The 288,358-nt window shown below is 33.6% G+C and overlaps 2 protein-coding genes across 2 annotated transcripts; both read left to right on the top strand.

Annotated features, from left to right (window-relative positions):
- The first annotated feature begins 41,298 nt into the window (after positions 1-41,298).
- Positions 41,299-199,226, top strand: LOC128998649 (acetylcholinesterase-like). Its single transcript, XM_054424875.1, has 10 exons — positions 41,299-41,383; positions 82,044-82,687; positions 139,098-139,403; positions 175,777-175,955; positions 176,912-177,105; positions 181,892-182,034; positions 182,779-182,931; positions 191,971-192,134; positions 193,024-193,181; positions 194,139-199,226. The coding sequence occupies exons 2-10, from the start codon at positions 82,091-82,093 to the stop codon at positions 194,273-194,275; spliced, it is 2,031 nt and encodes a 676-aa protein (XP_054280850.1). The 5' UTR covers positions 41,299-41,383; positions 82,044-82,090; the 3' UTR covers positions 194,276-199,226.
- Positions 199,227-264,792: 65,566 nt separating this feature from the next.
- LOC128997758 (venom allergen 5-like) lies at positions 264,793-280,333 on the top strand. Its single transcript, XM_054423422.1, has 8 exons — positions 264,793-264,819; positions 275,172-275,270; positions 275,878-275,999; positions 276,646-276,733; positions 276,959-277,119; positions 278,226-278,323; positions 279,040-279,134; positions 280,283-280,333. Exons 2-8 carry the CDS (start codon positions 275,183-275,185, stop codon positions 280,321-280,323), a joined length of 693 nt encoding a protein of 230 aa, XP_054279397.1. The 5' UTR covers positions 264,793-264,819; positions 275,172-275,182; the 3' UTR covers positions 280,324-280,333.
- Positions 280,334-288,358: the final 8,025 nt, after the last annotated feature.

Here is a 288,358-nt window from a genome sequence, read left to right on the forward strand (position 1 = left end):
CATTTGTAGTCATGAATCGTTACATGACGGATCAACGCGTGGTCATAGTTAAAGTGCACTACAAGTACGGGGAATGTTTCGCTGAAACGGTGCGGAAGCTGCGCGCTATTTTCGCCCGGCATAATGCACAAAATGAGTCATCTGTCTGAAAATTAATTTTAAGTTCGAAGGAATTGGCTCAGTTTTGGACATTAAAAGACCAGTGCGTAGTCGGGCAGGTTTTTCCCTTGAAAATATTGATGCTGTACATGATAGTGTAGAGGACAACGCAAGAACATCAATTCGTCGGCGTAGTCAGCAGTTGGGCCTAGCTCGGAGCACAGTACAAAGAATTTTGATAAAAGACCTTCACATGTTCCCTCAAAAATCCAACTCAAAGAAGAGATCAAGCCAAGAGATCCTGTAAAATGGCTTGAATTTGTAAACTAGGTGCTTGGAAATCAAGATGAAAATGACAAATTGTAAAAAAGCATTGCTGTTCGGCGATGACGCACACATTCATCTAAGCAAGATCGTGCGATTTAACGCCGTGAGACTACTTTCTTTGGGGATGTTTAAAGTCGCTTGTTTTTGTCAATAAATCTCAAACAATCCAAGACCTGAAGGAGGAAATTATTCGTGCCTTTAATGGAATTCAACATGAAGTGGGTGGAAAAGGTATGGAAAACTTCGTCAATAGATGTCTGGCTTGTCAGCAGTCAGCAGGTGGGCACTTAAGAGACATAATATTCCATTACTAATCGGAGATACTATGCTTTAAGATTCGTGTTTCATATTGTAAATTTACCGTGGAAATATATGGTTTATTAAAATTTTAAATCCGGCGTTCTTATTGGGACACCCGTTACCATGTTCACTGAATCCGTAATTCCTTTTATGTTGATTTAAAAATAGCCTAAAATACGTCTTTGGAGCTTATATTTTTTCAAAAATTTTCGCCCTCCACCCTGAGGGGTATTCCATACCCCCCAGACCCCCTGGCATAGCCCCCCCACATTTTGGGGCTTAGATCCGCCTATGCATTTTCTAAAAAAGCGTATGCTGCTCCACTAAAGAATAAGACAGGGTTGGTGGTTACAGAAGCCATTAAAACCATTCTACCAAAGGGGGTTAAAAACATTCAATCTGATAATGGAAAAGAATTTTTTAATCAATATTTTAGCAAACTAATGAAAAAACTAAATATTAATCACTATCTCACTCAGCGATTTCGTATTGCCTATAGTCGAGCAACTCTTTGTTGGTTTTAAGCTTAAGTTTTCTCGTGTACACTTTATAAAAACAGGATTTAGTATTTTGAAGCATTGATGTATAGAAGAAAGGTCACGGAAAAAAAATCTGTACATTCCCATGTTAATCATATGGCGACAAAGTAAACTGTTGTAGGTCGCTTGTTTACGGATTTATTTTGATAAAATTTGACAAATTGGTCTTACTTCATACTATACTATTAACATTAAACCTTAACCCCCTTTTTTCTTCCCTGTAGCAGCAAACTCGATAAACCTACCTAATGCTACTTAAATATGTAATAAACCTAACATGTTTTGAAAGGAAATATCTTAGTAAAAATCTAAGAGGAATCACACTTAGCCTAGTCTGCAGAGAAGTGTAAATACATGTTTAAGTGCTAATAGACGCATTTTTATTTACTTTCTGTTTTATAATTATAAGGTATCTGATAATTTAAAGTCAATTTTGACTGTTTGCCTTACGAATAATCTCTGAATTATCCAACTGAATTTTGACAGTGATGCAGCTGTGATGTTCCATGTAAATCTACGAATTATATTGAATTGTTGACCATGTTGCTGGTTTAACGGCGGTGCATTTTTTCCATCCACCCTAACGAATGCTTTTAGAATAGTAATTAGTTTATTTAATTTTTTAATAATACTGCTCGCCATATGGTCAAACCATATTCAATATATACACTACCACTACAGTATGCAGGTGTCAATCTGAGCTATGTGTGGAGACCAAGACGTACCATCTCCTGGGACATCCCACTCGCGCACATGTGGAGTGGAGTGTTCAGATACTGTCATATTTATGATCTGCCGTCCGCGCCCTCTAGTATTCATGATGGTATTATCCTACACACATGTCATTTTTCTTTCCTGTTTTGTAATAAAATAAAAGCGACCTTGGAAATCTGCATACGGTACACCGCACGAAAATGGACCACTATAAAATGTTACTGCTGTCCATTACACCTAATGTTTTCAAAATAAGTTAAGCGAAGTCACATAAAATATGATAAAAATAATTATTTTGTGTGGTTCACTGTAGAACAGGTCTGAACAATAACTTTAGAAAATGCGACTGCTATAAGTTCTTCCCTACTTGAACCTCAATTCGGTTTGAGCAGTCTCCATTGACATCGTGTCGGGCCTGTGGGGATGGTGGGACACGAGTTTTGCAAATATGTACAGTATACACTTCTTCCGTAAATATTCCCAACACCTTATTATGTTTTTGACATACACCGCAAGACAAAAAATTAAAGAGTATAACATTTTTAACAAGGAAGCTATTTGAATAAAAAAATGACACAGTTTTCATTACTTCCACAAAATATCTCTAACACAGTGTCATTTTCGGTCAATACGGCAAAATAAAAAATAAAAAACATACATTTTTATATTCAACCAGGAAGCTATTTCTATTTTCTCGTTGATCAAAAGTTTCGGAGCTATAATAATAAATCAATCTTTGTCATCAAAGAGTTTTAAACTCTCTTTCTACAGAACTCTCTTGTACTGTATAAGTAGGTACAACAATTTACTAGTAGTTGTAGTTTTATCAGCGAATATTCCACAATGTGTTTTAGACATATATTATACGTCACATTGGTACGAGCATACACCTTTCGATATATTGGCCTTTTGATAAAATCCTTTCTATAATATCAGATCTACGTTTAGACATGTCCTGACAAATTCTTGGAAGATTTATTGGACAACCATTGCTACGAGGCAAGCATCAAAGTTATAATTAGACCTATATGGATTGTTAAAACTATTCACGAACAAAGAGGGCTATTTTAATACGCGTGATCCATATTCATTCAAACCTAATACAATAGTAATATCTCACCAGACATCAAAGTTCGGATCTATCAAAGTATAACATTTGTGGGTGTTTAAATTTTCCCATTGAGATTTGTTCTGTTGAAAGCTGATTTCTTTTTTAAGACAACCAAAAGAATCGCGCCTTCCATTATTTAATTTTGCTTAGGCCCATTTATCTTGTATCCAAATGATAGGTTTATGTGATAAAACCTTTATTTTATATTCAGAAGAATAATTTATGGATATTTTCTGATAGTTAATATCGTGTTATTTTATTTTCGAAAACTACTTTTCATCTTGGTATTGACGTTTTTCAAAAGTCATCTAAACAATGTGACAGTTGCACCTAGGTGAAGGACGAAGTACGAATGCAGTTTCCATGGCAACCCCACCCTAACCACCCTTATGATTAGGGAAAGGGATTCAACCACTGACAATATTCCAGACACATTTTCAATTTCCGCAGATTCTTGTGTCTTAAAGTGACATTCGGTTGAGCAGCTCATGTGCCAATTTGGTCCATAAAGTTGAAGGCAACATTTGTTCATGCCAACATTTACAATTTATAACAGGAACTGCAATTAGTAATCGCGGGTTTTCTAACGACACATTATATCCACTATAGTAAATTAAGGTAGTAAACTAACATTTTAAGATGTTAAAGAAATAATTGTATCAAAAGATCAAGTGTAATATTCTGTGTAACTAGCATTCACACATAATATTTCACTTGATGAATTTAATGAAATTTTACCATAGCACAAAGGGTAAACCTACGACCGTTTTTTAAGCTAACCTTTTCAATTCAGTTCTTAAAATTGAAAATATTCACTTTACAGTATAGTTTACTTACTTTACAGCAATGTTTTCTTACTTTACAGTACAAGTTTAGGCCCATGAGGTTCAATTATTGAGAGACAAGAGGTAAAATTGTAATGCATCAACTTATCAGCTGTTTAGGGCAACTTAATTGATTATACAATGAGTGAGTGGTTGTGACAATGAATAGATGCGTCACAACCAGTATTCAGTAGCCATGAGAGGCTATAAACGAAAACATAACCTCTCTTAGACAATTAGTGATTAGTGTACGCAGCTCTCGTAATTAGCCTGCAAGCGATCGCGTAAACTTAAGCTTAGGACGTGTTTTATCCGCGTACACGCTAATAGTGGCAAAATAGATAGTATGATTTACCTAAATTGAGAATTAACACTATACATTAAGTAATAATACATTTTACATTTGCTGACTAAAATACTGTGATAAATAATTAATTATCGTCACAACAGGATACTAACAAAAGTGAAAGAGTTTTAACTTTTTATGTCCCAAGCAATCATATACACCCACGTCCTAATAAATGAAACATCATTACTTGTTTATGTGGATTGTTGGCAACAGTAATCAAATATGTTTACCAACATTTATCTCATGTTACAGCATGTACAACTAATTGCAGTTCCAATCCAACTACAATATTGTATTCGTTCGTGGAATTTTTAGTTTTTAGGTGAGTGTGTTGACATGGTATTATGTTTTACTGTTGTAAAAGCAATGGCGTTTTACACAATTTAGTTGTCTTCTGATTTAGGACAAAGTATTGTATGCATTGCTCAAGGAGATAACAACCCTTAAATAAATAAAAATCTGAGAATTTCTTACCTCACAAGTTCTTTTTAGTTAACTAAATTAATAGTTTTCTGTTGTCATGTGTTTTTTTGTTGTTGTGGTTGTGTTGTGTTGTTCCTTTTTCATATGTTATTCAGTACAGCTCGTACAAATTTTACTCAAATCAACCATACAAGTAAAAACGTGTTAGCAGGAATGAACTCAATACAAAGAGGTTATTAGGTTATGATTTTAAAAATAATTTCTATAGCCATAGCAGACTGTTTATTTATAACTTCAATTTTTAAATTATATTTCCTCCTCTTTATTATTCATCGTTTTGAAGAAAATAATTGATATTTCTACCTAGAGCAGCTGAAGTAAGAATTTTGTTTGTGATCCATCGTCACTTTATTAAGGTCATGAATGATTTAGGTTACATTGAACACTAATTTTTAGTTTTATGGCAATATATTTTATATTTATATTAAGCCAACAAGAAGTAGTTGTTTGTTACTAGTGGCAGAGGCAGCCTGACAGCCGTGGAAATGAAGTTTAAGGGTCAAATCTTGATTCCACCCTGGGCTACATAATGTATTCTACCGCACTCTTTTCAAGAATATTGTCACCTTATTAGTTAGATATCCTCTCTTTGCATGATATGTTTCAATAACAAAACAATCACTTACATATTCAACGAGGTTTAAATGGATTATATACTTCGTCATCCACATAGGTACTTCAAGGTTTTTTATCTAAATAATCAATGGACACGAAAGATATGTTTACCCTTCAAACATATATTTAAAACTAACAAAATAGTCATTATTTGATTATAGACACGACTGATTGATTTAAATAGTGTAATAAAAAAATTGCAAAGTGTTTACTTGTACAGGGTGATTGATATAAGTGTGCCAGCTGTTTTATTTCGAAAGAGATGTAAAAAAAATGTTAAATTGTAACTGCCTTGGATTCTTGATTTTAAAATGTTTGGTCAAGTTTAAAAAAGCAATTTTAGCCGCCATTTTCCCTGTATGAAGGCCATTTAAAAAAATAATGATTATATTATTAAAAAAATGGCCGCCATTTTCCAAATTGGCAGAACATTCAAAAATATTAAAACTATGTATTTTATGGGGTTATAAGATTTTAGATGCAATATTAAGACTTACTCTTACCATTTTCTCTCTAAACTTACTCATTTAGGAGCTACATGGCGCAGAATGTACACTGCAAGTAATTTCTTCTCAGTTTTAACACGCTGTAACTCCTAAATGAGTAGCTTTAGAGAAAAAAAATCCAAGATAAAAACGTTTTTAAATGGTATTTACTTGTTGGTGGCCATATTACAAAAATGGTGGCTAAAATATTTTTCAACTTGATCAAAATTTTTTAAATAAAATATCCAAGGCAGTTACAGTTAAACATTTTTTATATCTCTTATAACTTTCGAATAAAACAGCTGGCACACTTACATCAACAACCCTGTATAGTCAACTCATGGTAATTTATGCTTATCGAGTTTCCGTTATCTTTAAAAACAAAGTAGTTTAAAATAATAAATAAAGAGTTAAAGAAAATTAAAGAAAGAAAGAAGAGTAAGAAGTAAACAAAACGTCAGTTGGTAAGACAGGTTAGTGATCTCTTTGACCTAGCAACCAAGTCTCGTTGTGTTGCTGGTCTACTCTGTTAGTACTGAAGTGTTATGTTGAAAACTAGTCGATAACACTTTACGCGAATTATCTAATTCTTAATACGCTAATCCATGGGGAGCGAGCTGGTCTAGTGGTTAGAGCGCGGGACTTTGGTCCCTGAGGTCCCGGGTTCAAATCCCACCAAATCACCAATGGATTTTATCTTAGTGATAGTGCCGCAACCCCTAGGTCTAGCCTGGAGTAATGTTCAAAACAATCCCGGGCTCGTGCCTAGCGTCCTAGGACAAAAATACATTCTCCATGTAACGGCAACGAGTAGTAGATGACGTATTGTTTCTTTAATATATCTAACAGAACTAAATAACCGTACTTAAGAGCTCGAAAACATATGTTGTAACTTTAGTATTATCCTGACCAAAACAAACCTACTACGATATTGACACAAATGCAATGATATCAATTACGTTTTATACATTCCAATTACTATGCGCCGTTATTCGTATTATTACATATCGTTAATTAACACTGCTGTATTACATTACGCTTGGTTTGTGCTATAGCAGCCATACTGAAATTTAGTAAATCTCTTCAGTTTTAATGTAATTCAAAATATAAAACATGAACGTTATTACATTAAATGCATGACTATTAACTGGCAACGATGATGTCTTGAAGTAAATTTGGTTGTCAAATTATGGACATGGACTCTTTTAACAGTTTTTAATGTCACGACAGGCGTTACAGTTTGGTCCATTTGCTGCTACGATTGCCTACAACCGATACTGCTACAGTATCAAGCTTGAGTATACCAGTCATCTCACAGGTCATATTCCACTTATTTGTACCAAACGGTCTAAGGAGATGATTCAAAGCTCTAGCTGAACATAAATGAGTCATCTTAGTACATTTCTCATAAAATTGTTCATCAGTGTCCACAAACCACACATAATATGCAATAATGACTTATTAGTACCTACTACTTAGTGAATTTCCCAATAGGGCAGTAGCCATTACCGTAATAGTCGCTACTATGTCCACTTTTGTGTATCTTTTCAGCTAAACTTCATAGTAGTACCATCCAAAATTCCCCATTGGTTTGAAAGTTGCGACAGTTTAAATTTTCCATTCGGTGCAGTTTCTTTAGAAAAGAGGGATGGTAAGATTGAACGATTTTCCGAGATAACAAAAAACAACGTATGTATGTATGCGCATTGCATACAGCCCGTACGCAATATAACGAAAGGAATTTGGATTGAGCGTTTTAACTTTACAACTAATATACAGTTTTACAAAATGTAAGAAAATAAGCAATAATCCTACCCCTGGCGTGATCAACTTTTAATCCACACAGTGGGTCACAGGATAAACGATCTTGTAAACACGTTTAGGTGACGATAACACTTTTTTCAGACACATATATTGTGCGTTCTCTCCCAAACAATTTGTAACATAAAGTAGATTTTTTACGCGTGACTTTAAATTCGATCCGTAGATTAATTAACTCTTCTAGGATGAACTATTCTTAAGAGTCCTTGGAGCCTAGACGTTCTAACTCATAAAACAGTTAAAAAAACTACAAAAAAAGTCTAATCCTACAGTACTAAATATTGAAATTACAATCACTTTGGTATTTGAAAAAAATATTTTTAGGTGTTAAATAACGCTTCAGCGGCTGTTTGAAAACAACAAAATTAACATTGCTCTTATGGCAGGTAAATCCAAGATGGCCGTTGGCTTTTATGGACTCCCTTGGAAATACATTCAAAACAACAAAGAACATTTATAATCTCATAGTATATTTGATATTTAAATTATGATCACTTTGGTGTATGAAAAACTATTTTTAGAGGATAATTAACTCTTCATCAGCTGTTTGAAATTACTGTATCAAGATAGCCGCTAGCCTCTAAGGACTCTTAAGTTTTCAAGGTTCCAAACAAATGTTTTACCAGGGAAAGTTATCAATTATAGTGAATTTCCCTACATATATCCCCAGCACTCAGGTAGACCACAGTTATGGACGACTGGATGTGCCAGCCCCAACGGGGGAGCACCCAGTGACATTCCACCATCCAGGTTGGTGGGGTGTTCAGCTCTCAGTGATGCCGCTTTTGCCGCCTTTCCTCATCTGCCTGTGGCTGTGGTTCTTGGGCTTAGTCCTGCCTGATGTGTATGACTAACATTATGTGTGGCATATCCTCGGCTCTGGAAGTAGCCTCTTCCTGGGAGGTGAAAGACGGGCAAGTAAGCCTCCGAAGGGGAGGTAACTGTCCGGTGTTGGAATCGGCATTTCAAGTAGGCCATAGCGGAGCACATGAAAAGAGCCCGAAATGTTAATCCCCAAAAAGGTTCACAAATCTTAAGCATGGAAAGAGCCCGGGTCTCCACAGGTACATAAGGAAGAGGACGCTGACTCGTGTTCTGAAATAGTGTTGTTTTTGGTTTGGTTAGGTTAGATTAAGATAGGTTAGGTTAGGTTAGGTAAACAGACTATTTCTTTTAGTAATATCTTTTAATAATCTATATTTTAATAATGTATCTTTTAACAGTATATCTTTTAATATTGTAAATAAATTCATGTATTTCAACTGTGTTAATGGTTCTTCATCCTTTGAATACCCGTTGTGAAAGTTCTAGGAAGAGTCTGGGCTCTTTCGCACCGTCCTGGGAGGGACCTTGGAGGTCCGGGCGCTTTTCAAGCGTCTGCCTGAGTTTTTGGGCTCTTTTCATGTGCGCCCGGCCATAGTCATGGACGTCTGGTAAGCGCCAGCCCCTTAGGGGGAGCCTCCAGTGACACTCCTCCATCCAGGTTGGTGGGGTGTTTAGATCTCGGAGAGGTGGAAGTGCGCCATCAATCTCCCATCTACTTGTGACTTTGGTTCTTTGGGCTTCGGCCTGCTTGCTCTGTGCGACCAGCATTCTGTGGGGCAAATCCTCGACTTTGGAAGTAGCCTTTCCTGGAGGTGAAATCGGGCAAGTACCCGTAAGCTCACGGGGACACTCTAGGGGAACGTAACTTTCCGCAGTGTGAGGGTAACGGCTGGGCGCACTCCATCAGCCCGCCTTCTAAACCCGCCTCCTTTTGGGAAACCCTGAGGGCCTGGCAGTGATGTTGGGCTTGATGGGCAAACGAAGTAGATCGGGTGTTGGGATCAAGCCCGCTAGGGGTATTTGGGGATCTATCGCCCTGGGTATCAAGCCCGCTAGGGGTATCTGGGGATCTATCACCATGGGTATCCCTGGTTTCCCAGCAATGGGATGGCCTCGATCGGGTAGTGGTGGAAATGGGGAGCTGACGGTCCCCTTCCTCCTGGCTTTGATGGCGGGTTTTGGCCTGTCAGGGATTGGATAGGTCCCGAGTGTTGCTTGCACTAAATGCGTCAGGGCATTTCATTATGGGCCTTCAGGTTTTGTACCTGCTGGTTCCAGGTGGAGTGACGCTTAACCAAGTAGCCGGTATCCCTGGTTAGGATTGAGGGGCAACCCTCTTTCCGAAGGGTTCCTTCGGCAGCCGGTGAGCCTGATGACCTTAAGTCATCCGCCCATGGTGTGCCAAGGTTGGTGCGTATGCTCCGGCCTACACCATGGGGCCCGGGTATGTTTATTATAGGTACCGGGTTGCAGTTGAGGGGTTTTTGGCTCTTTCGACACAAACGAAACGAAACGAAACATAGATCCCCTAGATTAAAAGTAAAATCTGTAGTAGTTACCACTACAGTTTTCATAGCAAGACTTCGTGGCTCATGATAGTTTTTGTTTGAACGAGCCACGTCTCTTATCAAAATGTTAAAAAGATATTTTAAAGGTGTCCTGACTTGTTGAACGGGGGTGGTATATACAGTAGGTTTACACTAAATGAAATGGGGCCATTAGTGTTAATCCCAAATAATATGCATTTGATATAGGAAAATTAGGTTTTTTTTTGTTATTTACCAAACAAACACAAAAACTAAAAGAGATACGAATAAAGTATAAATTACAAAGTTGTTAAGAATAAAAAAAAACATAAAATTATGTGTATTTTACATATGTTGCTATATGCAAATTTCCAAAAAAAATTTTTTTGGAATATTTATTATTTCAAAAAACCCGTTTCTTGTAGCATATTACATAAAGCTAATTTCATAAAGAGTAAGAAAATTCAACCAGGAAAGGGCTAAGTGCATTGGTATAGGAAACACAGAGTGTTAAAAACATATTGAACATATTGAACAATACTGCCACCATTTTGAAACGGAAAAAGTTAATTAACTTCTGTTTCCGCCAAAATGTTTGTCTATAAAATACCTTTACAATTTTGTATAACATGACATATGTTTACATTTGAAAATTCCGAGATTCGAACTAGTGCCCCTTAGTTTTTGGCACACCCTGTATCGGGAAACAGTTAAAAAATATTTTCAAGTTATTCCTTGGAGTTGATTTAGCTGGAAATAATTCCATTTCATCCTTGTACGATAAGTCGTTTTTCCGTTATCAACTTGAGACACCTTACGTGGGACACCCTTTATATAGGGTTATTACAAATGATATTCCTATTCATCTTTCTCTATTCTTCATTAACGACCTCCCATCAGTTGTTAAAAAGGGTTAAATACGTATTTTTTCTGACGACACCTGGCGAGAGCGCTGTGTCCATCCCAAACCGACTCGAACTAGACATGTGTGCCTTTATACAAGCCAGTTGCTTGTTGCAGTGGTTCGATGAAAATCTCCTCAAAATCAATCGAACAAAAACTCAGCTTGTTGAATTATCATTAGAAAAACAAAAAAACAAAATATTTTGGCTAATTAAAATCCTTTAAGTTCCTACAAATTTTATCCAACTTAAAAAACAATAAACGAGTGTTGAAAGTTGTATTGTTATTTAAACAATCAACTTTCCTCAAAATCAATCCAACAAAAACTCAGCTTGTTGTATTATCATTAGAAAAGCCGAACAAAAAAAATTATTTTGGCTAATTAAAATCCTTAAATTTCCTAAAAATTTTATCCTACTGAAAAAAACAATAAACGAGTGTTGAAAGTTGTATTGTTATTTAAACAATGAACAGATTCTTAATTCTTGATTCTAGATTCTTAATAATTTATCGTCGATAAAAAATCGTGAATAAATAAAAAGAAGACGAATCCAAGAGTCACGGTCATTACAAATCTCTGAAAACATTTAAGTTGTATCCAATGTTGTATATTATGTCTGTAGACAGTTTTAGCCCTCTTGAAGATCATTGGCCGAGTGAAATATGTTGAGACCATACAGATGTCCTCTTGAGGTTGTACAAACCAGCATAAACACTACATCACATCTTGTGGATACTTGAAACGATAATCGGATCAAAATATTTCAGTACGAAACAACATCGTGAGACTAAACGCACGGCAATTTACTTTACTGATCATTGCCTGAAAACATGAATTTACATTTTAAAACGTCCCCCCCACTCTTGACACATTAAAAAAGTTCATGCTTGGCGTCAAACTTATATAAACTATCAATTTAAATAAACAGATATATTTATATAAATTAGTCGTTTATACATATAAACGTTTATACAAATAAAGAAATAAATAATTAAGGTAATTTACACTTGTGCAAAAAGATCATTCTCAATAATGCTTGAGTTTGCTACTACGAAGAAAAATGCTTCGATTATACAGAGTGTATTTTAAACGCAACCCAAACAATTACAACTACCGTGATACATCTTTTAACAACAAAACCAGCTTATATTATGGTATTTCTGGTGTTTTACCTAAATTAATTCCGATCACATAATATGCATTGTTCCATGAATATCTATGAGGTTTAGTGTTATTGTAATTTTTTTAAGGGCTCGACATGTTTTTTTTACTATATCTTTGTAAATAACACCGGCATGCTGCTTCAAATGATGGTATGTTCTGTCAAATTTAACTCTGTTATTATGGTACTAAAATCCAATATGAAGACTCTTAAAGCCCCGCTTCCAGCCCGAGTTCTTTGAGCATTTGTTATGCTACTTCAAAAATAATTGGCTTGCTCGATGAATGGAATATATACTAAGAATTTTAAACGTTTTATGTTTGTAGGTTGTGATTAAATATTTGCTATTATATATCGAGACTCAAATAAACAAACTGATGATTTTTTTGAAACCGATGGAAGTAAATATCGTTGATCTACTAATCGTGAAAATTGGGTACAAGCAGAAGACGATGAAAACCAACACTAGGGTTTTCCCATCACACGTTAATTTTAATAAAGAATCTTACTCTTAAATATTTGTAATCCAGATGCTCCGCTTATAATCAAAGATGAATGTAGCAAGGGCAAGTTCCAACCGCTAGCCTGTCTATGCTACAACTAAGTTACTGTTCTCGTGACTCGGGTAGAATTTCCTGTTGTACGCTGCTACAGAATTGTTACTTCTACCACAAATGCCAAGGTTTGTCTTAAATTCCATAAACAATAAATGAATTTGCGTAAGATATACAGGGTTATTACAAATGGTGTTCCAGATTTTGATTATAACCATTACTGGGTTAATTTGTTTTTAAACTATTTTAGTTGGTACCATTGGAGAGAAAAACTCTCAAAGTGACATTTACATTGGTTTGGGTCACCGATATGCGGTTAATTTGAGTGCATATCGGCTGATTGTAAAGACTTGTACGCTTTGTTGTAAGCGATAGCACACAACACATTAATTTTGAAAGAATCGCGCAAATGCTAGGTGTAAGCGTGTGGGTTCTCTGAACCCTCTATTCTGACATTCAGTGTGTCTGCTCACATTACCACACAAGTGGAATTTTACTTTATCGATAAAGACTAAATATTTTACAAAGCTTCACTTTCCACCACGGTTTGTGTATGTTTTCACAAAAATAAAAATAAAACAAAAAGAAAGTCTTACAGCTTTGTCATTTTGTTTTAAATCTTAAAGCAGCTGAAGATAGTTAGGTTTGATTTTATGAGTTTACGAATAATATTCCAAACAGTTGACTAAAGGGAAACCAAGCTCGTTGCTGCATTTAACAGATTATAAATTACTGTGGGTAAAACTTTCCCTCACCTGCTATGCAGCTTCATTGTTCACTGATAGCTTCCCAGTTCATTTATTTTACAAGTGCAGCCATTTCTCAAAATTCTGAGTGTGAATCGAGTGATTAATAGAGAATTATAATTACACCTGATTCTTAATTCAGCCATTACACAACACTTACAACAATTGACTTCACAAACAACTGATATGCACCCAAACCAATGTAAATGAAACTTTGAGAGCTTTTCTTCATGCGTAGGCTTTCGCGGCCGTTGTCATTGAAATCCATGGTGATGGTTTTCGGCGTAAACCATCACCATGGATTTGAGAGCTTTTCTTTCCAATGGTACCAACTAAAATAGTCTTGAAACCAATTGACCAAGTAATGCATACAATCAAAATCAGGAACAGTAGGGGTGGCCCCACTCTGGTCAAAAACACGTGACAGGTAAATCACCTGTATTCCCGCTAACCGTTCCCGCCAGCTGACGTAACCTCATTTAGTACCTTTTAAATTAATTATAGTATAAAAAGTGTGACCGAGGATCGATCCCAGGCCTCGTATGTGATAGATTATTGCCTTAGCCATTGAGCTACGACAGCAGTTATGTTGTAACATATATTGTAGTCGTCAACTGTTCCCGCCAACTGACGTAACCTTAATTGTGTGTATAGAAGTTACCAGCTGATCATGTGACCAAGATCGTACTGCATACGCAGCTGTTAAACATAACCTCAAGGTGAAAACCTTCCTGCCATAACCTCACTTATCGTATTGTGTACGTTGTCATCTGCTTTCCCGCCATGACCTTACGCTTGTATCGTATACGTATCCCGCCAAGTAACATAACCTCACTTTACGTAGGTTTATTAATTGTGTATTATGAGATTAAAAGTTAATCTTTAAGCAGGGACCTCCCAGGTGGCGGTTCCTACGACGACAGTTACGTGTTTATATTGGTAAAATAACAATCTCAGTGTATAAGCCACATCACAATGTTAGTGTGTAGCAAGCGATTAGCGGAGGTCAATTGCTGATAGTGTTATTACCGTCAATATTGATAGCGTTATCTTCGATAATAATATTGTTGTGCATTCTATTCTTCACTTTTCTCAAATAAATGAACGAGGTAAGTCATATTTACTAAAAATTACTTTAACTTTATATTATAGTAACTGGTGTTGTTAACTTATGTCTGGCATTTTAGGGTAAATAAAAACAAATTGTCTCACGTAGAAAAAACAATTATTCTCTCTAATATATTCTCTGAAGAATGGACATCTGTATATTCTGTCACTACAATTAGGACATAGGGTATCACTACAAAGTAGTAGGGCGATAATAGGGACATGCTCTAATGCTATGTAAATCTGTTTGTAAAATCAGCTGTTGTTAGATGTACCACCTAATACCAAAGTTTGTTTTATCTTATATAGGGTGAAACTTGATATAATGCCTTGTAATCAGCTGTAATAAAAGTCCATACTTCTATCTATATATGCAGTAACAAATGTGAAACAAATTATAATTACCATTGTTAAAAAAGATTGCTTAAGTAGAACTTTACCGTTGTGCGGCTTTTGTAATGGCCACCAAATGTTGAATGTTTTATAGGTGTTATGTAATTCCAGGATTATGCTGTTGTGTTTCTACTGTGACTCTGGATGTTGTTCTGCTAGTGCTTCTGCTACAGTTTACATTATGAGTAAGTACTTACAAGTAACTATTTATTAAAATTAATACTACTTTGAATGTGTATTATAACATACGTTTTTTAACAATATGTGCTTTTAACAATTGATGTAGTACCTTAACGGTAAACCCTATAACTTTTTTGAATATCATCTGATGTTCTTATTAGATAACAAAAAAATTAGTATAAACTCTGTACGGTATGTGTAAAAAAAACTCTCCACTAGGTTGCAGCTCCTAGTGGAAATTTATACAGATTTGGTAATATACTATTTTATATGAATAGGTAAAAAACATTAATCCTTGTGTAATATTTTTCAGTCTATGAACAATCCAGGATTTGTCCTACCTGCAGCTTCAGCTGGTAGAATTTCTACACTGAGGACTGAGCTCCTAGCTATAGCTAGCTTGGCTGGGAGTACACTCGAGGGATATTCCTATGCTTGCAGGCTGCAACCTACAGTAACATCTGCTCTATGGGAGGACCTCCGCAGCACTTTGGAGGGTGTGCTGACTGCTGAGGCAGGCTACTAACCAGATAGACGCCATGGTAACAGAAAGAACCCCGCGGCCATCGGACCCTCCAATCAATTCAGCGACACGTCAGATATGTTTGGAACACTCCCCAACTATCGCTATACAACCGTGTGGTCACACACTGTGCCCCAATTGTGCGTACAGGGTATACAGGTACCCTTTTTGTAGGGATTTTATAGCCGATAGATTAAATATATATTCATCGGAATAAACCTAGTGTTTTTATTTAACCTCAAAAACCCAAATTATATTCGCATAAAGTTTACCAATAAGATACCTACTACATCAACTGTTAAAAGGACATATTGTTAAAAAAACGTATGTTATAATACACATTCAAAGTAGTATTCATTTTAATAAATAGTTACTTGTAAGTACTTACTCATAGTGTAAACTGTAGCAGAATCACTAGCAGAACAACACCCAGAGACACAATAGAAACACAACAGCATAATCCTGGAATTACATAACATCTATAAAACATTCAACATTTGGTGGCCATTACAAAAGCCGTTTTTTTATACTCAACGGTAAAGCCATCTTTTTAAACAATGGTGATTATAATTATAAACTGAGAAAAGTCAGTAGCTTTTTGGATTTTACAAACAGATTTACATAGCATTGGAGCTCCTTGCTTTTATTTTCTGCCTGGTTTATTTTACATAACAACAATTAAGATTTCTTTTCCTCACAAGTTTTCTAAAATTTATATTTTATTCATATTTATATTTATAAATTATATTTATATTTTATCAGATTGTCTCTGTCATACAGTGAACAGTTTATGGAAGCTATCTGGGCGTGGTGGTCTGAGAGGGCTGTCGCAATAAATTCACTTTTAGTTCTTTTATCATCGATGTCAGTAAATATGTGATCTACCAAGGATCCAGAACATTTGAACTCCCTCGTATACTTTGAACTTATCGTGTTTCTGAGTCCAAAAGATCTCATAATGGTTGTCAGTTTATCTGTTACGAAGGAAGTTTTAGACAGATCAATATTTAAATCACCAACAACTAACAAGCAATTTCTTTCAGAGAGTTCAATAGTACAGGTAAAATATGGTTTTATAAACAACAAAATTTGTACATTCATGAAATTTTACCTGTGAGTTACTAATAATATGAGAAATGAAGATCCGATGAGTCCCCAAAATTTTGGGCGTCCTAAGGCCCTTTTTGGGGCCCTTTTTGTTCCGAAGGGCCCTTGTTCCTGAATAATTTTGTTTTTGCGTTTAAGGTCAAGTGAGGTGTGGTTTTCGATTGTTTTAGTTATTTTAAATCGATTGGGACTAGTTTTAAGTGTATTAAACCACTCCATACAGGGTGTTTCGAAATATTATTACTTTTTACGATATTTAAAGATTTATTCATAAAGTAATAAAATTAGTTACCTCCATGCTCTATATAAACGGGGGATATTGAAAATAACTTTAATTCTTTACTATGTAAGAGGGAAGGATCACAAGGAGTAAGAGAAAATATTAAATACTCCCGTTACAGCAAACCTGCAGACCTAGCGAATTTCCGTTTTACTTACTTGATTTTCAATTAAATCTTAAATAACATCGCGTTTAACGATTACCTAGGTTTGCTGCTACAAGGAGGCTAATAAAGTTTGTTTATAGTAAAATATTAATAGCCTAGTATAAAACAAATAAATTTGACAAGTTTGATCAAGATATATCTATTAACAAACAAACATATAAATAAAACTAAGCACAAATCATCATCGATATAATACGATATAATATACGATATAATAATACGATCATATAGTGATATAATACGGGTTTTAATTTTTTTTATCATTTTACACTATTCTACATAAGAATAACATGGGAATTTTAAATTTACAATTTTAGTATTTTTATCCGTAACTAATAACCATACAAAAACATGTTAATATACTAAATTATTTGTTTTTAAGCTATTTTAAATGTTCTAGAGAAAAATTGGGAAACTTTGTGTTTTGATGGTAAAGTAAATAAGAAAACTCAACTTTTACCCCATAAACCTCGTTCTCATTGTTCAGAAAAAAAATGCTTGTATCGACAATGCTGCTCTGATGTCTTAGTGCTGTCCTGGTCGTCATAACCATCAAAGACAACCGTACTTGTATTGATTGAAAATAATTTTGAGGAACTTAAGATACAAGTTGCAAACGTCAGTATGTATGAAAGGTGTTTTTGCACCACATTGTTCGTGCTTAAAGATTGGTGTTGCCTGTTCTGCAATATGCAAGGTTTGTAAAGGGGAATCCCGCTTGCGAACACCAACTTGGACAAAATCAGTAAAGATGGACAAGTTGCTAAGAATAATAAAATTGTTAATGAGTCGTCTGAGAATAATTATTGTGATGATGGAATTGTAAAGAGAGATACTACGGAAGTTGTAGAAAAATAGCTTTAGTTTAAGTAAATTTTTAGTTTAAGTCATTTTAATATGTAAAGTAAGGTTTTATACAAATACAATTGTTTTAATTTTTAATAAATAAAAAAAAAATAACTTAAATAACTATCTAATAAAAATACATATCAATTTGAAATTGGTATTAATAGATTTGCATAAAAAACACATTGAAAGATTATTCACACCACCTTAAAAGTTGAAATTTTTGCGTAGTAACCTATGTTATTATGTTATATTGTAAAACTTAATCCATACCCTTTTACCCACCATATAACCCAACCCCCCCCCTTAAGGGGGATAACTTATCCCCCTTTAATTTCCCATATAGGATATAAGCTATTACCGAAGGTCTTATGGTAAAACATAGACCCGAAACTGATTTACGTTTTCATTTCGATGCCCCCAGAAGCCTAAAGAACCATCCACTCAAAATATTATATATGTGTTTACATACATATATAACTTATAATATAATATATCCATGTTATATACGTGTCCGTAAACATGATAACTCGAGTAATTTTGGTTCAATTTTAACAAAACCGGCATAATCGGTCCGTGGAACAGGGTTTTATATGGTAAAAATTTGTAATCTTTGACCCTCAAAACACAAAGTTTCCCAATTTTTCTCTAGAGCATTTTAAAGAGCTTAAAGAAAACAAATAATTTAGTATATTAACGTGTTTTGTAAGTGTATTAATTACAAATGAAATTCAAAAATTGTAAATTTAAAATTCCATATTATTCTTAAGGAGAATAGTGTAAAATGATTTTGTTTGTTTGTTTATAGATATGTCTTAATAAAACTTGTCAAATTTATTTGTTTTATACTAGGCTATTAATATTTTACTATAAACACACTTTATTAGCCTCCTTGTAGCAGCAAACCTAAGTATTCATTAAACTCAATGCTATTTTAGATTTAATTGATAATCGGGCAAATGAAAATTCGCTTAGTCTGCAGGTTTGCTGTGACGGGGGTATTTAATATTTTCTCTTACTCCTTGTGATCCTTCCCTCTTATATAGTAAAGAATTAAAGTTATTTTCAATAATCCCCTTTTATATAGAGCATGGAGGTAACTAATATTATTACTTTATGAATAAATCTTTAAATATCGTAAATAGTATTTATATTTCGAAACACCCTGTAGGGAGTGGTTTAATACACTTAAAACTAGTCCCAATCGATTTAAAATAACTAATACCCCCGCCGCAGCAAACCTGCCGACTAAGCGAATTTCCATTTGTCTGAATTGATTTTCAGTTAAATATATTTTAATAACATTAGGTTTAACGAGTACCTAGGTTTGCTGCTACAAGGAAACTAATAAAGTGTGTTTTTGAGTAGAATATTGATAGCTTAGTACAAAATAAATAAATTTGCCAAGTTTGATCAAAATATATTCATAAACAAGCAAACTACAACATTTGACAATATTCTCCATAAGAATAACATGGGAATTTTAAATTTACGATTTTTTAAATTTTCTCCGTTACTAATAATCGAACAAAAATACTTTTATATACTAAATTATTTGTTTTTTTAAGCTCTTTAAAAAGGTCTAAAGAGAAATTGGGAAATTTTGTGTTTTGAGGGTCAAAAGTGAGAAAAACCAATTTTTACCCCATAAAACCCCCCGTAAAGCCCCGTTTCCATGGTCCGATCGTGCTGGTTCGCGAACTCATTCAAGTTTATCCCGCTTTACACCTTTAAACCAAATTTCATCAAAATCGGACAAAAATTACTCAAGTTATCGCGTTCACGGACGTATATATATGTCTATATATATATATATACATATATAAAAATTTGAACGAATAGTGTTTTTGGCCTCTGGGGACATCAAAATGAAAAAGTAAATCGGTCCCAGGTCTAGGTCTTACCGTGCCACCTACGGTAATAGCTACTTCCCTATAGGGAAATTCGCTAAAACCATCGAAAACCACACCTCACTCGACCTTAAACGTAAACACAAAATCATTCAGGAACAAGGGCCCTTCGGAACAAAAAGGGCCCCAAAAAGGGCCTTAGGACGCCCAAAATTTTGGGGACTCATCGGATCTTCATTTCTCATATTATTAGTAACTCACAGGTAAAATTTCATGAATGTACAAATTTTGTTGTTTATATGGAGTGTTTTTGTATTATTTTACCTGTACTATCAAGTGCACTACACATTTCCGTACGACGATGTTGCATTTCATGTTGTATTTTATACATTTATTTTATTTTGATTTTATTAGACATGTCTACGTAATTTCATTCAAAGCAACTCTCTTGAAACCAATAAATTAAAAGGTATGTTATTTTTAACGGATGTTCTTGTAAATATTTGGCATGTCTCAATGTTATTATACAACATTCATCAGATGTCACACAGTAAAACAAGACATTCCTCTAAGCTTTGGTCTATTATGCTGTGTGCCATTGCTTTCCTCGCAGATAGTCTATGAACAAGTTTCATTTGCAAGCGAGAGGTCGCTGTGCGCCATAACCCCAAATATTTGACCTTTATAAGTTCAACTGTATTTATTGTTGCCTTGTTGTTGTTAGAATACGTACGTTATAGAATAGACATCTCCCATACTACCTACTGATTGGCATGTACTAATTTACTAATTTTCAAAGTGAAGTCAATTTCATAGTCAAATAAACACTAAAACAATCGAATTAGAAACTAAATTGAACTATAATAAGAATTTTTGACGCATAAGGCAAACACACTAAAAGGCAAAATACATGGCAGTCATACGAAAATTAAAATGGAAGGAGTACTTTAGTAGCACTATCTTAAAAAGTTTGACATAAAGTTTGATCGGCCAGTGGTGCGACTCGATTGGCTCACGTAGGCGACTTTAATAGAAAAGCTTCGTACGTGATTTGAACTGAAGATTTGAACGTTACGGCCGTGCTACATAATGTGTGACACTCTAAAATGTGTCTATTTGTTTTCAATTGTAATAACTAAAAACAACTTATTTATTATTACTATTTACATTGACATCGATTAGTATTTTAAACGTCTCTGTCGGTTGCAGTTGTGAATCTGTTACCAAACAGTCTTTCCAGTTTATTCATTCTGAAAAAACAAGATGAAATAAGAAAAACAAAATTAAAAGTAACTATTTGTCATTAGAATGGTGCAACAGCGTAACAGATAAATGCTCAGCTTTCAATAACACGAGTATTTTACAATAAAGAGGCAGGTCCTCATTATATGGAATAGCTATATTTGACTGTTATTTGTCATTTCTATCAACATTAAGATATCTGTGGTAGGTATAACACTATCGATAACTAATCTAACTTGTGATTGTGCATCAACCCTTGAGCATAACTGACGTTTTGAGTCTTACCAGAACTTTGGATTTCATAAGGAAAATTATATTGCATGCAGAAGTAAGAAAACAATATCCTCGCCTCGACAAACCTGCAGACTAAGCAAATCTCAATCTGTCTAATTAGATTTTACTAAAATATTTCCATAAACAAGACATATTTATTACATATTTATTATTTTTTATTTGTCCTAGGACACAAGAGCCCGAGCCCGGGATTGTTTTTCACATCACTTCAGGCTAGACCTAGGGGTTGTGGCATTATTACTTAGAAAATCCATTGGTGATTTGGCGGGAATTGAACCCGGGACCTCAGGGACGTAAGTTCTGCGCTCTAACCACTAGACCAGCTCGCTCCAGCATCCATTTATATTAGATTTAACGAGTCTAGGTTTGCTGCTACGGGGAAGGTAAACATGTTTCTTCACCAATGTTAGTAGTAAAGGATTATATAAATACATTTGACAAATTTGATTAACATACATCCATAAACAAGCAAACTACACCACTTTTCTTTTTCTCCATAAGAATAACATGGGAATCTTAAATGTAAAATTTTTTGACATATTTTCCATAACGTTTAATTTTACAACAACGCTTCAATATATAAAATTATTTACTTTTTAAGCTCTACAAGATGTTTGTCACTCCAAAACCCTATATTACCCCATATCCATGACCTGATCTTGATAGTTCATGAACTCATTCAAGTTTATCTAGTTTTACACATACTTGTCTAAATTTCATCAAAGTCAGACCAAAATTAGTTACCGCGTTTACGGGTCTAGGTCTTACAGTGTCACCTTCCCTACCATAAAGCTACTTTCCTGTAAAGACATTTGCTAAAAACTACTGAAATACACAATACCCATTACTCTATTCATTCAGAATTTCACCAAAGTAATATCTTTCAAGTTGCGTGAAAAATTAAACTGAAAATGATACTTTGAAAATTAAAACTGAACCTACAATCTAATTAAAATTTAACAAAGTCTTTGATTATATGTCTGACTGAATTTCCTCTCTTCACACATTCCTTTTAAAACACATTTGTCCTTGGATCCTTCGGCTTTTCTGTATATATCTGAAAGCTGCCAAACATATCATGACAGGAAACAGATGGTGATTTTAAGTAAGAGTTTGAGTGTGGAAGAACATGGTTTACGTAGACATATTTGGTTGAATATGTGTGTGGAGTTGTGGTGCATATATTCAAAATAGGTAAGTTTACCGGGTGAATTCAATTGTACTACTTCAAAAAGCAAATGTCTATCTAATAATTATTTATTATAATTACAATCTTATAAAAGGAATAGCCTTTAAAATAATACTAAGGGTGCTGTAAAACACAGACAAGACACGAAATACCCATATCGACAAAACATGCAAACGTGGAAAATACGGTAAACATTCAACAATCATTGTAAATGTTGAAATATTGTAGATGTGGAAGGAACCTTTGTAAGCTTGCTGAAATTGTAAACATCAAAACATGTGAATATTTTTATCACGTTAATATAAACATATAAATACGTTAGCCTTGCTCCAAGGAACATATGAGTATTCTTCAGAGACTTCAGAGATACCCCAAGCAAGTCGGTCTAGTGGTAGAGCGCGGGGCTTGCGGTCACCCAGGTCTCGTGTTCAAATCCTGACTATCATCAATGGTTTTTAGCTATGGGATAGTAGCCTGAAGTAACGCGTACAACGGTTCCGGACTAGATCCTACGATCCTAGGATTTAAAGGTTAAGCTGTACGCTAGTAACATGGTTATAGATTTTGAAAATAATACAGTTTCCTCGTTTATTGAACCATTTAAATTGTGTGTAACAATTTCTTTAACAGATACCAACAAATTTGATATTGCATATTCTAATAGAATAAAGTTGATCGAAGTATATAGTAACTTTATTATATCAGAAAGGTTGGTCGTAATTAAAAATCAATTCAACACCTTAAATAAATGACATCGGAATGTTTTTTTTTTTGCGAAATCAGGTAAGAGTTAACGCTTAATAATTTATATGACCAGAGGTGATGGTGAACTAATGCAGGGTTCAGTGGGGGCTTTACCCGTCCCCAGTGGAACCATAGCTCACAAAATTAACTCCGGCATTCCACAAATTACATTCTACATCCCTCGATTTACAATCCGATGCCATCGTTTATGAGAACCCAGTATTTTGAACTTATCAACTTAATAGTGTAATGAACTAATGAAATTATGACAAATGATGTGTATCAGTGAAAAACTAACGTTTTAGGTGTTCAACTGTAAAGTAGAACAAATAGTAACAATGAGTGTAAATCTGATTTTAGTTTTTTCACACTCAATCATTTCATGAGAGATACTTTATCGGGTTTTGTGCATTAAAAAACTCATAACTGATTTCAAATGCATAACTTGAGTATGATAAAATGTTATTATATATAACATCGTTTTATCAAATATCGTTTTATTAAATATTTTGGCTGTATTTTGTAGTACAGGGTTATTAAAAAAGAATGGTGCAAAACTAAACGATTCGCCTATTGTCGTGATTTCAAGCAGCTGGTTGTTACACCAATGGAAAGGGCGTGTTAATAAGTTTGTTTTGACAAGTTATGTTTTGTTTCAGTTGATTAGTTGAGTACCACGAATCCTGCCAACAATTGGTTGCTACAAAACAGATAATTTGCTGTTGTTAGTGTTTATCAGAACTCTCGGACCAAATTTAGGAAAGAGGCTCTACATAGGAACTGCAAGGTTCGGTGGATGAGGAAACTCAAGACAATTGGATGATTTTTTTATGTGCCCGGAAGAGTGCGGGCCGTCCTCAGACTCCGCCAGACGCTGTGGAGAGAATCGAAACTAAGACTGTTGAGGTTTTTGACTCTGCCACAGTTTTACACAAGCGTTTGAGACGAAACCCGGGACAAACCTTTTTACAAACATTGAAGCATACTGACAAGCTAAAATGCAAAGATATTTACCATAATAGCTTCGATTCTTTTTGATATTCTTTGATTTTGCTGACAGGAATTTTGATACTCAACTGAGACAAAACAAACTTATAAATACGCCCATTCCATTTGTGTAACAATCAGCTATTTGAAATCACGGAAACATATACCAACCGTTTAGTTTTGCACAATTATTTTTGAATAACCCTGCATTATGAAAATCTGAAATAGTTATTTTCCTACGGTTACCCGACCAAGTGGACATCCTTGCACTGATTATAGCACGCAAAGTAGCCAATTGCTGCATTTACTTACTTTTTCCACAATTCAGTATTCCAACCAAACAACACAAAACAGTATGCTTTTATTAGGCAAGTAATACGTGTATGGTTGAAAATAAGTTGTCAACACTTAAAGATACACTATGGAAAACGCTGCACCAGCTGATAATAGTCATAGTATATATTGTTGCCAACTTATTTTCAAGTGTACACTTTTCACGTGCTTAATTAAAAGCACACTGTTTTGTTTTGCTTGATTGGAATACTGGAGTGTGGCAAAAGTACGTAAATGGAGCAATTATCTTCTTTTCGTGCTATAATATAATATAGCCCATTTTGTCAGATAACTGTAGGAAAAAGATTTTATACATAGCTAACAAACTTCAACATGGGCACTATTTCGTGCTCTACAGAGTACAGACGTCCAAACGATTATCTATTTCAGCCCACACGTTGTACAACATTTATCTTTTACAATGGAGACTGCATCTCTGATTCTTTCTCTTAAGTGGACCAAATTTCAAATTGTTGAGAATAAAAATGTTTTTAAAATTTCCCCAAAGGAAAAAAAACACATGGAGTAAAGTCTGGGCTTCTTGGGGGCCATGCTATAGGACCATTTCTGCCAATCCACCATGTTTGGAAACTTAACATTTAAGTTATCCTGAACAATGGTTACAATGTTGAGGGACTGGAGCTATTGTCGTATTAACTATTGTTTCTTTAACTTGATGGAATGGGAAAGGCAGTCTTCAGTTTCAGCAGGATGAATCCTGCTTTTTCCATTCTATCAAGTTGAGGAAACAATAGTTTTTCAGCATGTCTAGGTAAACATCCCCATTCATGTTTTTTAGCGAATAAAAATAGTTCAGTCACTTCTTTTCTGGACAGGCCACACCAAACGTTTATTTTCGGCGAATATTTTTCCTATTCAAACATTTGATGAGGCTGCTGATATCCCCAAATCCTAACGTTGTGCATATTAACACAACCATTGGTGTGAAACTTTGCTTCATCTGAAAATATAACTTCATTAAAAAATTATCGTTTTCCGCTGTTTGGTTGAACATAGCAAATCCTTCTCTTTTAATCAAATCTGTTGGTTTCACTTTTTTAAGAAGTTGAATTTTGTAGGCATGAAGATGGAGTCTTTTATGTATAACTTTGTTAAGTGTACCATACTTATATGAATTTCGAATTAAAATATACGGCGAGGGAGGGATTTCTTTGGACTTATAACACAAGATAGTCTTATGTTCTCAACTGCCTAGTTCGAGGCTGGTGGTCTTGGTCTAGGCCTACTTTGCTGTTAAACTGACCCAGTGTTTATGAACTGCTTACTCCAATGAAGAATGTTATTTTCATGAGCTCCACTTGTAAAATGTTCTTTTAAATACCCATTTTACTAGATTCACTGACTTTAGCTCACTTTATAACATTACATTACTACCTTTTCTCGATTGGAAAACATGTTTGCAAAGAAAACAAAAAATAAGTAGTATGTTGACGATTAGCACAACAATCAACACAGCTGTTTTAATCAATGTTAACCAAACTGTTTGAGCTGCCGGATGTAGTAGTACCAATATGAAATATATAATTCGTTCTATAATAGTTTTTACAGTCAGTTAAAACACTGCCATTATGTTATGAAAACGATGTATTTCTATGGATAGATTATTTAATATAAATACGAAACTATCCCTCACAATTATTACCTGTAGTTGCTACACACGTAAGCATGCAAAATATTAATAAACGAAAAATAATACACGATTTTAAGTCATTGTCACACCTGATTTGCCAAATAATAACACAGGCGGAGGGTACAAATTGCGAGATGAATATTGTAAAGAGCTCTTTTCCCACCAATCCCATAGCTGAGCAGTAATTGTTGAACAGACACACCTGTACTGTGATCGACCTGCTGCTGTAGCTCAACCATTCAACATGATGTTACTTCGGAGAAAACGAAATTACAAACAATATAATATTTGTGGTTAGAGGGTTATACAGAATAAGTTAATGTATTTAGTATTTCATATTATAAAGATAAAAATGCGTCAAGTGCAGTAGCCTCAAGCATAGATTACGCTGAGAAAATTCATATTTATTTAAATTATTCACACTTAAGTTAAAAAGAATAGTCCGAGCTGGTAATTCCATGCTATTACATTGTTTTCCTTTGTGTAATCTATTTCATAGTATTAGACTATATGTTAACACTGATGTATTACAGCAGCCTTATCAAGAAACTAGGTTGTATGACTATTGTATTGGTTTAACAATTATAAACTGCCAATAGTGTTATATGCAAAAAATATACTATTGATTTAAATGTTACAAATTTGATTTAGAAACAATTAAAATAATTTATTTAAAAATCAGAAAACAATTGTGATCAGAAAATCCCTAATTTCCTCCAGTTTATCACGGAATCATTGATTGTACGCCTAATAGTTTAGGATAATTGGTATTGCAGGTTTGATACTACTTTCGCATTAAAGTAAAGTAGATAATCACTTATTTTGAGTGGCAGGACAATATGTCAATACACTTCGACAACCCAATAGAGTGTGGAGTGGGTACGTTAAAAAAAACTTAGACTTTAATTAGTCAGCTTTTGTTAATTTATAACCGATTGTGTAAGACCTAAATACTAAACTGAAAAAATTGGCACAACATAAATATTTTTGAAATGATTTGTGTTGTACGAACTCATTAAAACTTGACACAATGTGATGGTACGGAAAATTAATAAAATCACACTGTTACAGAAACTACATGGGTTAGGCTCGAATGAAATACAGATAAAATCCTAATTTAAATGACGTGACCAAATACCATCCAAATGCTAATGAATATCCAGATTTAGAAGATTTGTGGGGTAAATTCTCGGGAACTAGAATAGAGAGCTAACACGTGCTAATGTAATGTAATATAATCAAGACAGTTACAATGTAAAAGCAATTAATAACAAAGTAGTTGTTACACAGGACCGATTTCTGTTTCAGTCAGATTGAAGTGGATATCTAAGCTCCATTTAGAGCTAATACAGGGTGTCACGTAAGTGAACAGCCAAACTCCAGAAGATAGTTTTTATGGGTCAAAATGAGTAGAAAATCAAGTTTTTTTTTTCAAAAATGCTTTGGTTAATAGATTTTCACCATTTTTTACATGCAAATTTTTAACTTTGCATTTTTCCAACCGATCTTTATGAAACGTGGCATGCATTTTAAATAAAGTAGAAGAATTTTAGAAAAAATATTAAGCTGGTGTAATTTGAAAATTCAAAATTGCTGCCATTTTGGGTTTATTACGATTTTTAGTTGTAAAATGAGGCGCACCCAACGCCTCAGTTAGCTTAGCTTTATTCCACCTCATTTTACAACTAAAAATAGTCCTATAACAGCTGTTTGTTATTCGATATTTTTGAAATTGGTCTCATTTCATAGGAGATTTCAAATGCAAATTAAAAGTATTTTTGGACATATTATAAAACCTGCCATTTCTTTTGTTATTTCAGTGACAAAACCCAAAATGACCTCAATTTCGAAATTTATAATTAGACCAACTTAATAATTTTTCCTATAATTCTTCTCTTTGAAATGCATGCCATGTTTCATAAATTTTGGTTAGAAAAATGATAAAATATAAAATAATTTATGTAAAAAAAAAAATAAATGGCGGATATCTGGTTAACTAAGCGTTTTTGAAAAAAGCAAATTTTTTATTATCTCTTTATTTTGAACCATCAATCTCCTGGAGTTTTGCAGTTTACTTACGGCATACCCTGTACATTGATAATGATGAGGATTAAGTTTCCCAGCCTCACATGGAAAGGGGGGGTACATAAAATGTAGTTAACATATATAATACATAGCTAAACCTTAACCATAAAAATTTGTTATATTCAATAGCGATGGCATCGCCGTAGTTATAGTTAAATAAATATAACTCATGACAGAACGTAAGCTTAGAACTATTGATCTATTTATTCATTGATAGATTAAGCTTTTCTGTGATAAAATGTACAAATAACACATGTTAATTAATCTACATGAAGTATGCCAGTTAATCTTTTTCGGGCAAAATTCAAATTATCACCCCACCCCACAAGTTTGAAATCTGCTTTAACATTAGAGTCCATTTAAATCCCTGGCCACTTGAATTAATTTAACTAATACTCACGATCTAGTTCGTTTGGACCAGTCAATAACAACAGACAGGTATTTAATTTTGTACATTGTTGAGATGGTAACCTAACAGATTTTCAACTCAATTAATAAGAAACTACCCGAGAAAATAAATGAAAATACTACGAGTTTTCTTATTCTTTGTAAAATCCCAAATGTTTGGGAGGGGTGGCACGAGGGTAGTAGTTGTCTTGGCAACCGCAATCGCCCTTCACCTTGGTACCTGTCTGTCTGTCTAGCTTGAATTTGGGGCAAGACGAAGCGGAACTTCTTCCTAAAAAATCTCGTTAAACATTTTACTTGAAGTTGTTGACCAACTTTGGTTGTTTAAGTGTTGACCTCCAAGCTAAAAATTATGGATGGGCAGGGCTTAAATGGAATACATAATTCCTTAGTTTAACTGTATTGACCCTTAATAAATTTTTTAAACGGGGAAACAAATACTTTTTCATTAATATAAAGTCATCAGCAATAATGATCCATTAAAAAAACTACGTAATAAAAAAAAACTCATCACCGCCTTGAATTTGACCTTCGATTTAATTTAGGATAAATAAAACAAATAAATTAGGTCTTTATTCATGAGCGAATTTTAGTAACTACTATTTTTCAAATTGACACAGGCCAGGAATAAACGAAACAAACATTCTTATTACCACAAAACAAAATTGGATTAAATTAGGCCTACCAATTTTAATGCAAATCTTAAAGCTGTAAGACAGTGCTTTCAGTGTGCTACGATGTGCATTGTACTGAGCCGGCCCGAAGTAATACAGACCTCTCCTACCATCATCAGGCTAGATTTAGAGAAAACATTAGATGGAGAACTTGAACTGTTATCATATGAAACAAAAAAAACATGAATTCCACTTATTCAAAAATGTCGGCTAACTTATAAATTTCTTATGAAACTCCCTGTATTTTACGATCTTTTTGGAATATTGGTGTAATTGTAAGACTTATTTAATTCTATAACATCCTTCCCAAACTTACTCGTTTATGAGTTATAAGATGCAGAATGTAAACTTTTTTTTTTTTAAGGTAGAGGAGGTAAAAATGCTTTTACGCACACAGGTAGCCAGCCTGTAGTGTGAGACTCCTGCGCTTGTCAGACTACTCACTAAAAACCCCCTCTACTCTGTTGGACACAGACCTGGGATTGTTTGTCACATTACTTCAGGTCAGGTCAACGTGTGACCTAAGCCCTCAGGGCTCGCGCCTTTTCTGGAGGAATGTTCCATTTCTGGCAGCTATTTTTCCAGCTATAATAGTCAGTAACTCCTAAATGAGTAGCTTTATAGAAGAATTGCGAGGAATAAATAGTTTTAATAGCCTTTATTTTTAAAACGATAATGAAATACAAGATGTTCAATGAGCAATTCTCTGGTTCTGCAACAGTACTGACCAACCTCTGGAACAGTACTAGCCAGGTTCTGGAACAGTACCTGGTAGGCCTACTGGCTGGATAATTTGGTGTGTATAATTTATAACGTATAATTTTGAATTAATTTGGCTGGATTGGATTGAAAACAAGATAGTAGATAGTTTCTCTCAAGACGACGCTGTGTGTTTTAAATGTAATTTAATAAAATTCCTAGTGATGGGAAAGGACTTTTGTGTGAAGTTATGTGTGAATATTGGTTTCATCCATCATGTATCGGCATTTCTGACCACAAATATGATCTCATAAATCAAATTTCAGACTGTGTCAAATGGTTCTTCTTCGTTGAAACTTGACAAGTTGGTTTCTGCTAAACCTGACATCGAAAACCTCTTGAACTTAAACTCTGTTGTTGACAAGCTATCAAATTTAGTAAATATTCTTGGTGATAAAAATAACCACGCTAATCGGAAGAAAACCATTACTAAAACTATTGAAGATAAAAATTCTGTCATCTGCTAATGTAAGTTTACCGAAAAGTAAAAATTACGCTAAGCCTCCCGAACTGAATAAATCGATAGTACCAGTTTCGATTGATCGATCTCTTACTACCGATGTCGACTCCTCCGGAACGGAAAGTACAGTGTCAGTGACTAACCGAAAAGTACCCGGCCAACAAAGTTACGATAATATAGTGAAAGAAACTCAAGTAAAGACTGTTCCAGTGCACGCTAAATCTATAGCTGGAAATAGCCACCAATCTGCAAGTAACCATAACAACACAGGAGCTAATTCCAAACTGTCTATAAGTAAAAAAATAGACCTAGGCCTATTATTGGAACCAAATCTACTGGTAGCATAAAGGCTGTAACTAGAAAAAATTGGTTGTTTGTGTCAAAGATATCTCCTGATGTGTCATCTGAAAGTTTTACTGAGTATGTGAAAAGTCTGTTTGGCGAAGCATGTTTGGCCAAGTAGGCTTGACATCTGAGAAACTTTATAATGCACTTAATCCTAACCTATGGCCTGAGGGGGCCCTGGTGAAGAAATTCAAGCCTAAAACTAATGGTGTTGGTCCCAGGACTGATAGTAGCGTTTTTTTTTTAGAATAGGCAATTCAAGTTCTAAGAAAACTTGTTTGACAGTTGCAGCCGAGAACCCGCTAACTAACCCCGGACATCCTACGGGCCAAGTAAAAATGTTCAGTGTAAATGCTCAATCTCTAATGGACAAACTGAGTGAGGTGGAGTATATTTTAAGTAAAAATTACCAAATCTTCTGTGTATGCGAACACTGGTGTACTCCGGACACTATGGACTATGCCATTATACAGGGCTTAGTTTGTGCTACTACTTATTGTAGGTCTATTATCACCAAAGGTGGCGTGGGAATCTATGTTAGTAATGATTGTGACTATAAAGTGCTTAGCGTCAACAATTTTCCCAAAGAAAGGGATTTTGAGATTGTTGCTGGTATTATGAACTATGATAACTTTAAGTTCATTGTAATGTCTGTTTATAGAGTTCCAGATGGTAACCTCAATATATTTCTTGAGTCCTTGGAAAATATAATTGTATCCCTGTCAAAGTATAATCTACCTATTGTGATCTGTGGTGACATAAACATTGATGTATTGGTGGAAGGTATACCACAAAAAATCTGGATAACCTGCTCAGGTCAGTAGATTGCCACTTTGCCAACGAGAAAAAGAGAGTGTGTCTTTGTCACAGTGTCTGGACAATGTGATCACTAACCTCCCTAGAGACAATATTCATGTTAATGTTTCCCTGCCTCCTCTCTCTGACCATGCTGGTTTGATTGTGGAGGTTATGTAACAGAAAACATACTAAGTAGTATGTTTTCTGTGGTTATGTTTAACCATGCAGGCATTAATGAACAATTACACTCAAAAATTGACTCTAGACCATTTAATAAAGCAAATACTGCTAATTTGGTAAAACATGGTCTGCAATTGACTGGTAATTTCTTAATAACTTATCTAATGGTAGCTCTTTTGAGTTATTCATGGAAAAGTTCCGTGAAAAATTAGATTTATGTATTCTCATCAAACCGGTGATGAAAACTTCTCATGTAAAGCGCCGTGGAACCAACCGGTAATGCTTGGTTCACAAATGACCTACGTAAGCTTCATGAAGAAACTTTAACATGTTACCATAATTTATTATGGGCGTCCAAGTACAACATCAACGTGGGATTCTTCAGGCAGACCTACATGGATGCTAGGAAGGTCTATAAAGCAGCTATTAACACGTTAGCTTCCAAGGCTATTTTCGGGGGGGATTGTTGCATTGCCAACTATATGCTCACGTAATATTTTAGTTATATGATGTTATTTATACTTATCTAGGTTAGTTATAATGTTATCTGTCCAAATACCTAAAAGAAAATGGCGGAAAAAGTGTCACCCCGATCGGGGTGACAGTGATTGTTTTCAGTCAAACTTTGCTGGAAAAAATCGCTGTCGCCCCGATCGGGGTGACACTGAAATTCGACCATTTGGGATGTATTTCATTTTGTTCGGTTGGCAGTAGCGGCATTTTGGCGTGTGAAGACAACAACACCTGCTTATTACTCGACTGTGTTATGTTTACTTCTTCTTGTGTTGTACTTTATAGCTATATATAGCCTAGTTTTCGTGTTGGTTTTCATAGTGTGTTGTGGCTTTTGTCCAATATGAGTGACAATCTTGGTGATGAAGATATCAAACGTTTTTTGGGTTTACCAATGTCAAGTGAACTAGATTTTGGAGATCTGAGTAAAGGTTTTTTGGGAGGTAGTGCTAAAGACAGTGATGTGATGAGTCAGACAGGGACGACGAAATGGACATCGACCCTGACTTTCAACCTACCCTCCTGTCAATGTCAGAGAGCGAGCACAGCAACAATGGTCATGTTTTTATTCATAATTATACATATATTTAGTTTTTTTTAGCAATGTAATATTGTTTACAGTTTGACACAAAAGATTAAAAAATATGTTTGTTTTCTTTCTTATATGTTTTTTATCAGTATAACCCAAATACTTACTTTGATGTTTTGGTTAAGGACATAATTTCAGTCATAAGATACAAAAAACCCGTATAAAATATAAACACCAACTGAATAAGATAAACGTTACGTCATTTTATGGTACATATTTCAATAAAGAGTAGATAAAATTGTGGAAAAAAATAGCGTCACCCCGATCGGGGTGACAACATTTCAGTACTTTGTGACGTAAGTTTGGACATGTTATAAACATCAGAATGCAATATAACATTGATATCTAGTTGGCTTGGAGTATGTATTTATAAGCAACAATGTTTGACTGCCGTTGAACATCAAAGACTGTCAAATAGCGGCAAAGAAAAAAACCCTTACAAATTACAACTGTCGCCCCGATCGGGGTGACAGTGCTCACATACGAGCCAACTGGTGGCACCCCGATCGGGGTGACGTGGCAGCTAACGTGTTTTAAAGACGCCAAACTTCACTTTAACGCCAAGATTATCGAATCGTCCTCTAACAAATGTAAGACAGCCTGGTCCGTTATAAATTCAGCTAGGATTAGCTCCAGCAAGACTGGCGTTGTACCCATAACTGCGGATGAACTCATCCAATACTTCATCTCATCTGTGGCGGAGGTTCAGAAAACTGTCAATCTCAATCAACCTGCATCTACTTACCTGCTCAACAATTTTGCTGTATCCGAGGTCACCTTCAGATGGAAGCCAGTGAGCTGTGAAGATGTCACAAAGTTAATATTAAACATGAAAAGTGGAAATTCCAAAGACATAATATGTTATAACTTACCATATATTATATGGTATCAATAGTGATTTTGTAAAAGTGGCCCACTATATAGTGACCCCACTTACACAGTGCATAAATGATTGCTTCACTAATGGTGTCCACCCTTTGTGCCTGAAATCCTCAAAAACAGTACCAATCTACAAGAAAGGAGACACTAGTTCTCCAAGAAGCTACGGGCCGATCTCTGTGGTGCCTTGTTTTTCCAAAATCAGCAGTGCGTTGAATCAGCAATAAAACACCAGGTAAACGAATTTTTTGAGACAATTTTTTTGTTTTCCAAATTTCAGTTTGGTTTTCGGAGAGGGCTGTCTACTGTGGATGCAGTCGAAAGCCTTGTACAGAAGGTTGTAGATGGTTTTGAAAACCTTGCACGTACTTTAACAACTTTATGTGACCTTACTAAGGCTTTCAATTGCGTTCCGCATGAGATAATTAATTCCGTCATCACAAAATTAAGGCATTATGTCATTAATGGTGTGGAGATTAGCCTATTTCAATCTTATCTAGAAAATTGCTCGCAGAGAGTTATGTTCAATAATGCCCTCTCTGACGTAGCTCTGATCAAAAGTGGAGTACCGCAGGGTTCGGAATCATCCTGTATAGATTTTTTTATTTTTATCTATTGTGACTGCCCAGACAAATGTTTTGTCTATTATTTATGTTTTATCTAGGCTAGTTTTCTTTTCTTGGTTGAACTTGAACCTAATTGTTGACTTTGTCATATGCATGTACCTTGCAAATTACGACAATAAAAAGTTTCTGATTTCTGATTTCTGGGTTTTGGGACAGTACTGGCTAGGATCTGGACCATTACCCGTGGATATTCTAACAAAACGTATCTATTAGCAATAACTACTTTTAATTGGTTGACCGATAAATTAGTGGTTGAGTAACCTCTTTAGTAAGCCTGGGATGAGGGTAAATCTTTCAAATTAAATTTTCAACAGACAAATCAATCATTGAGTCAATTGTAAACAGTTTTCTCCTAATTTGCCAAGATATTTGTTATTTAAACGTATTCCAAAAAAGACAATGAGTATACAAGCGAACTAAAATACTTAGTAAGGTTATCAACTATATCAGAATGTCATAATATTGTAACATCAAACTAGGAATCGTGGATAAACAGAATCAGCTGACAACGGAAAGCGGGAAGTACTCTTTGCACTAGGATGCAAACCGTCTTCTGCACACAATCCGAATTTTCAATTAAAATTTAGAGGTTTTTGTCTTTTATTTAGCAAATAACCTTCAAAGTGTGCGTTTTAATATAAGTTGTGACTTTCCAGAGCTATTGGAACTATTGCTATGCCTTAGATATTCTTCTAACTGTCACTTGTTTTGAAATTGTAAGTTTCATCATTACTAAGTAGTACTAGTAGAGCCTAAAGAGTGGAAGGTTTAAGAACCGAAGTCAGAAAAAGAGTGAGGTAGGTATAATACACCATCGATCCTTGGTGATGAAATTTGTTATCACACTACTTATTACATATTAACTTTGTTATTGTTATACTGCACCATTCTTGAAGCTAAATATTTCACAAAATATCAATTTTCTACATTGTTCACCTCTCCCGAACAATGTAGAAACAGCTCCCGAAATATCTTCCTTCTATCACTGCTATTATTATTTGTTATTATTGTTCTTCGCAGATATTACAGTTTAGATGCAACATGTATTACTCCGCCAACAGAATATCTATAACTAGAGTACTGAAATGTGTTTGCGTTTAAACTAAATATCGATAATGGAGTAGATGTGGTAGTGAAATATACAGTATGATGATAAAAATAAACAAAAAGTTTAAACGACACGCTAGCAATTTTTGTTAGAAAAATTAGCGAAAGAAATTGAAGTTTATAAAATGGACAGCTGACTACCAGTTCTCGACTCCAGTCATACATTTTTACTTCCTCCCCCTCTACATAGTATACGGAGAAAGTATTGAATTCGTCAACATTTTAGAGTTTAGATTTTGGGTGGATATATCCGTTTTGGGCCCCCTGAACCAAAAATGTGGGTTTTAAGTGATATCTGTGTGTGTGTTTGGATGAGTACTGTGTGTGTGATGACCACACCTGTGGTCTGATTTTGATGATATTTCGTATATGGATACTAAACCATGACACCTCTAGGAGCTTTTTGATATTGTTAATTTGGCCCTAGTGACTAAATATACTATTACATACTTATTTGTTTCAACGTTATTGAATATACAAATTCCGAAAATAAAAGTTGAAAAAACATACTGACAATTAAAATCTATCTGATAGGTTCACTGCCCAAATCTCCGAGGAAACGCAAATTATTGACATCAACGAGGAAGTGAGATTAATCTGCGGTAATGGTCTCCTTAATAATAATGATGAAGATTATGATGATGATGATGATGATGATGATGATAATAGTAATAAGAGTAGTAGTATCAACGAAGAGACAATAACCTTATTCTTTTCCAAATTGTTTCTGACATAATTTGAAGTTAATGAAAACAAACTACAATAATATTTACATTAGTTCAACAGATAACTACATTTTACTACCTAGGTACCTAACGTAAATAAATTGTATCTGTATATACTCTAACTAGTGTATAGTTAAATTATTGTAGAATATAGAAAAATATAGAAAAAAACCTTAGTGTTAGAGGTATTACTAGTAGGTTTTTACCTTACAGTCTCCACAAATCAGTGCAGAACAATTATCGTTGTTGAAAGCTCAATTGGCTCAATAGAATCATCAATGGATCCCATGACATTTGGCAATCAAACATTTAGTCTAGGAGTTTGTCTTCAAATCAAACAACAAAGCATTAAAAATATTATTACATCCTTACTAACAAAACAGATTCTTTCCTTTAGACTACCTCTGAAGTGAATTGGTAAATAATAGTTTCGAACATATGTATGCATCGGAACAGTAATAGCCAACCAGAAGATAACCTGTGTTGTAGGCAACCTTTGTGAGATTAATGCGATTGCCTAATTATTGCTATGTAACTACATTTGTTTTTTCCACTAACCGTTAATTTGTTTCTGGCTAAAGCTTAATCAGTATCAAACCTACACAAGCTTCACACTAACTCCACCGTTGTCACGTGGTATTGTTGTATATTAAACACGGCTTAGTTGTGTTATACTTTTCTTAAAACTATTTAACATTATATTCAATAAAATTTAGTATTACATTACATTATATTCAATGTTAGGCAGGTATAAATAATGGAAATAGTTTTCATTATAATTATTGTTATCTGCAAGCTTTTACACAAGTAATAATTGTTTTTTATAATTTTTATTCCCGGGTGAGAAATAAGAACAAATTTAAGCCCTCAGTTATAAGTAGTGCTGTATATTCCTAACTATTTCAGCGCGATTAACCTGAGATTCCTAGCATTCAACTTTTGAATAATTTATTCTTTGCCCAATGGCGAGAAATAGCTTAAACAACCACTATTTATAAGTACTTTGAATTTCTGTCTCTTCTGTTGCTGAAGAAGTACACATTAGTGAACTCCTATTTTGCAACGAAAAATTGTATTGCTTAGATAGACCTTAGATTTTCAAACATTTCATGCGTCCTTCATAGTTTTAGTACATAAGAGTTTATAATTATCTGAGTACCTATATTTAGAGTACGATTATTAAAGAAGTGTTCAAATGTATTGTACACTGATACTTGGAGATGCAAGTTGTTGGACAGGCGATGTCCACCCGTATAACAACTGATAGAACAAGAGTGTCGGCACGCGGGCGGACTAAGAACTACGACCGTGTTGTATTTCACTTTCGGGTTTACTTTTTGTTTCCTAACACACATTTCCCCCCAAATAAAATGAAAATAAAATTGTGTTCGAGGTATTTTAATTAAAGAGACTAATTGAAACCCCTCGAAATTACATATTCGCATCAATCTAAATTCTTAAAAAAGAACATTATAACGTAACCGTGTGTTAAGACTACATATATTGATTTTCTGTCAGATTTTGTTAGTTACAAATTACAATAGTTTCCAATTGGAAAGTATTTGTTTGGTAGTGTTCCAGAACATCACAGCAACGAGATTGAGATCAGAAACTCCATGAAGATGCTTCATGCAACCACTTATGTCTCTTTTGAATATGTTAAATTACGTTCAAGATCAGTGGCGTCATTTCACCAAATCCTTGGGAGGGGGGGCAAACACTGGGGGGTACGGAATACCCCCCAGCAAATGGGGGGGGGGGGTTTCGGGGGTCCTCCCATGGAAAATTTTGCAGTTTTTTTTTTTAAAGAGGGGTTTTAGCTTATTTTAATTGTCAAAAGCAATTGGAAAAAAAACTAAATTATGAGTCGAATTTATTTGAATTCAGAAAAAAAAAATGAAACTAACAATTATTGATAACAGACAGAAACATAATAATATGTTGGTAAGTTAGTCATCAAAGAAACGTGATCAATAGTTTCATGGTGTATTAATATTATTTTTGTTATTAGATTTATGACCAAATTCTCTTGTACAACATTAACAGTTTAATTTGGTTTTAAAATAAAACATAAGTATTTAGGTACTTAAAGCAAATCAAATTTTATTATCAATAAAATAATTTGACATAATTAATTTGAATGTGCTACTGAGACACTAAAAATAATATTTTTGTTTCAAATTACTGTAGAAGAATAGGCAAGATTTTTGTCTGCCGTGCTTTTTAGGATTTGACAGGAGAAAATATTTGCATATTAGCTAGTACAGCATATTTTTTCTCTAGCCCAGGAAACAGGGCCCCCCCCCAAATGACGCCCCTGTTCAAGATATTTTATAACGTTGTAGCAAAAATACAACTATTATATAGGCTAACAGTTACTAAGTTCACAGTTTATTAACGAAATGATGTTTATGAAAAAGTCTAATTCATATTATTTGCCTCTTATTACACTATTTTTTTTTATATGCACAGGTCAGTGCTACGCGTAGCTAGTATTACATTTTATTATTGTTATTATGCTGAATATGTCAGTGAGTTGTTCTTGACTTAAATTAGGAAAATTAAGTGTTTAAATTTAGCTGTGTTATTTACATATTATCTTTTCAGGGACAGTTCTGATTGGAGTACGCAGGTTAGTTTTCAAATTGTGTGAGATTATATAATCTAAAAATAAGTAAAGTCATATTATTACAAGTATATGACGCTTAACAATATTGTTAAGCGTCATATACTTGTAATAATATGTACAACATTTTGGTCAGGCTCATAAGAAGAAGGATTTTTAAATACTTTATTTATATACACATATAATTTATTCATATATTAATACTGGAGGTGATGCGATTTGCTTGCAGTGATATTACTTTTTATTTATGTTGGGGTTGAGGTATTACTGGAATAGTTATTGCTAGGTCAATTCCCTATTCCGTTTTGTAAAATCAGTTATAGCAGGGAATCAATTAACTATTAATTTGATCTTACTCATTATTAAAGTCGAGAGATTTAATTCTACAAATAGTTACACAATTATTTACTCTAGCAATATAGTCCCTGCTTTGAAACGTTTTTGTAAAACTAATGAGCTTTTTTATCAAGGGAATAGGGCAATGTTGCGTAATTTTCTGAGTTTCCCAATGAATGTTTTTTTGATCGTGTCCACCGACAGCAGTCCTACTAACTGTTGAGCCTCCAGGCGGGACCTTTCCCAACGCTGGCAGCGGAAATGAGTAGTAAGATGTTATATGATAAAACCCACAGCTTTAGAGACGAAATGGCCAACACCTCATTGTTGCCATTCTTCATTTAACGTTATGTAAATAACTATGGTATTACAGCTACTAAAGTTTAATAAGCGCGTGTTATATTTGAATTAATTAGGATATTAAATTAATGGCAACCATTTATAAATTCCGAATATATATTATTTATTTTTTGGTAGATTGCATATCTAGTTCTTAACGTGATTACACATATGTTTCATATTAACAAATAATAACAAATGTATGTTTTGGAATAAGTTCCAAAATTATACATTTGTTTTTTATTATCCATTCTCTCTTTATGATTTAAAGCCAAGTGACCGATTTTGCTGACTTAAATATATAATTGTTGGTCTTTCCACAATAATTGTATTAAACAATATTTGCAGCCACATTACTACGTTTATAGCTAATGCAAATTCTTAAGCTATTTAAGATAACTATTACAGAGGGTACGAAGTTTTTAACTTTACAAAAACATATAAATCATCAATCTATTACTAATATTGACATTTTAAAACACCATTCAACCACAAAGTTTCTAATACACAGAAACAATACAGCACAGTTAGCAAATTATAGTGTATGTGCATAGTTTCTTAAATGGAACGAATATATAAACTTGCTAATTGGCTGGTGGGTTTTCGGGGGATTGTCAAGAGCATAACTAGGTCTCTGAAATTTCAATCGGTATAACATTGCACGTGACCTGTTGACACAAACTCATCTTATCAACCTTTGCGCTGCTCATTTAGTTTACGACTTGACAATCTCAGTAAATCGTAAATCAAATATTTATTTATAACAGTACAGTAACACACTTGAATTCGAAATACGCAAACTCGCATATCTATAATTGTATGCTTAATACTTCATATAGATAGGTAATAAATGAATCTGCTTACAAATTCAATGATTTTTTAAGTCACTGTCAACAAAATACGGTATGAAAATTGGGAAAGTAAAAGTTAGTCCATACGAGATGAAATTAAAATCGTAAAATAAACTTCGTGTCGAAGAGAAAATTAAATCAAAACCTAATGTGTGAAATAATGAAACTATTATGATGGCAACAGATAATTAATTTTGATAAAGGGGTGGGAAGAGTGAAAGTAATGCAGGTGAGGCAGGTAATTGCCCCCTCCCCCCCCCAAGCACTCTCCTCGCAGTGGTATTCTGTAGTAGCCATGCAGCGAGAGATCCCCTACTGGCTGATCAGATATGATTTACATTATATTTCCGATACTGATTAGATTTCTGCTCGTCGAAAGACAAACCATCCCTACTTTTGATTTACTAACATTGACTCGTCCAACGTCCCACGAATTTTTTTTATCGCGTGGGCCAGAAATCCAACTCTTTCTTGGGAGATTTACAAAATCAACAAAGTAGAAGAGCTAAATTGCATAAAATTTCATCAATTTCAACGATCAAAAAAAGTCGGGCAGTTGTGAGGTCGTCGGTTTCTCGAGATCAATACCCTATGCACCCTGTGTGACGTGGCACGTGGTGAGAGAGTACGTACGCTACGTCGTGGACGTGGGCGTCAACGTACGCATGCGCGAAAGAAGCCGCCAACCGCCCCCTGTGACAGTCCCCGCCACTACCACCAGTTCCAGTACGGCTCATCGTCCGCCGCGCAATACACCACTACACAGTGCCGCCGCCGCGCCGTCTAACATGTAGAGGCCAGGTCAAGGTCAGTACCCCAACAGTACCAACCCGGATAATCTGCTCTTTTACTGAAAATTTTAAAAAACTTTCGATGGCGTTTCGGGTTACCCTGGTTGGATTCGATTCGTTTACAGATGTGTTTTCCGAAACATAATTTTAAATAAAATTTAAACTTATCCGGAAAACTTTACTTAATGGATGAATTTAATAAAAAAAAATTATTTAAATATTTTTTGTATCGATGTATTAAAAAAATTGCAAGCTGCGTAATATTTCTTCGGGAAATGCTTGCGATGGTTCCTGGGGTGGGTTTATATTGTTGTAAGTGTGATAAGGGTAACGCACCGATCCACGCACGTAGCAACAAGTAGCTCCACTATCTTTAACGTCCCCTCCCCAACCCTCTCATGACCTTGGATATCGACCTCCCCCTTCCTTACGGCGGGAAAAGAGAGGGGTTTACTGGGTTAATGGTCGATTAACAACTAATGGCTGTTCGATCGAGTGAAGAATATTGTGCTGATTTTAAAACGTCAATAGCAAACTGTGTTACAGTAAACGAGTGGGATTTATAGTCCAGCTTTAGAGATGGTAAAATAGAGAATTTCAGTTGCTAAGCCTATAAAATATTTAAGAAGACAAAAAGCTTTTATCAATACAAGTTGAAGTTAAAACTGGCTATAATGGACGAAGGGTGTTGTGCACCATTTTGCGAATTTAAAGGGAAATCCAACTTAGTCAATAATAAATATTTTTGTACCCAGATAGAGGTGCTGTACCCTATTTAATAACGCAAATAACATTTCATTTCTGTTATTTTCAGCATTACATTGTTTGGGGCAGTCCCGATACTAACAACTTTGGCGGGAGCCCTGTAAAACAATCAAAGCTTTTAGAATATAATGTTATATATTTTATAAATTTATTATTATTCGGTAGCTGGACTTTAATCTGTGTGTCTATTTAATGGGGTTGGAAATAGCTCGTTCCTTAACAGTAAACAATTCTCAATAGTTTAATGCACAAATTTGACTTTCTTTAAAAACCCTAATATCTCCGTACTGTATTTAGAATATTTGCATTGTGGCAGCTTAAGCTAAAACATCCATATAACAAGCTATATTTGTTGGGCGAAAAGAATGATATTCATTTTATGGTGTGATTAAATAAAAAAATGTTATTTTGATTTCATTAAGCTACGGTACCTTTATATCTTTAAGTTTTTCGAGATAAAAAATTTGTTATCCATGGATGTGAGTGAAATTATAAAGCAAAGAGGAAAGAGATTTGTTTTTTTCTAGAAGAGGAAAACAACAACATTTATTATTGTTCCTTGAGGTTCTATTATTGTATTATCACATCGAAGTTTATTTTTTATAATTTCTCTAAAGATTTGAATACAGTTTTATCACTATTTTTTTAAATACTTTCGTTTAAAGTATACTGACATTTGGGTGAAGAAGAAATACAAAATAATTCTCCTGCTTGGTGAGGTAGCCATTGAAGTATTCCTAGGAATTGTGTTATCCTAAAGTAATTTCACGAATACCCTAATACATGTGACGAATACACTTGACGTATTTTCTTCCAGAATTTCAAACCTTCTTCGTTTGAATAAAATGTATATAAAGTAACAATAGTTTAATAAATTAGAAGCAGGATACGAGTTTATGCAATAGCCAAAACACATTTCAGCTCACATCTAACGCTGATTCGAGAATTTTGACAAATTGTTAACATAATGGATTATTTAGCTAATGATGGGAAACAATGGTAGTTTACTAAACGATCGCGTAAAAATAGTGTTAACTACACGAGTTGAAATTTAAGAAGACTATTTACGTGAGTTGCGTAAACCTTTTTACCTTCGACCGTTTTCTAATTACCAACAATAACTACTCATAACTTCTATGGAAGGTTATGTCTTAGTTTAAAGCCTCTCATTGCCACTGACAGTGATGCAACGACTCTACTAATTACAAACCACCAATTTTGCATTACTCATTAACAATTAAATTGGTCTTCACAGTTGATTAGTTGAAATTCGAAGCATTACAATTTTACTTGTTTTCTCTCAATCCTTGAACCTCATTGGTCCGTACTTTTGTTAAGTAAAATAATGCTGTTAAGTAAGTAAACAATGCTGTAAAGTGAACCTTTTCCATTCCAAGAACTGAACTGAAACGGCTAGTTTAAAAAACGGTCGTAGGTAAATGTTGTTAACAATCGCTATTAGACTGTTTTCTTCAACCAAAACCACAATCATTAACCCTAAGTTTTATTAAGTTGTTTTTAATTTTTGAAATACAAATCAATTTTTTTAACTGTAATTTTGCTCTGTACTTTTTTATGTACCTACAATGTTTTACATTTTTTAACTGTACTTTTGTTCATCCGCTTTACAAAATCAACAAAAGTCGTAAACAAAAGGACATTGTAGTTTCACGATTCACGGAAAGACCTTGTAAACTGTTTGTTTAACATCATGACTATAAATTAGTGATGTTTCCTAAAAATTGATTTATTCGGTCTTTGGAGCATTTAACCGAAACATTTTATTAATGCTGATGTAGAAAACACTTATTTTTTCATTAAATTATGATTAGTTCAGGAAAATCTAGCAGTAAGTAGCATGTTCCTTTTAATAAGCAAATTCCAATTATAAAACTGTTGAGTAAATTAAATGAGCCGTACCTTTAAAATATCGCTATTTATTTGTGTTTATACTTTAGTAGCATGTTAGTTATGTGTTTATCAAGTGTTTGGTTTCATAAATATTTCATATCATATAGTACTCAACTTTAATAGTTACATTGAATATTTGATTAGTTTCATTTGTACGATTTAGTGCAAGTTTGACAAATCCGAGCTTTTTGTACGTCTTCTAAGATTTGTAAGGTTTATTATTACAAAATAATATTATGTGGAATGTCATTGGCGTGGATGAAAAAAAAAGTTATAATAATTATTTGTTCCTAAACATTAACTGGGCTAGCACAAGGTGAATGCGTTTATGGTCAGCTGCATGTTCACAGCCAATAATGCTTACGACCATGCACGTCGCAACTCAAATATCCTATAGATGGAAGGACATTTTCAACTCTGTGAATTTAACACAATTTGAGCTATCCGGATACCTTAAATCTTTCTGTCATGTTTAATAATCTTAAATTATCCAAACCCTATTTCTCTCCCACTCCTACTAAGTAGGGAGGACTCCAGTTACTCATATAAATATGCATTTTGATTTCTTTCTCAAACATCCTTAGAGTAATTCATAAAACAAAGACTTGCTGAGCTGAATCATAGAAACTTATCTCGAGGGTAAAGTTTTAGTGTAATATTAAAAAATCTTCCCCAACGGAATTTGACTACTGTAGTCAGTTAGCTCCTTAGTACACTTTTACACTCTTAAATAAACTTAACCTGCCATCCTCATATTATAGTGAGAAATTCTCCACATATTATTTATAGCAATTTTGTCGTATGTTACGGAGATATAAACGTTCACTGCTGAGAGTAAAGAGTGCAATAAGCCTTACCTTGATAGCCCCACTTCGTCCTGGTTCGCAGAACTGGGTAAAAGTAATTCCCCACAGATTCGAGATGACGAGGGACGAGGCACTTGTAGGAGAATAAAGAGTTCATGAAACACCAAGTACACTCGTTTTGTATCTCCTAATAGACAGAAAGTCTTTCTCTTAATCCTTTTGATTCTCTGTTTCTTAAAACAACCTTTTACTTTACATACGGTTTTTAGAAGCTGAAATACAATTTTAATACTTTTGTAGCAAACATTAGCTTGAATTGATAGTTGAGTTTTGCCAGAATAGTGCCATCCAATTGACATTGATAGTTTTTTTGTCCTAGGACGCTAGGCACGAGCCCGGGGTTTTCAGATTACTTCAGGCTAGACCTAGGAGTTGCGGCACTATCTATTAAATAAAAGCCATTGGTGACTTGGCAGGATTTGAACCCGGAACCTCAGGGACCGAAGTACCACGCTCTAACCACTAGACCAGCTCACTCCCCAATAGGCATGGCTAGTTAACAGTATTCATCTTCCAAAATGCAAGTGCATATACAATTGTGAGTACGGTACTTGATACGTTCTTTGATCTCCCTACTTAAATTGTTCTTTGAAGTTATGCTGAAATTCTGCAAGCTGTTTTAAATAAACACAGGCATAAATTAATTGACGCCGAGGAAATGTTTGTGAATTCAACGTATATTTTATTGTTGATAAAACACTTTGTTAAAACACTCTCACTAAGCTTTTAGTACTTTCGTTTCTTTTAACTTCGTAATAAGTGTTTGGTTAAACTTTCAAGACATTAATTCATACCAACGTAATCATTTTCGTCCGATCACGTGATATTAAATTTAAGGAGTAAATTTATGGACTGCGTACATCCAGAAAAAAACTATACAACAAAGCTTTGTAATTCTAACAGAGGCTTCATTTTTAAGCTCCAGTAGATGTTTAGGTTTCACGAGTTAAAAGATTTACCATATTTATGAAATATATGTATAATTTTTCACACATCTTGTAAATACATTACATTTTCTACGTCGGTTAACTGAAATACAGTTGTTAAACTAAAATTTAAATTTAAGACTATTAAGTAGTTGTACCGGTTGGTTCAAGCATACTTTAAATGTATGCTTAAGGTAAGCAGCCGGCTCCCCCCTCCAACCACCTAATGCCTTTTTCTATTATTCATGAGACCTTGCATTTAGCTCTTTTCGCTCGCCTACACTTAAGCAACAGGAATAGTTGTTTTAGTTTGACTTCGTACCAAATTATATCTGTTTTGAGTTTTCAACCAATCGCTTTTGAAATATTGACATCGAGTCACGAAGCTGCTTTTACAAATCAAATAAAAACCTCCTTCAAGTTTAGCTCTCAATAGCCTCTGCAAAGGTATATTTAGTCACCCCCCCCAAAACGTTTCATTTTACGTCTAAAAAAATTGTTATTTCAAAAATATAAACAAACAGATAAAAATAACTACTAAATCAATATTAGTTATAAGCTCTAAGATGGTTATTATACTATAAGAGAAAGAGTAAAGTTAAACTATTGTTGAACGGATGAACTCGTTGCGAAAAAAGTTTAAACGCATTTAGATTTTCCTACTTGTATATCATTTCTTTTACTTGGAAATATCTGCTGTTTCGTCTGAATGAATAAGCTAAAGCAAAACAACTTACGAATGGCACAAGCAAGTTTAAATCTTTTGTTTTGATACAAAATTTGTACTATACGTATATTTATAATATGCATATTTATAACTCAGCTATTGTTTTGATTGAAAAAGTACTTTTATTTTGAAAACTCATAAACCCCATTCTCCAAGTGTTCACTGAGACCAATAGTGTGTTTTTACAACCCCGTGTAGTTAAAAATTAAGAATTTTAGCATTGGAAAGTAAACATCTTTCTTGTAACACAAAATACCCGAACTTGTTAATTTTGATTACCATACGAGCTTAGCCAATATTGTTAAAAGGGCTATGGTTCAATTTTATTATGTTGTTTATATATTTATAACGCTGGGCTCAATCCAATACCCACTGTACGTATTCATTGGTTTTTGTCTAATTAATATCAGAATCAAACATTTAATGTTAATAAAATCTTTTATAAGACTAATGTGTTACTGCAAAGTCATGTTCTACTAGTTAAAAGTGTGCTATTTGTTCGCAAGAAATATAAATTTATGACAAAATACTTGTTCATAATAGAACTGTTGTAATCACCCCACGTTTGTGAGCGATGTATGTAAATACCTAAGTAATTTGCTTTGCCCAACCAACTGACTGCTACTGTCCTAAAACGGTAACAAAACAGTTTTGAATTTGAAATGTGATTAATTGGCTAACCTTTCGCAATTCATATCGTAAGTGATTTTAACTAACGATATTTTGATTTCTTCAGCTTCTACTTCGTCTTGCTGAAACTACCCAATCGTTACTAACTATGTTGACAAATCGGACTGAAACTTGATTCTAAATATTGATCTTTTAAATGTTTACCCACACACATGTTCAGATTCAAAACTCAATTCGTTCCGCCTCTTTCAGATGGTTTATCGTCTAAGACGCTTCTTCGATAAATCTTGGGGAGGTTCTCAAGCAGAGAGGGGGTGGGGCTGTGGAAAGGTCAGTGGTACAAGTACGGCGCTCGGTGCCGGGAGGAGAGGAGGGTTTAGAGAGTTTGGGGGGAGGCGACGTACAACCTAGGGGTAGATCATCAGCTGGGTTGGTCGATAACACATAGCTTCCTCACCAAGTCGCAGTTCCAATCTGTACACATTGCACATTTAGTCAACACGATCTACTACTATGAGCTTTATACTCTGTAAAAAAGTTCGCGATTTTAAAAATATGTTCAAAAACTACAATGGTTTACATCGGTTACTTGGTTTGAGGTTTGAGATACTTAAAAAAGAAACACTTGTACACATTTACTACCAGGACATTTTACTTTCGAAAGATTTTGGTGTATACTAAGAAATAATAATTGTTTATTTGTATTATTTTATACATTTTAAACATTCAGCCATACCGATCTATGATCAAGAGTCTTACTCTGTGCTAACAAGTTTATATATAAAACCCTAAACAAGTTTACAACTATAAATACGAGCTCTTGACTAATATATTTATTGTTAAATGCAAACAATTGTTAAATGATTACGTGAAAACAAGGAATGTATAAAAAGTATCTAATATGTGTTTATTTTAAAAGTGTTTACTTTATTTTCAAACACATCTCTCATAATTATTATCTCACAGTGTAAAAAATACCTTATACAGTTTTAAACGTCCTTTACTAATAGATATTTAATCTACGATACAAATTAATTCTGTTATATTTATAGCTGCAATACTGTAGATAAATTCCCTTTTCAGATATTCACATACAAAATAGACGGCCATTCGTCCAACCCTCATATAAACTAAAGAAATATTTGGAAAACACATTTAATATCATGTGGGAATTCGTATGGAGACCTGCTGCCAATACAACTGTAACAATGGCGTAATATGTTACTGGACACCTTGCTTAAACGAAACATAACCATAAAAGTAAATGAGGCCAGCCTTGTTTTAATAAATTACATATTTAATATATTACTCATGTTTAACATCTGGGTCACTAGATTGTACATGCATTTTGTACTTATTTCAGCTGATTATTTGACATTATTATTTTTAAGAACTGCCCAGGATTCTCTCATAGCCCGAAAACCTTTAATCCCTGTGAGTACCATCTTTTCTGCTGTTTTATTTATCAACTATTTAAACGGTATCACTTTATCAATCTTCTTCTGGGTGTTGTTTTAGACTATTAAAGACGATGGAAAGTTGTTTTAACTTTTTAAATTCCGTGTATTAAATGAGTTATTCTTTACAATGACTGATACACTTATACTACATGTTTAAATTAGAAGCCAAAACGTACAAAGAGCCTCCTTGAAAACTTGTTTATTCATTTGCTACTTTAAAATGCACATGGTCTGTAAACAAAAATATCCCCTATGCAGCAAACCTGCAAATGATGAAGAATCCTCCTATTAGATTGTATAGGCAAGGTTCATAACAAAATAACATTACCTACTAAAGATTTCCAGATAATGTAAACGTAATGGGCCCAATAAGTACTTACGTTTGCGGTAAAGAGACAAACAAATGCGTTGTACACTAAAGACCGTTACAATAAAATACAGATCTTTGCTGGATATTAGTTTGATATTTATATAAATTGAAAATTCCAAACAACAATTCACTGATCCATATCCAAGTAAGTTTTCGCTGTTAATTTATTCTTCAATAGGTTAATATGGAAACAGCATATTGATTACTTTCAATATCAAGAGGAAGCCTAGAGCTTAAAACAAACAATTGCGCAATTAATACAATTGCATTAATATTTCTATAAAACAATAAAGCTTTCGAGTATCTTTAACAGATATCTCACCAGTAGGAGACAACTTACAAACTAGTTACAGCATTTCATCCTAGTCATACAAACAAAGTAATTAATGACAATTGAATCACTCGCGTAGTTAATTGTTGAACCAATTGAAACTATTAATGTTTACCAGTTTTAAACTCCGCGCTATCTCACAAAACTCACAATATTTATAGTTGTCGTGTTCCCTCGATTTCTGCAATTTATTTAACAGTTGTATTTAACCATCCACTATGAAATTAACTACATTGCGAGTTAATTTTAAATCTGTAAGTTAAGTACGATCTACGGTATGTATACTCTCTAATTTATCAGAAATTTTTTTATAAATAATAAACAATTCCCTACGAACAAATTGTATGTATGAATATACAGTGATAAGATTAATCTCAAAATGATATTAGCCTATTGAGTTTAATAAAATAATTGGAGTACCTGTGCAATTCCCCAAAATAACTATTTGCAATTAATCTTGTATTAATACATTTTTCAGATTATAAATTAATACACTTTCGGTACCTAAGATCTCAAAATTTGATTATTATTTAATCGAATGCGAATTCACTTTGAAAATTATATTGGTTGCATAGATTAAATTTTTACTTTTATTCAACCGTCATAAAAGCTCTCGATTGCTGCATGAAAGCTTTTAAAAGCTTTGTCCGTGGAGCGATGCAGGCTTTGGAAGTTCTAGCGTTACCTTTGTACAGGCCTTCCGCGCGTGTTTGATCTATTGCATATGACGCACAGTTAGGAATCTGGTATTATGTTGGTCCTAGAAAATATAAGGAACCTAAATGGGCTGACCTTGACAATGCTTGTTAAAATTCGCACTCGATTCCAGTTTAAGCAGTCCAATAACTTCCATTCAAGCTCCGTTGATTATGCCTTTTCTTGTTTCCATCTTCGCATTAGCACGACCAGGGTGCCAAGTTGAGGACGCACCCGATGAAGCGGGAAACCACTTCCTTCGAGGCTTTCAGGAAACTCATCAGGGACTTCAATTGCCGATAACTATCGTCAGTGTTAACTGAATCTGCTCATAAATAAACCCCTGCTTTACCTAGTAACTTTTTCAAGTATAGTACGGTCGTATTTCGAAATAATATTCGTTAAGCACAGAGTAGCGTTTTTGCAGATATCACTGTTCTTATTGTTTCTCTTGTATATATATTATCTGATGATATTCCCCCTTGATCAATACACGTCAAGATTACGTTACGGCATCAAGACGTAAAGAAATAAATAATAAAAGCAACGTCGTGTCGCGTCCGTCGTGAACGCGTTTCTGTCAATGCGTTTTGGTGTCGCATCCAAAAACCTTCTGGTCCGTATTCCTAACAGATATGACAATACCGCATTAAACACTTAAGATTTCAAAGTGAACCATAATTTGCTGTTAATCTCAACCCAGTACAAAAACGTTGTTTTTCTTTCCTTATAGTCTCTGTCTCGCAATTTATTCACACGTCATGGCCTTCACCTTAACTTTAAGGGGAAGGCAGCCCTTGCCAACATCCTACTTGAGTCCTTACATACTCATCGGACCCCTGACACCACCGCTATAACCCTCCATCTTTCTGACCCGGTCATGGAAACCACAGGCACCACACCAACCTGACCATGTCACTACTGTGACCCACACACTTCCAAAACCCAACCAAACATAGAAGTTATACAATTACAACCTAATGCCAGTCCTCTCGTCACCTAATGTCGTGCCTTCTCTAGTAAACACTTTTTAGGGGAAGCATGAAAAAATCCAGGAGTCCCTTGGTCACTCTATCTCGACAGAGAATGGGGAATCAGTGTGAAGGCTTGAAACTGTTGCACCAAAACATTAGAGGTGTGTTAAATAAGGCAGAGGAACTGGACATCACAATACATGAAGAACACCCAGATATTATATGTGTGTCTGATTTTTTTTTAAAGAGGATGAAATAGTTCGCTCTAGACTATATGATTTCAGCTGTGTTCCATCATCCTGCAGAACTACCATGAAGGGAGGAGGTGTAGGCATCTGGTGTAAGCCAGGCTTGACTTGTAAAGCTTTGGATTGCACTGATTTTATTCAAGAGGGTGTTAGTGAGCTTGCTGTAGTGTCCGTAGCAATTGATACTAATTCCAAGATGTTATTACTGGCAGCTTATAGACATCCCTCTAACCTACATGACGTGTTTCTTGACATGATCACCGAATGCCTAAATACACAAAGTAACTGTAATCATGGGTGACATAAATATTGACCTTTCATATGACTGCTTTATAAGCCAAAAACTGGTCACAATGATGGCCTCATTAGCACTAAAAATATTGTTAAGGGATATACCAGAGAAGTAAATGCCTCACATACTCTTATGCACTCTTATGTATTTACTAATGGTGACTGTTCAGTCATCACCCCTTGTTTATCTGATCACAATGCACAGATAGCAACTTTATATTACAACCTGGCCCAACCATCTTCTAAAGACCAGTTTTATCGTTCGAGGACATTTTCTACAATAATAAAGTTTTTTAACGAAAGAAACCTGGAATGGCGTTTATGTTGCCTTAGACTTGGATTTTACGTTTGATATTTTCATGACAAAGATTCTTTATTCTTTTGAAACTGCGCTTCCCCAAAAAAACTGAAAAAAAACAAACATAAAACTGCAAAAAAGGTTGCTTTGACAAATGAAGTATTAAACATTTAAGGAATCAACTTTACCGTCTATACAATCAGGTCTATACATCTTCAGTCATCCCACTATCTTAGTATATACTATAGATAAATTAAATACCAATACCGTCGCATGATTCTTGATATTAAGTCTCAAACAAATCTTTATAAATAGAAACATCAGACAATAAATCTAAAGCAATTCGGGACAATATAAAAACAAAAAAGAAACCAAACAAAGACTTCAACAGTGAACTTGTCCTTGAAGGCAAAGATGGCAAGCTTATCACAAATTTATCAATTATTTCCCCAATGTAGGACACTTAGCTAAGCCCACTGCTGGCCAGAGCCAGAGTTGTCTCACTGGATGTTCAGACCGGGGATTTGCACATCCAATGTTCCTCTATCCGACAACCGTGGAGAAAATCAATAAGGTCAAATCAAATAAAAATAAAAAACAAAAAGAGTTCAGGAACAGACGAAATATCTCCGATGCTTCCGAGGATTTAAAAGCAGTTGTTGACACCTCTGTGCCACCTTATAAATTTTCCCCCTTATAAAGCAGGAATTTAGATGAAACAGCGGTGCACCAGTAAGGATGAGTTGTAATTTTTTGTGACTTAGCTAATGCAATTTTAATTTGTTAACCGAATAAACGAATTTGAATTTGAAGATCTCCTGCTATAACGGTGATATCGGTCATCTTCCGCGATCACGGCAACATCGTGATATCTTTCACGTACGCGTTTTACGTAACACGACAATTTGAATAGAGAACAAACGGCAATTTGTGACGGATTTTATTTGTTAATATTTACAAGTTTTAACATTCCGGTTCCAAAAAAAATTACGTACAACTCACAGGCTGTTTCCCCACTACAAAATTCAAGTTGGTTGCAATCAACTCTTGTTTTCTCGTCCGGCTGGACACACTGGTTAGTTTCATCTGCTGGGATTTAGGCCATACATCTATACTTATTTAATACGCAAGCAGGTTTTTTGTGACAATTACTCCTCCGAAACTACTGAACCAATTAACATGTTTTTGGTGTCATTGGAAAGAGCGTAACATGAAGTTGTGCAGGAAACTTTCTTTTTAAGGAAATAATTAGAGAGTGAGGCCCTGGGGCCCTTTAAAGTTTCGTATTTATCCATAAGATTAACATGGAAAACAAAATTTGTTATGTAACTCCAGCTGTTGTCAGAAATTAAGAGTGCAATATTTATTGATGGTATCCATGGTAACAAAGAACAAACCCACAAAATTTAAAAATGTAAACAAGCAGAACCAACTGTCAAATTAATTTTGATTTTACAATTCCACACAGCTGGTTCAAACATATTAAATACTGCATGATGAACAGGAACGGTAGGGATCATAAACATTAATCAAATATGTCACTCGCCCGAATCATTTTTGTCTATGCCCGAATGTAAACATTTAACATTGATTAAATTGAACTGTCAAACTATATGTTAATGTCATTAGTATGGAATTCTTTCAACATCATTTGTTGATCGAGTTAGTTTCAATATTTTTGAACTGCTGTAATAATATTTTACAGGAAATAATTGTTAGATAAATTCGTGGATATAAGTAATAATTCAGATTCTTCAATCTTTGCTGTTATTAAAATTGTGTATCTGCAGCAAACCTTCAGACTAAGCGAATTTCCATTTACCTGGCTTAATTAATACAAAGATTAATTATTAACTTAAAATGGTAATTTTTCCTATTTAAATAACATTAAGTTAATTTTAATATGAGTACTTAGGTTTGCTGCTACAGGGAAGATAGGTGTGTTTTTGTTGAAATGTTGATAGCTAAGTATGATTATTATTGGTTTGCCAATCCTGTAATACTTTACAATTGCTCGAATTCGAGCAACATGTACACTAGTATTTAATTTAAAATACATTACCTTTACTATTGTCTTTATCACATAAAACCTGATACATTTCTTAAGTTAAAGATAAAACGTAATAGTTATTTAGATTCTAGTATTTATTTGCCCAAGTTTACGTTAAATTACAGTCAGTTGTGTCTCAATATCAAGTGGTAGAAAATCAAAACAGCTGGCTTTGGTCTTAATGGGTAAGCAATTGAAACCACCGTAATTTACGGACTAGAATTTATAAATGTTAACAAAACAATTAACACATTTCATTTCATTTTTACTACCTTCTCCAAATGTATAACTTAAAATTAAAAATCGTAAGCTAGTTTGAACATCTAGTAACGTGATTATAGTAGGGTGACTATGTGAGATGGGACTTAAAACAAAAATAACTTATTTAGAACAAAGTTTGCATGTAGTGTTTTTAATAAATACATTGAGTTTCAAAAGCTCTACCATACCTACCGAGTTGTTTATTTTAAATGCTAATAAACAACTCGGTAGGTATGGTAATAATTTATGAAGGCCATAACTAAGGGGTATGTGGATTCAATTAAAGGTCAAATAAAAGTACAACTATGAACTAAATAAACTTCTAACACAGATTTCTGATATCATATAAGATGCGTTCATTTTATGAAATCCGTGTACACTCTTAATGTTGAATTAGTCAGAAATATAAATGTAATAAATTTGAACCCAGAACAATGTTCTTTTGAACAGGGTTTTGGCTGAATTAAGTTGATTTTGATAACGCTGATATTTAGTTCATCCAATAAAAGAATTTAAACATATAGTCAAATGTTACTAGGTCGTTAAAAAGAAGTAGAGACATAATTTACTTAGTGATTCCTTGGGTCGAAATAAGAAGAAAATCATCAATAAAACTTTACCGCTTTGTAAAATGAGGTTGAATGGGGTTAAACTAGTCAGGGTTGCCTTGTTCAACAACAAATAATAATCGTGATATTTAAGCTATTTTTTATTCGATCTTTTTAACTTGGTGTCGTTTTATATGGCACTTTAAATACTAAATAAAAGTGTACTTGTCATTCTTTCATAAAATCAGCAATGTTTTAGTAATTTAGTTTTAAAAACTTTAAATGGCCGCAATTTTGAAATTTCGAATTGGACCGAGACTACTTTTTTTTCTAACATTGGTCACTTTGACTTTAAAATACTTACCATGTTTCATAAATCGTGTATGTAAAAAATACAAAATGGTGGATATCTGGTTAACAACGCGATTTTGGGGAATGTTTTTTTTTATTTTCTCTTTATTTTGACCCAAGGAACCACTACGTAAATTATGTCCCTAAATTTTTTCAATACTCAGTATATCAATAAATCTGGGTATCTCAGTGCTAATCAAATTATAAGGAATGATCTTATTTTACAATATAAAGCCTTCTGTAGATACTAGCTAGATTTGTTCAAAAACCGGACCTCTTCTGTGGAAAATACAAATGTATAAATAATATATATGTATAAATATATAATATAAATATAATAAAATAGGCTAAATATAAATTTCAGTGACCATTTCCTTTCACACATCAATGTGCTTTTTGTTGGTTATCGTTCTTGTAATACATTTAAGACAATTAATAAATTGAAGTTAAAAAACATTGGATTTTATTTTCTTAGATTTATGTTCAACAATATTTTCAAAACAAATTTTAATAACAGATTTGACTTTTGAAGATTCTAAAAGATAATAATTATTTTACTAACAATATCTACGAGTTAGTCCTGCCATGAGATCCCACATAATTGTGGAACAAACTATCGTTTAAGAAGTACACACAGAAATATGGTTGCCAATATGATTAATTAAAATACAAAAAATAAATTATGCTTCTTAACGTACTAAAATAAAAGTTGCTAGATATATAATAAAGTCAATATTTAGTATACGTGGTATTTTAAAATGGGACCAAAGAAATTACTGTTAAATAGTGTGCACTTTATACAAAAAAATTAACAGTATCAGCAATCTTTCACATACTTTCTCCATTTAATTGCCAACAACACTTATCACACGTAAGCGGGGTTTTATGGGGTTTTATGGGAATGCATGATTACAAATAAAATATTTCAATCAATTTAAAACACGCCTGGATATACTATGTATAAAATTAATACCCACTTGCCAAATTCCATAAAAATCTGACCACAGGTGTAGTCTGTAGATCTGTACACATCCAAACATACATCCATCACTTTGAAAATTCAATTTTTTGTTTTCAGGGGGGCCCAAAACGGATATATCCACCCAAAAGTCAAACTCGAAAATGTTTAAGAAAACAATACTTTCTCCATATACCATGTATAGGGGGAGAAGTAACAATCGTAATATTATATATGATTTTATGTCCAAGAAATAAATACAGCTTAATCTATATGTACTCTTATTCTTATAGCTAATCTCATACCAACGGTCTATTAATCCAGTGACATAGAAAAAGGCATTTAGTTGTCCACCTGCATAGTGGCCCGCTCTCTCTCTCTTGCTGTTCTGTCAAACATAAACTAACATTAAAAATCTAAAAGTCATGATTTATTCCTTGACGGGAGTATAAAATATAATGAACTGAGAAGTAATAAAGATTGCTTGCAAAGAAAATAGTAGTTATGAATAATAATTGAACCGTTAGTCAATTAGCCTTGCGACGAAAAGAGCTATTATATCAATTACACGTGTAATGCAAAAATGTCGAAGCACCACTAAAAGCCGAGTTCAGGGAATTCCCGAATCATTGATATTATCATTTACCTTTATCATGACGTGACATATGGTTGTATCTTTCCATTAGCTTCATAATTTTATATTTTTAGGATAAATAATAGTTTAATGAGTATCGTTAATTGTTTTTGAAGCCTTCACAGTTCTTGGGCGGGTTTTTTTTGAAGTAATTCGTTAACATTATGAGCTTACAAAGTATAAAACTACTGTATCATGTTTTAATTCTAATCCAAACTGTCTATTCAATTTGGAAATTGGCAAATGTCTATATCCATCTTATTAAATAGAGTCAAACCTAGTAAAGTACCAGCCCAAGGCTCAAATGTATTTAAATTTTCCTACCCAACCCGTTGTTATCTTTTCATGTGTTTTATATTCTATGCTCTCTGGTTTTATCCCCTACAATATCTATAGAAACCTTAGTTATTCATACAACTATCAGTTAAATATAGCTTAATAAATTTTATAATTTTGACACTTGAGGCTGGAAGTTTTGAACAAGTGGCTAACACTTTGAACACAGTGGAGGCTAAATCAAGTTAGACATTATTTCCAAAATCTTGCTCTACGGGTTGGCAGTTAGCCTAAAAGCATTATATTGGTTAAATAGTTTATTGATTGAGCCAGTGTTTAGTACTGAACAGAATGACAGACAAGTCAGCTGTGAGTTCCGGTAAACAGAGAATAACATACTGAGATACCGAAATACTGACATCCTGACATCCTTACACTGTGACATCATCATTATTGTGATCCGACATGAGAGGTGACCTGACGTTTACCTACTCTAGAAACAAAGGGATTCATGCTCAACAACACAGACTAAAATTGTTTGAACAAAAAACCCCACTATTCTGGATTAAAACTTTTCCAGGCACTGCCAAAACAACTCCAAAACATTAAAAAAATCTCAAAATTCAAAACAGAAATCAAATCTTTCCTGGTAACAAATGGTTTCTATGATATGGAAGATTTTCTAAATTTCACAAAACAGAGCCCTTTGGCCTAGAATGTGATTTTTATATAAGCTATTTTTTATTATTATTGCTACCCTATTGACCTGTCCAATTCCTGCCTCTGGATTAAGGACCGAAACTACAAATATGCAAGTAAGTAAGCAAGTACAACCAGCAAAAAGTGATTACCTGCACCGAGTGTGCATTGTAATCTATTTAATACATTCTATCATTATTGCAGCTAATTCGGATATTCAGAAAAAAACCTGTATGTATGTATATGTTCCATATACGCTGCAAGTATTTCTGATTATTGTGCTTAAATTGAGTTTTTTAAGTAAAGTTTTTCTAAGGCTACTACAAGAACCCTGGAGAAGGCATAGGGTAGTGAGAGGGGTGGATACATTAAATTGACTGAAATAGGGTGTGTAGCGTGCCGACATGTTGGATTGGTCGTCGTTGAATCATTCATAGATAAGTTTTGTGGACACTTAGCTAGTTGATTACAATGTCACAATTCTATCGAGTTGTGGAAACAAGGTTCCAGTCTTAACCAGCCAGCTCAAAAAAATCTTCATATAAAATGTTATAGGTTGATATTTTGCCTAACATGTTAAACCATACTTCTCAGAACAAAGGGAAAGTACAACTAATGAATGACCCGGCACTCCTTACTTCATAATAATTGTATGATCTAAATCACTGCTTAAATACAACTTACTTACCCTAAGAAATATCTATGTGTCGACGATTTTCTTACATTCTGGCGAAAATTGCGACGAGCCGAGGTGATATTTTTCGGTGTCTTTAGTTGTTGAATTTGTAAATGAGTAACTAAAGAAGAGTTAAAACCAATCCAGCAAAATAATATAGGTCAGTGAGTAAGGGATTAAGTTTAATGTACAAAATATGAGTTACACAACAATAGTTTTACTGTTTTCACGCTTCATTAACATATATTAAAGAGTTGAACGATATTTAAAATCTTTAATTTTTTACCTAGTTAAACTCGAAGATTTTCATATATTTAAAATATTCGAGTGGCAAGCAGGATAACATTTGCACAACTGCATACTGTACTACCTTTCGTTGGTAAATTCGTACCTTACACGCATTCAAGTTTTTGGCAAGAGGCTTTTTTTTCTCTAAAACCGATATATGATAAAGCATAATTCAACGTTCAACTGGAGACAACTTGTATCGGTAAATGCTCAACACGCTTACACGCTAAAACTCGTAACACTATGTCAACTGGAGACAACTTGTATCGGTAAATGCTCAACACGCTTACACGCTAAAACTCGTAACACTACGTTCAACTGGAGACAACTTGTATCGGTAAATGCTCAACACGCTTACACGCTAAAACTCGTAACACTACGTTCAACTGGAGACAACTTGTATCGGTAAATGCTCAACACGCTTACACGCTAAAACTCGTAACACTACGTTCAACTGGAGACAACTTGTATCGGTAAATGCTCAACACGCTTACACGCTAAAACTCGTAACACTACGTTCAACTGGAGGACAACTTGTATCGGTAAATGCTCAACACGCTTACACGCTAAAACTCGTAACACTACGTTCAACTGGAGGACAACTTGTATCGGTAAATGCTCAACACGCTTACACGCTAAAACTCGTAACACTACGTTCAACTGGAGACCAATTGTATTGGTAAATGCTCAACACGCTTACACACTAAGACTCGTGTAACACTACGTTCAACTGGATACAACTTGTATCGGTAAATGCTCAACACGCTTACACGCTAAAACTCGTATCACTACGTTCAACGTCATTTCATGTGACTGGGAGAATCGAAACCACTTCTCTTCACAACGTTGTCATACGATAGTTTGTAAGTTCATAACTCTCCAACCCTAGAAGCAACAGGATAATAAAGTTTTACTACAGTTGATATTTTAGAGCTCCTCTGTAAATGGAAAGTTGGAGACTTGCTACCTAGGCCACGCCGAGCGTAGCTCTGAATCTATAAAGAGGCTTTTATGTTGATTGCCGTTCGCAGACTATTACTCCGATGCGAACACTATCACTAACTTCAATTTACACACAGCGATACTACTACTTCTCCTTCTAAAAGATTAATTTGTCACTCTTAAATATTGGCCGCAAACTACTTACTTTTGAATCAGAATGACATTTTGTACGACTTTTTCCATAAAAATAATAATTCGCAACGATACCATCATCGGATTAGTAGATAATGTAGATTATATACAACTTTGTAAGATAATAGTTTTGTTTTCAGTTCATTGTAATAACTTTTATTGTGTGTCTTTTTAATCAATAAAATGGGTTCTTACCTTTCCTCATTTTAATACCACATATTGTGATTCAAATTAATTTAATTTGACTCGATTCAAATTAATGTTACTTTATTTACGGCTATGGACACAGCAAAACATTTGTTAATAAAACTGAATAAATCTGAAAGATACCACTCGTTTCAACAAATGACTAAATTTTAGTGCTATCATATGAAAAGCTTAAGGAAAATGTTGGAAAATTACGAAACTGAGTCCAGAGATTTAATTAAAGGCCTCCGTAGATTATGGTCGGCTTATGGTTTATCTACTTTACCACCTTGTAATTTCTTCGCGACAAACTATCGTTTGGTTAAAAATTTAGTAATTGATAAAGGATTTCAACTGCGTTCAATGAGTGGCGGTTATAAACGTATACATTCTTAAGTAGGTTCGAGTAATTTGCTCCTTTTACTGTGTATTTGAATGTGTCGAGCTCTCCGACAATTCACGCACCGATTTCCTCTAATAGGAGGAACTTTAAATGGGAAATGTTTTAATGTCCTTATTGACGTGTACCGATCCAAGCTCAGTGGTTCAGCGCCTAAAACATTTACTATTATCTCGCTTAGAAATGCTATTTTTAGTTTTTGATGTTTTATAATATTGTTTGTTTAATTGTTAGGAACGATAAACTCATGAGTAGATATAATATAGCAATATGACCCCACTTTCGGCGTTTTAGAGGCACTTTTAGGGCACTTTTTATAGGGGAAAAATGAGGAAAAAATGGAAGAGCTTTTTTTGGCCACTTTTTTTAAAGACCCAGCTCTCGACCTATACACCCCTATATAAATTTTCTACTTTTTTTAATACTGAAAAACACGTCTGGAAATGGTGAGCTTTTTTTGGCCACTTTTTTAAAGACCAGCTATATTTAGATCTCGTCCAATACAAGCCCATACAAATGTTCAAACTCTATTAAAATTTCAAATCCACATCCATTCACAAGTATATGCGAGGTTTGTGCGCGAACTCGGGCATGCTCCCAGCTTATGACGTGCTCTCTTGGACATCCTTAGTGGAAATCCATGAGTTCTGGCTACTTGGGAACCCAAGCCATTTGACATACAATGAATTACCCTTTCTCCTAATTACCTTCTCTACCAAATACATGTCCTTATACTTGGTCTTTAACAACTCCTCTGTATAGAAGCCTCCCCTGATTATATTGCCATTTTCATCTTTCAAGATATAAGTCACAGGCTTTGTATTCTTAACTTCTGCTATTGTAAATAGTTCCCCTGTCCAATTTGGAGTATAACCTTTACTAAAAACATGTTTATACTTGGAAATCCTTACGCTATCACCTACCTTATATCTTGGCTTTTTAACTTGTACTACTTTAGAAGTCAACCTCTCATGCACATATTTACTATTCTTAACATTCACTTGGTTAGGCTTCATTCCTATAGATCTATGCACCTTACTATTATATTTTCGAATTAACTTTGGAAGTAAATCCAACCATTTATAACTCCCCTGAGCACTGAATTCCCTATATAACCAATTCTTTAAAGTTCTCTGAAACCTCTCCACAATTGCAGCCTTAGTTGTAGAAAAAGTGTGATAGTGATTAATATTTAATTTTTTCATTAGTTTGCTAAAATATTGATTAAAAAATTCTTTTCCATTGTCAGATTGAATGTTTTTAACCCCCTTTGGTAGAATGGTTTTAATGGCTTCTGTAACCACTAACCCTGTCTTATTCTTTAGTGGAGCAGCATAAGCTTTTTTAGAAAATGTATCTATTAAAGTTAAAATATATTTATTGCCAGAATTTTCTCTAGCATAGTTTTGCATATCAATTAAATCTATTTGTATGGTTTCGTTTATACCCAATACTTTAAAAGACCTTCTAATGAAATTCTTTCTTGCAGGCTTATGAAGTTCGTATGCAATTTCATTCATTTTTTATAACATCATCCTTTCCTGTAACTCTAAATACATCACCATTAGCCCCAATCAATAAATTATCTTCCATTCTTTTAAATACATAGTTTTCTGGTATATATGGTCTATTATCTATATACTTAAATCCACTCAAAGATGTGGGGTCAGCAACTAATAAATCAGGATTATATTCCATCAAATTAAAATTTTTTTCTCCACACACAAATTTCGATCCATCATAACGCATAGCTTGTGACATTAGACAAATGTCATCCGAATGTTCCCCTTCTGGTAGATTTCTTATAAATTGTTTTTTGGCATCCCAACATTTTTCTTTTTTATCAAAAGTTATAGTCTGTTCTTTTATAACACAGTCAGTGTCATCAATGGCAGGTTTAACACGTACTAACCTTTTACTATTAAAACTCCAATAGCCTGCTTCCATTTTTGGAACTTGTGAAACATTCACAGCATCTTTACTATCTGTACCTTCCATCAAATTACTAATTTTCTGTTTCTTTGCATTCCAAACACCATTCTCTGATTCTAAAAATTCATAATTATTATCGTCTTGTACAAATTTACCATCTTCTTTTCGTATTAAAGTCTGTTGTAAAGTGGGCACATCATCTAAACTTTCACCCTTTTCTACATTAGTAATTTTCCGTTTCTTAGCATTCCAAATACCATTCTCTGATTCTAAAAATTCATAATTATTATTGTCTTGTACAAATGTACCACCATCTGTTCGTATTAAAGTCTGTTGTAAAGTGGGCACATCATCTAAACTTTCACCCTTTTCCACATTAGTAATTTTCTGTTTTTTAGCATTCCAATTTTTATTCTTAGATTCTAAAAACTCATATTTAGTTCTACCTTGTAAGAAGACATCACCTTTTCTAGTTAATGTCTGTCCCAAAGTTGATACATCATCTACAAACTCCCCATCTTTAACGTTACCAATTTTACGGTTTAAACCATTCCAACTATCGTCTTGTAAATTTAAAGTAGGTTCACTACTAGCCCTGGGTTCTGCAGGCTTATTATATGGATTATATAAACGATAAAATTTATCTATAAACATATTTTTATTTAGTAAATAATTCCACTTTCTCTCAATTCCTCAATAATGGAATCTATTTCATTATCCACTCCTGAGTTACCGGCTTGGCGACTTAGCCAAAGAAGTCTTAACCTATCTACAAGCTCATTAGGATCATCCCAATAAATATAGTCTATTTTATTACCAGTCACTTGTCTCAAACCTTCACCAACAGACTTAAATAGAGGTTTAATTATATTAAGATATTTAGTATGTCTATTACTTGAAATTGGTGCACCATCTTTGTAACTCTTTAAATGTCCATTTGTAGCTTCCAAAATTTCTTTATAATTTTGCAAATCAGCCGGAGTATAATCCTCAGGTTCTTTTAAAGTTAACAATTGCCACAAACCTTTTGTCCCCTTGTAGGTTTTATTTGCAATTGTAACATCATCATTGGCAATGTCAACTTCCTTATTTCCAATAAAAAATTTATTTGCTTCTCGTCTAATACCATATGTAGTGTCTGTCATACTACTTTTACTGAGGTAATTTCCTAAATAGTCTGATGCTAAAAGACCAAAATCTAATTTCTGTGGGGTGGATTGCTGTAATGGTTGTAATCTTGGTATTATTGGTATTCTAGATGGAGTCATTGGGAGAATCTCCATTCGAGGCCTCTCTGTTTTGGCGATTTTTTTTAATTCTTGTAATGGCTCTATTAAAGGTTAGAATGTTTGAAACCTCTCTTCAGCCTCTAGAAACTTGCCACGTTTTAAAGCTCTATATTTCTCTCGTATTTGATTTGCAGAGTCAACCAATTCTTGTTGAATGTTTTTCATCTTTTATTTACATTTTATTTATCTCATTTGACAAAGGATTGTACTCAAACACTTTATCATGTATTATTAAACAATATGCAGATGTATTTGCTGGTACATTTTCTGCAGTTTCAATCTCTAATTTAATATCAACAATTCCTTCCTTCACTGTTTCGTTCTGTCTAGAACAGTCTATTACAATTAGTGGATATTTCTTCATAAACTCAGCCCTACTAATCATAGGATCTGGGATAGTATTATAGTAAGTCTCTCTAAACCTCATAAACATCTCATAAGCTTTAGAGACATCTCCATTTTCAAAGTCGAGATTTAAATCACTATAAGGATAATATTCAGAGTTTAGAAATACTTTGAGATTTTTTAACTTACAGTGATCAAATTCATCAGTTCTTTTTCGTGCACTATTATCCCTAGCTGTTTGGAAACCAAATATAATATACCTAGGCTTCTCCAAACTTGAAGATGTCTTTACTGACCATGTATGTCTTGTAGTATTGGGATATGATGGAAGTTCATGCAACTCTAAGCTTCTAAATGCAATTTGCAAATTTTTATTTTGCAGTAACATCTTTTGTAATTGTAACTTCTCCCCATCTGATGGTATTACATGTGGCATCACCCATTGAATTGAGTTAAGTGTAATTTTAGGAATTGCATCAGCAGTACCACTGGCTGGAGCACTAGTGGTTGTTAATATACAATTCAAATCATTTTTGGATCTTTTCAACACCAATTCTTGTTTGACATTTACTAATACCTTATTAAAATCCTCAAATACACCCATTAACAGTTCTAATGGCAAACAAGTACTAAACTTGCCACCTTTATGGAACTCTTTTAAATTCGTGTCAGAATCAAATGCCACATTTGACAATTTAGTTGTTTTATTGTAAGAGCTCAATATTTTCATAAGACTAGAAATTCCTGGGTTTCTTACAATGTCTATTTCTTTACCTGCGACTTCATATCTAATTTCATCAAATAAGAATGCAAATGCATTATTTATAAAATGACCTTTATCATGATTTTCAATTTCTCCCTTAATATACAGATAACTCCTACATGGGAGAGTTAGCAAATCTTGATTATTAATACATATTCGAATTTCATCAGAATTATTTATTGCTAAAGTGTTATGGGGAACATAGGAGTGATTTGTAATTTTAACCACACTATCGTCGAATTGGGATTTCCCTGTAACGTCTAGAAAATCTTCCATTTTTATTAATAGAAAATTTTAACTTTAGTCCTATTGATCGTAGGAACCTAGCATTTTGTGCACTTATAGATAAATTCTTATAAATTCTCATATCTTTTTTATATGACAAGTAATTGTAGTTTCTTCTCCGTTAAAGTCAATTGCCTTGTCATGCTGATCGGCAAATGTAATACTGACAACATCTAAACTTCTCTTATTTACAGGAAAATATATAATATTTCTTGGAACTTCAATAATTTTGTAGCCAGGAGGAGCTTCTGGATAAAAGCTATGTATGGTGTGTGATTTGTTTCCATTTAAATAGGACCCGTTTGCAATATTACATTTTACTCTAATCACATTTACATTATTAATGTTTATTTTATTTGTAGATTCAAACTGTACACCAGGAGTAGAAACACCTTTAAATCCCAATAAAACAGACCCTAAACATGGTTTTGTAAAATCAAACACGTGGCTAGAAAGTAATGACGCTTTCATAGTTTTATTATTAGCTGTAAGGAAAAAGTCTGGGATTTGCTTTTGAATTTCCTTTGCAAGCTCAACCACCTCATATGTTCCTTCAGAAATTTCTATTGTAACTGGAGCTTTGTGGTCATAATAGAAAACATCATCACCTTCTCCAATGGTTAATTTGTTGCCTTTAAGTTTATTTAATTTTGGAATAAGCCCTTTGAATAAAAGTTTGACTTTAGTATTAATTAATGCTTCTCCATTTTTATGTATTATAACTTTAAGTTTACCATCTAATAACTGGTTTAAATCATCAACTAAGATCTCTCCCTTTGGTAATGTTTTTTTCTCTACTTTGTAATATGTTAAAGTATTTAGAGGTTTTTTCACATTAAATATAGAATTATAACTTTGAAAATCAACTAATCCAATTACATAATCATCATTTAATTCTATGGGAGGAAAGAACACTGACTTTAGCTCTGGCTCTGTACCCGAAAATGTTATAGTAAATGAATCCATTTTTATAAACAAAAATTTTTTATGAATGATAAACATAAAATTCCACAAATAGAACTATTTAAATCTTGTATTTGATCGGTTGTATAGAATATTTTATGTCCCTCAAAATATTTAATTACTTCTTTTGGAGGTTGGATTCCAAATGGGTCAAAATAAATTACAATATCTTTATTTTTACGATATGCTGTCCAATGTGTGCCAGATGAACTGTCTAAATTAACTATTCCGCACTCTTTTACTTTTGGTGTTAGATTTTTTAGCTCGTTTTTTAGGTACACCCCCCGGAAGTGAGGCACGTCTTTTGCGGCCTCTAACAGCTGGTAGTTGTCCATCTTTTTTATTAAATTTTAATCCCATTCCCATTTTTGCTTTTGCCTTCATCAAATTTGTCACCGCATAAGCTGCAGCTCTTTCAGCAAGATTTGCGTCATTCGCCGTTACTCTAGTCCAAGCTAAGTCTGCTAATCTCATGTCTGCTTTGTTCCGAGCAGCGGTATCGGGATTATTCATGTAGAATATGTCATGCTCTTTACAATAAGAGTCTAACTTATTTTTTGGAGGTACATTTTTGGCTAGATTTTGACGTATATTCGTTCCAGGTCCACAGTACCGATATGATGGTATGTGAAGTGGAAATGGAAGATTATTTATAAGAGTATTCAATAGCCCTCGACCCCTGTAAGGCTTTAAGAATAAACCTTTGCCTTTTTTACATGTTTTCTTATTATCATTTTTCACCATTTTTATTATATAAAAAATGTCTTTTATTCAACAAAAACATAAATTTAAAATAGTACATACTAAGGAAAATATACCAAAGAAGTTGGGTCTATTTCCTACCAATATTCGATGTGTTATTTGTGGTCCAAGTGGAAGTGGGAAGACGGTTGTAATTTACAATTTAATTGTAAGAAAGGAAGGATTAAAATTTACAAACTTATATTTAATATCTAAATCTTTAGAACAAGAAAAATATAAAAAAATAATTGAAATATTTAGTTTGTGTGACGAAGTGAAATTACACACGTTTACTGACTGTGAAATCACACCAAATGATGTAAAATCACAGTCAGTTGTTGTATTTGATGACATAAATAGTCAAAATATTACACAATTTTTTTCAATGGGTCGACATAAAAATATTAACTGTTTTTACTTGTGTCAATCTTACAGCAAAGTACACAAACATTTACGTGATAACGTAAATTTCCTAATACTATTTAAACAAGATGATTTAAATTTAAAACATGTATATAACAATCATGTTGGTAATGACTTTTCATTTAACCAATTTAGAAATCTCTGCCACCAATGCTGGGATAAAACTAAATATGGCTTTTTTGTAATAGACAAAGAAAGGTCAAAGAATAATGGCAAATATAGATTTATGTTTGATCAATTTTATAGTGACCAAGCGCAAGCGTATTGATGCCATCTTCTAGAATAAACCTCTTGTCATCGTCAAATGATAGTACTTTCTTGTTCATGGTTAAGGTTTGAAGATGATGATTTGTAGATTTAATTCTTGTCACATTCTCATAGTAATCTTGCCCAGTTGCAAGACAGTTCAAATAATGTTGATGTCTAAGGAGATGTTTAACTGTAGCACCATCAGCTCCTTTAGCTTTCTTCACCTCTAAAGCTTGCTTGTCTTCTTCATATAACCATTTTAGAGGAATATAAGAATATAACTTTGGTCTTAAACCACAATATTCATACATAATATGACCATCTAATTCGTCTTTGAACTTGCCTGTGACTTTTTTATTTTTATCAGAGTATAAGAAATGGTCTTTACTATATCCAGAGGTATCAAAATAGTGCAAGTCACTTTCTATTTCCTTGTAAAAGTCCTCTGTAACTATAGAATACATTAAAGAATCTGTATCAGTCATAAGAAATCTTTTGTTCTTAAATTTTGACATATAATTATAGTGGAAATCATACATTATTACTTTACTAATATCCAAAATGGTCATTCCCAAATATATCGGCTTATTAAACTTTACAACTAATTTATTTAAATGTATAGCATGTAAATTGTTATCGAACTTTTTGCTACAGTCAAACCTTGGATTAGTGACATATTTTGTTAATAGTGACTCATCCTTGAGATATATATCACGAAACTTGCGTTGGTTCATAATTGTTCGACCAAAGAGACTATTATTTAACAATTTGTAAAAGTCTTTTTCAAAATCATTTTTAGCACATTTGCGTTTTTCAATATTAAAATTAATATAGGGTGCAAGCCATTTTGATTGTCTAAATTTTAAAATTCTATAGTATTTTGTAGCAACCAAACCTAATTCCTCATATTTTTGTAATGCTTTATAATGTAAAATATATTTAGTTTTGTCATTTAAATTAGGTATTAATTTGCCATTCATTTTCTCAGGTGCTAATGGATAGTCATTATGTAAATCATGTAAGCTTTTATCGTATTTTAAATCAACTTCTAAGATATATCCAAACTCATCATTTTGATTGTTTTTGTAGTCTATCTCATTCGTCCAACGAAATCCATCCACGGGTAGTGTCTCACACATAGCTGTGGAGTATAGCGAGTTACAATCTAAATATATTAAATACACACTTTCTTGATTGGGATCATAATGTTTGCCCATATATCTATTATTGGCTTTAGCGTAACGTGTAGAAATCATACTGACTCCTCCTCTGATTGCACTTTCTATGAACAAATGCATGTCAATATCTTGAAATAATTGTAATTTTATACCAGTCATTCTAAGACAAGCTTCCCATGTTAGTCCTGGAAGTGAATACATATGTACGGGGTCAAGTTTGTAATCCTTTAAACACAGGTCTCTAAATGTCTCAAACACATCAGCCAGTAGCAATACATCTGTTTTAAGATATAAATCATGATATTCTTGTAAATTATGTATATTAAAATGGGTCCAGACATTTTTAGCATGTTCATATTCGATGGGAGAGATATGTTCTTTAGTTAAAGTACTGTAAAATTTTTCAATTGGAGGTAGAGACTCTGCAAACTTATCTGGTCCTGTCATATATTCATAGGGAAATACGCCTTTGCGTTGTAGTAGTGGATTGTCTATGAATCTAAATGTATTTAAATTGGAAGCTAATTTGTATAATGGAAGGGACAGAAAGTTATAGGAATCTAAAAATACTAAATCATCAACAGAGAATGAAATGTACTTTTCCATATCTTTGGCTATGCAATTTAATTTACGATTAAACTTTCCCAAGTGTTGCATAATTAAATGTCCATCATAATTTTTCAAGTTATGGAAGAATACTGGGATTTTATTTGTTACTTTATAGTTTAAATTACAATCATTGTGGGAAGCTCCACGGTATTGGCCAGATGAATGACAATGATCTCTCACCCTATCAAAATATAGGGGCTTTTCACAAATATGACAATGCGTTGAGTTTTGGAAAGATGCCTCTTGCTCAGGAGTCATTACAAGGGGAATATATATCGCCATTTGACTTTTAATAAAATCATAAGTCTCAAATAATCTTTCGAAAAACACATCCATAACATTTGCACCACTATATAACTCTTCAGAAATAATCTTAGAATCTTTTACTACGACAAATGCAAATCCAGATGGAGTATGGTTGTTAGAGTTTATAAAACATTCAAAATCAGCATAAATTACAAATGAGGCTTTAAGTTGATATTTATAATTTTTAAATTGTAATGTATCTTGTTTAGACATTTCCACTCGTTGGACATCAAAGTTTTTACAATATGTTATATGACACTCCAATTTATCTTTGGTGTAAAAATGTTGTAAACAAAACTTGCAAAAATGCTTTTTACGGTCATATTTTGTTGACCGTAGCATTAACCTATTAAAATCACGAATTAAACAGTAATGTGATTTACGACCTTGTTGTAATAATAATAGATCTATATGAGTGTTACTATTCAGTTTGGTTCTTCTTAATGGATATATAAATTTTTGGTCTTCAACTCCAAATACATTAACACTTATATTATTCTTTCTTTCAAATTGATCTATGTCAGATATTTTTACGGGATATTTTATATTTGTCATGTTCAACTTACCTACGTAGGGTGCATAGTTAGAGACTCTATTAGCATGTTTAGCATTCCTTGGATGTAAAGCTGCTAAAATTGACCAAAGGAAGCATTTATTATCAACATTCTTTATATTTAAAACTGCTTTTGTCAATTTAATACTTTTTGGTGTGGGAATGTATGACTTTGGAGTTAGGGGCTTATACTTGTAAACGTGCAACTGCCAATATTTAGTATGGTCATAAATCCATCCACTGCCTTCGGCTTGATATTTGTGTATGGAAGCGTCAATCTTTAAAAGGGCATTTTCAATTTGAGGCTTTAAATCTCTCTTCTCAATGGTTAAGGTAGTAAGGCTTCTAAAATCTGCAATACATTCTTTCTCATTAACTAATTTTCCATTTTGATCTATTGTATATTTTATAAATTTGATTCTCCTTACTAAAGTCCATTTTATTGGTAGAGGACAAGACTGAAGAGTACTTTTAAGTTCAGTTTTAATCGATTCACCAACAAATTTAATCATTGTATATGGACATTTGTTACAAGAATTTACATGTCTTTTAAAATGACCAACAACATTTCTTTTACAGAAATTACAAGTCTTATGAGTTTGTAATATATGAGATTTTAGAGCCATGTTATTATCACAGATTATATCACAAACTTTGCACAGTTTCACCTTCATTTTATGTATTACCTTGTAGTGGCGAATCAGGTTGCTTTTTTTGGAGAGCGATGCAAAACAATGTTGACATGTAGTCTTCATTTTTATATATGTAATTAAAAAATAGGTTGGAATCTTCTATATAGTAGAAATTACATTTTGACAATTTCAATTAATGAGAAATAATAATTTGAATTAGAATTTTATATTTTAATATTCAAAACAATTTCATACAATAAGATTTAGCAATTGTAATTTTCTAAATCAAAACTAAATCCAAAAACTTAAATAAAAAATACTTTTTAGCAATTCAGATTGCTGAGTCTACATATATACAGAGTGAGTGTTACCTATTTTAAAGGAGACTTGACAAAATTATATAGTGAATATAATTCGGCTAAGTTTTTAAATAATAACTTGTGCACACTTTTGACTCAAAGTCCCCCGGTGCATGAAGTTTGGCTAAGTTTTTAAATAATAACTTGTACACACTTTTAACTCAAAGTCCCCCGGTGCATGAAGTTTGGCTAAGTTTTTAAATAATAACTTGTGCACACTTTTGACTCAAAGTCCCCCCCCCCATGAGTGAATTTGGCTAAGTTTTTAAATAATAACTTGTACACACTTTTAACTCAAAGTCCCCCGGTGCATGAAGTTTGGCTAAGTTTTTAAATAATAACTTGTGCACAATTTTGACTCACTTAAAAATAGTAATAACAAAATAAGTTATTTTTTTGGATAGAGAAGCAGCACACAGTTGACATGTAACTAAAAAACAAAGTTAGCATCTTCTATATGATGGAAATTACATTTTAGACAATTTCAATTAATGGGAAATAATAATTTAAATCAGAATTTTAAATTTTAATATTCAAAACAATTTCATACAATAAAATTTGGCAATTGCAATTTTTTAAATCAAAACTAAATCCAAAATCTTAAGTAAAAATACTTTTTAGCAATTCAGAATGCTGAGTCTACATATATACAGAGTGAGTGTTAGTTATAGAGAAGACTATGTTACCTATGTTAAAAGGAACTCGACAAAATTATATAGTGAGTATAATTCGGCTAAGTTTTTAAATAATAACTTGTGCAAACTTTTGACTCAAAGTCATGAGTGAATTTGGCTAAGTTTTTTAAAATAGACTTATATACATTTTAAGTTCCTTAGTGACTGTTCAAAATACTCTAAGTGTTTAAAAATAGACTTATATACATTTTTTACAAGTTCCTTAGTGACTCAATTCGGCTAAGTTTTGAAAAATGGACTCGGGAAATTAGCTACACTCCTAAGTTAAAAGAAATACAGAGTAGGCCTATGAGTACAAGCATCAATTACGTCACCAATTGATCCCATGACCCGACACGCGACAACATATTACAATAGTCTAGCTTAGATGTCAAAGACTTACCAAAACAAGAAGATCCAGGTGGAAGAGTTAGTGATGATTCCGTAGAATGCCCCCCTTATATACCACAAAATTGTCTAAATTAATTTAGAACTTAACAATGGAAATTGAACAAACTGAAATTGAACAATTGAATAATTGAGGTCAATCAATCAAACATATTTGGTAATTGTCTAAACCTGCCCCAGACAGACTGGCGCCAGACAGGCAGAGAATGTTGACAATTGGTTTTGATTGGGGTCATTAGGTTACACTCACAGTCATTCATTTGAGTCAGGCATAGTTTACACATAGCCATAAGCATGCCCGAGTTCGCGCACAAACCTCACATGATTTTGAAAATATACATGGGAATGGATGTGGATTTGAAATTTTAATGGAGTTTGAACATTTATATAGGCTTGTATTGGACGAGATCCAGGTCTTTAAAAAAGTGGCCAAAAAAAGCTCACCATTTCCAGACGTGATTTTTAGTATTAACAAAAGTAGAAAATTTATATAGGGGTGTATAGGTCGAGAGCTGGGTCTTTAAAAAAAGTGGCCAAAAAAAGCTCTTCCATTTTTTCCTCATTTTTCCCCTATAAAAAGTGCCCTAAAAGTGCCTCTAAAACGCCGAAAGTGGGGTCATATTGCTATATTATATCTACTCTCATGATTTCAAGATTCACTCACCATAAAAAATGATAACAGACGTTATAGAAAAGTTGTGATCAACAGTGTTTCAAAGATGTTATCCAAGATACAAATATAAAGAGGTTTTCAGAACCCCTAGCCAATAGCGTTGGCAGTAGGCCTAAGTTCTTAGTAAATCCACATTGGATACGCTATTAAAGTTGTACAAAATTTGTCAATAATTATAATTAAAAAATACCCCCGCCGCAGCAAACCTGCAGACTAAGCGAATTTTCATTAACCTGATTGAATTTACACTAAAATGCCTCCATAAAAATAGCACATTTATTTCCTATTTAAATAGAATTAGTTTAACGAGTGCTTAGGTTTGCTGCAACAGGGAGGGTAAAAAAGATTTTTTTTTATAAAATGATAATAGTTTAGTAAGAAATAAAAATATTTTCCAAAATCGATCAAAATATGTTCATAAACAAGCAAACTACAACAGTTGACTTATTCTCCATAAGAAAAACATGGGAATTTTAAAATTACAATTTTTTTGAATTTTCTCCATAACAATTAGACGCATAATAACGCTTCAATATACTAAATTATTTGTTTTTTTAAGCTCTACAAAATGGTTTAAAAAGAAATTGTGAAATTTTGTGTTTTTAGGGTAAAAAATGGGAAAAACCTATTTTTACCCCATAAAACCCCCCATAAACCCCCGTTCCCATAGTCCGATCATGCTGGTTCGCGAACTCATTCAAGTTTATCCCGCCTTACACCTTCAAACCAAATTTTATCAAAATCGGACAAAAATTACTCAAGTTATCGTGCGGATGGACACACACACACACATATATATATATATATATATATATATATATATATATATATATAGATATATAAAAATTTGAACGAATGGTGTTTTTGGCCTCTGGGGACATCAAAATGAAAAAGTAAATCGGTCCCGGGCTTAGGTCTTACCATGAGACCTACGGTAATAGCTACTTCCCTATAGGGAAATTCGCTAAAAGAAAATTTTAAAATGAAAATACAGTAATAGAAATCAAAATTTGCTTTCACTCACATATCTAAATATCACATATCTGTGTTTATAAAACAATATTTATCTATTGTTAAACGAAAATGTCAGTATTTTCGTTTAAATTTATTAAAATTCTGCATATGCGTTTGTTTAACTAAGGATTTTAATGGAAAAATATTATACTGTATGAGTCCTAGTTTTAAGTAAAACATACAATCACTTTAAAGGTTTGAAACGAATCAGAAAACAATACTAAGTATAGATCCTAACAACGAGAACATCAGGCTTATAGTAAAATCAATCGTAAATTTGATACCAAAGTCAAAAGGAGATATTAACAGGGGACAACTACAATGTATGAAAGTCAAATAGCAATAGAACTATTCCGATGTATGATACAACAATAACAATATGGTGTGGTTAACTTAAATAAATGGTTCATTATTTAAAAAATACCCCTGTAACATAAATACAAATTTGATGTTGATTTCTACTGTATACTATTTTGAAAAAAAGTGTTCTGAACGTTTTGCACTTTTGTAAAAAAAGGAAAAACTCAACTCAACTCGAAATAAGTTATATAACCAAAGCACAGCCTCCCCCACACCTAGTGTCGTAATATACATTTGCCGGGTTTGTTCATTCTCTTATTGTATCGGCTCGACTCTGGTTTTGATTGATAGGCTTCATGCACAGACCCTAGCACTATGCAATAGGATACCAACTAAATATACATATACCGCTATTTAATTTATAAAAGAGGTGTCAATGTAACAGAATTTTAAGTATTTATAAAATGGTTATCTTTATAGAACGAATTCAATATCTGCATTTATTTTTTGAAGCTACTTACTCTTTCTTAGAAACCATCGACTTTACACTTAATATATACAGTTGATATATGGCAACTCCTTAAAACTTAACAATAAACAATATAACAAATATATAAACAATAAACACAACGACAACAAAAACACAAAAACAATAAACAATCAAAATATAAACAATAAACAATAATAAAACTTAACTATTAGCTGTTAAGAATAAAATTGTTTTAAAAGTGCAGTGATTGTTTAGGCTTTTAAGGAATGTAATGGGATATCAGAGTACAATAAAATAAAATACAAGATTGAAATTTAACTTCAAAACAATGTTATATACCTACGTTTATTTAATATTTTAAGGGGTGTAAAAATACTTGTCAAGTAGGTGTGCCTATTTTTTATTATCTTGCCTCCTTTATCAACGTGAAAAACTAATTTGCACTAAAAAAATTAAAACCTTGTTTGTATGGAAAACTCCTTATATTTTACAATAAATATTACAGTAAAGACAGATTTTTACATAATTGACATTACCAGTTGTAAGTTCATGTCAATATAAAAATTTTATATGATGATTTACGAATATGTAAAATATGTCTGCAAGGTTTTGTTTAACATCAGTCACAAGCTTTCTCCCAATCCTTCAGTAGTCTTAATTACTAAAGACCCATGAGGTCCTACTTTCACCTTTTGGTTTCGATATTTTACCCTCATAAAATATTGTCATTATATCTAAATATTTGTCATCATTTAGTGTCAAAGGCTACTTACTTCAATTGCAGGAATTATACTCAAAATCTTAATAAACCAGCTTTCAGGTATGAGTCGTGCTTTAATCATTTTAAAATATTTTTATTAGCTCACTTTCTTGTCTGTTTGGTACAAATTTTGCAATCGATTTTAAACCAACTTTCCGATGAGCTAGAGACTTAAAACTTGAAACATAGCTCACAAATGGATGACAATGCAATATTAAATAATTTAAAATTAATTACAATTATATTTTTTATAACAATTATATTTATTTATTACCTTTTTAGAATGCGTAACAATTAATGTGAATTACAAAAGGTTCTCTTAATTTGTAATTGATATTGCATTTTCATGATAATGAGCTGATTTTCCGATGACTTATCATAACTCCTGAAACACGTCTTCGATATTTTGTATTTACTTTGTCCTGAGGTTACTTACAGCATCTTTTGGTTTACAAAAAAAATGAATATTAATACTAACTTCAAAATCATTAGTAACGAACCTTAAAACTTTGAAACGTATGCGATAGTTCCTTTGGGGTATCTGTTTGTAATTGGTAGAAGTGTAACTACTATTCGCCGATTCGATCCCGAGAAAATTTAGAAGATTTTTAATGATTTAAAATTTATGTTTAGCTATCCTTGGTTGTTTAGCATTCAACAAACGATCCTGGTGGAAGAAACAGTGACAAAGCTACACAAGGCATCTTACTCATTCTTCACTCATTTTTGGGCATAACACGACCAGTAGCACCTAGCACCATCATTCCTATTGGTTATAAAACCAATTGCTATTATTAGAGAGTAATGTTTACATTTTAAACCCTTATTTTGAGTATACGTTCAAAGAATCTATTTCTATATCTAGAAGAAAACTAGCAAGAAACGGGACTTAGACAATGAAGATTGTTTACACATATTGTGAATAAAGACTTCTAACATTAGAAAAATATAGGTTATGACATTTCCCAGCAAGGTATATAAGACAGAATAATTCCTATAAAATATAGAAATCAAATTATTGAACAGTTGGGAAGACTGAAGCAGAGTTATGAGGAGCTGGCGTGTTCTGTTCCAGCTCAAATTTATGTGAGAGCGTCAGTCTCTTCAAGCCAAAACTGTGAGCAACAAGTTTCTAGCAAGATAGAATACAATCCACAGAATACATTGAATTTTTAAAACGTGTTATTTACATCTCAATTAAACGACATGTTTGCAAATTAATTAAATGCATCTTTAAATACCCCCGTCACAGAAAACCTGCAGACTAAGCAAATTCCCATTTTCCTAGTTGGTTTCCACTGAAATATTTCCCTACAATTTTCACATCAATTTATTCCATATATATATACACATTTGAATGGGTATTAAGGTTTGCTGCTATGTGGAAGATAATAAGGTGTGTTGTCTTTATTAACATGTTGACAGCCTAGGATAAAATAAACAAATTTGCAAAATTTAATCGAAATATATCTATAAACAAGCAAACTACAACAATTTCCTTTTTCCAACCTAAGAATAAAATTGAAATTTTAATGTACACTTTTTAGGAATTTTCTCCGTAACCGTCAGGCATACAACAATGCTTCCATATGCCAAATAATTATTTTTTAGCTCTACCAAATTGTTGAGAAAGAAATTACAAAATTTTATCTTCTAGGGTCAAAAAAATACAAATACACATTTTTACGCCATAAAACCCCCCATAAACCCCCGTATCCTTGTTTATGGATTTATTTTGATCGAACTCGTAAAATTTATTTAAGCTATTAATATTTACACACATTATAATATTTACACACATTATTGCCCTCCCCGTAGCAGAAAACCTAGGTACTCGTTAAACTTAATGTTATTTAAATAAGTTTAAGTGAAAATTGAATCAGGCAAAAGGAAATTCGCTTAGTCTGCAGATTTACTGTAGTGGGTGTGTTTATTTACACTTTAAATTTCTAAGTGCCATCCAAAACCAATTACCCATTACAAACAAACTGATCGTAAGATGAAACTTTTGGGGCAAATATTAAAATAGCTTTTAGCTACAGTTTGTTTTAATTAACTGTGATGCTATTTTAACGTTCAAGATACAAAAAACTCCGAACATGAATATATTTATTGAGGAATATTATCACAGGGCAACGATGTGGTTAAAATTGGCAGATGAACAATAGGCTGACACAACAATGACCGAAACAAAAGAGATACTTCAATTAGCTGTTATTCTAGGGAACCCATTGTTGCACTAAAACTATGTCAATATCGTTAGGATAAGGAATATAATATGTAGTTGTACAGTCCAAGTGCTCCAAGTCTTTAATGTACTTCTATAGACATCGCAAACATTAACTATGTAACTTATCAGTGTAAATTAGAGAAAATTTAAAATATAGAAGATGAAGGGAGCTTTTAACCCTCGCCACAGCAACCCTACAGACTTAGCGAATCTCCATTTGCCTAATTGGGTTTTCACTCAAATATCTCCTTAACAATACCATGGCTATTCCCTTTTTAAATAATATTAGTTTAACGAGTACATGGCTTTGATGCTACAGGAAAGATAATTAGTATTTTAGTGATATGTCAATAGTTTAGTATTAAATAAATAAATTTTCCAAATTTGTTTAAAACATGTTCATAAACAAGCAAACAAAAACAAAGAATAACATGGGAATTTTAAATGTCATTTTTATTATTTTTTTCTCTGACCATTAGGCGCATAAAAACGCTTCAGAGTATTAAAATATTTGTTTTTTGAAGCTCTACAAAATTGTTTGGAAATAAATTACAATGTTTTATGCTTTTAGGGTGAAAGATGAGAACCCCCAATCTTTACCCCATAAAATCCCGTTCCCATAGTCTGATCATGCTGGTTCACTAGCTCGTTCAAATAAATGTAGGATTACCGTTTATTCCAAGTTCCGTCAAATTTGACAATTCTTGCTCGAGTTATTGTGCTAGCGTCTGGACCTAGCGTTAAAATTGTTTTCGGGTGGTAGAGCAACACAAGTGTGACTCAAATCCACAAAAAAAAAAATATATATATATATTCCATACACCCACTTGCAGAAACATTATTTTGATTTTTCTAGAAAAACCTGTACATTTACACCAAATTTTAAAATTCCTCTAGTATTTTCATACATTTTTATAACTTTGACACTACCATCATATTCTCCATTAAATTCTATGTAAGAATAGACAGCTTTTGGTGAGCCCAAAGCTTCAGAATTGCTGTTTAAATTGATTATAAATAAGAAATTTTGATTTTCACAAAAAGGGTTAAAAATAAGCCTGCAGACACTTTTTTTTTTAAATACTAGAGATTAGCAAATGGCTACAAAAACTGCTCGTTATAGTGTGTTTTTGTTTTCCTTAAACCATGTTTTCCACAGTTACAACTGGAATAGCTATACTTAAAATGAAGCAAATTAAATGCCTCATCATATCTTTTAAAAGCTAAGATTTTAGAGCAGTTTTTGTAGCCATTTGCTAATCTCTAGTATTTTTCTAAAAAAAGTGTCTGTAGGCTTATTTTAAACCTTTTTTTGTGAAAATCAAAATTCCTTATTTATAATCAAATTAAACAGCAATTCTGAAGCTTTGGGCTCACCAAAAGCTGTCTATTCTTACATAGAATTTAATGGAGAATATGATGGTAGTTTCAAAGTTATAAAAATGTATGAAAATACTAGAGAAATTTTAAAATTTGGTGTAAATGTACAGGTTTTTCTAATAAAATCAAAATAATGTTTCTGCAAGTGGGTGTGTGGAATATATTTTTTTAAATTGTGGATTTGAGTCACACTTGTGTTGCCACCCGAAAACAATTTTAACGCTAGGTCCAGACCACACACACATACAATTAATATTAGCCGTTGCGTGTTTTCATGAAATAACTGTCAAATTTAAGAATAAAAATCAAAGAAACAGTAGGTTTTTATACATCATTTTAAAGGGTATTAGTTGAAGACGTTTTTAATAATACTTGACACTTTCTACAGTCTAGTGTGGCATAGAAAAACTAACGTAAAGGTTATTGAATTTTTTTCAAAAATCACCGATTCCAACTTCCAATGCAGAATAAGGGCTTATAAAGATGCTTTATCTCAATGACTCTGTACTATTATTGTTACAGTATCTACTTATTTTAATTCAGTTTTAAACATCTTTGGACAACTAAATCTAGAGTTCTACTGGACCGATTTTATTAACTAACCGGTCGTTGGAAAGCTTAATTCGTTAAGATTTGCAAATAATTATCAACGTTTAGTTTTGTTATGATATATGGAAAAAAACATATTTTCCATAAGAAATACATTGAAAACGCGTGGTTTTACAATTTGTTATTTGGGTGCAACTTTTGGCTACCTTTTTGAGTATTTTCCAGAAATGCATAGTATCAATTTTTAGGAAACTTTATACTTTAGAATATCACAATCCACTTTGGTCGATTCCCTCACTATTAAAAAGTTATTTGCAAAAAAGCTAAGCAACCTCCGAATTTACAGTAGTGAGAAAATACTTATTTAGAGATATTTTTGTTAAACCTTGTACAACTTAATCTAGACTTCTACTGGGCCGATTTTGTTAATTAATGGGTCAATGGAAATCCTATTTAATTTAAATTTGCAAATAATTATAAATGTGTGATTTTATTGAATATTTGTGGTGAATGAGTAAAAATAACATAAATACTTTAAAAACAGACAACAATAACAAATTTTTGACTGCCTTTATTAAGTATTTTCAAGAAATACATAGTAGTAATCTTTAGGAAATTTTATTCTCTTTCAAAATATTACATCCACTTTGGTCGATTTTCTAACAGTTTAAAGGTTATTTACAAACAAGCTAAGTGATTCCAAATTTATAGTTGTTAAAAGTACTGAATTATAGATATTTTTGTTAAATTTCGTACGACTAAATCTAGACTTCTACTGGACCGATTGTGTTCATCAATGGGTCGTTCGTTGGAAAGCCTAATTGCTGTAGGTTTACAAATAATTATAAAAGTTTGACTTTATTAAATATTTAAGGTGAAAAAAAAAACTATGAATACGTTAAAAATTGATTTGTTCCATATTTCTATTTACAAGTTTCTATTTGTAGCCAACTTTAGGCTGCCTTTATTGAGTATTTTAAAGAAATACATAATGGCAATTTGTAGGGAATGTTATTTTCTTTCAGAAATCACCTTCCACTGGTCGAATTCCTCGCCATTTTATAGTTATTTGCAACAAAGCTAAGCAACCTCCAAATTTATAGTGGTGAGAAAATACTGAATTAGAGATATTATAGTTACAATTTGTACAACTAAATCTACAGTTCTACTGGACCAATTTGGTCAATTAATGGTTTGTTAAAAAGCCCAATTAGTGTAGATTTGCAAATAATTAATCTAATTGTAGCTGTAGAATCTAGTTTTAGATTCTAGATGCACTTTTAAGGCTTTTTTACTCTTGGAATTTTCTCTCAAAACCTACCGGTACTGGTTTAGGAGCTACAGCGTGTTAAACTTCCCAATTTAGTGTTCTCTCTAAATCTAATAGTACCAATGGTGGCATAGTTAAGTTGTTCACCCTGTAGATACTGTACATAGGCCTATATAAATTTGAACGAATAGTGTTTTTGGTCTCTGGGGACACCTAAATAAAAAAAGTAAATCGGTCCTGGGCTCAAGTCTTACCATGAGACCTATGATAATAGCTACTTCCCTATAGGGAAACTCGCTAATAAGTCAAAAAGGAAGGCTTCATCAATGTAGAGTTGCATATAAATATGAACGATTTATTTTTCTGCTAAAAAGAATGACAGTGTAGCCAACCACACAGCACTATTATGATTGAACCACTGGAAACTAAGCACTATTAAATGTCACATGGGGGAGTCATGCCCATCATATCGATGGTTTACACTAATACTAGTAGTTTAACACATAAAAGTTTCAACACTAACTTTGTTCCACCTTGTATATCGATTGAATTCATCAGTTCTAGCTCATTGTTGCATTCTTGTCAATAGTTCGAAATATTCGATAGGATAATATGCATTTAAGCGGTTTTTGTTTTGTTTTTTTGGTGCAGAAGCGGAGTGCGAAGTCCGCTTTCCTCGTTTTTCCTAGAAGCGGAGCGGACCATCATATCATCTCATCCATCCGTCATCTCTTTTCTGACTCCACTTCCGCACCTAGGAAAAACCGGCTTTACACAATACACAGCCATAATACTCGTAATCAAAACGATTGAATCACTTGCAAAATAGCTGCCTATTTGTAATGTATTAACAAAATTGAAATCAAGATGGAAGTTGTTTTGAGGGATTGTCTTTATATTAAAAGTGTTTTCGGATTCTAAGTTTTTAAATAATGTTCCAATATGGCGAAAAATCTGTTTCGTCACACTGGCAAAAAGTACATTTTCAACCCTTGCTAATTTTAAAGTGGAACTTGAGTTCGGGTCGAAGAGAGTCACTTTACGTAATGATAGCTTATAAACAGTACTATTACGTTGAAGTTAGACTTTTTGCTGATCTATTATTTGTGGTCCTGTCCAAACATTTCTAGGACATAGTATAGGAAGGTGGTATGGTGGTGGAATGGTATGTTATCCTCCACCATTTATCTACAAAAACCTAGCGAAAATTGTACCATTTGCCCGAGTACTTTATCTCAATCAGTTAAAAGTTAGCTATCTCTAGTTACATGTAATGTGTCTGTGGTACGACTCTTGTATATTGTAATCTCTTGTGTATTGTTCAACACTTTGTATGGTTGTCTGCAGGTTCGGAGACACGAGGGCACCCGACATCAAGTAGCTGATAGCGTGACATGGCTAGGATGAGGCTATCAACGTTGTCTTTATCGCTGTTAGTAGCCGTCGCGACGCAGCCCCAACCGAGCACCCCGCGAACACTTCATAGCAACGATCACAACCACGGCTTCCTCAACGAGCACAAACATGGCCACGCACACGCCTACAAGTCGCACGACCGCTCGCACAACACGCACGCCCAGTTTGCGGACGCGACCGGCTCAGCCAGTACTCCCAGTGGAGGTACAACCAAGCACGGAGACCCGCTTATCGTAGAGACGACGAGCGGATTGGTCCGCGGACTCAGCAAAACCGTCCTCGGCCGAGAAGTACACATCTTCACCGGTATACCGTTCGCCAAACCTCCTATCGGGCCGTTGAGGTTTCGCAGACCTGTTCCCGTGGACCCGTGGCACGGAGTATACGACGCCACCTCCTTGTCCAACTCATGCTATCAGGAGAGGTACGAGTACTTCCCCGGGTTCGAGGGAGAAGAGATGTGGAACCCGAATACCAACATCAGTGAGGACTGTCTCTACCTCAACATCTGGGTACCGCAGCGGCTGAGGATCAGGCACAAGAGCTCCTCCGAGGAGAACACCTACAGACCGAAGGTAAGATCGTCACATCTCTTCACTTATAACCATCAGTAAGATGATATTTTATGGAGAAGACGTGATTAGTTTCCGTTTAGTGAATTAATTAATTGTATTTATGGTATTTAAACATACCGTAATAAATGTATACTTTGTAAACAGTATTTGTCTGCAGTTTGATACAATCTCTTTGCAAAACATTTCATAAAACCATATTTTTCTAGCTTTACTTGGCTAGTCATTATATCATAGTCATCAGACGAAGATTTCCATCTCATATAATATCATATTTGAGCAAACTGTTGGCGTATTTGAATGTTATAATAAAGAGGTATAAAAAACAGCATTTTTTTGCTTGTAAATAATTAATATGAAATATGTAAATTTAATCAATAGCTCAACCCATATAGGAGGAACTTAACGTAAATACCTAATTCAAGCTCAGACTTATGAATTACTTGCACTATCTTTTTCATATTTATAAGAACAGATTTTCCAAGTTTCTTGGCTTTTAAAATTTTATCAGTACATTGACGAATCCTGTGTTTTTCGTCGTCAACTTTTATTATTTATTTTTTTTTAATTCGACTACCTTCAACATAATTTTTTCTACTGTTGACTAATGGTATATGTGGTGATCAATATATAGAAAATCACGTCATAGTCATATTAGAAAGCTAGAGGTGACCGCAATAATAATATATGCCTATCATTAAATGGATTTTGCTTGGAAATATTTGACATCCTCCCAGACAAATATATTTTCATTATAACATACGACAGTGCTGTCTACCTACATAAATCCGGTTCTTATCAACTCTTTCAGTTCTCTTAAAAGGATTGCCTAGGCCAACGAACCTGAAAGAGAAAAAAATGAACAATAGGATAATAACAAACACAATCCAACTATATTTGATAAAGAGATACACTCCAAAAGGGAGCCGCATAGCTTATTGAAAAGATCAAGCAGATTCGATCGAAGAGTATAAAAAAATGTTAAGTAAACATATTTAAAAACTTAGTGCTACTTATTGGCGATATTCAGTAAACAAAATGCAATATATATTATGAATGAATATCTAAATAAATTATTAAAATGATTTTTCGAAACTCAAAGCCTTACTCAGAAGTAAATACAGATATTTCCATGATTAGAAACCCACAACACCAACTGTTAAGCTTGCAAGATACGTCCTGGGTTTACATGGGGAATACATAAACAAATTTGGATTATCACTATGCCAAGTGCTCTACGTGCATAATAGCAATATCCATGTTGTATGATACACAGCATATTAGGGAACCTTGATTAGAAATGTTTATCATTTTACAAGAATACACATACATATTTAGTTAGGTTATAAACAGTCAATAACAACACCAGTATTCACTAAGAATAGTTGATTCTAACATCTGTGCAAATATGATAAAATTGAAGCGGAGTGTACTGTATAAAAAAATATTTACGAGCAACAGTAAAAAAGCCTGGTTAAAATATACTTGTTTATTTTTGTTTGAAATAACTTTATAACAACCTGATTATTTAATTCTTAATCTAATTCGCCATTATAAAGACAGTTGTTTGTTTATACCCTAATATATTATCACTTTTGCACATATTGAAAAGAGCAAATGTCAAAACAACAGTCTGGAGCATTATAAAAATACTCCAATCTTGTTTATATGTGGAATTAGTGAAACTTGCCTCTAATTTTGAATTCGTAAGCAGTAATTACCAAACACCTGATCTGCCATAGTTGTGCGAGAATTTAATATAGACTGATTGATAAAAATTGTAGGTTAACATTTGCTTAAAATATATTTCACTTAATATGCTTGTTTTAAACTGTCATAAAGACAAAATTAGGTGTAAGATCGAAGACATTTTATGTCTCGCTCTATCGTTTATTCCTTTCCTAAGCCTATATCAAAAAGCTTCGCTTCTCGTCTTAAGAAATTATTTAGATATATTTAAAGTATGCTTATATAGTGTGTTAAAACCCAGAAAAACGTTAAACCGCTGTATTAAGTACTGATGTAAATTTTGAAATTTCCAACCTCCGTCTCTAATAACTTAAAAAAATTGAATCAAATTATTGCTTTCTCAAGCGGATGAAGACGAAACCTCCATCTCAATGCGCTCCGAATCCCATCTCAAACCTAATACCGTCTCAACCACCCTGGTAACATTTTATTCTGATGAATACGTCATGTATTCTCTTCACTCTCGATTTCTTAAAAAATCTTCTCAGAAAATCTTGTTGACGTTCAGACAGATTTTTACATTCAAACAAAATGGTGAATCCACAAATGCAATCATCAATATCACTAGAAACATTAATCATTTTGTAATTTTGAATAATGCGAATTTAAATAATAGGCACTTAGAAAATAAAAAAAATATCATTAATCGCACAAACCTTACACTGGTAACATGTCACATGTAACTTTTTCAGTTTTATTTTGTTTACTTTAACTAACGCGGCAGGGTAGGATGTATTTTAACAAATTGACTTTAATAACTATATTCCTGTATAAAATTGCAACCAGTTCATTGAGTTATTGCAGCATTTCTTGTAATTTTAAGATAAAATAATCGGTATCAGCAATCTGACATAGTACATTATACTTTTTCCTATTAGTGTGTCAACAACCCTCATTAAGTGCAAACAGTGAGAATAACTGTCCCATGGGGGAGCCTTCCCATTTTGTTTAGAGTTAAAAGGACAATACTATAACTAACTAAATTGAGTCGTTTTGTTAAAATCCGATGTTAACGTAAGATATATACGTATCTACGTAAGATATATACGTAGATATAAGATATATACGTTAGGCATATTTGATGGGTTTTAAAAGACAATCGCCATTCAAATAAAAATCTCCAAAAAAACCAAAAAAGCTCCTGGAGATACCATAGAAAAGGACATACATACCTAATTCCATCAAATAAAGGCCACAGGTATATTTTGTAGCTCTGTACACACCCCTTTAAAAACACCCAAAGATAAAACCAAACATAAAACACCACTTTCAGCACAAAACATAGGATTGCGTAATTTATTGAACTTGTACAACCACTTTTTTGGGTTGAAGGGGACTCGAAAAGAAAATTTCTACTCAAACTGTTAAATTTTGAGGAAAATAATACTTCGCCATATAGGGGAAGAAAGTAAAAACTACACAGCTTTATTTATAATACATTGCAAATTTCTGTTGTGTGCATTGCGTTTGATATATTTTGCCTATGTAGCAATTGTACTGTATATAGCTTATAATCTTTTATAAATTTATCCTCGAATACTAATACAGTTTTATATAAGCGATTGGAAGGTTATAATAATACAATACATTAATACATTATTATGAAAAGTGTATAATTGTATACGTATACGGTTTTAAATAATAAAAGTGTACATTATTCGACTATTACTTCATTATTTAATGAGCAGATTTATTGTTTTATCTATTGCACTCGTAATTCCAGCTAAAAACGTTGTTATAGATATCTTATATATCTTTATATTAAAATCATTCTAACACAACATTATCAACGCTTTTTAAAAATAAACATTTTAAATCTTAATTGAGTCTATTACTTATTCTTATACAATCTTTTAAAACGTGATCCTACCACGTTAATAGTGAATACAACTTGATATCAATATTTCACTGTAAGACTGTAAATATCATAGTTATTTACGAAGCTGTTGACAATGAACAACCGAAACACTAAGTCTGTTTACGAGAAATATTTGTGTCTATTAAATTTTATGTGAACACGGTTGCTTTTAAAAGATCGCTAACTACATAATGATAAAGACAGTAAGAATAAACATCAAGCATATGATTTCACTGTGCCAAAGGATGATATCCTGACTATTTATGTGTTTTAAAAAACTGAAGAAATACATAAGATATGCATTTAAAAATTTTCAATCTTGCTTTAAATAATGATTCATTGTATATTTTTAAGTTGTTGTTGTCATTTTAAGGTATTGCTCGCTAAACCGTACTAACGAATAATAATTATAATTAATAATATATCCTAAACTATAAACTACAATACTGTATATCATTGTAAATGTTTCTTTCAAAACAATGAATTATGAAATGACAGATGGGTGAGAATCAGCAACCTGCTATTACAGCTATGAAAATAATGAAACTAAAATAGGTAATAGTACTGAAACATGATATATAATATAATATAATATATAGACTGTTTAATGAAAACAGTAAACATTAATTTGGCGACACCAAAAGCTGTCGGATAGTAAGAAATACAAAACACCAAAGTTTAAGAACTACTGTAAAAATAGAGAAGCACATTTTTCACTGAGGTCGTTATGAAGTTGAATAGTGGATGGGGGTAGGTCGGGAAAGGAGGTGGCGGAAGGCTGACAGATTAAGGTATGTTGTGGGAGCAGGGCCTGTCTATCTTGATATTGATTGTACCTCGATTTCATCCACAATCTACTTGAGTTGTGATAAAATATTTACGCTTACAATTTCTCCAGGTAATATTGAACCACCCCGTGATTTAGGATTGTTCAGAATGAGTTATTGTTAACATAATAATTAAAACGAATTGTTTTAGGGTTAAGTTGTGAAGTTTAAATATCCAGGATAGTAAAACAAATGAACAAAGATCCATCGGTGCCGGATATAAATGCTCGAACGAACGAACCAATTACTTATTTCAATACTTACTAATACATACTATAATAGAGTTTTGTTTTTAAGAACCTTAAAAATTTATTTAAAATCTCGATATGTATTATGTGACTGAAAAAACTCATTTTTGTGGTATATCGATGTGAAATGTTTTATTTTCCATGTTCTAAGCTTTCTATAGTTACTCTGTATGCTTCAACAAGGATATATTGCCACAAACTGGACAAATAGACTAAGCGACTAAGCTAACTAAAACACATTTTAAGATTTAAAACGGGTAACATATCAACGCTATGGAAATGATCTCTCTTAATTATTGAGACACGTTTAATCGGCTTATAAAGCATGTTTGTGTACTTCATTTTACCTAATCAATGGCAGATTGTCAAGTGTTGTGTAATAGTGTTCCAAGATGTCAACAATGCAAGCTGGTTTTTATAAACACTTTTAACCCGGTTACTACGTTTATAACAACTGTAGTAGATCTTTATAACAGTTGTAATTTCCTGTATAACAGCTGTAATCCTTAACTGGAGTAAATAGCTGATATGATTTACAAATTACAAGTCTCTGAAGACTGCGATATTTAACCAATGATAAATAGAGGAGTGCAACTGCATAAAGGTTTGGTTGGCAAGTAATATTTAAATCGGCTAATTATTTACTGTCATCAGTTGTTTTAGCAAATTTCCCATACAGGGAATAAGCTATTTCCGTAGGTGTTATTGTTAGACCTATTTTTTTTTTTTTTTTTTTTTTTTTTTTAGGGAGAGGAGGGAAAATGCTTTTACGCACACAGGTAGCCAGCCTGTAGTGTGAGACTCCTGAAAATTGTCAGACTACTCACTAAAAAACCCCCTCTACTCTGTTGGACACAGACCTGGAATTGTTTGTCACATTACTTCAAGTCAGGCCAACATGTGACCTAAGCCCTCAGGGCTCGCACCGTTTCTGGCATTTCGATTCTTAATGACCTACAACCGCATCCCGGTCAAGGTCGATCTTCTTGGCGCGGAGAATACCCTGGATATAATGTGACACACAGGTCCAATTGTCCTCACCCTCCGTCATAATCGGTATGACCGTGTCCACCGACAGCAGTCCTATTAATTGTTGAGCCTCCAGGCGGGGCCTTTCCCAGCGCTGGCAGTGGAAAAATGTATGTTCCACGTCATCGAGATTGTTAGACCTATACGCGCGACGGGTATCTCGTTTTTATGGCCCTAGAGGAAAGAAATCCTTCCAAATTCATGAATATATATGTACCTGGGTTTGTTTGTGTGTGTGTCCACGTTAGCACGATAACTCGAGTAAAAATGATTTGATTCTGATGAAATCTCGTACTAACGAGTAAACCTACGTTTATTAGAATGAGTTCACGAACCTGCATGATTGGACAATGATGATGGTGTTTGTTTTGAGGGATTTATGAGATAAAACGGGGGGTTTTCCATTCTTTGCGCGCAAAACATAAAATTTCACAATGTCTCGAAAAATTGATAGAAAATAGAAATTATCATGGATCTTAAAATATTCGACCAATTCAGCTAATAAGAGTGTATTTAGTCGTGTAATTGTGTAGGTTCTAACAATTTAAAGTCCTATAAAATAAATATTTTGTATATTAAAGAGTTCTTGTGCAATTAATAGTGACAGAATTGGTTTCAAATCCCTATTTTTAAAATTATCATGTTTTTCTTGCGGAGAATAAGTAAATTATTGTAGTTTACATGTTTATGGATATATTTTTATCAAATTTGGCAAATTAATTTATTTCATACATAGCTATTAACATTTTACCAGGAAGCACACTTAATCAACTCCCTGAACCTAATATTATAAGAATAGTTAATGAATATCAAATCAAATCATTTTATTGAGCTAAGTTGACAATACATTGCATTAGCTAAGTCAAACATAAATAATACAGCTTTCCTTCTTCGTTTTAAGCTAATGATAAGATTAAGGTATTTACAACAATATTTATGGCATTATTAAGGAAATTCACAAGTCTACAGGGTTGCTACAGCAGGGTATTTGGTACATGTACATTAACCATACTTAAGGTAGTTAAATTTTAAAAGATAAATTTTTGGTTTTAATGACAGTTTAACACCCTATCGTTTATTAGTTCGGTACTTTATTAGGTTCCTACATTTGCATCTTAGTATATTTCATTAGCGCCTATTGAGCCAAGAGCATATTGTATGCGTTACCTGCCTAAGACTTGAACTTATAATTGAATAAAGTGGTATTAACAACTTAGTCTAAACTTAGGTGGCTTTGAGTCCATGAATACAGTCTAAATTGTACCTTTCGCCCAGTTTTATTCCTCCCACATACATTTTACAGAGTTTATAGACAGCGCCAATCATAATGTCAATTATTGTTCGTACAGTTTAGGAATGTTACCATAACGCGCTTAAAGTTTCCGCTTATTATATGTAATAATTAACACAATACACTTGACCTACAAGACTTGGAAGTGAGTTTGAAACATCTTGCTAGTTGTTGACCTTATTCCAAGTCCGACATATCACTTAATTAATGAAAGCAACTCACTCTTTAGCAAAAAAAAAAACACAACATTGGTTTTATCATATACAAAATATTGTGGAAATAAATAGTCGAAACAACATCTTAATGATTTAAGATATGTACAAGATGTTCAAAAAAGGTGGACACATAATTTAGGTAGTGATTCCTTGGGTCAAAATAAAGAGAAAAATCAAGAATAACATTTTTCCAAAATCACTTCGTTAACCAGGTATCCGCCATTTTGTATTTTTTTGTATTTTTTTAAAATGGCATGTACATTTAGCACTTATAATTCCCTATCAAACGACACCAAGTTCAAAAAGATCAAATGGGAAATAGCTGAAAAATTAACGATTTTAAATTACGATTTTTGTTGTAAAATGGGGCAAACCTGACTTGCTTCTTAATACATACGAGTCAATTTAATATCAATGATTTTTTTAACTCGTCTCCTCAAACAAAAATGTTCATTGGAATCCCTTTTGGATTACCTTTAAGAACTGAGACAGTCATTTAGCCTTTGAATACCTACTGCCCCGTAAATTAAATTTTAATAACATTTTGGGATGTAAAAAAATCATTACAAGAATGTTAGTTAAACTCCAGCTACAAACTACAGAACAAGAAATAAGAGCAACGATGAAAATATCAATATCTAATCATCAAAGCTAAATTGCCCAGGATTTGTTTGGCGCTCATGGCTTTTAATCTAATAGTTAATTTAATTTTTTTGTTTTTTGTTTCTCATAAAGACCTTTTGCCCATCAGTTTGAAAAACCAATACATTGATTTTGAGCGGGAAACTAACACAATCTACAAAATATTTATAATAATAGCCTTAAACATTTGGAAAATATAATTTTCAGGGATCTCACTGTAGTTTGCATTGGGTAATGAAGAGAAGAAGTGGAGAACAGGTATTACAGCTGTAACACAATTAAAGCGAGCTTCGCCATAAAGTTTAACAGCTTGTAAAACTGCTCTGATTGCTCTCTGCGAGTTACACTCTACAGGTGGTAACCCTGGCTCTTACTTTGGATATGAGCAAGTATCATATTCAATGCTGAGTTATCAATTCTATGTCAACATATCCACCTATATTGACACTTGTATTACGTTTAAAGTGGTATTAGTGTTGGTACACAGATTTGAAATACCCATTAAGATTCTTTGTCAGCTTGGATTATTGCTTGGACGTATAGATGGACTTAACCATTATTTTATCGGCTAAATTGGTCTTATATTAAATTATTTTAACCTTATTATACTTACCTAAATTTAATTTAATCCTCATAATGCCCTAAAGAAATAATGAGAGCTTGGGGATAACATTTTACTTAAATTAAATTACAAACTATTTATAAATTATTTTGTTACCCGACGCAAGTACTAGGCGATGGCTCATGGTGGTGGAGTATTATAGTCAATAGGCAACGTTCTTGGCACTATTTAAAACCGCGTAATAGGCATTTAATCAGTAGAGGCTCTCATATTTGGTTATCAGAACTGTGTACCTGTACCGAATTTGGTGGTGTTAGCAAGAGGCACTCAGGGATAAAATTGCATGCTACAAGAAAAAACCACTATTTTGCATACTCTAGATCGAAAGATAGGAACATTAGATCAGCAGGTGACAATTTCGTTCAGATATTAGCCGGGAAAGAGTCAAATCTTCGTATTCAAGTATCGGTGTAAGAGCTGCTACCTGAGTTGCTACTAAAATACTAAAAACCAAATCAAAATTTGGGTAACGAAAAGGGAAATCTTTAAAAATTAAAAAGCACAAACTCCCAAAAGCATTTGTAGGATGAAAACCAAAAGTGGAGAGATGCTTTATTGAAACCTTATACCGGATCTGCTAGTATTTGTAACGAAATAAACTAGTCGGAAATGATCGAATGACTAGTAGAAAAACTATTGAGTAGTTTGGATGTAATAAAATACTCTGTTAATCTAATATTATCCTACTTTATAGGTGATTTTGAGATATAGTCTACGATCAAGAATTAATCATTACTGTGTTGTTATAAATACGTTTTTATTTTAAGTACTTGGATAGTTTAATTAACTTAAAACACCCATTGAGTTACAACAGTAATTCAATACTGAATTTCATACTGTATTTGTAAGATGTAACTTATTAATTATGCTAAATAAAAACTCAACTCTGTGAACGGTGGCCATTTGTTTGGATTTGCTTGATAAAAGAAGATGATTTGTATTACTCATCTAATGTAAATTGCGCGGTTGTGTCCTGATTGCGAACAGTCCAGATTGCGAACAAGGGTAAAATCGTCCAGACTGCGAACACATCAAAAATGCAGTAGACTACCTGAACATGAGGCGTCCAGACTGCGAACAAATATTTTGGAATCTGTTAAGATGGTTTAGTCGCTTTTGTTGAGCTTGAGTTGGGAATGTGATTGAATGATTGATGTTGTAATGTGTTTGTAATGTGTAATGCATATACATGTTATTTCGGATGTAAGATGTATGTAAGTATTGTATTTTTTTAGTTGTTATTTAAATTGCTCGTTAAATTGATGTTTTTTTTAGGTAATGATTGAGTTTGGAATGTGATATTGGCAAATGCATGTTATTTCGGCTAATTGTGTTAAACTATAGTATTCATATGAAATTGTTGTTTTATTTTTTTTATTCTGAGATTGTTTAGTTGTTGTAGTTGCTTGTTTAAGTCAAACATATTGTAATTCATTTTTCACCACACTATGATGTTTTTAGCTGTTAGATATACGTCAATTGGTGGCTGGAAGTTACGTTTTGCTGGCCATGCCAGCTGTCATCGTCATTTGGGGACCGAGCAGGTTTTTACATCCCTAGGGCCGCAAAATCAGCTGCCCGCATACTTTCTTAACACATTAATGCATATTAAATACACAATCAGTATCTATAGCATTTCAATAGAATTGTTTTATTGTCACCGCTGCCTAGCAACTATTTATTATTATTTTGCTGATCCTCAAATTATTTCTTCACATAACCAGTTGTACTTGTGTTGACAATCAGTGTGCATTATTATTGTGGTGAATAGTGTATAGTATTAGGGTATAGTGTGGTGAAAAATAGCGTTCGTACCACGGGACAAACATAAAAACTATCTCGAGCCAGCAAAACCTCATTTTCGGCCCTAGATACGAAATATACTATTAAATAAACAACCACTTTAAATATTATCAGAACGGATTTGTGAGTCTGAATGAATCTGTCACAAGCGGCTTTACGTACAATTATACTACGTCTCATAAAGATATGTGTCTTCAAGGACATTCATCCTCTCCATTATGTACCAGTCTTAAGTTGTGATTTTGGCTAAATCATTCTGGTAAGGGTTTGTATGAAAGGGTTGAAAACCCCGACAACTCAAAATGTGTTCGCAATCAGGAATCCTCCCCACCCCACGGACGACCCCCTCCACCTCGTAGAACCAAACATGTTCGCAGTCTGGACTGTTCGCAATCAGGACTGTTCGCAATCAGGAGGACACCAATTGCGCACTGTTCCGTCCAATGGTCTTACCATCAGTGAATAAATGGGAGAAGAGCCTTTTAGATTAAATGATATACAACTCAATACCGAACGTAGAGGAAGGCGTCAAATAGCATTTAACATATCGGAAAATACATTCAAATATCCCTATAAATAGGCTACTACGAGATCAGTGATATCAACACGTATTGAAAATAAACAAATAAGCAAATAAGCAATAAGCAAACTTAAAATAAAATAAAATAAAATGGCGAGTCGTGGGTTTGGATCCTGGTCACTGCCGCAAAAATTTTATCATTACACTACCTTCGTACTGTACCGGCTCACATCTTGCTTTGCTGGATACGTTCCACGCACAGATCTGTAGTCTATGTGGACGGGCAAATGCCCGTTAAGAGAGGCCGCTAACCTAAAAAAAAATAAAACTCACCTATCCGTTACATTTGGGTTTGTTGCCAATAATAACACTTTAAAAATTGGAAAAAGTGTTTAGAAACATTAGACTTGACAATACTTGAAATATTGGATTGTTTCTAGGATTTGCTGAAAACCCTACTTTTAAAGCGGGTAATGGCATGCATATCAATTACGATCTATGAATTGAGATCAAGTTCATACCATTTAATACCTTATAAATGGTTTATAGTTACCAATTATAAAGTTGCCGTCATACTAATTGAATCTGATATTGTGTCAGAGTTGTACAGACGAACGATAAAGATGGATCTAAACAAAGTAGTAGTAGTTATAGTAGTATTGACGCCCCGTTGAATTTGATAAGCGATGAAGGATGTGTGATGGTCCAATGGGTGATCAAGAGTGCGATATCGTCTTTGTAATTATTTTAATTTCTGTCAATTGGAGTTAAACGTTTGATTAGTGCTATGTGTAAGGTAAAGACCAGGGGTCAAGGAATGTAAACTATAACAGTTGCATTTGCACCTGCTGTACATGTAAACATACACTACTTTAACGTCACAGAAAGACTCTCCAACGTATTAATTAGAATCGTTGGAACTTAAAAGCATTTATGTGATATAACAAAATATCTTTTTATTACAATACGTTTTAATATAAACTGGCAAGATTCATCGATAAAATACATATATTTTTTGCCTTTTGGCATTCAACAGGGCTGGACATTTTACATTATCACATGTCTTGCTAGGTTTGCGATGTTAGATTTGAGCCAAGGCCTTTTGCTCGATACCACAAACCTCCCAAACATGTGAATACTAGACTAGTTTAGAATAATAAATGGCATTTTTCATTTCATTCTGACATCTTTTAAATAACAGAAACCAAATTATGGACCTCGAGGACACGTCTATATTTTCACTACGTGCAAAGGCTATGTCCATTATTATTTTAGAGTATTCATAAAACATGTAAGCCTATGTAGCTTGTACCCATAAACGATACTTGGTTAAAAGTAAAATGTGTAGAGTGTATACCTCTTTTGTTTTTAATGAATTTCCCATGTAGCTAATAAGCTATTTTCATTTTGATCTCCCCAGGGAAAAAAATCATTTAATGGCCTAACTGAACTTTTCAAAATATTAATTTACCAATTACCTTTGACAGTCGGTTTTAGAGAAGTGAGTCATTCATATTTATTTGTTAAACAGTGGCAAAAACAAAACTCATGAGATGTAAAATGTTGTTCTCTATTGAATGTATTTTTTAATTGGTTGCTATAAAGTAAAGTACAACATGTACAGTCACAGTTGGCCAATTATGTTTACGGATTTAGTGCCATCTCGTCCAGGTGCTATCCTGTTCAACGTATATTAACAGTCGATAAACATACTAACTGGTGTCATCTCGTTCACGTGAAAACATGACAAGGGGTAAGGATTGAAACTCAAAGCAGATAGTATCCGTCCTGGGGTTTCAAGGGAATTTCCAGACCTAGGCGAGGACGCACGACTCATTCAGATCAGGAGGAAGTTCTGATTTGAAAATCTCAAGAATCGACTTGAAAAATTCAGAAACTTTGGATGAGACACAATTCTTAGGGCTATTCCTATTTCTACACAGTGTTTGAAAACGTTTCTATCGTTTGTATTTTTTATAATGCTTCTTTATTTCGGGATATAGACATTTGAAAGTTAAATTATCGAATTTTGAATATATCAACCAACTTTAAAAGTCTTTTGGTACACCCTGAGCCTCTTAAATTCAATTCAAATGAAATATACGATTTTTAACGAACGTTGCAAGAGGTAAAGGACTTGCAGAGGTTGACGAAGGTGTAGAAAGAATGATAAATAAACATAATTATGAAAATATATAAGTGGGCTACTACAAACGTTTCAACAGTTTTTGTAGAACTGTCAAGTGAATATTGGTAGGCTTATAGATTTTTGGACGGGGAAGCACTTAGTGGGTAGTGGATTAACTCTCCACTCTACGTCATGGAATTTGGACGAGATAGCACTTGTACGAGATGGCACGACACCATATTATGTTGCGTATGTTGTCATAATCATTTGCTTATAAACAAATTTCTTGTTGATAAGATTGAAATTCTATAAGCAGTTTATAACTCAATAAAATCGGTTACAATTTACCAACTATCTTTTTGTATACTCACCAAGTAGTAAAAATAAACAAATGTAAGGGTAAGGTGATATTTTTAAATAAACAACCATTTCCGCGTCTATATACGTATTGTATTTACACATGGTTATGTTGTACTATATTTTATTTAATACATAGTAATTGCATTGTGTGATAATATATTTTTCTTAATGAGTTACTTATGCCTTACTATTTATTTAGGATTTCACAAATCCAAAAAGACTTGTTCACTTGTATGCGTTAATTAAACACATACAACTCTTTACTAAGTTACATGTGGTACCCCTTAAAAGGGACGTAGTGTAAATAACCGTTGAACTTTAATGTCTGAATCGTGCTCTGTATCCTGCACTACGAATGTACTGCCGTACATCGAATCATTCCTAACGACTTGCTTGTTGAACTGTTCCAAATTCCAACCTGTACTTACTTCACTTCTTTCTTACATTATTGATTTTAGGTCAGTACCAACCGTTACTTACCTTACTTCTTTTACGATAGCATGCATTTTGCACTGTACCAGCGTGTACTTACCTCAATTACTGTACTTACCCTAAGGCTTGATTTTTCTTCTGTGTCAAAGAGTATCTATAAAGTCACTTTCTTCTTTACAACTACGTTATCTCAGTGAGGGGTAAGAAGTAGATTATCTTTGTATTTATCTCTCACGCTACCGACGACCTTTTCTGGTAAAAGTCCAAATCCACCCCTACCAGTTTTCACTGCGAAGGTGTTATCAGGGTGTTGATATCTATAGAAATACCGCTAACGTCTGCACAGAAGGAGGGTGCTAAATCTTTATCATTAACATATCAAGAAGAATAGTGGTACATTAATACAACTAATAACTAATTGTTATAATGTGATGTGTTTAGTTTCATTATGTATGCATTTTTATTATTTAAAAGTTAAGAAGTGTTACATTTCGAATGAAGATAAACAAAAATAAAATAAAAGAGGTTCAGTAAAATTTCCTCTGGTCTATTTATGTTGTGTTACTTGTTCAAACTTTGCTAGTTGGATGTTTTATTGAACTTATACTATGCTCATATAAACTCGGATATTACATTTGGTGTTGAACTATATGGTGCGACGACCATTGAAAATTAAGACAGCATAGTAGTACTACAAAAAAGAGCCATACGTATTATGTTAAACTTAGATAGCAAGCAATTGATAAAACAGCATTTTGTTGAGTTAAATATCTTCACAATGTATGGATTAAACATGTTTAAGCTGTAATGACTCTAAAGACCGAAATAAATAAAAATACAATTCCAATAGTGGGAGCCGCACATAACTACAATATTCAAAATCGTAACTACCTAGCCATCCAAAGACATAATCTAAATTTTTATAATAAAACCCACAGCTGCACCTGCCAAGAGGCAATAAATAATATCAAGATCATCAGAAAGAAATTGAAGGTTTATTTAATAAAAAAATAATCATACTCTTTCAGTAAAAAATTTCTATCACTATTTTTAGATTTTAAGTTATTGGCACCATTCTATATTTATCTGTGTTATAAAGACTGAATAAAGCATTTCTGATTCTTTGTCTAAACAAAAATATTTACATGAAAGTGGCATACAATTAGTTTTGCTTAACATAGTTATACATATTACTTTCAGAAATTATTTTCCTTAATCTGTAGCTACAAACTAAAAAAAAAAAATAAAAAATGACTTTTTAAAAACTAAGCCAAACAAATTTTAAGATACGATTTATTTTCGGAGTGAAGCATTAAATTTGCATTTCGGATTGTGATGTCATAAAAGTCTATCCTTGATTGCAGCCCACAGTAAAGAGCAGTATAAAATACGTTTTACCATCTGCTTTTCCAAATAGTGCATATTACCAAGCACTGATGCAGATTAAAAAGATAATTTGATTCGAACAAAATTTTATTTTAATACTTGTATATAGCCTTCTTTTGATTATTCTTCGATACAAATGTATTGCAGTTGGGTAAAAAAATACTAATTTCACCGAACGTAATTCCGATTTTATTGCGGTCAATCGGTTTTATGACAGCTTAACGGAAATCGTAGATTAATAATTAGTAGCGGTGTATAAATAATAGTGTTAATTAAATTATGGACTTTATTATTTACATACGTTCCGCAATATAACATTTACAAAACTGATTTGTTGATAGTTAATAACCCAATGGTAGTCCTACCCCAGGAACGACTTCAACAAGACGCGGTCTTCCGTACGATTTCGTAGAATCTCTATACATTTGAACACGTTTCGTCGTCGTTGTACAATGTTAAGCACGTGTCTACTTCATAATTATTTCCAGGAAACATATGTGAGATGCAGGTTGGGCACTGTGGAGGGGTACAGGGGTTAAGGGAGAGGGGGGATGACAGACAAACAGACAGACGGACGGACACCACCACCCCCAAACATCGATCACCACCGGCCTTGTGTCCAAAACTACATTTCCACCTTCCCAACTAGGCTTACAGTTTTACCTTCATTCAAAATACACATTTAGCAACTACTGACTGGCACCTGCCACTTTCGGAACCTACGAGAACCATCAGGTTTTAATTCTGAGTTCAACTTTTTGAGGTTATGCTAAATGTAGACAGCCCAAAACACTGTGGATATAAACTTTTTTTGTATTATTTATATCCTAATTATTTATTTTTCAATTTAAATCAGACGTGTATAGCTAAATGATTTAAGTGATGTAGGCTAGTTATTTCTATTTATCAAGGTTCTTAAGTATTTATTCATCAAAACTTGAAATTTATAGCTGAAAACTAAAGTTTTGAATTTTTGAAATTAAAATGTTGCTGGTTTCTTTATATAAATAATGAAGACAATTTTCGAACCTTTTACACTTTTATATTTTCCTTAAATCTGGAACCAAAATTGCAAATAATTTAATATTACATTATCAAAAGGTTATATTGGTTTAAATTACAATTTTTCAACTAATAATTTGGTGTAAAAGCTTTAGCAAAAGCCTAGGATTGTGACTGATGTGTGATGAATTTGCACTAGAAACTCATTTACACGTAGTTTACGGATATTTGCAATAATTAACAGTAATCTTCATAAGGAGATGCAGTTGTAATTAGATTAGTTGCACCTTATCCTTCAACTAATATAATGAGCTTGATAACTGCCGTCCCCTCCTCCTCCATCAATTATAAACCAGAACTTATAGTAAACAATATAAGGGTTAAAAGTTAAAACCTTGATAAGTGGTTTGGAATCACACTTATTCAATGGGTAAAATTAACTTGTGTAACAAATATAAACATTTTTACAAACAATCTCTAGCAGAGTACTCTTTCTGGAGGAATTCAAAATTACTATTTGACCACTTTGACGTTCACCGATTTGTAGCTCGTATGAAGTGTAAATATCATTGATGGCCGAAGACAACTTAACAAAATACTATATACAAGGTTACATGTATACAAAACTGAGATAACGATATCAGTCAGGGCTTTGTCCGACACACTTTACAGAATACAAAGTACAGTATAGTTCATTTGCTTCAAACACAGAATGGTGGCAATATATTATTTTACATAAGAATATAATTAGCGTTCAAACGTAGATGGTGTCTTGTACGGAAAGTGAACTCCACAAGGCTGTAAATTGGAGTTTTACAGCATTACAACATATTTAGAAATCACAACACCATACATATACGACGAAATTATGTAATGTGATAACAATGTTGTTGAGGGTGTTGGGGGCGTTCATTCGATAAAGGAGTTAATGAAGAGTAACGCAACCACAACGGCCGCTATAGGGAGGCCTCAGGCCGGCCACAGAGGCCAACGATGGCCACATATTGGCCTCAGGCCTCTCACTTGTTGAAGATATAATGCCTTTCAAACTGGATGGCGTTATAATGGCAGTTTATGCCGTTATATGTGTGTCACATTATTATAACTCTATTCCATCGTGGAACGATGATGTCATTAGATTTTAGTTCCGGTTGCGCCAAAGACCTGCTCAAGGTAGCAATGTCGTGGGTTCGGGTCATAGACACCGCCACTACTTTTTATCAGTACAGTCCACCTTTGTACTTTACCGGATCATCCCTCGCTTTGCTGGATACGTTCCACACACAGGCTCAAGCCTATGTGGACCTCTTTAGAAAAAGAAAGACTTAAAATTCCGTACTGAATTGTTACTAAAAAAATTAATTATATACGTTATATTCATTTGATGTTGATGTCAACGCTTATTCTGTTCCTTTTCCAAACCCTCAGCAGCAATAAGGCTCTGTGATTCTATAGAAAGTTACATTAGAGTTACAAACAACATTTTACTTGTAAATATTTTGATATCCAGATAACTATAATTCAGCAATGATCTGTATGTTTTCGATAATTTCAGATATAAAATAAAATAATGTCTTGTACTTGATCATTACGTATTCTTTTTAGTGCAGGAAGTGCAACTCCAGTTCTGTAAAGTAATAAATATGGTATTCCAAAACGTCATTCTGAAACACAACGAGTTTTTGTTGTTGGCTTTTTGAAATACGCTCCCTCACAAGCTTTCAGATTTATGAAAACTCCGGTTGAAGTTACATTCGTTTTTGCTTAGCTCATAAGGCAAACATTCATTAACGAGATTACAAACTTTTTGCTTGAACGTGCAGATTTGAATCAATAGTTTGATAATCCTAGAACTTCGTATCCAATGCTAAATGCACGTATTGATATCTAACTTGTCAAAAAGAATATAATAGACAGTAAAATACACATTTTTAACTATACGGTGGGGATACCGTAAAAATAATAAATAAAGAGCGAGTTTAAGGATAAGTTATACGATTTAAAAAATTGAAATGTTTAAAATCCATCAATCAGGTAGATAATTTAAAAATATTTTAACATATCTCAAATGTACAATACTTTAGCTTTGTAACCACTCATTTAATTGATAACGTTTATTAAAAAAAGAAATATGTTAGTGTCCCTTATAACGCATTCCCAGATCCGAAGTATTTATAAAGTTGATGAATGATTTTACCACAAATATGATCCGTTAGCTGCAACAGATTATAAATCAAGTCACCATTGATCTACCATCAAACTTACAAATCTCTCTCTCTCCCCCCACCTCTCTCTCTCTCTCTCTCACTCTCTCCCTCTCTTCCCCTCTCCCACTCTCCCACTCTCTCTCTCTCTCTCTCCTTTTCCTTCTCTCAATTCCACCAACCTCCCTACTTCCGCTGTCCCTCTTCAGGATATTTGGTGTATTTAATCCTAGTCAAGACATATACCATATCTTAGTGTGACCACATATACACATGCAATGGAAAAATAAGTACATATTATCTACTAAGAAAATATATTCTGTGATACAATATATTTCAGTGATACAGTCTGTTGAGTGAAATCAATACAATACCTGAAATTATATGAGGGAAAGAAAGATTATATAATATTCTAAACGTTCAGACTAGCGAGAGTACATTACAAATAGAAGTTCAAATAATAAGGACGCGTTTTAACTTGGAAGCAGTTGAAAAATATAATAATTTAAAATTATAAGTAAAATATAAATAGTTCTTTTATTGGACGCAACATTATTAAAAGTAATCCGAAGTAAGCTTTTCGCTCCTTTGGCAAACCGTAATTATATAGATCACCAAACCCGGGCAAAGCGGAGCGTCTCTAGAACGAAAGCTTTGTCAGCAGTATTTGATTTGAGCCAATTAAAACTCAGCTCTCCACCTCTGACAATGATTCCTCTCTGAGAGTTAAAATCTTAGGTCAAACAGTTGCTTTTACATTGGAAGCTTAAAAGAATTCTGGAAGATAAACAAGGTGTTTCAAAACTCTCCTCCGAAACTCTGTGGGCATGTTCCTTAGGTCAAAACAAACAAAATATCACATAAATATATTACCTATCTCACTTCGTTTTCCGTCTGTCAGTGTGTATGTATTTTTTACATAACTTCCCATAACTTTAGAACTACTTGAGGTACCAACTTCAAACTTAGTACGTGTATGATGACTGATGGGACCTATTTCTTCGCATAGCATCAAGTATCCAATTTCAAAATTGTGGCCATTTTTATTTTTAAACCTTAATAACTAAAAAAAAAAACATAGGATTTATGAAAAAGTTACGAATTGCAAAAAGGATGAAAATTTATTTCAATTTACAGAATGTACAATTTGTATAGAGTCATAACACAAATAATGGAGAAAATGTTATTTTTATAAAGTTAATACCTGCTAATTTATTGACTTTGCCCAATTGGTTTTGTTTTAACTTCAGAAAATTTAATTTTCTCAATTATTTGTTTAATAACCATACATTGTTTGTCCATTAATTGACCCTATACAAATTGTACATTTTCGTAAAGCGAATTAAATTTCTATCCTTTTGTTATTTTTAAAATTTTTATAAATACTTATTAAACTTTGAAAAGTATAAATGGCCGCAATTTTGAAGTTATACAAAGTAGAAACTTGATGCCTTGCAAAATTATAGTTCCTATTAGCCATCATACACGTACTAAGATTGATGTTGGTACCTCAAGTGGTTCCAAAGGTATGGGAAGTTATGTAAAAAATACATACACACCGACAGACGGAAAACGAAGCGAGATAGGGCATATGTTTATATGCTATTTTTTGTTTGTTTTGACCTAAGAAACATAACCATGGAGTTTCGGGAGACAGTTCCTAAACAGCCTGTAGACATCTAATGAGACCCACTGTTGAGATAGTAGGATAGCAACAAAACTGCCATTTTGTAGTGAATAGCTAAACCTAAGAACTGGTGAATATCACGGTTTTTAGAATAATTCAAAAATACGTTTGTATTTGCAAGTATAAAAGTGTACGTATGTGTGTTGTGATTTAGGGATTTTTTATAACTATTGGTACGCTGGATGGTAGCTTCACTATGAATCATACACCTTAAAAGTGTCTAAGATGGATCAGAAACCCTGTATTTGCAGATCAAGTAACTTACAAAGATAGTCGTAAATAGATATAAAGTAAGGCCGTGTGTCCCAATAGATGAAAGTGAATAAAATATTATTACATTCATAAAAAGTAGACACTAAATATTTTCTTGGTCTTTTTCTTTGATGGAACCATGTCATGCATTTTCACTCTGACAGAACAGAATTATTTTAGAGTGAACAAATAAAATAAGGGTACGGTTTAGCTGGTATCAAACGAATATGACACTTTAACCGGATATAGCTATCTGTGAAGTTATCAATATTTATTTATATATCAAAAGAAGAAATTAAATTTCCTCGATGAGCTGTCGATCCTTTACCTTTAATAACCACTCGCGCATGTAATTTTCCATCAGGAGTTTTCAAAACAAGTTTTAATGACTTCCCGTACATCTTAGATATCAAACGCAAGTTATCTCTTCCTAAAGGTATTTTTTTCTTATTTAAAATATAATTCTTTCTTAGGACTTCTCCCCATTGAAACAAACTCAGTTAAATTCCTAACTATTAAATTGTTTAAAAAAGAAGGAAATAACAAATGGCGTTATTTTTATTTTGTTAGTTTTATTCATTAAGAAAATAAAAACAATTTGATCATTATAGACATAAAATATTGATCACTTTACGAAAAACAATATTATGCTCAATACGTGTTAAACAATACTTGCATTAGATACAGCCATCGAATTGATTTTGTTAACCAGCTCAAATGTTGTAACTGTTGGTTACTGCCGTTCCGGCATCACAATGCCATCGTCAAACACAAAATCTCGGCTGAAATAGTGTCGTTGAAGTTAAACACATAACACACACGAATATTGACAATACAAATGAAACTTACAAAAAATAACAGTGCTTTTGTCTTTGAGAAAACCCGTTCGTTTTTGCAAATTTTATTCGTATTGTAAATATTCGTGTGTGTTATGAGTTTAACTTCAAAGACGCTACTTTAGCCAAGATTTTGTGTCTGACGATGGCATTGTGATGCCTGGCATTTGAGCTACTGGACGGAGGGAAAACCTACTTTTTACTTAAGTTACAACTCAGGGGCTAAAATAAAGGATTTTAATAATTATTGCACTTAGGAATAGATGGCTGAGACACCCAATACTTGATGAACAATTTATCTACTCTTGAAACTTGAACATGAACGAGGTCTCATGAACCTATTGACAACTTAACTCTTGGCTACGACAATCAGAAAGTGCCTAGCTTCATTTCATAGCTTTACTCTAAATAAACTATGCAATCAGATTTACACTGTATACTTATACTGTATACATTCATGTTTAGTGCATGCCTCTGTTATTTGTGTATAGAGAAGCATATTGACTTAGTACTATACTACTACCGCAAAACACTAAATACAAATAACATGGGGATTTTAAATTTACAATTTTTTGAATTTTCTCCATTACCAATAACTGTAAAAAAAAATACTTTGATATTCTAAATAATTTTTTTAAGCTCTTTAAAAATGTCTAGAGAGAAGTTGGGAAATTTGGTGTTTTGAGGGTCAAAAATGAGAAACCAAATCTTTACCCCATAAAACGCAGAACATGCGTGTGCTTTTTTAAATTTCTGCAAATAGTATAAATTAATGTAGTATTAAATACAGTTAGTTTGGATTATAGTATATTTTAGAATACCTACTTAAGTGAATAAGTTGAGTTATAAACGCTGAAGGAACTCCAGAGGCTGGGACTGTTTTCGTGAGGTGAAATATTGATCAATAAGATTAACTCCATCAACACTGTCAAAGTTCAAAGAACTAGATCGATGCTGCTGCTTAAGCTGTCTTTGAATATTGTTTAACGGATTTATGATTACCATCGCAATGGATATATACGAAAAGCACTTCAAAAAATTGTAGTGCACAAAGCCCCCCCCCATAAGTAGTATCCCACATTCTTTAATTTATTCTATACTTAATTGTAATTATGTAATGTTCACATAATTGTAATTATGTATGAGAATTTAGTACATCATATAACCACAATCTCATCCTACGTTAGCCCCTAAAACCATTAATTTTGTTATTGACTTTTGAGATAGTTAAATAAAGATGTGATAATGTATAGTTTATTTGATACGCTTCATATTTAGTGATACAGTATGTTATTGGTCTTATATAGCTTCGAAGAAAACATATAAATGGTTCAAAGGGAATAACAGTCACTGAATTAGCTTCGCATTAAAACTCCTAACAGAAAACTAAGATTGCACTTAGTTTTATACAGCAGCACCAGGGGACCGAGCATTGCTCGGAGGTGCTTAATTTGTTCGGGGGGTTGTCCAAGCTTTATGTTTTTGTGCCAAGCCTACAGAAAATGTAACTGTTTTTCAAAACCAATGATAAATATACATAATAAAATATTAAAATGTAGTATAAATACAAATATGCAAGCTAGTTAAAACTAAAAAAAAACTCTGGATATACTAATACTGTATATGGTTTTTTGCTGTGTCTATAGTGTCAAAGGCAAAATTTAAGGGTTTGCGAAATGACAAAAGCCATATTTAAGGGTTTGCGAAATGACAAATGCAATAGCCAAAATCTTTTGTCTGTACGCTATGTGTTATGATTTAAAAGAGGGTAAAGGGATTATTTTTATATTGAACAAAATTTACAACAAGCATATGTCTCAAAAAATTAAGTCGAGTTACTTTTTCAATTGTCCAAGCCTCAAACACATCGTACAGCTTTTTGGCCTTCAGAAAATGTAGATTTTATTCCAAGTATAAATATACTCTTACAAATATATTGAAGTATAGTATATACATTAAAACAACTAGCTATGGCTTTTGGTAATTTACGACAAAAAGCTGTACGTTTTTCATATTGCTTGGTAATATACTGTTGAGTGTATGATCAATGGTATTCGTCCGGATGTCTTTTGTACTGTATTTTGTATTTTGGTAGTTGGTTGTATTATGTATACTGAAGATAGTTTATTATACTATACCAAACCTAATAGCTTATTAGGATTTTTTGTTTGCATTTCCGTACAATTAAAATGGATTACTTGACGAAAACAATTATAATAAAATAAGGTTAATGTTACAAGCACCAACATTTAACTTTTTACGCTTTTAGCTGAAAACTAATTTTTCCAAAACAGTCTAGTAAGGCCATGGTTTTTATCCTAAAACTAAGATTTATCTATTAATTTAGAGGAGACCATTGAAGCCGTTTTCGAAATAATTGTGGGCCCAAACGTTACTTGTATTATAGTATAGGATATTTAATGTTCATCTCGTATTCTACCCATCATCTTTGTTATTTTATTTACTGGAACAATGGTGGATTACCAAACTCGACTAAACTTTTATTTTGTAACATAGAATAACAATATATCATAACTTTTATACCAGAACCCAATGGAAACAATTTATAATTTATTAAGTTAAGGTGTTGATGTTTCTTATTTAACCTTTTTTAACAGTTGTGACATTTGAAATTGCAAACTAAGATCAAAACCAGGGGGGAAGGTTTGCGTTCTCGCATGACAAGCCGAGTAGTAAATCGGCCATTCTGTAGTAAACTCACCAAACACGCAACCTACAATAAATAGTCTGTTATTAACCATTAGCCATTAGAGTACCGTGCGAGCGTGCCGATGCTATCTAGTGTTGACAAATCACTTGTTTCAATGCCCTGTGTTTATCTAAGAGCAGGTTAAAATATCTTCTTTATTAATGTGTAAACACAGTCTGAACTAAATGAAAACAAATATATACGCCCAGATAAAAGAATAAAGATAGGTGCCTTTATGATTAAAGAAAATTTTCTATATTTACTGGGTAGTGGCATTATAAAGCTCGTATGTATCATTTTTTTTTTAGAACAAAAGGTTGTGTAAACACTGAAAATCAATAAGAAATGTAGCATGTAGATTACCTGACATTTATTTGTGGAAATTAAATAAAAGAAACGTCTTATAACACTTAAAACATATATTTACGCTCATACTGCTACTCACAAGACGGTAAATATACAAAACAGATGGTAAGTGGTAACTTTATCTTTTATATTATTATATGAAATGATATTTATTTGTGTGATCTCGCCCCTTCTTCGTATCAACTGGATATCAAGTCAGGAGGCTAGCTCGTCAACTGGATATCAAGTCAGCTGGCTAGCTCGTCAACTGGATACCAAGTTAGCTGGCTAGCTCGTCAACTGGATACCAAGTTAGCTGGCTAGCTCGTCAACTGGATACCAAGTCAGCTGGCTAGCTCTTCAACGGGATACCAAGTCACCTGGCTAGCTCGTCAACTGGATATCAAGTCAGCTGGCTAGCTCGTCAACTGTATACCAAGACAGCTGGCTAGCTCGTCAACTGGATACCAAGTCAGCTGGGTAGCTCGTCAACTGGATACCAAGTCAGCTGGCAAGCTCGTCAACTGGATACCAAGTCAGCTGGCTAGCTCGTCAACTGTATACCAAGTCAGCTGGCTAGCTCGTCAACTGGATACCAAGTCAGCTGGCTAGCTCGTCAACTGGATACCAAGTCAGCTGGCTAGCTTGTCAACTGGATACCAAGTTAGCTGGCTAGCTCGTCAACTGGATACCAAGTTAGCTGGCTAGCTCGTCAACTGGATACCAAGTTAGCTGGCTAGCTCGTCAACTGGATACCAAGTTAGCTGGCTAGCTCGTCAACTGGATACCAAGTTAGCTGGCTAGCTCGTCAACTGTATACCAAGTCAGCTGGCTAGCTCGTCAACTGGATACCAAGTCAGCTGGCTAGCTCGTCAACTGGATACCAAGTTAGCTGGCTAGCTCGTCAACTGGATACCAAGTTAGCTGGCTAGCTCGTCAACTGTATACCAAGTCAGCTGGCTAGCTCGTCAACTGGATACCAAGTCAGCTAATTGCCAAATAAACTGGTTCTACGAAAACTGAACATGAAATAAATGCTTTACTACATTAACTGGTCACTATGTCAACTGAATAATAAATTAACCGGATACCAAATAACAAGATGCAAGTTCAAGTACTTACCTCATTAACTGAATACTACGTCAACTGGTTACCACATTGTCTTTAACATTGGTACCTATCAACTGTTTATACCAACTGTTTAAGCAGATATGTGTTTTAAACTCGATGGCATGAATACTCATTGCAGACCATTTTAAAGTTATGTTAGCCACTAAGGTTTAATAGATTATACCACTTTTTTATAGGTTTATAACTATGAGACCACTGTAATTATAAAATATAATGGTATGAACTATTGAAGGAATTTAATGGTATAGTTAAAAATATTTAGCTAGAATTTTAACATTTATTTTTAGTACAATAAATATAGGCTGGAAGTAACAGTCGTACCTAAAAGAGTAGGTGGTTGATTCTAGCTTCATCTTTTCAATGTCCACTTTTCATGGGTTTTTCTATCTATTGCACGTTAAAAGACCGCATATGAACAGTTTATATTTTAATGCTGTGGAAAGATTAACAAAAGAAACAAGAAGGGCTTAAATATATAAAAACACTGATACTGTTATTCAACACTGAACAAATTTAAAGCACAGAGGAAATTCAATTTCATGTAAATTAGCGCATTTTTTACTGTTATAGAATAAAACACGGAGGAAATCTTATTAACCGAAAATTACATGAATACAAAACGTATACACATGATTAAAGTGATTCAGGATATCGTTGGGTTTTCAAAATGTTTAGTTCTCACAAATATAAAAAATATTGTATAATACAATGAGTATAATCAACCCAAAGAAAATAGAGCATAATAAATTAGGTCATATGTAAAATATTTTAATACCAAATTTACAAAGAGCAAAAACGTAAACTTTTTGCCTAGGTAGGTAGAATACTTATTGATTCTTTTAGTTTACATTTTCCTGGTTGAATCTGATAAGATTGTCTCCGTTGCATACATTTGTAAATAACAAATTCCAAGTCCATAGATTGAGTTTTTACCATAACAGATTCTAAAAAAAATATGCGTCCAAACAGGTAATCTACAATAATTAGTGTACTGTCCATAAGGGTCGAGGTATTTCCATTAAGCCTTCAGTAGCAGATTTCCACGAAGGGAAACTTGCTAATAAGACCTTTACATTGCCGTTGAATATTTGAAAGTCAATGTAACCGACCCTTAAGAGTGTATTGTGTTATAATCCAGAAAAGGCACATGTAGGGATTAAGATATTACATTTGCTACATACCAACTACTGGTCATGGTAATTATAAGGGTTGAAATTTCATCCAGTAACAACACATTTATTCTTTACGGAATGAAATGAAGGAGAAACGTTTAAAGGTGTAAAAATTATATAAGAAGAGAACAGAAAGAGTTGAATAAAGGGAACGAGAGAGGCAGAAAATAGAGAGTCAGTTCTTTGTTGTTGCTTAGTTGTCCTTCAAACAAATTGCTTTCCTGGCCCCTTATTCCTTTTATTCAACCGATCACATTACGATAGAGGCGTTTATTTTGTTATTACAAGCTAACAACCAAGCTTTCTTTATTTTATACAGGTTTTAATCTTAAGAACAAAATAATAACTTCAAATGTTCAAATTAGTTAAAAACACTTAATTCATCTACAGTAAATGTTTTGGCTTCGAGAAACACACGATGGTTAAATTTTGTATAAATGTGTAAACCAACATTTATTTGAATCGTAGAGCTAAAAAAAACACAAATAATTTAGTATACTGAAGCGTTGTTGTATGCCTAACAGTTAAGGAAAAACTAAAAAAAATATGTAAATTTATAATTACCATGTTATTGTTAAGGAGAATAAATAAACTTTTATATCTTTCTTGTCTATGTCTATGGACATACCGTACACATATATAAATAAATATATATAAATATATTTAAAATAATTTGAATGGATTGTGTTTTGGTCTCTGGGGACCTCAAAACGAAAAAGTAAATCGGTCTCGGGTCCAGGTCTTACTATGAGACCTACGGTAATACCTTATCCTATTCCCCTATATGGGAAATTCACTAAAATTATATTTATTTAATCAAGTTCACCAATCATTGACGATTGTGGTTCGGTAACCAACTGTGTCGATTGGAGTGAAGCTGGGTTGAAGGGGAGAGAAACTGCACCTACCATTTTGGCAGTGTCAAAGTTCAAAGGGTAAGATCGATTCTGCTCACTTATCACAGCTGATAACAACCACCTCACGTGATTCACCAACACTTCCTCACCAGCTAGACTCGACAATAATCACAGGAGGGTGGATGGTACGATATGTAGGGTTTTATTTTAAAATGTCATTTAACACAGTTAAATCGTTATAGGTTTGAACGTCTACAAAAACATTGGATAGGTTGCATATTAAGAGTTTATAAACCAACATAACCTTTTAAGTCGGCCTAAAGTTCATTTTGGCAAGCGATTTTATGACTTTTATAAATTTAGGCATAGAATAAAAACTTTCACATTAGCATAGGTAACACACTGAAATCCCACAGACCAAAATAGGTGTTTTCACTAGTAATAAAAAATCAGTTCATCGTAATCTAGACGTAAAAGTAACAACAGTCAAGAAAAAACTATTCAATTGTCCAGCATATAATAAAAATCACTACTATAATTAAACTTGATCAATTATTTTTGAAATTATAAAAAGTACACATAAATCACAATATGTATGTATAAGATATGTATAAACATATCTTGAGAATAAATCAAATTCACTGTTTAAAGGAAATTTGTGAGAATTAGTATCAGAATAGATTTTATGTTCACGAAGCAAACTTAACGAAAGGGTTTTCCTGTTCCAATGAATATTATCCTGTTTAGTTTCACATCAAACATTAATAACAAGACTTTTAGTTCTCGACAAATGACACTCAAATTTAAAAAAAGTTATCCTTTCCTTAAAGATCGATTGTGTTATTTTCTGGATATATTTACGTAAAATTGGCCCCAAAAAACCGGACCACGGCGTAGTCACACAGTAAAAACTATAGGTCATTGTTGGGATTTCAATAAAGTCCTCAGGAAAAAGTCAACTAGATCAGCCACGCCTCTTTATTTAAAATATTAGACTGATGCTCGACAGTAACTCTTAAAAAGGTTTTGTAATACACAGAGTAAAAGAAACGGTTATATATGAAAGTCGAAACTAGTTGTGACACTAGCAACAATAGGATTACCACGAAACAGGTATTTACATCAATTTAATATATTCAACGTAATCCGGAGGCTAGCTTCTAAAATGAAAATAATCTTAAGAACTATAAATACAAAGGATACTGCAAAACATTGATATGATTTGTTCGTATCTTAACATATGTTTAATAAGCTGTTAAATTTAAAAAGCTAATGCATTTAAATACACAATTATCATAGTTACTCCCACTGTTAACAAAATAAGGGTTGTTGAGGAGATTATTGGAGAAAGTATGTGTTAGGTTTGCTGGTACATTTATTTATATTTATCATCCGTACAAAAATAAAATAAACAAATTTATTTAATTAATGGGTTCGTATTGCTTTGAGAACAAGATTTTGCTTAAGGTCCCCAGATTAAAGCCATACTAATCAACAATGTAAATGTAATAAATGTGGATCATAGCACACTTTAACCGTAAAACTGCTCACATGTACAGGATGAAGCAGACTACACATACTTTTACGGGAGTACGTTTTCACCTAGAAACGCGAAATAAAATCATTCCCCACTAAATCACATACAACGAATCCATTTAAAGTAATTAGACCATGATCCAAGCACAGGGTGTTCCAGAAATGAAGGTCGCAGGTTCGAATCTTGAAATTTTCTTATGTCAACCCATATCTCATTGTACCTATCTTTTAGAAAGGTCTTGCTTAGAGCAAAATTTTGGTGGAAACAGAACTCAAATATCTCAACTAATTTCAAAATAGCAGCCATTTTTGTGAATTTTTCGCATATTGACGTAATACTCTGTATTTTCGCAAGCGCTAAACATTTTCCCGTTCTGATTGAAAATTCGTAATCCTTGTAAACACAGCTTTACAATAACGGGTCAACCATAATGTCTTATTGTCATCTTTGACGCTGTCTATATAATATTGTAAGAATTGAATTGCAACCAAATTTATTTTACTTTATTAGTAATCTGCACTTGTTTGTCATTTTAGATTTGTCATAAAAATGCAACCTACTACACAGGCAACATGATAAATGTTGTTCCGGCGCATTTTCTCCTTAGAGGAGATTTCTGCTTAGATAACAAATTTTAAAACGACAACATAAGTTGATAGTGTAAATATTCTAACGAACATTAACTCATTTGTGTCATTTTTATGAAAGAATACTAGGTTATTTGATATTTTAATGAATTTCATATCAACAATTGAGAAAGATTCACAAGCTGAGATATGTTGAGATCAGACATTTGCGAGATAACACTTTTTGTAAGATTTTCTCTCAAATCCATTGACCTAAGTGAAAAATGCAAATTGTCTGACGAACAGTAATTCATTCGTGTTATTCTAATGATAGTACATTTGCTTATTTTAAATTCTAATGAGTAACACAGTTGAGCACGATTCAAGAGATAAGAGTTTTCTCTGATGTGATTACATTTAGTATCAGCGTGAACACGGCATCACGTATAGCGTCGTCGAGTGTTGTGTGCGTGTCTAACATTATCGCCCTTTTATACGAGTTTTATCACAATCAAAGGCAAAGCACGAACTAAACTAGGCATTCACAGTGATTTCTGAAGAGTATGTATAAAGCAATGACTTTGACCAATCAAGTGATTTATTTTTACCTCTGCCCACACGCCGATTTTCCAGTCAATACGTTTCGTGTATTTTACAAACGTGTTTGATGAATATAAGAATATTGACTATGGAATTATTCATTGTTTTTGTTTACTTTAGTAAGTTATATTATTTGGGTTTCTTAACAAATTAGTCATATATTTTACAATAACCCGAAGGTCGTACAAGAAAATCCTGCCTTTGTCTACTGATTTAAAATATGACAAAACGTTACAGCGTTAGATTCATTTTCAGTCTTTTATTTTATTTTTATTCTCTTTCTAACTAACATATATTTAAATTTTTGTAGTAGTTTCTTTTAGGAATAAACTTGCTTATCCATTTATTTCCATGCAAATACGGTCACGCATACAGTAGACAACCGCATTTGTTATTTCACAAACATCTGAATTAACTTACGGAGTCATACTCCTCATTATATCGGAAAATAAGCAGTAGATACCCTAATATACTTAATGAAGGCTTCATCTAGTAGTCTATAGGTAATAGTTTCACCAAAAGAATATTCATTATTTAAGCCTAGATGAATTGGTTCAAACAAGCCAATGAAAATTATGATTAGATAACTTTAACTTCCACAGCATAACCAGGAATAAAATTTACTTAATAAACTAAAAATAAACCAACGGATGGTTCGGAAACACGTATTTTTGTGGAAGGTAGTTGATTAATTAGTCAAATATCTGTAGAAAAATATACATATATGTGTTTTTAAAATTAAATTCCATGTTATGGTTGAATACAGTACGATACGCTAAATTAAAAGCTGAAATCAAAACAGTTTTTAATAGCCAAACGATGGAGGAGACACGTTAGAACCAAGCTATTGTGTGGAATGTGTTTATTTGAACTAAATATCTGTTGACAAATATCTGTATGCAACCTTTTTAAAGCGTGTTTTAAAATAAAAGTCATGCGGATATGTTAAAATTTATTTTACTGATTGATTGTATATTGTTTTTATCAACAGCTATAATCTTAAGGAACATTTAAATGATAATACTTTACATTAAACAGCCAGAAGATAAATTTTAAGCATCGAAAATCTTTGGAGATACTGTATAAATTATATTGAAAATATTTAAGTAGTACTATAAGTAAGTACACACGAAAAATCACAAAAACACGATTTTCTAATACGTGGATCGGACGTTTACGACCGATGCCTCATTAAATACTTTATTAAGTCACATTTTAAAGTCACCCAGCATGCATAACTGTAAATAATACTCTTAATCCATTTTCCGCATATTAGTTTCATAGATAAATTTATTGCCTTGGCCTTATGTCAATACAAACAAAAAAAGACGGTTTCGTATTTGAATTGTATGCCATGATGGACACAAACAGGAGTTTTGAGCTGGCTCTGGGTACAATAATTATAGTCATGCTACAGTATTAATGGAAGATAATAATTGATAACATCAACCAACAGATGAGAAGTGAGGAAGGCCATTGATCAGCGGCGCATTGATTTTGCAGGCTTTTGTCCGTACTTCCAGGTCTAATATGTAAGACAAATATTCTTGACATACAAAAAAGGAGTACTATATTAGGTAAATTGTCAAATATGGTGATCCCATACGAATCCCAACCATGGATGACCTTACGCCAAAACAAATATTGCACACAGAAGTACCTCTTTAATTGCTTGTCTAAAGAACTAATTTGGTTGTAAGCGGCTAATTTAGTGTTGTTATATATAATACCACATTAAACTATTATATATAATTAAATAGAGAAAAATAACTCCTTTAAATAATTAATTTTAACTTTGCAGTGAATTTGCCATCTACTGAACATATAAATTAATTGCAATTTTATTAACAATAACAGTTAAATAATCACGATTTTATTATTTTATAATTAGTTATTATGTTATGACTATTTTTAAATTACTAATTTTATTAATTTATTACGTAAAATGGTTCGAGTACAATCAATCTAATTTTTATGCAAATGTGAAAATGGAATAAGAACAAAATTAAATGCACAATATATCTGATTAAGAATAACCTGAAAATACCTTCGATTCTAGCTTAATAATACGGATTTAATCTGTGATAATACTATACGGACCTCTAATATCTCGAAACTGGAAGGGGAAGGGTAAAAATCTGAGATACTGAGGTGTTGCATTCTGTTAACAATTTGACTTTTAAACAAAACTTTTACAATTAGAAAAAGGTTTTACCTTTCATTCAAGAATAGGTTACAACATTTTCTTATGACCTGTTAAATATTATTGTGCTTATAAAATGTAGTATACTGTTACATTTTCTTTAATTTCTATATTAATAGGTGTGTGTGTGTGTTACAAAAATGACAACACAACGTACACAATAAATAATAATCATAACTACTGCTTACCTAAATAAAGTCAACTTAGGTATTACTATTTTAAAAGATTACAAATAGACTGCAAAAGAAGTTTTGGATAAATCACATTGACCAAAAGCTGCTCTCAGCGTATACTAATGATTTACCCTGAGCAAAGCTCGGTCCCCGGATACTAACTTTTAAAAAAGTCAAGCCTTCTTAAAAATAAGATGGAAATCGGATAAATTAATAATACTACTTACATGGTTACAATTTAAGTTAAATTTGAATTTAGGGCTATGTTTCAAATATGGAATTTGAAATTTTGGTTTTAATTACTAAATTAATTTGTTTCATTACGAGATTATAGACTTGTACACTGTGATGTCCAGTGATTTGTTTTTAAACTATGATTTTCCAAGTGCAAAAATACTCCTACTTTTTTTCCGACATTGTTGTAGGATTAACAAATCTACAAAATTTCATTCGACGTATTGACGTATATTGAAGTGGCCCGCGATTGGAATATGATCGGATTTTTTATGGAATGGTTGTTTTAAACCTATTACATTTTGGAGTGCCACATTACTTGTAATGAATTGAAAACTTAAGACAAGACAAAACCCCTTTGGTTATATTTGTTGAAGCTAAAGAAAGAAGATTGAAAGTTGGACTCTAGAAGTAAGCCAGTCTCCAGACTTCTCAACGTTAGTTCAACAAAACTTAGTGTAGCGACCAGAGATATCATTAACTTTATATTATGTCAAAAAGATTGTGACTTAGCTTATACCTTTAGATATGTTATTGTTTCACAGTCTTCAAGTCTTCAAGAGTGTGTTTATAACGTTGCGCTCATTAAATACAGCAGTAATAAATGTAGAGAAGTTCATCAAACGAATTTTTTATTAAGAATCAAATTAATATTTATATTTTTTATGTCCTTTACAAAGACTTACTGAATAAAAACAGGAGTCAATCTCAGTTCCACTCACAATCGCCTTAGATTTATAAACACAATCGTAGGCTTTGTCTCCTTTCGTCTAGCTCATTTGAATTGAGAAATGCCTCCGAAGAATAGGGAATAGGTTTTCTGTTCTCTTACGTACTTTTTGTTGTCTTCTAGATCAGATTCGTGCAAATCGGCCTTCACGGGCATAGTGGTGATGCCAATGTTTGAACACGTTTCGCAAAAATATCCAACTTGCCAGAAAACGTGTTGGCATCTGTTGTATTGCAATATCTGTGTAAGTAGCTTACTCTAATTCTCAAATCATCATTTTTTTGAGTTCATTTACATTTCTGTAGGTTAGTTTGGAAGGTTTCATTTTTAACGGTTAATTAATAAGTGTAATCAAAGCTTGCTTGGCTTGCTTTCAGGTCTGGGTAAATGATTTCCGTCCTCCGTCTGATCCCGGAAAGGTTTCGAATTAAATTATCACTGTCCATTTTGGTAGCAGCAAACATACGTTAGGACTCTAGCTCCGATTTCCCTGCTTTGGTCCGACATTATACAAACTACAGATCTTGTCTCAGCACCTAATTCCAACATACACCAGTAAGCCATACACCATATACACCAAAACTATTCCATATATATACGCCACAACTCCTCTCTCACAGTCACATTACAATTCCTATAGAAGAAAGTTGGAACAATTTAGTTTTTTCAAATAAACCTCCATTGGGTAAACCCCTTTATCTTTTCAAAGTTCTATAAATGAAGATACACAGCAAACACTGGATATTTTTTATCTGAATTCGATACACTAAATAAAGGGTATTTCTTATTTTTGAAGATTCAAGGATGTCAGAGAAATATAATTATTTAAACTGGGTACTGGGAGTTGCTTTGGCCCTGTTTCTATACTTTTGCAAATGAGTTGCAGCCTATACTAAAAAATTACACCCCAAAGGTAAATTTGCATTACAGTACTCATAAAAATGTACGAATTATAGTTAACCTTATATTTCGATTTCCAAAGTTAAAAATTGAAACTATTATTTTAAATAACCTGAATCCACAAGCAAGCAAAAGCGATTTCCCAAACTTGAAGCACTTCAATCACTATGTTCAAATATTCTACCATTGCAAATAAATACAATTACTGAGTTTAAAATAAAAAAATAATACCTGGACCTGAACATTTATAACATTTACCTACTAAAACTAAAAAAAGCTAAAACATTAGCTTAAAATGTAAGGAGACATATACATATCACAATCAGCCGTTTCAACTAATTATAGTGAAAGGTAAGATAAAACGTCGTATTGTGTTCCACGAGTAAGAGTAATTAGTAATTTTTACTATTGAAATCATAATTATACCATATCTATTTTAATAAATAGATAATAAATAGATACTCAGTAAAACCTTAATTTCAAGAGATTGATAAAAAAATAAATAATTTTATTAAATTTCAACTCAATCATAGTGTATGTGTGCAGTGATGAATTAAAAGACAATTTAGACTAAACTATAACTCAATTAAGAAACATTTAATAACATATAATTTTAAACAAGCAATCTTTAAACAGCGGATCAGCTACAGTATAAAAAGTAGTTGGCCTAGTTAAGCATCAATGTAAAGATATTCTGAAAAATATGACCCGATTCGAAGATTTGAATTTTAATGTTTAGTTTAAGTCTAACAGCAAACTGAAAAAACAGTAAACTGAAACGATTTACTAAGCTCCCTTCCTCCTCACGGCGCGATGTCAAAGAAGACTTGAGCACAAATTGTTACTGCCAAGGACAGACTTTTAGCACACAGAAAAATAATTGTCAATGCAGATTGTTGTGCCTTTCCAGGTAGTTGAATAAGTTTTAAATACGTTTGATGTTTTTTTTTATTTTAATTTTTAGTGTGACGACTATAGGTTTAAAATCATGATTTGCTGTAAAACAATCTTTTGATTGTGTTTTGAACATGTCTCTCCCAAATTTGTGAAGAATAGGGTAAAAAAAACATGGCGTGGTTTGATTTTAAATAATAGGAAAATTTAGGATTTAGGATTTTAAAAATAGGAAAATAATAATACTATTTGATAATGAAGAAGACATCCTATCTATATGGACCAGTTGTCGCCAATTGCTTATTAAAAAATTACATGGTTGTGTGAGCCAGTCACAGAATGCGCCAGTGTCTGAAATTCTATTTCTTCATTCTTTGGTTGCTGGCATAGTTGACAGGTCATAAAAGATGAAATAGTTCACAATACGTCGTTCCATCAGTTTTACTTGGTAAAGGAAACTATTTTGGTGGCTCACATCAACTACTATGCTTAATATTTTATTAATATTAATATTTTCAGCCACCGGCCGACTCCATAACCTAAAGGCATTTAAAGGTTACAGCCTGTAAGTGGAATAACAGGGGTTTGCTGTTATTACGTTATTGACCAATACCATTCTTTTTATCCTGGAAATTAAAAAACAACTCTTAATGATTGATATTTAATAGTATTAGTTGTAAATGATTACGGGTGGGTTATCATGTTAATTGGCAGTATTATTGGTAAAAAATATGCTAATTTTAGTTAGATTATTTTAGTTTTAGCTAAATTTCATATTCTTTGGATCATTGCCTGGACATGAATAACAGAATAGATGCGACCAAAACCTACAAAATTATAAACACCTCAGGACAGAAATCTTTGTTAAAAGAACAAAATATGCAGCATGCTGTATTTCATCAACTTAAGACAATATTTCTATATTGGGATGCGTTTAAGTAACAGGCTTACGCATTATAAAAGTAGACACTCGGGTTGGGAGACAAAGTTGTAGAAATCTATAATTTGTCATTTAAAGGTAATTACTATTTAATCTTAATTAAGTACCGTAGGCTACAGTAATATAATTAATTGTCATCACTCCTAACTAACTACTATCGATAACGGCTGATATGAAAGAAAGTAATCGTTTCCCAAGCTCTAATTTAGAGCGAGGGAAAAACGATCAGCTGATTTTCCCTCGCTCTAAATTTACTTTAAGTTGTTCTCGATTAGTTCTCCATTTAATTTATCCACTACGCGTGCTAGTGTTTTGTTAGGTTTCCTTTAATAATTTAAATCAGCTGTTTTATTGTTATACAATCTAAATCCATACTGAAACAGGTATTAGTTTGATTTGCTGTGATTTTAGCATAGTGCATGTTTGAAATTGCTCAAAGTATGTCTAACATTACTGATGATTTGATGAAGACAGCTTCAGAGGTAACTAATCACCGTCCACCAGATAAATCACGGGAAATATAAGAAGAGGAATACAGAAAAAATTTAAACTGACATAAATTACAAAATGTTAAGTCAATTAAAGTCAGTGACGAAGTATTTATTAATATATTTATCTAAAAAATCTACAATTACTAAACCATATATGTACGTTGTGAAGTGTATTTTTAATTGATAAAGAATGGTAAAAACAGTTTTAATCCTACTGAGATATGTTATTCTGTATGTGTGTATTTTTGCGTCGTGATGAAAAGTATAGTTCAAAACTCATACAGAAAACTATTTTCCGAAACTTGCTCCATTATTCCCGTCCTCGGCTTCGCCTCGTACATGAAGATAACTCTCACATGCTCGGCTTTGCCTCACACATGAAACTTAAGCGCGTCGGAAATTGCCATATATGTATATGGTCCTAGTAATGAAATATACTATTTATAAAAAAATTATCGTTCCGAAATTGATACAACTTCTGGAATAAAAGACGATTTAAATGTTAAGAATAGTTTTGAAGTTACACGTTATAATTGTTAGTTTTATGACTAAATATTTTTAACTTATATGTAATTGTAAAAGCTGTATAACCAGTGAAAGTAATCTATAAGTTTTCAAACAAAAGTAAACGCACGTGAAATGGTATTCAATATCTCTGTTCGTGAAATACGAGTATAAAAAACTCATTATGAGGATTGACTGTTACTACACGAAGTCACTTGGCTGTGCGAAGGTTGAATCCAAACTTTGGGAAACTTCGAATGTTAAAGTTGAGTTCATAAATAAGTGTGGGGAAACGTGAGTTTAAGCCTTTCGTAGGCGTCCCACACATATTTATACAATACCTGTGTCATCCCTTACAAATTTGTTTGAGGGTTTTTTAAGTTAAAAGACCATTCTGTATGGTTTATGTAATAGCTTTCAATACAATAATAATAATACGAGTGTTGAGTATTGGTTATCGTATACGTATAGTTTTACCATTATATGATTACCTGTAATCTATTGGTAATATTGGTATGTAATATATTCAAATGAGTGCGATTATTATGTAATCCATATGTACGCTAAGTGCACAAGGTATTCATACTCTCAGTTTTCAATAGCAGACCATTTCCGAACCCAATACGAATACCACTTTGTACGAATCATTTAATCGTGTTCTGGCAGATGGCGAGACAATGGCGTGCCCTACATTTGGCACAATTGTAACAGTGGTTTATTAACTATTTGGGTGTTAGTCACACTGATCTTTTGTCATTGAACTCCACTCGGTTATTTTACATTCTTTTTTGAATAGGTTGGCGGCCTCTTTAACTTGCGTTTTCCTGTCCTCAAATATCACCAGTAAGAGGCAACGAGCACATAATATTTATGTGCTTGTTGGTAAGAGGTGATTCAGTACAATACAAGAGTTAATATACTGAAAAAATTCGGTGGCATGCACCAGGCCACGAAGCCATGAAATCAATCCCATCCAATCGTAGTCCGTCGGAATACCGACTGAGCCACCGACAAGCTGAGCGACGAAAAATCGGTCGGTCGTCCGTGCGAGCGAGTCTAGGCTGACGACGGAATTGAGTGTCCACACTCGGCTGTGCAGGCGTCGCAGCGACTAACGACAGTTCATCTACATTCGACCATTGTTAACATGTTATCGGTAAAAAAGACGTAAGCTCATGCTACTGGACAGTTCTTCTATAATCTATGCTTACCTTAAGAAGAAATCGTTGGACCACAGGAATGCTACAAATGAGATTTTTAAGGACACGTGTGAATTTGGTGGGTTTCTTCATTTATATGAAATGTTAAAAACCACAATAGGATATCCGGGGATACATTTGACTACATCGTCGCCAAATTGAAGAAGGAATTTACATTGAATGCTACAAACTTTATATGGCAAATTTCTGTGGAAGAATGAACATCGTTTTACAGCCTCACTCTTCAAGGCCTACAATCGCAATAGTCTGACGATCGCACGACCAAAGACCAAAGCATGTTTGTCCTTGGTCGGTCGTGTCGGTCGTCCGACATCGTCGGTCACCCAACTAGGACGCTCTCATGCTTATCCACGTGTTTTAAATTTTTTGGTGCGACGGATTCACTCGCACGGACGACCGACCGATTTTTCGTCGTTCAGCTAGGACGGGCCGGGTGGTAGTCACACTGCTTTGTTGTCTATTCTATTTATCCACAATATTTTTTTTTTTAATTAGGGTTGCAAGGTGTGACCGAAAACATAGGTATAAAAATTATACATAGGCCTAATATATAATTTTTTATGGTTGTAGTTTTATCCTAACGTATTTATCATGTCTTGTTCCTGTAAGTTATATATAAGTTTTATGGCAAGAAATAGTTAAGTTTGAGGAAATAAGAAATTTAACTAAAAATTACAAACAAGTTCATGAATATACAATCGTACTTGGGAACTGTTGGGTTCGATATGGGGTGCTTTTCCGTTAATTCACTACCACTACTTTGGTTGGTTAGGTAAGTCTAGAATAGTTTTATTTTATAATTTATATATTCATAGACAAGGCTAATGGTTAAAAAGTATCGGAATTGCAATAAAAAAGCTACAAAAATTTGAATCATTCCCGTCATTTGCTATAAAAAACAGACACCAGTTAATAGATAAAATTAAAGATTTGAAGCTACAAGAAGATGAATATTTAGTCTCCTTTGATGTTGTATCCCTGTATCCAAGTGTACCGATACCAATAACGAGATACTTATTAAGAAAATGGCTTATTTCATTAAAACTACCAACAGAAATAATTAATGAATATGTAATTTTGACAAATCTCTGTATGTCCCAAAACACATTTGAATATAATAATAATTTGTATACCCAAACTGAAGGAACGGCTATGGGAAATCCACTATCATGTTTTATAGCAAACATATTTATGAGCCATTTTGAAACAAAAGCAAAAGAAGAAATGACGTATTTTCCAAGAACATGGTTAAGGTACGTAGACGACATATTTGTAGTTTTTGATCTGAAAGAAAACCTTAATGACTTTGTCAACAAATTAAACTCCATATATCCATCAATCAAGTTCACATATGAGGTTGAAAATGATAAGAAGATCTCATTTCTGGATTGTACCACGACATATTTAATTTAGGATTTCTTTATTCTTGGTATGGAAAATATAAAACACATGTCTTAGAAAGTTGAATTTATTAAACAAACAATTAAAACCATTTTAATGCCATCTTTTTATAAACACATCAAAAGTACAATTGTTTCAAAATAATAATTACAAAATCTTATTATATTTGGAGAGAGAAGTACCTTTCAAAATTTAATATATAAAACAAAAACCAGAGCACACATCGCTTTAAATTTAATTTAATAGAAAAGCTAATAAAATTGTTTTTTAGGGAATTTTGCCCATGATAACGTCAACCCTGTGAACATAAAATAAAACAAATTCTGTAAACTATGTAAACTTTAAATTTTAATCTCTTTGACATTTTACGTATTACATACAGCCCAGAATAAAACCCCTGAAATTGATTAAGACAATGAATTATTTTTAAAATTAAATTTATAGGAAAAAGAAAGTTAAAATAGCTACTTTACCTCTGATTTGAGGGTGATGTGAAGACATGTGAGACTTGTTCGAGCTTTGAACTAAGAATGAAAAAATTTCCTACTGCACATGGGCTGTGAGGAGGGGATGCTCCCGCCAAAACTATTAACCAATCAAAACGCTTGGAATGCCCTAGACTCATCCCAGCAAAACTTAACATGATTTTTAAATTTGCTTGTTCTGACAAAGATCTGGTTTTTTCCTGTAGTTTGCTCAATTGTCTTATGTAACTAATTTATATTAAATTCTGTATGAATTTTTTTAAATTAACTAAAAAAAAAATACTAAATATGGTACAGGATGTACTAATCCTACGGAAAAATGAAAAGCTCGAGTTTGATATTTACAGGAAACCAACCCACACCAATAGGTTTATCACTCAAGATTCTCATCACCCTCCAGAACAAAAAAGATCAGCGTTTAATTCAATGATATATCGCCTCTTAAATACTCCACTGTCCCAAGAAAATTATAATAAAGAGCTTAACTGCATAAAAGACGTGGCTAAGTATAATGGATACGAAACCAAAATTGTAGACAATATGTTGACAAAAGCTTTAAAAAGAAATGAGAAAAAGAAAAGAACTAAACTGGAACCAATCAAAGTAAAGAAGAAATGGGTAAGCGCTACCTATACTAAGCGATATAAAGACGTCAAGAAAACGTTTCAGAAAAATGCTGAATTAATGGTTTCATTTAAAGCGAAAAACAAAATTAAAAACATTCTTGGAAATCCAAAAAGTAAATTAGAAAATACATCAAAATCTGGCATTTATCAAATTCAGTGTGACAGTTGTGAGATGAAGTATGTTGGACAAACAAAAAGTAATATTAAAACTAGATTCAAAGAACACACTTCTCACATAACACACAACAGACCTGAAAAATCAGCAATAGCAAAACATTGCTTAGAAACGGACCACACAATATCAATCAATAATACTAAATTACTAAAAAATATAACAAAATCCAATGAACTAAATGCATGGGAATCATTATTTATAAATAAAATGGACAATTTGGTAAATAATGATAACGGTCCAATTCAAAATGTTACATTACTAAATTCTAAATTTACAAAGTTATAAGTTAATCTACTTGATATTTCATTTTTATACATATATGATTTATTTTTGTAACTTTAGCTAAATGTACTTAACAGAATAGTTTTTATTTTAACTACCCATATGTTATATTCTTTATAATTGTAAACATAAACATAACCTTCAGTTTTGTGATGTGTCTGATGATGCCAGCATAGCTGGCGAAAGGCCTCATAAAAATTAAAAATTCAGATATATTGGCGAAGTTATTATTTCAAATTAGTAAAAAAGTAGTGGTAGTGAATTAATAGAAAAGAACCCAATATGGATATGAAGTAGTACCTAGTGACGGGACTGAGCCTTCGAGGCCTAATTATTGCGGTAAAGCATGAGTGAACCCCATCAAAACAATGATCAACAAAAAAGTACCCTTACCAACAACAACAACAACAATAAACAATGTGCTTCAAAAAACCTATACAATTTGCCGTACTCCTGCAACCTTAGTAGGAGATTTTTCCTATACAATAAAGGCGCTAAAAACTACCCATGACATATAGCTGTACACCCACCAATGTGACACTACACCAGTAGATGCTAAAGCAATGTTTCTAAGGGGGTTAATTCTAAATGCAGCCTATAAAATCAATCAACCACAAAAAGTTAGTGTTAAAGTTTACATTTACATTTCAATAGTGATACTGAAAACAACTTTTAACTCCGTAAACACTCAATTAAACTTCCAGCAAGAAAACAACCTTAACAGCGATTATAAGAGAGGTTCAAGAGTTTATTCATGATCACTGATGGAATTTAAACTTTTATTTTCTAAGTATCTCAAATGCATTTACTATGTAAAAGAATTCCTTTTATTGTTGTGTTATTTTTTTTATTTTGTGTATTTTTACGCCAGTGGCATTCTTACGTTTTGAAAGGGAACGGGCCAAACCCTGGTTTTGTTACTACCTAACATCGACATTTTTGTTAGATATCATCATTAATTCATAACCGAATGACAAATGGCATCTGGGTCTGGAAAGGACTTATTTATTCGTATTATTTATTTTTGTATTTGTAAACGGATACACAATTTTTAATGGAAAATACATGCATTTGGTGTGACAACTAACTAGTTCAGTATATAAGGATAAAAAACGACAAAAAGATTTCAAGAGCAATACATAATAAAGATAAACTTAAATAATGTTTCACTATAAATAACTAGCAGAAAAATAACAAATACTACTGATTCTCAGAAAAAAAAAACAACAACAAAGAACGACAATAAATTTAATAGCAAGACAATAAATCACATGCAACATGAGTAAATAGAGGTAAATTTTGATAAAAAAAACGGATACAATTGAGGAACAAAATCATTGGGTTGTGCTGTTGAGTCAAGACTCAAAATCTAACTTTTTTCGGGAAGTCCAAGAACTTCCCTATTATTATGGTTATTATTATTATTATGGTGATGTTTATTTACCAACTAGTATGGTAGTAGTTGTAACTAGTAGTGAAAAAAACTGTTGACAAAAAATAACAAGAACTAGACATAATAAAGATTACATCAAATTAATGATTTACCATAAAACAATGGCAAAATAATAACAATATAATAGACTCCGAGCAACAAGACCAAAATAACAAATGGATAAACTCTAGTAACAAAAATAAATAGCAACGCAATAAATTCAATCCAACTTGATAATACAGGCCAAACAATGTTGATAAAACGGATGCAATTGAGGGACAAATTGATTAGTTGTGCTGTTGGGTCAAGACATACAATCACACATGACCATTCTCCATAATATTATATAATATTGGCTTGGTGGATTAATATTTGTTTTAATTTGATTGTAACAGCAAAGATGGGCATCATAAAAACATTTTTAACTGAATCTTTACACGCAGGCAATAAATTAGAAACATGCAAGATTGATGTGGGACGGAGCATATATTATTATATCTTATTTATATACAGGGTGGCTGAAAAGTAACTTACTTAAGGGTAGCGGGAGTAGGGGGTAGCTCAAAATTTTCAAACGAAAAGTATAGTCGAGTTTGGTATCATTTTACAGGTCTTGACAAACCATAACAATTGACATAAAGAAAACCAAAATCGGCTCACTAATAACAAAATGGCACCCTAAAACGTTTAAAATGCAAATAACCATGAGGATGGCTGAAAATTAACTTGCATCCCCTTTAACTTTTTAACTGTTTGAGATATTTGAAAACGGTTTGCGGAAATTTGCTTGGATATGACGGGCTACAATAATGATGGACAATCTCAAATTTTTTCCCCCAGGGGTAGCGGGGGTAAGGGGTATCTCAACATTTTCAAACAGCAAGTATAGTTGCGTTTGGTATCATTTTACAGGTCTTGACGAAACTTAACAATTAACATAAAGAAAATAGAAATTAAGACAATGGTTATTAAAAGTAATTTTGAACTGCCATTTTGTTATTAACGGTCCGATTTCTATTTTCTTTATATTAATTGTTATGTATCGTCAAGACCTGTAAAATGATACCAAACTCGACTATACTGGTTATTCGGCAATTTTGAGCTACCCCCTACCACTGCCACCGCTACCCCTAAGGGCAAAATTTTAAAACTGACCATAACTTATGTAGCCCTTACTATCTAAGAAGGTTGCTGCAAACCGATTTCAAATATCTCAAATAGTTAAAAAGTTAATGGGGGTGCAAATTAATTTTCAGCCATGGTTATTTCCAAACGCTTTAGGGCACCATTTTGTTATTAGTGGGCCGATTTTGGTTTTATTTATGTCAATTGTTATGTTTTGTCAAGACCTGTAAAATTATACCAAACTCAAACCCCTAAGGGCCAAAGTTTCAAAATTGACCATAATTATTGTAGCCTCTACTATTTAAGAAGGTTTCCGCAAACAGATTTCAAATATATCAAATTGTTGAAAAGTTAAGGGGGGGGGGGGTGTAAGTTACTTTTCAGCCACCCTGTATATTATATTCTTTTTGGTTTGTAATGACAGGTGTTGGTAAAAAGTGCGCCTGATGCTATAAAACACCGTCCTACTCTGATGAAAATGATTGTTTGTAAATTCACTTTTCCACAGTTGTTGTTTGAATCGTGTTTGGTTTCACATTGCGACAAACAAGACCACCTAAACTAAATGGTTAATGATGGAATTGAGGTTAGTGCGGCATTCAAGAGTTACTTATTTACTTATTAAGTTACTTATTTATAAAGTAAATATAACCTGGTGACTTTAAACGAATATTTTCAACCATTCATTGTGTGGAGGAGGAAATAAGTTTTCCAAAGATTCATAAAGATTCAATTGTGGATCATCTTATGTAGATTCCTTAACGTCCAAAAGAAATTAAAGACCACAATGGTCGGGAATAATTAATTAACTATACTAAATTCAATGGAAATACGAATTTGGTTTAAGCTAGTTTGCTCTGACAAAATAGAAACGTTAGCAAAAATAATCTGTTTAATATACCAGTTGTTGGTCTCATGTCGATGTGAAATTTTAATTTCGAATGTACCCAAATAGATTTATTTGTGCTTCGGCTGATACCAGGATTTTGTAACTATGAACATTGAGGGCTCTTAGGTAGAACTCTAGACAACATTTGTAGCAGTATACCTCGTTGAACGAAATTATAGAAAGTGTAAATTTCTTTTTACTCTATCAATAAAATTGGATTAATTGGAAATTGCCGTCGTCAACATGTTTACTGTAAACTATTGGTACTACTGTACTAGTGATGGCGTAAAATTTACTTCCATTTTAATGCCTAATGTGCGAGTTTTTCATCTGAGGTATGATTTGCATTTTTACATGTATACGAGAGTCCTTTTTAACGCCTTGATTTATTTGATTTATTACATTTCGTACAAAACAAATGGGATTGACGATAATATTGGTATTTATTGGTTCGGGGTAGGAAAATATTGTGTTGAGGATGAGGTTAGGTGTTGATGGAAATGGGAGGGGTTGTTATGGAATGGGTAGGGGAGAAGCTTGAGGAGTGAGTTATGGAGCAATTCATTTATCTTACTAAGTGAATATTTGTCTTTTGTTCGCCTGTGACCCGTCTCGACGCTGAAATTGCTTACAATATTTCTGAGGGGAAATCATTTTCGATATCGTTCGCAACCAACTTAATGTATTTAATGATAATTGATCTCACCTCATAATCTGGTATGTGAACTGGATTATTGAATTTAAATTGAAAGGTTTTAATTCACAGTTGTTCAAATTGGTAAGATATAAAAATTATAATGGGTTTGTATAAGAACAAAATATTACCTGCAGACTACTTTTCATTTAATAGAATTTAATTTTATTCTTGGTTAAATAATATCAATTAATTTGAATAACATAATTTTTCGGATGCATTGGTCTGTCTTTGGACTACTTAAGATTGTAACGTTATTCCTATTTCAAAAGTGTTTGATACGCTTTAGCTTTCTCGATACACGAAACTTTAAATATGTGGAATGGAGCATAAAGTAATATACATGGATGTAGATAGTAAAAATTCAAACCTGACCCCATAAAGGCAATCCGTAGCATGCATAAATTGCAATAGCAGTTCCTAGAGCATCAAACAGAAAAAGATAAATAGTTTTAGGGTAGCATGTATATGTTAAAAGCATAACCATGCAATTTTCGATTAGGACGTTTTTTTGGTTTATTTTACTGGGTATTCCGCTTGAGACCTATCTCAAATGGGTTGACTCTATAACTAAGACTACCCTTGTAACTTGTTTGGCTCTCCCTCCCTTCCATCAGTTGTAGAAGACATTGGAAGATCTAAGAAATACATACAAGATTCTGGTGGTAGCATTTTATTTGTCATTCTGTTTCCAACTCATTAATGTAGTGTCGTATCTTCTTTTTACCCATCCTATATAGAAAACATGTAAAAACTATACATTACTAACTCTATAAAACCGCCATTCTGCGTGTGATTTCTACAGGTTTAAAAGTATGTATTCACATTGAAGTTCCCAAAATACATTGCATTTGTTTTTTGTATATATCCTTTCTAAATGTATTTTCTCTCTTGTGATGACGTGATGTTCACCAAATGACGCATTACTGTACTTGCAAATTTTCATATTTTACTTTAATTTTAATCCCACCTTACATTTAATTGATTTCATATGTTGTATTTGGTTGCGCTGATTGGCTAATAGTTGGCTATGATATTATATCTCAGACTACTGTTATCGTCGTTTAGTTCATCTAACTATTCTAACGATTGTGATAAGCTAGAGGTTAAGGAGCAAAAGTGGTCCATTACAAGGGATACCAAGGGGCGATTCAGCACGAGTTCAAATAATTGTTTTCGCAGCGTTAGTTTGACAAAGTTTCAGGTCTTTGTTGACCACCCAAAGGCTACAAACTTGTTCATAACTTTGCATTGTGCTTTGAAATTCTAACCAGTTGTTGAAGTTATTCATTACGGCTATACTGCCAAAGTAAATTTGAAAATGATCTAATATAACGTTTGTTGGTTTAACCACTTTACTCTCATATTCTATCCCCATTGAATATAGATCATGTACCGTATTGAGCTTGTTCAATTATTTGCAGCCTTTTATTACACGTCTGATCATATTCTATTCACTGAGTATTGACATTATATTCTTACAGATAATGGGTTATTATTTGCAGACGATGACAATTCCGGTTAGTGTGGCTAATGTAAAACACTATATTTATGACGTGTTGAGTTTCAGCAGGGTGTACAACGTCACCTATTATTTATTCTGACTGATAAACCTAAACGTACTAGTCAGCTTCTTGGGGCTGTAGTTCGTCAAATTTAGTTTTAGTCAAAATGGAACTCAAAATATATTGGTTCTCATCAGATACTTTCCCTGTTTATAAAATACAAAATAACATTTAACTTCGTGAAATGTAACAGTCTACTAATTAAGCATTTTGTTGCTGAATGTTTGGCCAGACAGTCTGTTAAGAGACAAACATTTTTCTATATTGAGACAAAAGAATTTAACCAGAAAAAACGGGATATAAGTAAGACATCAGCTATGACAGTTCATCCACAAATATAATATAGTCTTATCCATAGATGTAGGCTAAACTATTACAAATAGATAGTAACATTTTATTCATCCTTTAAATAACATTTTGTTACAGGAATACTAATTGTTGCAATATTTTTTATTGTACATTTTCCTGGAAAAAGGTCCAAAAAAGGTAAATCAAATTTAGAAGAAGCAAAATGGAAGGTGGAAATTTCCATTCCCACTAACCCAATTCTTCCTTCTGAGTAGTTACTACCTATCAACGATATAAGCAACTCACTACGAATAAAAAAATAAACTAGAACATTTTATGAAATATAATGATCCTCTGCTTGACTAAAGTATCTTTATCTCTAAGCTCGACAAAGTTGTTTAGTAGCAAGGTCTAATGTATATGATAACGATATGTTGGACGTATATGATAGGTAACGGATTGATATATACAATCCATATACTATTTCATGTAGATAACCGATAGTAATATATGTCGTAAGGGCCAAAGCCACATATGAGTATTGCATCCATTCATTTGTGTCCTTGGCGAATCGGTGTACAGAAAATACTCTAATCCTAATATTAAATTCTAAATGAATAAACCAGAAGCTTAGCGGCTTGGCTATTTTTATTTATTAAACTGTCATAAATACCATTGAATTTATTCATTAAGATAGTCTGCAATGCTAACTAACGTGAAACTGGAATTATTTTGGAAATACATTTTGTCACAAATCCTACACATATTCAAGCATGTGTAAGTGAATGTCAACCACGGACATGACAGTACATAAACAGAGTTTCCACGTAGTTCAGCATTTTAAAGAAAAACCCGTCTGAGACTACGATTATAACACACGTTTCTCCGTATTCTATTGAGTGGCGAAGTGAGAATGTCATCGAGCACACTCACATCTCATGAATATGCTTGAAAGCATCATTGGGTATTTATTTTTCTTATATTTAGGAATTTTCTGCCCGTGATTTAAAAATAGGATAGAAATTAGCCCCACATGCACTGTATATGTACACATGTACTACATATCCAGATAAAAGTATGTAATTTGTTTGTGCCAAACAGTTAGGTCAGAAAAATCAATGATTTATTGTTTTTCGTCGAGTCTTCTTGCGTTGTCAAACATATGTACAGTAAAGTATAATACTCAAACGGGGAATCTTACAGGAATAAAAATTAGAATGCAAAGAAGCAGGACACTTCGTTAAAACTGTATAATATAAACAATTCCGATACCCCACTTCGAGTAGTATTTGGCCTTATAATATCCCTGGACGTAAATAAGAGATAAGAGATAGAACATACCTAATTGCCTACGATGAAATAAATAAGTTATAATAACTGACTCTTCTAATATTATTTGTTCATAAACAGACATGATCATAAGAATAGGACTGGTCATGCTCTGTTGGACATTGTAAACAACATACCTTAAGAGAAGCCTCAACAGCCCATGAAGGGTAACAGTGGTGAAAAATGTATCTGTTTGCCCTTCTCCACCTCAACCACCCTTCCATCCCCCCCCCATCATTGGGAAACAGGAAATGGCCGAGGTTTAACATTTATGAGGGTAGCACAATCTCAGGTTCACTTCTTACTGTAATATTATTGTTAGTATACTTACGTTTTAACACTATTAGATAGTTCAAAGGATAACTGTTATACGTTAAATTAAAATAGCATTAACAGCTAAATTTTCTTTTTATGTTCTAATATTATATATTATGTATGATGTTACCGTATGTGTTAGCCTACTTTTATTTTGAAGAAACCATTACGTCCTCTTTGTGTGTTTAATAAGGTAATAATTAAAATAGAACTTCACATTAATTCGCCTACAATAACAAATAATTGATTAAAGGGTAAAACCTTAAATAATCAACTCTAATCAACACTATCCATTCCAAAGTTCTTTGTAGTTTGTTGTATTTCGATCAGTCAGAACCTATTTGATGATATTCTAAGCCTCTGAACTATTTTGGACTGTGAAACATTCCCCATGTCAGGATAGTAACGTAAATTTAGTTTTATTTATTATATATTTCAGTTAGTTTAAAAAGATTAAAACCAGGGATACTTTAGATCTGATTTTTTTGAATTTGGAATTGTAAAACCGTCTTACTACCCAACACCCTGAGTCACCACCGAGTGGTGGTAAGGAGTTTTTGCATAACTTATATTTGTTTCGTATCAGAGAGTACCAGCAATTTATATAGAACATTTATAAGCTGTCACAAGACCAACATAAATTATAAGGGTTTTACTCCGGGTCTGTAGTTACTCGTTATCATATAGCTTCATCTAACCGATCTGTTTGGGGGCTAATAATAAGCATCAGGATCTTAATAATACATGTACGTCAATAACTCATGTGAAATTTCATAAACAAATTTAATTTGTATCGTTTGAAGTGTTAAATCAGAAAAGCATATAAGGTTTTTAGTTTCACGTATATTATCAAAGCACTTGTAAATTGTCACGGCGAGCTGCTTGTCACGGACATTAAAGAGACAACAACGGAGCTAAAGGTGAGTTTGTTGAGCTTCACAGAAGTCTGATTTTGTGTTAATACCAGACGTATCGGAAAGGTTTATTTTGGTTTACGTGGGTAGAGATGTGTTTTATAATTGACGCGCTTTGTCTTCGTTGAAGGTTCACTCTGAAATCGTCGGGCCAAGTTAGCTGTTATATACGTTGCGAATGGACCCATTAATTAATGAAACCAATTTGCTAATAGGAGAATCACTCCATCCTTATGCAATGCTTTACGTCAATGTTTGTGAACAAAGTGTGTTAATATACAGTTTATGTAACTATTAAATTCACAATCATAAAATGTTCTAATTTACTTTAATGTATGTTCCCAGATGGCAAACAATCAACTGTTATTAGTATTCATTTAATTAAAAACATAAATATCTGATAATGGCTTGACAAAACTAACATTGACAAACACGTTGCTAGTATAATAAGCAGAGCAGATTTCCCCTCCTCGCATTTAACTTTCTATCCATTCCTAAACGTCAATAAAGCCAACTGGAAAAGTTGAAATTTACCTTATTATATTTTCTTATCAATGTGTATTGCGTATAAATAGTTGTTGTGGCACATTAAAAGTGCTTAATTTTTTGTGCCTATTTTTGAAACAATATGTATCACAACAAGTCAATATGGTATAATGTTTCATGTGTATTATTCATTTATAATCTTTCACATATATATTTATATAAAATGTTTATAATAAATAAAGTTTCATGTTTTATTATGCATTTTAGTTTGACTACAAAGGCGAGGTTATAAATACATGTTTTTGTCTGTTTAAATATGTTATTTGTGTGAATTGAGCTTACGAAAAGCTTTGGCGAGGAAGATAAAGTTACCGCTGGCCATTTCCCAATTTCTTTTAGTACCATTTTTAGAGCTTAAAATAACAAATAATTCTGTATATTGATGGTTTTTCACGGTTATTGGTCATGGGAAAAATTCGAAAAATCTTGTATTTTAAATTACCATGCTATTCTTATGGGGAAGAAGTAAACTGTTGTAGTTTGCTTCTTTACGGATATATTTTGATCAAATTTGGCAAATTATCTTCTTGTACTAAGCTGTGGATATTCTACTAAAAAACCCACTTTATTATCCTCCCTGTAGCGCAATCCTAGGTACTTGTTAAAAATAATATTATTTAAATAAATTTAATTCAAAATCCAATTGGGCAAATGAAAATTCGCTTAGTCTGCAGGTTTGCTGTTGCGTGGGTATTTTTATAAATAATACAATATTGTAATACCACTCGTATGATGCAGTATGTAAAGTAATGTAAGTTTATCGTTATTTGTAGCTGCCAAGTAGTGCCGACCATTTTGACCTTAAATACAACTTTCTAAGTAGGGATGGGGGTAGAGATAAACATAACTCAGAATAAAGCCCAACAAGAGCGTAAAGTGGGAACACTTGTGAAAAATATATCGTCTCATCCCTCTCTTTCGTCCCTTGCAATCGTACAATAAACATTAGGATTACTGCTTTAATTTTAGTTAAGAGTGCGGTTATCAAGCCAATTGGTAGGAGTGTTTATAATGGAAGAATAAAAAATTAAGTATAGTGCAGGTATGCCTTAATAATTTTTTAAGATTGCTTCCAAATAAAGGTATGATTTTCATTTTCAGCTCTAGTTCTACAAACTAAACATATTGCAAGATAGAAAAATTAAATATAAAGAAGTTTTTTGAACCAATTTTTACTTATCATGGAATTAAAACTTAAGAGTTTGCATGAACATCAAGAAGAATTTTAAACCACCAAGACAAAGTTGTATTAGTAAAAAATGGATGGTAGTTTAACAAATCTGTGTTGACACTTTATATAGTTCCAATTTTTTTTTAAGAAATTTAATATATAAGTACAACGTATGGTACATAAAAATATACTATGTATTTATACTAATATATTTAGGTTCATTCAAAGGTGTTGGTTGTGTTGCTAGCCTAGTGGTTAGCGTCTTGGACTTTGGTGTGGGAGAGACGGATTCAATTCCCGGCACATTCACAACACTTTAATGTATTTGGACTGATTTACCTAAAAAGTTTTTGACGAACTTTAATTTTAATTAAAATTTGACTGGCGTAAGGAAAAATAATTTGAATTGCATAGGTACCGAAAAGAAAAATATACTTAATATGAGCTGTTGCAGTTAAAATTTACTGTTTCCCCTATATACTGCCAAAAACATGATACTTTATTATCATTGAATAAGCTGATTATTCTATTTTGTTGTGTTGACTGACTTGTTATTTGTTATTTATAAGTTTCTTTGCATATAATCTATCACGAAGTATTTACTTTAGATGTTCATGTAATGCGAATTCTTAGTAAAACAAATTTCAAGAAGATTCCATGTATTATATAAATATATGTCCTAGAAGTGTGGAAAATGTAGTCAATTAAAGTAAATTATTTCTATAAATGTTTTTCTTACTGTTTAAATTGATCTTTTAAACCCCGTTAACAAGTTGGTGACACACGAAATTTGTTTCTCTTCGAGCGTTTTATTATAGAGGTTGAGAGGAGGGGCCGAGTACAGCAACCCAAGTACTCTCCAAATCAATTGCCTTTAGGGTTGGCTACATACTTCCCTTCCATACATGCCCAGATTCTTGTAGCATTACATTGCAAGCAGTTTTGAAAAAAATATGTTTTAACATTGAACTGAAGTTATATATGTAGTAAAACTACAGTTTATTTTGAATTCAGTAACGTCACAGCACATCAATTCATTTTCCTGGCCTCATTAGGTTTTTCGTTTTGGGTGGAATCTAAGAAAGATTTTTTGTATTTTAGTAACAATAGATGTTTCCTTGAGTTTTATAATATCAACACAAACTGTTTGTGGGATGGATAAACCCATTTTAAATAAATCGCAGAAACCATGAATTTGAACGGATGGTGTTTTTGGCCTCTGGGGACCTCAAAACGAAAAAGTAAAACACTCCCAGGTCCAGGTCTTACCATGACACCTACGGTAATATCTTGTTCCCTCAATGGGAAATTCGCTAATAATGACAATTCGTTTATTACAAGGGTTTTATAATGTCTAGTCCATTACAATACACGTTTATGAAAGAGTCGGTATAAATGAGTAACCTACCTCAAATTAAAATAATTTCGCACAAATGGATACATCTAACTGTCTATTAGGTGGATTAAGATTTTTTGCTGGATGTGCAGTTACTGTGCAAGATTTTTTAGGAATCTCAAAACAAACAAGTTGGCTGAAGCACAAACCTACAATATTTAATCGGGAACCTCCCATTTAATCAGTATTTCTCTTTGGGCAAGCAAAACGGTAGCTCCTTTTATTTACATTCTTTAAAATAACTTATGATAAAAACTTTAGGAATCCATATTGGGGAATGATGATTTCACAGTTTTATTTACAGGATTAAAATAACGCTTTGATGATATAATATGTTTCCCAATAGTATTCATTTTGTTTTTCCTGATTTATATTAACCACGCAAGCCCCTTATAAGTTGCCAATTCATCTACAGTATCATAAACTTAACATTTTTGTGCTGTAAAAGTAAAAGTTTAACAGTGTCAAAGTTCATGAGGCAAATCACAACCAAAGGTTGCGTTAAAACAGAGCCAGCATATATCTGAAGCGGAGTATTCCGGCGTTGTAGGTAAGGTGAGGTGAATGAGGGGAGGGCGGGGGTTGTTATATATTTTTCACAAGCGTTACCACTTCACGGCTGTGTTAAGGGTTTGCCTTCTAAATCATGTTTATCTCTTTCCCCTTTTCTTCATTTTACATAACCAGCAGCTGAGCGATTTTCCTTGGCTTAAAATTGTTACTCTGTACTTTGGTTTAGGTTGTGACGGTTTAAGTAAAATGTCTGACTGAGTATTTACAGTATGTATTGAGTTAAGTGACATTCTCATAGAAAGAAATTAGTCACATATTATTTATTGGATATAAAATACGAGATATTTGTTATCAGAGTTTAACTCAGACATTGTAATGTTAAACTTAAAACATAAAACAGTGTTTTGTTTTATGTTGTTATTATTGATGTCCTGTTATTGACAACAACCCTAAGAATGTATATTTGTAATCATGTTTTATTATATTGAATTATTGTTTATTTATCGATTTATTTATATTTACTTGTTACGCCTTTATTATATAATGTTTTTATTTTAATTTAGATATAATATTTCATATGAAGCTGAGCTAAAAGCATTTATTTAATCTTCTACTAAAAGGAGATGTCCGTAAAAATGGAGATGTTAGTTGAAATAAATAAATTCCATGTTTTTGCAATACGTTTATGTCCCTAATACAGTCTACCAATGTTTGAAATACAACCGCATTTTCATTAGTCAATTAGATAATTTAATAGGCGACTATTTTGTTACTGTACTATCTCTAAGTTAATGTCATAATTTATGTAAACTACGATCAGTGACTTTTCCCTGCTGTTTAACGGATTACCTTTTTAACGCTAATCTCATATCAAAATTGGAAATGTTAATGACAGATGTGTCCCTTCCCTTCCTTTTGGGCCGATTATTTTGTCGTTTTGTTAGCTGTATTGTTAATTCCAATCAAATAAGAGCACTAAGATAATTAAAAACTGTTATAAAACAAGAGTCTTACTTAGCATAATAATAATCAATAATAATCGACTTTACATTTACAAAAATACATTTTTAGGGTTAGTAAAAACACAATTTTGTATTGTTCGAAACAATCAACTCATTTTATCTTATATTTTAACTGTTTTGAAAAAATATTTAAACCTTTGGGATCTTTTACGCTTTGAAGAGATGACTTTCAACAGTTTTAAAAGAGTCTCCCATAATTTACTTGACTCTTGGGGAGACTCTCAAATTTCCCCTGGAGGTTTTTGTGTGCTTTTAAAACATTTGCTAATACAGTTAGGAATCACTTTCTAAGAATTATCAACCTTTTATATTTAACATACACTTAAACTTAAAATCAAATAGTAACATATAATATGTTGGCAAAAATGTCATTACTTGTGCTAATAGTTGTTTCATTACTTACAAGTAAACTAATATTTCTTCACAAACTGCGATATTTTTGTTTTATTTCTTATCATTGCCAAATACTGCAAAATAAATACATAAAAATTACTGTATAGGATTTATAGATTTTTTCACATTTCATAATTAGGTTTAACTACAAAATTCCATTATAACATGTAATACTTGTTACTTTGCAATTTGTGTTTCATAACTTAATTATTTTAGCAAAATCTATTTGCCAAAACTCTTATCCTTTCTTTTAAATCTAAATTTAAAGTATAAAATTAATATTGAGATGGATCGGTTGAGTGTTTTTGTCAGCAAAAGTGATATGTTTTAATGCTTTAACATTCTATTAATGTTTAGAAATAATCAGTTCATACAAGATTAATAAAAATTAAAACCATTTAAAATGCAACTTATATTTACTGAAAGTAAATAAAAGAAACGTCTTATAACACTTAAAACATGTATTTAAGCCTATACAGTTACTCACAAGATGGTAAATATACATAAAAGATGGTAAGTGGTGATCGATTTCGATTGTACACTCCAATCATCATCAGACCCAATAGACGAATGACATTGTGTGAATTTGGGTCTGATGATGATTGGAGTGTACGATTGAAATCGATCACCACTTACCATCTTTGATGTATATTTACCATCTTGTGAGTAGCTGTATAAGCGTAAATATATGTTTTAAGTGTTATAAGATGTTTCTTTTATTTACTTTCCGTAAGTTGAATAACACGTACAATGCTGGTCGAGAAGTTACTTATTTACTGATAAAATGTAATGACTTGATATAGCACGGATTAGATTCCAGTCGAGGAATAATACATTTATAAGGTTGGATGAATCTATAAGATTAGGCAGTTATGAGGCATATAAGAGACATCTATAACAGGGCATTGCGCTACGGTTTGCCCGGCGGAGGTACCAAGATCACTATAAATATAAATAAAGAGTTATGTAAAATCATACACTTATGCCCAATGTAAGAATAATAGAAGAATAGTCAATCAAACTACACGCGAGCGGGCATAAATATATATTTCGAAAGGTATTTTATATAATGTTCATTTCTACAAAAGGTTATACACGCATCGGTAAAGGGATAGTTTTTTTCAATACATTGTCAAGTCATAACACAACTTTTGATTCATATACCAGTAGTAAACAAATATGCTTGAAGTACAAAATAAGTTTACTTCTGAACGATATGACACCGACGAAGTCGTTACTCCTGGATATCCAAGGGAAGTAGATCGAGGATCAGGTATACGTAACTATAAAACTCAGACAGTTAACGATTGCGATTTTGTGAACGATTACCAAATACATAACAAGGTAGATTAGCTAAATTCTACTATAAGAATTAGCAGTGCCAGATGAAGCAACGCTAACTTATTTTAGTGACTTGTGTATTAAAAATATTTTTATGTATTTCAAATCGTGTGTTTTTGCCAGATTTTAAAGAATCGATGCATTCCACTTGGTCGCAGATGTTATTTACATATGGGATTTAACTGGTAACATTCACATGTTTTTACTTTCCAGGTCCCGGTACTGATTTGGATCTATGGCGGCGGCTACATGTCGGGCACTGCCACTCTGGACATCTATGACGCAGACATGGTCGCTGCGACCAGCGATGTGATCGTGGCGTCCATGCAATATCGTGTGGGAGCCTTCGGGTTCCTCTACCTGAGCCCAGAACTGCCCACAGGCAGCGAGGAGGCCCCTGGCAACCTGGGGTTGTGGGACCAGGCCCTGGCCATTCAGTGGATAAAGGCGAACATCGCCAACTTTGGCGGCGACCCAGAACTCTGCACGCTCTTCGGAGAATCCGCTGGCGGAGGATCCGTAAGTACCCTTCTACGTAGTTGTTGAGTTGCTTATAGAATAACCGGTTCACATTTCATAAATACTCGTTTAATGTATTCTTTTATTTGTTTAACCCAACCCACTACACGACAAAGTCATGCGTAGTAAACGTGTTTATATGTAGGCGATGAGTGTGTGTGTGAGTGTGTGTGATTGCCTTTGTATTTGTAACAATGTGAATTATTGCTAAGAGATTTTTTGATCACTTTCAGGAATTCAAATATTTACTCAAATATGAAGTTGCCACAAACGACCAAACGTTTATTTAACACATACAGTAACTATATATATATTAATTGGATATCCGTAATAACTGTATGTTTTAAAATTCTGCTGATTATAAAAATAAAACAAATAGTAAATTGATTGGAGAAGCCTGGACTTGATACATTGCCTGAGATTCGAGTCTCTAAATCAGAAAGAACATTGAACAAACCCAACCTACGTAGAGGGTAAAGGGTAGCCTACGTTAAACATGGTATGATCCCTGTTTAGACGGAATTTAAACAAGAGTCTTAATTTTAAATTGTATAGGTCTTCATATTTTATAATCTATATAAAGACTTGTTTACAGTTTAGTGATCTTTTATCAATTTTACCAACCATCACAACAAAATCATGCCAATCCTACGTGGCTTAGATAGGATAAACATACGTGGATTGGATAGACATTGTGTTTATCGAAGTCAATACGTTTATGGTGTCTATTGAAATAGTTGTTGATATTTGGAGTACACTTAATGGGGTAGCAGAATTTTACCCCCTGTGCATAACTGACGTCACAGCCTAGGCGGTAAAATTTCGGCCGTGAGCTTTTGAGTTGCACAACCTGAGTTGATAAATTAAATGCTGAGTTAAACCCATCTTTCACGGTTGTGAATTCAACCAAAACAAATTAAATTAGAAAACCTAGAGTGTGAGGGCCGGAATTTTACCCCCTGTCCAGATATATAATTTGGCGGGAATAATGAATTTTGTACATAATTGGCGTTTTTACAAAAAGACGTTTAGTCAGTTAACTATTTTTTACCTCCGTTTACATGAAATGTTGTAGGCAAATAAAATTTGTAAACAAAACATCAAAATAAATTTAAAAATTGTACAAACTTCAGTTGTCCTACTGATTCTGGGAAAAATATAACTAAAACCATTGTCACATTCTCTACACTTTGACAATTCGGGGGAAAAGCCTGGGAGTATGTTTTTTCTATGGCCAACAGTAGGTTGATACAGCAAAGGATGTGGAATCTTACTTAACTCTATAATAAATTACACAATATAAAACAAATAAATCAAAACTAGCACATTGTTGTACTGCTAAATGTGAAAATCAGCTGTCTGGTTTGGTTGTTATAAGAAATTTTTAGTTCCGCTCGTTAATATAAAAAGTCTTATTTTAATTCAATTTGATTTAAAAATTCGTATTATTAACAAAATTTATTGTTATTGCCAAATTCTATATCTGTCTAGGAGATAAAATTCCGGGGGTAAGATTCCGGGGGGTAAAGTTCCGGGGAGTAAAAATATGGAACGGGGGCAAAAATCTTTAGTTGCCTAAACCCTAGTTATTCGAAAAGGGGGTAAACTTTCGGCTTTTATTGCTAATTTAAATCACGCGCTGTCTATTTTCATTAGACTCCCAAATTCGTGGGGTTAAAATTCCGTCTGAGAACAAACTCAGAAAACTACGTCATAGCGACGTCAGATCTACTCAGGGGGTAAAATTCCGGCGACCCCACTTAATACAGTAGAAGATCAAAAGATAAGTTCTAGCTTCAAAGGGATAGGCTAGAATAGTATGTTGGTAAATGATAGTATTCATGATCATATAAACAAAGGGGATGCTAACAGGTCATTTGTTGTAAGACTAATAAAACTGAGAATCTACCATGGTGAAAAGGAAGATTAAAGTTACAGCCCGACTACAGTGGAATAAATAATGAGGTAATGTTTACAATGTCCTAACAGTGGTGTAAGTAATGGCAGTGATATGTTCTACGGTTCGCTGCCGGCCCCGAGTACTAGGAAAAATTAAAACATCCAGTTATTTCAAAGCATGTTTCTTTTGTGAATTTCTAGCCCTAATTTGAAAGTAACCAACCATTTGACTGTTATATTCTTTAATGCTTTTATACTCGTGAAAATGTCATAAATGTTTATGTCATGAGTGTTATGTCATAAAATAGCTTTCTTATTTACAGGTTTTTATGAAGGATTTCTTAACTCTACAAAACATTTATCCAAAACTTCAATATTTTTGTTTTATATTTTGTTTTATATGCTCAGTCAATATTTCTTAGACTAGATAGTCTTTATACATTATAAAGAATGGCGTCTTAGGTTCTATACTTCGCCCATTTTCTTGGTTACTGTAAAACGTCATTTTTGACTAGTCTGCATAGAAGATGTCCAAGAAAAATGAACAACGACTCATGGTTTTTTAAATAAAGTCATAAGAAAAATATTTGGACCAGTTTCAGAGGGAGAAATGTGGAGGATAAAGAAAAATAGAGAGCTAAGATCACTATTCACCGACCCAGATATTGTTGCAATGGGTAAAGGAAGAAGGTTAAGTTGGATAGGGCATATGCTAAGAAGAGAGAGAGGAACAAGACTGTATGAAGTTTGGAGAGCCACGCCTGGAAGTAAACGTCCATTGGGGAGGCCAAAATTGAGATGGACTGACCAAGTATTGAACGACATCAGGACGATGGGTGCAAATGTCAACTTGGCAGAAGACAGAGAAGGGTGGAAGAGGCTGGTACACGAGTCGAAGAATTGACTGAGATTTGTGGAGCCACGGCAGTAAGACACTCTGCATACGAAAATCGAATCAGCAGAAGCCAATTCACAATTTGTTAGAAATAAACAGCAAATAGGTAAAAAGTGTTGTTACATTGACGTACTACCTACTGCAAAACCGACGTTTGGCCTAATCTACAACTTCACGTTTTAAATCAAATAATATTTATTTTGTATTACATATAAAACCCCACCCAATAGAGATAATGCTACGTGTAAGGTTATTTTATGAAAGTAAATTTAACGGAGAGCTCAAATAAAAACCAATTATGCTGATAGCTCGTTTACATCAAAAGATATAGGTGATTTAGTAAAACACTACACTTTCAACCTGGTGTTTCGGGGGAGGGGGGTTTTAAGGGGAAGCAAGGCGGGGAAATTCGAGGAACTTTCAGAAAACACCCTTCCTATTATATACTATCACCATGCAAAAAATCAGCTTTATATCTTTCATGTCTAGGTTCTTACCTAAAGTAACTGGGCTATAAGGTACTCCAGCAATCAAGATGTCGCAAGATAGTGCCGGGTGAGCAGGTTCTTCAGGTAAAAGAAGATCAGGAGCGTGACACACATTGAGGGAGTGGTCAGAGCATAGTAGAAGATTCAGGGTAACACTAAGTTCATTGAGAATTGCATTGGATTGGACCAAATCAAACCCAGCAATCATGTCGATCAAGTGTTGAGATCCTGCACCATTTGGTACAATGGTGGGGGCAGTCCAGTCAACTTCCGGCAGGTTGAAATCCTCAACGAAAAGAAGAGAGCTTTGAGCAGGGCATGACAACAGGACTTCATCAACGGACAAACAAAATCGTTCATATACCGTGGCCGGCAAATCTTTAAAAATTGTACAAATAGTTCAAAAATGTACAGCTTATCTATAGTTTAATATGTAATTGTATTTATTTTTAAGATTATAATTTTTAATATCAATGTCAATACGCTAATTTAACACGGTATTTTGAGTAAAAGTGAACTCATATTATTAATTATTTATGCTATTACGCCTGAACTAGCCAAACTAATATACTATTTTAGCATCAATTGTCATCCGCGGTTCAAGGAATATGGACTGCTGACTAAATGTAATGTAATTACGTTTTTATTTCAACATGAACTCCACAAATCAGCTAGTAATTAATGTTTGTTCTCATTAATATGTCAAATTTATGTTTGCAAATTCCGTGATGATTTAATATTGTCTGGTAAATAAATTAAAGTTTCCATACATATGTTTTTCAGTCTGTATTGGGGGTTATTTCTTAATTATTTTTAGGAAGCAGCAATATTGCCTACATTATTTATCTGTCAAGGGCATAATAATCTGTCCATTGATATTGTATGAGCTTGTTCACAGTATGAAAATTGACTTGCTTGTGGTTAGAAGATCAAGTAAAATAAGAGTAAATTATCCCATTTTATTTTTGAGTTGATTTCGTTTGCTGTTTTTAGTCATAAATGATGGTACAATAAAAAAACTTAAACATTTGTTAACAGATTCAATCAATAAACATGACCACAATATTTATACACCTCCACCTCGACGATTATGACGAAGGTACAATAACAAAAGACCGTTGGTTATCAAATATCTCTTCCTCAACTTTAGGAACGCACCAACTTTTCAACTTTTCTTTTTTTGTTTTTCATCTTCAATCACAAAATTAATATTAATCGAATGCATAAGATTATTTTCTAAATATTTCATTTATTGGCAAGTACTTTTTATTTAGAATTTACCAATCTTTATAGGCCTCGAGCCTGTTACTGGGTGATTTCCAGCTTACCTAGTGATTAGCCGGTACAGATCAAGGGTGTGGCTCTTAAGACTTGAACCAAAAACCAAGCTTCCGTGGATTTGTCCATAAAGGTATTGACTATACTCCAACTAGTATAGTAACGAGCTACTTTGATCACACACGGTAAAATATATAAGCACCATTATATGTTCAAGATAAGTTTACCTGATGAGTAACCCATCAGGTATTATCAAACATATACAGGGTGTTCATTTGAAAACTTTCCATATCTGTTGTGTGCAAAAATAAGGCTTTTAATACTTGTTTGATCTCATTTCCCCCTAATTTGGACATGCCAAATTGAATGAAATTATTTTCAATTTCGAAAAATGCCCCAAAAGGGCCTAATTAGGGGTAGGGGGTATGGGTGCTTTTTGAGAAATTTTCAAATGTAAACATGGATTGTGTGATACATCAATCTAAAGGTCTAATCACCCCAATCATTTTGGTGCAAACGAAATCTAATTATCTTTTACCGTATTTACAGGGTGGGTCAAAACGTTTTAAAAAAGGACTTGTAAGCTAAGTACCGTATTACCCGAACTACTGAACGGAACAGCGCCAAATTTCTTTCCAAGCTTATTCTTGATCTACTCTTTAAGATAACTTGTAGTAAGGGCATTTTCCATGTTATATTCTAATTTAAAAAAACCTCAAATTTGAAGAATAAAAGAAAGTTGAAAACTCAAAATTCTTAAAAAGTAAGGTATAACAAATTTTGTACCACGTAAAAGGTCCTTTTTTAACAAACATTTTACGCAATTAAGTTTTCTTTCTATCTCTTACCGTTAAAAATTGCAGTAGAAAAACTGAATTTTCTATCGTAAAATTGTAACTAGTTTTCTAATAAAACAGCCAAAATTCGTCTCTAGACACATTTAATAGTGCATTAACTGAAGGAGACAATTCATAATTATTAATGGACCGATTGACAAACATGTTATTATGTTTTACTTTGTGAAAAAACAAGTCTTATAGCTGATGAGGACAACCCACACGAAGGCCGCTTTCTGTAGTACCATTGAATAGTCAATGGTAGTACTAATTTCAAAAGTACTATTTTCTGTAGTGCCTAATCGAATATGGTGTAAACTTGAAAAACAGACTTTATTTTTTACTTATTGGGGAGAACAAAAGTGATAACTGCAAAGTGTTTAACAATAAATATCCAGGTAAGACCTTGAGTCATATAGCTGTAAATGATTTAGTTAAGACATTTATGAAACTGGCTCAGTTACCAATGAGAAAAGAACAGGATGAAGGGTCCAAGTTGAACTGACACAAGCAAAAGTAGTTGATCAATTTGTAATTAATCATAATACATCGTTGAGCAAAATGAAATGTGTTTTAATAGAAAACTAGTTATAATTTTGCCATAGAAAATTCAGTTTTTCTGCTGCAACTTTCAAACGGTACCTAAGAGATAGAAAGAAAACTTAAATACGTAAAATGTTTGTTAAAAAAGGACCTTTTACGTGGTATGAAATTTGTTATACCTTGCTATTTAAGAATTTTGAGTTTTCAGCTTTCTTGTATTCTTCAAATTTGAGATTTTTTAAAATTAGAAAATAACATGGAAAATGCCCTTACTACAAGTTGTCTTAAAGAATAGCTCAAGAATAAGCTTGGAAAGAAATTTTGCGCTGTTCCGTTCAGTAGTTCGGGTAATACGGTACTTAACTTACAAGTCCTTTTTTAAAACGTTTTGACCCTTCCTGTAAATACGGTTAAAGATAATTAAATTTCTTTTGCACCAAAATGATCGGGGTGATTAGACCTTTAAATTGATGTATCACACAACCCACGTTTACATTTGAAAATTTCTCAAAAAGCACCCATACCCCCTACCCCTAATTAGGCCCTTTTGGGGCATTTTTCGAAATTGAAAATAATTTTATTGGATTTGGCATGTCCAAATAAGGGGGAAATGAGAATAAACAAGTGTTAAAAGCCTTACCTTTACACACAACAGATATGGAAAGTTTTCAAATGAACACCCTGTACAATATGTAAACGTTTTAATATTAAAAAAAAATAAACCCCAGCCTTATCATTAAAAGGTGCTTTGTTTTGCACGTGAAGATTAGGTACCTTGTTAAATAAACGGAGAAAGCGTGACTTTCATCCGAGACACAGATTACTGTAACAGGCCATTTCGTAGACAAAGAGCAGCGGGAGGGGCCAGAATTAGATTAGGCCTCAAGACGGTCGTGGTCACATAGTCAGAATGCCTTTTACCCTCGCCGTCTTTATGATAAATTAACATAACAACCCCTTCCACATTTAAGATTTTTTTTTCCTAATTCAAAGCTCTTATTTCCATGTTTCAGCACTTAAAAATGACTCTTAAAATATCAGCAAAACTATGGAATATTTATTAAGCTGTTTTTAACAACATAAGTATAACATTTTTAGAAAGTTGTTTAACCTAAAGGGGGGTGTATGGGGTAAAAATTGGGCTTTCTGAATTTTGACCCCTAAAACATAACATTTTCCAATTTCTCTTGAAACCATTTTTATGAGCTTAAAACAATTAATACCTAATACACTGAAGTGTGTTTTACAGTTGTTGGTTGCGGAGAAAATTCAAACAATTATAAATTTAAAATTCCTATGTTTTTAAAATGGAGAATAAGTAAACTGTTTTAGTTTGCTTGTTTATGGACAAACCTTGATCCAACTTGGTAAATTTATTTATTATATAACAAGCTATTAATTTTTTTACTAAAACACTGTAAGATCAATTTATGCAGTTAGTCATTTAAACAATTCTAGGCTGTATTAAAAATTGTTTCTTTAGTACAGACTTTTCAACCCTGGTTATAATTATGCGCAGTTTTCTCTTTAAAATATTCTTATATTTAATACAGTGAAAAACACTTACATTTGATCTAATCATTCGATGGATTTAACTCTAAAATTGTTATTGTATTGCCACAAAGTACTTCAAAAGTATGAAACTAACAATTAATTTTAGGTATGTTATATCTAATCATACTTGAAAATTCTAGCTCGTTATTAATTTTACCATAAGCCTTTAATGCTTTTGCCTACGACCGTTTTTTAAAATAACCGTTTCAGTTCAGTTCTTAGAATTGAAAAGTTTCTCATAACAGCATATTTTTTCATAACAACACGGGTAACGAACCAATGAGGTTCAAGGATTGAGAGAGAAGAAGTAAAATTGTAATGATTTGAGCTTCAATTTATGAGCTGTTCAGACCAATTTAATTGTTGAGTGGTAAGAATTGTGTTTGGTACAATGTTTCGTTGCATCACTGTCACTGGCAATGAGAGGTTATAAACGAAAACATAACCTCTCTTAGAAGTATGAGTAGTGATTTTTAGTAATTAAAACTGTCGTAGGGTTGCGTAAACTACTATTTATCTACTACTTAACTAACAGTAATACATGCAGCCTAGAACGAAATAAAAGTAATTATTTATTAAATATTATCATAACATTAAATTAATATTATAAATTCATATTTTACATCGTCTTTATTTCAACTTTGACCTGCGTAAACTAGTAAAAACTATACTGTTAAAATGTGCTGAAAAATATTCATTATTTATTTGTACCCTTTCGAACCTTTACAAAATGATTTGATGGAAATACAAGAAGCTAAACTAAATTGCGAAAAATTCGTTTCATCTTTCCAGTAAAAATTAAATTTTACAAAGTAACAGCTTCGCCAGGCTTCATTATGCACATGAAGCCTGTAAATTTATTCATTTATTCGAATACCTGTCCACTGAAGTTTCCCATTATTTATGGAATGAAGTCATTCTCTGATAGAAAAAAACTTGCTTCATCTATGTTTGATATGGTTGACCAATTTGGCCATTCTTTTTCCTTTTTTTCGAGAACTATTGTACTTTATTTAACACATCTCTTGTTAAGTCATACAAGGTGTTTTTTTTTAACTTGCTTCTTTATTTATGTAAAAACTGCAATACTGTAGATAGAAATATGCAGTTTGCATGAATCGTCTATTATTTTTTGTGAAGTTCCCATTCATCCCCTTCCCCCCCTACCCCTAACTTAAAATTTAAACTGCAAGGTACCCCTTTTGACATATCAAATGTGAGGGCATGAAAAAAGAAAAAGAATGGCGCAAACTAGAGATCTCTACGTCAATCCTAGGTTTTTCCTACTTCTAAAATTTGTAAAATTTCTAGGACTTTTTACGGTTTTTTGATTAAACAAGCATTTTTCAATGGTGTGACTAGCTGGCATGCTTTTAAAAAAAAAACCGTAAGAAATCCGAGAAATTTTACAAATTTTAGAAGTAGGGTGATTTTTGAAGGTGAAGGAATACGATTTTCGGAAAACACTAGAGTGTTTTGTAGAAAATTTAATTCCTGGCTATGAAAATTCTTTCAAATCTTTGCTAGTTCTTACTGTTTTCGAACCACAGCCGTTTAAAAAAGGTGTTTTAAAAAAAGAGGGCGTAAATTTTGAACTGCTTAACTGCATAACTTTTGATAGGATTGACGTAGAGATCTATAGCTGGCGCCATTCTTTTTCTTTTTTCATGCCCTAACATTTGATATGTCAAAAGGGGTACCTTGCAACTAAAAAAGTTTAAGTTAGGGGTAGGGGGAGAAAGCGGGTGAATGGGAACTTCACATTAAATTCGCAACAATTGTGACCCCTACGTCAATAAACGATTCCCGCAAACTGCATATTTCTATATATTGCAGTTTTTGCATAAATAAAGAAGTAAGTTAAAAAAATACACACTGTATAAATCAGTAGTGGGGAAGGGATAGGCCGACCATCAATTGCACTTAAATTCATTTTTCTCATTTGCCAATCTTGAAAGAGTAAACGTTGCCGTGCATATGTTTGACGCTCTGTTTGTTTCGAGTAGCTGTCCGGTGTCCATTTTCAAGTCTTGATTTCTTATGTCGCAGTTATAATTGGTTTTTAATTTCGTGTTTACCCGTAAATATAAAGTAACGGAGAATGGACTGCCATTGTACACGTAAATGCGCACTTCGTAACAAGGCAAGGGCTAGTATAAAACAAAAGAGTAGGTTAAGTGTTTTATAATAGGTAACTCTATACGAAACGCCGACCGACCACGCAACCGAACAAAAGATAGGATTATTTATGTACATCAAATGTTGCAATTACCAAACATAATGGTATTGGTTCTTTGTATTGAAATACAAAACCTGCCGACCAAGTGAATATCCATTTGTCTGAAATGATTTTCAATTAAATCTATTTAAATGACATTAGGTTTAACGAGTAGCTAGGTTTGCTTCTACAAGGTACGTAATATAAAGTGTTTTTTTTTAGTAAAATACTAATAGCTTAGTATAAAATAAATAAAATTGCCAAGTTTCATCAAAATATATCCATAAATAAGCAAACTATAACATTTTACAATATTCTCCATAAGCATAACATGGGAATTATAAATTATTAATTTTTTGAATTTTCTCCGTTACCAATAACCGTACAAAAACACTTTTGTATACTAAATTATTTGTTTTTTAAGCTCTTTAAAAAGGTCTAAAGAGGAATTGGGGAATTTTATGTTTTGAGGGTCAAAAATGAGAAAAACCAATTCTTACCCCATAAACCCCCGTAAACCCCCGTTCCCATGGTCCGATCATGCTGGTTCGCGAACTTATTCAAGTTTACCCCGCCTTACACCTTTAAACCAAATTTCATCAAAATCGGACAAAAATTACTCAAGTTATCGCGTTCACGGACACATATATATACATAGCCTATATAAAAATTTTAACGAATGGTGTTTTTGGCCTCTGGGGACATCAAACATCAAAATGAAAAAAATAAATCGGTCCCGGGACTAGGTCTTACCATGCCACCAGTAGGGTTTTTTTGCCGATCCTGCGGGATTGAGCGTGATTGAGCGTGTGAGCGTGTGACGTCACACGACGCCGACCCCGCCCCCGACGCCGCCCCACCCCCACCCCGACGCCACCCCCGACGCCGCCCCACCCCGACGCCACCCCCACCCCCGTCGCTAACCCCTACCACCATCGGGCAGATTCAAGGTCATCCTTTGTTGTCTGGAACCACCCTACGCATCGTGGGAGGTCTCCAAGCCAACCCTCCCTACACCATCACTCACTGTCAGCCGCAGCTGCTCCCCAACACCTGCGCTCCAAGCGGCCCCCCGCTCCTCCCTTGTATTCTTTGTTCTCCGCATAGCGCACACTTATTTACCACCAATAGGATGTTAGCTTATTTTGACCAATCAGAGAGCAGTTTTGTTCTCCGCATAGCAACAAGTCGCTCGTCTCACGCTCCCCCGTCGATCTCTATCCAGTCTGCTCCCAGCTACCACAGTGATTAGACGTATTCGTGACTCTATTAAATCGAGTAATTTATCCATCACGAGTTCGCGCTTTGTGTCATCATTGGATCATCACAATAATAATTGTAAGTACTTTATTATTAAATAACAATTTTTCTTTTCATTATAAGTGTAAACCATTATTAGAAGTGAACTAAGATTATTAAATATCACATTTCAAACTACGTTTAATAGTATTGATAAAGGTAAGCATTTCATTATTATATTTATAAAAATAATCATTTAAGTTTTGTGAAGTAGTAGTGGGAAACAATAGCATTTCATACAACTAATTATCAAAGATAGTATTTAAAGTGATTACTACATTTAAATTTCATGCATTAGTAGTGGGGAAATGGAACATTCCCACCCTCACATTAAATATTTAAAATATGTTATTGAAAGTGATTGTACATTTACATTTTGTACATTAGTAGTGTGGAAACAGACATTTTATCACGTATTATAATTATCAACGATAGTATTCAAAGTGATTACTACATTTCAATTTCGTAAGTTAGTAGTGCGGAAACAGACACTTCATCACATATTATAATTATCAAATAAAGTATTTAATGTAATTATCATATTTAAATTTTTGTGAATTAGTAGTGGGGTTACATACATCTCCAGCTATCGTACTATGTATCAAATTTAGTATTTAAAGTGGTTGTTATATGTAAATGATTTTTATTTACATTCGGTGTATTAGTAGTGTACAAACAGATATTCCATCAAATATAAACATTATCTGTTGTACTAACAGAACAAAAATGTGTGTGCAATAGTAGTGGGAAATAGATTATTTAGTCAGTACACTAATAACATTTCGATGATTCAGATTATGGAGAATCTCCTAGAACGACCATATGTGTGCGCCATTTGTGGCAGTAGCTTCAGGCTGAAACAGCATGTTGTTGAGCACGTCAGGACAGTTCATGCCAACGTCAATGATTTACATAATTGTCCCGATTGCGGTCGTACATTCAATCGACGGAGCAACCTCCTACGTCACCAACGCACGGTTCACGCTCCAACGCCGGCAGTAGCATGCCCACTACCTGCGCCTAGAGTAGGACCATTGCCTGAACCCATACCAGGACCATCATCAGCCCCATATACAACACCACTACAACCAACAGTTCAACATGAGGAGATCCGTCCAGCAGGTATGTATTATTTTTTCTTTGTTTTACTATCCTTATCTTTGTTATTTACTAACAGGTAATTACATTGTAAAAAAAATAAACCAACAAACTACATTTAGAAGTTTTTGTACTTATATATTTTGTTTCTTAAAACAAACTAAATTATATCCATTAAAAATGTTTAAAAATCCTAAACTCTACTAAATTTGTTTACCTAAAAACCAAGTGAAATAAAGATTACTAATACACATCATTAATATAATATAGTTAAATATAATTCTGAAACAGTAAAAGAAATTAGGCAAAAACAAACTTGTAAAATAATCATTTATATTTATCCGTCTGTGTAATGTGTACTAATGTTTTTTCAGGACTATTCATGTGCGAGACGTGCGGGAAGACATTCTCGTGGAAAAATAATCTACAACGTCATACCCGATATCAACGCTGTCATCCAGTCAAGCTCACCTCAGCACTACCAGGCTTTGGTGGACAACAACCTCCACCTTCCCCAGCCACGTCAACGTCGTCATCCGGAGGAGAAGATGACGATGAAGCGCCAATCCTTTCATCCGACCTGGCACCAGAGGGCTTCGCAGAAGTCGAAACTGCATTCCGCGGGCGGTTAAAGACATACCGTCTGATCGAACCTGTGGATGAAGCCATCACACTTCAGGAGTTCCTCAACAATGTGCGCGATCAGGTAATCACACTCATGCGCAATTTATTAGCCATCATTCATGCCCTTAAGGTAAATCTCTGGATTGAATGTGAATTTGTTAATATTCACGGTGAAACGTGTAAGCGAGTTTTTAAAACTTGCAACGTAGTCCTGCTCCAAACATCAGATGTTGAAGAAATATGTAGGGAGTTTATTCTGAAACTTCTGTTGGAAAAGGAGACATGCGAGCTACGAGGCTCGGGATGGAGCTTTGTTAGGGTTATGACTATGGAAGTGAGAGTTAATGTTTATAATCCTCTCAGAGGTAGCTCCTACATCCCTCTGCCACAGGAAATAGCCGCAAAAAAAGCCGTACTTAATGTGCTGAACGATGCGGACGAAAGGTGTTTTGAATATGCCATTTTATCCAAATATATAGACAATCCTTCCCGCGAACAGCTTCGTCCATATATGTTCACTGCGGAGGTTCGTGCAACAGCAAACTTAAATTTTAATAATATTGAATTTCCAACAAAATTAGATCAGATCCGCACGTTTGAGCGCAACAACCCCGGCGTTAGCGTAAATGTGTACGGTTTGGACAGTAAGAAGAAGAAGAATAAGACCAATGGTAGGATTGAAGACAAAACATTTGTATATCCTCTCCGTGTCGTCGACCAAGAATTGGTTAATCACTTTGACTTGTTATTCCTGACAAATCAAAGCAAAACGCATTTTGCATTTATTAAGGATTTTGAGCGGTTGGTAACTAGTCAGTTGACTCGTCGTGAACATAGGATTTTTATATGTAAACGCTGTTTTGCATATTTTGACAACCAACCGACTAAATTAGGACTCAGAGGGGCGGAGCGATTAGAAGAACATAAACGCTACTGCTCAAAACACACACCACTGAGAACTGACCTTGCAGAAGAAAAGGAAATTAAATTTAAAAATTATGAGCGAACTCAGCGTAGTCGTTTTACGATATACGCAGACTTTGAGTGCGCACTTGTACCACACGAAGCTGACCAACCTATCAAACCTACACCGACTATAGCACCGCCTGCTTGGGACCCAGCAGGTAATAGAATAGTAGGAGGGGGTCAGCGAAATGCAAATGCGCCTAGTAATGTCAGGAATATCCATACACCGTACGCATATGCTTATTACATTCATGACGATCAGAGGGATGTCAACGATGGTGACGCAGATGATGACGACCCAGCCTGCACTACGTTCTCCAAGCTGCGACTGTACCGAGGTGAAGATGCCACTAATCACTTCATCAACTCTGTACGGGATGACGTGCGGAAGATTGGTGACATCCTCTATGGACATAGGATACCAAATGATCCCCCACAGTTAACACCACAAGAGCAGGTGATATATCAGCAGTCCATAGTATGTCATATCTGCAAAAAAGAGTTTGGCCCTGCTGATGAAGACAATAAGGTGAGGGATCATCAACATTCACCACCGTACAGGTTCAGAGGAGCGGCACATCGGTTTTGTAACCTCCGGTACAAGGAACAAGAACAAGTGAACATGTACCTACATAACCTATCCAACTATGATGCACACTTTATTGTCAGAGAGCTTGCAGTGGATAAAGGTGATATTCATGTGCTCGCCAACACCGAGGAAAAATACATTACCTTTTCGAAGCGATTCAAACATCCGGGAGCAGGTCGGAGGAAAAGCATCAAACTGCAGTTTGTCGATTCATACCGACTGATGTCAAAATCACTAGCAATATTGGCATCAATTCTTCCAGCTGAAAAAATGAGCATAACAAGAGCTCGCTACCCGGATCAAGAAGAGTTTGACATGCTACGTAGGAAAGGAATTTTCCCTTATGAGCACATTACATCACAGGATGTACTGAACGAAGAGGTCCTACCGCCAAAACAGGTTTTTGGAAATAATGTGACAGATGATGATTACGCGCACGCTCAGCGTGTCTGGTCCAAGTTCAACTGCACAACCCTCGGACAATATGCTGACATCTACCTACAAACAGACGTACTACTGTTGGCAGATGTGTTCGAGGGGTTCAGGGAGATGTGTCTAACACACTACGGCTTGGACCCAGCACATTATTTAACATTACCTTCATACGCGTGGGATGTCATGTTGTTCAAGACCGGCGTGATACTTGATACCCTTCAAGATGTAGATCAGTATTTATTTTTTGAAAAGGGTATTCGAGGTGGACTCACCCAATGCGTCACTAGACACGTCACCGCAAACAACAAGTTTACCAGGATGGAAAATACAATTGGTGATCGAAACGGTCAGTGCGCATCAACAAGTGAAGCAGATAATGAAGAGAATGATGATGATACATTTTTAATGTACTATGACGCCAATAACTTGTATGGATGGGCAATGTCTCAGCCATTACCTTACGCAAAGTTTGAGTGGCTATCACGTGCGGAATGCGATGACTTGAATATTGCAGAAATTCCATCGGATGGTGAGTATGGTTATGTACTGGAAGTGGATCTGGAGTACCCGAGGGATCATGCCATTCATGATAAGCACCGTGACTTACCATTCTGTCCCGAGGTGCGAAAGGCACCAATTTATCAATTACCATATTCATCGGATGACATCACCAACAGCGGTGCGGGAAGATCCAATAAACTTATGGCCACACTAACGGATAAGGAAGAATATGTGATCCATTATCGTTACCTCCAACAAGCTATGGAAAATGGACTACGTCTTTGTCATATCCACAGAGCACTCCGATTCAAACAGTCGCCGTGGTTAAAACCGTACGTGACATTGAATACTGAACTCAGACAGCGTGCCAGCAATAAATTTGAAGTTGAAATGTTTAAGCTGATGGTAAACGCTGTCTACGGCATGAGTCTGCAGAATGTGAGGAAACATCAAAACCTCAAACTAGCAGCCTCCCACAAAATTTACACAAAGTATGTGGCCAAGGCAAATTTCAATGACAGAGTTTGGTATAACGAGAACCTGGCCCTGCTTCAAATGGGGAAAGTGAGAATTGTATTAAGTAAGCCAGTATATGCAGGAATGTGTATTCTGGACCATAGTAAAAGATGGATGTACGGTTTTCACTACGACATGGTAGAACGATACGGATTAAATAGAATACGGATGACGTATATTGACACTGATGGGATTATTTATGCTATCCGTACCAGAAACGTCTACCGCGACATGATAGAACACCTCGATGACTTTGACACTAGCAACTACCCCAACAATCACATCTGCTATGACGGAAGCAACGCAAGAGTCCTGGGAAAGTTTAAGGACGAAGCAGGAGGAGTCACTATCAATATGTTCATAGGGTTGATGGCTAAACTATATTGTTTTGTTTTCGGTAAGAGTTCTTGCTCTGTAGGTAACGGAGATGATATTGACGATATTGGTGCGCCACCACCTGTCAAGAGGGCAAAGGGTGTTAATCGCGATGTTGTTAAAAATAAATTGACTGTTGATGACTACTTGGACTGTCTCTATAACAAAACTTGTAAGAGCACAGACAATCAGCGCTTCCAAAGTAGGCATCATATTATGTACACAGTCGTGGTGAGGAAACGATCTCTGGCACCGTTTGATGATAAGCGATACGTCATGCCAGAGGATGGAATTTCTACACTACCATGGGGGCATTATGCTATACCCCCCAGAGCACCACCATTACCCGCAGCACCATTTTTACCAGCTCCGATGGAGTTGGACGAAAATTAAATTGTATAGGTAACGAGTCGCATGAGTGTGATGGTTATAGGGCGTTTATGTGTGTGATAAAACAATAGACAGTGAATAGACACTCTAAAGATTATCATATTATAATAATATAGTTAATAGCATTCAGATTTATGTTACAACTCAATGTAAAAGTGATATCATTTAAATTTTTGTTGTATAATATTTTCATTTAAAGTTTACGACTTGGTCCGTGAACTCAAACTATTCTTTGCAGAAACATAATCTCAGAATATTTGCCGTAAGTAATGTATATAATGTTTATATTTCTGAATAAATTTGATTGATTAATTGATTGAATATTTTTGTTATGATTCTAGTCTTTGTTTGTTTTCTTTTGTTTGTTTCTGTTAATAAACCAGACACATTTTGTATGACTTGTGCGTTATATTTTTATCCCATCAACCTCTTTTGAATAAAACTAAATTTGTAATTTTTCACTTGTAAAAATAATAAGGTAACTTAAAAATATAGGTATAGGTAAGTATAAATTATGAAAGCCTGATTTTATAATTGAAAGCTTTTTATTTGAAAAAAATCATACACTCTCAGTACAGAGGGATATATTCTTCATTATAAAAGAATATTGTTACTTTTGCAAATCATTTTTTTGTTTAAGTACAATTGAGTAAAGACTTTTTTTATGATTGCATCATTTTGAGCAGTCGATGTGTTGTCAAAAAGGTGAACAAAGTCCACCATCTTCATATTGTGGTGAGTGGTACGAAGATACAGGTACACCAGACAGTAGTGAGCGCAGACAGAAGAGTCGTCACTTTGGAGGCGGTGATCATTGTAGATGTAGCGACACTTGGCGTTACGTTTCAGGAATCCCTGGTAGGTCGGTAAGTATGGTGGCTGGCCATAGCTGTCAAAGTATTCAATTATTCCATTTCTATTCAAATAGAATGAAACCCAATGTGTACCCCCTTCGTTGTGCGGATCAGTGTTGACAATCATGGCGGTGGATGGAGAGATGTGTTGTGGGATTCGGTCAGCAGCGTAAACTCCCACATTGCTCACAGGTAGTTTGGATAGATGCCTTTCTATCTGCACTGTGTTCATTCTACAGTATCATAACCAATAGTAGCGGCAGAGGCAGCGGCAGCAGCAGTAGTAGTTGTACTAGTAGATGTGCTAAAACAAGAGCAGTAGTAGGATCTCGCATCTCCACTGGTATCCACACATTCATCCAAATTTGTTGTCAGATGTAACCACCCACGTATTGCGACACAGTTGGTGAGCGCACATCGACTGTTTATAGACTTGTGATTGCGACATCGCAAAACGTTTGTTGACATTAAATTATTGATTGAAGTGATTGATTCGCAACCAATTGCACCAATATCGATTACGTTGGTAGTAACAAAGTCCATCACATGATGACGCTTTAAATATTCTTTCTCCTCAAATCCCTTGACGTAAACCGTCGGTCTTCTTGATATACAATCAGTCAATTTGTTAAAAAGTTCATAGTACGGAATATCACCGAACTCCCATCGTAGTCCGTGGCAGTGTTTTGTGAGCCAGTAGCTTTCCCGCAATTTTTCATCTGACAACTCTGATCGATCGTAAGGTGGTTTAGCAATATGATGCATAAGTAGAACGCCAGTGTCAGCTTCCAAGACGCAAACTTCCTTCAGTGTGTATTCATTTTGGTTGTCCTTGAAACATTGAATGTCCACAATGATGGGTGATGATATATTCAATTTCTTGAATGCTCTGCGTAAACGGTCCATCTCAAACGAATGTTTATAGAAGACTGATCGATTAACCGCCAAAGTCCACAATTACATTGCGTTGTCGATCAATCTCGATGACATTGTCAAACTCGGCATAAACCAAACAGTTGACAGTTTCGGGAAGCGCGTCGTCGAATCCGAGTTCCATTCGAACACTACCGTTACGCACCAGATTCCAATGTGTTGTGTCACTTGCAGATAAGTCTGGAGTTAGGTCGAATGCCATCAGACAGTATCCTTGTCCAAAGTCTTCCCTACTGATAACGGTGCCGGCATCGCTAAAATGTACACCAGAACCGGAGAACATCGAATGATATGCCATAACATATTTATCCTTTGATTTTTCAAAGTGGGGCTGTAATGGTTTTGATGGAACTTGTTCTCCGTCAACATATAGACAAAAGAAGTTTGTTTTAAAATGTTCGAAGTTGTAGGGATTCTTTTTAAAATCTCCATTGTATGCGGCATTCGTAACCATTCCCACTATGATGCGTTTCGGCACTTGGCCGAGAAACATATTGTCCAAAGTCTTGTTACGTATTCCAGAGGGTAGTGTGAATGTTTTCAGCTCCACTCGTGTGATTGGATATTTTGCCGTACCAGTCTGGAGTGTTTTACTGTGCGCCAACAGTGCGGTGGGACTTATTTTGCATCTTCGAATCCAGAGACTAATATCGACAATATGTACCTTGAATTCACCAGCGCTGGCCATAATGGAGAACGCATCTTTTGATCGAATAAATTTAAATCTCAACTCTACGCCATTTAGCATGAACTTATTCTGATTGCAAATATCCACATGCAAATGTCCGAGCATATCAATCTCACGGCTTTTATTTGTTAGCTCCCGTCTCGCTTTGAGTCCTTCATTTTCTTCCGCGCAATCGTTCATGTCAATACCATCGTCCGTGTACCAAAGACTGCATGTTAGATGTGATTTTCTAGCATCGTATCCATAGTTCATTAGCGTTTCAACGTAAGCTCGATATGCATATGTGTTGTTTTGGGGCGTAACAAGTTTTTGATTCATAAACATATCCACTTGACTAAATAGTGAGTGTAACCAGTTGTTGACCGGCCCAACTGTTTTCGCCTCTTCGTCAGTAGTGACCGCAGTTCCATTAGATTTAACAATAGACGCGGTCAATTGTATCATTGTTTGTGAAAGGTCAGTATATTCATCACCATTGCCCGGAACTACAAACTCTATTGGCGCATCATCGGTCAATGTGGATATTGGTTTGTACTGGACCCATTTGCCGCTTTCAATACTCGTCTGCGTAGGTGGTAAGGAGAATAAATCCAGCTCGGTCTTGACACACTCACATGATTTTTGATGTAGAAACGACATTTTACTCCTTCTTCTTTAACTAACTAAAAATATCAATAGACTTTAAATTTTCACTGCGATAAGTACGCTTCTTCGGCGAAGTCACCTTCTTCCTTGACTCTACTCCTCCTCGTCGGTGTCGATGTTGTCGTCTCCCTACTAGTCTCTTGTGTTTCACTCCTCCTCTTCTTGATGCAGACGTCCGCACTCTAAGAAGTTTAGCCAACGACTGTGGTGTAACAGGCTTTCTGCCACGGCCGTGCATTGCGCGTTTCGCGGAAGCCTTTCGCGTTGCGCGTTTCGCGTTACTCTTACGCGTTACGCGTTGTCTTTTCGCGCTAATGCCACCGCCGCCACCAAGCATCATACGTTCCATCTGTTCGTCAGCTTTACGTTTCAACGATCCAGTAAACTCTCTAAGTCGTAAGTTGGCGGCTGTTTTTGGATCTGTAATTTTACCACCTGCCAGATCGGTTAGGAATCCAACACCGGATCTTAACGCTTCTTGTCCTACCGATTTTGCTCCGGACTTGATCAGCGGAGCGATAGTGCGAATCATACCGCCCAGAAAACTACCGATTCCATGTCCTCTCTGATATGGTGCACCGTGAAATACTCGATCAATAGCACCGCCAGTCTGTTGTAATTGTTGCCGTCGGTAGTATGCTAAATAGGGATCATTCAGATTGATTATCATTATTGCTGCTGTTGCTGCTGCACTCTCCTAAAATGAAGTTTCACGTACGACGTTCCAAACATGAATGGCAGTTTTTTCCCTGTGTGATCCCTCAAGTCGATTTCCACTGTTTCAAATGTGGATTTCATAACGGGTACATAGTGCGGACTTGTGAATGACACTGAATTGTACGATCCGTACTTGTACGTGTCTATATTGACGTTGACAATATTCAATAATGGCGCTGTAGTATCGCCGATAAATTGTGGCTCTATCAAGTCGCAATACACATAAATGTGTGCTGGAATACCCAGTGCGAGGTTTGGTGCTTTAGAACCAATCAGTTCGGTAGTATTTGGTTTTAATATATTTTTCTCATCATAATCAAAACCCAACTGCTGTGATAGTTTTTCACTCAGACTCACATTCGACACGTTTTCGTTCATGATCCTGAGTTTAACTCTGTTGATTCTCGTGTCATATGAAAATTCCATATAATCGTGGATGTCTTCATGTTTGTTGATTGTATTCAATAGATCATCAAGATTCCTATAGTATCCACCTGTTATTTTAATAGCGAAATGTTCTGTATCACGGATCGTTGATCTTGCTAATAAACTATCATACTGAAATCGTATTGTTTCATCATCAACATTGTTTCCATTCACCACAAATGAACAAGGATAGTGAATGTCCACCAAAGCCAATTCCCACTTGCCGTCTAATTGGATGTGTTTGGACAAGTGTGTGGTATAACTGGTCACTGTATTTTGTGGGAAATATTTCATAGAACTATTGCTGGGCAATGTCATGAAAAATTGACTGATGTTAGACATGTTGTATATCGTGCGCAGCTACCCAAGAGTTAAACTCGTCTCCGTAACCTTCCCACTTCACTAGGTATCGCTTACTGTGTCCTCGACCTTTGGTCTCTATTATTTTATCAATCTTAAACAAGTGATTGCCGGGTAATGTGACTTTTTGTATTTCCTCTTCATAAAACTGTCCATTCAATTCTTCACCATTGAGATCGGTAAGTGTGTACAAAGGTAGCGGCATAAACAAATTCACTCGATGTATCGAAAACACTTCTTTACTCCAGTTTGTCTCATAACCTTTGCTAAATCTCCCTTTCTCCCTGGCTATTCGAACTGTATCGCCTACTTTTAGTTTTGGTTTCACTCGTCGTGGTATCTTTTTAAACATATGTTTTAATACATTGTAGATGACATGTTTGTCCCCACCGTCCACATCTACAGGACGTAATCCATTGCCCAAACTCCTGTGCACACTGTTGTTGTACGCATTCACCAATTTTTCCAACACATTGATATAACGATAAGTGTTTTTATGAGTCAAGTATCGCCACATACGAGTCTTCAAAGTCCGATTTACTCTTTCGATCACGCTGCCTTTGATGTCTGGATTTTGTGTGGTGACATATTTTATTTTATATTTTTGAAACAATCGTACGGTCTTTCTACCTGTGAATTCACTCCCTTTGTCGGTTTGTAAGCACGTTGGTGTTTTTATAGATTCCTTGAAAATATCCTCAAAAGCGGTAGCCACATCAGCACCTTCCTTCTTCTTTAACGGCCTAACATAAAGACGCTTACTAAACACATCAATCACTGACAGCAAGTAGTTAAAACCATCATTGTATTTGCTCAATCCTCGCATATCGTTTAAATCCGCTTGCCATAGTTCATATGGTCGAAACACCATATACGGATTGCGTTTAAATCGTTTACGGACTGGTTTATGCAAAGTATAAGTGTCTTGTGTTTGTAACCAATCAACTATTTTACGTTTGGAAATATTTTTCTCTCTCGCGCCTCGTACTAACGGAGCTACGCCGCCATATGAGGCAGGATCGTTTGGATTATAATACAACTGTTCCATTGTTTACGGTTCGTACGGTTCCCAATTGTTGAGTGACTGCACAATCGAATCTTCAAGCACCTCTCTTCTCACTGCACGGTGATCAGCCACTTGCCTCTGTGGATACGGAGCGTGACCCACTCGCCTCACATATGCCGACTGTAAACGATCTGGTAATAAATATCTTCTTCGTCCTGTAACTGATACCGTGGCTCCTCCTACTCCTCCTCCTCCTCCTCTTGCCCCATCATCAGGTTCATCCATTGTTTCTTCTACCGAGTCATATACTGATTCGTCTGTTGCCTCATCAAACATTAAATAGTCCAACGCTTGTTTGTTATGTATATATTCTTTAGGGACATTCATCAGTTTCAATGCTCTCAACATTTCGTTCCATCCTGGTGGTAATGAATGTGCTGCTCGAACTCGTACTATTGCATGTGTCACGTCCACTAAATTGGATCCTGGTATTTTGTTACCCTGTATAATCACTTCAAAATTATCATTCCAGCTAATCAAACTGTCGTCGCGTGTTATGAAGCGCAATAAGTTTCGTGCACTATCCTTATAAGTCTTTGAAAAAGTTTCAACAATTTCCTCTATTTGACCGGGGTAAATACGTCGCTGGTTAGGTTCTTGTTGCCCATGCTGCCTGTCTCTTTCACCCACCTCGTTAATCTGATCGTCTAGTCTAGTGTTCACGATGGGGATACTAACTGGTTCACGATTACTTGACGCTACGTTTAAAAAACGTTGTAAAACTTGACTGTACAACTTCCATTTATCACTATCATTGAGTTTTTTATTATTCATTATCTCTTCCATTTCGTCATCCAAACTTTTGTATGAACGTTCAGTTGAAAGTTGCGGTTGATTAGCAGACGATTTTAACCGTTCAATTAACTCTTGTGGAACAATGACCATTCTTCGTGCATGTTCCATTGTCGTGTGCTCTGTGTAACTTCACGCACGGTGTCTCAGAATAGAATGACAAATCTCTATATGTGTGTAAACGTAGAAGTCACTTGGTTAATACAATTTTAGTTATTCAAAGCTGATTGTACAACTGCTTGTAACACAGTACTTAATAATAATGGAATAATAATTCCACCTCCTTTTTGTACTAAATATTTGCGTTTTTTATTCCAACATTCACCTCGTTTTACAATTCGACGAAGAGTAGTCTTATGTCTTCGCAATTTTTGTTTTGTCTTCTCTGATAGAGGAACGTTACCTCGTAACACATTGTAAATACATTCACAAACTGTACGAATAGTACTCAAGTCACACACTTTTAATAGCCCTTTGCGCTCTTTTGGAGTAGCATGTATTAACACTTTGAGTAGCGCTCTGTCCTTCCTCAAGCACGACATGATGACGACTAAATTATTTTGTTTTCCTATTTTGTTTCGGTACGTACACAAAATGGTTATCATCATCTGGAAATATATTACTCTGTATTCGCATATCGTCAGGTGTTGATTGCTTCAGATCTATCAATAGGTAGCCATGTGGTCTACTTGTTGCATCGGCATACGCCTCCTCGATAAACTTTGAATTTTCTGGATGGATTTGTCTAGCTAAACACTTTATCTGCACCCTATCTCTAGGATTCTTAAAACAAACTAAGTAATGCGCATTTAGTGATATGTCTCTCTGGCCACGTCCTTGGTGGAAAATATTTTGAGTTATAAAAAACACACTTATATTCCTATGATGACAACCTTTTGTAAATAGATCAACCACTATGTTGTTTGTTTCTCGCATCATATCATCTATTACCACAAGTATCGGTTGATTACCGTCAAAGTCTTCCATGTTTGGTAAACCTTCAATGTATTTTATTTTTGAGTTTGATGAATTACCAACTCCTCCTCCACCACTACCATAATGCCAGTATATGCTAGAGAATGATGTGTCACACATTTCTGAAATATTACCAATAAACCTTGAGACAAACACTGATTTACCACTACCTGAAGGCCCCGCCACAATGGCGGAGAATGGGTGTAACCACTTCAAAGTCATACTAACTACTGATACCAATCACTCATTACATTAACTATAGTATTACCTTCGGGTATAAGTCAATCATTTTAGTCAAGTATTTATGTTTGCAAATAAATGAAATATTTATTACTTACGAAAACTATCAAAATCTACATTGGTTATTTTAAGAATATATACATTTTTTTTTACGTCTTGATGTTTCTTGCTTTACAATATTTACAAAAATTCCAACGGTGTGAAGGAGGTGCCGGGCCTGGCTGCGTGTTTTACCAAGCGAAGGCGGTCTCCAAAGCCGTTGTTGTAGCGATCGATGTCCGAATTGCTCACCACGTCATTGAAGCGTCTCGGCAGATAAACTCGCAGGTAGTAGTCATCTCCCGCTTGACCCTCCAGCATGACAATGACCGTCTCGCCAAATGGTGTAACTACTCTCTCCATCATCGTTATTACGTATGGAATCTCAGCAATCAAGTCGGTAATTCTGGTGTACGTCGGGGAGTTGTTCTTGCAGGTGTTGAGTGAGGTCTTCAGGTCCATCGGTGTAGCCTGTTCAGTGGTCATCACGTTGTATGTCTCAACAATGTTGCTCATAGTGTAGAAGCTAATAGTGCTGGTGCTAGTGGCGAGTCGTTGATGAACTGGAGCAGACTGATGTTTGTCTCAGACAGACTGGGGCTTTTTATTCTGATCAGCGGCCATTTTAGTTGGTGGGAGAGTGGGGGGGATTAATAATGAGCGCAGCTGTTTTAACACACGTGTTTACAAATATCTAGAAAAAGAGTCGGTTGTCACATATGGATAGTTTATGGGCACATGTGTTCATTAATTCATATAAACATGTCTATTGCTTTTTACGTACCACACGTTTCTTCGGTTTTACATCTAGCTCGCCACTTTTGCATGGTGTAACAGTTTGAGTTAATCCCGTGAGTTTCGGAGCACCAGTTGTTTTATCAACCCACATGTTTTCGATCTTTTCAATTGCTTCATTAACACTTTCTTGCACTGCTTTGTCTTTGTCCAAATATAAACCGCACATGAACTTCATGTCGACACCTTCATACACTTCCATTTTCAATAAAACACTTCCTTTGTTTGCTGGATTTTGCACTGCATACATATTACCTTTATCCATCCATGATACTATGGGACAATCCGCTGGCGGCTTCGGTACCCATCCTGACTTTTCCACCTTGGTCTTAGCCGGGGAACTCTTCCTTTTCTTCATACTACTACTACTACTACTACCACTAGTACTGTTTGTGATTGGAGTCTGTTGAACTGCGTTGTCCGTCATACCGTCTATCTCTTGCATAAATGATTGAATGTATTCGTCAATGCTGCAAGAGGGATTCATATTCACACTGTTCGGCTGCTCCACTGTGACTGACGTGATGTGCAATGAGTTAGGGTTGAGGTGAGCAAGCCACTGCAGGTGTGCCAACAAAATATTTTAATAATTTTTCAAAACATAACTCGTGGTTTACATTTTGACACTCTATTATATGTTGTAACCTTAGCAGAATAGGTTTACGTAATAATGTTTCAGTCTGTTCTATTCTCAGTTTAAAACGAATACTATCTAAAAGTGAGTAGCATCTTCTGTCTTCATAGTCCGCAAAATAAAATACAGTAACTATTGGACTTGAAAAACATACACTTTTCTTACAATTTTGTGTCATATGTACGCTATTTTCATAGTTTCATAGTTTCATAGTTTTCATAGTTAGTCTATTACATCACTATTCCTACCACTTTTTCAGTTGGGTTGGTCGTTCAAACAGTCTGGTAGGTAAAACGGTTAAAATATTTGAAATATGTGAAATACTGCTCTCTGATTGGTCAAAATAAGCTAACATCCTATTGGTGGTAAATAAGTGTGCGCTATGTGGAGAACAAAGAATACAAGGGAGGAGCGGGGGGCCGCTTGGAGCGCAGATGTTGGGGAACAGCTGCGGCTGACAGTGAGTGATGGTGTAGGGAGGGTTGGCTTGGAGACCTCCCACGATGCGTAGGGTGGTTCCAGACAACAAAGGATGACCTTGAATCTGCCCGATGGTGGTAGGGGTTAGCGACGGGGGTGGGGGTGGCGTCGGGGTGGGGCGGCGTCGGGGGTGGCGTCGGGGTGGGGGTGGGGCGGCGTCGGGGGCGGGGGCGGCGTCGTGTGACGTCACACGCTCACACGCTCAATCACGCTCAATCCCGCAGGATCGGCAAAAAAACCCTACTGCCACCTTCGGTAATAGCTACTTCCCTATAGGGAAATTTGCTAATAAGGTCACAGTAAAATTCCTACGTTACTTTGAATAGAAAATATAATTATGTGCAACCTCTTATATGTAACAAGGGATAGGAGTGTCACAATAAGAGAACAGATTGATGTCCTTGTGTTGTAAAAATGAACTATACCACAGAAAAAGTGCAGATGGATAATTAAATCATGGAATTGTATACAAAACAAATAAAAGTGGCCATCGTATAGCTAAACCATCGACTGGTTTGATCAAATAAATACAAATAGATAACGTGCTTTATGCGATTAAATGTTTGAAAAGACATTACGAATCTGTACATACCAATCCAATGATTTTCCGGAGGAATAAACTCATTGAAAAGGCAGTAATGTCCAATGTAATGGCCTCAAAATAATTTAATCATCAAATACATTTTAGATAATAAGGTCTCAGTGTCCTGTTACAGATTTGTAACTTTTGTTTAGTTGGAACTTCAGTGCCCGAATCACAAACTATTTGGAATTAAAAAATTCTGCTAGTAAGTTATCAATAAGTTTTTTCTTTAATCTACAACCCACCTTGTACGACTTACCTGCAAGCTAACCCTTTTTCTACAGAAAATTTATATTTTTCAAATACAAGTTTTTGCAGATCTATTGCTTACAGAGTTAATATTCGGTATACCGTCCTCTTCGGCTCAGATAAAATTGTTCCCGTGACGTTCATTCGGGTGGCGAATTCTTTCCAAAGCTGGTAAACCACCAACCGCATTAGATGGTTGAGTGAATTTACAAATAAGTGTGGCTAGCTTGGATCTGAGAAGACCAATGTTATAAATGTCTGCAATATCATGTACGTCATTCCATACCTTAAACGTCACATTTATATATTCGTGAAGAAAAAACTTGTTGTGGTGAGACAAAATTTAGTGTGTCCAATTCTACGTCCTTCTAACGGGCCATAAAAGTGGTCTTCTTCATTGACCACTCTGATCAAATAATCAACCTTACTTTGAGTACCCAATCTAAACTGAACACCTTCTACTGACATGGGGATAGTTCACCTTGGCTGTGATTAAAGAATAAAATGTATATACAAATGTCAATTCAGGTAGGCATAGTTGCCAAAATCAACCACTTTAGAAATACTAACTGAAACCGTGTATTATTAATATAGGGATTATAAAAGCGAGTTAATTAAATACGCTGCTTAGACGTGGTTATTGTATATATACATTCCCGGTTGTTCGTGGATCTTAATAATGCAATCAGTTTCGCGTGTTTTATATACCCGTTAAGTAAACTTTTTTATATATTTAATATTTATAAATACTTAATTTACTTGCGTAGAGTATTTAATTATACATAAATTTCTTTGAGTTATGTTCAAAGAGAAAAATATATAAATGGATGAACCGTAAAGCAGAGCCTCTCAAAGACACGTACACTGGGGTAGAATCTACAAAGTGCCGCAGGGGTTTACTATTACTTGTAACTTTGTGCGAATGACATCCAATCCTGCTATTATGTTGCGACAGAAACAAAAAACTAATCTATTATCCGAGGCACTAGAGGCAGATAAAATGTGTCACAAATTATTCAGAAACTTCAATGTACTCATGAGATTTTTACAAACCTGTATTCTAAGGGTATTGCATTATTATTCATTATTATTGCTTTATTATTAAGTTAATAGACGGATAAATATTCTAAATATACACTATTTATATATTTAAAGATAAACAAAACTTTTAAAAACGTAATGAAATCACAAATTCTATAAATGTATAATGTTCTAATTTTTAAATGTCTGTTCATTATTAAAATACTTGCCAAATAGTATTTCTTGTTTGTTTAGCAAACTACCATTAGCAGTTTAACCGATTAGTACAGGAAACCTCAAACCCCAATCCTATAGTTTTTTAAGGAAGATACATCAATTAATAAATTGACGTGAAAGATATGATTTTTATTTTGGGTAAAACTAATTTTTTGCCGTAGCATTGAAAAAACTTCATAGTAATTGATTGATAGTTGTAGGTAAACATTAAATTAAAGTAACAATTCAGATAAAGCAATCATTTTGCTTACGATGTGGTTGAGTTCCGAAGCACGCTTTCATATACAATTTGTTCTTAAATTAGCATTCGTATCGTGCTAAAATTATAATTATTACTAGAAATAAGTTGGATAAGTAACTAGTTGCATAATATATTTTATGTTATGTAAATAATGTTTAAAAAAATGTTATTAAGAATTTTATTAAGATGTTTTGGCAATAAATGATTTGATTTGATTTGATATTGTTTTATTTGTTTGATGCAGTCATATTAGATATTAAATTTACTACCTTTAAATTTTTTGCGTAAAAGATCGATATTTCCCTTAATTTTAAGGATGTTAAAGGTCTTTAGCTGATAAAAAATAACTGCTTGAAGAACAGTGTGCATAGCTTGAAAACCTTTTATGTAAAAAAATATAAATCTACATTTTATCTTGGTGATTAATACATTATATCGATGGAATTTACAGGGTATATCAATAGTAAATTTACCACATTGGGCCCATATATTACTAAAGACACACTATATGAGTGGAAACTAATACGTGTTGCTAAAACGTGACCGCATTTTATTCGACTCAACAGTTTTTAACATGCTCTTAAACACCTTTATACACTTGACAGTCATTACTCGGTTCTGAGAAGAGGAAAGAGACCACACAATTCTATGAATCCTCGATGTGTACTCTCAAATCATTTAATAAGCAGTTATTAAAAGTGTCTACGCACCAAATGCTGTTATAGAGTAAATAATCTTTCCCGTTGATTTATTTACATTATTATTAATATCTTTGTTATAATTATTGTATTCACGCTATTCATATATAGTGTGTTCAGAACGAATAAAGAATAATTTTGATTGGATTTGTTTGACTTCATTTGAATGAATTTCCTCCAAGTAAATGAAGATAAAATAGTTCATCAAGGAGTTTGATGATTGGAAGATAAGCCGTAATGTATTTTGGTATATATTGTATTTTACAACTGCTCATATTTAACCTGACGCTACCACAGAAAGGACACGAAAGAAATTATAATCACAATTAAATACTCGTCTTCAAAACCTAGAATAACCATAAGGTACGATATATAAATAAGCTAAAAGGCTTCAATTTATCGTGTGACCACGAGACTTCTCAATAGGCTATGAGTCTCATGTTAATGTTAATCCGAAATAAATATATCTATGATGTATTTTTAAATGCATGAATCATGAGGTGTTAGTAAAGTCCGTGATATTTTATTAACTCAATGTGAAAAACTAAGTATACTCAACTAAGATACGTGAAATCATAGACTAACCAACAAAAGTAGACTTCTCATCCCATTGTAAATTGTGAAGCACGTTTTTCGTGACTAGTTCATGTACGGTGACACTGGGCGCTAGAATCGACGAAATTTTGTTTCTATTATTCTAGGGTTAAATTCTTGATTTATGTTTTACTGTTTGGTTATAAATAGGGGACAAGTTATTGTTTATGATTAGATTGTATTATTTGGTTAAATGAGGTTTTAAATTATGGTAATAACGGGAAACAATTTGTAAACAAAACACGACCTCTACATAAACCGTACAGAACTAACAATAAAAGTGTCTTCAGCTGTTCCAAAAGGATGAGAAATCTACTAAGGGAGTATGTTTTATGTATGGTGAAATTCATATACTTTATTATTTAATAAACTATTTATATCGTAGAGGTTATGTGAAAACTGTTAGACATTGCTGCTTGTTGGTTCAATTATTAGTAATTCATCAATTATGTATCCGATTGTAGGTACAGATCGCCCTTCACGAACATGACTCCGTACCATGTACTAGTTAGTTGCTTCATTGTACCCAATGTGTTTGACTATAACCTATTATGTTAACAGCTGCTAAGTCACAATCACGATTAAACAATAGGACTTGGACAATAGTTAGTAATTACATAAATAAAGATAATCACAATCTATCATCCAAAAATTGTGTTATGATGATAAAATAGTTAATTTTCATGTAAGAATGGCAAAATTTGTATAAACCTGTTTAATATTACGTAGGAATTTTAAACGAAATATCTATTTAAAATGCAATTAAAATGTACCTTTTACGATTTTGTCCAACTTCGATAGGATTATAAACCCACACAAAAATAAGTTAAATTTTGTATGGGATTTAGTAAAAACGGCTAAAGTTTGCTGACTCTTTTATATTTGAGGAAATCCCAGTTCATCTCCTATTGGTGTGACAAATTTCTGTTTATTATGCTAGTCGCCAGAATTAAATATCACATACATTCAATTGATTATTTAATTCATACATTCAATTTAATGTATTTACATTCAATTTCATTATCCATGAATATTGTTACGAACGTGAGGTGTTTGAAAAATAAAACTGTTACAGCTACGTTTTTGAAACATAAACTTATATCTATTAAACAAGATTTCAAACGGCTTGAATTTTTGTTAGAAGAAAAATAAGCAACACACAATCTCGACAACAATCAGTGTAGCACAAATGATTATTCTACAGCGATATATACTGTAAGTATTCATACACAACAAGGTTACGTCTAGCTTGCACGCCATTCCCTTGTTCGCTAACCTGCACGATTTACCCTCTGAGTTATTAAATCCGTTTATCATATAATATTGGAATCGAAAAATTATCGTAAACAAGTATTTTTGATTTACATACAAAAATTTTACATGGGTGTGCTACATGCTACATTAAATGGGTGTGCTACATTAAAGCGTTTCAGTAAAAAAATTATACAATATTATTAACAAATACTTAGGTTTTCTGGTACAGAGAAGGTTATAAGGTGCGCTTGTATTAACGTTAATAGCTTAGGGTTAAATAAGTAGGTTTTTAAATTTTATTAGATTACCTATATCCACGAACAAGCAAACTACAACAGCTTACTAACTTTTCATATAAGTAAAATGGGGATTTTGAAATTAAATTTTTAAATTTTTATACAGTTTTCTCCGTAACATTTAGACGGAGCATTAATACACAACAATGCTTCGATTCAATAGACTACATTATTTGGTTTTGTTTAGCTCTAGATGAAGGGCTTAATGAAAATTGGGCATTTTTATGATCCATGGGTAACAACCATCTCATTAAAAATAGACCAAACACCCATGAATAATAATATTATATGATATTGTTATATAATATTATTGATATTTGTCAATAGGAGCATATATTGTAATTTTAAACTTGATGAAACCAATTTTACTCTATAAAACCCCCATAAACCCGTCCCTATACTGTAGTCCGATCATGCTTGGGTTTGAACTTGTTCGAAGAAATATAGGTTTACACATTTCAACCAAATTTCATCTGAATCAGATAAATTTTACATGAGTTATCATGCTAACGAACACACACACACACACACATATATATATGACTAGGTCTTACCATGAGACCAAGACTTTACAGTTTATTTTCTATATGGAAAATTGGTCAAAAGGAACCGTTTAAAATAAATATTGTAGGCCCCAATTCTTCACCTAAAAACACTAGGTCGTTCGGACCTTTTATTTTACAGTTTTGTTTAGTTACAGTTTTGTAGAAACCTATGTTTTAAGCTAAATAATTGAATGTGTTTACTATAAATACAACAGTAACGAAGTTTTATATGAATAATCTGTCATAAGACTTAGATTGTATTTATAAACTGAATGTTACTATACTGAAGATGAATATTTTATAACAAATATTAATACCATTTTCTTTTCCTCTAAAAAAAGAATTCCCTTGTGTATAACAGCTTGATAAATCTACGATAACTCATCCTTGTGTAAAATATAAAGCTACTTTTAAATACTTGTTTACTGACTTCAGCCGTTTATAACATTATATTGATATAAAAAAAGTATGTACGGTGTGGATTATCTTGGTATATAACGGAATGAGCGAGTTTCCAGTCAATAGCAGCATTGGGTTAAATTAAATTGTTTTCGTTCCAGCTCTCCTTCCCTATCCACTGTCTTCCATCTCTCTATTTCCTTTCCTTTCGCAGACATGTTCTAAATTCTTTCTGCTATTTCTTTGTTTCTAGTTACTGCAACACGAGCATGTTATAACATGGTGAGACAATTCACTGCTGTTTGAGCTTAATTTCTCTGTTCTTCATACACCTAGAAACTGATAGCTTAGCCAAAAATTAACAATTACTAAAACATAGTATTCATTATATTACATGATAAAACATGACTTGTCAAGAAAATGAGTTTTATCTAAGCCAATATTTGAGTAATTCTATAATCTGCACCACGTGTTTGTTGGTAAATGATATAAACTATGACTGTGGCGTGCATTGGTAGGGACATAAGAGCTTTGTAATAGAAGTTCCAAGTTCAAATCGGTCAATCTTAAATGGTGATTTGCTGTGTGATGATAATGTTAGGCCCAGGAAATCGGATCTTATATAGGTATTTTTACGTAGTTGATGTTTCAATGTTTTGTTTACAGTACTATAGTCCGGTTTAATTTGCCATACTAAACAAGTAATCATATTAATCCATATACTAGGACCAAAGAGACGAAATAGGCTTTATTTTCAAGGGTTTTACTAGGTAAATAACGTTTCTGTAGAGGGAAACTAAACAGCAATCAACTAAATTTGATTTAGCGCCCTTTCTTGTCTCTTATTACTTTTGTGGATGCTCACCTCTTCTTATAAATTTCACGAGCTGTAAACAATATTTTATAAAACTTTTAATAGTTTATCAAGCAAAAGCTGTGAGAACTAGAATGCATTTGTGTTATCTAAACCATGGGAGATTTAGATTAAGTTTCTCATAAGGGAACTGTCCGATCACTGATTTTACTCCCCCCCCCCCCCCACCGGGTCTTGTTAATGCAATATATTCTTGTAATAGAGCGTCGGATAATAGAAGATTTGGTTTAGCATCATAACCCTATTGTTCAATATAGTGAATGTCTATGGGTTTACACGTTCTTTCATTACCTGTAACTCATTTTTCAAACGATTACGCTTGGGTCTGTCACGTTTTATAGTTACAAATCTAAATTGACTCATTACGCTGCATTAAGTCTGCAGACTAAGCAAACTTCAATTTGTCTTGTGTAGGAATATATATATCCATTGTTTTTAGCATCACTGGGGACATCAAAACGAAAGAGTGAATCCGTCCCGGTTGTGAAATGTACCATGAGACCGACGGTCATATTTCCTACATAAGAAATGCACAAATGTAACATTCTTACGTCAATATGCTAGACTTATAATGGACTCATTTTAGAAAATATTATTGGAATAATAAACAACAAAATATATTTTTGTTGAGTAGTCGTTTTCAGTGGAAATAATAATTAAGTTGGCATTCATGATAAATAACATTACAAAACTGTTTAATGACTGAACCACTTATATTCTGAAAATTAAATCCTTACCAATATTTTACCTAATATTACTTAAGATTTTTTTAAGATGTTACCTATTGTATTTATTACTCAATGGTATAATAAATCTCTTGAATCTAGAATCTTTCTCTCTTGAATCTACCACGAGGCACATAATAAAGTTAGGTTACACCTAGTAAATCCATAACTAAACAGAGTATGGTCATTGTTGAGATAAAGAAAATTCAAATAGTATATGGTTTTTATTTTCTTTCCATGTCCCAATATATTAACCAATGGCTGTATGCATTTTACTCATCTCAATATATCATCATAATACTACCTTATACATTGCCTTTAACGGGAAATTTTATAGTCTATCACCTTCAAACATACAAAGCTTGTTCAATACATTGTTCCATTTTATCGTATACATTCAGTTAAGGTAAAACGTATGCTTACAAAATTTGACACTTTGCAAAAAATATGTACCTGTATGTTTAATATGTAAAGGACACTAACAATATAAATGTACCCTGTACTTGTTGATGGAAATATTGTCTTAAATTTAGTTTTTTTACCGCAATGATTTATTTAATAAATTAAAAAAAAAACATCCTCTGATGTGGTATTCTATTAATGCTAAAATTTTAGACGAAAGAAAATACATTGTCAGCAATAGTGTACTTTAAATACTCAAGCTATGTTATGTGATAATAATCAAAACCTGTGTAATTATAAGCTCTTAGTTTTCTTGCCTTGCTTACTTGATTTTCTTATCAAAAATTTATTTGTTGTATCTAAAGACTTCACGAATATAAAATTTACTTATGGAATAAATTTTAGCGTGTGTCTCTCATTAGAAAATTCCTCGAGAAGTTCTAACACATCATAAAATTCCAACTACTATCAAGAACAACATACACGTGGGAACTAAGCTTCAATGAGTCCAGTAATGTTAAAGTGTTAACATTACTGTATTTGAAACTGGCAATATGTCATCACATTTTCAATCTTGAGTGAATTTTTGACTCGATCTAATGTTTAAAGAAAATTAGCGAAAAGAAACTTTTTACCCATCTGATGGACAGTATTTTTTGTTATACTGCGCCATTATTATTATTATTATTATTATTATTAAGCTGACAAAATCATAAAACGACAATGTTGTATATTGTCAAACTTCAAAAGAATATTTCTGTCTTGTTTTGCTTTTGTACACGAAATCTATTGTTATTTAGAAGCAAAACAACATTGCTCTCCGCCAACAAAATAATAAAATAAAACTCGTCTGTGTTAATTAAGTTGAATGCCGATATGATTTTGAAAAAAAAATGATGAAACACGATGGTAATACAATACAATTTTAATTTTAAGTTGTGTTTAATTATTTTAACTTTTTTAATAATACAGGGTGAGGCATTGAGAGCACCCCAATTTTCTTTAGTTGTCACACTATAAGTAAAGCAACAAAAAATGAACAGAGAATGTGCTTATAACATCAATTAAACTATGACATTTTAGTTAACATTATGCCTGAGGCTATTAACACTGAGATTTTGTTGTGGCAACCTATTTCAAAAATAGTGATTCTTGTGCAAAACCCCAGAAATTGTTTGGACCACATTCCATCCTTGGTCAACATGTCGCTGTTCCAGATTAGAAGACAATGGTTAACTGGGTAAAATTATTTAGGATTACAGCTTAAACCTTAAAAATAATCGGTGGGTGCCGCAAAAACATTTGTACACCCAGCAAATGTTAAAAAAAGTGGGAGTCGCAGTAACTTGAAAGTCCAAAGAGATTTGCCAGGAAGCGTTTGTTTTTAAAAGCTTTACGTGGGCTCTTTTTTTGGAGGGGAGTATTCTGATAAGTTACTAGAAGTTAGAGGTTTTTCAAAGTTGCCCCACAGATTTGCTTGAACCAAAGCTAAGAATTGCCCAAAAACCTAAGTGATTCCTGAAGCAATGCTGGAGGAGTATTTGATGGAGTTTTCAAGTGATTAAAAAGGAACGTCAAGTAGGACAAGGACGTCACTTGCAGGATTTTGTTTTCAAGAAATGGAAAATATGACTTTGTTAGGCTGAAATGGCAAAAGATAAGCTGTGTTTTGATGTGCTATTTATATCTATAGGGTGAACATTAATGAGTTTGTACTATTTATAAATTGGGGCGCTTTCATTGCCTCACCCTGTTTGTTTATAGGGACCATTTTATTCGGAAAAATCACCGGACGAAATAGGTATATTTTTTCAACTTCAACCTAATTTTTGTCCTAGGGAGTAAAAGAAAGTAAATTCCCCACAATACATTGATTAAAACAGCTGGTGCTTATGCTGTAGCACAACAAAACACGTGATTATGTTATCAGCCAGCCTATTAGAATTCATTGCAACTTTGACTATCAAATAAACAATGGTTTCCAGTGGGTTTGAAACCAGGTATTTTACACTTTTTTTCATATGATAACATGTATACAAATAAAATATTTCGTGTTTGTGGTTATTTTAGCTTGTCCAGCAAATTGATTCTTCCATGACCTGTTGCAGGTGAGCTTACATCTCGTATCCCCGGTCACCCGAGGGTTGGTCAGACGAGGGATCATGCAGTCAGGGACACTGAACGCCCCTTGGAGCTTCATGACGGGAGAGAGGGCAGTCGAGATAGCCAAGACACTCATCGATGACTGCGGTTGCAATGCGTCCATGCTGGTCGAAAGTCCTTCTAGGTGAGATTAGTACACAATCAAGTAAAGAACCTAGAGTAGGTGTTGTAAACCCTTCATCCGCCAGATGTTGGTCGAACATGGCGAAGGACGAGAAACATGCTCAGCCAAGTATGACGGGTAAGAAATTTCCAGCCTGAGCAAAAAGTTTGTTGGACCTTGTTTTGTTCCTACAAGTTCAATATCATAGTTTTGGCTTTTTTGTAAGTACTCACCTCACGCTAGAGTTCTACGCCCATTTTACGAATGTTTTATATTATACCCGATTGTTTACGTTTATCATCCGGGATGCTATTTATTGACAACGGGAGGCTGTATATGGCTAGGGTTTTATACCTACAAACAGTGATGGATTCTACTGATTATTTCGACTAATGGGAAGTTCAAATTAAAAGTGAGGAAAAATAGGTTGATCCTGTATAAAGCTTTGGTGATGTTTGGAAAATTAAGTTCACGGGAGATTTTGGCAATACTTCAAAGACCAGAATATTACATATCCAATACAAATACAAAGCTTGTTTCAATCCGTGTTTAAGTAATAGGTTAATTCAATGATAAACCTGTTTAAAATGTGCTTTGTAAGGTCTTGGTGAAAACCTTAACACTTTAATCTTTGCAGCGTTTTTTCAAATCCAAACTGATTAACCTAACCATACATAGGATATGTTATATTGAAAAGTAAATAATATTTGTGAGCAAATATTTATATTAATTTAGTCGCAACTGTGGACATTCTGTAAAATGTAAACCAAGAAATAAAAATGTAAGTAAATAAATTCCTAATACTATTACTCCATTTCATGCATTGCCAAAACGCTTTAGGGAGTGGACAGAACGCCTGGATTTTTGCCGGTAACCAATTTCGTAGCCAACCGTTCATGTTTTGTATGTTGTTGAGTAAAATGCCAATCCGCAATTATTGCACCATTTGTATACTATCACTTGTATGTTATGTTCAGGGTAATGTCTTGTATGAGAGCTGTGGACGCCAAGACCATATCAGTCCAACAATGGAACTCATACTTCGGCATCCTAGGGTTCCCCTCAGCCCCTACCATCGACGGCGTGTTCCTTCCAAAACATCCACTCGATCTTCTGAAGGAGGGCGATTTCCAGGACACAGAAATCCTCATCGGCAGCAACCAGGACGAGGGTAAGCGACCTTTACGATCACTTCGTAATTTTTTAATATTATAGTGTATTTAATTATACAAATACTCTTGTTTGAAAATTAGATACGTAAATGATGAGTAATAAATTTGATAGCAAATTGATATTTTATAAGTAATATAAATGTTGAAATATGTATCACTCTTGCAGCTGTTGGGGTTTTGTCCAACTCTAACCAATCCAACATCCTCCAATTGTTGTAGTTGATTTTAAGATCTTACTGTACAATGAAAATGAGTTTATTATCAGCTCATGTCAGCAATAGGCATGTGTTGTGGAGGTCTAATTTTACCTAGATTAATAAATTTTGGATTTTATAAAATCAAAACTCAAGGGGATCCAATTTTCATTTTATGACGAGTAAATCTGATTAAAAAAAATGGGGGTTACGGATTCATTTTTGATTACCTTTATTGTCATTCAGTTCTACCTGAGCTATGAAAATGTTTAACATTGTTTCATATACACATCTAAGCTCAAAAACTATTTGCTGATACTTTATACTATTGTAGATTTGACCACTTGGACCAATGAAATATGCGTGTTTAGTTAAAACGGCTAGTTTGACAGATTTGTTTGTTGTAGCATTTATAAGAGAGAATATACGGATATGTATACAAATTTATAAGAATAATATTATGTATAAGGATCTTTTTGGGACAATATGAGAAGATTTAAAAAGAAGATAGTTCTCAATAGACCATATGATGTCATTTTTATCAACTGATGAAGCATAATCATTTAAGTCCATGTAAGTTTGTTTGTGTAAAGCTGTTTCAGTGAATTTTTATGTAGCTCACTTTATTTTGTGTGGTTAGACTAAGATTAAGAGATCGGGGACCATTGGATTTCCCTTAATTAATATGCCTGCTTAATTGCCTTAGAATTCAACATTATTATATTGTTATTGGATGGGATGCTAAGACCAGTTTAAAAATGTGAGATTTTGAATGCTCACTTAGGTGCCCTAAGGTCATTTGTTATTCTTCCGTGAACCTAATTTGTCCCAACTTAAATGTGAGGTTAGGTTGGTATAAATAAACATCTAAACCTCTTGACTTGATCTACCTAGTAGAGGTTTCTATTTTTAATATAAATCAACTATGGCTAACGTCCAACGACATTTTAAGAAAATATTCGTAAAAAAGGGAAAAGACTGCGATCAAAATTTTGTACAGAAGAAGTAAGAAATTACGAAAGTTATTCAATATCCTAATCGCTGCAACAGCCCCACGTTGACTGCGTCTCATTTATCCCTTGTTAAAAACTTTATGAAAGATTTATAGCTCTTCCAAACTGTCTCACTTACGTTAGCAACAAATTCTTTCCCTGTCTCCATTTTCCGCTTCATTTAGTTCCATCATTTTACTTCATTTGGCTCCACATTGATGAGCAATGTAAATTTGGAACTTTGCCTACATTACTAGCTGCGATGGAATTAATTTAAGTTTTATAAATGTTTACTGGACATAGTGTACTAGTGTTAAGTTAAGTATCATTTTTAAGTTAAATATTTGATTATTTTAACTTTTAGAATCTATGTTTATGTCTAATTGACTGTTAATATTTAATTTCGAAACGATCAATTACGCTCAAATAAAGCTTTAAAATAAATAAAAGAGATTCGCCAAAGAGTTTACTGTAATATTGAGATAAGATGTTTTATAAAATGTGGATGAGTTGAATTAGTCATGTATTATATGATGTATAGCTAGGTTTGGGATGGTTAACATTCCCTTGTAAAAACAAAACGCCGTTCACAACGATGCATTGAATATTTTTTGACTTGTAAGACTTGAAAGCTATATACAGTATATATGTAGCACGGATGTTTATGGGTATATTGAACGTTGTGAAGTTTCATTCCTATATAGTATCAGCGATATAATGTATCCTTTGCTCTAAAAAGTACATTGTTTTACAGTGAAATGTCACTATTGAATTGTAATTTAATTTTTATACTAAATGATAGAAATAATAATTTCTCTTCATCCATATTCTATCAGTTCACTTCAGTTTCATGATTGGCAAACCATTAAACTATTGATTTCCAGTATTGTATTTACAAAACTAACAGCGAATTAAAAATTATTTGTGATTAAAGACATTATATAAGTTTTTAATAAGTCTTGACAACTGGAATCCATACACTAATGAAATCAAGGAAACTATAATATAATATCAACTACCAGCTTTCCATTTTAACCATTACATGTTCTGTAAAACTATTTAATGACAACCTAATATACCAATATAATTACTACTGAGAATAATTTTCTTGTATTTGTGTATAAATCACATTTTTCAGCAACGCTATACTATTAAACTTTTAACCCATGTGGATAACGTTTGTTTTGTAGGAAAATCGTTACAAACCATAATATAATCATTATTTATAATGGTAAAAAATTTAAGAAATAGACTAAACAGACAATGTATGGAACATTATATATATATAAAAATTTAAAATAGACAGAGCAATTTAAGCTAGGCTTGATGGGTTGCTTGACGTAGACTTTAGCTGTCACATATACTAGTCTGAACACAACACAGCACAGGAAATGCAGTTTACCACAATTTATAACGATAGGGGGTTGATGTGAAGGGGTTAATAAAAACGTCCGTTACACTGATGCCATTTCTAAAACAAATATTGTTTCATTACAAAAACTAAACTACTATCTGGTATTTCTAAGAGAAGCTCAACGTATGATAGAGTGAAATATCTGATACAGTTTTTATTGCTTGTCGCTGTCCGTGAAGAGATGACAGATTTATTTAGATTTATCACCAATAATTTGTTTATATTCCAAGAACTTGATAAAGAGTTTGAAATGTTATTAAATGTTGTAACCGCAAGTGTGAATACTAGAAAGATTTTAACATCATCTCGTTTTATACAGGGTGACAAAAAGTCTGGAAACTGTTTAATTTCTTTTTAACAAAATCCGTTACAAAATTAAAACCTTTCAAACCTTTCAAATCAACTTATATGTATGAAAACTACTTTTTGTAAGCATTACCATTTTTGATCTCTACCAGGGGACGACCCATGAGGAGTAAGTACATAATCTTTAATGTAAATGTTGATATGCACATCATTTTAAAGGGCGTGTCAAGTGGAGTTCATTGTCAGAAACCGTGTCTCAAAAAAAGGTTCATCCGTTACAAAATGGCAGCTGTCCAAAGTTCTTGCGGAAAATACCTGCACAGGCCTTAGTATTGGCAAATACTCGTAGTCAACATTTGCTAGAGAGCTGAAACCCGGTTAATTTGTTTTGAATATTGAATACTATTAGTCTATGAGCTGGTTGAATTTCAATCTGCGATTGGGGGCCCAGGAAGAGTCAGTTTCAGTTAACAGTTGAAGAATTCAGTTTCCCTCGTGGAGGTCAAAGAATGGTGATGCTTGCAAAATGTAGTTTTTATACATATAAGTTGATGTGAAAGGTTTGAATCTTCTGACCGATGTAGTTAAAAAGATACCAATCCGTTTCAGGACTTTTTTGTCACCCTGTATATTACTGTCTTTATACTTGATAACTTCGTGGCATATCAAGTTTTAGATTATTTTATTTATTTATTAGGTACTTTAAAACCCCTACTTACAGGTATGGGTAATTTTTTTATGCATCATTGAACGACTGGCATGTAATTACTGCAATATACATGTACAGCATATAACTAATTAACATACTCACCTTCTTTTGTTTTTGATTATTTTACAAGCCAAACGCTTCAAAAAATGTAACATGTAATAATTGATGGTCACGTTAATTAATCATATACAGAACTATTAATTATTTAGAAACCAAATGACCGAATATATAACGAATCTATATAGATTACAACTATATAGTTGTAAATTTAAATTAAATTAACTAATAATCCTTAACTGTAAATATTGTGAAAGAACATTTTTGTAATTTTCCGAGTTTCATTTTGGTAATGAAACTCATAATAAAAGGTCTACCTGGTTGGAATATTAGTTCACAGGTTGTAATGATAAAAATGGATTGCACGTTTGTCCTCCTCCCCTTCCATCGCCGCCAAAACGTGCACATCAAAGGCTCCAACGATGGTGAGCTTGCTTCAAACCGGGTTTAAATTCTCTCTTTAAATTTTAAAAAGAAAAAATTGATATAGCTTTTAGCCTGGACATTGATCTCTTAATTATTCTAATAACCACTTTGTTATGTAGACAATTTATGGAATCCCTTTTAAAATGTATCATGTACTTAACTTGTAACACTAGAACCCCTTAAAAGTGTTGAGGAATATATGCATGGTTCTTGGCTGGGTAAGTTTTAACTATGATTTTCTCAGCGTTTGAGAACTATTTCAGTAAGAATAGCTCATATCATGATTGAACTAATATTGTCTTGGACTAATGAGAACAAAAATAAGCATAACCTGGTACCCTTTATTAATTATAAATTGTAAACATGGTAAATACCTTTAAAGTAGTTTATAGTACAGCGTAAGAATATGTTACAATTATCTACTGATTTTCTGGATTTATCTTAAACCATTTGTAGTTGTAGATTTGGTTCTAAATCTGTAAATGAGTTTTTTTTCGAGTAATATAACCATATATTGACTTATTATATCACAACATTATGCTATATTTATTTATCTTATAAATCCTTATACAATCACATATTAGTGGACTTTATCATATATGATTACAAACAGGAATCTAATGAGAATGAATATACAAATATATTCCTCATAAAAATAGGGTAAGTCAATTATTATTTCTTTTCCAGGTACATACTTCATTTTGTACGACTTTATTGACTATTTTGAGAAGGATGGGCCAAGTTTCCTACAAAGAGACAAGTTTCTTGACATAATCAACACGATATTCAAGAACTTCTCCAGGCTTGAGCGGGACGCTATTATATTCCAGGTTGGTTAAAAAAGTTCATTCTGCAAAAAATGTCCACATTTACTAAGCAATAAATGTAATTCTACTCAAATAAGAAATTTATATGAATGCATAACTCATATACAATGGAATAACTATAACAGAGTATACTATAACTATAACAGTACGGAAGAAAGATATTGAAAGCCCAACTTTTTAGGTACTCATTTTTACTCGGGTGCGCTGTATTTTTGTATTTATAAAACGTTTTAAAGACCTCTTAACAATATACTAATGAAATGTTTTCATAACTATATATGAATCATAACCAATAATTAGTAGTTCCCAAGACTGCTAAAATATCTTATGTTATTAGCTTTTCGAAAAGCTGGAACACCAGAGCCTGTTACGCTATAACAGTAACTTTTTAAAATTTATTGGATGGCAGTTAAAAGGTTTATTACGGACATTTTCCATCACAATGGTAAAAAAACAATACACAACGTTTCAGGACCTGGAATCTTATCCTGTCCTCAGGCGAAAAATCATAACCAACACATTACAACTAACAATACACAAAAGCCCAACCTAAGTTATATATGCACTGTATAGCAGTCAATTCATGATACAACATGCAAAATACAACCAATCACAAAACACTATAGTCTATATAAGATGTAGTGTAAATAGCACACACAATGGAACACTAATCGCTCAGTTAGTGTAAAGGAAGGACAGTGTACTCTGTACGTAACCTGTGTCATCTCCTATGTCATCTCCTTGCAGTACACGGACTGGGAGCACGCCAACGATGGTTACCTCAACCAGAAGATGATTGGCGATGTTGTTGGGGACTACTTCTTCATTTGTCCGACTAACTTGTTCGCCCAGGCTTTCGCAGATCATGGGCTCAAAGTGTACTACTACTTTTTTACTCAGGTATTTATAAACTATTTGCCCATTCGAAGCATATGTATATGCAATTATGTTAAGTATTGTTTAAGCTAAATTGATGTATGGTAAATCTCAATTAATATATTTTTTTGAATGTTTTTAGACATATCTCAGTTTGTCTAATTTCAACGCAATTATTTTTATTAACAAATAATATTTAATGCCTGTTTAAAAACATTAGTTTCATTATGTTTACTTCAACAGGAAAGGGAAAAGGATAAATAGAGATTTTTTTTTATTAATAGTGTAGGATGAAATAAATCAATTTGCCAAATTTGATCAAAATATCCATAGACAAGCCAACTACTACAGTTTTCTTTTCCTCCATAAGATTAAAAAGGGAATTTTAAAAACATTTTTTAATGTACAGTTTCTTTTTAATTATCTCTGTAATCTTTAGATGCACAAACATGCTTCAATATATAATTTTGTTTGTTTTAAGCTCTACACGATAGTTGTAATGAAGTTTGGGCATTTCCATGTTTCAAGGTTAAAACTTTGAAAGCCCCAATTTTCGAAAAAAACATCAAAACCCCCATAACACTCCATTCCCATTATCCGATCTTGCTGGTTCGCGAGCTAATTCAAGTTTATTCAGCCTACACTTATATGAAAAATGTCATCAAAATTGAAACAAAATTACGCTCGTTTTCGTGTTCATAAACATAGTACATAGTTGTGCTACAAACATGTTCATTAATACAAATCGCTACAATATTCAGTAAAAACATCTAACGTCTATACATTTATTTTTCATAAAACTATAAACCAAAATCATGCTTACTCATGGATTTTTTTATCATTATTTATTTTTATTAATTAGAAAGTACATAATACGTAATACAGCAAATACCATAACTAATCTTTTCCACATTTTTCATTGTTTATGTGAAATATCTTATGATATAGTTACAACGAATTTGACAATATGAAAAGTTTGGGTCGACAAAGGAAGAAACATCTTGGGAGGCTTATGATGCGGGATTTATTCTTAGATATATGTCAACTCGGATTTGGAGGAAGTATGTTTTGCAATATGTGTGCCCTCTTTTCTTTCAGTGATATAATTATCCATCTCGAGTTTCATCTCGTAATTTGTAAGAGGTGTTTTGATCCCTCGTGTATTTCAATTTTGTCCTCAATATAAAATAAGGCTTGAATGTTATTTTTTGCTTTAAGGTCGTATTTGTATACAAATCTATACGATAAATCTGAGCAAAGTTGTTGGTAAAATTTCACTTAATTTTTAGGCTGCTTTTTCTTGGATGGAATGGAAAATTAAACAGGATCAATAATAATTATTTTAATACATCACAAACATTTCTATTTTTATAAATAGTAATATAGACATTAATAAAAGATTATGTCTACGCAAAACATATTTTTATTGACAAACATTTTACTCTATATAACTGTTACAAACCCCTTAAACATGTAATACTTGTAGATAATACCAGAGGCAACATATACTGCAGTTCTATAAATGCATGTAATGTAGGTTTACTTTATAGTACACTTAGACTCACATTTTACTGAAATGATTTCAGTTAAATTTTATTAATATTTTTGTATTAGCCAAGTATGAATGAAACCATGATGTACTTCACTGGTAATATGTGATTTTAGCCTACGTGAAATGGCAATTTCTTAATAAAGAGTACAATATGGTATAAGTAACGCGTATTATATTCTATATTTTTTATGTTAGTATTTATTTTATGGCATTTATTAATTATTTTAATTTCAGATAATTAATTATTTATTATTTGTTATCTATTAAAACTTGCAAAGAATAAAAACTATACAGTGATTGAAAGAATAGCACATGAGTAAATGACAAGTATATCACAAAAGGTTCCTATCAGCGAGTTGGCACTTTTAGATCGAAGCCATTATATTTAGTCTGTTATTTGTTTGGATATTTTCGCGCACTCCTTTGACGCAATCCATGATGATTTTAAAATATCGTATAGTTCAAGGCGGTAAGACGCATTTATGATAAGTCACTTATTTGCTATTTTATTTCTCTTATGATAAAATAAGAGTTACACAGTTTATTTGTTTCAATAATGGAAGCCTTGGTATGAGGCTTTAGTTCGTGACGGCACTGTACTCTATGTGAAAGTATTAGTGACCCACATAATGGTTTTTTTTCAATAATGAGATACGCGTACTGTTCAAAATGTTGTCATATTGTTTATAATCGTATTCGTATAGTTTAAACATATATGATTTTGTTGGAAAACCGTAGGAATGAAAAAAAAATTAAAGTTAGCTCAGATAACCTTGTTAAAAAAAATTAAAACCCACCCTCAACGGGCATCCTCAAAATAAATGTGTTATTAGTTTTTACTAAATCGGGTAAGTAACACTGGAAACCTTTGTGATTCACACATTTTCATATTAATTTTAATAATTTCTTTACACTAACCTTCCATGGTATTAGGGCATTTTCCTATTAGGAAGAAGCTCTACCGTAGGTGGCACGGAAAGCTCTACACCCAGGACCGATTAACTTGTCCATTATGATGTCGTCAGGTGCCAAAAACACATTTAGTTCAAAATAAATATGCATATATTAATATACTGGGTGCTTCAAAAATCAGTTTACCGAGTAAGTGTATTTGTTTGATGCAGATAATAAATCAAATTTATGTATATTCTAATTTTATTGAAACTGAATTTACACAACACATAGGTTGTAAACTTAAAAGAATTGTTCAAAATGCTTACCCCTAACTTCAATGCATTTTTCACAGTGTTTTTTTTACACTTACAAAAATCTTTTCTCGTGGATTTTTATTGTCGTTTAAGGTTTCAAATTCTCTTGTGAATTGATCGGCCTCCAAGGTCCTGTGATCTTACACCTTTAAACCTCTTTGTTTTGAGGGATCTTGTAAAATAAAGTTTTTGCCGAACGGCAAAGACGTTCTGCAGTTGAGAGCAGCCATCGTAAGAAAATTTGAAGCGTATTTTCTTAAATAATCAAGTGTAAAAACGCTGTGAAAAATGCATTGAAGTTAGTGGAAAGCATTTTAAGCTATTCTTTTAAGTTTACAACCTATTATTTGCTTCAAACAAATACACTTACTCGGCAAACCGATTTTTGAAACATCCCGTATATAATATACAGGTTTTCCGGTAAGTAAACAGCCAAACTCTAGGAAATGTAAATATGGGTCGAAATAAATATTTAGTATAATTTACCTTTTTCGTCTAAGGGGTCAACATTTGAGGGGTCGCCGGAATTTTATCCCCCTGGAAGTTTACCCCCTGGGCAAAGCTGACGTCACTATGACGTAGTAACCTGAGTGGCCAAAAGTTTGTTCGCGGCCGGAATTTTACCCCCGCGGATTTCGAAGTCTAATGAAAATAGTCAGAGCGTGATTAATTCAATTAGCGATAAAAACCGGAATTTTACCCCCTGTCCATATAACTAGTGTTTAGACAACTGAAATGTACGGGCCGGAATTTTTACCCCCCGGAATTTTACCCCCGGAATTTTACCCCCCGGAATTTTACCCCCGGAATTTTTGCCCCCAGATTTTTACCCCCCGGAATTTTACCCCCTGGCCGATTTTAGAAATTGAATGATTGGTTTTCTTATTTCTGTTTTTAATTAATTGTAAACATTTCATTATTTAGTGGCCTATCTTTATTTATTTATTTTGTAATCTCATTCAGTTGATTGTATATACGTCACATTAACCAAAAGTTGGCTTCAAAGTTCGAATCCTAATACTTGAATCTCAAAATTAAAATTAAAAACATGTTCGAATAGTTAATGTCACAAATAAATTAAGATAGGCTACATAATAATAAAATGTTTACTATTAAATTAAAACAGAATGAAGATAATTAATCATTCTCAATAATTTTTATATCTAGCCAGGGGGTAAAATTCCGGGGGTAAAATTCCGGGGGTAAAAATCCGGGGGGTAAAATTCTGGGGGTAAAATTCCAGGGGGTAAAATTCCGGGGGGTAAAAATCCGGGCCGTACACACTAGGTTTTTATAATTTGATGTGTTCTGGTTAAATTCACAACCGTGAAAATATATGTTTAATTCCGCGTTTAATCCATCGAGCTGATGTCGCGAAACTCAAAAGTTCGCGGCCGGAATTTTACCCCCTGGTTTGTGACGTCACGTTTGCCGAGGGGGTAAAATTCCAGGGGGATAAAAATCCGCTACCCCCATTTGAGTTCTTCATTGCGTGTTTCATGTGAATAATTCAATATTTTAATATGGCAGCCATTTAAATCTTTATAATTTATATTACTGTCGTTGTGCATTGACGTACCCATTTGATTCAACGTATTTAGAAGGTTGAGTGACAATTTTTACTGTGGCGTTTCCTAATAGTCCTACTGCCGCCGTGCATAAAAGCCCCCATTTAACTCAATAAAACTTGAAACGCCCGGCCACTGCACCGTGAGTTAAAATCGGCTTTCTGTGTCTTAAAATAGTCTGCGGGTTTCTGTGTCTGTATTATAATTTATCTCTTTTGGTATTGGTATTACAAAGTGTATTGTTATTTTAACCAAAATTGTAGCACTTGGCGTACTTCAATGTGCATTTTATAACTTTATGAATCAATTAAAAACGTATGATCATGTAATGTAACGTTCAAATTCTAACTCAACCCCTTTTATTATCTAAATGTTAAAACATGACCTAATATGCGTACTTTTAAACATAGCCTTTGGCACATAGCTACATAATCATAGTATATTATGTGTGTTGAAATTTTGTGTTTCTATAATGCAGGATAGAGCTTTATCGACTAACAGTATTTACTAATATTTTAAAACCAAACTAACAAACTCTACACATAGAGCCATTCTAAAATATCCAGTTTATACACAGTGTAGTAACTGAGTGTTTGGTACAATTACAAAAAATATTATAAACATATTTTTTTATATATGCACAATGATATGTACATATAAACGTTAGGATATGTAAACAAGGATTTTATTCGTACTACATTTAAAGAAGATTCCATTCCCAACCTAAAATTTATTAAAAAATTATAGGCTATTAGTAGTTGTTATATTTTCAACTAAAATCGACATTTATCACAAATCTATTTTTATGCAATCCAAAGATATTATGTAACTATGTGTGTCATATTACAAATTTAAGGACCTATATTCACAGGAAGTAGTACTTTTAGTGAGTAGAAATATATATATACTGAAAAACTATATTTCCGATCTTTCAGAGAGAATTTATATCGATCACACTGATAAAATAATACTAAGGAACAAATATGGACAGATGTGTGACCAACGGGCTTGAAGCTGGGCTTAGGGGGACCTTAGAAGAGATTTATGATGTTCTTTACCTTCCCATGGCACCTTTGACTTAGCACTGGAAACTGCAACCCCCTCTATTTACTACTTACTTGATCACAGTTTATTTGTTCCCTTTTCTTAAGACATAGCAAACGTGGTGTAACATGATTGTTGGACACTGAAACTATTCAAGTAAAGTGGTGACAAAATTGTCGATAAAACAAGAGGTATTTTCGTCGGTTGAAATTGTACAAAGAGAAAATACATTACATGTCATTAGACACAGTGAACAATGGATGAAAAGACCATTTTACTGATATTGTCAAACAATCATAAATGTATTATAGTTTCCTACCTCTCTGTAGTTTGAGATATAGTGTATGACGATGTCACTCTAACATGCGCTGGTTCAGGTGGTTGGAAATTGTATTTAGTTTAAGTATTAAAAGTTAAATATTTAGACATTTTGGAACTTACTTGCATCTATGATTTTTGTTGTATAAGTTAGCGGCAAAGCATATAATTGAGGTTTCTATTGAATGACTGGGAATCCTATAGAATGCACGTAGGAACTACAGGTAAAGTATAAAATACGCCACTGTAGGACCTTCTTGGGACTTTTGTTGCCTTCAACAATACTGACAATGTAAAAATGTAGAAAACACTGTTATGCCCAATGTGTTTGAATAAATAAAATATAACAATGAGAGTAAATGGTAAAAACAACATCTACAAATACAAGCGAGAAAAATGAACATTAACTCTGACCAAAAGTAATTTTCTAGTTGCTATCGGAGCCACTTTTTGAGTTCCCATGCCGAATGTTAATAAGGGAAAGATTAATTTAAGAAATATGTTTCTATAACGGATATCACAGTTAATGGGGTTTATAAACTTGGCCATAAAAAAAGAGACTTTAAACAGTTATAGTTAAAGAGTAAAGATCATAATTTTCCATATGCAAGGAAAACCTTTCAGGAACTAAACATATTTTTGAAGAAGAAACCGAACTTCGTACTGGCGCAACAGCCCAGCCTTCAGGATCTGGCTTAGGCTTTAAAAAATCACCTATCAATTAAATGTCAAACTAAAGTACTACCTATTGTACAAAAAATAAAATAAAATAGACAGTGTGATTCGCAGTGCACACAGCACTCTTCCTACTGTGACAAGTAGAAGTTCGAAACTCAATTGTACAATTTATGTTACTAATTTGTTGTAACAAACATTTACTGTACCCAAATGTTTAATGTTGTAGAGTAAACAAATTTTGAGAACAAATCTCTTATTTCATAAGTTTCCGGACACAATTGTGGGTATTCTGCTTAAGAATTATCCCAATGACCATTCAAAGTTTGCAAGTCTCTATAAATATTATTCGATTTCATACTTTGCCTAAGGATTCTAGGCAAAGAATGCCTAGTAATTCTATATAGTACCTATATTATATATTTTGCCAAGAAACATACATACTAAATTATAGCTGCAAGTTAAGTAGCAATATTTCATGGAGTTTACAATTTTAAACTTTTAACTAAATAAAACTTTCTAAATAAATATTAGTGATTTAAAAATATCTAATTTGGAAAAGTAATTGGATTGCTTTTGAATTCTCTGATGAACAATAAAATATACCGGTGGTGTGTGCCACGACTCATAATTAATGGATAGCCTAAGGCTGTAATCCTGAACAGTATGCCAGATTTAAATTATTATATTGTATATTGTAATAAAACTACTGTACTATATTACTGATTTCGTTATGCATACAAAGCCGTCTAAAAATTGTAAATTGTAATTTACCCCTTCTTGTAACTTTTTTTGCTAAAAACATTATTTGAAAGCAGTATATCATAACATTAATTTTATAATAGATTTTCCTTTATTAGAAGTATGCTGTATTGAAGTATTGTTGTCTCATTAACTTTCCATACTACCGATTAGAATAAGGTCGTCCACCAAAATGTATCTTTGTATTTGGTATCTTAGAGGTTAACACCCTTATTTTTCTAATTAACAATAAAAATGACAAATAAAACAATACAATTTTAATTTAAATGCGTATATAGTAGGCTTAATTATTTTATAAATTTGTGATGTTAATTTGAAATTTTTGTTAAATTGATAAAAGATATAGTACATTATATTACTTTTGAATTTATATTATTTACTGAGATATTCGAAGTTCCAGAAGTAATACCTAATACTGTTAATTAGCTGTATAATTATTTATACATAATAATACAATTATTTTATAAATATTGCTTGCTACAATGTTATTGATAGTATGGTAATTCTTACTACAAAGTAAACAGTAATTCTCTAAGAGAAGAATCTAAGTACTTTAGACAAGTAATACTCATATTTGGTGTAGTGATAAGTCTACATTTCCTTTTATTATAAACCTGTTTAAAATCCAACATAATTATACCAAACCAAGTATTAGTAAACTGTTGAACAGTGCAAACATCTTATTAAATATGAATATTTATAATGTAAAAGCTACGTAACACTCCGACATACGCTTTGAAGTAGTTACCGTACCGGACGATTATAAAAATGCTAGAGTAAAAAACAGTTTTACTATGGTATCATATAGGAGTTTGTAAATAATAAAATAAAAACCACAATATTCTTCTAATCGGTCTCTCAAATATTATTTAACAAATTAAATTAGGTTTGAAGCAAAAATTTAGACATACACATTTTTTCTGACATTTTTATCTAGACTAGTAAAAAACAAGTTGGACGAATGCACCATGAACACTCAGCTGAATGCTGTCCTAACGTAAATATAAGAGGGGCAAATAAAGACAAAATGGTCATCTAAGAGAGGCTAAGGGAGCGGCTTACATGGGCCATATTCGAGCCTTAGTAAGATTTATTTCACATTACGCCTTCAGGCTCGTCTTTACGCTCTGAGAAGAATTAATAGTGACAGCGCCAGAGACATTAGGTCAATGATAGATTTTTACTAAGATGTATCTAAATTCCGTTATTCGTTTTTTCTTGTTGCCACCGAAATAAGTTCTTTTAATTATAACGAGCTATGATTTATTAAAATAAAATGTCGAATATATTTCGTAATATCATCGAAAAACTGTTTTTAATTATAGATTAAAAGCTAAACAGAAAGAAATTAGATAGGCCTATCCAAAATAAAAATAGCCACAATTCAAGTTAGGAATAAGATTTTTAATAAAACAAAAAAACAATAATGTGACCAACTTATTAAACGTTTTTGTTTGATTCCACTTCGTAATTCAAACGAAAACCATCAATTAATTAATGATAATATTAATTATCAATAATTACAACCAATGAGTGGTGGATATCTTTAATTAGCAACATCAATAATCTTTTTCCGGTTTTATGGAGTTTGATACACATATTATTGCGTGTCTTATTTAATTATGCGTATGTTACTTTCCTTGAAATATGGGTAACCTTAGCCTTTTATCAAGTCATAGGAGCATTGATGGTTCTGAAAAAGGTCTAAGATATACATTTTTTCTAAATCGCATTTAGAACAATATACAGTACTCATAGGAAAACAATCATAATAAGAAAAACTTATATATTTCATAACTCATAAACATTTTGGGACTGAATGATCCTCTAAGATCGACGGGTACAAAGGATTACTGTGTGTCCCTTCGTAAAATTGTTCCGTAACTTCCTAGTTTCCGCAGAAAGAAGTAGACATAATTTAAGTTTGGGTTTGCAGAGAACGAGTACCAGCCTTTGGGGTGAGTGGATGGGTGTAATGCACGGTGACGAGATAGAGTACGTGTTTGGCCATCCTCTCAACATGTCTCTGCAATACAACGCCCGTGAGAGAGATCTCAGTCTACGCATCATGCAAGCCTACTCTAGGTTCGCTCTGACCGGGTAAGTAAACACTTAGTAGGCAGGACGATAGGCTCTATCCCCTAATGGACTTCAGGCTAGGCTTACAGGGTCTTGGCATTATCATTACAAAATCCATTGCTGATTGATGGGTTTTGAAACCGCACCTCGGAGACCCAAATACAGGCCAAATCGAGGTAGGCCTACTGTATGTAAACGATAGAAACATAGAGGTATTAAAAAAAATCAACGGAAAAATAATTATTAATGCCTTGAACGTTTCATCAATATTATAAATCATGAAATATAGATTGAAAGATCGTATCTTTCTTAAACTCAGCTACTTTATGTTTTCACGGGACTTTAATAGGTCCCGGGACTGCATTCGGGTCTGTATAAAAGGTGTCCGTGTATATGATAAAACGATTTTATCTCTTACAATGCAGATTTTGAAACTGTAGTTAGGAAAGACAAAACTCATGAAAACATTTAGTAAGACAGATCGACTGGTATATTACTACCCTCCATGCTAGTAAGTTGATAAACCTTTTAAATATCCTAGGCTGATAATTCTAAAAGTCACAACTAATAGAACTGATAATTCTAAAATTAATTGCTTTATACAAATACAAATTAATTACTAAAGGGGGCTATGGTACGTGGTTTTATTGCTAGTTGTAAGCATTATTTCGTAATTTACATGTTTTCCGACAAAATATAATCAATATTTGTAGTTAAAAACTATTGATTTACAACCTATCTTTACGATGGTAATACTTCTTAAATACATTAATTTTTGTATTGGAATAAAGAATTGAGTACTAGTTGGCATTTACGTCATATATAGATTGAATATGCAAATTCACAATACATATTGATACCATGATGTTTGTCCAACTTTATATTCTATGTGTATTTGCGTTCTCCTTAGGAAACCAGTATCAGATGACATAAACTGGCCGATATACTCCAGAGACCAGCCTCAGTACTACATCTTCAATGCTGAGAAAAGTGGCATAGGCAAGGGTCCTAGGGCAACTGCTTGCGCCTTCTGGAATGATTTTCTTCCCAGGCTCAAAGGACAGTCTGGTAAATATATAATGGAGACGTGCCATGAACGTAACGGTTCAGTGGGTGATGATTCTTGAAACTGTTCTAGGAGTTTGGTCTTCTTCAGCTTATATATTGGAGACAGTAACATATTTAAACACTGGGTTTGACGAATCCCTAGCTCTAAGAAAAGAAAAATAAGCTTATTATGGAAACAGTGGTTAACCCGCGGGACACAGTGGACCGACAAGGTCTTCTTATCTTGTTGAGTGATCACTGCGCATGTCATAATGCTTTATTGCTGAAAAGGCAGATAAAATTACCAATCCTCTTAAAAAAAAACAGACGAAAATTTTACTTTTTACTGCTAAATTCCGTTTAAATATAGTCCTGGTTATTCGTATGGTACTAAATTATCCCACCAACAGCCAACGAGAATTGATGAGTAATTATTATCTTCCTTTATTAATGATGAACACATTTTCCCGAATGGTATACCTAGCCTGGATTTTGTAAGAAGGATAAGTGTAGAAAGGTTTTTAGACTATTGTGCATATATAAAAATTGGGTTCAATTTTACATTAATTGGCAACGGTGTGGATATTTTAGGTTAGTGCTTATGATGATGACAAAATTTAACTTTTTCCAAACACATTAAATACTACTAGCACAAATTGAAGTCCTCGTAAATCTCATAGAGTTCACAACCTTTTTTTGGTAAATGTTACGTTGTTCATCAATATCAAAATTCAACTTTTGTAACAGCACACCACTAAATAGTGGCGGACCTCCTTTTTAAAATACCCAAAAATGAGTTAAGTGATGTTTATTCCAGATGTTGAACTAGTTTATGAGAAATCTAGTTGAACCCGTCTTCAGTAAGTAAAAAACATGGATAGGGGCTTTCCCTGACAATCGCCCGTAGTTCTGTAATGCATAGTCTGCAAATAGATCCACAGTGACAGGATAACTGGTGTTTCCTGTTCTCACTTTCAGACCCAGAGTGCCTGGCTGATCTCCCAGAAGCGCAGACTAGCAGTCCCTGGGTAGACAAGGTCAAGGACAACTCTACATCAACGACGTACAAGTCGTCTGTCATCACCATGCTGGGGCTGCTGTTGCTGACAATATAAGAAGCCAGCTGTTTAACACCTGTTCCACAACATTAGCCTAGCGACTGCCGGCGGGCCAGGGCTTAGCCGCCGCCGACAATGCTACTAAATTCGTACTCGATAGCACTTTTGTACTGTTACGTTTTATTTCACTTTATTTTAGAATGCAAGGCCCAAAAGGACCGTGTAAAAATGTACTCGTATGATTTAGGCCTAATTAGAGTAACGACTTATTTTATCGAGACTTAGGAGAGATTACTGTTATAGTTACCGTACTGTTAAGTAAGGTGACGATTCAGTCGAAGCATATCATATACGAATATATATTATATAATATCGGTTTTTGTAAATAGTACTCTACTCGAAGTCGGGTAGAGATACGATACATATCGAATACATATCAAAAATGTAAATTATATTTGTATCGATTTAGAAGTATAAGTGCGTAGAAAAACGGATGTTCGGTTAGAACGAGACATCGGGTGAATTCTAGATCGGTCAAGTACTCTCGGAGGTCGGATTACAGCTTTCGTGTGCTTTGTTCAGGAGAGTGCGAAGGACGAAGTGACCTCGTGTCCGACTACATGCGTCATGCCATCATGCCAGCACATTACATGGCGCCCACATCCCTGTAAAGTTATCGCATATTTTAGGAACTTTTACAAGTACCTTTCTCCCAAGACCGCCATTTTATACGCATCTTATATACAGTAACTGACAACTGTACAATATTGTGAATAGATCGACTTGTTATATAGCCATATTTATATTATATATTTCTACGCTACTTTTATCTACGTAAGGTAATGAAACAAGGTATCTAGTAAAGTAGGGATCACTTCGGGACAATCTGACTGCGATTTTCGAGGCAGGCTGAACGTTAAATATTCGATGATACAGTTCACTGTTTAACTGTCGCGGGTTTACGGACCGACGGGGAGCGAAGACCAGAACGAGACCAGCCCCCTCAGCGTCGTCTTCCTCGTCGGGGCTAGCCTAACGACTTGCAGACTTACGATGGAAACATTTTCAGAGAGTTTCGATGCTTTGTGTTTGCGTAAACACGACTTTACTTTTCCTCTGTAATCTTAAAAACAATCAGTGCGAACGTTAATTTTGACGTTTAATGTCTATTACAGTCGGTAATGGTAAATAGTAGTGGTGTTCATTTACGGAATTACAAATAAAAACAGTTCTTCTAAAGAATCTTCATAACGTGGTCTGTAAAATTTCTTTGTAGTTAATTTTATGTATAAACTGTAAAAGAATCTTGATGGAAACTTGTACCCAAATGCTAAAGTTTTTTTTTATTGAAGACAAACTAGTAATAGTTGTCTACTGTAGAGTGAGTGAACGCCACCTTAGCCGCCCCACTCGCCATGTCGCACATGAGTGTTAGAGTTATAGTAGTGCTCAATATATGTACCTTCACACAAAGTGCGTCTGTTTAGTATAAGTCTCAAGACCGGTTCACCCACAAATAGCTTTCACTTTGCGAATGTCCGGGGTACTGATAGCTTTAGGAACATGTCTTTGTAATAAGAGAGGACTAAATTTTAAATTCGAATGTTGTATTTTGTAAATATAAATGCGAAAAATCGTCGATAATTAGAGACTATCTTTAACTCATTAATCAGTTGTAACGAGTACATATCATTAGATTAGTTGTATGATTTAGGTTAGTAAATCAAAGGGAGTACGTTTTGATATATGGAAGTAAAATTTCTCGTCTAGTTACACTGAAAAGTAACAATAGGGGTTATTTTTTATATTTCATTAATGTATGTATTATTGTTGCCATACTTTTCCTCGGCGTCAAATATATATATTTGTTTTTGTAATATTGTATATCAAAGAAATGTAGTTTTTATTCCCTTGTCACATTACATACTATATCAGTGCTGAAGACGAGAGCTTGTAGTAGTTTTATTTCAGAGATGTAAGTTTACTGTGCCTCATACCGATCACTTCGGTCGCAACGCTGATCTCAGACGCTTATGCGTCTACCTCGTACCATATCACGTTAGTAGAACTAATGCCTTCACCTTACCACTTAAACCAATCGCAGTATACTCGTACCTTCCGGTGTAGCCATTTCATTTACTTACGTCTCTGTGGTCTGATTTTATATTTGTATAATTTTTATTAATGTGAAGCACTACTGGAATTGCCTTTATAGATTACAAGTCCGCTTTTTACATCAAGAACATGATAATATCGTATTGTGGTTTTAAGAAAATATATTATGGTATCGTAAAATTTATGATTTACTCCGATTACTTTTTATTTTAAAAATAGTAAAATCAATTAACGGAAGGAATTATACAAATTCAAAAGTTATCTTTAAGTGATATGAAAATTTAATAATTAAGAAAGGCGTATTTGAAAGTACATTTAGTACTACTAGGCGTCCCAAAATATCACAAATCTTGGAAATGTTTATCTTTCAAACCCCGAGCGCGCTACAACGTGAGATTCGCCTTTCATACAGCAGTTCCTGGAGTGAACCACCGCTACGCCACTTGAACACAGAAATCGCTCAAGAGAGCATTTGTGGATGTAACTTGACACATATCAAACATAGGCCTAAAGCTTGTGTATAAGTGTTGTAAAAATGTACTGTTACGATGTCCCTTGTGTCGTATGTGTAATTCTAAGAAGTAGCTGCGACAGTGTCCACCAACTCTCTGTGGCCCTAGCCCCCAATCTGCAGTTGAAAAACAACTTCCATGTACAAGTAAACATACGCTTCTTAATCTAAGTGTACCAAAAGCAATTTGTTTTGAAACCACCCGAAATAAAGGTTTCGATTTCAACTAACGATTGAGGGCCAAAGATGTTGTCGCTTGCTTACTAGAGATATCTCCCAGATTTACAGTTAACCGAACTAAGTTGGAAAAAATCTACAGTAGTCATAGAAAATGTTGGAAAACAATTCAAATCAGTTGACTATTATTAAAACTTGTATAACCACTAAAAGACAAAATTATTTTTATACTTGCAGCTCGAAATTTCACTTTATTATTTATTATATCTTAAAAATGAATGATAACCATGATTCAACCTTATTTTCAATTTTCCATTCCCAAAATCAGCTACGATAAAAAATAACCTACCCAATTTGTTTTATTTTTTTATTTTATTTTTATTTTATTTTATTTTATTTTATTTTGCCAACAGATTTACATCAATTTTACAGTTTGATTGAGTTGTAAATTGCTCATTATGACTAGATAACCCATAATAATAACAATGAAAGGAATGTCAAATGTAACAATAATAAGAGTAAAGTATGCATGTGAAAAACTTGGACAAAGAAAGAACTGAGTAACGATAAGCAAATACATTGTTGAATGAATAACGAAGAAATGTATACAATAAATGGCACATGGACTAACCTACAAAACAATAAACAATATAAATAACAATGAAATAACAATAAACAGATACATAAATATTTTTGTGAGAACAATAAATAATATTAAAAACAATGATAAATTATTATATTACACTAAAATGCGTATGATTACATACAAATACAGTATATAAGACAAAGTCTTTGGGTTACGAATGTTAAGTCTTTGTATATCAATAATCAATAATAATATTTTTAAACCAACCCTTATCCAAAGGAATCATAACTATACAAAAACATTAATAATTTATGTATTTTTCAAAATTCAAAGTAGCATTTTCTTTTACTAATAACTTTTTTCATACAAAATACTAATTTCTGTAAAGTGAATTGAGTTTGACAATAGACCGTATTTTGGTCGTTTATTCCAACTTAGTGAGCTGATCTGGAACCTGGGAGAACTTGAGTCACGCCTTATCTACTAAGGGAGAACGCCCTTCGGCTCAGGGGGTGTCTCTCCTTAGCCTACAAGCTTCTCTATGACGGAAACATGTTAGTGGGTCCTCTCCATCCTTCCTGCAGTAGTGTGCAGCTTTTCTATTGTAAGCTCAGCCTATGTATATGTAGGATGTATCTATTTATAAAATGTGTCTAACGCACGCCATAGCTAATATTAGAGTAGATTTCAGTTTGTTAATCAGTGAGATCGTGATAGCACACAGCAGACTGGAACTGAACTAAAACATATCACATACACAGACTTTGAATATTTTACCGGCGTGTTTGCAACGCTGACTTTATCGAAGAACGCCAATTCTTCCCATTAAAAATGATGTATCGATATAATATTTTTATATTACTCTCTATAAATTAATGAAATGTTATCTTTAAAACTGATGTACTATAATACACGTTTGATACCTTGTATACCTACATTCCAGTTGTCTACTTTGAGTAGTTGTATGGGTAAATATGAGGAAGAAGGTAATTAACGGGAAAACATTGTCCCTAAAATAGTAAAATTTAACAGTAAATAAGTACAGTTTGTTATTTTAAAAGCCAACAGTCGAATACTACAAACGCAGTTTATTTCGACTCTGCTGTATTGCGATTAACGCGCGACTAAAGGAATTAAGTGTACGGGAACTGTGAGTTTCAGTTTGTTGGAAAAGATATATAAGTTACCCATTGTTAGTGATAAGAGAAATTTTATACTTTGAAAAACTATATATTATAGCAGGATTGGAGACTTGTGGGGAGATGTACAATGCAGCTATATAATAGTTTTTCACTTTTTTATCCAGCCTCTGGTTCAGGAAAGAATGCGGTTTGAACATTAAAACCCGTCTTGGTTTGATTTTAACAACCGTTTTAACAACTTGTTGGGTTTTGTTATTAAAAACAGTGTGTATTCTATTACCTTGCCACGATTAATGTTTGCTGGTCAAACTATAATCTGTCACCCTCTATCGACGCTGCACGGTGCATTTCTCGCAAGCCTGCTGTTGTACTGCTTACCCGCTGTTCGGTGGATAGTCTGTTCATTTTATGTTTCTTGTTATGTATCACCTGACGTTGTATACACATATAGCCTCAATAAAAGAGGAATATGTCCAACACTTGTTTTATTTGCAATCCTCCTCCAATAATGTATTGATAATGAAAACAGTGGTGAAGAAAAATTGCAAAATATGTCCTGTGTATTATGAGTCGACTCATAAAAGGCACGCAGTATTGTAATTCTTTGGTAAAGGGTTACTTCAATTGGTCAATAAAAGAAAATACATTAAGACTACTTCCGACTACCTACATATGGTAATTTTTGAGTAGGCCTACAGATTATAGAATCTCATTTAATGAAAATATTCTTCAAAACTATAACGATATATTTTTCTCTTAATCATACACAAAATTGTCCGTACTCTATTGACAAGCAGTGTTAAGTATATAAAGTGATTTTGAAATTGACTTCGTAAGTAGTAGTATTGCACGTGTCTATAAATTATCAACACTGTACGTCAACTTTATCAAGCCAGTTGAGCTAAAAGTTGTGTCAGCATAAGCGACGAATCCAGGAGAATGGAACCAATTGAGACCAGGCATCCCATTCCAGTATCGACATTTCGTGCTGTGCGTGTGTTGGTAAGCCTGCACACGGGGAACAAGTTGGAATTGACTTATTACTTTGTAAATTCAATTTAGTTGTGGCGCTCTGCGGTGCACTAGACAGAAAACAACCGAACGAGTGGTTTAAGGTTATATAACTAAAAACAGATAACTAAAGAGCACATTGTATATAAACAAGAAAAATAGGTTTAAAAGGTACGGAAAAAAGTATGGTAATGACAAAATCAATTTAGCTAACTCAAGTATTTTCTATATCACCTGTATCCACCAGCAAGTGTGGATTTAGCTGGTTTAGCTCAAAAGGTGGCTGAAAACAATTTATTTGAAAATATGTTTGCTAAATGAAATAAAGATACAAACATTCTTATTTTTAATTAATAACACGTTTTAGAATAAATTTCTTGTGTAATATTTGAATACTATGTGATTGGAAGCTTTTTACACTTATATATACTTTTATTAAAGAAGTAAAGGTTTAACGAGTATCCATACCCCAGAAGATTTTGGATTCATGGCGTTTATAAAGATGTAAAATACTAGTAAAACCTCATACTAGTGATACTTCATACTAGTAAAATAAAAAATATAATTAATGAGGAATGATAATAAATTACAGTTTTACCAAAAATATGATTGATACTTAAGAGTCCAATGAAATACTGTTCAATTGAACACAAACGCCTTAGGCTGGATAAAGCGAACCTAAGTTTTTATAACTTTTCCTATGACTTATGACTTATTAACGCCAAATGATGTTTTATTGTTTATTGAAGAGCTACTACAAATCACATTACTAAACCCGTTGCTCTAGATAATAAAACACTGATGTTTGTACCACAACGTTTTGGGTTAACACGGAATCTTTATTTGAGCTTCCGTGTAAAACTTTATTTCAAAAAATACTCTGATATAATACATTTTAAAAATATGCTACATAATATAAATTAATGAAGTAGGCTATTAATGGATTGGTTTAAAGTAGATTTTCAAAAATGTCCTTACTGATTGTTAAACTTAAACGAAAAGTTAAATAATTATAACTTGACATTATCAAGGTTCATTACTTAAGTACCATAAAGGAGCGCTTAGAAAGGGTGATCCCCACGGGATCTTCCCAGCTACCTTTAAGGTTTTGAAATTAACTGTATGGATATTTTATACCCAATTGTATCCTAAGCATACAATTGGGTATATTCTATATTCATTACTGCCATTCGCTCAATTATTCCAAATGTTAAAAATCTTGTTATTTATTTATTCCAACGGAAAAAAAACATTTTACAATAACAAATACATAAAATGGATAATTTAACAAAATTTCACAAAATATGTATGAAGCTTATACAGTATACTGTATAAGATGGCAGACACAAGTATCATTAAAGGTTAAATTAACAATTACAAAGATAACTAATAGTAGTTTAATAGTAGTTGGTTAATAGTAGTTTACGCAACGATTGTGTAAAGACAGTATTAACGACACGAGCAGAAAATTTAAGGTACGAGCCTTGGCAGGTGCATAACCGGGTAATTTACCTACGACAGTGTTTTAATTACTAAAAATCACTATTCCTGACTTTTAAGAGAGGCTATGTTTTTGTAAATAAACTCTCATTGCCACTGACAGTGATGCAACGAATTATTGTACCAAACACTAATTGCACCACTCAACAATTAAATTGGCCTGAACAGCTGATCAGTTGAAGTTCAAATCATTACAATTTTACTTCTTCTTTCTCAATCCTTGAATCTCATTGGTCCGTTACCCGTGTTGTTACTTTTCAATTCTAAGTACTGAACTGAAACGGCTACTTTAAAAAACGCTCGTACGAAAAAATTAACAAGTAACATAATAAGATTGGTAACAATACCAAAAAATACAATATTACAAAGTACAGAATAACAAAGTGGACTGATAATAAAGTATAACAATCTATTACTAATCAACAACAGTCCAAGTAGCATAATAAACAAATTTAATTAAAGCATGAGATAATATAAAAAAATTAACTGACTTTAACAGACAAAAATCAAATTTAGAGCTTTTATGATTTTAAAATTTATGATTTGACAAACCACGGTAAGTACATTTGAATGATTAGTTTTATATTATTATTTCTTTACTTTGTACAGAAAATTCTGAAAGTTCATCGTAGAACCTGGCTTGACGTGCAGACAATCGCAGGGTACGTACGGATATCACTGTAATAGTATACAGTTTTATAAATTGAGATCAGCAATACCAGACCCGACGAGATTGATTAAGATAGCAAAAAGACATTTCTTTTGTTGGACGTTTTCTTTTCTTCTGTAGTTGAATTTGTTTTGAATTAAATATACGAACTTCTTCTATATACATTTTCTGTGAATGGGTAATTGTATTAAAAACTGATAACAAATATTATAAAATGTTTAGTAACAGTACTTAGATAGTTCTTTATTTATTCTTTAGCTGTGTTTAGAAAATTAATGTATCTACAAATAAATATATGTTTTAAGACATATTCAATCTGCAATTATTGTCTAAACAAAGCAATGATAATGTAACTTTCTATTGTTAAAAAACACAAAACCATTATTATATTGAAATTACGTACCTTGTTAGAGTTGGTTATAATTAAACCCTCTACTGACAAACAATACACTAAACCCATGCCTTTAGCTCCTATCTCAAGGGACCATTTATGAGGCTGCCATTATTACTATCACACAGGCCCCGCTCACTATGGTGGTAAGGGGGCAATTAAACAGATTGTTTAACCACAAAATTACAGATTATAAATGTAAAACCATCAGTTAGAAAATTCTTAAAATTAAACTATGAAAAAATACATAGGCATTCCAGGGGGACCCAAAACGGATATATCCACTCAAAACTCAAACTTGAAAATGTTTACGAAAACCATACTTTCTCCATATACGGTATACTATGTATGGTATAGGGGGAGAAAGTAAAAATTATTCCTGTTATATTTGGTACCATGAGTTTAAAATTGAAACAAAGTTGTATAGATCGTGTAAATTAGGATGGCTTGTGTGGATTGAATGATGGAAAGGTTCCCAACAACATTGAGAATCACACTATACACTAGTGTACATTCATTTATAGGTAATTAGTTGATGAGATGGCCGTGCAAAATAGCAGAAGTGACGATGGAAGAAGTGTTATTTCGCACACACGCATCCCACTGGCCAATGTAATTGATACGATCTACACTATGCTAGTTTTGGTCCACCCTGGGGGTCCATTCCCAGTACCCGTCATGTCTGACGAGCCTTCCCCTATCCGCCACCTGGGGAGGCGCCCGATAGGAGACTAGCAACTCCACACGGGAAAAATATGGTAGAGGTGGGCGGAATCATTTCTACAATATTTAACCCTTCTAATGTCAGTTTATAAATTTAAAAAAGTCACAAAGCACGATACCCGCTGTGGAAGGCGGTGCTAGACATAGTACTTTCCAAAGACTTCCTAACTTTTTAGGGATATTACATAACACTCTTCCAATAGATAAGAGTAATTTATATTTACAAATAAAAAAGCACATGCAGGGTATAATAGTTCTGCTGCTTCCCAAAAGGTATTCTAGTACTACTCCCAAAGATAAAAAATGACTCCGGAAGTAAACATTTTGTGCTGTTATAGTAAAATAAGAACCTTGTATTGAGAGACTTCCCAGAACAATCATCGTTAAGAAATGTTAACATAAGTGGAAAACGTAATAGATTATCCCCTACCCACCTGATACAGGCCACCTCTAATACTTAACCTAACGTGACTAACCTATACTGCCTATGAAGGTGTAGCCATAGAGATTAGTTATACATACTAACTGTAGGGGTATTTTCTAGAAGAGAGAGTCTGATCAAAATAATGTATATCCTCGAAAATGCATTACTCCTTAATACAATATTCAAAGGAATGTAATTAGTTTAATCTCTATAGGCACACCTGTAAATAATATATAGTTGACTACAATATATATTGAAGGCTCAGTTTTAAAATATTAATATGTACCTTAGTACGTTAGTAAACTGAGTTAATATCCTGACAAACTAAAAGTAAAAAAAAAAATAATAATACTACGGAGCCTTTCAAAGATTTAATAGTAAATTAATAATATTAAAATGTATAGAATAGCCCTTATTACTAAGGCCAAGATACCAGCCTAAACATATGAAAATTATTATAGCCTATCTACTAAACCAGACAAAAAGCAGTGTAACTAAACCAACCTGTTTTCTTAGTAACAATGCAGAAGTCACAGTAGGTTTCTTAATTTAATATCAACTAAACTTTGCAGCTATCAAACTCTTTTCACACTATTCACTGTTCCGAAGGTAACAAAAGTATAACATTGTTATATATTTACAACATATATATATATATTTTTAATTGTATTTCAATTCACTCTTTAACCATTACCAAGTACTAAGAAATTTCATGTAGTTAAGCCAATTCATAGAATTAATTTTGGCAGATATGTTTCCATGTATCCAGGCTAAATTAATACACGTTAATCTAAGACAAACAAAATCAAACGCTTCCTACCTTTGGTTGGCTTCAGCTGAAATTTGACCGATATGATGTGAACAAAGGCTATATGGATTTCGATTTGGGTTTTACTCCAATGATTATTTAAGAAACCTTCATATCTTTACAGCTATGTTACTTAAAGCTCCCAGCTTTTTATCATGGTATGGCCTACACTATAATTAACCTGTATATACACTTCTTTTTTGTTTCCAAAACCAATATACCAATGGACCCATGCATAACCTCCTATAATACGTATGCCCACGAGTTAGCCAAACCCATGTGAAAAATATCTTTTTATTTCACTTTACTACAGAAAAAGTAAGTTAAAACCAAAACTTCAAAAGATTTTTAATAGCTAATCTAAATATGCATTCTATTTCAAAATTAATTTTGTTTTGGATTCATTTTACACGAATTGTACATTTTTACTGTCTTGATTTAAAAATATTAATTCCATATTGGTCACTTGCATACTATTTTTATTTCCCCTTTAATAAATCTGTACGATAGAAGGATTAATTAATCTTAATCGATTGCTTATGGTAAATTAATCTCTATGCAGCTTGATGAAGGTGTTCACATCATTTTGGACTTTTATTAGCAAGACACAAGATACAAGCAATGAAATAACGTATACAATTGCCAAGATACATGTACGACATAAAACATGTTCAGGCATAACAAGAAAATATAATGTTGCTTACAATTACGTAGGCATAAGAAATGCTAATTTCGTCGACTAAAAACTGTCAGCGTCGATTCAAACAACATATCGATATTTAAATCATCCGGCGTGTTGTTGGTAAATATAGAAAATTGCGTTTCTCGATAGTCTTCTTTCTGTTGATATTTTAGTTAACTGGCCAACAACACCAACTGACTAACACTTCTTCCCTTCACGTGGTTGAAATAGTACCAACTTAATTCGATGTATGTTTCTATAAGGTACATCGAACCGGTAGAACGTATTCGTATAGTAAACCTAACCGAAGCCTGGATACAAGAAATTATTTAACACCTCAAACACTCAGAGATATAAATTCTTACCTGTGGTACGATTGCAACCACTAACCTGAGAACAAAGTTGTTTTAACTATTTATGTGTTTGAATGCTTATCTAAGGTACATCAACACATACTTTGACCATGAAATTTATTATACAGGAGGTATCTTCAGTCGTTGTTTTATGTTGTATTAAACTATCGAAATTATAACACAAATGCAAACCCTCCAATAAAATTGGAGTCAACAAATCCTGCTTAAAATTCCTTCTTAATATTTTATTGACAATGACAACTCATAGAAATGTAAATTTTGCTTGAAATGCAAATATTAAAAAACGAGAATTAATTTAGAGTTTCTGAAAGCTTAGTAATTCACGTTTTATAACAAAAAATATTAAACAGAGCTTACGTAAACATAGGAGATAAAATATGATATTTTGTATTTTGTTAAGAATATACCAACGAAGTAGCCTATCTTCATTTTTGTGGCTTTTTTTTGTTTATGTATTTTTATCACTAGGCCTAATAACTTAAAAATATTAACTATTTTCTTTCAAACTAAATCACAGTTAAAAAAAGCTCTTAAATAAGCTTGTTAGTAATTATCTTTCTATAAATAAATGTGGCCCTTGTATGGGCTATACTATATTCAATTCTTAACTCCATCGTAAATGGAAATTGATTAACTCAAGGCTTAGTCACAATTTAAATACACTTTCCTCCGAAATGTGTTTTATTATTGTTAGGCTAAGATTAATTATTTATTTATTTACATCTTAACGGCAGCAATCAATGATAATATAGACCTATCAAGTTAGAGATGATAAATAGGGCAAAAAATTAAGCTAATTATCCCTAAATGTAATAAAACTTTAATTTTATAAGGGCTATCTTTTTTACGATTATGACTATGAAGGTCAAATACAATTTCATCATTAGAAGTACCGTTTATCAACACTTCATTTAGTTTTAGTATGCCTAAATAAAGCACTGATTCAGCGAAAATCTAATTAGTCATTTTCTAAAACAAAATAAGCCATATGAATCATAGATTTAATCATTCTAATGTACGCTAGACTAGGATATTGTCATAAAATAACAAGTGGACCATTCCGTAATCAACTTTGGTTCAATTTTTTCACAAAATTTAAGCTTGTTTAATAATGCTTAATAATGAAAATACATAGGCCTACCAGAATTAGTACTGTAATGAATATCCAGAACAAAAATTATGTCGTCGCAGGAAAATCTGCATAAATATTATCACTGAATGGGTCACTTGACACTAACACTTTTAACTAAATGTCCACTAATACACACTTACAAATACTACGTGATACAGATACTAACATTCACTACAAGGTCACTACGAATACTACGAGTAGTAACATGAAAATACATTGTACAATTCAACGACAGTTACAAGACAACAATGGACCAATAAGAAACGAGCACGTCATGCGAGTAGAGGACTTGCTGATCAGCTGATCAGCTGACAACGAAATAGGTTTTTAGGTTAGTTAATTAGCCAACGTTTTAATGTGCTACAATACAATGTATTGTAATATTATTTATTGTATTATTTATGGAATATTAATTATGTAGCCTATGTATGTATTATATACTATTTAAATTAATATAACATAAAAATAGCTAAATAGCTCGACACGAAAAATATATTTTCGTTACAATTCAATTACGGAAGTAATCAACAGTCATAAGTAGTATTATTTTCACCAATAGTTACTAAATTCAAAGTAATATAGTTACTAAATTCAATGTAATATTTAGCTCAGTTCCTAATTTTGTGAATACCATTATTGAATTGTGAATATCATAATACTGTGCTCGTACTATGATTTAAGAAATGTTAAATTTAATTATACCATATTATAAGAAATGATTGAGTTTCGGATTAATAACATTGAGAGTGTATTACTGTGAAATGGGATAAATACGACTGTTTTTCCTAGAGTATTTAACAGCAAAAAACTATAAATTACATTGTTAAACTAGAGTCCTGAGCGTTGAAGCACAGACTATAGAATATGTAATGGTTTACTCTATAGTCTATGGTTGTAGTTTTAGACGGGTCGCCGGCGCGGGCACGTTGTTCCACGATCCCATCGTTGCGACGTTCCGCGATCCCAGTGACTAACGCGTCGCAACAACGCTGGCGAACAGATGTTTCATGAGTTAGTTGTTGCTGAAATTTATTGTGGAAATTTTCAACATAAATGCTCTTATGCACATAAATGTTTGTTATTGTAAGTTAAATGTGTACCTAATGAAGAAGGGAAATAAACTGGCTTTCTAGCTTACTGCTATCTCCTTATGTAGGCTACATATTTTAGCAACAGTTGGGTTGCAAAAGTCATATTTTAAAACGTTTGGATTTACTTCTAATTTGCAGTTGCTACAGTATTTTACAATTGACCACATTTAGTTGTACTGGGTTTTATTTAGTCATTTATTAAACATACACCATTACAGATTTACGGTTACACTTGTACGATTAGCTGGATATGGTTTTTATATTTTTCTGTCTGATATACATGATATTTAACCCCTTTTAGGAATTTAATACTCGTATAACACCATTATTATTGCATAACCGACTTAAATGGCTCAACAATAAAAAAATTAACAATACCTAAAATAAAATAATTAACAATTTACAATTAACAATTAACAATTTATCCTAAAATAATTAACAATTTACAATAGGGAAAATTTAGCAAATTTTCCCTCTCTGTAGGGAAGTAGCTATTACTGTAGGTGGCACGGCACAGTAAGAACTAGACCCGGGACCGACATAATTTTTCATTCTGATGTCCCCAAAGGCCCAAAAACACTATTTGTTCAATTTTTTAATGTATACCGGTAACCTATAATATGAACTATATGTAACTATCCGTGAATTCACGGGGGTACAATTTATAAACCACCATTAAAAAAGGAATATTAAGATAAAATCATTGACTATACACCTCTACAGTATTGTATAATCAATGATGAAATTTAAACCACTAAAAAAAGATGAACATGAGGCAAACCTCATTTTTGAAACTCTATTGTGTAAAAATATACGTCATACGGAAGCTGAACATTAGAAGGAATGTTAAAAGCAATGGGACCTTCGTAGTATGGGGCTCATAGTAAAATTCCTTACGTCTCTATTTCATACCTTACGTCCTGAGGTGGCCAAGCTGGGTACGGTCATATCCTGACTCGCCGCTCTTTTTCACGAAGACGACAACCCCTTGGACGAACACAAAGGATATTTTATGTTTATCTCTCATTGATTGTCTTTGAAACACCTTCAAGCACTCACTAGTATCCAATGGCTATACATAGCATCGATGTTAATTTAACGCACCACTATTAAGATAAAAGTAAATGATGAAATAAATAAACAAAAATTTAAATAAACAAACTACTGTGAATTATATGGCCAGATGTTGTTCATAGAATTAATTGAATAAGGTAAACCTCTAAAACATATGGTGCAGCCCTTTGGAAAACGTCCTGTGGGGTGGAGCCTTTAGAGATTTTTGTTCATACCAATAGTTTTCGGCAAATCTACAAACCCTGAGCTTCATTTTGATGTGCCATATGCCTATGGTTTTATTTAGTTAATGGTTTTAACGGTTTACATTAAATTTAACTAGCTGTTGGCCCGTCCTACGTACGGGAATCAAGTAGTCGATTATTACTGAATATAATTCAGAACAGTTAGTTTACACGCATAAAGGAACATTCTGGCAGTTTTAATAGGAAAAATACTCTTGTAAACCAATAATATCATGTTACAGTACCACCTATTTTTTTTCATCCAATTATAGGCCTTTACGATATGCATTTTAAATCCGATAAGTTTACAATAAAACAGTGATTGTGTTGATTTGAAAAGACTTGAAGTGAGATTGGCAGTCGATTCACACACACACACAAACACACACAAATTTGAAAACCACTCATTTTGGTTCAGGGAGGCTCAAAGCAAATATTTCCACCAAAATCTCAAACTTTAAGCCTTTTGACGAAAACTAAACTTGCTTTATACCCACTAACATGCTTGTTTTTAGGGAGAGAACGTAAAAACAGCGTTTGCCACTGTTTCACATAAACAAACAAAATTAAAATTTCCACAAATAGTATAGAACGATATGCGTGTATATTTAGTTTTGTTGTTGCAACTGGTGTCGATTCCAGTACACATAACATCATAGAAATGAAATCATAATACGATAGTTTCATATTACCGTTGTAACTAGTAATCATCACAAATTACGTATCCGCCCACATAACATCATAGAAATGAAATCATAATACAATAGTTTCATATTACCGCTGTAACTAGTAATCATCACAAATTGCGTATCCGCCCCTTTCTTTCCTCTAGATAAATTCTAATATTATCAATAACATATTTGTCCAATATCAAATTATATACTTATTAGTATTATAATAATATATAGAAACAAAATTGGCGTGTATTTGTTTATCTTTTTTAATGTTGAGATCTTGGATTTGAAATACGATATATATGTTTAAAAAATAAAGATTGTTAAATTAAGTCTGTTCAATGTGTTCAATTAATGTTTCCCATTTAATGAGAACAGCAATAGTTTACTCGAATTTGAAAATACTTCGGGATAAGATGATGTACAAGTAAAGTGGTCTAATAACTCTAAGTGGCATAATCCCTTTACTTTGAATTATGGGAAAAGTTTGTGGTGGTGAGGGCAAATTATGTTCATAACTGAATCCCCAAAGCATCCCTTTGGGGAGATTGAGAATCCCAATGAACTTAACCATAAATACATATTTTTACTTATTACTTTGTAGGAGCTACTATATAAGTTTTGAAACATGTCCATACTGGTCGTATAACAAAGTTGTATATGACTATCATACTTAATACTATAAAACTGAAAGTTTGAGTGATTGTTTGTTTGTATGAGGCTGAATAATGCATTAACAAAGTGTTTACAGTAAGTAGCTAGAATCGCTATATTGTAGATAAGCAGATTGACAAGGCCGCTTAAGAAAAAAACCTTCAAATAATCACATATTTGAAAATAACATGTATATTATCTGTTGACGATAATGTTTGTTAAAATAAATCTTGTGAATCACTTGTGTGACATGTTTAAAGTAGCTTGAATGTATTGTAAATAAACCTATTGACGAGGCACATAATTGAAAGGCCTTCCCAACATCATGTATTAGCGAATTTCCGATATTGGGAATAATCTATTACCGTAGTACTCATGGTAAGACCTGGACCTGGGACCGATTTACTTTTTCGATTTTAAGTCCCTAGAGGCCAAAAACACCAACCGTTCAAATTAATGGCTTAATCAAAAAGCAACCGTTCAGGTTTGCTGTGGCGGGGGTATTTAAAATAACATGCTAACATTTCCAATGGACAGCCATAAATTTATTGCAGCCAATGGAACGTTGCGAAAAGTCATTAATATATTTTCAAATATTTTTAATACACATTCAGTACAGTATTTATAACACATACACACAACATGATTAACGCTTAAGAAAAATTAAATGAACGGATTTCCAAAAATATAAGTAAAGAAGAAATTTGTCGTAGCTTACACCGAAACCCGATTTGTTAAGTTTATGGACGATACATTAATTTACTATGAGGTAGGGGCTATATACTTGCGGTTTCAAGTATTTGGGTACATAATCCTCTTATTGTGACCTACCCTTGGCAAGGGGCTGTTTTGTGGCTCATAACACATTTGGTGTGGTTTCATTTTCAACGGATTTCTACATCCACACATTGCCCTCCATAATCAACACAGACGGCTTATGATTTTACTCTTGGTTACAGGTGAGTTGTATTTTCCTGTCATACCATATTAGACTGCAATTTTTCTTGTATGCTCGATTCAACGTGAAAATAATAATATTAGTTGATATACACTTCTCCTGAATGTTGTCCTGCGAGGAGTTTTGTAACATGGTAGCTAAGAGAAATCAGCGTAAGTCTCATTTAACTCAGACAAAGATTTACTGTTGACATTATCTTGCATGACATTTGCATTTTGAAAAAAAATCTTTCTTTGCTGGGTAGTATTGAATAGAATTCACTTAAAAATAAATATATACAATGACTAATGAGTTTATATAAGAAATTTTACTGAAACAGACAAATTTCCCATGCGATTACTCTGTAGGTATAGAAAATGGCTAGTTGTAATGGTAAAGTCTAGGTCTGGAATAGTTGTAGTTTCCTTACTTTTCTAACAAGTCAGTTACGAAAACAGTAAACTACCAGTGAACAAGTTTTCCTCTTAAACCACAACTACAAACAACCTCCGGAGTCGACCAATAGTTTAACTTTATCATTGATATTTTCAATGGCTGAATAGCTTCTTGATGTTCGATTCAAATTCAAAAGGATAAACAACGGACCTTACTCTTAGCAATTTTCATAAATCGATGGTTCAAAACTGAGGTAAGTTTCAATTCTATGTTTCAAGCTTGAAGGTAGGTGTGATTATTGGCTGTTTATGGTGACAGAAATATTATCTGCTTTGTGTATGGAGTCTCTAATATGGAGAAGATAGACAAGTAATGCTGTGCTGTCTTACCATGTTCTCTAGAGAATTGGTTGGCCTGCATAAGTAAGGCTGGGCTTCGATGGCGTATCTCCCTACTTCATATAATGTTTTATCGTTTAGTTGATCCTCAGGAAAATCGCCATTTATTTTAACCGTTATAAATGTGCCAATATTCACGATAATTCCGAGGTAAGTGTTGGATTTTGTTCAAAGGATTTAAAACATAACCAACATGATAGTTTTAATGAATTTTGAAACAAGTCAGACTCAATACCTCCCAACAAGTACCAAAAAACGTTTGCGTTTAATTTTTGCGAAGTCATATTTTTTTATGGTTTGGTTGTGCTTCAAGGGTAGTGAATTAAGTAATTGCTTTACACATTTTGGATATAAATAATTTGTATAACGCAGATCCTTGTTCCAAAAGTCATCTTTGTTAAAAAAGAATATAGCTTGTTCATTTGTGGATTTATTTATGAAGCTTTATTGTTATAGTTTTTTTTCATTTCCGGTGAGTCATAGTGAATGATTCAGATGCTCCGTGTGAAAAATGTTATATTAATATTCCTGCGGTCGTAGTAATATTTACTCAACGGACGTATTTAATGACTCTATTAATAATTTTAATAGTTTGATCAAATGTGGTAGGTAGGAAGAGGATTCAAGTGAGTCACTAAATAGGCGACATACGTAATTTTGATCACCACAGTCCATATTACAATAATCAGCAATAACATTGTGTACTACAGCCTTTTGTACTTTATTTGCAAAAATAACTTGCCTTTCACCACGATAAAAAAGGACTAGCAGCTTTTGACACAGGCGGTTTACAGTCGAATAGTGAAACCGATTCAATCTCAATCTACAACTTCAACAGACGATTCGATTTTAGAAGTCGAAACCCTTGCCTTCTCTTCTCTCATAACCTAGAAAATTATACTGAAACTAAAACTACTGAAAGTTGTGACTTCCAACGTTCAATTAAAATTCAAACCACCGAGGTCGTGAACGTTAGTGAGAATAATTGGTAACCGTTGTCGCACAAAAGTCGCAGTTATCGCAAAAGAAGGTGGTGAAATCTATAATTGGAACTAAAATTAACTTGAACACAGATAGTAAAGTGCGTGATATTGGGAAGCTAACCGGGGTCTTTGTCTCTAGACTCCACAAAATCTGCACTAAATATGGCATTTGTAATTATCCAGGTAAATCAAATATAAAAGGTGAGTGCGTTGCTTTGTCAACTAGGCAGGATTTCACAAATCCTTCAAAATTGGTGTCCCTTCTGGCCTTGCACCTAAGCTATTGACTGACTCTTTTTGACCTCAGGGCTCTCTTGTTAAAGTATTTGTTGTTAAGCTTAAGTTTAACTATTTGCAATAGAGTACTTTTTAGAAAACCGCATATTCAACTAATAGTCATGGGAAGTTTAAACAATGCAAGAAGATCAACAAATCCACATGTACCTTAAATAAATTCCATCCTTTCAAGCAAGAGCCCATATTTCAATAGCATTAAAATTAACAACAAATTGCCTCAGTACATCACACAGGAACCTTCATTCAACAAATTCAAGAACCTGTTAAAACATGTTTAAGTATAGCGGCTTGATTAAATATATAACTAGGCCATATGCATTCCTGAAGATGCAATGAAATCGATATAAAAAATGATAGGCAAGAAAAATGTATAACCTGAAGACCACGTCTCTGATGCGATACCAGTGGGAATACTCCAAGTATACAAGTAAGTAAATAGATCAGGGAGGCATATGCCTAGGTCTTGACCGGACAAATGTGTGTTTGTCTGATTTCTCTGTGCACAAGCCTAATCTAACCATATAAAACAGCAACAGTATATTAACTCTTTGCTTTCTTTTTCTTAATGTGCACAGTTTATGCATGGCTAGAATCTTGGTAGGGTAGAGATGACACTTGCTGTTGATGAATACAAACTGTTTTGTTTTACGGAACATTGGCAGAACTATAAGCAAATCAAGCTAGTGAATTTAAGTGGTTTCTCCTTATCTCAGCTTTTTGTAGATCTATGAAAAACGCTGGAGTTGATTTTTTGGAGCTTCTGCATTATGAACTCGGTTGCGGTGATTGATGTGAGTCCTTTTTGTCGTGAGCTGCACCATGCTTGCTTAAAATTGCTGAACATACATGTAATTGTTATGGGTGTCCACAGGTCCCCTGATGGAGATCCTGCTCTGTTTTCAGGTAGCCTTGAAAGACTAGTGTTGTCATTGGAAGGTGACAAAAAAACAAACCATATTATATTGGGGGGTGATCTGAACATAAATATACTAGCTAATAATAGATTGACCGAGCTTTATATCCCTCTTCTTAAATTACTCAATCTGTACTGTTCGGTCTGAGAACTCACTCGCGAAAATACAATGTAGCAACTGATCTTTTGGAGGCACATTTCAGTGCGCAGATATTGAATATCGCTATAGGTGATCATGATGCTATCAGATTTAATCTGCATGACCCAAGGTGTAATGAAACTTCTCGAAATCCAGACAGTCCTATTATTTATCATAGGCCTATTACACCCGCTAATGTAAAGGTTTTCTTGGAGTGCTGGATAATGCTGATTGGGATAAGGCGTTTTCAAATGGCAGTGCTAACTTTATTAACTCTTTAAAGACTTTCCTCTTAGCTTGTGATGAGTGTTTTCCTGTGCGACCTCACGTTAAGTCCAAAACACCTAGTTTTTTTTTTACTTGTCGCCCTTAAAAAGTGGAAGCTTCTGGCTTATGAGATGTATAGGAACTTACAAATCGATGAAGCAAAGTCCAGATACCTTCATAAAAAAAAGTAATTTTAATTCAATCTTAAGTGTGCTAGGTATGAGCACAATGTAAACTTAATTAAATCAGTTCCTATCTCTTGTTCTGCAGCGTGGTCTGTTATAAGAAAGGAAGGTACTCCTCTAAAGTCTTCTTCCTCGACCAACCTGTCGGCGGACGATTGTAATGACTTTTTGTGACCTATGTACAGCGAACCAGGGACGCATAGCGACACCAACGACATCGGCCATAGAGCTCCTTGAGACAACCCAGACCCTCCTGCACTCTGAAATTTACGCCTGTATCTTGTGAAAGGTCCTGTCTGTTGTTCAGACATTAATGAACTCCATATGTAAGGACATTTTTGATATTTCTACTTACTTTGTTAAGAATACTAATGATTCTACTATTATCTAACTAGACGGTGTTTTTTCTAGGTTTCTGAAAACTACTAGGGTTGTAGGTAGTCTCAATGTTCCTGATAACTTCAGACCTATTTCTATTTCTAATGTCCTCAGAACCTCAGCTTTAGCGCTCAGTGTGTCGGCTGCGGAGTACGCTGCACCAGTATGGAATACATCGTCACATGCAAAAAAGGTTGACATTGCAGTCAATGACAAGGCTCGGATTGTAGCTAGGTGTTTGAAACCAACCCCAGTACACAAACTCTATCCTATCATAGGGATCGCCCCTCCATCAATCCGACGTGATGTCGCTGCCGACGCAGAAAGGACTAAGCAAGAGACAGACCCTCGTCACCCATTACACGGCCATCAACCTGCAGAACGACGGCTTCGGTCCAGAAAGAGCTTTTTATCACGGACACGAGTCCTGGATGGATCACTCTCAAGCAATCGGGTAGCAAGGTGGGAGGCCACGTTGATTAACCCTCCCATACCAGCCAGGGAGGAACTGGCTCCTGGTGGAGGCCTAAATTACACGGTGTGGAAGAAAATCGAATAGGGGTCGAGGTACCAAAATGCAAGATAAACATGCAGAAATGGGGTCTCTTACAAGACGAAAAAACATCTTGTGTGGTACTGTTCAGGATCCTGGCCACCTGCTGATCTGTCCACGCCTAGACCAGTCTTGCACATTAGATGATATTTTACAAGCGAATGACAAAGCCATATCGGTAGCTAATTTTTGGAAAAGCGAAGTCTGATTTCCGGACACGGAAAGTAAGTACCTATTTCAATCTTACCTTTTTTCCAAGGGTTTTGAAAGAGTTACTAAAGAACAACAAAGAACAACTACCTAGAATGAAACAAGCTGGTGGAGGCTGCCCAGTTCGGCTTCAAGTCGGGTCGCTGCACAACATACAGTGTACTCTTTAACTAAGCCTATCTTTAGGTCTTTTGAAGGTGGTGGTTTTGCTGGGGCCACCCTGTGTGACCTCAGCAAGGCCTTTTACATGATTTTTACATGCAATTCTCCTAAAAAGTTGAACTTTTATGGTTTGAATGGATGTAATCTCGGACTTGATGTCATATCTGGCCGAGCGTGGGCAGCTGGTGTCCTTAAATGGCAAGAATTCAAGTGTCAAATACCTAACCTGTTTTTCAATATTATATGATCAATGACCTTCCCATGTGCTTGGGAAACGGTGTTATCTGCTACGCAGATGACACTACAATTTTTGAATGTAGAGATAGTGCTGAGGAGTTTGACTTAGATTTAAAACACTCACTTGATGGAGCATCTTCCTAGTTCCGGGTTAATTTTCTCTTCTTAATCAGGAAAAGAACCAATCTTTTGTTTTCAGCCTCCGAAACATTGAACATGAGGTGAGGAGAGTAAAGCTTTTAGGCATTTACCTAGATTGTAAAATAGATTGGAACAACTGTTGAAACATATCACTTATTATGTTATAAGTGATAATACTCTGGAAAAGGCTACCATCAAAATCAATCCAACAATTTTTGTTGAATTCTCAATTAGGAAACCCGAAAATAAACAAAACTTTATTTTTTACGACACTGAAACAAAAACCACTGCTCAAGTAAAATTCCTGGGATTTTTGTTGGACGATAGCTTTTGTTTCAAACCCCACATTGATTCTGTTTGTAGAATGATCAGTTCAGGAATTTTTCTTCTGTGCCAACTAAAGACGTACTTATTACTGCTTACTACGGTGTACTTTATCCACACACGATATACGCAGTTGCTCTATGTGGTGGTGAAAGCACAAGAACCCATTTCCTTTTCGTCTTCAAAGGAGAGCTATCAGACTTGTTCACGGCTCTCCTTACAAACATACTTGTAGAGCTGTATTCAGATCATCACAGTTCTAACTTTTCCCTGTATTTACTTTTCTTAAGTCAAATTATTCTCATTTTCACACCGTAACCACCAACTCATATCTGCTTCGCAATAAATTCAATCTGAGAATTCCTGCCCATTCTTTAAAAGACATCTAACTTATAATGCTTATAAACTGTTAATGCGCTCTCCCTCTTCAAATCAAGCCCCTATCGGACCCGGGACGCTTCAAAAGGCACTTGGGGTCATTTCTCGCGGGTAAAGTCTACTACAGTGTCCGCGCATTTCTTACTGACGGACAGTCCTAGTGAAAAATTCATTTTAATGTACATTTAACAATTTAGTTAATAGTTTTAGTAAGATTGGCTTGGCTAATGCGTGTATATTGTTGATCTAGCTAAACAAGATATATTATATATATGTATAGTATACAGTGTGGAACGGAGTTAGTGTTAAAAAAGTAAATGTGTTAAACTACTAAGGATTAGTGAGAAAATGGCACCAATCTAGGTTCCAATACCCTGACAGTTAAGAAATGAAAGACAAAATTATATGTTTAACAAATTATTTTCTTTGCTTGGATTATATGGCCATAAGTGGACTAAAAACAGGGTTTTCTAGAGTTCATTGTTATTTTCAAACTCCTCATCAAATTCCAAATAATATTAGTAAAGAGCCTTGAAATTGTGATTTTAATAAAAATTCTGTAACTTTTACGTAAGGTTTTCTATTTTACACTGGGATGTAGAGAGTGTAAAACATTATTAAACACTTCTTCTATTAAAAGCATTTTAAAATTATGTATAACAACCTACTGTTTCTCTTATTTTTCATTCTTAAATTTAAGAGTGTTTGTTGAAACAAAGAGAACGGCTAAAATTGCATTTTCTTATGTTATTGGTTTCCTGCGGAGTTAGTACCATTTTCATAGAATGGTTATAATCTACGTGTTTGTAGTTTATGTTTATTCGTATGGTCATAATTTCAATTATTTATGTATTTAATTAATTGTGACTAGAGTATAAAAGCTAACGAATATCATTAGATGAAGCTAACGTATTGAACGTAAGTAGGTCGATTTAATAAAACAGAATCTGGAGGGTAAATGTACGTATTTATTAAAAAAAAAACAGTCTAACTGTTAGTTGTATATAAATTACACTAGTATGTGTTATTCAGCAACTTTGAGTACTGGTTGAAGAGCCCTCACTTTACATGGGAGCAACAAAACTAACTAATCCGTTTAATCTCTGAGATAGAATTATTTTAGTACGTTGTGGTATTAGATTCAACTACTTTTGTAGAAATCGTAACTGAATGATAATTTTTCTAATTACTGTATGCGAATTATGTCACAGTATTCGTGTGGGAATGTGAATTATACTTGTTATTAGTCTAAAATTGCTATTAAGTCTGCTGAGAGATATTCAGCATTCTTAGTAATTATTATACATTATTTCTTTAATTTTAACCGGGTTGAGCTATTATTTATTTTTTTACTAATACAGTAAGATGATAATGATGATCGGCCCGACAAAATGAATGATGGGTGGGTGGCCCACCCTTTCACAATGAAACAGAATACAACTTCGGCGTTCAGTGACATCGACAAGTATTCCCAAAAACATAACTTCATACTGTTCTCTTCATCGTCGATCAGTACAACTGAATAGAAGGCGTCAATACTATTACTAAAAGAAAACATAAATTTACAGAAAAAAACTTGACAAATTAAATTAAGTTAGATCTTGATTGAATTTTGGTGGCAGGTCACTTTATTGAAGAGTAGTTGGCTTCTAGTTACTCATTAAGTGTGTAAAAGGGGTCGTCCTTAAGCCAAGTCCAATTTTTTTTTATTTTCAAATGTGGGTTCTAGTTCTTTGGCGGCAGCGGGGAGTAAGTTGAAAAATTGCATAGCCAGGACGGGGTAGCAGTTTTCTTTTTAGTATGCTAAGTCTACAGAATTGTATGTCAATGTGTGTTTCCTTCTGGTATTATAACTATGCTGGTCTGCTCGTATTGGTAGCATTGGTAAATTTTGATCATGTGAAGAAGCCAAACTGTGTGCATTAACTGTGTACGACCAAAGCTTATTAGAATAAATATACTTAAAGTAATCAATTAGTCTAAGTTTATTGCTAGACTACCTAGAAGTCAGAATTTGATTAAATGAAAGATCAACTTTTTATAAACTCATATACTAGGTAAAGTATACACAAGCTATATGACTATAACATTTGTACCAGTTAGCAGGACCTAATGACTAATAAACAACGTTTTACTATCAAACTGTTGTTATAGCTATTCTGTAAGAGGTTATTTTAACTTTTTTTTTACATGATGAGTCAAACAATATCTCTCGAAACTTCGAATTTAAACGATGAACACAAAACATACTATCGTTTTAATCATTTTTATTTGGGTAACGTTTGAAATTATTCTTAACTGTCTCTCACAGTATTACCTAACGATTTTACACTGTGATCGATAAAAATATATGTATGTGGTGTAATTTTCATGAACATATGGTAGCAATGTAAATTTTGTAATAATTTTGAAAGCAAATCTTTGATAATTAAGAATAAATATTTGTAAAACGTATGAGCGTTGATAATAGTTAATGAAGAGTAATAATTACTCTTAAATACTAAAAAAGGCAGGAGAGTTATATACATCGATGGAAAGGACACAATAATTGCAGACTATTAACACTAGCTGATGAATATTAAAGTCCACGGAAACCTCTGGACCTAACATTTTCTTCACTGAATTATTTCAGATGAGCCATTATCAAACCCACCTAGTGACTTGATTGGGGCCGAGTAGAAATACGATTATTAAAGTGTTATATTAAGGTTAAAGCTGTTGTTTAGTCTGTAAAATCTTTTATAATGGTTTAATCAGTAAATTAATTTACACTTCACGATTGGTTTAGTGATGTGTCGATAGTGTGGCTTAAAATAAAAATTAATATGAATTTTTTTGTTAATGTTAAGTGTGATGTCACAACCTTTTGGTCGTCCTCAGGCGCGAAAATATCTGACACCTAGCAAGATTAGTTTACAAACCCAGCCAGAGCTTGAACATTACGAAAGAAAAATAACTCTGTGAAATATATGGTGGTCAAAAAGAAACAAAATTAGTATCAAAAGATATTAGGTTAACACAGTGAATTTGTCTGCCCACGGTTATGGGACTCTATGCTTATGCAATACTCGGATAATGAAATGGAAAAACTTGCTGTTTTTTTATGTTTTTAAAGACTTGTTATTTTTTATTTAGGCTCATATCTTGATGAAAAGCACAGGTACAGCTAACAGTTTTCCTTAATATACAAAATTATATTAAGGATTACCATTGTATTAAGAATTAGCAGTAGAAAAAAGTAGTCAAATGTAGAGTTTGCTGTATCTGTTATTATGTTTAGTTATTTTATACTCATTATAATGGTGTTTACTGTGTCCGATGCTAGTCCTACTTTTATAACTATATTCATAACTTTAATTTTAATTTTAATTTCCTGTGATAACCAATTTTATAGGTAACTTATAGCTAAGTCGGTAGCGCCACGGACCTGCACCTGCCATTAATTTTTATGTTAACCCTTGTACTGTACTGGCCTGCCCGGCTACGGCCACACGGGCGTTTTTTCACGCGGTAAAATGTAGCTTATTTTCACGCTGCTTGAATTCCCGCTGTTGTATGCCACACGTGCGTTTTTTTTTCACGCGGAAAAATTTAGCTTATTTTCACGCAGGTTGCGGCAGGAGCGGTAAAAAGCCGTGGGAACCCGCAGTTGATTGACGAATTCACGTAGTTATGTTGTATATCTTCCTCATGGCCGGAATAGTAACCTTGTTTCTGACTAGTGAACAAGAAATATGAATGGTATATTGATTTCGGTATGAAAACAATACTAAAATTACTTTATTTTGTTAACCTTTCATTTAATTATTTACATTTAGTATAAAAAATAAATTTAATATATTAATTTCGATACGAAAACAACACAAAAATTATTTTATTTTGACATTTAGTATAAAAAATAAATATAATATAAATATTTTTATGACAAGATTTTCATTACATCTTTGAATTTTCTACTACATAAATGCCTCTTTACATTTTTTAGTACAACTAAATGCCTTTCCTTTTAGTAACAAATTATTAAGTGGCCCAGTAAGGTCGACCTATGTTTAAGATCCTAATGTATAATTGGCTAGACCCAAAAATATTTTACGCTATCCAAGAAAAAATTTGATAAATTTAACTTTATTTTAACTTGCTAGAACGACTTGATCAAAGCTGCGTGTTGCTCCCGCCCGTGTGGCCAGGGACAGAGCGTGAAAACAAGCTTCAAAAATGCACCCCAGTCCATTCTTCTGCGGGCCCGCGGCGGTCGATTTTGAAGACGCGCCTAATCTGCGTGAAAACACACTCCGTGTGGCATACCTCATTACATTTAATGCTGCCCATAATTCTCGCGTTTTTTCACGCTGCGTTCTTGCGTGAAAAAACGCCCGTGTGGCCGTAGCCCTCGCACAGGCCTCTGTGGCACATATGAACGGGTAAATGCAAGGGCCTGCCACCCACTGTAACAATGCGTTCATTCTAAAATTCAAAAATCATACTAAAATTGCTATTATTAGTATTTAAAACTAATAGAATTTTTCTGCACAACTAAACGGTATTGTAAATTTAAATCGGAATAAGTCATGTAACCATAAATGAAAAAAATATTATAATTAAAAGTATACATCATAGGTAATTTAATTTATATAATAAATAAGTTAGGGATGTATTTAATTTAACAATACACAATGATGTGTTTTATAGTACAGTGTAACTGACTAAATTCAACTAACGCATTTATCCATAGAACTTTAAAAAAACTATAGGATTGTTTCTTGTGATACGAGAGCAACAATTGTGGTATGATTGCTCTCAGCCCTGTATGTAATATTGAAGACTGAGGCCAAGCAGCAAGCAGCAAGCAGTCCGTCTACGCGCCACCGTGATGAATACGTAATGATCGGACCTGTTGACCTAAGTGTGGCGTTACAGTTACAGCTTCTAACTACAGACCACAACAGCTTACTCAAACTTCCCTTGTTGCTTTCTAAACATTTCCCATTCGTATATTGCTGGGCTAAGTGAATATCATTAGAATAGAAGCATAATGTTTTTAGGACATTCTAATCAAATGATTCAGATTCCACGAACTTATTAGGATGGCTTTTTGGTACTAGCTATGAGCACCAAATTAGCTGCACCATACCATTTTCATACTTGATATAATTATATTGTGCATACTCATATAATTATATAGATATATGCAAGTTCTTGAATGGGGTTATAGTTTGTCTTTTTATAATTGTATACATATGTAGCGTCTCTTACTTAAGTAGGTAATTTCCTAACACCACATGGTTCTGAGCATTTTCTGTTCATGTTAACTACAGTATATGTTAACATTAAAATTATTTTCTCACGGTCCCTGGAACTTACCACTGCTTAGTATTTTCTTATGAATTATTTTTTACAACAACTGAAATAAAATCATGTTATACCGACAACCACAGCTTCAAAATGATTTTGGGTTTCAAATGATCGTTTCATGGTGCATATTATGGTATCAGTGTAATTAGTTGAAGGGAAAGCTACCGGTCGGCAGAAGTTATTTTTAATTATTTATTACCTTCTGCACAGACAATAGACCTAGTGGTTTAGGCCATTAATTGGTCTATAGTCTGTGCCTTAAGTGAACTGGCTTTTCCTTTAGAAAAAAGCTTGTTATTTCCAATAGCATTTTATAAGGTATTATTATTCTTTATATACAGTGTTACTTATGCTATAAACGTATATGATAAATGGTATCCTCAAGTAGTCATGATTTGTACAGAATTCTCATCCAGGCAAAGATAGTCCGAAAGGTTTTATTTTGTAATCACATATTTTAGATTATTAACTTTTAACATAAATTCATGTACCTTAAACATTTTGGCGAATAATACTTTGAAGGCCATAAATTAGAATATTCTTTCAGTCGAATGGGTCCGTTGGACATGAGTTTAAGTTTATCCATTTTGTAATTTTCATATGAAACAAACCCTAGAAGAAGGAGAGATCAAAGTAAACATGTTAACAAAGCTAACAAGGCTCTTCGGACAAAGACCAGAATACAGAGGCTGTTATTTCCAAGACTCTAGGCTACGATTTGCCGTGTTCTCACAATCACTGGAAGTTAATATACACGCTTTTCTTGGAAATACAAATCGTGGGGTTTATTTTTAATTGTTATTTCGAGATTATGTTCAACCTTTTGATATTGTAACACAGTTTGAATCGTTTTGGCAAATGAGTTTTCAATATCAAAACTCGTAAAATATTTTAATCTTCTTTTGCTTTTATATGTTATTTATAGTTTATTAGTTATGAGAATTGAGTAAATAAGACTAGTTTTATTTTGGCAGTCCAATTTCTTTCAAGAGCTTTATATAGTTTTTCAATAAATTATTGAGATTGGCGAGCCCTAACAAGTAATAAAAAAAATGGTCTAAAAGGTAAGAGTTAAATCCACGAATTTAATTTTCATGAAAATTGCTTACATTTTTAATGTAATCTTTAAGAGAGATTTATCACTGCTGTTTATTAAATAATGATCGATAAATAGACGAATATTATTTTCTTGGAATTGGTCCGTCTCTATACAATTACTAATAGTAGTAGTTTACTCAATAACTAGTATTTTGTTTTGACCATCAAATTGATTTTCTATAATTTTTATCATCATTATTATTTGATTATTGTGATGATGGTCAAGCAAGTTAGCCACAGCAGTCGCAATCAATGACCATTGTATCCATACAAGTGGTAAGTTAAAACCAAATCTAGTACTTTTCTTGTGTAAATTACAAGAATACACAAGCACATTTCCATTAATTTAATTATCTTTATTTCATCCAATTAATGACCAAACAATCTTAATTATTCTATTTGAAGTTTTTTTTATTAATAATACCCTCTACCTACATTCTATGAAACTTAGGTTCGGCTAGAGATTATAAAATAAAATACAAATTGAAATACGCTGATATGTATTAATGTATATGAAGGGGAAAATGTCAAAGAATTCTTTATAAAATGCATTAAATTAGCCAACGATTGCTGCAAACCCTTAATTTTGTGTCGGCAAATTGAATATAACAAGTTTAGCTTGTCTGTGGCAGGAGAGGATATCGATTGCCATGCATTGCCATTGTACTTTTAGAGGGTTAGATACCCTTTTAGTATTAAATTGTCATTGGCCCGTCAATTCATTATAAATCAAATACGTAATTTTAAATACCTTACTTTAATAATTTAATTAACAATTATTAAAATCTGAACTATTTTACACATTCCTGTACAGAATATTTCACAAACCTTAAAACTTAATTCCATTTTAATTTCCTAGTTTATTATAGGGCCGCTTTTTATGCGGAAAAAAAAGAGAGTGTCGATATAATTTGTGTGCACTTCATTTAAGTAAAATTGTAGCGTTAAATAAAGCGGTAGTTCACGCAACCATCGAGTAAAGATTCTGTAACGCCACGAGTAGAAATTTAAGGGGGCCTTTTTCAGGAGAGGGGTGCCACCATTTGAACTGAGGAAACTCCACAGTTCAGGTTAGGTTAGTTTACAGCTCCGCTCCCGCGATTTTGTTTTATTTACTCAACAGAAGTAAAAAATACCCCCGCCACAGCAAACCTGCCGACTAAGCGAATTTCCATTTGTCTGAATTGATTTTCAGTTAAATATATTTTAATAACATTAGGTTTAACGAGTACCTAGGTTTGCTGCTACAAGGAAACTAATAAAGTGTGTTTTTGAGTAAAATATTGATAGCTTAGTACAAAATAAATAAATTTGCCAAGTTTGATCAAAATATATCCATAAACAAGCAAACTACAACATTTGACAATATTCTCCATAAGAATAACATGGGAATTTTATATTTACAATTTCTTTAATTTTCTCCGTTACCAATAATCGAACAAAAATACTTTTATATACTAAATTATTTGTTTTTTTAAGCTCTTTAATAAGGTCTAAAGAGAAATCGGTAAATTTTGTGTTTTGAGGGTCAAAAGTGAGAAAAACCAATTTTTACCCCATAAAACCCCCCGTAAAGCCCCGTTCTCATAGTCCGATCGTGCTGGTTCGCGAACTCATTCAAGTTTATCCCGCTTTACACCTTTAAACCAAATTTCATCAAAATCGGACAAAAATTACTCAAGTTATCGCGTTCACGGACGTATATACACACATATATATATATATAAGTCTATATATATATATATACATATATAAAAATTTGAGCGAATGGTGTTTTTGGCCTCTGGGGACATCAAAATGAAAAAAGTAAATCGGTCCCGGGTCTAGGTCTTACCGTGCCACCTACGGTAATAGCTACTTCCCTATAGGGAAATTCGCTAAAAACTAAAAAAATCACCTTACCAAAACTGGGGATTTTCCACAGTTCAAATAGTGGTGACCCTCTTCCGAAAAAGACCCATTTAAGATACGAGCATTGGCGAGTGCTCTAAAAACTTCTACGAGTGTCGTAAACACTATTTACGCGAGTTGAGTACACTACTTTACCTACGACAGATTGTAATTACTAAAAATCACTACTCAGGTATAGTAGGTTAAACTTCTAAGAGAGGTTATGTTTTCGTTTATAACCTCCCATTGCCACCGACAGTGATGCAACGACTCATTGTACCAACCACTAATTGCACCGATCAAAACAACTAAATTGGTAAACAGCTGATTAGTGAAGTTCGAAGCATTACAATTTTACTTCTTTTCTCACAATCCTAGAACCTTATCGGTCTGTTACGCGTGTTGTTTGGTAAAACAGTGCTAATGAGTAAGTAAACAATGCTGTTAAGTAAATCTTTCCAATTCTAAGGACTGAATTTATTGAAACGGCTAGTTTAGAAACCGGTCATAGGTAAATTATCTTTCATTTAAAAATTATGTTTCTTTTTAATTAACACAATAGAATTTTAACTCTTAAAAGCACTCTTGTTAACTTGTCTCTAGATACTCAACAGAACGTCTGCAAAGTTCAGCACGACATTACGATAAAGAGATAAGTGCATGTTAACAGCTATACGTCCTGGTATTACGACTAATACTAGTAAATCTGCATCTAAAGATGAAACCCCAAACATTATTACTGTACACAGCCAAAACAGCTTGTTTGTAAAATCATAACCCAAAAGAGAAACTTATAAAACGTTGGACAAAAGAGCTAATTTGTGGGTGTTAAACTTTCCTCATAATTTAGGACTTCAGGATTTCGTTCAAAGACTCGACTTCTTGAGGCTTGCCTTGCCTGTTATGGCACGATTATTATTCAATGTGGCAGCAAAGCGTACAATGAGAGTACTTTAGTATTTATTGGTTCCTACATTTGAAAGTTTTATTTTAACGCGATTTCCGATACTGGCAGCTCATATTTATGTTATGAACATTTTTATTCAGACATTACGAGATACATTTGAATATTTTCTAGGACTTTAACATTCCTTTGTAAATAACTCTAAATTTAAATGCCCACACTATGGTGGGAAAATATTCATTATAGTTTTACCGATATTATTTATGCTCGTATGTTTATCTATGTCAAGTATACCTGATATAAATTTCGCTGTGCTATATACTGTATTTTCATGCGCAACGAGTTTTTTTCCAAGAAAATGCAAATCAGAACTAAACGCGACATACCATTATATACTTAGTTAGAAGCGGAATTCAAATATTTAATATACGTGTATGATATATAGTGTTGAAGGCCTCTCGCGCTCGGACAATAGTGACGAGATCATCTGACTTCAATATACTCTTAAATATGCCACCTTATATATCCTTAATACTCAAATACACATTTCGTTATGTAGGCTATCACAGTAGTCACATAATATAATATGGAGTAAAAATTTATCATATCATATTTTTACCACGTTATACCAGTTTTAAGTCCTAGTTTAAGCATGATCTTAGATTTTAATGCAAGTGGATTGATTGATTGATTGATTGATTGATTGATGATTGATTGATAGATTGAATCGGGTGGACCTAGTCCCAGTGCACGTACGCCGAAAATGTGCTCCCCGCATGGTGCATCAAACCCGTCAAACCTGAGTTGCTTGACGAACTGCAGCATCCTATCTATGAGCTCCTCCTGAGGAAGGCGTCAACCTTATGGCTGACGTGCACTGAGACAAGGTCCGCCCTGATTCAATCAATCAATAAGTCAGGTGTCTGCCCTTGTCATGGTCCAATAGTGCTTTTTCTTACCGCATTCCGAGCTGTTCAGTTATAGAGTAGATTATCTGCAGTCTCCTCAGACTGTCCACATTGTTTACATGCTGTGTCTCTGTTGTAAATCTTCAAGCAATGTAGGTGCAACCTCAGGCCAAAACTCGTGACCATTAATGTGATCTGCCTTAGTTGCCTCCTGTCTAATATTAAGAACGGTTCATGTCGCAGTCGAGCACGAGGATGTCATCGGTTCTGGTCGAGTGTTCAACCAACTTCAGAACTCCCTCTTGCGGTAGGGCCTATGTACGCGTGCAGAGGGAGCCTACTAGACACCGTACATCTAATCTCAACTGTCGTGATGTCTCTGGAACAAGATGCTAGAACCGGAACGCGTTTGTTCTTATTGTTGGTCCAAATGCAGGTTCTAGTATTATGGACCTGAGTCCAAAACTGTCCGACCCCTAGAGTCCCTCAATCCCGATATTTTGTCGTCTCTTATCCAAGGTTTCTTGATCAGAGCAAAGTCCAAGACCCCACCCACAGTATTCGCGCAGATCACTGCCATGACAGCTTTGCTATGTTAAATGCTCACCTGCAGGGTTCTGATCATGCACCTGAAAAAAAACAAAAAAACAATTTAGCTACACCCTGTTCAAGCCCAAGAAACGGCACCAGTCCATATCCATAAGGAGCTTGGATCTCTTACAGTCAATCACAAAAAAGAGTCTGTTGCTCCTCATATCGCTTGCCACTCTCCATTCGCTTGTCGATTCAGGATTCAATTTGGTATATAGGTGTGTCGTGCACAAGGATGGCGGGGTAATAACAAACAACAACTAAATCTCAATACTATACTTTATTATGAACACTATACGCTATTCATATTTCCTTTATACTTAAATTTTAAATATGTTTGCAATATCATTTTATTTTACTATAATTCGACTCTAAAATGAACCAAACTCTGATATTTGGAATCGTTTATTTATATAGAAATTAAGTATTTACAAAATTAAAACATGTTAAATGAACTTGGCTGATTGGACAATACCCGAGGGACTACTTACATCTCAGAAGGTTTTGTTCTGCCAGCAGGGGTCGACAGAAGAGAGTGATCTTTTCTTCGGGCTAAAACACATGAGTCGCAAATCCCCCACTACTAGGTTTGCCATAATCAGAATTGGTTTATTTAGTATCCTTGAAATAAACGGTTCGTATTGGCCCTCGAGACAACAACAGGAGTACAATTTTAACCAAAAATCCGTAAATTTCCGAAAATTTATTTAAATATTTATATTTATTCTGAAACCAACTTAAAATTAATCTAAACTAACATTTAAAATATATGATAATGGCTAAGTGACAGCATCACACGAGTACATTGGTGATGCGCAGGAGATCCTTATATTCCCCAGTGATAACACCTGGCCACCACACTCTTTGGTCCATGACAAGCGGCCACCTCGATGAGACAACCTCTTGTTTCCTGGTTACCACAATAAATAAAAATGGCATCCATCTTCTTGTTGGATTATAGATTTTGCTGCGGTGTGGTTGCCAAAATTACCATATATAATAGTTTAGAAAGTCTTCGCATATGCAAAATTCTGGTGGCCTCTTCTCTAGTCAACAATTTGGGCCTCTTTGGGACAATTTGGGGGATTTTGGGCCTTTTCCTCGTAGCTGTGTTGACAAGCCTCTTTGACTTTCTCTAAGCATCTTAAGAGAGTCGCGTTCTCTCAGCCTCACCTGCGTCCTTTTCAAGTCAGGGAGTGCATATAGCCGTGTTGGGAGCCTTTCCTGTTCTGGAGCAGGTGCAATCTCTTAGGCCTCCATGCCCACGTCCCGTATTTCTGCCTCTGAGACCGATTCCAATGTTATATCTGCTCAAGCCCTCGAATCAGCCGCAATAGCTGCAACTGTCCTCTGCGTTCCTTTTGTCCAAGTAATTTTGCATAATTGTTTATATAGACTTTGCGGGAGCTCCTGGCAAAAGCCTTCACACCCCCATCCACCCCCTCCCTGAAGAGAGCCTTATGAGTTGCCCTCTCCATAATCCATGAGTGAGGTAACCATGATGTTGGGGTGACATTCACGCCAAGGTGATGACCCGTCTGTGGTTGTTTCCGTTGTTTTATCGTCAGATATTTTCCTGCTTCCAAACACACAAGACATAAGTTTCATGACCGTACCGTGTCCCATCCATTCTCCCCAGCAATTACTTAAACAGTTCCGCTACACACATAACTGGAGAGCTGAGCAGTAGATGTTCCGTAAATAAATCACCCCTCTTTCTGCTCAATGACACTGGGCCCAATCGGTGTACATCATCCGGGCCACAGTTCCATACTAGAATCACTGTTCCCAAATTCTAGGGCAGTTTGTCGACCCCCAGGTCTAGATCCGCTGCCTTTAGCTACATCAAGCACCCCGAGTAGGCTGAGGCTGAGACTATAGACTGACTGTGTGAGCTGGGACACAGTAGGAGTAGATTAACTTCTCAATGGTCTTGCGGGAAGGGCAGCCGTGAGGACCCCCCTCCCCTGAGAAGATTGCGCTTGCTTCTTGCCAACAATACTACTATGGGTATTATAACAAAGATATTACTTTAAGAAGTCAGTTGAAACATCATGAAAGAATAGAGTTGAATAGATTTGTTTTTATATAATGTATTGTATGGCAGATAATTAAGTGCCAAAAGAATTTAAGCATTCTCTAGAGACTTTAGGGAGTGTCCCATTCCACTCAATTTGAACGTGTGTGTGTATGTGTGTGTGTGTGTTTGGTTGTGTACTTTATCAATTATAGTGTAAATAAGGCCGATTGAAGATGGAAAAAAAATTATTGACATGTTATTATGGTAACACCGAATTTTTAGACAACTAAGGGCTACAGACAGGATTTAAATGGTTTGATTCTACCTAAAAACGTTTAGTTTTAGTAAGATGAATTTTGTTTTTCATTTGACGTGTCCCAAAATAAATTAACATCATAGTTTTGTTTTTTCTATTAGTACTTAAACCAACGATTGAATCTTCCACTTGATTATGAACATATACGTTCATATTTCGCAATACGCTTATTCAACTTAAGTTAACTATATGGAACTAGAAAAATATTGATTCAAATTCAAATTCAAATGATTTATTTGTGATCATACAAAATCTTGGCCTCGCCAAGTTTGCAAAACTTGTCGGCGAGGTCCAATTGATTCATTCCCCATTGATGTCTATTTATTTCTTAGATTTAACTTGAATTTATGATTTTGTTTTCCCTTGGATTCTCCTGAAACAAATCAATAATAATAGATAAAACACGATTGTATATTTGAATTTAGCTGGATTGTTGTATCAGTTCACACTAGTTATACTTGATCAACCGAATCATTAAGTTGACAAATATTTACTCAAAGCATCACCGAAGTAAAATGGGGACATTTCTTAAAAAGGAAATCGTGGGGTGGGGGAGAAAGAGAGGTCAGAGCGAGAGAATCAAAGTCTAACAAGGTACTTGATATAACAAGCTTAGTCTCTACTGGAAGGGAACTGGTGTACTTGAGGCATTACATAGTAACACTGGTTTTCTGCCTAGAAGTAGTTCTTTCAAACTTGTATTCAAAATCCCCGCAGTATGAGATTTTGAAGATTTTTATTAAGTGAAGTGATTTGCTTTTGATAATCCTCACGATAACTTTCACTGTATTCACGACTTTTACAACGGTAAAGAAGTTGTTATATTGTTAGAGCGTGTTATTTCAAAGTAAAAACAAAATGTTCTTAATCCAAACTTACATTTTCCCAAGTAAAATCTCAATGTAACAAAGCATTAATGGAATACCATGTAACGTGTAAATTTCTTAAATCATAGATTTCAGATTGTATTTACATATGTTTTTTTATAGAACGTGGAAACAGCTGATACAATACTGTATAAGTTTTAAATATGAATGCAGAAGTCATTGACAGTCACATTGCAAGACAAGAACAAAACTAAGCAAGTTTTTTTGTTTAACTAACTAAAAGTGATATGTTTTTTATCCAACTAACATTTATGATATGATGAAAACATCACACATAATAAATTTTTCTCCTTTTAAAAAGATGCATAAACAATCAAGAGAATTAACTCCAAATAACAACAAAATCAACCAAACTTCACTTTCCTACTGAGACCCTGAGGAGTGCAGGATCAAAATGGACCAGCACGCTTTCAGAATACCATATTATTCTAGAACTCTAGAAGCATGTTATGTAATAGCGGTCGTTGTACAATCAGTTTATGATTCATTAACTGTAAACTATCTTCTTCTGATACCGTATGTATTTGGTTCCAATAGTGTCATACTATCTCTGGGTGTCTTTCTTCCTTTCTTGGCCAAAATTCTTAGCAGTAGGTATAAAGTTTATCACAATAACAGTGTCTTGGTTCTCTTTAGTGTAACGCTGGGATAGTTTACTTTTCAGTCATATGTGCACTTGTTGAAAAATACTTACAATGTTCTTGTGGTCTGTCTGGATCGTTACTTAATAGACATAAATAAACCTGTGACACTTATCAAAATAGCTATAGCTATAGATTCCTTATCAATTTGCAAATATCTCTTCCCGGTAATAGTTATAAAGCGGAACGTGAAAGCCACTGGCTGCTCACTCTGCAACAAACAGCATCCTAGGACATTTTGAGAAGCATCAGTTTGGATATGAAGAGGTATATGAGAGTCAAATTATACCAACACCGGTTCACTGGATATTAATGTCTTGATAATCTTCAGAGCATCTTCATGCATCTATAACAAGTCCACTTCCTTCCTTGTCAAATGTCTGAGGGGTGCGGTGATTTTGCAAAATTAGTAAATTAGTATGCACATTGATAAGTACTATAGCATGCCCAATAACCGCACTACTCCTTTCGTGTTCATCGGTAACGACATTATTTACACTATTAACTTGACATAATCTGTGTCAGATTGGATTCCTGTAGCCGATACTATGTGACTATGTGTCCCCAGATACTTCACTTCGCTCTACGTTAATTGGTTCAAATAATAGGATATTATTTGGACGAATCTTGATTCCAAGTGTAAGTCCAATGAGTCCAAAACTCCCTTTAAATTTCCACCATGTTCTTCCGATTATGTTTCTGCGACATTGAAATCATCATGCACTAGCATTTGTAGTTGTTTTCTGGAGCAATTCTGGTTCCGAAAGGATTCCAAAAGGAAATCTACAAAGTCGGCATCTCCCAAATGGGGTACTCAATGTGCACAGTTCATGGCTTTCATCGACTAAAACAAAGAAAATCCATAATTTAGATCCAACACAGTAAAATATTTGTAAACACTAACAACTGAATGTTACTAAAATATCATCAGGGTTTGGCAAAATCCACATCTACAGTCGTGCTTGTAGTGGTTTTACATTGCAAAATCACATGACCTAGTTGTTTGATTTTGAATTGTTCATCTCCCCAGAGGCTAAGAGTACTTAAAAACTACGTGTTACGTCCGTAATTTTAATTTTCCGTATATAACTAGCCGGTAAATGTTCTAGTTTAAACTTCACTTTATATCACCAAAAGCCAAGTTTTCTATCCACGATTTTTCACTTTGACATTTTACCAACTAACAATCGCTCCCACTAGAGTAGTCCTATTCTTAGTGTTGTTCCTTGTCTTAACAGCATGAGTTCTTCTAATTTGACTGCTGCCTATGCAAAATATTATGATTGCCTCACATTTTGAGTATGTTTTGCTGTATGATGGAAATTTACCCCAATTATGTTCATAAAAGCAAAAACTGCTTAGATAGTTCCGTTTTTCTTAGCACTATTCCGCCAAAGTTCTTCATTTTGTCGAAATGGTACTAAATGATAGTGTTAAGAATATCAGGCATAGTTCAGTTGTAAATATCAGTTTACTATTCAACTTTTTTGGATTTATTCTAAGCAATTGAAGACAATATATGTTTGCTAGGACATAAGTTGTTAAGTAATAAGCTATTTTACAAGAATTTTAGCTTTTATATTAAAATTGAAAATGTAAGCCCAAAAGCGCACCATAATAAACTCTTATGCGTTAAAAAAGAGCTACTTCATAAACTACAATGACACAAGTCATGTTTTATTGCTCGTTATTGACAATATTCTAATCCTTTGATTAAATTGAGATCGCATCACATTTTTTTGAATATTCAGTCAAGTAGTTATGAAACATCCGCAGAAATATTATTTTCATAAATCACTAAGAGGACGTTTACATTATTTAGACAAAATCCAATTCGAGTTTGTAAGTTTTTTCTTTTTCTAGAGTAAACAATAACGAACGTGGATCTATATAATTAGGACGTTACACCTTAGTTCGACGTAGACATTATAATAACAGTTCGTTGTTTTTGGTTTGGATACATCAAAGAAGGACTTATCCGAGGGCTTTCCTCTGATAACCTGTTATCACTTTAAGCAATAGAATGTAGAATTGCATTCCTTGAGGAGAGTTTGTAAACTATCGTTGGTTTGAGTTTAAAACTATTGTAGGTATTTTGAAAATTCTTTTTAATGTAAATATAAGACTGACTGAAGGGTTTGTGTAATGTGGCTCTTCTCGTGGCAAGTCCAAGAAGCTTCTGCGTTAATATTGACGTCAGCGATCCTGCAGGCGGTATACAGAACTAACTGTGACCAATCGTTCTAGGAGAAACATTTAAGCAAACATGTATTTTCTATTTGGCTTTAGCTGCCTAAGACCATCTGAGGCCCCTTTGCCTATTTTTAGGGTAGATGTTTTTATTGAATTAAAATTAAGGTGACTTTGATGTTGTATGATTATGACATACCTTAACTGTAATAAGACATTATATTACGATCAACTAAACTAACCACTATTTTGATGCACTTCAAAACAACGATACTTTAAAAAAAAGTAGAAGAAAAAGTAAATCTAAAGAACTGTTGTATATTCACGTCTTTACGAGTACCTTTACTTTCAGACTAAATTGCTTATGTAAAATAAAGGTAAAATATATCAGACTTTTGTCTGATGGTTTGAGCTGTGTGACGGAATTGACTTAAATACTTATTTAGTCTTGCATTATGTCAAATCAAATATAGCCTACTTTATTTAAAAAAGAAATAGAACAGTATAAAACATTAACATATATATTCAGTGAAACAGACATCTAACTTGATAATACACAAAATAAAATAATAATAAAAATACATGTAAACTTAAAAATAATAATGACAAAGTATGTTTCACAGAAAGCGATATTCAAAATTAAACATTTAGGAAATAAGCCTAAATGGGCTGGAAGGAAGCCCTTGCGTAGGCTCAGTCGCTATCAGTGACTTTTTGAAAAAGCAAGAATATAAATAAATATTTAGAGAATCTTAAAAAAATACATGTAATAGTAATTTGTTAAGTACCGGTAATGATTCTGAAGCTAAATTAGTGAAATTGGCAATTTGAGGGAATGAGGCAAGGCGGAGGGCATGTACACAAATATAGTTAATCAAGCTATATCTCGATCAATCAATATAGTCTCAGTAGTTAGTAATTAAGTAATGATTACAGGGGAATAAAGTAGGGCGAAGTCTGCCTGCACTCTGCTTTGATAAGTTTTTCTGATTCTTCTACACCCCACTCTATTGACCAGCAAGTGATGCATTTCTTGAAAATAGTAATCGATGGAGAATGAAACAAATGATTAGAATTACAGCGGGAGATAATGTTACGATATGTCAAACAGCACAGCAGCTAAAAAACATTGGCTTGTGTTTTTTTTCTTTTTCTTATAGATATCATATCCTCTAGTCAAACAATTCCGTCATTTTACATATTTATGTATTAGAAAATACTATATAATAAAATATTTTGTAGCACTTACTTAGGTTTTCCTAAGTGAAAACCACGAAATTTGTTATTTTTTAAATACAATTTCCAGAATATATATCTATATAAAATCTTAAGTTCATTATATCAGTACTAGTGCACCTGTTGCTCGAACACGAGCAATTGCAAAGTATTGCAGGCGTTATTTCAAAACGAATAACAGTCATAATACATTTCCGATGACTTTAAAGAGTCAACTCAAAGATGTATCAATCACTCCAGTTATCAAAACTGAAAACGAACTCACTCTGAAAACAAACACTTTTGTGTGTATCATGTGTTTACTATAAACAGCTGTAATTAATACAGATCATTCGTCTGTTTAAGTAAACAAAATATTTTCTTCATAACAAAGTGTTATGAAACAAAGTGTTGGTACATTGGGATTTTGATGGCCTGTGGGGCAAAGCCCGAGGACTTTTATTGCAGGAATCGGTGAAAGGGGGCGTATACAGACAAAATACCTAATTTTGACACATTGTTTGTAAAAATCCATCCATTATTAACGGAGGAGTAGTGTTTCGTAGAAATTGTCTTCACGTATTATAAATAAGGATGACAAAGAAATGCCGCATTTACAAAGCAAAAACTGTAAATTGTTACATAAATAGTGACGTTTACATTGTTGTCAATCAACGTATTTTATAAAGGATGAGGATATCTAGTTCAAAAGGAACACAACCTTTCTGTCATGACAGTAACTGCATGGTAATTACTCTTTGTGAAATTTGTTTTACAGTCGAAGTGTAGTGTTATTTTCACAAATCTCACTTAAGGCCAACCAAGTGGGCCACAGTTCGTAATAGGCCATTGCAAAACATGTGTCAAGATACTGTATAGGTACTATTTTTTTATTAAACATGTACAACCCTTTTCGTTAGTTTAATAACATTCAAAGGCTTTCACTAAGCTGAATGAATACATCGAAGTAACATCTCTAAAAAGTCTGCAATAAATTGCAATTTTGCAGATTAATGACTTTCTAAATCATGCACAAATTTCTTCATGAAAATTATTTAAAAAAATAATCCAGTTGCTGTAAACCACTATTGATATGTCAAAATATGGACACGGCTCATATGGGTAACGTGCCCTTCTGCACTTGTATTATTTTGTATTGTATTACACAATCGAAATATTTTCCAACAATTGAAAACATGTATGAAAATAATCTCATGAACCTATGATGATCTGTCTTAAATAATATGACAAAATAACGGCAAAAGTGGTCAAAAAGGCAGACACCAACCCGTATAGATATAAGATAATTCGATAAGATATCATTTTAAGAGTTACTGTAATATTACGATTTCCCACTACTGATTTCGTAATTGAGCGTTATATTGCAAAATATGAGATGATGCAGAACAAAATAAATTTTAAAATCATAAAGTTACATAGTTAAAATACTTCTTTTTGAAAAAATCAGTAACTACCTAGTGTTATTTAAATACAATTTAAATATTAACAGCTGTTTAAAAGTAGTAAAAAATTATCCATATGACGATAATGTAAACAAATCTGGGAAGGGAACTTTAAAGGCTTCTAGGGCAGAGCCGTAAGGGAATTTAGTTCGTTTTTCTTTTGATGGCTCATCTACAAACCGAGACCTTTCTTTGGACACCTCTACCAAGTTTCTACGCCCAGCCGTTCTCTCAAATTAGTGGAGACAAAGTTTCCAATTAAATATTTAGATTCCCCCATGTTAATCTTATGGGAAAAAACCCAACTTTGATTGGAGATCCTACCCAAACCAATAAAGATTTCAAAAAATGAAAAACACTTTGCAAAGCTACATATCAGGGCCATTTTTTAACACTTTAATCATCAAAATCGGTCAAACAATAAGGGAGGAGTTCTGTTTACAAAAATCGGCTTAGCGTATTATATATATAGATAGTAAAACGAGTCTTTTAATGTATGAAGGGTAAAAAGAAAATTAAAATACCTATTTATTTACGAGGGTTTCCTCAGTACTCACTGTATTTCAGAACTACTCAAGTCAACAATAGAAACAACCGTCTAAAACCAGCAATAAAATACTTAACTATAGATTAAAGCTTTCAATTGCTATAGTTCCTAAAACCAGAGTCCCAAAAAGGTCATTGACGTGGTAATTTAATAAAACAAAAATGTTATTAAGTTAACATATATAATTATTTAAGATAACGCTCCAACTTTGGCACCGATATAACAATTTTAGCTTTCCAAATTTCGTCGATAAAATTCATTCATAATCGAGTATACCATAACAAGGTAATCTTCAATGATTGGTAAATAAATGACACGTTTATTCATACAAACAAACTACCTGCATTTAATTTTTTATCATGAAATCTCCTTATTAATTTAGGACACTAGCCTATTGGCTAGCGATCTCAAAATATACCAAGTATTTACATAAGAAGTAGGGCGATCTCAATAATGTAACCCGCTTCAACCAAAAATTATTTATATATAGCCACTTAACAACTAATTTACACGGAGATGCGAATATTTCCTTACCGAAACTTTTGTTGCAAATATTTAGAAGGATCGAGTTCCTTGATCAGAATGAATGGCAGAGGTCTGAAACGATTATCTTAATGGAAGTTTTCACAGTTTGTTGTTATGTTTGCGTTACGATAGTTGACTTCACTAAACACAGGTTAATTTCGATAAAGAGTCTTGACCTTCCCTCGAATAGGATATCACAGTTAACCGTGAGTCATTGGCAGAACAACATTTGAGTCATTAGCAGCAACCTTGTGGAGAAAGTGCACTACAGATCAGATACTGAACTTGATCTGTTGGGATTAACGGTTCTAATAGCAAGGGTTCGAGGAACCAACACTGTTCTAACTACCACTTGGAAACATGTATAATAGTTGGGACAGGTTATATACTTATCTTCAACTCATTTAGAAAGTTTTGTTAACCTTGACTCATGATTGGTGGGCTAAAATATATAAGATTTAATTTAGATATATATGTATCTGATAATTTGTTTGACACAAAAATACAACACCAGTTTTAATCAACAGCTATCTTCATTATTATACATTTTCACTGAAGTTTAATGGCCATGATTGTTGATAATTAAGATTTGTGTTCAACCTTTCCCTTGTAAAATCTATATCACGATGAATCCTTAATGTTCAATTAAGTATGTTCAGGGGACCGATCTATGCTATGTAAACACTACCGGGTTTTATAATTGGATTTAATAGTTTAACCAATAGGTAGTAGACCTATTTTTTAATTTACAAACAATATTTGTATTACAAACCAAGAACTATGTAATGCAAAAATATGCAGTAAAACGAAATTGAGATAAACATATGATCTTACTTCGGTTAAAGTGCTACTCGTACAGACATTTTCTCACCTCTAGTTATTGAAAACACGTTACTTTACTTAAAACACATGTGTTTCACTCTCACTATGACAGGAGATAAAAATATGAAACAAACAAATCCATATTAGTTTCGAAATTGAATGGCTCTCTTTTAAATTTCAACGTAACCCAAAGTCTCTTCACTATTATTTACAAAGAAGTTGGGATTCTGCTGTTTCATTAGTGGTAAGGCGTACTAGTTTTATGTCAATTAAAATTTCCTGATACAGACTAATTTATTTACCTTAAATACTTTTATAATAATAAGTAACAATTTCTTTCTTATTTTGTAATTATTCTGATTTAAAACTCTATAAATCCAATTTTAAGACTTTTAGTAACCAAATAATTTATTTCAGAAAAATTCAAAATTCCCTACAGTACTAGGTCATCAATAAATTTGTTGGAACTAGAATTCTCAATTGAAAAAAAATCCAGCCACACTCTTCCCTAGCTTTATAAAAATAAGGAATTTTAGAAACTCCACAAATCAGACGTCACTATAAAAACAGGAGATGGGATATTAAATAGGATACCTGGGCATTAGGCTATTTTTGGGGGTAATCATTCGTTACTCAGCTGAAATATACTTAAAGCTTATACAGCTACCTTTTGCACACTACTTTCACTAAATGCTTTATAGTAATTAATAACATGTAATGGAGAAATTGATTGAAATTATGTTTAACACAATATTCCTCCCCTAGGTGGACATAAAATGTCGCATGTTGTTAATCATTTTACAGTTTAAAACGAAGGGAAGTTTGTTATACTGTTTGACAGTTTTAACAGAATGTTCAAACAATTCCTTGAGTAAACTGTGGCACCGTTTTTATTGATTTCTAAAATTATTTTATTAGAGTCTAATTTACAAGGTTTTATACGGATTCAACTCGGATAAAATATTGAATACCGGTTCTAAAAAATCAATTGAAGATACCATCAATTTGACTAAAAGCTGAAAAATGAGATTGTAATCGATAATGTACAGAAATTTTGAAAAATTACTAAAAATGGCTATTTCCGGGAAGAATGAGTAAAGTATATTTTTGGGGAATTTCCGTGCATAATGATGCCTACAAATCTTTGACACTGTCTACCTAACACCCTGTATAAAGGGCGAATCCCGTAAGTATATGGTGTCCACTAATGATTTCAGACAAACCGTTGGTTCCACAATGACGAAATAAAATGTTTGCCCACTAAACCAAACGAAACCCAAGGAATAACTTGTTAAAAGGTTTTAAATATAGGATGTACAAAAACCAGAGGGTCACTATTTTAAATCCCACAATTGTCAAATACATATATATGTCATATTATACACAATTTAAAATCAATTGTTAATACTAACATTTTGGTGGAATTCGAATTTGACAATTTTTATTCGTTAATAAATGGAGGCTCTTTATGTGAAAGTTTTGTACTATTTTGAATAGGTATTTGAAAATGCAGATATTTCTACTATGAATAATATTTCACATTCCTTATGAACCAAGCATTGATTTGATATTAAACAATAGCTATTGTAAAAGGCAAAATACCATATTTTACCAATAAAATGGGGTAGGTATGTTTTGGTAGTAATAATACCACTTTTAAAATTGAATTATTACCACAATTTTAAAATGTAGGCCTACCAATATGCCAAATTGCAGAAGATGTCAAAAGTATTATAATCCAAGCAACTTTCAAATTTTGACTTAATCCGTATCTCTTTTAGTTCACGAGTTATCAACTACTTTTGTCCGCGAGAGTTAAAGAGGTCCTCTGTGGTTTGAAATCCATGGTTTGAAGGCGTTACACTCGCTCGCTTCGCACGACAATCATAGCTGTCGTTCTCTTTGCTCTCCTAGTTACAACTCTTGATTTTCTTATATTTAATATCTATTCGTCATAACTAGTTTAGATTTCACGAAGGCAAAAAACTAAATGGCATATTGCTACTATTTGATGTATGTTCAATTTAAATTATATGATAAGTAAAACATAGTTTCCCCATATAACACGCATGTTAAGTGTTTGCAGTTGGTATCTCTTACAACTAAAATTTATTAACAATTAATGAACATGTGGTTTATATGGGGAAAACATATTTATAGTTGTTAGATCGAAACCTAAAGGAGTTACGAATAAGCTTTAATTTTAAAAGTTCATTGGAATTACCACACATTTAAAATTGTATGCTGTTTGACACTAATATATAATGCTACTTGAATTGCTATTTGAAATTATGTATTTTATTACTACTAAAATCAATAGTGGACAACTACGTAATTCACCTAGTATATTTTGATACGGGATCTGAACGGATGGTGTTTTTGGCCTCTGGGAACATCAAAACCAAAAAGTAAATCGGTTCCAAGTCCTTATCTTACCATGAACCCTACGGTATGGCTTATTGCTTAGGCAATATAGGCTATATGGGAAATTTGCTAAATGCATCAGAAATTGTAAAATCTGCCCTTAAATAAGAGAGAAACATTTGTCGACGCTAGAGTACTCAAATTTTACCAACTCGTAAAAATTTGTCCAGATTTTACAACTAAATAAGAATCTTATTTTCACTATTTACAGACAATGATGGATTAATAATCTGTAATAGCCTATCTTTGAATACACTTTGACAGTTGGTCAATTTAAAATAGCAGATTTAAAATGTCTATTCTAATTCTAATATACATTTACATGAGATAAATATTAATGCTTTTAAATATTTATGTAATTATTAAACAAAAGTTCGCTAACAATGTTCTTGCGGGGATTAAGTTTAGGTCGATTAGTAGGTTTTGGTGGATCGGAGCTATACTTCCTAATGACTTATGTTTAAACGTTGCTCAATAGTTACAATTAAAGGTTTTCCCTTTGTACTGTATTTTCTAATTTGCTAGTATTTTGTGGATGGCTGATTGTAAACATATGTTACAAGTCTTTTATTTACTTTTTCTATGAAGTTTTGTAAAACTAACAGTTCTACTTGGCAACACAATTTTAAAATTTTGAAAATTCAATTGAATTGTGTAACGATATATGAGCTTTCCTGCAGTAGTGGCTTTCTCATATCAAGTTTTTAGGCTTACAAGTCCCTAACTCCAAACCTCAGTCAAAATCCTTCAGTTGGATTTTGAGATAAACTCACACAAAAACTAACAGACATAGGTCGTATTAAATATAGCATTAGATTAAATGTCTGCAAATGTATTGCTTGTTTCGACTATTGGAATTTTCGTAGCCGTATGTATGAGTAGGGCCTAAATAAATAAACGTACGCGAATAGATTTATATTGTATACTAAATAAAACTATAGTGAGATGGGGACACGAATGTGGGGGTTGTCCATTTAACCCCTATTTTTTGCCTATATAAATGAAAGATTAGCGAGGGACGAATGAGATTATTCATGTTAGCTATTATACTTAGATCAGATTGTTTTAGACAGGGCTATTTATTAAAAGCCTAATGACCAAGAACAGCTGCCTACAGTTTCGAGTCGGCAACTGACTTTATTCAGTACTGAGCCGTGACCAACTATTGACAAACTTGAACCACTCATCTCTATCCATAAACTTAAACTAAATACGTTATAATTTTAATTTTAACATTCAACTAGTAGGCTACACGTACTGACAGGTATGAACATAAGAAAAGTCAGAACGTCATACGTATAACAGAGAGATCTGTACATATTTAGATACACCAAATAAGCCTTTGTTGCTTCATTGCAACCCCAATTCTCAAAGAGGAAACAGGATAAATTTATAGATTACAATTTGTACCTTAAGTCAATAAAAACATATAAAGCATTATGTAAAGCTGTACTTTTAGGTTGATAGCATACCAACATGCTTTGTAAATTGGTCCCAATCAACCCAATATCTCAATCTCCAATTGTTAAAGATACGGCTGAGCTTCAGAAAAAGCTAAAACATTTCTTAAAGTGTTCACATGCTTATACCTCTTGTACAAATTGTACACACAAACAAAATTAAAATGTACATCAACCACCTATACCAGCTGATTGGTGTGAACCAAAAGTAGGTATTACCAATTTATTGTAATACCCCCGTAGAGAAAAAGTATATCATGAGGTTTTGGGTTTCACTTTTCTTTCCAGTCAAAAAGTTTTACCTCACTCTTTTGTTGGTTGTTTTCGATTGTCCATTGTAAGCACCGGTATGCAAAGGGTACCTCGTTATAAGTCCTTTGAAATACGATTTTAAATTATCGTCATCCATTATCAATCCATTTCCGTATTGTTATTTTCAAGCTTTAATTTTTTGTTCTTATCTTTGTCTCAAAGTTTATTCAAAACACTCGTAGTCAAATAACAATATTAAAAATCATTAAAAATGTTTGGAAACAATTTACCTAAGTAAAGAAATCCTTCTAGTTATTTTAATCCTATTAGGTTGATTCTTCAAACCCCTTACAAGTACCACACAGAACAAACTAGCGAAAGGTAGATGCGTAAACGATTGCCAGTTCAGTTGCAGAAAGCTGTAATAATGAGGATATAGGAAAGTTTTTATCCTTTTTAGATGGTCCCTAACAGTCAAAACATCCTTCTGTGATGTTTTGCTTGTTTGGTGACACCTCGGGCTACGCTATCGACCGCCGATTGTCCAGACGCAGGGTCGATATACCTAACGTTTAGCAACAGGTTGGTGGACAAGTCAGATATGGCAAATCTTATACAGGTTGGATAAGAATACTCTCCAGTGTCGATCAATGCACTATATGGTGTTGTATGAGTTGTATTTAGTTCAAAACTAAATTTTAAATACATATAGGTATCTCAGATGTATAGAAAGTTATCTTGTCAGAGAATAAAGATAAATTTGAAAAAGAGGAATAAGGATAAAATACAGGATAAAATGGAATGAGTAAAAGATAACTACTAAGCTTCTGCAAAAATATAAATATGAAGTCGGTATATTTCTTCGGCAGTTCCTGTCTTTAATATCTGTGTCTCGTGGAGTTTCTACAAAGAAATAACACATCCGGTGTACCACAACGTCACTTGTGTGCGTAAACATAGGGCGACCATTGCCAATTAACAATACTGAAATGACTGCAGTGAATCTTAAGATGGGAGAGATATAGTCATATAAACAGATCATCAACGCCTACCATACATTGATTATACTTTAATATCGTAAAGCATGATTAAGTTTAGCCATGCCAAAACCTGAATCAATGTATCGCTTGTGTGTCAAATTTTGGAATTGGCTTTTGCCGTATGTATAAATAAAATAATGAATACCTATCTCAACATAGCATCAACCCTTATCATACTTATCACTTATTTTACGATTATTCTGCCCCTAGTTATTTCAAACCTCATAATACGTCGAAAATACCTATCAGCAGAATATCAAGCTGCCATCGAAATTTACTCTAGGTTACACACAAAACAAGAATCTTACTACAGTATACTATGCATGAGAATACACGTCACCAGGTGAAACAAATACTATCCTTAGATAGTTGTAATTTACCATACCTAGAGGTTACATAGTACTAAACAATTATATACGTTCATTAGAATTCATGATGTAGCCCCTGAACTGTTCAATTAGACAAATCCGGAGGTAGGTTTCCATTATATTAAAATGAAATGAGCTATCAATGAGTATAAGGTACTTACCAATACGTCAACAGTTCAAACGTTGTAGTAAAACTAACAAGAATGCTTCATCCATAATAGAGTCGTCAAAAACATTTAAACAATACACAAAAGACATAACGAAAAACATTTAACATTTAAAGTAGGCCTACTATTAACCGGTCGCGGTACGGAGGCATATACGTTTAGTATATAGATCGTGAAAGCATCGCTATTTACTATAAATTGATTACCTTTAGATGATTAACATTTACTATTCGCTGAAGCTACATATTACTGAATCGTCGAAACGTATTGTAAGATGAGTATAATATAAATTATAAATCACCATAGAATCAAACTGTTACCATAGGTGGTTAAACATATCGCCAGATTACCAACATATACCAACCGATGCGTTGATTTAAAATCACTGGTTCCATCTATTATTTCCTAGATGTTGAATAACTGAGATTAATACTAATACTTTATTTACTACTAACAAGTGTAAATCCTGTTTGATCTTTAAGTGTAAATTCTGTAGTGTATTCCAACATAGGTTGGGCGTTTGTGTATTTATAATGGTTTAAATACCTGCATTCAGTAATCCAATATGCTGCTTGTGGCAACTATAGTTTCGGTTCACAGGGAACCATCTTCAGGCCGTACAAGGCGTCGTTATTCACTTCCATATATGAAGGTCGTCATTTAATAAATAAGTACATAGAACACGAACACACGAAAACGCACATTGACACAAACATTTAACATTAAAAAGACCGAGTACTCAGGAACACGAGTACTCGGTCTTTTTAATGTTAAATGTTTGTGTCAATGTGCGTTTTCGTGTGTTCGTGTTCTATGTACTTATTTATTAAATGACGACCTTCATATATGGAAGTGAATAACGACGCCTTGTACGGCCTGAAGATGGTTCCCTGTGAACCGAAACTATGGTTGCCACAAGCAGCATATTGGATTACTGAATGCAGGTATTTAAACCATTATAAATATTCAAACGTAATCCGGAGGCTAACAACTCTTAAAAATGAAATTAGACGTTTGTGTATTGTTAGTTGTAATGTGTTAGTTAAGTTTTTTTCACCTGAGGACGGGATCAGATTCCAGATCCCAAAACGTTGTGATTGTTTTTTACAATCCTGCTAGAAAATGTCCGCAATAAACCTTTGAACAACATTAACTCACCATCACCAACAATGGACTTCAAACAAAGAAGTGTAAATCATTTAATTGGCGATTTTAAGAGGTTGGCAGTCTATTTTACCCTTGCGTTGCCAGTCCCAATGGACCTGGAGACTGTGCGTGGAGCATAGCATACAAATCAAGGGTGAGCTGGTACAGTACCTACATTAATAAATAGTAGAAGCATTGCAATGCGTACCCACGACATCTCTGCATTAGAATCGCAGTTCATCGTCCTACGGACTGAGCAATCGACTCACTAGTTACTCGGTTGATTTTTCTACTCATAAGCATGCCTTTTTATTTTACCACACAATCTACTACCTATAGTAACCAGTGGATACATTAACTCCAGTTCCAACTCTCCAAAGTGATAATGGATCTGCCAAACATTAGCAGTCTATTGATGGGGAGGAGATGTAAACCGTGGACGAAGCAGAGAACACACAACAATCTAAAGCTATAAAGATTTCCTCGTCAGATTTCTCACGACATTTTATCGTACATAATGTTTATCATTAAGTGCCCGATAATAAATCACCTGTTTATAATAATATTATTATGGTTTTCTTAGTATTTAATAATTACGTCTATGGTCCGGAGGTAATTTTCCGTTATATTCAAATGAAATGAGCTATCAATCTCAAATAAATACTCTGTGTGCATGTGATAGAATTATCTCAATTAATTACTTGATTTCTCCAAATCCAAAGAGGCTCTATTTGGATAAGTTATGTTAGGTTCGGTAAGATTATATCTGACTAGAATTTCTAATCATGGATCTGTTGTTCGCTCGGAATAATAACGCACCGTTTGTAAAACCGTGCTTAGTACAACAGAAATACTGTATTGAATAGCCTATTGGCCAATCGGTAGTTTATACCATATAAATGTAATGGTACAGTCAATAAAACTGGGAAGCCAAACCACTTACGATATACTTCAAATCTCGAAGCTAGGAGAAAAACAACATTTTAAACAATTAATGAAACTAGAATGGACAGAAGTAATAAACGCTTGAGCAACTATATTGAAACAAAATACATATACTGACATAATTGACTTAAATGTTTCATTAAACGGTTACAAACGACTATATTTCATGGAATGGTATTCCAAAATCTTTTTTCAAAATTTTCAAATTTTTCAAAATCTTTTATTCAATTAATTCGGAAAAATTTATAGCCTCAAGACTTATGCTAATAGTGTGATTAGCATAAAACTCAAGAAGGTTAGTTAACTAGTGACTTCAACCATATGATGATGATTTATACTCGAGTTATCGAGGTAACGGTCTCACTAGGAGCTCTACGGTAATAGCTTATTCCCAATATGGAATATTCGATAAAACAATTCATAGGATAGTTATTGATCTATTCAGTACAGCTAAGATCTAAAGATTGACGTTGGAAAAGAAGGAGAGTTAACCCGAACAAAGTGAGGAATGATAAGTTAGTTATCCATATACATTTTATTTAAAACTCAATCGCGATCTTTTATTTTAGGTTTTATGCATATTCCTCAATATCGCATACATTCGTGTTTTGATTTTTTTAAGTAGGCCCATACTGTAGTGGCTTACTTTAAGCCTATACTTTACTGATGACTATTATCATTGACGTTTGGATACTGATGTCAGCTGTAGCCTATTTTCCGTTATTCTGTATAACAGTGAGATTGAGTGAGCCACTTAAAGAGTAGGCTATAGTCTAAAATTCGATTTCCACACTTAGATTTTGTTACTGAATTATTGATGTGACACAAAATATGCTACAGCTTTCAACAAGTCGTCCAACAAGTTTGACTTCATAAAAGAAGTTGGCGTATTCGATAGCAATCAGTAATTAAGGTCAAATCTATATTTAATCAAACACTTATACTAATATCTAGTATTTACAATTTTATGCTTTACTAAAATACTTGGGAGCAAGCTGGTCTAGTGGTTAGAGTGTGGGACTTCAGTCCCTGAGATCCCGGGTTCAAATCCCGCCAGATCATCAATGGATTTTTTATCCAAGTGATAATGCCGCAACCCCTAGATCTAGCTTGAAGTAATGTGAAAAACAATCCCAGGCTAGTGTCTAGCGTCTTAGGAAAACAAATTTTACATATTTTGTTCTACTAAAATACTAAGACGGTAGCAGTTTAAATAACCCCACCGCAGCAAACCTACAGACTAAGCGAATGTCCATTTGCCTGATTTGATTTTCAATTAAATCTATTCAAATAACATTAGGCTTAACGAGTACCTAGGTTCGCTGCCTACAGGGAAGGTAATAAAGTGTATTTTTTTGTAAAATATTAATAGCTTAGTATAAAATAAATAGATTTGCCAGGTTTGATCCAAATATATCCATAAACAAGCAAACTACAACAGTTTACTTATTCTCCATAAGAATAACATGGGATTTGTTAATTACAAATTTTCTCTAACCAATAATCATACATAAACACTTAAATAGACTAAATTATTTGGGTTTTTAAGCTCTTCAAAATGGTGTAGAGACAATTTGGGAAATTGTAAGTTTTGAGGGTCAAAAACGAGAAAACCCAATTTTTACCCCATAAACCCACCCCCTAATAAAACCCCGTTCCCATGGTTCGATCATGCTGGTTCGTGAACTCGTTCGAATAAATGTAGGTTTACACGATTGTACCAAATTTCATCGAAATCGGATCATTTTTGCTAGAGTTATCGTGGTAGCGGACACATAAATGGCAAAATAATAACAATATAATAGACTCCGAGCAACAAGACCAAAATAACAAATGGATAAACTCTAGTAACAAAAATAAATAGCAACGCAATAAATTCAATCCAACTTGATAATACAGGCCAAACAATGTTGATAAAACGGAAGCAATTGAGGGACAAATTGATTAGTTGTGCTGTTGGGTCAAGACATGCAATCACACATGACCATTCTCCATAATATTATATAATATTGGCTTGGTGGATAAATATTTGTTTTAATTTGGTTGTAACAGCAAAGATGGGCATCATAAAAACATTTTTAACTGAATCTTTACTCTCAGGCAATAAATTAGAAACATGCAAGATTGATGTGGGACGGAGCATTATGTATATTTATGAATTTGAACGGATGGTGTTTTTGGCTTCTAGGGACACCAACATGAAAAATCAAATCGGTCCCGGGTCCAAGTACATACATTTTGCACATACATTTCCCCGAAAGTGTTTCAATAAGACAACTATAGGCGGACTACAATATGCCCAATGGGACATGTAGGTGGTCTCTAGGTCGTGGTTGGGTTCACAACTGTTTTCTGTCCTTAACCAGGTGAATGACAAACAACCCATCGGCCGAGGGATTAGACACAAATCTGTTTGGCTATTTACACAACAGCCACAACAGAAAACATTCGATAAAACCATATCTAAGTTTCTGTTGTTAAATTGTTTATTTATGAGGTAAATATTTTTCCTATAAGCAAATTAAACAGATAATTTATTGATTTGAATCTGAAGCATGTTTGTTCATATGATAGACAGACTGTAAAACACAATTAATTCATTCGTACTGCGTATATCCTCAGATAAATCATGGTGTTTTACATATTTTGAAAGATCTTATTATATAAAATTAAAACACGATATTTTAATGCGATTAATGGAAAATCATAGCGTTTTAATTGTTTACTAAAGAGTCAGCATCCTCATATTTTGGTGGCGATAGACTTAGTGGGTTATTCATTTAGTAAAAACAATATACTGTTAATAAACAGTATCAGCAAACTGACACATACTTTCTCCTATTAGCTTGACGATTAAATCGAAAATTGTACAACTTTTATGAAAGAAAATATAATTATACTGGATAACTGGGGGTCTCGGGGAGTCGGCAACACCCGTGTAGTGTGTGGCTGTACATTTTTATAACAGTGTGTGGGTTGTTATGGGAACATAGTTTAACAAATTTCAATGACTTGTGAACTGTTCTTTTAACAACATTGGACGTGTGCAATTTTTTTTTATAAATAGAAGGACTATAGCCTTAATATGTTTAGGTCAAACTATTAGAACCGGTTTTGTGAAAATCAGAAGTTTCCGTTATTTTATGTGTTTTAAATGGCTATTAACGATGAAATTTTAAAATACCCCGCCGCAGCAAACCTGCAAACTAAGCGAATTTCCACTTGCCTAATTGGATTTTCACTAAATCATCTCCTTAAAAAATTTCTAATTTATTTTCTATATAAATAGCCTTAGTTTAACGAGTACTTAGAACTGCTGCTACAGGGGAGGTAATAACGTGGTTTGTATAAACTGAAATTTTGAGTATTCAATACGTGTTTGTAAATAAATAAATAATGCCTTTATTGAAAGCGGCATTCAGTAAAAACTAATTTTCAAGACAACTCTAGTCACAAACAACACTGTTTATACAATGGTTACAAACGGTACATTATGTGGGAAGTGAAACTAAACTAGCCTTAAACGAATTATATGACAGGCTTTTCATGTTTCTTGGGAGGTTATTGTATGCCTGGGGTCGAAAGTATCAGAACCCTTTTTTACCTGTCTCACGCCACACTCACGGCATTTCAAGCAAGCCGTCTGCCTAGTACAGCGTTTCCTAACGTTCGAGGCATAAATTTCCTTTTTAAATTAGGAAGCAAATTAAAAGATAGTGCATTGTGAACAATCTAAACAGTTTGTAATAGTATATTACGTTACTAGTCCTGAAAATAAGTGTTTACCGGACGAGTGTGGTCGTTCCCGTGCGAGACGAAGTCGAGTACGGGATTACCATACGAGTCTGGTACACACATTTTGGACGAGTTACGTACGATAGTTTACGCCATACTACTTAATTCGTACAAATCCTTATATATTTCCACCAACTAAAAAACTAAACATCACTAGTCATAACCTCTAAGAGAGGTTATGTTTTTGTTTATAACCAAATCATTGCCACGCAAATACAGTATAATCAGCTGATTGGTGTCCGGTAAAACTCATTGCAGAACAGTATTATGCAATGAAACCCCATTTGAATAAGCTGGCGGCAAACAGCTGTTTTCTGGACTAAATCCTTGCGTGGGAAGTTCGTCAAAATAATGTAGTGTGGCGTAAAAATCATTGCTTTTCCAAATAGAGCACCTTAGCCTGTTTGTGATAGGCAAATATATGATCAAACTTCCTCAAATTGAAAACAAACCTTAAGGGTTTGATTTTGAAACCTCATAAGAAGAACTTAACAGTCAAGAGTAAGACATTCACGGAACGATGGAAGTGCAAAGTGAATTATAGGTACCCAAGACTGTAGATTTAATCAACTCTAGCTTAACAGTTTCAGATAGTATCTCTCTCAATCGGTGGAAAGTTCTCAACCTATTTGAAACTTTCTGACATATGTAGCTAACATGTGAGCGAAAACTCAGTTGAGGATCAATGTTGATGTCTAACACCTTAACAAAATCAGACACCAAAATAATATGCCCGTCCAGCTCTACCTTCCCAAAAAGACTATTTTTAGGTTGCAAACCTGAAATGAGACATAGTACACTTTTCAGGGTCCAGTTTTAGACCATGATCGACTAACCATTGCTTTGCCCTCAGCAAGTCAGCATTAATGAGATTGAATACCAAAAGGGATATGGGAAAGAACTAGTTGGCAATCATCAGTGGAGAAATGTATAGTATGAAATAAATAAATTTTCTAAATTTGATGTGCATGACAACGCTTCAATATACTAAATTATTTGTATTTTTAGCTCTACAAAACGGGTCAAAAATAAATGGACAATATCCGGGTCCAGGTCCTACCATGAGACTAACTTTAATAGCGTATTCCCTATATGGGAAATTCGCTATAAAGCAAAAAAATGGAGATACCATGGATTAATTCGTTTTATTTTGTATTTGGCGTTGTACACATCCATACAAAAGCGCGCACTTACAAACATACAATTTTTGGAAAACCACTCGTTGATGAGGGGATGGAAAGAATATAAGGACCAACCAAATCACCATTCAACCTGAACCCCAAACACGGAAGTTTTGGCAAAAAAACTTTCTCGAAGTTACTATGAGTAGGGAGAGAAAGCAATATCAGACCAGGCAAATTAAAAAGGACAGTTGGAAGACGACGTATGTGACTCGGGATATGTTTGGGTAAAAAGACTGATCCACCTAAAGTCCTTATACAGTAGAAAGAACATCCCCTCCGCAGAAAACCTGCAGACTAAGCGATGGATTTTCTCTAAAATATCTCCTTAAAATATCACATTTATTCCCCATTTAAATAGCATTGGTTTAGCGAGTACTTAGGTTTGCTGCAACCGGGAGGGTAAAAAAGTGTTTTTTTTTTGTGAAATGTTAATAGTTTAGTATGAAATTAATTTTCCAAATTTGACCAAAGTATATGTTCATAAACAAGCAAAATACAACAGCTTGCTTATTCTTCATAAGAATAAAATGGAAATTAAAATTTTCGTCTGTATGCAGAATAGCATATATCTAACTGTTTTTGTTTTTGAAAGTCCTTCGAAGGTGTAATAGTTTTTGAGTTTACTAAGATAACTATTTTTTTTTCTTCGCAACTATTAGGTGCATAGTATATAAAGCTTCAATATACTAAATTATTTGTTTTTTTACGCTTTACAAAATGGTTTGAAAAGAAATTGTAAAATGGTATGTTTTAGGGTAAAAAAATGGGAAAACCCAATTTTTACCCCATAAAACCCCGATAAACACCCGTTCCCATAGTCCGATCATGCTGGTTCGCGAACTCGTTCGAATTATAATGTAGGTTTACACGTTTGTACCAAATTTCATCAAAATCGGATCATTTTTGCTCAAGTTATCGTGCTAACGGACACACACATACAGAGTGATTGATATAAGTTTGCCAGCTGTTTTATTTAAAAGTTATAAGAGATATTAAAAAAATGTTAAATTATAACGGCCTTGGTTTATTTTTATTTTTGGTCAAGTTGAAACAATAATTTTAGCCACTATTTTTCCAATATGGCCGCCAACTTTAATTTTTCTTATAGAGGACCCTATATTTTATCATTCTTTTAGAAAGTAAATTCCATTTAAATAGTTTTTATTCATGACACTTTTTCTCTAAAGCTACTCATTTCTAGGAGTTACAACGTGTGAAAACTAAGAAAAGTGGCTAGCAGTGTACACTCTGCGCTATGTAGCTCCTAAATGAGCAAGTTTAGAAAGAAAATGGTAAGTGTAAATAAGTCTTAAAATTGGGCCATTTTTCAAGTAACGGAATCAATACTTTTAATGGCCATTTAAGAATGAAGAACCTAAAGAGAGAGTTAAAGAAGACGCAACAAATTTTGTTATGGCATTTTTTCTCGAAACTTACTCGTATAGGAGCTACATGGCACAGAATGTACACCGCAAGTCATTTTTTTCTTGGTTTTAATGCGCTGTAACTCCGGGTTCGCTCCCCGCCAAGTCACCAATGGATTTTATCTAAGTGATAGTGCCGCAACCCCTAGGTCTAGCCTGAAGTAATGTGAAAAACAATCCCAGGCTCGTGCCTAGCGCCCTAAGAAAAAAAGAAAAGAAAATATCAATCACCTTGTATAGGATATAGTATTCCGAAAATAAAAAAATGTGTTATGATTAAAAGTTTAAAAGATGTTATCAATACAGAATACTCATCCTACATCATGACTTCAAGTTCCAACGACATGTGGTCATAATTTAATAAAATTGTGAAATACCTATCATATAAATAACTAATTTTAGAATACATTTAAATTTAATATATTCCACAATAGTTTTAACAAGTAATTATTATAATTACTATTAAATAATTGTTATTATAGTGGGTTTATATAAAATATTGGGCTGCTATACTCACAGATATTGATTGGTTGAAGTATAGTAAAGTTAAAGATAAAGTATTGGTATTAAAAGCTTTAATATTATGTATACTATGGCATATGATTGTATTTGACAATGTGAGATTTGAAATAGTGAACCTCTGGTTTTAGTGCATCCTGTATTGAAAACGTATTTTAAATATTTTCCCATTATCCCTTGGGATTGGTTGGTGGGAAATATTTTCATCTCATTCAACTACATTTTTCAAGAGACACTTTCATTACAATGGCATTATAATTTTTAATCTCCTCCCTCCCTCCCTTCAGCTGGAGTTGGACTTGAACAGCTTTAAAAAGCAAATCAAAAAAATACTCTTAGCCAAGGGTTACTACAGTGTTCGAGATTGTGTCGCTAATGAGTTTAGTTAGTTAGTTTTTTGTTGTTGTAAGAAGTAATTGGTATTGTTTTATTGAAGCAACATTGTCTATTGTTTATTTTAATTTTAGTTCTATTAATTGACATGACCAATGCAAATTTTGTATTTGTTATTTTGGTTCAATAAATGAGTTATGAGTTATTTTCATTTTATCATTGTATGACCAACGGTTTGACTGAAATATACTGGAAACACTACGAGATTCACCCTGCATAAGAAATACCATAGCATAGATAGTAACTAACGTAAGAGGGTTCAGAAAAATTAGGTATTAAGAAATACTGTTCAATATTTTATAGTATAGCTTAGCCCTAGCCGAAAGAATCCATAATGCTATTAAACTTGATCATGCAGTTTCAACCCTCTGTCCATGGACGTATTTTTTAGATAGATGTTTCATTTTTTGCATATTTGCACGGATTATGAACAGTAAATACTTAATGAAAAATTATAACACTTACTTAAGTGTGGCAATACTTCTACCTTATTACGCAGGCTTAGCTCAGTCAAATGGTTATGTGACGACTACATTCACACGCTAAATGAAATTACAAATGGGCATAATATATTACATTATGGTTACATTTTGGTCGTTCTTTGTTTCTATGAACATAAAACTACTGTATAACTATAACTGAAACATGTTGAGTTAATAGTAAGCTAATTTGTAAATGAACATCGACAAAGTTAAAGTAAATTCGCATTTGGTCATCTGCATGATAGAAATTAATCGTTATGATTGTGAAGTGCATGATGTATGTTTTTCTTAACAAGAAAAACTATTAGGATCAAAATCCGATAAGGAAAATAAAATTTTAAGAAACATAATAGAGGAAAATATTGACAAAATTTAGAAAATACTGAATATCGTAATATTTACGTTTTGCCAAATCAAAACTGCGCAAGCCAATACACAAACCTTAAACAGCACTTAAGAAAATTATAACTGCCTTGGATTTTTTTAATTTTTGGTCAAGTTGAAAAAATAATTTTAGCCACTATTTTCCAATTTTTCATAAGTGTGGTAGTTTTACAAAACCATGGGATTCTTTTATCTCCTGCTTTTTGGGTATTTAATATGGATGATTTGCGTATATTTTGTATGAACCATTATTGTAAAATTTTAAATATAATATACATAAAGCTGAGTAGATTTTGATAAGAATTTTATGCAATTCCATATTATTGTTTGACACTTTATATTACATAGATACATACACCCACGAATACTGGAAAACTTTATGTTCCATACCGTTTCTGTTCAAATATTCGAAGGTAACATGATTTGTTTATGTTACATAAACAAATTATGTTACTGGCCCGAAAGTGGACATTATTTAACATTGGCTAAATAGAACTGACTAAGCCATGGAAATGTTATTAGTATAGGATTCGGGCCAGTTACGACATTCGTTTATGTTTATTAGCTATACCAATTTCTGTTCTAATACTCGTGCATACACTGGAGTAATAGCAGTAATTTTACAATAATTGTTAGTAAATGGTCAGTTTGAGTATAATATGAAGCTTGGCTACTACCAAGTGACCATTTGCCACCTGTGATTCAGAAAATAAATACTTTTTCAAAGCCAATGCTATGTCTGTTATACACAGAGTAAATGGGATGTCTACTTACAGTATTCAAAGTCAATGCCAAATCTAGTTAACCTAAATGAGATATCTCCTTGCCGAATCCTAAATCAATTGTACATATGGTTCAAATAAATAAATGGATGTCTACTTACAGAACCCAAAGTCAATTCTACATCTGTTATATGAAAAGGGGGTGTCTACTTGCAGTATCTAATGTCAATGATACATTTGGTTCACATAAATGAGATGTCTACTTGCATTATCCAAAGTCAGTGGCACGTTTGGTTCACGTAAACGAGATATATACTTGCAGTATCTAAAGTTAATGGTACATTTGTTTCACGTAAAAGAGAAGTCTGGGTGCATTATCCAAAGTCAATGGTAAATTTCGTTTCCGTAAACGAGATGTCTACCTGCAGTATCTTAAGTCACTGGTTCATCTGATCCTCATATATAAAATGTCTACTTGCAGTATCTAATGTCAATGACACATTTGGTTTCCCAAAAATTAGATGTCTACTTTCAATATCTCAAGTCAATGGCACGTCTGGTTCATGTTAATGGATTGTCTACTTGCATTATCTTAAATCAATGGTTCATCAGCCTAATTAGTTATTCATTTTGTAGCAAATAATGTTCAACGGTATCAATCCGATTGTTCTTGACTTTTGTTCTCTATTTTGTATTTTGCTAGTTTAGATGATTGATTTATAAACATTTGTTACGACTCTTGTTTACCTTTTTATTTCTATCTTGCAGACACTGTACTGTCATGGCAACCTAACTGGTTGCCATGACAGTACAGTGTTTGCAAGATAGAAATAAAAAGGTATCCGACGACCCATACGACCCATGTTAAATTTCGAAAAGTGTATATTCGTGTAGAGAAAAGCCTTGTTGTCCGATTTGTTCCATTTCATATTTATACCTTCCCTAAGTTGGTTACTAAGTCTGTTTTAATTTCGTGATGATCACTTCAGCCGTTCAGGAGGACCATTTGTAAAACAAAAGTGGGAGTGTAGTATAAGAGCTTCGCTCACTCCGCTCAATAAATATCACTTTTAGCAACCATAATTAGGGAAACTTTCCTTATAACAGAACAATAATACTAAATAGAAAACAAAAGACAACATACAAAAAAACAATAATGTACATACACTGAATATAATCTAATATTTATCATGTATTTATTATATTGGGACAAAAAGGGCCTCCACAGTCCACAGTCTTTGTCATTATTATATTGAAATCACTCACTATATAACTATTGCAATACGGTTGTTTGATTGCACAAGAATACGTTTCCACTGTGGACGTGATGGAGTGGTTGTGACATTAGTGATCAGATTCTTAGACGGACAGTTAATAGCCAAGATCGCTAGTGACAAGGCGAACACGCTGACCTGGTCAAACCTTCATTTTCCTTATTCTTATCGACTGCGATTCAACTCTATGTGCAGAAATAACATACAAGTCGTACATAAATCAGAAGTAAAGTGAGTAAACGCATAAATTATAAATAATCTTATATACTACAAAACTTATGACAGCTAGCCTGATCATACTACTGGACCGAATTACACGCGGTTGGTACCAAATGAAAGATATGTTCATCACTCCGTAACGAAAGTAACTATTTTCGATAACAGCTGACATCAATGAAAGTATTCGTTTCCCAAGCCTCTAATTTAGGGTGAGGGAAAATCGATCAGCTGATTTTCCCTCGCTCTAAATTTACTTTCCCTCGCTCTCAATTAGTTCTCCATTTATTCTCTACGCGCGCTAGTGTTTTGTTACAGTTTAATTTAATGATTTGAATCAGCTTTATGTATTGTTAAAAGTTGTTTTATTATTTTATTTTCATGTTTAAACAAAATTTATTGAGAAATATACGTAGGTTTCCTTTTAGAAGATTTTATTTTATTTTGATGTTCAATCGAATTAATTGAGAAATATAAAATAGTTGTAATATTACTGAGGTCTGCTAATCTGTGTTTGTGTATTTTTGCGTGGTGAAGAAAAGTATCGTTAATAACTCGTACCGAAAGTTATGATCCGGCACTTGCTCCATTACCCGTCCTCGGCTTCGCCTCGCACGTGGGATTGGGGTTCCCTGTGTGAGGCGAATGCCACTTTCGGTCCTAGTAATGAAATATACTATTCTTGTAGATGTGCAGAATTTCTTTATAAATTAAAATAGGCTCAAAATAAGCACTAAAAAAAAATTTAAAATTTAAAAATAATTAACATGGGTTTTATCAGTTACCACGTTGGTGAGGAAATAACAACAAAATATAAACAGAAAATCAAAACAAACCAAGGAAATTCCAACCAAATGTTTTATTTACAGCGTGGGTTGAAAATAGAGAAGTTTGCACAACGACAATACATACTTTTGGTCGAGTTTTCGACCACGGGGTGAGCTCTCGTAATTTACTAAATAATGATAAATGCGAAAAAATAAATAACACAATTTGGAATGTATTGGTGCAAAAATGGACCCCTCTACAGAGCAAAAACCAAGTTGGTACCTAAGTCATTTAAACTCTGCATGCGGATTGTGCAATTGTCTAGTATAGGCTCTAATCAGAAAGACAACCCTCATTGGCTATGGATGTAATAGGGTGGATGGACAATACAGTTTATAAACCAGGAATACGTTAAATACTTGATTACTTATCTTTTATTGTCCCTCAGAACATGATGGTGGTAAATAGAACCTGTGGAAACTACTTTTGAGTATTAACGCCCAATGAATGGTGTGACATTTGAGTTGTAAATCAAATCATCAGTTTGCATAGTGGCCATGAACAAAAGAATTAAAACTTGTACTGTATCACCTTAAAGAGTTTGGTAGAGTAACTATTATTGTAAATGTTGTGAGGTTTTTAAAAATGGCCTCTATTAAAAAAATATGGCGTTCTTGCATAGTAATACAAGATAGGTCACAACAACTATAGTTATTTTAAAATCTTAACTTATTTTATCCTCTTACTGTTTAGAGTTGGGGACCGCAAAATGCTTCATCCAATCCCCATTATCATGTATTTGGACAAATAATTTCATCCAACACTTAAAATTATGAGACACCATGAAAAAAATATATATAATTATAAAGCCTAAAAACCAGTAATTTAAAGTTGGTTTTCCTTGTCTTATATAAGTAGTCCTGGATCTGAAGAGGGTTGGAAAGTCTGACGCAATTTTATTTCTCATTGTTGTTATAGGCACTATAGTAATCGTGAAAACGCATGTTGTCGCCCCCAGCGTGGTCGACATCCCGGGGGGAGGGAGGCAATATAGCGGGGGTGCCGTTTACTAACACGCTTATAACTCGAGAACCGTTATAGATAGAACATTGCAACAAGAGTATATTTACTCATAAAAATACAACATTTAAAAAAAGATATAATGTTTCAATCCGTATCTTCGTTGGTATTCTAGTTATAACATAATATTTGGTATACTGAAGCTAAAATCTTTAACACAATGTGAAAAACTTAACTGTGCTACCATTGGTATCTGAGAAACTAATAGATTTAGAAATAACATTAGATGGGAAACTTCAACTATTTTCTTTAGACATTTTCCAATATGGCGGCTAACTTTAAAATTTCTTACGGAACACCTTGTATTTTATGATGGTTTTAGAATGTAAATTTATCTTAAAAACGTTTTAAAACTAACTATAACTTACTTGTTTAGGAGCAAGTACTTACAACGTGCAGAAAGCACATAGAAGGCAACTTTTTCAAAACTTTAATACGCTGTATCTCCTAAACGAGTAGCTTTAGAGACAAAGTGTAATGAGTAAAAACTTTTTAACAATTACTTGTTAAAAAATCATTGTCAAATACAAGATGTTCCGTAAGAAATGTTTAAGTAAGCCACCATATTGGAAAATGACGGCCATTTTTGAAAACGTGGAGTGCATATTTTTAATGTCATAAGAAAATAGTTGAAGTTTCTCATCATAAAAAAATAAATAAATTTCATAGTTTCTCAGATACCAATGGTGGCAGTAAAGTTGAAGATTATAGCTTTAGTATAAAATATTATGCTATAACGACACGATTAAATCGATCAGCTGGTGCAGTGTTTATTTGTTGATCAACGCTTTGGACTTAACTTAACCTATAATCTGTTGTTGAGTGTTTACATTAACAATACAAACCAAAAATCATATTCAGATTTTGATTCATTATGATTGTGAAATTTCATTCACATTTTTTTGCTAATTTGTGAAGCAATTTAATTTTGGTTTGGATTAGTTAATTTGTGAAAATCCATTGTAAAGGTTAACCTGTATATACATAAAATTACCCATTATTTATATACTTCATAGTATCTGATACCAAAAATGAAGAATGGGTTTATCCTTAACAACACTGACCTATGACTCAATTTCACTGCTTCGGTCTCATTCGGATAATCACCCTTGAGTCATGCAGTCCTGTTTTGCACTCTACAGTAGTCTATTTACCAACAACGGGAAATCCAAGTAACGAATAAGGGTCAATGTCCCAATCGTATTACCTGTATTCCTTGTACAGGAAAGCTTGGACATAACCTTGAACTTAGGGAAAACATGTGGATTACTAGTCTCTATGTAGGACTCCACTATATCTCGACACCAAAACCGTCACAATTATATCCTTAACTGGTTGAACGACTTGAATATAGTTTTCGGGTGAAACACGTTTGGGGCAAAAAGTCAGGTATTTTGTTCTAGGTATTCTTAAAATAAAAACTTACAAATGTCCCTGGCCTACGTTTTCCCATAAACGTTTTTCATCTCTGCAAACTGCAGTGTGAAAAATGATATGCCTAAATCTCTAGAGATTCAATACACCAACATTTTATAAATCTATATACTAGATCGTTTATATATTTTAAATGTTGATAAAAATTACCACCTAAATCCTCTGAGGGATTCGTCTAGTCTGCGTTTTAGATTGATCGATACATTGCACCTTTTAATATTACAAATTGAACAAAATATAGGTAGTAAAGCCCCCGATATTGTATCGTGGTCTCATCACCTACTAAACCCCCGTTCATGTCCCGTGACTCTAAAGTCAATGTTCTTTAAATCGTTAAAGACAATTAATAGTTTAATTGTTCCTTGAATTAACGAGCTTCCTGTTCCATCATTTGAGCATTAGTAATGGAATTTGAAGAGGCAAGTATCATTTCTTAAATAATATCTTGGCTTCAAAATATAGGTGAACAACTAAAGTGAATAAACAAACAACGTGAACAAAGTGAATAACTAAACCCGAACCAAATAAATCGCCTTGCGGTGGACAGTAAGAGCTGTTTCTAACCTCTTGTAAACCTGTTTGCAAATTCTTGCTTTTCAAAGTTAGAGAATTTGTGGGTGGCCGGTTTTGGTGCCATTCGGTAAGGAGAAACTCAGACCATTCGTACCAAAGTAATAGCAGTCTCCGATACCGCATTAAGACGATTTATAGAATCTAAAATATTTGATCATTTTATTATTCACTATCAATGTTAAAGCTTTTGAGACCATCTTTTTATGTTTCTTTGTTTTTAGTGATTTTTCGGTGTACTCTAGCATCTAAAATATAATTTTAAAGTATTTTATAATTTGTATGTCAGAAAGGAGCAATACATAACAATGGATCTAAATTTCTCATTTTAGCGAATTTCTCATATAGGGAATAGCTATTACCGCAGGTCTCGGGGTCGAAGTATATAACACAACTGGAACCGGGTAGATAGGAGGTGAGGGAAGAAAAGCGCGCCGTTTCGGCAACCTTCCCCCATCACTATGTGGGACCCAACGCAGATATGTTAGTTCCTCAAGCCGTGCACGCGGTTGTTAATACGCTCCTGGCCGTCCATACAATAGGTTGACTGCAATTACAGTTATATATTCGGAATCTGCATTAAATGCAGAATCTGACAGTATAAATATAATCTTATTTAAATCGTAATTCGAATTTTAACAACTGAAAATATTAAAAAAAATATCACACCTTGACATAAAAAAGTTACTAGCGAGGATTTTTTTGTTTTGTCAGAATCAAACTTCAAGTAACACAATTGTAGCTAATGAGATGATCTTCAGCATATAACCAAGATATTTCAAATACAATTTGTAAGTCGTGTGTAATAGAGTAATTAGTAACGCAAAGAGGTTCTTTATAAATTGCGCCGCGGGCCGTCCTCCCTGGTTCCGCTGATCTTTTCGTTTACGGTACTCCCAGAAACGTTTTGAGTACAATCAATATTTATATTTAATACATTTTTATTACAGGTAACACATAACTAAATTCTGTATTATCACCTTCTAGGTAAACTATTTACATACAATGTTACCGTAAATTAAAATATAAAATGTAGACTATAACTTACTGTTGTACAGGGACAGGGACTGGTAATCCCCCTTTGTTTAGTTGTAACATGGGATCGTTTACTATCTGCTTTGTTTGGTAATTAATGAGAAATTCCAAATATTAAGGTTCAGAGCAAGTAATTGATAAGGTTATATTAAATACTAAACCTAGGAAGTATTTAACGTAAAGGCAATAACAAAAACTGAATAATAAATTTACAAATCAAATTGTTAGGCGTGTTCCTTTGACACTAGGAGTATTTGTATAATGTTGCAAAGACACGACTAGTAAAAAAGTGTTTTAAGTGCTATTGTTATTCTGGTTAATAATACTAAACAGTACTTCTAAGAATATGTTTTACTGTCCACAATCGTGCTTAAATATAGTACAAAAGGTTGCATATTACATGTTGTGAAACAAAACCAATTTCTTGAATCTCTCTCTTATACATAACTTATTTTTGTTACATTCATTCGTAATGTTCCTATAATGGAGAAACAAATGGTTTTAAAACAGTGTCCCTATCAGTTTAATTAGTTTCTAAGCCTGACTTTCGTCAGAAATGTCATTGCTTGAAACATGGCGTGTAAACAAATTTCCTTGAAATTTCATGCATGCTGATAAAATTCATCTATGAAAACAAAACTTCGGCGTATCTTATTTTTTTTAGAAAAAAAAATATACAAATACTTTACAAACCTAGAAACTTGGGATGGGGACGCAAGGTGCTCTTCGCACCGCTGCTCTGTGCGTCATTGAAGTGAATCTTTATGTACTTTGGCAATTATTATATAATATAGGAATAAGTATACAATTATAAATTGTACTATATTGAGAATTTCATTCAACGGAGCGGAACGGAGTTTTAAGGGATCTTTTATGGGGCAAAAATTGATTTTTCCCATTTTTGACCCTAAAAACCAAAAATTTCATAATTTCTTTCCAAACCATTTTGTAGAGCTTAAAGAAATAAATAATTGTGTACATTGAAGCGTTGTTGTATGCCCAACGGTTACGGAGATGATAAAAAAAATTTCAAATTTGAATTACTGTTGTAGTTTGCTTGTTTAAGGATATATTTAAACCAAATTTGGATTTTTTTAATTTAATACTAAGCTATGACATTGCAAAAAAAACATCTCAATATATCGACAACATATAGACATACATACATATAGACAACATATAGACATGTTCTATTATACTTTTACTGCTCAACCTGTAGCAGCAAACCTAAGTACTCACTAAAATTAATGTTAATAAAATAGGAAATAAATCTGACAATTTTTGGTGATTATTTTAGTAGAAATCCAGCCAGGTAAATGGAAATTCGCTTAGTCTGCAGGTTTGCTGTGGCGGGGGTATTATTACTTCATAGAGACAAAAAATGCGTAGAGAGTTAACATTAGCACTTATCACGTCAATGATTCCATGATCAATTAAATCCATGATTATGATGAATTGTGCTACACATAGAATTAAAGCGTTGAACAAGTAATATAATATTGACCGTGATATTTATATGTAGGCCTACATAAGATATATAATAGTTTACAGAAACTATTTGTTGATTGTTGTCATTCTAATACTTAACCTGGGTATGATCTACAGTACTGTAAAATGTACATCGTTTTTTAAATCGTTTTTTAACCCATCACCAATTATTGTGTGATACTGAATTTTACGATGTAATATATTTATCCTTTTTCCATAATTGTCATAAAACAAGCAACCTTTTGGAACAATAATAAATTAACTACAAAAAAGTGAAGCTTGAAAAAGAGCTTCCGATCTGTGAAGCAACACTCCTTTTAATGATAAGTTAGTCTTTATTAATTTTAAAGGGTCTGGTTTCGGTTTGATACAAATTATGTCATTTTAACTTATACTTAAACAGTTATTCTTTTTAAATTGATTATTACATATACTATAAGTTAAAAAATATTCAACATTTAATTACGGTTGTAGATGTGCAGAATTTGGAGACGCACTATTGCTTCTTATATTCATACAGAGCTCCTTACAAACACATAACTGATGGGACACACCGCCTTGCTCAAATCTTTAACAAGTTGGCTGCTCATGGTTCAAGTTATTAAGGTTGTTTGGGATTCGATACTAAACTTGTTTTGATGGTACTGTCATTATCAATACAATTTGAGCAAAGCCATTGTTATGATGGATTTTTGTTCAAGCGAAATCATGCATTTCAATTAAACTTACACCTATGTGCAGAAAACGTCTATTAAATTTAGCTCGAAAAACAACCCAACCGGTCATGGAGAGTTTTAGGGATGAAGGACCTCAAAGGATATGCAAAAGGTCCTCAAAGTACATGTTTTTATAACTGCAAATCTATTTTCACGTTTTCGAATAATGTTTTAACATAGTCAATTGCAAACACACAGACAATTTTTCTTACGTTTTATCAGTAGATTGTTAAACAAAATGTTTAGAGTCGATAATGGAGTCTGTTGTCTTCAGTGCATTCTTAATTGAAAAATGAACTATATGGTTATGGTTACAACTAAGCAAAATGGAACAAATTGGTATGTTATATTGACCTTTACTGACTAAAATAGCAATCTTGAGTCCTCCTTTTAGCACCAAATCGACTTCAAATCGGTTAGGTAAAAGATTCTAAGAATCAAAGAATAACATTTGTGTAAAATAAAGGATTAAGCCACATAAATTAACTCACTTAATCCATAGGTTTCCTAGAGCAGAGGTTTTTACAAACATTCTACCCAATGGAGTTTTAAACATCGATAATTTTACTGATTACTTCTGTGGGAAAGATATTTTTTACTAGAATAATATTTGTATGTAGTAGATTATTTGACAAAATAATGTGATTTTAATGTATTTTAGAAGGAATTTATATTTCAAATTATTTAGAGACATATAAATGTAAAACGTATTCGTTAACTCTTTTTTTTAATTTGCTTTTATATACTCAGCATATTATTTTTATTGTGTTATATTAACTTATATCTAAGTATAAAATCGAATAACCAAACCATATGCATACTTTATATTGAATGGTTGTTGGATTTAATATAAAAAACTTAAATTTAAATAGCATACAAAACTATTAGTAGGTAGCATGTAAAATACGGTTAATGTATTTTTAACTTGTATACATTTGAGAAACTAATTCGTATTATAAATTTAAATACAAAGTCATGTGACCGATTTCCCCCTCCCCTCCTAACACTTATAAGTGTCAGCGGTTCAGGTCCTATAGTTTCATTCAGTCCTGTGTAGTGTCTCTAACCACCGAAACGACCTTCAGGTAACACACTAAATCTTATCTGTCTCCTGTCGTCTAACGTTTTGTAGTTTTGATATTTTTTATCCGTTTTAATAAAGCTTTGACATTGATTTACCTGTAAGATTATACACTTTTCATTGTACTTTTCTATAGTCGCATATAATAAGTGAATATAATATTTAGAATATATTATCAGTATAAAGTTTTAAATAAAAGTGTTACAGTAATTGTAAATAGACATGTTTAGAAATTGATTCACCACAAGTTTACACTGCATTTTTAAATTCAATCTATATTATATAGTCGGAGGGATGTATAATATGTCTGTATGTCTATAGGCACATTACAACACTCAGTATAAGTTTTCTTGAGTACTTTAAGTTTATTATACTTTAGATTTTACCATTTAATAAGAAACACTTATTTAAGTAACAAAAAAAATTGCACACTGTATTCACAACTTTTATTGTAAAATAGCTAGTTATTCTAACTCGTATATTTTATCTGTTATTCATGGTGATGTTTTGTCTAAGCATAGATAATACTGTTGTTATTTTTTCAAGCAAATTATAATAATAAACATTTATTTCTCAAAGTACTCAAACACATATTCGTTATACATGTGTTTATGCTGTATTATTACTGATAGTTTTACTATTTTAATTATACAAACTTTTTTGTACATTTTGAATGTTAATGATTTCGGGTACTTTTTAACAAATGTAGCTGTCAAAATGTATGAGAAGATACGTTTTATTGTGTAAAACCAAACCCATGTTTTGTATTTTCAAGCATTCAGACAAATAATTATCCTTATGCAGCAACACAAGTAAATACATCTATTCAATACTTAAATGTATTAACTCATGTAATCGATAACATAAAAAGTTACATCATTATTAACTAAGCTATAGCAACTGAGCTATTCTATACAGTATTGTTTTATCAGTTGCAACTCCTGCAATTTAAATCGGGCTGTCCAAGTAATCAAGCTTGAGTTCAAGTACCGAATACGTAAAGCTACTATGTTACAAAGTTAAGGTATCGAGATGTTTGAAATTAATTACAAGTGTTAGTTAAATAGTGAGGTTATGAAAACAGTAGGCATAAACAACACAAACGTACAACATTTAATTTATAGATTATATATAACCTTCTTTTAGAAAAGTTTCCTCCATCTTATTTGATGGACAACTATTCATTTGAGTTTGGCAATCCTTTAATTCGGCTATCTACAAGTAGCAATTCATAGAACAACGTTACAGTTGGTTTGTTAGCTGAACATTATCAATTTGTATGTGTGAAAAATACCCAAAGTGGTTCTGAGTTGGTCATTCAACACTAGTTTATGGGACAGAAAGGTATTTATAATTTTATTCAAATCTGTATAAATATTTTAGCTTATAATCTTGTTATAAACGAATATGAATGCAGTTAATTGCTGCCACCTCAGCCTACAGTTGGGAATCTCAGTAAAAGTAATCTTGGCAACCCTTCCGAAATGACCAGCCGTAAACAGCTTTGGATAAGTCGGTCCCGTCAGGAATTGTTTTCCAAACACACCTGTTCTCCCAAAACACCATTAGCCTATCGCGTACCAAGACCGGCGCTGGGCACAGCGTTAGCCGATAACCAGCTGATACACATTAGTAAACAAAGATATCAACCCTTTCAGGACCTTCGGCGTGGGCCCGAGGAAAGTCACTTTCCAAGAATTATCTGCCAACAAGGAAAGAACCCTCATAACGGTAAAATCTGTTCTATCTCGCTTACGGTTCAGTCTTATAGTAATTCTGAAACAACCATCGCTTAGTTGTTTGATAGCAGAGTTGCATAGAGTTACTTGAGTATTTGTGTATGCTTAGCAATACACGATCTATGATTTTTATTTCTATTTAATATGCTATAAAATACCAAACTTGCACGTATTTAGATTACAGTATTTCACTTTACATAATTTTACAATGATTATATCAATGATTTAAGCAATGCATATTAACTGCAAAGTACGCATCTGGTTTTTGTACTCTTTGCAAACCAGAAAGTCGTTGTTTACAGAAAGAGACCGGTAAAGTCAGCTGGAGTATAATAAATGGAGAACCAGTCGTGTAGCATAATAAAACTATAGGTCTACTGTGTACACAACACTACACAGTAAGCAGGTGGTTTCTGTACTCTTTTATACCAGAACGTAATTTTTTACAGAATGAGACCGGTAAAGTCAGCTGGAATACGACAAAGTCAGCTATTTTAAAGTGCGTTAGATCACTGACTATACAGTGTACCATATATAAATTAAATGGTTAGATTCACCGGCAAGTTTTCCAATAGGCTTCAGGCGAAGCTACCTCCCCCATCACAACTCGCCCGCCACAACAATGCAAACATTTCATTAGTTAGGATCACTTCGATTGACGTCTGCCATTGTGTAGAATCTTATCATTTACGAGTGAATTTAATATGTAAGATTCATTACGATGGATAATATTTTTAAATTACGAATGAAATAATAGTTGATCGAGGAAATTTATTTTTAAATCTGCTTCCCCTGATAAATCAAAAAAGCAGGTATGAGAGAGTATTGATTGTATGTTTTCAAAGTGGGGAAACTGGCGAAATATTAGTAAGATAATCATACTTCCCATGTCTAAATAAGTGATGACTTGTTGTTTACACTTGTTGTTGGTAGTCTGACGAGTATCGTTCGCAACTCACCGGGGAAGGAGTTAACGGTACTTGTGTGAAATCCCGCACGGCAAGCTTCGCAAAGGAACTATCCTCCTCGTATCGTACATTAAACAGTTCTCGGAATTGTCGCGTAATATACTAATTCCAAATCAATGATTGCAATCTGACTTAATATTTGGGTTTCCTATACTAGCTACCACCAAAGTATTTTAGAAGATTCCATGATAGCTCTCATTCAAATGGTTCAAATTTCGAAATATCCAGCGAAACCAGAATAATAGTTAATTACGACGCTTAAACTGTCGTAGCCAAAAGGGGTGGGCCAGTGGTATATTCATTGATACCAGGAAAAGTCAATAAGTCAATTGCATTACTAGCACCGAAAGTGACATTTTCCAGTGCACCCTCAATATGAGGTAAAGCCGAACACAGGGTTATCGAATTTCACGTGCAAGGCGAAGCCGAGAACAGGAATAATTGCAGCTAGTACTAGAAATCACGTTTGGTATAAGTTATGATCAATACTTTTGATCACGACGCAAAAATACACACATAACTAATAACAGACAACAATAAAAATGGGTTCTAATAGTGAAATATACTATTGCCGCAGTTTTGTTCTCTTGATTTTCGTAGATCACTAATTTTAGCCCCAATATACAATGGGTTAAGTTTACTACGGATTGAAATTTGTAAACACGTATTAAAAAAACGATTTCTGTATTATAAAAATTCTAAACCACAACTTTTAATAACATCACAAGGAACCCCCGTTGACATATCCTATAAAAATCGCACTTAACGAGATATAGTACTAACTGTGACCGTTATATACTTCCTTTACCAAAATACACAGTATTAAAATACTACTAAAGCCAGCTGCATTTCATAAAACCCCGTCTGATTCCTCTGATACGATATCACCAATATCAAGCCCCGCATGTCAAATGAGGTCATTTCAGTATAATGGTTACATTATCATAATTACATCATTAACAAAGGCAAACAAACGATTTCTACATCAGATTTTCCCTTGTGACCGACCAACTAAGAATCAAATGATTTTTTAATATAATATGAAGCAAAGATCAGAAAGTCGCTGTCTAACATCCTTCGGAAGTCAGAAAACTGCTAGTAGGGTAACGAAAATGTAACCGTATATTCCTCTTAATCAATTTTACCATCGATTTTATACCAAATGAAAATATGGTAATAGACAAATTTTAAGGTAATATTCTCGCGTGTATTACCTGGGAAAGTGTCATATCCTTCTTACAAGTAAAATGAGTTGTTAGTATTTAAACTTCTTTAGTTTCCAAAAAATATTGTGTATCTCTAACGGGTTTAGATGTATTTTGGGTTTAGTTAAAATATTACTGTGATGTAATACGCAACTTTTTTATATATCGATTGATACTTATTGCTCAAGTGTGATTAATTTTTAAATACCGGTAGCTAAATAAAATCACTTAGAATCGTCATTGAATACTACTTATTTTAAGCATTTTGGCTGACAGACACTATGAGGAACCATGTACTGTAGTTAATTATCTTTCAAAGTAAACATCTCGACCGTATATCTCTCTATAGCCTTCAGCAGGGTCACTTCTCCGATAAAACTACCCTGATTCTGACCTCACGCGTTTTAGGCTACATTAGCATTCTATGTTCGAGGCTATATTATTTAAGAAGTCCAAAAACCTGGAATAAAACCCCACTGTCACATATATTAGTTTTCACATCCATTCAGTTGAATTTTAAGGGGTCCTTTCCTTCAGATTAGGACTGCATTTCAAGACGAAAGGAATTGTTTACTTCGTGTGAGTTAATAACTAACACGATGTCTATATATTGTGCCACACGTATCAAACTGTGTTTACTCTATCATGTTAGCTGGATGTTGTACAATGCAGCCTGTTCAAAAATTGTCCGTAGACAATTTCTCTGTAATGGCTATATTATAGGCAATTATAAAGTTTTACAAAAAGGTCGACTTAGCTTGGCACTAACACTTAATTCATGTAATAACCATGCTCACAGGACTTACCGAATGTGTCCAAGTGTTATTTTTTTAGCATAAAAATAAACTTAGAGTAAATTTATAACGAATGTAGCCGTAGAATGGACGACACTGACACATATGCGCCGGTAAAGTGTATGCCTACTGTAGTGTTGTCAAAAGTATGTATTCGTGAGATATAATCGTGCTAGAGGAATGGCGAACGTTGGCGCGATTTTTCAAAGTTAATCGCCCGTCAAACAGGTCTTTCCAAGTCGTAGAAATGCGAAACAGCCGGCACGAGCCTGTCTTATAAATTGTTGCTGTTATTTGCAAAAGCTATTCGCTTTCATGTTTATCGTCCTCGTAGAATTTAACAGTTAATCGTCATATTTATAGCAACTCAAAAACGTATATGAAATAGAGTTGTTCACTATAAAGTCCCGGTCGTTAACCCGTGTTCGCCGAGTTGTAGAAAGCTCCATTCGCTTCTCTCTCAAGTAAGCTATACCTACATACAGGGTGTCGCTGGCTATGCAGATTCAGATTCTACGTGCAAAAATAAGTCGAAAATGTAGAATAATTTTTTTTTTTCGATTTCGGCTTAGTTTAGCCTTAAGTTAATCCACCATTTTGTATTTTTTTGAAAATAATTAATAACTCAAAAACTCCTGGAGATATTTTTATGAAACTTGGTATAACATTTTAGGCTACAGGTATAAACATTCTCCAAAAATATCTTTGATAAAGCTCATTAAATTTAAAAATGGTGGCCATTTAAAATTGTTTAAGTAAAAATCAACTAAAACCAGCCATTAAAACAAAATTTGATGAGCCTGATCAAAGATATTTTCGGAGAATGTTAATACGTGTATCCTTAAAGTTTATACCAAGTTTCATAAAAGTATCTCCAAGGGCTTTAGAGTTATTCATTATTTTCAAAAAATACAAAATGGCGGATTACGGCCAAACTAAGCCGAAATCGAAAAAAATGTATTCTATATTTTCGAATTATTTTTGCATGTAGAATCTGAATCTGCATAGCCAGCTACGCTTTACCGAAACACCCTGTATAGCGCGGAATCAACTCATCGCGCGTTTTGTGAGAGAAGCAGGTCTGGTGTGCTTGAATGAAGTGAAGATTAAGCAATTCGAAGTTTTCAATATTACATATGCATAAAGAGAGTTTGTAATCATCTTATACACGATATCGAAATGATTAAAAGTATTTTAACTTAATATTAAAAGCAAGTCTGAAAAGAAAGTACCATTGTTCCACACCATTCATTCTTACACAATTGTTTTTTTTATCTTCAATATCTCGTCTAACTCATCACTTGATGAAAAACACTGAGTTTCGACAATGAATAAATGTCGAATGAACTAAGTATTTACTACAGAAACGAATGTATTTTTCATATAATTACGCTATATAATCATAATACCTTAACTCCACAAATGACTGATTGTTTTTATTTTGTTTGCCTTTGATTACAACTACTCTGAAAAACATCAAGAATGCAGATAATTTATTTGGCCTGCATTCGTTGTCAACAATTTTATTTTTAATTTTCAATTGGATCGCCAGTCTTTTTTTTATTTTCATATTGAAATCATCAACGGTTAAATTGTATTTCCAAACAATAATGTCAACTTTTCAACATTCAATGATAATAAGTTATGTTTAGATTATCAATGCTTGGTACTTTAAATGCTGGATTTTGTAAAATGATGTTAAATTGTTTAACGTATAAGTAATATTTTCGGATACATTTAAAAAAAAAATAGTGGAATCGCCGTTCGTAGCTTGATTCTACATGTAAAATTCGTAATAGAACAATATTTGAATTTGTTTAGTAGCTTGTTTTTTTTTTCAGATAGTCTTAGTCTGGATGTGATATTTTGTCATTAAAACTGTTTCTAACAAAAAGGAACTTTCAGAAAGGTTGTCGTTGGAATTTTCTTGGTTACTTAAACCACATTGTTTACCCGTATTGTATCAAACCACTAGAGTTAGCTTGAATATGTCTTAACTGTTTTCATTATTTTAGTACATTAAAATCAAGTTTATAATCGAAATGTCTAAAACTAGTATTACTTCATTTTAAATAAATTTGACCATTTATCTGTCATTCAACATACAAATTAATAATGACAGCCATTTAAACATTACGTTATATAGTATACATAAATATTACGTGATTATAAGTTTAGAAAAATATATTTTCAGGTTGTAGATGCGTTACTATAAAATCTGCCATACAATTTGCTGGATAATTGTTCTGGTATTTGTTTGAAACAAGTTCTGATAAGGTACGTACACTTAAGGTTGCCGAATCTGGCAATACTATTGAAATTTTGAACCAAGCCGACATCTTAAATTAATTTAAATTAAATTCATTCATTCCGATCATGGAAAGAAGGTTTAAGAGAATAGTTTTGTACACCAAGTAGAGTTTGTCCTTTCCGTCTGACATTTAAAAAATCATTTTGCCACATTAATCAGCTAAAGACAAAAAATATGTATAACCTTTTTTCTTCGGCTATATAGGTTAATAAATTGTTAGAAACCGCTTCTGATACATATTTTAAAATCTGGCCAACTTCATTATATACTACACTTTCAACAATAACTAAATAGAATAATAATGTTTTGTGTTCCTCTTGGTAGCAAATCTCAAGTATTTAAAACAACGGGAGCGGATTCAAGTCCAAGTTGCATTTTCCACACAGCTGTTTTAATAAAAAGCAGGTGAAATTTCACTCACCCTATAGGTTTGCTGCGATGGGAAATTTTTACTATATAATGTGATTGATTACCAGTATGAATATCGTGTGTTTTATATATTTTATTCTATATTTTATTTCGTGGAATATCATCCATTACAGATTTTTGGATGTACAAAAGCCAGGCCAGGGTTCGCCTTATTTTGCACATCAACATTTCGATTTCTAAGATGTTTATTATTCAATCTTTTCGAGTTCAGTGTCGTTCAATAGGATATTTTAAATGCTAAATAAGAGTGTTTTGGTAGTTTTTTCATAAAATCAGCCATCTTTTAGTAATTTAAGTTAAAAATAAAAATAGCCACCATTAAAGAAAACATATTTTAGTAACGATTTTCCTCAAATAGCTTTTGACTCTTAAATTACAAACTAATATTTATAAAGATTTCTTTTAGATATAAATTTAAAACACACAAAAAGAAAATGGCGGATATCTCACTAACGAGTAGTTTTTTGTAAAAAAATGTTACTCTTGATTTTTGTTTTACTTTGACCCTTTCCAAGATTTTATGTACTTATGGGACACTATGTATAATGCTTGAATTTCGCTATAACGCAGAACGCATACGTTATAAAATGTACATGTTAATGACTGATGATAAGAAAAGCGAGATGTTCACACTTTCCAATCTGGAGAACCAAGCCAATAGAGGTGGGGAACAGAATTACCTCTAGGCTAGCAGTAGGCCTAACGCCTAATGATATCTAACATCAGACATTGGACATTCAGTATGGGGGTGTTGGTATTGATGTAGCAGGATTACCAATAGTTAATGGATCTGTTTGCTCAGACTGAATAGAAAACTCATTAATGAAGACAGTTCGATGTCCAGTCTGATTATTTTGAAAGTTAGGATTCATAGACAGGCGAGACCCTTAGTGTGGTGTACCACAAGTAGTGAAAATAATACCCCGATGGATCGGGCATACAGATCATGGATTTGGCCTACCTTTGTAAGGTTTCAGTCAGCTCAATGTGTCTAAAATAAATCTCTGCAATTTATTTATATCTATGTTCATGTACATAACATAATATATTTACAGGAACCCAAATAAACAATAAGCTTTATTGGAATGATCCCATGCCAGAAAGTGTCCAACGATCACCATAGTGGCCTATTGGGTCAGTAGATAAAACATAGTACACAAAAAAGAACAACAAACAGCAAGAAACACTTGCATTTGCAATACAAAAAGTGAATGGTCCACAACTTTCATTTTTGCAAAAATTTTTTAAGAAGAAAAAATATTTGTCTACCCACATACTGTATGTGTATTATTTATAAAATAAAAAAAATTTTATATGCTTTAAAAAAGTCTTAGTTGAATGTGCCACACACACTAACACCGTAAACGATATTACATTTTTTAACGAAAAAATAAATAGTATAAAAATAAATTTAATCCTTATACCGTGTTCGCAATAAGAGGTGATACTGTACTACGGCCATTTCAGAGATTACTCCATCGTTGAGTGCGTAGTAACTTAGTACCCTAAACTTAAGTCCGATAAGAACCGTAATTAAGTCTAACCGTGTAAGAACACTTCAAACGAAATGTCTTCATTTGCATTGCGTTAGAGTTTAAACATAAATTAGACATATAAAACAGGACGTCCACACGAAATACATGATATATTTAGAGAACGTGTCCGGCTGAAATACATCCACCGAAGCAAACTTGAAGACTAAGTGAATTTCCATTTGTCTGATTGGATTTTCAAAAAATATTTCCTTAAAATGTCATATTTATTCCCAATTAAAATAGAGCATTAGTTTAACGAGCACTTAGGTTTGCTGCTACAGGTATGGTAATTACGTGTTTTTATAGTTAAATGTTAATAGTAGGTATGAAATAAAAACATTCTAAATTTGGTCAAAATATCTTCATAAACAAGCAAACTACATCAAACAGTTAACTTATTCTCCATAAGAATAACATGGGAATTTTAAATGCACATTTTTTATTTTCTCCATTAAGCTCATAAGATTGCTTCAATAAAGTAAATTATTATTTTTAAGCTCTTCAAAATGGTTTGGAAAAGAGATTGCGTAATGGTAAGTTTTGGAATCAAATGCGAAACCCCCATAAAACCACCCATAAACCCTCGTTTCCATAGTCCGATCATGCTGGTTTGCGAACTCGTTCCAGTAACTGTATTTTTACACTTTTATACCAAATCAAAATCGGATAATTTTTGCTATTCAATTAATTATGATTCTCATACTGTCACATTTTAATATGGTTCCAGTTAGAGATGGGCAAGTCCTAAAATTTCGGAATGGTTTAGGGAAATTTATTCTCGATCTTCGGGAGGGATAAAGATTAATTCAAGATTTTTTTTCTTTGGCCGCGATCGCAATTAAGGGACAATGATTTCCCCGCGATTGAGAGAGATGTTCACAAATTGACCGCGATCGCGTGGAATATTCACGATTTTGCCGCTATGGACGGTGACCTGATGATGTTCCTGTGGTCGCGGGAGATAATAACGATGGAGCCGCGATCGCGGAATACTGTCATGTTGACGTAGAACAGTACAATACACACTGAAAATATATTTTGTTTGTTTTTTAGTACTGCGACTTTAATGTTTACCCCATATTTACAAATTTATGTTTTTATTGTTGCACGGGAAGAAAAGTCCTGCCCCAAACAACAGAAAGGAGAAGAAAACCAAGTACCAAACTAAAAGTACCATTATTGACTTTATATCTACACTATATAAATAAATAAACGATATAAAAATAAACGATATAAAGTCAATGGTACCATCCTTAGTTCCATTCCATCCTCCAATATTAGTTTGCCCTCGAGTGTCACACTTCCCTCTGATCATCATGGGTTACTGTAGTTAGTTCTTCTAGTTTATTCCACTAAGGTGTATTCTGTGTTGCAGATTGGGTGACTATGGTTGAATCACGAGCGGTTGCTGTGGTTGCAGTAATAGTATGTGCCTGTGTGTGCATGACTTTCGCTTGCAGGGGCAGACTACTCAGTAAGTTCCTATTTTTTATTTATTTTACTCAATTTGTTTACTGCATATAAACCACGAACTATTATTTTTAGTACAAAAAAACTTTAGCTTATAAAATATGTAGAATATTTATTAAAAGATATAAGTTTTTAGTATTACTTTAATGGGATAACAAATTCATTGGTTTTTAGAAACACATGAACATATTTTATTGTTCAGTATGCTCCAGAGCTTTCAATAAACGAGTGTGTTACATTATGTGATATTCACATTTTCCTCGAGAAGCTGATCAAATAAAACAAAAATGTTTACTACCTAAGTTTTGGGAACTAATTTCTAATACCAGCAGACATGAGACTAAGAGTTATTGATAAACTTCATTAGACCATTGTAAATGTGATGTTTACATTTACTTATGAGGATGGAGTACTGTAAATCTTGATTTGCACATCTAACACATCTACGCTATCTCACAATCCAACTATTAATCAAGTTCACTGGCTTAAAGCAACAACCTCCTCTAGGTCAGCACAACAATTTATTTATTGAAAATTTTCAGCCTGATTGACCATGTTTCCAAACACATCATCTTTTTAATATGAAACCTAATGGTCTGAATGTTTTCCAGGGAGTGGAGGGTTGACAAGTCAGGACAAGCAGACTATAGTTGACCTACACAACCAGATGAGGAGCCAAGTGGCCTCAGGAAGAATTCAAGGCCAGCCTGCAGCCGCCAACATGCTGGAGATGGTTTGTACCTTTGATATTACCACCAACATTAACTATTATGAAGCAGGATATGTGTAAAGATAAATACAGTAATAATGTGGTGAGTGCACATACTGGACAACTAACTTGGCTGAAGTTGTGTAACCGTCACTGCCAACTTGTAAGACTAAAGGTATTCACTATTCACCACTAGATAACATCTACTGTGTAAAACACCAATACATTTATCATTTATTATTTTATAATTGATTCTCTCTATATTGGCAAACGTTTTGATCTACAGTTTATGCAATAAACACTCCTCCAAATCTGCTAACAAGGAAAATACTAAAATGTGAATGAATACTTTATCACACAACACAATCGCCTGTTTTAATTGCTGTTATCTGTTTCTGTTCCAATCTATAATTTTTACCAAACTGAAATAGGAAGGTCCATATTTCAACAAACAATAATTAAAAGTAATGTTTGTGTGATGCCATAAGATAGGTTTGTTTTGTTGTTTAACAACATTTTTACATGCAACGAAGACAAAAGGAATCAGTTAGACTTTTATGTCAAAGCCTTGTCTTCAATCAATGCTGCTGCACCCTGCATGTAAATAGATTAAGCATAATTTAGTGAATCTATACAGCAGAGCCTGTTTTATCCACAGTATGTTTGCCAGGTGTGGGATGAAGAACTCGCAAGGAAGGCGCAAGAGTGGGCAAATCGATGCCAGAATGGACATGACTCCTCCACAGCTCGAAGAGTCTGTGAGTATTGTTCATTAGTTTGTCAAAAAGGAGAGCAATAATTGAAATTAGTATCACCACATTTTAATTCAATCTAGAGTTTTTTTTTATAAATTGTAGTTTTAAGCTCTAATTGATTAACAGTATCGTTAAATGAAATCAATATCTCCGTATTACTTTTATCACCCATAATAGTTGAGATTAAACATCCAAGTCTAATGAATGACTTTCTGTTCTCGGTTGCAGCGAGGTTTGCTGTTGGCCAGAATATTGCCAGCACATGGTCGTCACCTCACCCAAACCGACTAGGCTCTCAACCGGACTTTAACACACAAATCGCAGCCTGGTTCAACGAAGTCTACCAATACAGAGGAGGCTTCAGTCACGGAACGGGACATTACAGTCAGGTAAGGCTAAAATAGGACAATGTCTATTATTATATCTCTTAGCTTGAAAATTGTTAAAATAGTATTATGACTCCTAAACTTAAATGCTTAACAGGAAAAACAGTGATAAGTATACGTCATGACAAGTTTGTGTCTGTACACAATCTGTATGTTATATAATATTATTTGTATGATTATGAGTTTCCTTGAAAAGAAAGTCTATGTAATGATTACGATCTACATAGAACCATAGTTTTAACACGTTCACTACTGTACCGACCCAAATTTTGGACTTTCAGTAAAGACCAACGTCAAATTTGTCAAGTTTGTTGCGAAATTTGTGACGCACTAATTTTGCATATAGATCGACGTTACACATGTGTGACGCTTAAGTGCTAACCATAGCCTGACGTTACATTTTTGTGACTTAAGCTCCTCCTTACTAAAGGATCTGGTTTGCAGTAGGTGTATTTGATCGTATTTTGAACTGCCTAATGGGCTACAGAAATGTCTGTCACATACATATGTCACGTGGTCTGAGGATGGGACCTTTTATTTTGACTCCAAAGGAGTGTTAATCAACCTGTTGTCTATCTTGTTTTTACCTTACTAACTTACATGCTTGTTAAGAATTTGTTCTATTTTTTATCATTCAATAAACCTATTGATACTAAATAGAGTTGATTTATTCCATTTACCTAAAGAAAAAATCATAAAATTGGATAAAATATTATATTTTAAATGAGTCACATAAATGAGTGACTGACGGTCTGCAGCAGAAAGTCAACATTGGAAAAGCACCGTGGACTGACGTCATATGCGTGATGCAAATCAAAATCCACAAAAATGCAAAACTGTATCTTAACATAGTCTTTCAGGCACTTTTTATATATTATTTGAGTAAAATAAACATTAAAAATACCAAACAAATATTTGGTCTAAGGATTTGTTTCTTTGTAATTCCACTGGTCTACAACAGAAAGCATATGTATAACAATCGGTCCACTATGGGCACACATATGTGACGGTCGTTAGCGAACGTGTTTTTAACCAGTTATTAAAAAACGATTAAATATAACCATTGTAACATTCAGTAGGTAGGTAATAATACTTCTCTTTGTTTACAGATGGTTTGGGGAGAAACTTATCTGGTGGGATGTGGTTATTCCTATTACCAAGATGGATCTAGATACACAAAACTTTACATTTGCAACTATGGTCCTGCGTAAGTTCTATGATTTTTGATTGATTATACTAATAAGTCTAAGATTGTTAAACAAGATCACAGTTTGAATTGGTCTAAAAAAACAATAAAGATATCACTCTAAGAGACAATATGATTCACACATTTGAAAATACACATATTTTTAAAACTACTCTTGATTGATTTCAATGGAGACATTTCACAATTTCAAATGAAATCAAGCAAATCGATTTTTTAAATGGCCAAGTCACATATAACCAGCTACAAGAGAAAAATAAATCCTTAACCTATTATTTTTTCCTACAACCATTGGAATTTATTATTAAGCAAATCTTTCTGTGACTGATGGTAGCACTTTTCTCCTCAAGACTTACTTAAAAGTCTATGTAGGGTACCATCCATGTGTTTAAATGGTTTCATAATTTGTTAGTACAAAGTGTTTTTTAAAATTTTATTTAATAAATTCTTGGAATAATTTCTTATTAAGTTGCACAACCAATTTTAGAAGTTACATAATTACTTCTGCTGTTTAAATGTCCAAAGCTTCACCAACACACCATGAAAATATATGTATTTTGAGAAACCAAATACTTCTGCAAAACTAAATATGTTGTATGAAATATATCAATGACATCATGACTTTGTTATTGACTGATATTACTTTATATGATAGTCACTCTCAGAGTCTAGAATTGACTTAGAGGTAGTATTTATCTTCAATTTCGCATTGTTTACAGGGGTAACGTGCTTGGACATTCTCCATACAGGCAGGGTGCACCAGCCTGTGCTAGGTTTGGTACATCTCCATCTCGGAGGTTTCCTGGACTTTGTGGTAAGAATTGCAACATAATAACCTCAATTTCTTTTTATATTAGTGAACATTTAGGTAATAAGCTATTACTGTAGGTCTCATGGTAAGACCTGGACCCGGGATCGATTAAAATTTTTTGTTTTTTATGTGCCCAGAGCGCAAAAACACTATCCTTATATATATGCGTGTCTGTTAGCACACCATCTCAAGCAAAAATCATCCGATTTCGATGAAATTCATTACAAACGTGTAAACCTACCTTTATTCTAACGAGTTTGCAAACTAGCATGATTCTTAATTTCCTCTCTAAACCAGTTTGTTAAGCTTAAAAACAAATAATTTAGTATACTGAAGTGTTTTTGTACGGATTTTGGTTACAGAGAAAATTCAAAAATTTTAAATTTTAAATCCCATGTTATACTTATCCTAACGAGAATAAGTACCTATTTTTTTGTAGCTTGCTTGTTTATTGATATATTTTTATAAGAGAAAATCAAATCAGGAAAACAGAAATTCGCTTAGTCTGCAGGTTTGCTGCCGGGGGGGGGGGGGGGGGAGTGGGGTATTTTTATACTTGGATATATTTTAAACATCACAAATTCTACTACAACTTTTTCGTATTGATTAGTCATGTCGGTTAATTGTAATGACCACGTGGCCCTAACTTTGCTTGTGTAAATAAAGAACTTTCATTTCATTTCATCATTATTGTTCATTACTTTTAAGACCATATGATGCATAATTAGGTCTGTTTCAAGCTAAATATCAATGCAGGGTGAGTGAAGAATAGAGCAAGATGATATTTGTGTAGCATTTACTAAAAATATCTTCAGAGAGGACCTTTTATAAAGCCTCAATGGTCAAGAACAACTGGCTCAGTTTTAAACCACCAAAAATCTGCTTTCTTAGATATGTGGCCATGTAGGTCAATGGCAGGACTACTAACAGATATGTCTATGTTAGTAGTTCTGGGTCAATGGTAGTAAATATACGGATCTGGTTTAATCAGTTGAGGAACTTGGAACTGTATTGTATCGTATCCTATAAAAAACTTTGTCTTGAAAGCTCAGCTATAATTAACATTACTATCATGTTTTCACATTAAATTTGGATTGTTGAGCTAGATAGATCATTTATGTGTTCTAAATACACTTCTTTTTTTATTTCAGAACCTAGAGGAGCTTACAGCCAGTCCTATTATTATGGCTGAAAACATATCCACCACAAAAAGGAATCTCACTCCAGAAAGTCTTTGTACACTGGGAAACGGATTTTGCAACACATTTGAAAGCCGTCCTTGCCTTCTGTTGGTAGAGAAGCTGAAGACACTTCATATAAATGAGGAGACACAGTGATCATAAGGATATATCATTCACATTTATATTGTAAACAAAATTATTCAAAGTCAAATCAAGCTAATTTTAATTCCAGGTTGGAAACCATGAACAAGTACCATACTCCCTTTTTATAGTTTTTAAACTATTTGAAAGTAAAAATTATTTTAAAATGTTTCTGACAAATTGTCAAATGAACTCTCTAGGGATGTTGGATTGGTAATTCTTTTATTGTTAAAGGATGACAAACTTACAGGATTGTATATCACTTTCTCAGCATCAATTATTTAAAGTTTTATAGTTTAATATATATGACAAATGGAAGGGCAATTAAGTAAAGAATTGTTATTTCCAGTGCTGGTTTCATTGTTGAAGCCAATTTTATTCGAATTTTGTATTATATAGTTCATAAACAAATTGTACATAACTAGTCTTCTTCATATAGTTTATACTGGTGAATCATTGTAAAGTTAGTTTAGACTATTTTAGAAATAATAATAAGCTGTGATAAGTAAATAAACTATTTAAATTTTACTTGATGTATTTATTATAACTCAACACATTATCAATTGAATAGGGAGTTTTTGTTTGTTTTATTTTCTAGGATTACTTTTTTAATATTTCACATACTTAAAAGAGAACGCAGAGAAGTAAATGTACGATAATGCATACAACTTAAACAACATGGAGTTAACACAATCGTCAGTTAAAGCAAAGGCTTGTGGCTAGTAAATCAACACCACTTATGTAGTTCTTAATGCAAGAAGCTAAAGAAATTGTTTTTTGCCCTACCTGCGCAAATTCATCGTATTTTATGAGCAGGTTAAGTTCAGCTTTGACTACATACAAAACGTACAATGAGGACTTAAGCACTCTTACTGAGTTTAATGGTAAGTGCTAATCAACGTTTAATAAAATTTAAACAGATAGATATATTTTATTTTATTTTACTGTTATAATACCAGAATAAAACGTCTTATGTAAATTAAATTAACTTAAAATAAAATATACCTAACGGTAAAAGGAAATTGTAATATCCAGAATTAAATGTTTTTTATAATTAACTGAGGATGAGATTTCATTCCAATGGGTTATGAAACATAACATTGTAACTCTTTACATTAACATTATAACTTTATGTTATATTAAATTAGTTGAATATAAAGTTGTGAATTCAAACTGCAATACACAACATCAAATTTTACACTTTGAAAGGAATAAAATTAACTACCGTAGTTTGTTATATAGTTTTGGCTTCAGTTGTTAATATTTTAGTTAATCTCTAACAGAAAAAAATCTCTAAAAGATTGATAAAAAATCACACAAAACTTAGATAATTTGTACATTTCAATAGGTCATGATTCAAAATGAATGCCTGGGTATAACGCTTTACAATAGTTATACATTAAACTCACAGTAATGAATACTCGTCAATAAACAACTCTCTTTATTGGAACTATCAAGTGGTTAGTAATAGAACTATAATATAGTCCTTTATTCAGCCATTAATTTATATCATGGTACAATAGACTATGTCAGAATGAGACTCATTTGAAATTTTCAAACTCATTAAAAGTAAGCTACGTTGCAATAAACAGTAACATGACCAAAAAGACAAAACCAACTACTTATCATATGGACTAAATCCTACGATTACTCACTCACTGATTTTACCGTATACTTTAAACTATACTGATTTAAGGTAAATTAAGAAATGTTTATAGTCTACCACTGGTGGCGCTCGTCGTCTGGTGGGCATACTGAAATCCCTGTGGACCAACGTGTGCCATATGTACTTATTGTACAATTCACCGTTGGGGCAGTAGTTGGACAAACTATACGCATGTTTGTTATTTTTAACTGCCGTAAAAGTACAGCGCTTCGCTTCCCAGGTCTTCTGACAACCCTTGCTACCATTTTTGGTGTACAAGTTGTCTCATTCTTTGCCTTTGGTGGCGTGCCTCATAATAATTAAGTAGTAAAATAAAATAGTTCAGAAATTGATTGTGCTCTTGATTACTATTATGGGGATGACATGACTAAATCTGACAAAGGTAGTGACAGTGAAACTGATCTTACTAGTGTTGGCCGAGGTGATCAATTTGAGGAAAGTGACAGGAACATTGGACTTGGACTGGATAGTGACAAGAAGAACCCTTTTGTATGGAAACCAAGTCATAAAAAAAAAACAATGAGAAGAGATCGGTTTGATTGTTTATTGTCTCCACTTCCATAACAATGAAATGCCTGGGCAAGTAACCTCGACTAGCAAAGATAAAACCTTGGTAACTTTACTCAACATAAAGTTTAGGGAACTTCTTCTCCTCAATGAAAATCTGGTGATCGATGAATCAATGGCTCATGGCGAGAATGACAATCGTTGAATGGTGTGAAACTATAGAAATTGTGTGCAACAAATGGTTACACATTCAAAGTTAAAATGTATGCTGAAAAATTTGATATTCAAGCTAAGGAGGATCATGCTGAAAAAGTAGTAATGGAACTTATGGAGAATGAGTTGGAGGCTGGTCATACATTGTACACTGATTAATTGGACAGTTTACTTCTAAAAAACAAAAGCTACCTGTGTGGCATATAGACAAAAAAGAAACCCTTAAAAATAGGGGAATGATTTCTAAGGAACAGTTTTAGATTAAAAATTTATGAAGTGGAGGGACAAGAGCGTGATGATTTAAAAAAGACCTGAGAAAACTAACACTCTAGTGAAGTCGTTAAAACGTATGAAGAAGGGAGAGCTTATAATGAAGCCTACAACTGTCTACTGGGAGTTACTCGATTGAACCGATGATCAGAAATTAGTCCCCCCAAAGTACCCAATCGCCCAATAGCCCTTTTTGGGCCAGGAATTATTCCCCCCCCCACAGTACTCGGTAGCCCTTTTTAGCCCCCCTCACAGTACCCAATCGCCCTTTTTGGGAGGCCGATTGCACCGATGGTTAATTCCATTATAGTTAAACATGTTTCGGCTTTTTCGGTACCTAACTAACTAGCATTAAATAAGTTACAAATTTTACTAGCGTAAGTAAATTAAAATACAGATGCGAGCCAAATTTATTTATCAGACATTGTATACATGAGTAATAATGTAATAGTTATTATATTGTCCTATTAATACGATAGTATTTTGGATAAAATCTGGATGTTCAACATTTGATATGATCTCTTAAGAACCTCAAAGATTGTTGACTGTCGAAGCAATCTAGTGATGATCCAAAACACTGGGTCAGTTAATAAATGTCAGAAGAAATGCATTTTCAGATACGAGTTTGTAAAAAGGGGTTCTTTCCACGATAAAAAATTAATGTATTATTTGCTACAGAATGTTTGATGTACTTATGTTAAAAATAACAATGTATATTAACATGCTGCAACAAACATATTTTTTTTTTAATGGTATTGCTCAGGTACCAGAGGGATCTGATGAAAAATATTGTGTTTCCTCAGGGCCGCGTTAAGGGTCAGTGGAGCCCTGGGCAAACCTAAGAGTAGCGCCCCCTTTTTTTCTAGTGCTGGCTGGCGGTGGTTTGGGGGCACCCAACGGGCGCCCCTCAACCACTGGTGCCCCTGGGCATATGCCCAGTCTGCCCGTTTATAAAAGTGGGCCTGTGTTTCCTAAATGCTGCTCTAAGAGTTAACACTTAGTACTTGTTAATAATATTATTATAAGAGGTGAAATCGTTCACAAACAAAATAAAACTGTATTACATAATTAATTTAGGAGATGTATGATCATTCAACGGACTACTTGGTTGTGTATTACCCAACAGCCAATATAAAGATTAGCAAATTGAATTTTAGTGAGAACATTTCTTGTCTAATATAAACTTGGTCATTTCTTAAAACTAAGTTTTGTACTTTAACACTTCAATTTTATATTTTTGGTGATATGGCATAACAACAAACATTTTCTCCACAAAGATTATCATAGAAACTTGGAACACCTGTGGAATCTTTGACGGGTGGTGTAGCGGGACAGGGCGTTCCTTCTCTGCTTTATTCCTAAACTGCCGTGTATATTTTAATAGGCAACCTATGATTTTCTGAGACTACGGTAAGCATTTTGGTACTGGAAAATTTACGACTACAACACTGGTTAAGATGCCTCAAGAAATTGTTTTTCCTTAAGTCTCTGGGTCCTAAAGTTTGGATGTTGAATTTTTAAGACCTACTAACAAATTTTACCTATCAGACAGTTGAAACTGAATTAGATAGAGGAGATAACTCGTTACAGAGCCTGCTACCTGGAACACAAATTATAAATACTTAATGTTACATAACTTCAAAACAGAATAGTATGTACCGGTACTTAAGTTTATTCAACTACTGAAATAGCAGTGACGTAGCCAGGGGGGGGGGTCCTGGGGTCCGGACCCCCCCCCCTTCCGGTCTTAAATATAACTTTTTTTTTGTTAAATTAAATGTAAAATTATATAATCATACTGTATTGACGTTGGGGTTGATTATTTTCAATGCCAAGAGAGCTAAAAAGACCTTTTTTAGCCCCCTGGTCGGTCGACCCCCCCTACTTTGAAATCCTGGCTACGTCACTGGAAATAGTTTTACAAACCGGCAAATTTTCCAATTTGTTTGTTTCAAGCAACACTGATTGGTAGCGTAACAACAAATTCTGCTGGTTTGCAGACACAGGCCTCTTTTATGCACAACGTTTTCCGACGGGCGGAATGTATTGGGCGTTCCGTCGGTGAAAGTTTTAACATAGGTTCAAATGGGACCCTTTTATGCACGACGGAATCTCTGTCTCCCGACGGAGGACCTTGACTCCGCCAAATTTCGGCGTTTTGTCGGAGCATTTTTTTACATAGGTTCAAATGGAGCCCTTTTATGCAACTGTGTTTTCCGTCGGGTGGAATGTAGCGCTGCCAACCTACCCCAAGCTGTCTCTGTCATCCACAGTATTGAAATCGCCTAATCATTGTAAATAGATGATAATTATTCATTGTAATGGAATGAAGAGTACAAATAAAAAGGTGTAATTTGGAAAATTTACTGGGCGAGAATTACATTTTTGTTTAAATCCGCGGAATAATACAACCTTACAGTTTCGTAAGAGTAATATGACCTTTGTATTCCCGGGACTGACATGGGAATTTTTGTATCAAAGGTATACCCGGGATTGATATGGGAATTGTTGTACAAAAGGCAATCACACCATCTCATTGGCAACACTGTCATTGCTGCCAACCCTACGACTTTCATTACACTGTACAGTTCATTACACTGAGGTGGGTTTTACACTGTACAGCCCACCTCCTTCGCCGCCGTCTTTTTTCTTTACGCACAAATAGGTATACGCAAATAAACAAGGATCATCTTACATCACTGACGATGGAAAAATTAACAAAGTTGGCAGCAATGACCACCCCCACCGCAGGTATCATAAAAAAACTAGCAGATTCCGCTCGGCGGAGAAACTGCATAAATGGATAGGACATCGATTCCGCCCGACCGAAAACGTCATGCATAAAAGAGGCTTTAGTGGCTGTGTCCTTATCCCTTAGTTATTGTACTTAATGACAGTATGTTTTATTCTATGCTTCTATTTGATTGATTTTCTATTTTCCTTTGATCATTTTTTGTGTCAATTGCAGAGCTTAGAGAATCTGCTGCATTATTTTAGTTCTAATGAAAATGGGAGAAGCGTGAATAATAATAGAACAAGAATTATAAATCAATAATATCAGTTATCTAGGAGCACTAACATTTAGTAAAAAACTGTTTTTTAAACGATCTATCCCTTACTATTAGACTAGAGATGTAACTTTTAGTATATTCAACTCCTATGACTCTATATAAAGTAAATTTTTTACAATAGCACAATGCATTGTGCACCGTAAGGTTCTAAATTATTTTAACCTAATGTGTAGGACTCTCAACCACTAAAAAACCTATTGGATCAGGCAGTGGAAGCCCTCTTTGGAATCGCTGTTCGCAATACTTAACTTAAGAGGGTACCTTTATGTACCAGAAGTGGCAATCCAGCTGCAATATGTTTCACAGGGTTTAGGGCATTGGTACATCACAACTGTTAGGTTATCTTTTCCTTCAGCAGAAACGTGTTCCTGCCTCACACAGGCCTGAACAATAATATCAGATGAATGAATGTCCTACACTGCAACAGCTGTTTTTAGGTCCATTCTGACCACTTCCCTCCCTCACAGAATGGAATATCTATGCAGGACATCAACGTTATTGAAGTCACTAAACTAATATTCCAGGGTTGCTGATATTCCTATCTTGTGAAAGCTGGCCCTGAAACAGCCCTGTTGAGTAAGAAGCTGAAAGGAGATAAAAGCCACAACTATGTGTTACTGCTTAACCCACTTTTGGAGATTCCCAATGAGTGTCTCTGTCCATCTTCCTCGTTCATACCACTCTCAGCGGTATCGCCAATACTCAAGGTGCATTCTTGGGCTTTGGTCCAGCTCAAAGCAATGTTTGCATCAAAGATCTGCTTCCACTGGACAGCAAGAAGATCAATGGGAATCACTGCAGAAAATAAGAGGACAGTTAGCTATGCGGTGCCCAAAGCGATCCAAAGAGCACCTCTTTTATGGACCACTGCCATCTTTCCTTTTGAGTTGTTTACTTCAGATATCTGCCCTTGTCTCACATTTGAAAAGCAAAATGGAGTGGACAACAGACATCAGCACCTACCGCCAGATGTTATATGGTCCATCAATATTTCTCATAACCCTGGAATCAGCTACTGTACAATCTTTTCCGCTTTCTCCCTTGCAAACGTGATCTAGTTCATATAGAAAGTGAGCCAAAAGTCCAGTCCAGGGTTTTATGAATTTTGATTACTTCCCAGCCAAACGGGAGCTGTACAATGAATGGCATTGATCCTCCAACTGATGAGAAGTATTATCAGTCTTATATGTGTCACCATTAAGAACAGGACATGGTCATCCATCCATCTCATTAGTTGACCCTTTGGCCAATACCAACTAACTGAACCTTGGTCAGTTGACAACAGTCCCTGCAATGACATCCCTCGCAGTTATAATAACGGCAATATAATCCACATAACCAGCGAGGAAAGTCTCCCGATCCATTTCCATCCAGGATACCATAATAACCAATGTTCTAGACATCAAGTTCCATGAATTGAGCCCAGAGCAGCACCCTCTGTTACATCTCTCTGTCACAGTCTGAGGAAAACATCCTTGAAAGGTATGGGGGGTTGCAAAATCAGTCTTCAATGAGCCAAGCATGTGTGTGTGTGTGTAGGTGTGTCTGTGTGTGTGTGAGGGCTGTAATCCCTTAGAGTCCTTCGCCAACCTCACGGACTATAGCCTTCGTTATCAATGGTTAACCTGGGAGCAACCTTAAAAGTACGAATTACCTTTCTCACAGCTTCAACTGTTGATCAACCAATCCCCAAGGGTCGTTGATGTCATCTATTAGAGTATTAGATTGAAAGGCTTTAAAAAAAAATAAACGCTAAGGGTAACACTAAGTGTAATAAACGCTTAGTCCTAAAGGAAATGAGCTTTTTAGTTACCATATTCCTCACTCTACTAGCTATAGATCACAAGCTTCATAATGACATCTCAATCGCAAAAATCGGTTGATTAGACGGTTAAAACAGGGGGTGTAACATGGAAAAACCTTGTTATGTATTAAGTATATATTGATAATTTCTGTCAAGTTTCAAATAAATTCTTTACAGACCACAGTAAAATGTTGTGAGTATGCTGCGGTTGTATGTATGTGTATATGTTGTGATTGTGCTCTTAACAGTTTACTAACATTGAAAAAAGCATAATTACCATACGGAACAAGGTGAAGTCGAGTGGGAAGAAGTCACACGCAGTAAAGTGAAAATCCATGTGTAATAAAGACAGGGAAAAGATAAAAAGCTGAAAA

Source organism: Macrosteles quadrilineatus, unplaced genomic scaffold (genome assembly GCF_028750875.1).
Source record: "Macrosteles quadrilineatus isolate MER2022 unplaced genomic scaffold, UCM_ALF_1.0 Scaffold_7__1_contigs__length_78375512, whole genome shotgun sequence".
NCBI lineage: Eukaryota > Metazoa > Arthropoda > Insecta > Hemiptera > Cicadellidae > Macrosteles > Macrosteles quadrilineatus.

Coding starts and splice junctions, on each gene's coding strand:
- LOC128997758 (XM_054423422.1), top strand. CDS start 275,183: ATGGTTGAATCACGAGCGGTTGCTGTGGTTGCAGTAATAGTATGTGCC. Junction 276,734..276,958: donor CTCCACAGCTCGAAGAGTCT/GTGAGTATTGTT, acceptor TCTCGGTTGCAG/CGAGGTTTGCTGTTGGCCAG. Junction 277,120..278,225: donor GAACGGGACATTACAGTCAG/GTAAGGCTAAAA, acceptor CTTTGTTTACAG/ATGGTTTGGGGAGAAACTTA.
- LOC128998649 (XM_054424875.1), top strand. CDS start 82,091: ATGGCTAGGATGAGGCTATCAACGTTGTCTTTATCGCTGTTAGTAGCC. Junction 177,106..181,891: donor CGGCAGCAACCAGGACGAGG/GTAAGCGACCTT, acceptor TTTCTTTTCCAG/GTACATACTTCATTTTGTAC. Junction 182,932..191,970: donor ACTACTACTTTTTTACTCAG/GTATTTATAAAC, acceptor TTGGGTTTGCAG/AGAACGAGTACCAGCCTTTG.